General features: G+C 34.3%; 28 protein-coding genes, 1 long non-coding RNA gene and 1 other non-coding gene across 50 annotated transcripts; 16 read left to right on the forward strand and 14 right to left on the reverse strand.

The window, feature by feature from the left end:
• Positions 1 to 2,550: 2,550 nt before the first annotated feature.
• LOC111008984 (agamous-like MADS-box protein MADS2) lies at positions 2,551 to 6,994 on the reverse strand. The gene is made up of 8 exons (XM_022281875.2): positions 6,753 to 6,994; positions 5,425 to 5,503; positions 4,483 to 4,547; positions 4,220 to 4,319; positions 3,780 to 3,821; positions 3,460 to 3,501; positions 2,940 to 3,100; positions 2,551 to 2,840 (listed from the first exon to the last, which is right to left on the reverse strand). The coding sequence occupies exons 1-8, from the start codon at positions 6,935 to 6,937 to the stop codon at positions 2,750 to 2,752; spliced, it is 765 nt and encodes a 254-aa protein (XP_022137567.1). The 5' UTR covers positions 6,938 to 6,994; the 3' UTR covers positions 2,551 to 2,749.
• A 7,980-nt stretch (positions 6,995 to 14,974) lies between these two features.
• Positions 14,975 to 20,892, forward strand: LOC111008687 (uncharacterized). The gene is made up of 4 exons (XM_022281447.2): positions 14,975 to 16,436; positions 16,791 to 16,927; positions 18,750 to 19,573; positions 20,600 to 20,892. Exons 1-4 carry the CDS (start codon positions 15,772 to 15,774, stop codon positions 20,609 to 20,611), a joined length of 1,638 nt encoding a protein of 545 aa, XP_022137139.1. The 5' UTR covers positions 14,975 to 15,771; the 3' UTR covers positions 20,612 to 20,892.
• Positions 20,893 to 21,779: 887 nt separating this feature from the next.
• On the reverse strand, positions 21,780 to 24,094 carry LOC111008688 (putative UDP-arabinopyranose mutase 2). The gene is made up of 4 exons (XM_022281448.2): positions 23,633 to 24,094; positions 22,767 to 23,017; positions 22,518 to 22,686; positions 21,780 to 22,401 (listed from the first exon to the last, which is right to left on the reverse strand). The coding sequence occupies exons 1-4, from the start codon at positions 23,954 to 23,956 to the stop codon at positions 22,060 to 22,062; spliced, it is 1,086 nt and encodes a 361-aa protein (XP_022137140.1). The 5' UTR covers positions 23,957 to 24,094; the 3' UTR covers positions 21,780 to 22,059.
• Positions 24,095 to 29,066: 4,972 nt separating this feature from the next.
• Positions 29,067 to 31,525, forward strand: LOC111008764 (COBRA-like protein 4). The gene is made up of 6 exons (XM_088121641.1): positions 29,067 to 29,254; positions 29,358 to 29,437; positions 29,957 to 30,413; positions 30,621 to 30,768; positions 30,853 to 31,130; positions 31,242 to 31,525. The coding sequence occupies exons 1-6, from the start codon at positions 29,185 to 29,187 to the stop codon at positions 31,523 to 31,525; spliced, it is 1,317 nt and encodes a 438-aa protein (XP_087977767.1). The 5' UTR covers positions 29,067 to 29,184.
• Positions 29,796 to 32,350, reverse strand: LOC148212603 (uncharacterized). Of its 3 annotated transcripts, none has more exons than XR_015789725.1 (2): positions 32,079 to 32,350; positions 29,796 to 31,438 (listed from the first exon to the last, which is right to left on the reverse strand). It is a non-coding gene; the product is annotated as an uncharacterized LOC148212603 (long non-coding RNA). The 3 variants fall into 3 exon arrangements; XR_015789723.1 differs by having other exon boundaries at positions 29,796 to 31,679; XR_015789724.1 differs by having other exon boundaries at positions 29,796 to 31,694.
• A 665-nt stretch (positions 32,351 to 33,015) lies between these two features.
• On the forward strand, positions 33,016 to 37,583 carry LOC111008763 (Transducin/WD40 repeat-like superfamily protein). Its single transcript, XM_022281567.2, has 14 exons — positions 33,016 to 33,254; positions 33,427 to 33,510; positions 33,609 to 33,736; positions 33,891 to 33,963; positions 34,307 to 34,390; positions 34,475 to 34,561; positions 34,866 to 34,936; positions 35,199 to 35,250; positions 35,374 to 35,431; positions 35,857 to 35,957; positions 36,050 to 36,204; positions 36,436 to 36,544; positions 36,938 to 36,994; positions 37,095 to 37,583. Exons 1-14 carry the CDS (start codon positions 33,156 to 33,158, stop codon positions 37,248 to 37,250), a joined length of 1,314 nt encoding a protein of 437 aa, XP_022137259.1. The 5' UTR covers positions 33,016 to 33,155; the 3' UTR covers positions 37,251 to 37,583.
• Positions 37,584 to 43,680: 6,097 nt separating this feature from the next.
• LOC111008640 (cytochrome P450 78A5) lies at positions 43,681 to 46,145 on the reverse strand. The gene is made up of 2 exons (XM_022281386.2): positions 45,028 to 46,145; positions 43,681 to 44,652 (listed from the first exon to the last, which is right to left on the reverse strand). The coding sequence occupies exons 1-2, from the start codon at positions 46,009 to 46,011 to the stop codon at positions 44,035 to 44,037; spliced, it is 1,602 nt and encodes a 533-aa protein (XP_022137078.1). The 5' UTR covers positions 46,012 to 46,145; the 3' UTR covers positions 43,681 to 44,034.
• Positions 46,146 to 51,972: 5,827 nt separating this feature from the next.
• ABCB27 (transporter associated with antigen processing protein 2) lies at positions 51,973 to 56,722 on the forward strand. Its single transcript, XM_022281859.2, has 17 exons — positions 51,973 to 52,357; positions 52,563 to 52,628; positions 53,051 to 53,086; positions 53,177 to 53,251; positions 53,376 to 53,500; positions 53,791 to 53,890; positions 54,000 to 54,171; positions 54,255 to 54,373; positions 54,464 to 54,574; positions 54,676 to 54,820; positions 54,893 to 55,025; positions 55,158 to 55,233; positions 55,315 to 55,380; positions 55,502 to 55,609; positions 55,686 to 55,793; positions 55,873 to 56,070; positions 56,187 to 56,722. Exons 1-17 carry the CDS (start codon positions 52,322 to 52,324, stop codon positions 56,382 to 56,384), a joined length of 1,872 nt encoding a protein of 623 aa, XP_022137551.1. The 5' UTR covers positions 51,973 to 52,321; the 3' UTR covers positions 56,385 to 56,722.
• A 480-nt stretch (positions 56,723 to 57,202) lies between these two features.
• On the forward strand, positions 57,203 to 61,247 carry RBL12 (RHOMBOID-like protein 12). Its single transcript, XM_022281342.2, has 8 exons — positions 57,203 to 57,817; positions 58,677 to 58,797; positions 59,510 to 59,629; positions 59,813 to 59,923; positions 60,293 to 60,337; positions 60,616 to 60,720; positions 60,803 to 60,844; positions 60,935 to 61,247. Exons 1-8 carry the CDS (start codon positions 57,441 to 57,443, stop codon positions 61,022 to 61,024), a joined length of 1,011 nt encoding a protein of 336 aa, XP_022137034.1. The 5' UTR covers positions 57,203 to 57,440; the 3' UTR covers positions 61,025 to 61,247.
• A 783-nt stretch (positions 61,248 to 62,030) lies between these two features.
• Positions 62,031 to 66,815, forward strand: LOC111008876 (uncharacterized). Of its 5 annotated transcripts, none has more exons than XM_022281735.2 (7): positions 62,035 to 62,401; positions 62,980 to 64,153; positions 64,235 to 64,316; positions 64,490 to 64,556; positions 65,371 to 65,538; positions 65,688 to 65,748; positions 66,453 to 66,815. In XM_022281735.2, the coding sequence occupies exons 2-7, from the start codon at positions 63,091 to 63,093 to the stop codon at positions 66,647 to 66,649; spliced, it is 1,638 nt and encodes a 545-aa protein (XP_022137427.1). In that variant the 5' UTR covers positions 62,035 to 62,401; positions 62,980 to 63,090; the 3' UTR covers positions 66,650 to 66,815. The 5 variants fall into 5 exon arrangements, with proteins under 5 accessions (XP_087978169.1, XP_022137427.1, XP_022137426.1 ...); XM_022281734.2 differs by having other exon boundaries at positions 62,035 to 62,260; XM_022281736.2 differs by having other exon boundaries at positions 62,035 to 62,251.
• A 5,870-nt stretch (positions 66,816 to 72,685) lies between these two features.
• LOC111008753 (protein LONGIFOLIA 1) lies at positions 72,686 to 78,111 on the forward strand. Of its 2 annotated transcripts, XM_022281551.2 has the most exons (6): positions 72,686 to 72,933; positions 73,044 to 73,745; positions 74,373 to 74,440; positions 74,579 to 76,651; positions 76,760 to 76,874; positions 77,064 to 78,111. In XM_022281551.2, the coding sequence occupies exons 2-6, from the start codon at positions 73,601 to 73,603 to the stop codon at positions 77,891 to 77,893; spliced, it is 3,231 nt and encodes a 1,076-aa protein (XP_022137243.1). In that variant the 5' UTR covers positions 72,686 to 72,933; positions 73,044 to 73,600; the 3' UTR covers positions 77,894 to 78,111. The 2 variants fall into 2 exon arrangements, with proteins under 2 accessions (XP_022137243.1, XP_022137242.1); XM_022281550.2 differs by having other exon boundaries at positions 72,686 to 73,745.
• A 439-nt stretch (positions 78,112 to 78,550) lies between these two features.
• Positions 78,551 to 78,622, forward strand: TRNAT-CGU (transfer RNA threonine (anticodon CGU)). The gene has a single exon. It is a non-coding gene; the product is annotated as a tRNA-Thr (tRNA).
• Positions 78,623 to 79,578: 956 nt separating this feature from the next.
• TCP17 (TCP domain protein 17) lies at positions 79,579 to 82,273 on the reverse strand. The gene has a single exon (XM_088121970.1). The coding sequence runs from the start codon at positions 80,599 to 80,601 to the stop codon at positions 79,963 to 79,965; it is 639 nt and encodes a 212-aa protein (XP_087978096.1). The 5' UTR covers positions 80,602 to 82,273; the 3' UTR covers positions 79,579 to 79,962.
• A 155-nt stretch (positions 82,274 to 82,428) lies between these two features.
• Positions 82,429 to 84,910, reverse strand: LOC111008967 (furry). The gene is made up of 2 exons (XM_022281852.2): positions 84,411 to 84,910; positions 82,429 to 82,811 (listed from the first exon to the last, which is right to left on the reverse strand). Exon 1 carries the CDS (start codon positions 84,793 to 84,795, stop codon positions 84,415 to 84,417), a length of 381 nt encoding a protein of 126 aa, XP_022137544.1. The 5' UTR covers positions 84,796 to 84,910; the 3' UTR covers positions 82,429 to 82,811; positions 84,411 to 84,414.
• Positions 84,911 to 86,088: 1,178 nt separating this feature from the next.
• Positions 86,089 to 87,100, reverse strand: LOC111009021 (wiskott-aldrich syndrome family protein, putative (DUF1118)). Its single transcript, XM_022281931.2, has 2 exons — positions 86,823 to 87,100; positions 86,089 to 86,686 (listed from the first exon to the last, which is right to left on the reverse strand). The coding sequence occupies exons 1-2, from the start codon at positions 86,994 to 86,996 to the stop codon at positions 86,255 to 86,257; spliced, it is 606 nt and encodes a 201-aa protein (XP_022137623.1). The 5' UTR covers positions 86,997 to 87,100; the 3' UTR covers positions 86,089 to 86,254.
• A 1,327-nt stretch (positions 87,101 to 88,427) lies between these two features.
• Positions 88,428 to 90,384, forward strand: TOM5 (mitochondrial import receptor subunit TOM5-like protein). Its single transcript, XM_022281932.2, has 2 exons — positions 88,428 to 88,667; positions 90,020 to 90,384. Exons 1-2 carry the CDS (start codon positions 88,536 to 88,538, stop codon positions 90,095 to 90,097), a joined length of 210 nt encoding a protein of 69 aa, XP_022137624.1. The 5' UTR covers positions 88,428 to 88,535; the 3' UTR covers positions 90,098 to 90,384.
• A 6,943-nt stretch (positions 90,385 to 97,327) lies between these two features.
• LOC111009041 (ninja-family protein AFP3) lies at positions 97,328 to 99,547 on the forward strand. Its single transcript, XM_022281956.2, has 2 exons — positions 97,328 to 98,364; positions 98,987 to 99,547. Exons 1-2 carry the CDS (start codon positions 97,815 to 97,817, stop codon positions 99,394 to 99,396), a joined length of 960 nt encoding a protein of 319 aa, XP_022137648.1. The 5' UTR covers positions 97,328 to 97,814; the 3' UTR covers positions 99,397 to 99,547.
• Positions 99,548 to 101,602: 2,055 nt separating this feature from the next.
• GDPD6 (PLC-like phosphodiesterases superfamily protein) lies at positions 101,603 to 106,879 on the forward strand. The gene is made up of 8 exons (XM_022281825.2): positions 101,603 to 101,726; positions 102,772 to 102,953; positions 103,407 to 103,590; positions 103,735 to 103,809; positions 104,385 to 104,494; positions 104,836 to 105,054; positions 105,743 to 105,898; positions 106,347 to 106,879. The coding sequence occupies exons 1-8, from the start codon at positions 101,711 to 101,713 to the stop codon at positions 106,593 to 106,595; spliced, it is 1,191 nt and encodes a 396-aa protein (XP_022137517.1). The 5' UTR covers positions 101,603 to 101,710; the 3' UTR covers positions 106,596 to 106,879.
• A 676-nt stretch (positions 106,880 to 107,555) lies between these two features.
• PS2 (Presenilin-2) lies at positions 107,556 to 109,421 on the forward strand. The gene has a single exon (XM_022281533.2). It carries the CDS (start codon positions 107,922 to 107,924, stop codon positions 109,239 to 109,241), a length of 1,320 nt encoding a protein of 439 aa, XP_022137225.1. The 5' UTR covers positions 107,556 to 107,921; the 3' UTR covers positions 109,242 to 109,421.
• An 806-nt stretch (positions 109,422 to 110,227) lies between these two features.
• Positions 110,228 to 113,490, reverse strand: EXO70E2 (exocyst subunit exo70 family protein E2). 2 transcript variants are annotated; one of them, XM_022281531.2, is made up of 2 exons: positions 113,022 to 113,490; positions 110,228 to 112,430 (listed from the first exon to the last, which is right to left on the reverse strand). In XM_022281531.2, the coding sequence occupies exon 2, from the start codon at positions 112,428 to 112,430 to the stop codon at positions 110,514 to 110,516; it is 1,917 nt and encodes a 638-aa protein (XP_022137223.1). In that variant the 5' UTR covers positions 113,022 to 113,490; the 3' UTR covers positions 110,228 to 110,513. The 2 variants fall into 2 exon arrangements, with proteins under 2 accessions (XP_022137223.1, XP_022137224.1); XM_022281532.2 differs by lacking the exon at positions 113,022 to 113,490 and having other exon boundaries at positions 110,228 to 111,244; positions 111,353 to 113,012.
• A 2,928-nt stretch (positions 113,491 to 116,418) lies between these two features.
• LOC111009002 (glycine-rich RNA-binding protein 4, mitochondrial) lies at positions 116,419 to 118,519 on the forward strand. The gene is made up of 5 exons (XM_022281904.2): positions 116,419 to 116,573; positions 117,225 to 117,357; positions 117,457 to 117,525; positions 117,697 to 117,803; positions 117,997 to 118,519. The coding sequence occupies exons 2-5, from the start codon at positions 117,234 to 117,236 to the stop codon at positions 118,288 to 118,290; spliced, it is 594 nt and encodes a 197-aa protein (XP_022137596.1). The 5' UTR covers positions 116,419 to 116,573; positions 117,225 to 117,233; the 3' UTR covers positions 118,291 to 118,519.
• Positions 118,520 to 118,643: 124 nt separating this feature from the next.
• On the reverse strand, positions 118,644 to 121,383 carry LOC111009000 (uncharacterized). Its single transcript, XM_022281903.2, has 4 exons — positions 120,302 to 121,383; positions 119,625 to 120,052; positions 119,174 to 119,456; positions 118,644 to 119,004 (listed from the first exon to the last, which is right to left on the reverse strand). The coding sequence occupies exons 1-4, from the start codon at positions 121,056 to 121,058 to the stop codon at positions 118,871 to 118,873; spliced, it is 1,602 nt and encodes a 533-aa protein (XP_022137595.1). The 5' UTR covers positions 121,059 to 121,383; the 3' UTR covers positions 118,644 to 118,870.
• Positions 121,384 to 121,947: 564 nt separating this feature from the next.
• On the reverse strand, positions 121,948 to 125,967 carry ATP3 (gamma subunit of Mt ATP synthase). The gene is made up of 9 exons (XM_022281923.2): positions 125,747 to 125,967; positions 125,076 to 125,119; positions 124,736 to 124,888; positions 124,337 to 124,450; positions 124,120 to 124,247; positions 123,455 to 123,577; positions 123,235 to 123,354; positions 122,504 to 122,625; positions 121,948 to 122,294 (listed from the first exon to the last, which is right to left on the reverse strand). Exons 1-9 carry the CDS (start codon positions 125,839 to 125,841, stop codon positions 122,225 to 122,227), a joined length of 969 nt encoding a protein of 322 aa, XP_022137615.1. The 5' UTR covers positions 125,842 to 125,967; the 3' UTR covers positions 121,948 to 122,224.
• A 1,507-nt stretch (positions 125,968 to 127,474) lies between these two features.
• Positions 127,475 to 133,759, reverse strand: LOC111009069 (PHD finger-containing protein 6). Of its 3 annotated transcripts, XM_022282002.2 has the most exons (11): positions 133,475 to 133,759; positions 133,313 to 133,366; positions 132,247 to 132,332; positions 131,455 to 131,756; positions 130,891 to 131,067; positions 130,587 to 130,710; positions 129,701 to 129,934; positions 129,496 to 129,620; positions 128,322 to 128,707; positions 127,945 to 128,220; positions 127,475 to 127,779 (listed from the first exon to the last, which is right to left on the reverse strand). In XM_022282002.2, exons 2-10 carry the CDS (start codon positions 133,316 to 133,318, stop codon positions 127,960 to 127,962), a joined length of 1,701 nt encoding a protein of 566 aa, XP_022137694.1. In that variant the 5' UTR covers positions 133,319 to 133,366; positions 133,475 to 133,759; the 3' UTR covers positions 127,475 to 127,779; positions 127,945 to 127,959. The 3 variants fall into 3 exon arrangements, with proteins under 3 accessions (XP_022137694.1, XP_087977516.1, XP_022137693.1); XM_088121390.1 differs by having other exon boundaries at positions 127,475 to 128,220; positions 131,455 to 131,667; positions 133,475 to 133,758; XM_022282001.2 differs by having other exon boundaries at positions 127,475 to 128,220; positions 133,475 to 133,758.
• Positions 133,760 to 135,409: 1,650 nt separating this feature from the next.
• Positions 135,410 to 160,191, forward strand: LOC111008630 (uncharacterized). Of its 10 annotated transcripts, none has more exons than XM_088121785.1 (7): positions 135,410 to 136,127; positions 136,724 to 136,809; positions 136,911 to 136,991; positions 137,133 to 137,222; positions 156,693 to 156,893; positions 157,030 to 157,090; positions 160,055 to 160,191. In XM_088121785.1, exons 1-5 carry the CDS (start codon positions 136,041 to 136,043, stop codon positions 156,772 to 156,774), a joined length of 426 nt encoding a protein of 141 aa, XP_087977911.1. In that variant the 5' UTR covers positions 135,410 to 136,040; the 3' UTR covers positions 156,775 to 156,893; positions 157,030 to 157,090; positions 160,055 to 160,191. The 10 variants fall into 10 exon arrangements, 4 of the variants coding, with proteins under 4 accessions (XP_087977911.1, XP_087977910.1, XP_087977909.1 ...); XM_088121784.1 differs by having other exon boundaries at positions 159,951 to 160,087; XM_088121783.1 differs by lacking the exon at positions 160,055 to 160,191 and having other exon boundaries at positions 157,030 to 157,205.
• LOC148212604 (uncharacterized) lies at positions 160,133 to 161,149 on the forward strand. The gene is made up of 3 exons (XM_088121787.1): positions 160,133 to 160,532; positions 160,634 to 160,751; positions 160,833 to 161,149. The coding sequence occupies exons 1-3, from the start codon at positions 160,277 to 160,279 to the stop codon at positions 160,858 to 160,860; spliced, it is 402 nt and encodes a 133-aa protein (XP_087977913.1). The 5' UTR covers positions 160,133 to 160,276; the 3' UTR covers positions 160,861 to 161,149.
• A 5,004-nt stretch (positions 161,150 to 166,153) lies between these two features.
• Positions 166,154 to 168,948, reverse strand: LOC111008636 (PLASMODESMATA CALLOSE-BINDING PROTEIN 2). The gene is made up of 4 exons (XM_022281381.2): positions 168,769 to 168,948; positions 168,425 to 168,664; positions 168,292 to 168,325; positions 166,154 to 166,781 (listed from the first exon to the last, which is right to left on the reverse strand). The coding sequence occupies exons 1-4, from the start codon at positions 168,821 to 168,823 to the stop codon at positions 166,475 to 166,477; spliced, it is 636 nt and encodes a 211-aa protein (XP_022137073.1). The 5' UTR covers positions 168,824 to 168,948; the 3' UTR covers positions 166,154 to 166,474.
• A 2,126-nt stretch (positions 168,949 to 171,074) lies between these two features.
• Positions 171,075 to 197,439, forward strand: LOC111008983 (U5 small nuclear ribonucleoprotein helicase). 2 transcript variants are annotated; one of them, XM_088121806.1, is made up of 49 exons: positions 171,080 to 171,335; positions 171,634 to 171,695; positions 171,799 to 171,964; positions 172,212 to 172,659; positions 172,745 to 172,810; positions 172,984 to 173,088; positions 173,187 to 173,489; positions 174,104 to 174,220; positions 174,315 to 174,374; positions 174,843 to 174,914; positions 175,011 to 175,127; positions 175,216 to 175,377; positions 175,663 to 175,728; positions 175,841 to 175,993; positions 176,085 to 176,168; positions 176,971 to 177,045; positions 177,129 to 177,260; positions 177,334 to 177,399; positions 178,237 to 178,302; positions 178,387 to 178,509; positions 180,532 to 180,681; positions 182,042 to 182,254; positions 182,518 to 182,673; positions 182,740 to 182,964; positions 183,047 to 183,148; positions 183,234 to 183,314; positions 183,429 to 183,509; positions 183,953 to 184,153; positions 184,253 to 184,369; positions 184,470 to 184,592; positions 185,424 to 185,513; positions 185,628 to 185,753; positions 187,298 to 187,360; positions 187,830 to 187,918; positions 189,434 to 189,524; positions 191,256 to 191,405; positions 191,613 to 191,804; positions 191,919 to 191,984; positions 192,203 to 192,358; positions 192,439 to 192,582; positions 193,755 to 193,822; positions 193,923 to 194,088; positions 194,175 to 194,237; positions 194,849 to 194,944; positions 195,029 to 195,196; positions 195,555 to 195,725; positions 196,337 to 196,483; positions 196,551 to 196,682; positions 197,035 to 197,439. In XM_088121806.1, the coding sequence occupies exons 1-49, from the start codon at positions 171,229 to 171,231 to the stop codon at positions 197,119 to 197,121; spliced, it is 6,264 nt and encodes a 2,087-aa protein (XP_087977932.1). In that variant the 5' UTR covers positions 171,080 to 171,228; the 3' UTR covers positions 197,122 to 197,439. The 2 variants fall into 2 exon arrangements, with proteins under 2 accessions (XP_087977933.1, XP_087977932.1); XM_088121807.1 differs by lacking the exons at positions 194,175 to 194,237; positions 194,849 to 194,944; positions 195,029 to 195,196; ... (2 more) ...; positions 196,551 to 196,682; positions 197,035 to 197,439 and adding an exon at positions 194,275 to 194,808 and having other exon boundaries at positions 171,075 to 171,335; positions 193,923 to 194,174.
• Positions 197,440 to 197,916: 477 nt separating this feature from the next.
• Positions 197,917 to 201,353, reverse strand: LOC111008612 (protein CANDIDATE G PROTEIN-COUPLED RECEPTOR 2). Its single transcript, XM_022281359.2, has 6 exons — positions 200,810 to 201,353; positions 199,344 to 199,535; positions 198,579 to 198,738; positions 198,386 to 198,488; positions 198,213 to 198,294; positions 197,917 to 198,113 (listed from the first exon to the last, which is right to left on the reverse strand). Exons 1-6 carry the CDS (start codon positions 201,083 to 201,085, stop codon positions 198,036 to 198,038), a joined length of 891 nt encoding a protein of 296 aa, XP_022137051.1. The 5' UTR covers positions 201,086 to 201,353; the 3' UTR covers positions 197,917 to 198,035.
• Positions 201,354 to 201,859: 506 nt separating this feature from the next.
• LOC111008825 (chaperone protein ClpB1) lies at positions 201,860 to 205,544 on the reverse strand. Its single transcript, XM_022281653.2, has 7 exons — positions 205,346 to 205,544; positions 204,069 to 205,231; positions 203,790 to 203,971; positions 203,076 to 203,698; positions 202,706 to 202,985; positions 202,418 to 202,615; positions 201,860 to 202,326 (listed from the first exon to the last, which is right to left on the reverse strand). The coding sequence occupies exons 2-7, from the start codon at positions 205,216 to 205,218 to the stop codon at positions 202,033 to 202,035; spliced, it is 2,727 nt and encodes a 908-aa protein (XP_022137345.1). The 5' UTR covers positions 205,219 to 205,231; positions 205,346 to 205,544; the 3' UTR covers positions 201,860 to 202,032.
• Positions 205,545 to 206,191: the final 647 nt, after the last annotated feature.

Genomic DNA, 206,191 nt, shown 5'->3' on the forward strand with positions numbered 1-206,191 from the left:
CATCGTTAATTTTCACAAAAAAATATCTCGTTGAAATCTCGTTTTTCATTGTAGTGTAAGAGACGAGTATGATCAGTTGGCCATGTAATCAAAATGAAGTAAAGAAAAAGAAAAATTCATGGACCAACCGTATATTTTAGCTCCACCCTTAAGAAAGAACTATGAGATCACTCCAAAGATGTCTCCCGCATTAAGGAGTGTCGGTCCCAACTTTGAAACCCGCCCTAGTTACACTCTAAACCAATGCGGTGGAAATTGAAATTCACAAACTACAAGTAATGCAAAAAATTGGGAGTCACATTGACATGAAGATAGCGTTGTTGGGTGTGTAAAAGAGGCAAGTTTTGGGAAAGGGTTTGGGTTTGTTTTGAAAGATTAAAGAGAAAAGAATGAAGAAGTTGAAATTGCAGATATGGGGCAAAGGTGGGTTGTCTTTTCAGCCCCACTCATTGACCATCTGATTGCCCTAATTTGGATATCAAACACAGTGTTTCCTTTAAGATTTAATATTCCCCAAAACGTGGTGCTGTCTCTGCCACTAACCTTGATTCTCTTCTCTTTTTTCCTCCATCCATTTCTTTCTTCTTCTTCTAATCATTGTTGCTTTCTTTCTACTAACCCTTCTTAATCTTCATTACTTGATCATCTTCCTCTTTACCATTACAATTACCAAAACCTTGAGAATACCCCTCCATCTCCAGGACCTTCATTTCTTTTTGCATGTTTATTTTATCTCATCTTTTTCGATTGGAAGGATTTATATATTTTGTTTTAATAAAATATTTGGATTATCGACATTAATTGGGCTTTGACACATAAGTTTTCGATCTTCATCAATGAAGAATCTAAAAATTTAAGCTAATAGGTTGTTAAAAAATTTAATCTTTTACCAATACCTTAAATCCTAAAGAATCATGTCGCTTCACCCACTAAATTCTAATGCGTTTGAGTTGATAAGATAGGGGTAATATTACTTTTTATAGGGGTAATATTCTTGATAATTTTAGACTAAGAACTTTTTTAAGCCTACACGAGAATTGACATGGATGAAACTTTTGGGAACAAAAGAAAAAGAAGGAAAAAAACAAAGAAAGAAAGAAAAGAAAGATGGGGTGACAAGATGGATTCCTAGGTCTATCAGCTTGGTTTGATTCATGAATTAATAAAAAAGAAAAAGAAATGTGAGGTTCCCCATTTGACATAAAGCTTTTAACTTTGGATATATTAATTCTTTGCGCACTTGTGTTGCAATGACAAAGCTAGCACCTTGGCTTCTTTCGAAAAATATACCTCAGCACCGATCCAGTATAGTTTAGCGATAATTGACAACTATTCTAGATTTTTTTCTCTTTTTTTAATATAAAAAATACAATTATATTCTATAACTATTTTTTCTTTTTTTTCTTTTCCTTTTTATGGAAAAAAAATAACATAAACATATATTTTTTTAACAATTTTTTGTTTTTTATTCTTTACCATTTACAAAATAAAAATATTCTATATAAAAATTAATTTTTTAATTAAATATTCAAAATTTTTATGTTCTGTTTATTTTTAAAATATTTTTATAAGGAAAAAATAATATATTATTGTTTTTATTTATGTTTTCAAAAAAAATTAGAACTAGAAACAATAAACAAATTTAATTTTGTTGCTTCTAAGAAACGTCGAGAAACCAGAAACTAGAAATGGAAAACAATACAAAGAAACCAGAGAGCAGCCATATCATAGATGATTTTTTTTAATATTAAAAAAATTATAAAAGAAATGGTCCGTGGCCTTCTCTCGGCTCACATGTGAACCATTTGCCCAAATTGACTGATGTTGGGCCTCGATTTTGGGCCCATTTTATAGCTTGGGCTGAAGCCTCGTTCTTATTTATTTATAACTATTTTGTTTTCAGCTAAATATTTTTAGAAAATTTTATTTTGGCTCCTAATTTCTTTGTTATTTTTAATATAAAAAATTTTAGAATTTTGCTTCACTTTCAAAGTAAAAAAAAAAACATATAAAAAAAAAGTTTTTGTACAACCATTTTTTGCTGACTAGATATTGATTGAGATAAAGCATTTTATTGTTGTCATATTTATAGTTACATTTTTATATAGTTATTATTTCTAGGAAATCTACTCTATTTTTTAAAAAAGAGAACTTGTATGGGTATAGTTGTTTTTAAGCTCTTCTCAATCTTAGATACCATTGTTATTTACAATCTTTTCTTTTCTTTTTTTTTTCTTTTCCTTTTTGCTATTTCTTTAAGAATTTCTTTCTTATCTACAAGTGTCCCTTTTTTAACAAACTCTTCTAATTTTATAATCCTAGTTTAAATTATTTTTAACAATAAATTTAACATAATAGCCAATTTAACACACATAGATAAATGTATAGTATAAAAGTGAAACTCAAATCCTAGTTTGAATTTTTCATAGACACTAAACCTAGTTTGCAATTGACATTGAAGGAAAAGCAATAAAAGAGGTTTTAGGTCTTTCTTAATGAATATAATTAAACGTATATTATACTTACACAAGTCTTAAGTTTGGATTTGACTTGAGTCATAATCCTAAGTTAAACAACAAAGTTATATGTATATATATGTACATGAACAACCGAATGCATGAAAAAGATAAGAAATGGAACGATCTCGAAATAATATCGAGGGTGGAGAATTTAATTAATTAACCAAGATTCATAAGCTGGAATTTATGTTTAGAAAATATGATAGATAGTTTTGGTGTCTATAGTACTCTTATAGCATCCAATCAAGCTGAAATCCATTGGCATTTTGGGATGGAGGTCCAACATTATTATTCAACCCCACTGAGTGAACAGGATTGTACCTGAAATTCACAAGAGAAATTGAACTTTTACAACCAAATTTGGCTAAGAAAATAATCTACTAATAATGGAGCATTTAAAAAAGAAGACTTTTTGAATACCCAATTTGTAAAGTGGGAGTGGATTGTATTATGGGGTGGAAGAAGGCGTCTGTTTGTGAAGCACCACGGCTGTGATGCTCCATGCTGTGCCCTCCGCCGCCGGCTTCCCAGTCCCATGTGGCGGCTGCCGCCGCTGCCACTTGTGCACTTCTTTCTTCCACCTGTCCAATCCCGATAATATTTAAACCATGTTGAGAATGAATTTTGGATGCAGTACTTCTAACTTGACTTTTGACTTTAGTTCTCGTTTGTAGTCACATTAACAATATTTAAGAATGACGTGTGGCTCAGTATTTATGAAAATAGAGTAGTATGTGGAGTACGAAATTTACCCTTCAAAAAATTCATAACATTTGATGGACTGCACTTTGAAAATTTAAGAAATGCTAATCAAACACTAAAAGTATTATTTCGAGGAAAAGTAATTAATTTGTGTTTCTTTTAAAAGTGTTTTCACTGCTTAAAACAAGTGTATAGTGTGAAGATCCAATTTGCATTATGTAATTACATTTTCAATTACCTTCTTTCTTAAGCCTTGGTTGTCTTCAACAAGCATTTGTTCCTGCATAATACAACCCAACAAGTGAAAGTTCCATCACCAACATATTTTTCATTAACAACTCATTTGAGGAAGATTATGTTTGTATTTTTCCAATTAAAAAGATGTTCGGATACCAACATGCAGAAAATATCTTGGCTAGTTATATAAACAATTAACAAGTTTAAAAAATACAATTATATCAATTTTGCTGTCGAAAATAAATAATATCATATATCATATTAATACGCGGTATAAGTCAACATATATATCAGAAGAAGCGTAGTATAAATATAATGTACCTTGTGTTGAAGATCTGCAAGCTGGTCAATTAGGTATTTTGTCTGTTCAAGGAAATTTTGATCATGTTAAGGAGAAAGAGGAAATCCAAGGTTTCAACTAGGAACTAATTAGGCTCCCCGTAACCATTTTCTTTTTCATTTTTCTGGTTTTGGTTTTGAAAATTAAGCTTCGTAAACCCTACTTTCAAGTTTCATCTATGTATTTCCGTGTTTTGCATCTATCTTTTAATTTTTTTTTTTTCAAAATCTAAACTAAAATTTGATAACTATCTTAAAAATAGTTTTCAAAAACTTGTTTTTATTTTTTTAATTTGGCAAAGCGCTCAAGTGTGTTTCTAAAAAAGTTATAATACATATAAAAGAAATTGTAAATGATTAAACAAAAAATGAAAAAACAAAATAGTTATCAAACTAAGCCTTAATATTATATTGTTACGTACCTTTGTGGATCTAATGCGCTCCAAAGATGTCTCCAATTGATGCTCAAGCTGTTCAAGTTCCTTAGGATTCAATGGCCCTAAATCTTCCCCCAAAAGATTTCTAACATATTCTTCAAATTAATTAAAACATCCTCCTTTGATTAATACTCTGATTCAAATCAACTACTACAACCAAATTTTTCAAAGAATTTAAACTCATTCCATATTACCCACTGAAGATTTTCAAAAACTACTTTTTATAAGGAAACAATTTTTATGGTTACCTTTGAGATTGCTGCAGGAATTCAACTGTAGCTTTTAGGTTCAGATATTCGTCAAAGTTGTATGACTGTTTATGGGAGACATAAAAAATTGAAGAATTGACGAAGAAATAAGAATATTCTACACATAACATGACGGTAGAAGAAATTATATTAGACAGATTTTTGAATGCCAAATCTGAGATATCCTTCTTTTTTTCTGGTCACTTTACAAAGTTAATTATGAGTATAATTATGAAAACATTTGAAACATTTCAGGTCAAGACAATAATAATCTATCCTATGACACTGCATGGTCTCATCAAGGCCAAATCATATATTATTTACTTGTCCTACCATATGAAATGTTTGAAATACATATTGAGTTGAACTGCTAGGGTTTCAATATTTATCTCCCAACTAACTTTTGGACTCCATTTATTATTGATTTTACTCTCGGTTCTTTGTGTTAAAATCAAATATGTGTTTACTTAGTGATCAGAAAATAGAAATCTAAAGATAAGAGACTCAGTAAAAAAACATAGTATATTTAAAAATTGAATTCTAATTTAGAAAATTGTTTAGAGTGTGTTTAGTGATATATTTATAAAATAGTAGAAGTTACCAAATAAATATTTAGCTCAATATAAAATATTCTTAATTAATTTATGAAAATTTTGTATAATTATTTTTTTAATATTATATAATTGATAATATATATTATCTTACATGATATTAAGAAAATTGAAATGAGTTCGTAACATGAAAGAGTAAATATATATTAAGAAATACTCAACTCCAAACCCAATCTTTCTCAATTATCATTTTGACAACTAAATTGAGAAATGCAAAAAGGAAAGAATTTTTTTTGAAGAAGTAATCAATTGTCAATTTCTTGATAGTAGTAATAATAGAGACAGGTGATCATCATGATTAATGTCCAAAATGTAAATGAAATCTCCTTACCCGATTCTCATTTACTTGGCGAGTAGCCTCCCATACACCATAATTGCACCTTCGATATTTCTCGAGTGTTTTGGTCATGCTAATTATCATAAATAAACAAAGATTAAATTAAAAGGAAGAGAAATTACATTATTCAATAACCCCATAACCACCTATAGGATACAAATTCGTTTTTTAAAGAATTTAATGATGGACAGAATAAGATATTGGTCTCGACCAGGGAAAAATATTGCACAACAGGCAAAGACACGCGACACCGAAAAACCCAGCTCCACAGCTGCCTCTATATATCATATTAAAGTTGAAAACTTGAAAGAGAACACAGAAGAAGAAGAAGAGAGAGAGAGATAGGGAGAGAGATTGTAATATGAAACCCATTATAAAATAGAAAAGTTGAAGAATATGAAAAAGTTGATAGAATTACAAAATTCGTTGTAGAAGAACGAGAAGAAAAGAAATTGAAAACTTGGATGAGAAACAGAAGTTATTTTGTTGTTATTTTCTTATTTTTCTTTTAATGCTGATCTCACTGTGTGGAGCTGCGCAGCCAAACAAGTGACTAAAAAACCAAACATCATACGTCTCTCTGCCACAAAATCATAACAGTAAACCATCAAGTACTGTCCCTTTTCCTTCCTGAAAAATCTTCCCACTTTTAATTTAATTAATTCATAACACAATCCCACATCCATATAACTGGTTAATAACCTCAAACCATACTTCTTCAATTATTTTTCTTGTGTTAACTTCTCCCATAATCCATTTTGGAAACTCATGAAGCAACAAACACAGCAGATAATATAATCCATCATACCTAATTAAACACAATATCCTACAAATCAACTTGCTAAAAAGTTTTTTTTTTTTTTTAAGAATAATAGATGGATCATTTTCTTAGGTCTAAACCTGTCCCAAAAATTAAACTGTTTCATTGCTTTCTTTTCAGCCCTTCTCATCTCTTGTTTACAAGGAAATGACTCATTTGAATAAATGGACAAATATCAAATCTTGATTATGAGGAAAACAAGGGAAAAAAAAATCACAGATCTTTCACAAATTAAAAAGGCCCGTCTCATCAGGTTCAAGAGGAGAGACAGGAATTTTCTTGAGAAGATGCAAAATTTTATATACAAATCTTTCAATAATTCTTAAACTTTTGAGACTAAACGAGAGGAAACTATATGAAATCTCGAGTATTCTATATTTACTTTTTCTTTTCCTTTCTTCTCGGCCCTGCCGTATGTAAAACTACGATCGGGATCGGGCGAGAGAGAGATCTGAAGTGAGAATTATATTGGGAGAAATTGAGGAGAAAATTTAAGAAATACCTAGAGGAGCTAGAGAACTCAAAGAGCTTGCCACGGTTAGAGAAGATGATAAGAGCAACCTCAGCATCACAGAGAATTGAGAGTTCATAAGCTTTCTTGAGCAACCCATTTCTCCTCTTGGCAAATGTGACCTGCCTGTTTATTTTGTTCTCAATTCTCTTCAGCTCTACTCTCCCTCTCCCCATATTCTCTCTCACTTTCTAGTCTTGGCAAACAACCTCACCAAACTTTCCCCAACCAGATCTCAATTTTGGCCCTTAAAAGTATCAAATAAAAGGATATATGCCATCACACAGGGAAATAGAAAAAAAAAATTAAAAATAACCTTTTAAGAGTAATAATAAAAATTAACTTTTTCTCGGACGGTTTTGTGGTTAGAAGTAGAGATGTCTTAGGATGGGTTTGGAAGTGAGGGTAGAAGTGATTTTCAAAAAACAGATTTAAGAATAATTGATTTTTCAAAATCATTATCGAAATTATATTTTAAAAATCAATTTTAAGTAATTTTATGTTTTCTTAAAATCAAAATTTCAATTTATCAGACATGATAGAATGAAAATAGAATCAAACACACCCTCGATCATTGATCATTGAACTATGTTTAGCTTTAGATTTTTGTTTTTTTAATGTATTTTATCACATTCCAAATTAAATTAAACTGACATTTGAAAGCGAATGAATAAAGGAAAGTGGGTTTTTAATTGAGTGGTTTTTGTTGTGTTAGGATTGTTGTAATAATGAATTAATTTGTAGGGCATTGCATTGGTTTTGTACACTGTTCTTTTCTAGGTTACATTTCAATGTCTGCTGGTCGTTAATGCTAACCTTAAAAAAGTTACTTACTTTTGGATTTTACACGTGTCGATCCCTCCATACGCTTGCATTTCTGATCTGGTAATTTTAACCAGTTTTGATTTGATTTCCCTTTTGTCCTTTCTAGGGTTTCTCTTCATTTAAAAAACAACTCTCTATTCTCATTAAAAGTTTAATCTAAAATGAATAATAATAATAATATGTACACTGATGTAATCATTTTTTTTAACTTATTATCCCTTAATTAACCCTAATCTTTTAGATTAATGAGCCACCTATAATGAATTTTCTCAATTTCATATTATATTTAAATTTATTAAAATCATGAGTCTAAATCCCTAAACCTAAGATAGGGTTAAAGATAAATTGTGGCCGGTACTCAACTTGTAAAGGTTCATTTACTGAACTTTAGACATCATTTATGGCTCAATGGAAGTGAAAATTAAATATGCGTAGGTCTGCTACATTTATGCATGCCTCCGATCATAAATCATAAACCATACCCTACTTTTTATATGGAAATAACAACTTTTTATTTATTTATTTGTCGAATAAGATCATTCAATCAAAATTAATGTTCTTTGGTTCAATTAAGAAAATATGAAAACTTTTCTACAACACCATAATATATTCCTAAAAAAAGAAGAGATCTTAGCCAAATCCAATTATCACATATGAAATTGAGCACTAATTATTCCTAAGATAAACCCTTTTTCTCTGGTTTTAGAAATTTGCATTCAATGAGTTATCTATAGGGAAAAAAAATCGTGCTTTCTAACTTGATTTACTTTTATTAAATAAAAGAGATCAATAAAACTCATCCCTCTCATTAAATATAAAATAAACACTGAAACTAAAATAAAAATAAGAATCTCTTGTGATAGTCCATATAAAGAGTCAAATCATCTTCCATATCTATAACCATGAGTTCTGAATATTAGCTTCAGAAGATATCTAATTGATTTGAAATATATGAAGTGAGAAGTGACCTAATATTAAATGCTAAAAGGAATTGAATCATTGGTAATGAAAAGACAAAACTAGGGCTCCATTTTCTCGCCTTAAAATACATTTCTTTCTTAAATTATTTTCATCTTTCACTCATCTATAATATAATGTAAATTCATTATTGTCTCTTTTTAGTTTAAATAAGTTCCCCATCCTTACTTTGATTTCAATATAATAACTGTAGATGATAAAATGTTGAAAAGTACCTATGAAATTTACATTTTTACTATATATTAACTTTAACAAATCCATACTTATACCTCATACGAATTCATGTTTGTGTACTAGATTACATATAAACTCATATTTCTTATAACCCAAATTTCATAAATTCAAACTTTACATATAAAAACTATGAACCACACAAATTATGTACACTTTTTTGGATGCCATATTGATGAATGGGACCTGTATTTGTACAATTAAATTGATTTGATAGTTTTTGTTGAAGTATGATTTATAAGTTGGGGATCCCACAGCACGTGAGTGAGAGTACTATTCCCGATTAACCTCTCTCTCTCTAGCTTTCTCTCTCTATATAATATAAAGTTTTTTTTTTCCATATGGACATCCCATCAATTTTCATCTGGAAAATTAGGATCGTTGCAGGTCATGTGATGATGCCAAGAGAGATTGTACTGTCTTCTCTCATGCCACTGGCAAGGGCATGTTAGAGAGAGAGAGAGAGAGAGATAATTTTCTTTTTCTTTTTCTTTTTCTTTTTCCTTTTTTGTTAATATGTATGATGCCAAATTTCTCTCTCTACCCTCTTGATTTATGGGCACATGGTGCCCCTTTTAGGGTACCCTGCCCTGCCTGCTAATAAATCTTACCCACTTTGTAAAGTTGTTAAGCATAGGTTGACTTCTAAAAGAATATTGAGAATCTATGTCCATAGGCTACCCATGCCACTTTTTAATAAAATGGTGTTAAAAACATAGGTTATATAATTATACAATTTCGTTAATTTCATTATCTATGTACTTTAAGTCATAGGTTAATCCACCTAAGATGATTTTTAATTACATTTTATATCATACTCGTTAATAATTGATAGAAAATCGTTGGGATTAGAATCGGATGAAATTTCAAGAGTACATAGCATTTAAATTGTTTTTAAACAAAAAGTGTTTTTTTTTCGTGCGTACATGTGATTGGATAACGATTAAAGTTTCTAGAAGTAAAGCACTTTTCAAAGGAGTACTAGATTATTAAAATAAAAAAAATAAAAAAAAAAGCATGGCCATGCCATTGCAATGAATAGAATTGCAAGTTGTGGGTTGTTCGGCCCAAGAGGCCCAAATGGACCAAGCCCATGACATAATTGGGTCAAGGGAAGCTGTAGTAAGGCCCATTTACGGGCAGAATTATCCAGTCCCCGTACAAATTGCGTAATTGAATTGCTAATTTTTTGATATTTCAATAAATATGAAAATATCCTTAATGGTACTTAAGAGTGAGTTTTAAACATACGGTAAAAAAAAAAAAAAAAACAAAACAAAAATTTAGTTAATGACAAGCCATCATTAAATTTGTCATAATCCTTTATTAATTAGAATATTTTAAAAGCTTCTAAAACTACATGATAATATTTTAGAATTTAAAAAAATTTAAAACCATGGCTTCTAAAGCCATAGACATAGGCCAAACTATACCAATCAAAAAACCCAAAGCCAAAATTGCACCAATCAACTCTTCGTGTAGCGTGACATCGATGATTTGATGAGATAGTGAATGATTGTAGGGTCGAAATAAATTTTTTTAGTTGGATTTCTTTTCCTACCATTCATTTCTCCTATAAATATTTCCAATATCACTTTGAGATCTTGATCAAAACTTTCACTCTTCCAATCCCCCAACCAAGTTTGCTTTGAAATTCTCCACTTTGAGAGTGACCTCTCAATGGAGTAGGTAGTGGACATCATTTTGAAATAAAGAAAAAAGAAAGGAAAAAAAAAGATCAAAGAGAAAGCATGCTCCCTCTCCTCACACCAAAAAAAAAAAAAAAAAACCTTGGATAAGAATTTTACATACAAATAAAAATGAAGGAATGAGTGATTGGGAGTAACTTTGGAATGCCTAAAAGTAAAAGTAAAAGTAAAATAGTAAAACTTCCTTTTCAAGTTGATGTTAAATCAAAAAGGGGATGGGAGATAATACACCTCATGGAGTGGGTAATTCCAAACCTTTCCAAATCTATAAAGTTACCATCATTTTCATTTTTTTTTCCTTTTTGCCCCTTATAACTAAGAAAAATCACTTCAATTATACATCATCATATACTATAATTTCTTATCTTTCTCTATATCAAAAAAGGTAACTAACCTCAATTTTTGTTGTGAATCATACTTTAAAATTATATGGAAACATATTTTCTATCCTTATCCTAAATGCCAAAATTCAAGGTTTAAAGAAAGTGTTGATCTTGTGCCCATTGGATGTGTGTGCGTGTGTGTTTTTTTTTTAACTCATTCAAAAACTTTTTGAAAAATACAGTATGTAGACAAATTTTTAGTATTAGAAAAAAAAAAGGACTTTGGTTTTGAAAAATTGAAAGTGTAATGTTGTTTAATGTCATTTTCAAACAAACCCAATGTTGCGACTTAGTATTGAAGCAGATATTTTACCTTCTTCTATGATGGCATGAGGCAGAACTAAAATAAAAGATTTCATTAGAATTGTTTATTGTTTTTACTGGCCTAATAAATAAAGGTAAAAATGTGTTTGATAACTTTTTTTTTTATTAAAAAAAACATTTCTTGTTTTTCATAATTTTTGTATATGATTTTATTTTTAAATTAAATATGAGATTATATTCAGTGTTTAATATTTATTATGTATTTTTATAAATCAATAATGATAAAATAATGCTTTTATTTATGTTATTAGGAAAAAAAATAAAAAATCTTTATTTCGTTGGTTTTAAAAATATATATAGATCACACCCAAAAAAAAATGGTACAATAAAAAAAATTATAAAAACAAAACCCATGATAGAAACGTATATAGATCACACACAAAAAAATGGTAATGTAATATTATTGGATTTTCGGTCCATTTAAGGAGAGGCAATTCTCCTTCCAACTTTGCCCCAACATTTCAGAACTGCAGAAATTGAGAGACCTTACCCATGTCAGAATCCAATTGTAGTTTCTTGGTTCTTTTCTTTAATATTAAAAAAGAAAAAACATGGCCAAAATTTGAGGGAAGAAAAAAGAAATTTCCATCCTACCAACAACTCAACTCATAAAGTTTAATTGATATACAAACTTTAACAGTTTTTTTTTTTAAAATATTTCAATTCCATAAAAAGAAAAAGTTGCATTACACACCAACCAATTGATGAGTCTATTTTTACTTTTATGTACATTAGATTAAAAACTTAATTCATCTCGTTTGTGCATTAAAAATATTACTAATATATGTATTTACGTAAGAAGTTGGTTGAACAACCCAATCGTTAACTAAAAAGAGAAAGAAAATATAAATAAAGCGGAAGATATTGGATAATCTTAGCTTGGGATATTCAATCATGAAGGTGAGGATTTTGTTTGTTTAATTAGGACCATTAATTAGATTCCTAACTGCAAAAAACAACAATGATTTTGATTGAACTCTCTTCCCTTATAATCAATTTTGAATAATGCAAATGGAAAAAAGAAAAAGAAAGAAGAAAAAATTAAATGCCCTGTGGGACCAGATGGGGATGGCCCACCAGTGGTTGGCTAAAAGACAGAACTTTTTTCTATTGGGAAAGGTGGCTGGCACTTGAGTTGGACACCATGAGGCTTTGTTTGTCATATGGATATCTATAATTACACACCAACAACAAAATGCTTTGTCCACATTATGCCTAAAAATTAAGAAAAAAGTTCTCTTTTTTCCCCCAAGAACTACAAGATCATGTCAAATTTCCACACTCCTTACTTTTTTGGGCTCTATCACTGAAAGCTTGATTAACCATATTAAACCTGGATTAATCAACTAAACAAAAGTTAATACTATCTCGTGTGGAAGCAGCACTCTAACAACCCACTTCCCACCACTCCACTTCCTGTCCCATGACCTTTGGAGAGGGCATCGTAGACGGTTAACATCGAGTTATTGACCGCCTATATATATCTTGGATAAACAGACTTATAGGTACCCATGAATTTCAATTTGAATTACTAACCTGAACGTCCGAGTGTTCATTCTTCTTTTACATGTCTTTTTCTCATTGGATTCTACTATATGTTTGAGTGCAATTTCGTGGTTAAAGAGTTGAGTTTTGTCCATTATTATCAATATAATGATTCAAGAAAAGGAAAAAAGGATGGAGGGCTTAGATGAATCCACTAGAGGGAAAGTTCCTGTTGGCTGATTGGCCCATTTTCCAATCAAAGGATGTTGACCAGTGACCCCCACCAAGATGAGAGGATGCTAATTGATGGAGCCCATGCCCAATAACACACCATGGCAGGAACTTGCCAAGTGCCATTTTGGATGTGAAAGCATGGATGGAGATTGAAGTTTCTAAGTAGTGGGTGCTTGTCTTCTCGTCCATACACATTCCCAAAAAAAAAAAAAATCATACGATTATTTTAATATCTGTAAGCGTTCAAGAAAATTTGATCGTAATAGATAACTAACTACTATTTCTCCCATCTTTTTCATTGGTCTAACGGTTGCTAGACCGATTTATGATAGTTCAGATGAATCGTGCATTGATTCATGAAATATTGACACCAACACTACGATCTTCTAAATTTCTTTTTTTTTTAATTAGAAACAAAAAGAGATGTGAGATTTGTTTGAGGCGTGATATTAATTATTATTAATATAATTCGCTTTTTAAGTTTTGGATGATAATCACTCCTGATTAAAATGAGTCGTCTATCTCTTCTCATTCCAAAATAACTGGTTTGGTCAACTCTTTAATGTTGGTGATGAATGCAATTGCATGCTTTTCTACAGCGTTGATTTTGCTTTCAAAGTCTTGCTTTTTCTTTCCTTATTTATTTATTATTACTTTTTTTTTGTTTGCTTTGATCTCTTTGTGATGGAGGATTGCCTTTTGAATTTACACTTTCTTATGGTGATGTGTTGCACATGACTTGCACATGCATGAATAGTGCCTCAATTTTTCCAAAAGGTTGTTGAGACTTTATTTAATAGCATGTGTCTTCAATAATATCATATTGATGCTAACATTGCATTTTTTTCCCTTTATATTTTCCAATTTTGTGGTTTCAATTAGAACGGGTACGTGTTCGTGTTGTTAAGACATTCAAAATAAGATGATCTATTAGATTATTTATATTGGGAAACCGCAACTTTATGGAATAGAAAAATTGAATCTTAAAAAAAACATCCCTATCAAAACTAAGACAATAAACTAACTACAAGACACATGCAACAAAATAGTGTAGTGACAAATGCAATAGTACAAATAATTAGGATATTGGAATACTATCTACAAATTATTCTCTTTCGCTGTATTATTTGTTTTAGAAGATGTGGCAGCGGTATCACCAAAGTAAAATTTCACTTGCAAACAAGAAAAATTATCCAACATTGACACCAGTTATGCTTCATCAAAGTCATTTCAACGGTCAAGATCAATAACTAATACACAAAAATTTGGATTGATAACGAAAAGTAAGGTTTTAGAGCAAAAGAGCTTACTCTAAAAGAATAATGAATTTCTATTTATAAACAACAGTGTTAGAAGTTGAGTAACACATATATCATCCTTGTGCTAACTTGTAAATTAATTTTGATATGGAAACAAACAACAAATTTATTAGAGGAGAAGTTTGCACAATCTAAATATATATTTATAACTCAAATTTTTGTTTACAACTTTCTTAATTCATGTTATCTTGACTTTGTATTTCAACAAAAATCTCCATTTTTAGAAGTTGTAGATTTTTCTATGAAATAAGAAATAAATAATTTAATAAGATTTATTTTTGGGACAAAAAATTAAAATTTCAAACGGATTGAATGTTCGATCTTTTTTGTTGGTGTTCTTGATGTCTTATTGATATGTCTATTTATTTCGTTTTTCGTACTCTAAGTTGCAATCTACATAATTTTTAAAGAATATACATGTGGTATACAAATGCATGGTACATAATTGGCTGAAAGGAATTATCATGCCATAATTTCATATTTATCCTAAAACAATAGTCAATTCTCAAAAGCAACTCAGTTAGGCACCTAGTTTTTGTTTTTTTTTTTTCTTTTCCCTCTCTTTTTCCTATGGATGTGGGCAGGTCATAATTAGACTTTGTTCAATATTGATCATGCTCTCATTTAATGGTCAGAGATTAGATTGGCAAAAAAAATACCATCTTTTTCATATTGATGAAGAATATGGTGTGGGGATGGAGAAAGGGTCAGTGACCAAAAGAAATATCTGCACATTTGAAAGAAAAAGAAAGTAACTTTAAAAGTCTGAATGGCATTGGCGGTTCATTATTCTAATCCCCTCTGTTTGTTCAGCACTCCCCCAAGGATTTGGCAAGTTTCAGTCCCACTTTTTGATTTTTCTACCTCTGCCAATTTTGTACCAAAGTATATTAACAATGTTTTTGTTCGCTCTTAAAGTTAAAGTAGGTCTCCTCACTCTGCAAACCCACCGCGCCCCTATTTCTCTCCGTTTCTCCGATCATTGGGGGCAACTTTAACTCCGTTTCCCAGCTTTTTTCCTTTTTTTGTTTCTTTTTTTCACTTGAATCCTGAGCCATTCTTTCAATTTCTATCTCTCACTGCAGCTCCTCTAACTTCATTCCTTCCTTCACTAAGCCGAGCATTCTTGCTTGTCTCTCGAGCTCTTCCATTCACGTGAAATTCAGACATTCTTTTGTCGTCTTGTGCACTTCAGTTGTCTGTATCTGGATTCTCCATGATGGGTTTCTCTTTTGCACCCAATTGATTGATTGCTTCAAACCGATGGTTGATTGGGGAAGATAATTTTGTGGCTTTCTTGCTATTTATGCTTCTGGGGGGAGGGGGGAAGCATCTGGGGATTATGCGGACTACTTTGATGGTTATAAATGTGACCTAGATTCTGTTTGTTAATGATTTGAAAACCCTTTTTACGATTTGGGTTTATTGGGTTTAAGAAGTTCACTTGAAAGAAGATGGTGTTTGGCCTGTTTTTTCAGGTGGGTTTGTTTTGAAGGTTCATAGGCTTTGATCTTGCTGTATAATGGAGTCGTGGAACTATGGTTCTCAAGGAAAGGGATTTTTGTCCGATGAGATAAATTCAACCACTAATTCACCTCTGAGGAGTAAATATTCTTTGTTGGGTTGGGAATTCAAGAACCCATGTAACTTTGGGGACAACATGCTTCTCTCAGGTGCTCAGCATGTGGAGAATCAGAGCTTTGGGGAACTGGAATTTCCTCAAATGGTTGGGAAACAATTACCTGATGATTCTGTCAGTGATGTCCTGAATACCAAAATTGGTGGAGGGAGAAACTTGAATCTCGTTTTGCCCACCTCGCATCCACTTCTTGGAGAAGAGGAGTCCACTTCAAAACTCTCAGGCTCCATTGTGGACTCTAACAATCGAGATTCATCTTTTATTGATTTGAAGCTTGGCAGATTTATTGATCAAGGGGATGCCCACAGTTCCAAATACACGAAGAGGGCTGCAATTTCGTCTTCCACTGAGTCATCAACTTCTCAGAAGAAAATGCGATCTCAAGGGGTGAATTTCCAGACTGCGTTTTGCCAAGTTTATGGCTGTAACAAGGATCTCAGCTCCTCTAAAGACTACCACAAGAGGCATAAAGTTTGTGACGTTCATTCTAAGACTGCAAAAGTTATTGTAAATGGCATAGAACAGAGGTTTTGTCAGCAATGTAGCAGGTTGGTTATATTTTCACTCATTTTCTCTGTATTGTTTTTCCAACTGATGAATAGTGCTATCAAAAGCACCACAAAACTATACTTACACAGAACCTCTCCCATGGAATCACCTCAAATCATGATTCTGTTCTTAACAGCCAACAGCCGTTTTGGTCTTTTTGTGAAATCATAAGAGGGGAGTGTGCACTTTTCTTATCTTTAATTCAACTATGAATAGTTGATATTGCTTTTTCCTCATTATGATGGGTCTATCATCAACTAAGCCATATGTTACCCTGATCCGTCACCTTGTTTTATCATTTATGTATTATTATTAAGATCCCTTCGTGATTAAGGACTTGTTTTTACCTCCAGGTTTCATTTGCTTGCGGAATTTGATGATGGTAAACGCAGCTGTCGTAAGCGTCTTGCAGGCCATAATGAACGCCGAAGAAAGCCTCAAGTCAGTTTTCACTCGGGAAGGGCTCAGAGGTTGCTTCAACCATATAATGGTATTACAGCATATGTCATTTCATTTCTCCATATCCTTAAACTCTCCATCTTTCTATCTCACTGTCTCTTTCTAGGACCAATACACAACTTAGTCATATGAACATGGATTTTCTTTTTCTTTTTCTTTTTTGTACTTGTTATTTTTTTTAATCTTGAGAGGGTAGGTTTGATCATTGTGAAGCCCTTCAAAATTCTCCTTTTTTATTTTTTATTTACTGCTTTTACTAATATTAAATCTCAGTAGGTGAAGCTTCCCAATATCATTTCCATCTTTAGAGGACAATTAAACTTCAAGATTATGCCTACTTGGTATTGACGAATTATGAACTTTTTTATTTGTCGGATGTGGACCACTCATTTTATCCCTTCTTGTGAACCTATTTTTTAAAACCCTCTCATGCATTATTCCCCCTTTTTGGTGGGAAGGAGGGAGTGAAGTAAAATTATGATAGTTCTGTTCTAACTGTCGTTATTTGTTTTTTGCTTCATTTGGATCATTCGAGCCAACAACCACATTTAAAAAGTGAAAGTGAAGTGTTACAGCTGTTTAATTGAACTTTGTTTAAGTCTGGTTTGGAAGATGAATTTTTTGTATATGAGGTTTTACTAACATTTGCTTTTATGTTCACATGGGTGTGAACCGAACCGAATCACATCTGATACCACACCTAGAAAATTTTTAATCAAGCTTTTTTTTTTTAATTCTTGGATACATGGGTACTCATCTCATGGCATATTTGCAGTAGTCAAATACCATATGATTACTAATTTCCAGACGCTTAAGGTTGGTGGATAAAAGAATTAATACATGTCCTATTACTGATGAATTTAACAAGCTCAGAGTTCTAGCTTAAAATGGAATTTGGAACAGAAATAAAACTTTATCCTATATCAATTTAATACCTTATTGGGCTGACAAGATTGAACTCGGAAAAAGATGGGCAACTCTTCAAGATTCTTTATCTTACGAATCATGCATCCATTTGGTGAATGCTAGAGTAATGAGTCATTCAAGTGCTCAATCCTTTCTTTTAACTACTTGGGTGATGATGATAATCATCCTTTGAGTTGTTTCTTGGTTTCTAAAATTTCCTGCCTTTTGTTTGTCCATTCCCTCCATTCATACCCCAGTTGGTATTAGAGTTCTTCTTGAATAAGCTTTATATTGCCATATAGTTTTTCATCAATTTGAAATCAATCCCAAACATGATTTCAATGCAAACGTTGAAAGCTGACAAACTAACCATTTTGCTTCTCTTCAGGATTCTTGGCTGCAGCTTGCATTTCATTTGGGTTAAGCCTCAAAAAGTTGACTAAGTCATCCACATATCTGCTATGACTTATCTTTTTAGGTTTTCCCTGAGAAAAAAAAATGAGAACTGCACAGCTTTAATTTATTTCCCAACCAAAAGTTTTAGAGAGATTCAAAGTCAAAGATTCCTGACAGCCTTCCATCAGGAACATGTGCTTCTTAATTGCCTTGCTGTTTTAATGCTTTCAACATCTAGTTGACGTGTTTCATCTATTTGTTTTGATATTCTAGGTGTACCTTTGAATCTGATTATGTTGTTTACAGTATCTTTGAAAATCTTTATCGATTCACTATATTTGTTAACCACAATATCTAGGCTTTATCTAAATACATATATTAGTTTCTCTCAGTGACCACTCGCTACTTTTAGTCTCATCTTCTTGAAAGCACTAAGCATATTGAATTCTTTTATGTTTCAGTACAGTGAATCCTATGGCCTTGTCTTTGGCCCATGCTGTTATCTAGTCACGTAACATTGTTAATATTCACCGCATCATTGAAAATTTCAGGTATTGGAGACAGCAGATTTCAGGATAAAACATTTACTGCAACCTCATTTATCTGCAAAGATATACTGTCTAGTGGTCTTTATTATCCAGAGAAGTTTGGAACAAATGATTGGAGTAAGCGTGTAAAAGTTGAGGGCAAGAATGATTATAATTCTATGTCTGCAACTTCACTGAACAACAGGCATCTGAATATGAAATCTCCCTTACTTCCCTATGATTTTGAAGTACAGATTCCTCCTTTTCAAGATAATGGAACTAGTACAGCACCTACAGGAAACATGTCAAGCGAAACAACTTGCCAATATTCGCAAAATGTGGGAGGCCCCCATATCGACACACATCCTTTGTTCCACCACACTACCTTAGCAAGCGAAGACTTTGGAGTTTATGATGCAGCATCAACCATCCAAGGACTTTCTGGAATTCCGGACTCTGGTTGTGCTCTCTCTCTTCTGTCATCTCAATCACAAAGTGCATCGAGCCATCCATCCATCGTTCACATGCCTCGTGCTTTCATTATGTCCGAGAGTCAATCGAATTACAGCATGAGTGAACTCTCCGAAAAGCTCATGGGAGTGAGCTCACAGGCTTCTTCAACTGGGATTTCGAGTAAGTTCGCCTCGGGGATGAGTGAAGCTCAAGTGGGTCCTATACTGACGTGTGAAAGTAGCGATCGAACTGTCACCTTTCAGATCCCTGATGGGGTTCTCCATAGATCAGATTTACCCAAGGCTAATCTTTCCTATGAACGCACTCCAACTATTGACTTGCTACAACTTTCTTCACAGCTCCAGCGAGTGGAACATCAAAGGCATTCCATGCAGGTAAATAAAGAAGAAAGTTATACTTTTTTCATTTAGTTAAGTATTCTGCCAAAACTTGCTCTCTGTGGAATAGAATAGATTTTCATTTTCTATATCACCTGAAGACAAAGCTGAGCACTTAAAAGAGAAGATAGGAACTTCTTGACCATCTTCACTATCAACCTTTTTAGTTCCTTTTTCTGGCTTAAATAGGGACATAGGATCTCTAAGGCCCCAATCTTTGTCTTTTCTTTTTCTTGTTGAAATGCGATAGTTGCTTTTTGATAATACTCGTTCGGTTTTGGGTTCTCCTTTGTCGGTTCAAGCATTGACAAGTACAATGGCAGTCACAAGGTATCATCAGGAAAGTATACTGGCATTTACTACCTTGTTCTTTGTGCTGTCAAGACCAGTGAGATCAATAAAGTAGGAGTCCAAATTAAAAGTAATCTAATGAGTAGACTTCCCTTTTTAGCTAGACAAGAACAGAAGTTTCATCACAATAGTGCTGGGGGGAGAATACCCCAACAAATCTACTAAGATCACCATTGCTAATTCTATGTTGTCATGTTTGCTTTTGCCTATTATGTTATGACAGTGTTTCTTTATGACCAACTCAGGTTCATGGAGACTTTGTAAGTGATCAAATGTTCTGTAGAAGTGTAGATTCTGTCTTTAGGTTCAGTATCATAATTCATAACAAGAATCGGGTCAGACCGGCCCGCCAGAGTGAGCTGTCATTAAAGTTATTAAGTTACCTCTATGTTGGTCTAAACTTGAGATCAAATTTCATACATATTGCATCTTATCTATAATGAGTCGTGAGATGACGTACTTCTATTATATGCTTTCCTAGAAGGAACTTCTGATAGTCCTTTCATTTCACTCATCTAATGACTAAAAGAACGAGTGAAAGACCTACCACCCTTCTCTTTACAAACATGAATTAGGCTCTTGTTCATGGCTGGGCAAGATTTCCTGTTAGATTTCATATCGAGTTAGATTGTTTATAGTTTTGACTGAAACCGAACGTGTCTTCTGAAACAGGACTCTGCATAGGAGACGACGACGTGAGGGTCTAGCAAGGAGGTGAACCCATCACACCCAAGTCAATGGTACATTTTGTTAGTCAAGGAGAGAATAAATTGTATAATCTTCCTATCTCGTACCTCTAACCTTGTCTTCTGTTGCTGTTGCCATAATATCGATGCTTTTATTTTGTGACTAACTAGTCGAATCCCGAAAATTTTCGTTGTAAAATTAGTTCACACAGTTATTGTAGTTCTCAGGGATCTGCCCTTTGATTAATATGCAGACATTTGTGCTATTTAAGATTCTCATTGCATATGCCTACAGTATATATATATTTTTAATCTTAAAACTAGTTTCATCCAGTCTATTTGGGAAGAGCAATCAAATTTCAAGGTATGGCTAAAGATTTTTAGGGAGGACTTGGATTTTTCTCTGTTTTGAAGAAATTTTTTGCGGGGTTTGCTTCTTGAGTTGTCTCCTCCACCCTGTACGAAATGCAACTGCAGGAATCAAAGTCGAAAAGGATAGGAGCATGCGCGGTTCAATTTTTGAATTTTTTCGATTTCATGCCCACCAAGAATATGGCCAGATTTATTTGGTAATATTCTTGCTTCTTCTTATTTTCTAACAAAAATAAATAAATAAATAAAAATAAAAGATAGAACTTTGATAACTAATTTTTTCTTTTTTATTAAAAAATAAATAGAAACATGTACTAAAAAATGTAGAAACGTTTCTTGGTATTTGAAAGTTTAAATTAAAAAAAGAAAAATTTTATATAAAAATTAATTTTTAAATTGAATATTTAATTTTTTCTTTTAAAAAGTTTATCTGCATTTTATAAGTCAAGAATTATAAATAATATTTTTATTTATATTTTGAAAAAAAGATGAAAATAGAACAAGGAAAAAAAAATCCAATAATCGAAACAAGACAAGCCCATTTAAAAAATTCCAATAATCTTCAGAACACTAACAGCTGGATGTTAATAATTTCAGTTCGAATTTGAAAAAGGGAATCTCAATTAATCATGACATCCACCCCAATTTTAAATTCATCATTTCCACCAAACCGAGTTCATAAAATGAAATGAAGGCCTGGTATTGGTGGGGTAGATTATACATGCACTTTTTTTTACCATTTCAAAATCCAAAGATGAAAATTCCAATTCCAATCAAAGGAAAACCCAACAAAATAAACCAAATTTCTTCAACAAAATTAAATAATCATTTGAATCTCCCAGCAACAATCCCAGTTTGAAATATAGCTAATGCTCATCAAATTAAAAGATATAAATATGAAATCATTTTCTTTTACTGTGGCTAGGCTCATACTGACAACTGAATTTTACTACATTCTCTACCATACTTCTACACCAATACTCTCAGTTTTGAAACAAATGCATGCTAAGCCTGGTAACGATGGTGAAACCTGCCGAGATGTATCGATAACTCGAATTGGGGAGCTACTCCGTCCTAGGCACCATTTGGCAGATTGGCAGCCTTACTGTTACCGCCTGATGGGTTCAGCTCGTCCCATGCTTCAATCCAAGTGACCATGGCATCGGCAAGCTTGCCGAAGTATTCATCGACACCATTGAGTTTTGCTTTAACTTGCTTGGAGAGTTCAATGTAGCATTCCTGCACGGTGGTGCATTCCTTTGGGAGCTTAACAGCTTGGAAAAATGGAATCAGTTCTTCTTGCCAATAGATTCCCTTGTATTCCTTCTTCAGGTTCACAAATGGGTTGCTTGCTTTGCTGTGCCAAATGTAGGGCAATCCCGTCTTCACTCCAAACCCTAGATGGTCGCATATAACCTAGTAATCCAACGGCCGAAATAAGTATGATCAGCTTCGATTGGGGTATTGCAAGACATGGGAAACAAGAATGGAAATGATCGAAATAAGCATCTGGTTAAAGGATGACAATGTACCTTCATGCACCAGCCAGCCCACATATCGTCGTAGCGTCCAATGGGTTGACCATCACCCATGAGACCGAAATACATCGCTGGCCCGATCAGCTCGCGGTCAAATGCCAGATTCATACCACACATGGGGAAGAGGGTTGGCTTTGGAATTGTCAAGACTGCATCTACATACCTATGGCACAGCTAACCAATCAACTTATGATAATTGGGTAAGTAAATGCTGAACTCTAGTGTGATGCAAGAAATTTATACCTTGTATTTCTCTCAAGAGGCTTAACAAGCTGGGTGGGTGCATCATAATCCGGGATGTTGAGCCACAGGCCATGGGACACTGCGGTCGGGACACCCTCACGGAGACTAAACGGATATCCACGGACGAAGTCTGCCCCCTCGCGATAGGGGTCGTACAAGGTGTTGAAGAAGTGCGGTGTAGCCGGGGAAAGAAGGTTCTTAATGTGCTGCTCAAGTGCATTGATGTTCTTGCCGGATGGATCTTTTGCAACCTGCAGACCAAAACCAAGAATAAACCTCAGATCCATTGGGAATGATCCAGGAAATAGAAGAACTGTTTAAAACCCGACACCATTTATATGAAACAGACTTTCTTTTCAACATTAACACCCCGTATAGAAGAACTAACAAATCTACACATGGATCCACAAATCCAGACCTTGTAGATCATAGATCAGATAGAACTGACAGAATTCCAGCTCTAGCAATCCGAGACCACTTGCTTGCCTACTATGTAGCAGATCCATATGTTTAGTCAACTACACTCGAAAATTCTAAATTGATTTATGATGTCGGGAGAGTTCCTGGATAGATCTCCGACGGACGAGTTTCTCAAAGTATTTAAATCTTCAAAAGACACTGCTAATATCATGCATGTCGCAGTTGTAACTAAGCAGAGAGTTCACAAATCCAAGAATCTAAAACTTAACCAACACACCCTAAGCAGGGCAAGGCAAAACCAACATTTCCGAGACTAACAATTACTACACAGAGAACATTTAAAAAACCCCCCAAATCAGATAAGATCCAAAAGCCCGAGCAGGGTAAAAGAGAGAACAGAAAGAACAAAACGAAAAGATCCGAAATCAAGAGGGGAAGAGACTCACAAAGCAGTCATCATCAATGGTGTAGATATACTTCTTCTTGGAGACCATGTAGCCGAAGCAGCGGCAGGCAGAATCCTTGAAGGAAATGCAAGAAGCTTTAGGACCCAGAATCCGATTGATGTCATTCCGGTTGTAGAGCTCGTAATCGAACCCCTCTGGGACCTTAATGACCTTCGAAGGGTCACCGTCCTGAACAATGATTAGATGGTAAGGCTGGAAAAATGGCCTCCACATCTCCAGAAAATCGAGGTTTCGGATGGTGGGTATGACGATATCGAGCTCATCCTTCAGCAGAGGCGTCGGAGAAACTCTGGGATCAGCCATTTGGGTCGGTTTTAAGAGAAATGAACAGGGGTATTTGAAAATTTGAGCTTGAAATGAAATGGGGTTGCGGGGAAGGGGTTTATATTTGAAGGGAAATCGGTGGGTCGTCACAAGAGAAGAGAGGGAGAGGGCGCGCGTGGAAGAAGAGGTGTTTTGAACAGTTCAGGTTCACACTGAATGACACAGTAGAGTCCAATTTATTGACTATTCAGTTTTCAATTTTGAAGTAAACGCATCAACTCTGCTATACGTTTTTTATACGTTTTCAAACTTTAGATTACATGCTTCATCTCATCTCTACGCTCATAATTCACATTCTAGCTGCATGTTTCTTTTCCAATTTAGTTCATTTGGTCCGGATTTTTCTTTAGAATATTACATCAAGCATGAAACTTGATGTTCTAATGTAGAAGTTTGTTAATGTATAGTCTTACTGTTCTATTTTACTCTTGTACTACTAATCATAGTACTAATGTTATTGGTGCCACTCATAGTACATATAAATTATGTAATGCAACTAGTTTCTAGACATCTTATAGTAGTCACTACTAAAAACTATGAGTAATTGGTACATTATGAATTGAAATTTTAAGATTAATGTGGTCTATTGGTAGCTTGTGACCTGTAGCATTTCATCCCTTATATATATGACGATAAAAATTAATAAAGGTATATACTTTACTAAATTCTACTAAACGTGGGACTCAAACTAACTTTAGTATTGGAGTGTGCTTGGCAGGTATCGTACTAGTATATATCTAGCATTTTTGTTTTTCAGTAAGTTGCAATCATGCTCTCCTAGTTGTTGTTATTTCACATACTTTCAACCATTTCATTATGCATATGCGATCAACCTAGCTAATTCTTCATCTAAAATTAGACACCAAAACAAGTTAATATCTTCTTTTCTCTCTCTAGAAATAATAAATTGACCGGTCCTACATAGACATGTCCTTTTATCAATGCTGAGTGTAAGAATTTGACTTCTAGAAAATTCACAAAATACTCTACTCTATGATGATTAGGTAAGTTTTTGTTCTATCCTTTCACTTTGTTGTTCAGCACACGAACAGAGTAAGGAAAATGCCCCTATTTAGTTTGTTTTATATTAAAAGCTCAAGTAAAAAAATTAAGATTTTAAAAATGTTCTCTCTAATTTGCTCCCATAAATTCTAATAATTTTTTGCTCAAGTAAAATATTTTACTATAAATCAAAAGGAGGAAGAAAATAATATAAAAGAAAATCTAGCCAATCCTTACATGTCCATGTGGGACGAAAATTAATAATTAACATTGAAATAATATATTTATTACACACATGCTATAAGAAAAAACTAGTTGTGTCGGTACCTTTAAAAAAAAAAAAACCTAGTCGTGTCGATCACATGGAAACAAACTGGACAAGTGCATCAACGGACCATATAATATGATAAAAATTTTAAAACCCAAGTATTTTAATTTGAAGTTTGGAAAATTAATCTGAGAGATTATTGTTGATGAAACATTATATTATATTATCTTTTGATAACATTGGTGTAACAAAGAGGTAATTTTGAGTGGAAATCATAGGTGGATTTAGGGTTCAAAGTGGACACGTGGCAGAAACCCAAAGGACAGCGTGGACATCGGCATTAAATGGGGGTAATGAGGTGACGTGTCAGGACAAATTCTGGTTAGGTGGTGGCCGACCGTCCCAATTTGACTCCTTCAAAGCCGCCGGTGGCGAATCCATGTGGCTCTCTGCCGTACGATATGAAAAAAATCTGTGGACAGGAATAATAAAAGCTAGTCATCTTGTTCATCGCGGCCGTACACGTGGCGCACCGACGACGTGAGCATCTGACACTTCTGTCATGAAAAAATTCCACGACGCTTCCACTACTATGCCTTGAGCTGGAAAATTCTCGGTACCAGTATCATTTGAAGAATCTGATGAATGATGAGGGATTCATCCATGTTAAAAGATATACTTACGAATATAAAATTGTAGCGTGGATATAAAAAAAATAGTGTTTTTACCTAATTTGATCGACTAGTGAGGAAGATTTTAAAGAGATGAAAAATACACTGACGTTTCAAATTAATATGATTCTAATCTATAATTTCAATACCAAGAATTAAATTATAAATATGATTGACTATTTATAGACATTTGCAGGTGGATCCCATGACTAACATAGTTTCTAGAATTAGTTAGACGGTTACAGACGATGTGTGTAAGATAGTTTGTCATAAGCCCTAGCATTGACTATTAGTAGAGCTCCAATTTATATATAAGGATAGCTCTAGTTGAGTTCCCCAAGTCGACTACGTCAGTTTAACTTCCGAACCAAGAATGGTAGGTCCATAATATGATCTTGTATAATGTGTCATTTGGTAGGTCGTATTTTACCGTTCAACAAATAGATACTCCTGTAGTACTAGAAAAATTTCTACCGAATGGTTTCACTTTTATGCTTTTAACTTGACTAATGGTTAAATGTTAAAAGTATGGTCCTCAGTTTTGGAAAAATGTTGGCCAATAAGAACTTTTGCAATAAGTTGTTTTATTATTGATGAACATTTTGCCCAAACGAAAGGTAAAAAAGTAGTTTTCATGACTCAGTAGCAAGATAATAGAAGTTAGAAGATTGGCATATAAATATGGCTAGAAAATTTTAGAATATGGAAAATCTTTTTCTAGTCACTAATATAGAAGTTGATGAAAATGGGCCGAACTAAAATAAAAATTTAAACTTTACACTGAATTAGAAATATAATAAAGTTTGAGAGGGCTAGATTTTGTACCTCTGCCTGTCTACCATTTCCTTTTCAAAGTATTGAATTGGCGAATATTAATTAGGTATAATAGTACTAAAAAAATTAGGTATAAGACAATCATAATTAAGTTTGAGACCTCGTTTTAAGGTAATTAAACAACGGTTGTATTCAAATTGAGAATGTGAAAGTTCGAGTTTTGAACTTCGAGAGAAAGAATATGTAGCAATTAACATTGAATTATGTTCATGTTAGACTATTGAAATTTTATTTAGTTATCGACTTACCGAGACTAAAATAATCCTCTTGTTCCAGATGAGATGTAAGTATTCAAATATGGATTCAAAATTTAAACCAAAGAAATAGTAAAGAAGAAAAAGGTGATAGACTCGTGAGGCTTTTTTGGAAAAAAGAAAAAAGAAATATAAAAAAACGTCAAGTCATGTAGGGTGGAGAAAAAAGTTAGGCAAAGGCAACCCCATTCATAAATCATAATTAAACGTCTCATTCTTCACGAATCAATGTGCCCAAAAAAGGGCAAAAAAAAAAAAAGTGTAACGTTGGCCCACACCGTCATTTCCTTGGATATACTGTATACATGTCCATGCCTTCACCCTCCCGTAAAACTACATTATTGAAAGATTATTTTAATTAATTATGGTTTATTTTGATTTCTATATTTTTAAAGTAATTGTTTTGATTCTTTAATTCTATTTTTTTCCATCACAATTTCAACACGATATTATATTCAATATATTTCTTGATATGTAACCATGATTTTATTTAAAATATTTTTTTATGATGGATCAAAATAATCACTTTTTAAAAATATACCGATTAAAATGAACTAAAGTTGAAATTACATAAACCAAAATGAATATTTAAAAAAAAAGAACAAAAACCAGAAGTAAAAAGACCAAAATAGTATTTTTAACCATTAAAAAAAAGATATAGTTTACTATTCCACTTGTTCAAATATATATAGTATTATAGAAGTTTTTTTTTTATTTTTTCTTTTTCAGTTTAGTGTACTACAATTCAAACCAAATACGTAAATAGAGTATTGCAGAAGTTAAACATTGAAGAAACAACAATTTTTTTTAAAATAGTAAATGGCACAAAAAATATGAAATAAGTTGTGCAGTTAGTTTCGTAGGTACGATTTGTTTGTATTGGTCTATTTAATATTTTGATGGTATTCGTAAGAAAAATCTAGGCAAGTTTTTTGTTCAATATGTCAATAATTACTCTAATTATTTCGGTCAATATTTTAGCTAAATCATCAATTACATATCTTACTTTAAGGTTGGAAATGGATTGATTCTTATTATGAAGCCAACCAATAGTTTATGACAAAAAGAAATCTACAATGATTAATATATTCTAAAAATAGTTGTTATATTTGAAAAGGAAAAATTTGGGAAAAAAAGGTGGCTACCAAAATATTTTTGGTAGGTCCAAAGAGCTATCACTTTCTGGTTTGAATTGCAATGTGTGATGTTTTCATCTCCAGGAAGTCTATGGAAATGGGTGGATGGGATCAAAGCTGAAGATCTCCAACTCTCTTATGAACTAAGATCCACCCTTTTAGTCATCATCTCAGAAAAAATCCAAACTTTCGAGAAACTTTTAATAGATATGTGACTCACTTGAGAAGTTTGAATGAAATTTTATGATTTCTAGTCTAGGAATGTATCAAATATAAACTTAGGCTTCAGATCGTATTCCTCACACAAGTCATAACTAGGCTAATACAGTAAACCTCATTGTGCCAACTCTAACATCTCTGGAGAACTAGATATTTTCTAATCTAAGAACCTTGTAAGTTCATAAGGTGGAGTTGAACTAAATTAGAACATATCTGGCTTTTGAGCATCATATGGTTGGCTAATGGCATAATGTGAATTTATGATATGTTGTTCCAAATGGAGCTAATAGAATGCTCTTCCATCACCTTCGTACGTAAGCAATTTGCCAATTTCTACAGAGTTATTGACATTTGGCAATGGTTTGAATTGGTTCAAACATTAAATATCCATACAAATGTATTCAATTGAAGGTGAAGTGGGACTTGTTCAAATTGTTTTTGTTTTGTAACCAAAGTCTTTTATCAACATACTACTTGGAACTTGATATACCTTCCTTTTCCTAGCTTTGCTGAAGCAAATGTTAATTTAAAGTGAAACAAATGGTGAGCTCTGGTTGACTTCTCTTCCTTTTCTGTCTGTGTTCCTCTCTTTTTAGTTTAGTACTCTGTGGTTAAGTTTTCTGAGAGCGGTGATGTAGTCTCGATGAGTAATCGACATCTTAGTGATGTTTGCAATAGAGTTGAAGAGTTCAAACTGCCTGATCAGCAACAGAACATATGTAAATGGCCCAAAATGCAGTATATAAGGCTTGTTCTGAACCTTTGGGTCATACAATTCCACCCCTCATTTGTTTGTAAATAAAGTCTCTTCCAAATTTGGGAAATGGTTTCAGATAAACACACAAGCCTAACTTTATCAGCCACTTTCTTTATATCTTTGATTTCTCTGGCAGGTAAGCTACAGTCTAATGAACTCTATCACTAAGATGTAATAATACTAACAGACTTCCTTTGCTCCAATTTCTTTCATGCTGATCTTTTTCTTTGTTTTTCTAGTGGCTTACGACTCGCTGGACCCGAATGGAAACATTGAAATCAAATGGGATGTCATGTATTGGACTGCAGATGGTTACGGGGTAAGTCTCTTCTTTAATAGGCAGCTGCAACTATATTCTACTATAGCAGCTATCTCCAACTTAATCGAATCGGGATTGGAACATGTTCTTCTGTTAGGTACCCGAATACAAGAACCTAACAAGAACACTATAATGCAATACCAAAGAATAATTACATGTACCGATAGCCTTTCGAGAGGGCTATCTCTCTCCCAAAGAACTCTCCCAAGTTCCTTACCAAAATACAATTCTCCAAGATATCCTTCTCCTCTCCCTCCTACTCCTATTCATAACAAACTCACCCTAATCTAATTACCATAATACCCCTTCACTAACAACTAATAATATTCTCCTATACCCCTAATAGGACTCTCACATCTTCATCTTGAATCGTAACAATACTAAACTTGGAATAAAAATTATAAAATACAGATTCAAACAAGAGCTCAAAGTGAACACAATTCTTTTTTTTTTTTTTTTTAATGAAATATGGTTGGGTTGATGAGTAATGTGCTACAACAAATAACATCATACTTCCAGGCAACGGTGACGATAACCAACTATCAGATGTATCGACATATCATGAGCCCAGGATGGACTTTGGGATGGGTATGGGCAAAGAAAGAGGTCATCTGGTCCATACAAGGAGCTGAAGCTACTGATCAAGGAGATTGTTCCACATTTGGAGAAACTATACCACACAGTTGCAAAAGAGATCCAACAGTAGTTGACTTGCTTCCAGGTGTTCCTTACAACAAACAGGTCGCTATGTGCTGCAAAGGTGGTGTTTTGGCATCTTGGGGACAAGATCCTTCATCTGCTGTGTCTTCCTTTCAGTTGACTGTTGGTCACTCTGGTAGTTCAAATACAACAGTGAAACTTCCCAAGAATTTCACCCTGTATGGTCCAGGGCTAGGTTACACATGTGGCCAGGCAAAGATTGCTCCGAAGTCAGCTTTCTACTCATCTGATGGTCGTCGAAAAACTTATGCATTGAGTAAATATCATAACTGCACCAAACTATAAAAAAAATATCCATGTTTTATGTGCACTTACTGCTAGTGAACTCCAAAGGTAGGGAGAATTCATGAGAATTTTGAAAGGGATGAGAGATCTACCACAAGTTATTTTTCCACATTATCACATTTCAATAGCCTCCCATCATACAACTCCCTTTTGTTTCTTTTTTTTTTTTTTTTTGCAGTGACTTGGAATGTGATATGCACTTACTCGCAGTTCCTTGCTTCTGAAACGCCAACCTGCTGTGTCTCCATGTCATCCTTCTATAACTCCAAAATCACTCCTTGTAAAGCATGTGCTTGTGGCTGCCAACGCAAGATGGAATGTATCTTGTAAGAATGCACACCTTTTTAATCCCTCTTCAAATTGTCCGTTAATAGCTATTCAGCAATCATTTGGAGTGGAGCCTGATGCAGGGGCGAATCAGATCTTCAAAGCGTTACGGGATCGAATGCACCTACAAATGATACTACTCCATTGCTGCAGTGCACGGGACATAACTGTCCGACTCAAGTTCACTGGCATGTTAAGGAGAATTACAAGGGATATTGGCGGGTGAAGATAACTATCAGCAATCTCAACTATGGACTTAACTATTCACAATGGACTCTTGTCGTCCAGCACCCCAATTTCAACAACACAATGGAGGTTTATAGCTTTGTCTACAAGCCACTCACCCCCTTCATCTCTGAGAGTATGTATCTTAACTCTATACAATTAGCTCATACTTGGCTACAAAATTAACCTCATTGGATAGATATTTTCTTGGTCATTCACTTGGATTTTCTTTCTTTTTTACGTGCAGATGACACAGCTCTGTTCTACGGCTTCAAATATGTCAATGATGTGCTGCTACAAGCAGGGCCAAATGGAAACGTTCACTCAGAGATGATTCTTCAGAAGGATTCAACATTTACATTTGAACAGGGTTGGGCTTTCCCTCGAAAAGTTTACTTTGATGGTGATGAATGTGTGATGCCCTTTCCTGATTCTTACCCCTTCCTGCCCAATTCAGCCAATGCAAATCCAATTCTATTGTCAACACTAGCTTGCATTTTGCTTCCTATATTCCTTATAGTATTATCTTAGAACTGAAGTTCCGCAGGAAGGATAGAAGATCAGTTCCATTTCCCAGGAAAGTATAATCCGGTCCAATAGAACTTGGATCCAATTTTTAGTACAATGTGTGGAGGAGAGGTTTCGAACTCACAACTTCTCAGTTCGAGCTAGGTGCCAATTATCGCTGAGTATGACAAAACTTTGATCCAATTATATTGTCAATAGTAGGAAATCAGAATTATGTACTTCTTGAAATTTCATTGTATGTGAAAATCGATTGATTTCATTACTTCAAGCCACTCTCAAGTTACTAGCAAACAATCACATCGCAAAAAATTGAAGTCGAAAACTCAAATTCATGATTCAAACTAGCAAACAATGAGTTGTTTAATAGCAGTAAGTTAAACCAGTTTTACGTTTAACTAGAGTTCAGATTTTAGAAGCGTAACAATAATCCTAACAAACTACAAACCAGACGCAGAATGGAGAATCAGAAACTCGCAAATGCCAAAATGAAGCAGAGAAAATTTCCCAGAAAATCGAGAGAGCAAAGTAGCATGAGCTTCCGAAGCATAAATCTTACCTCATCAAATCTAAGGGAAAAACAATTAATGGGTAGCCCTCGTTTTTGCCATCGCAGAAGTCACATTTTTCTCCGTTGAATGAAGCAGCAGAGGCACCGAAGCAGAAAAAATCGTAGCTTGGCAATGGTAGAGCGAGAGTTGAAAGTAAATAACGAGAATGCCACTGCTTGTGCTTGGTCTCGGTTCATCCAACACTGGATTGAACCGAGATGCACTGATTCAATTGAACCGACAGATCCTCCACTCCAAACCTAAATTTCAATTCTAAACAATCTCCAGAATATAGGGTCTTCGTGGACCGGGTTATTTTTTAGACCCAATTCAATTTATTGGGTTGTAAATTTATACAACTAAAATAATCTTTTATTAAATCGTAAATTCAACCACATCATAAATATTTTGAGTTGGATTTCTTCGAGTTATTCAAGTCACTCATTTAAAGTATTGTATAAGAAAAAATACTAATACCTTAAAATTTTATTTACACGTTATATAATATTGAGTAAAATCCTTTTGTCGATGTTTAAATATGTGGCGATAAAATTTATTTCAAAAACTTTAAATTTTGTTTTTTTTTAATAAAAACATTTACTCATACAAAAAAGACAAACATTTAAAATTTTGTTTCAAAAGTCGTCCTAAAGTAATATCTAAATATTTTAAGTGAACTTTGAACAAACTCATTTTACAAAATTTTTATTTATTTAATTTCAGACCCAATCAAAACAAGTTTATAATTCAACCCAAACCAATATGAATTATGTTGGATTCATCGAATTTTTTTTGGGGTGATCGAATATTTTCCGAACATCCCTACCATCGTAATTGTAAATTTACGATGAAAATCCCATAGTCCCGAATTTACAATTTCTCTAATAAGACGTTTTTCTATTTCGTATTCATCTTCAATTTTCTAAAACCACAACATGCCTCTGTGCCTATGACTATAAGAAAACAAAACATATATTTCTTCTGATGGGGCTCTGAACAGTGGAATTTGCCAAAGTACAGTGGAACAGGGAGTTATAATAGAGGGTGCTGAACTGAAGAGCGGTGGTGACGCTGCTTCATAGGAGATGGAAGGCAGCTTCGAACAGACCCTACAAGATGGGAAGCTTTATAGGCAACTCAATTCTCTCATCGTTGCTCATCTTCGCGACCACAACCTCACCCAGGCAAGCTTTTCCTCTTCTGGGTCAACTCATTTTAGGTTTTGTTTCTTGATTTTGGTCTCTGTTTCCATTTGCTGAGAAAAATATTATTGAAGCTATCAAAAGGAAGTAATTTTGTGTTGGTACTTGAGGGAACAGTATTATATAAGTTATAAAACTATGGTATTTTACTTAGGCTGCAAGTGCTGCTGCTTCTGCGACAATGACGCCTCTGAATGTTGATGTCCCGCGTAATAAACTTATGGAGCTTGTTGCAAAGGTCTGAATTTGCTTCCTAGAATCTCTCTCTCTGCCCCCTTTCAGCCCTTTTGAGTTTGGGGTTGCTTACTGGGCGTTTCTGTATTAAGGTGATACCAGGGTCTTGCGGTGGAGAAAGATGAGACGTTAAGGGGGAATTCTGCTTCTGCATTGTACGAATTTGGTTCATCGGTGCCCACTTCATATGGGTCTGCACTGGCCTCTCGTACTTCTGCCATCGACTTCAGGTTGTAAAGCTTTTACAAATGAGCTATAAGTCTTGATTATCTAGGGGCTTAAATGTGTCCTTCATTCGAGTTTCATGTATAGGACTTATGAATTGAAAAGCAGAGGAACTTCAATAACCTTCTCTTTCTTCTTCTTTTTGGTTCCTCCATACAGCGCTGTGCAGGATACAAAAGGGTCATCGAAGAATTTTCCAAAGCATGAGACTCGACATCTTTCGGAACATAAGGTGATTAATCTAAAAGTAACACTTTCTTTATATTGTTAGACGCTCGTTGAAAATTTGGTAAACTCTTGTTAAAGTTTGGCATTGGTAAGGCTTAGATTTTGAGAGAAAGATGACCCTCTTGAAAGGATATCATACTTGTACTTGGTATTATACTTGTTTTCAATAGCATGATCTCGTTTTGCTGGACAGAATCTATCGATTATGGTATGCCGTATGCATATTAGATATATATTAGACTGGAGGAATAGATTTATAATATTGTCATATTTACTGCATCTGTTTATGTACGGTTGGGTCTGATTGTTGTATCTTCTTGCTGGGCTTATGGCTTAAACTTGTCTAGAATGTTGCCAGATGTGCAAGGTTCAGTCCTGATGGGAGATTTGTTGCCACTGGAAGTGCGGATATGTCAATAAAGCTGTTTGAGGTATTGATGCTTTACCTTAAAGTTACTCGATGGGATACTTCAATCAATATGGAATCTGACTAACAAGCCATTTTTCCTCATAAGGTGGCAAAGATCAAGCAAATGATGCTGCCAGATGCAAAAGATGGTCCTGTCCGACCTGTTATAAGGACGTTTTATGATCACATTCAAGTTAGTCCATCACATTCATAAAATCAATACACTATGCTGATAGTTTTTTCCTTCCGGAGATTTTTCTTCATCTTAAAGTTTTCACCCTCAAGTTGGTCATTATCACCATGGATAGTTTATCTTGTATCAGTAATAGGGTTTTAGTTCTTTACACTGTTCTTTTCTTCATCATTATTCTAACTTCACGTATGTTGCCGTATTATCAATAAGATTTTTCTTCTCCATCATTGTAGTGGCGAGAGATTTCTCCCCTTTCTACTCCACTGATAAGTGATATCTGATACTTTCTCCTAATTATTTGCAGCCAATAAATGATTTGGATTTTCATCCTCAGAATACTGTTCTTATATCTGGTGCAAAAGATCACACAATAAAGTATGGTTCTTTCTTGATCCTGTTGTGTCTGAGGTCATATGCACGAGCATATAGCTCCGTACCTTATTATTGTCATTAGTATTATTTCATTTGCGATTACCAAATTTCTAAATGTGATCAAGAATTTCTAAATGTGATCAAGAAGTCATGTCTGTCTTCTGCCATCTGTAAGCTTATAGTTCTATTTCTGAAGATACCTACTCTATTGGTAAATAAAGTACAGCTAATCTTGCAATTTCGTACAATGCGTTTGCTTTTCTAGATTCTTTGACTTCTCCAAATTGACTGCAAAGAAAGCATTCAGAGTTATCCAGGTTTTGCTTGTATCTTAATTTTTATTTTTGTCTGCAGCTTTCAAATCCTGCAGCAGATTTTACTTCTTTTTATTCAGAAGGCATTCTCTTACATTTTTCCTTTTTCCTCTGTTTGTCATTAAGGATACCCATAACGTGCGTTCTATATCTCTTCATCCCTCAGGAGATTATCTTTTAGCAGGTATCGTCTTCTTCCTCTACATTAAGTGATATATTAACTGTTTTAAGCATTCTAATATTTGAAAGCATGCAAGTACTTATTGTTTGTTGTTAAAAATTAATTAAATTGCATTGTAACTTAAACTTGAGTTCTATTGGAAAGCTTTAGCTTTCCCTCCCGTTTCACTGACTTTTATTTTGATGAAAAGACTTCCATTAAAAAGGAACGAAACATTGCAATAGAGGGCTGGATGAGCAAGCTATCCACCCACCAAAACCAACAACTCGGTTTTGGCTTTGCTTTTGGTCCTACTCATACAGCCATACTGGCTCTGTCCGAGTTTCACCACAACTATCTATAGTCTCTAGACCTAAATTTAATGAAACCAAATAAGGGGCCTCATTTTACCTCAAGGGGCTAGTCACTGACATGGGCAAAAACTCCAGGAACGGATCATCCCATTGCCCACCTATATGATGTCAATACTTTTCAGTGCTTTCTATCTGCAAATGTTCCGGAAATAGGAAGTAATGGAGCCATAAATCAGGTGCTATGAACTTGACTTTTCAAATTATCTGCAATACAAATCCTATTAGATGGAACTCTCACAGTTCAAGCTTTCCAATGATCATCATACAGGTCAGGTATTCAGCAACAGGTAGTATGTATGTCACTGCTTCAAAGGATGGTGCGGTTCGTTTATGGGATGGAGTTAGTGCTAAATGTATCCGCCTAATCGCCAGTGCACATGCCGCAGCTGAGGCAACCAGTGCAAAATTTACAAAAGATGAAAGGTAAGCTTGCAATAGTGGCTGTAAACTCTTAACAATTTTATCAGTGTAGCCGCAATCATAATGGTTTGTCAAGTATATAGAAGTTTCTGTTGAAATGGTGCAACAATCTTTCACTTAATTGATTTACTTTCAGACAATCAGTGACTTGAAAAGTATACTAAGAGAGAACATATTGAATCTTTTTATTGGTTTCTGGAGTTCTTCTCAGTGACTTGATCATCGATACCTCAGGTTCGTTCTTTCTTGTGGGAAGGACTCCACTGTAAAGCTTTGGGATGTGGGGACGGGGAGACTGGTCAAACAATATGTTGGAGCTACCCATATGCAATTGAGATGTCAGGTCAGTTGAGGGTTTCATTTCAAATGGCTTTTTTTTGCTTTATGTCATCTGTCAATTAACTTGCATCTTTATGACATTTTCATGGTTCTAGTTATGGTTGAAAACCGTAAATGTTGCCTCATGCTTCAGTTCGACGAAAAGCCTTTATATTGGTTCTTATAAAGTTCACCAGCTCCTGAGATTTACCAAAACTGGGACTACAATCTGCATGTATATTTGAAAATCTTTTAGCCCCTTGATATTGAAACTATGGTACACAAACCCAATCCCAAACCCAAAACCCAAGTTTCTATGATCTATTCTTTAAAGAAAATACTCAATATTGTAATAGCAAGATTCTGATGAACAACCGTTCTCATTTCCATCTGAAAGTTTCAATCTTTTTCTTATTAGGCTGTCTTCAATGATACTGAGGAATTTGTGCTATCGATAGACGAGCCGAGCAATGAGGTAGATCCTGCTTCTGTTTTCACTCCTCAAAACTGTGACATTGATGTTCTTTGCTAGCCTATGTTTTGGATCTGAATTGATAAGATTTGAATGTTTGTAGATCGTTATTTGGGATGCTCTGACAGCAGAGAGAGTAGCAAGGTGGCCCTCGAACCACGTTGGCGTGCCCCGGTGGCTCGAGCACTCACCAACAGAGTCGGCCTTCATTTCCTGCGGGACCGATAAATCGATACGCTTTTGGAAGGAATCCCTCTAGTCTCCAGTCTCCAGTCTCCAGTCTCCAGTACAGAGAAAAGAATGAGGATTGTTCCATCATCCAATCCAAGATGGACTGAATAATGCGTGAAATAGGCAAAGATTAAATCTTGATCACTACTCTATTTCATGAATTCTTGAAAAGAGATGGAAAAGCCTCCTTGCTGTGATGGGCCCTCACTCTCTATTTAATCAATGGGCCAAAGCCCAGTAAGTCAGGGCTATGTGGGCTTTGACAGTATAAATGGCCAAGGCCCAATAATTATTTTGATTTGCACATTCAACTCATGAAGGTCAAGGACCTCTTAGTAATCTGAATTAAATTTAGAAACTACTTTTTTTTTCCTTAAACTATGTATACTGTTTAACTATTAAAGCAAGTTACAGGGGGCCCATCACACTAAAACATGTTCATCTTATTGTCATTTTCAATAGCAAAAAATTAAGTACATGTCTTGTCTGCATTGAATAATCTACCTTATTTGAACAGAACTTTGGATGTCTTCTGCTTATAACTGTTAAAATTAGCTTAAACATTGATTTAAAAGGGTTAAATCCAATTTTAGTATGTTTTCCACTTCTATTTTGGTATTTGTACTTTCAAATGTTCTGTTTCACTTTTTTTCTTGTCACAATAATTCCCACGTATCATCATGTAAAACTTTGGTCCCTCCGTTGTCTAAGATTATATGTTAGCTCTCTCCTCTTTCTTACATGCATTTTTATTTAGGATAAAAAACCCAGTTTCATTTGGAAGAATGTAGAGACAGGAGAATGAAATAGGAAAAATAAAATAGTATAAATTGTCACGATTATCACATTTCTGTCCGAGTCAAAATTTCTTCGAATATGTCCTTAATTTATTTCAGTGGTGAGCAAAATTTATATCAACAAAGAATATGTCCATAGGTCCTCTTTTTTGGAACTATATTTCTATTTATTTATGTTTTGAAGTGGTCAAAGTCCTAACAGAATTGTCGCACTATATATTGCAAGTGTCCACTAGATTTCATGCTCTTTCTACCATCCATTTTTACTTTAATTGACATGATTTGTTTCCCTAAATTTACTTTCACTTTCCCTAATAAAAAAGAAGCAGAGAAAAAGAAAAAATGGAATCATGACCCTATAGTTCTATTAGTTACTAAAAAAAACTAGCATAGACGAAGTTGAATTTACGTCTAAAATGCGCCTCTGTTTTACCTTAAGTTATTAGTTCGTTAATTTCACAAGTTGTAAATTCATATTATATATAGTTTAGAGACTTATAAACTCATACTACATACTAGTTTTTCAAATCATAAACTTACCGTTAAACACGTGCCATTCAAATTCACACTTTATGATTCTAAACTTATTAAAAATTACTAAAACATGTTATCAAGGTTTAAATCTTAGATTAATTTGATCTTATATTTTCCAATACGCTAGTTTTATTTATGAACTTGACATCAAATTTTGTTTTCGTTGATGTTTTCGATTATATTTCCATCATGCATCTAACAAAAATCCTGTTACACTACTAACACGTTAATGATCAAACCAAATAAAATGTGACAATTCATCCACAAAGAAGGATTTAAACAAAAATATATTACAAACCACAACAGCTGTAATGTTGTGACGATACACATTGCAAAATTTAACGTGGGATTGTCATATTTTAGGGCAAAAATTCAAACATAAAAAGATTATAGGCTCAATGGAGACACCTTTTTCTGTGTACACATCACAAAAATTAAAAAATAATAATAAATAAAATTAATTTGGCATTAGAATAAAGTTTATGTGGTTGGCAGCTAATCATTGGTCTTTGTGGTTATAATTATTGAGTACCATTTATGTTTTAAAAAAAACCTGTCTCCATTATTGCTAGCACAGTAAAGGCTTCTATCCTTGGCCCATGTCCTCCTTTAATTATCTTTTCCAGAAATTACACCATGTAACATAAAGTTAATATATATTTAAATAAATGTCACAATTTTCATTTTCTTGAAATGTGGCATAAAATTGATTTTCCTTACCATATTTTATATTACATTTGAGTTCAAGTTTAATTCAAACTTTGTTATTTTTGTGAATATCTCTACCTTTCCATTTTTCACCTGAATTTACAATTTTATCCTAATACAACATATAGGGAAAGATTCAAACTCATGACCCCTATTGATTTAGAGATATATAATTTAAATAATTATGCTCAAGCAGACACTTCAACTTACCACTTTAATAGAGTATTGATTATAAATTATAATGATAATATTTGATAACATAGTAATTTTACCTACTTAGCGTTGTTGTTCTATATTTGAAATACGATTGACATCTGTCCAAAGTTCGAACCTAAGAGACATTAAAGATTATTTTTATAATAAATCCATCCAAAGATTCAAATTTGAAACCTCTAAACCGATGTAATCCAGAGACTCCATGAGATCGAGCGAATACTTTTCCGCACTTAAAAAAATAAGTAGCGACTACGAATGGATTTGTTCAAAAGACATGTTTTGGGATTTATATAAATATATATATAAATATAAATATTTAAAGATAGAGTGGTTTGCACTTTGCACATTATATAATGAATATGGATCGGTCGTCTCAGCTCACACATCTCAATCATCTTCAAAGTGATTATCACTATTTGCCATGATTGTTATATATAATGGTGAAGATGATGACTCTTATAAAAATTAGGTAAATGTACTATATTACTATAAATTAAAATTTAAGTGGGAAACTCATAACACTAATCCATCCCACAAAAGCTTAAAAAGGCTTAATCATGTTCTATGTGTGCTGAGACCCCAACTTTTTCCATAAAGGCCACAACTTCATTCAAAGAATGAAATCAATCCTTTTTGAAGCAGCCTAAATATGGATTTCTTAATTAAATTCCCTAAAGATTTGGATTTCATCCTTATTATATAATAAATATTAAGCACAAAATCTCTTCTTTTTGTTTCCTGTTTTAATTTTGAAGATGGGAATCGAGATTTGGAATGGCATTTCCCAATCAATGACTGTGAATCCCACCCATCTCTATTAATTCCAAAATTTTTTACTTTTAAAGGGAAAAAAAATATATTCGTATGGTCAATTTGGGTTTAATATACGGTGAATAACTTGGAAGATATATACAAGAAGAATTCTCATTGTGATGTAACAAAGCAAATAAAAAGTTCACCATATATTAGTGAAGCTTTAATAACATGATTAGCAACTTAAACACTATGACTAAGCTGCCACATTCCCACTTTATTGCGCATGCAATATATCAAATGAAGAAGAATGGCCCTTTTTTTCCATGTAAAAAATGTTTATTTTTTTGCTAAAAAAGTAAGTTAAAATAAGGCAGAAACTTTATTTAATAGAAAATGGGGGATTTGTGTGTAATTAAGAGTGGTGGAAGAGATGGATGATTGGCTCATATGTTGCCCCTTTGTAGCTGTGTGGCTTCCAGGCCATAGCTAACTAGGGTTTATAATGCTTTCAATTGATTGTATACTTGAAAGAAATCATATGATCAAAGAAATTTTAATTAAAAAAAAAATTGGAAAAGGTTTGTGGGCTCCTCTTATTCTTTTGATTATGCTTGGTTCAAAGTTTCCATTCAAAAAATAGTATTGAAAAGCCAAGCTTTTTATTTACCTTTTAGAATGTTTCTAATCCAAATCATGCATCATATGAATATGAGCATGAGCATGGTATATATTAATTTGTATATTGCTTAATTGCAAGTTGAAAGAAGACCCCTTTGAATGGGTCTAAAAGAAGATGAATAGATTCACTTTATATTTCTAACTTTTTGGTTGATGATATATGTCTTTAAGCAATTGAGATATGCTTATTCTTCCGTGTATTTGATATCATATTACACCTAAAAGTTACAAATTTAATTAATTGGAGTGGTTGAAAATACGCTACAAATACACACAAAGATTAAAATATCTTATGATATGTACTCTCGATATACCCATCGATGTATTTAAATGGGAGGGTTCGACATCAGTATTAAGAATCAATTGTGATATACCTGATATCCATATAAATATCAATGAAATATTAAAAACTCATCAATTTGCGATCCATATGAATATAAATACTAATAACAAGGTTAACTTGAGCATAGCTTAACTATTCAAGGAAGGATATTTACACCAAAAGGTCGTGAGTTCAAATCTCTACCTCTACATATTGTACTAAAAAAAATACTAACAATAAGATTTATAACTCCGATATATCTTCCACTGCATCGAATCCTTACAAATGTATAAATACTTTTTTGGGAAAATTTAAAACCCCAACTAACTTAGAATAAATCAAATTAATTAATATAGTTATGCCTCAACTAACTTAGAATAAATCCAAGGTAATATTTGTCTTTATTGACATATACCAATTGGCCATGACTTAGACATATACCTCGCTTTAAAAGGTTGGAGGTTCAAAATCTTAATTACCGTACATGTTGTCGAACTCAAAAAAAAAATTATATTGATCATGTAAGAGTATTGATCTATATTAACTTTATTAATAAAATATATAAAAGAATCAATTTAGACTACCCTACATTATATTCCTTTAAACCAATCTAAGCATACTTAACACTTAATACTGCCTGAAAAAGTAGATTTTATGCCATTGGAAACTGATACTTGAGCTACCAAAGGGACTTTATTAACACATATATATTCATACCCAAAAGTTTGGTATATATCCCAAAGATCTCTAAATCTCCGAATCAAAAATCATATCCAAATATTTATTTGAACCCTCTTTTTAAACATCAAAATCTTACATACCTTGTTCCTCTCTTCACAATTACTTAATCATATGACTGAAATTTCCAAATGTCACTGATTTTAAAACAACGTTAATCCAATTGTCCTTCTTCATGTGCTCCACTCCATCGTACTATTTTTTTTTTATTTATATTAATATTAAATAAGTCATGATAATATATATATCTTTTTATATCTATATATATATATATGTACAATATCTTTTCACCCTTGGAATTATAGTTGAAAGGATTCTCTCAAATTAATGGCCTCTAATGTTAATAAAACTTCATGTTCCCACATTTTCAAATGTTGCATGCATGTGTCATGTATTTATATATAGAGAGAGGGAATCACCAAAAAAAAATGCCATTTTGTAGTGCAGTGCAGCTTGCACTCATTTAGGAATAAATTACAAGCAGTATCCAAACAATTAAATAACATAAACAAAAGGAAAAAGAAAAATGATACATGAAATGCTTTTGAATTTATATTGGATATAATTCAAAGAAATTCCCAGAATAATTCTTTAATAATTTTGGGGAAAAAAGCAGTGGAGCTTTTCACCAGCAAAACTTATGGGGGTAAAAATTAGATATAATATATATATATATATATATATATATATATTTATATTGTGCAGAAGGGAGGGATTTGGATCACAGAAAAGGGGGAACATATCATATTATTACTTTGCTTTTGGTTCTCATTCCTCAATGATTTCATATATATATGTTTCTCTGTAATTAAATATACTTTTTTCTTGACGTCAAATTTACTCACATAATTATTCCATTTAATCCAAAGAATAATATTAATTAGTTAGAGTTTAATCAGAGAGATATATGTGTGGTTTCTTAACCTTCTCAAAAGCCTATTCAAAGGGGTTAAAGTTGCACCGATATCATATGCCAAGGACGAATAAAGAGAGGAGAGATTGGAAAAACTAAAAGGGAATATATAATTTATTTTATTTTTTGTGAACCAATTAATGTGGCAAATGTGTGTATAAATGATATAATATTATTATGTTAAATCTAGTTGAGATTTAGGTTGCCATTAATTAGTTAAATAAATGTGATCTGTTTTCATTTCTTTTATCCTTTCATATTTTGGCTAAGAATATTTTCACGGCTTTACTCTGAGCTTTAAAACAGGCGTACTAGTTCTTGTTGAAGAAAAATAGTATTTAGGATCCGTTTAAGGGATGTGAATCAATAGATGAGAGAATCAAAATTTTCATTACATTAATCGTCAATCTTATTAACAGTAATCTGACACGACAGCTGTCTGATCCTTTAATAATTACAAAGTTCGTAGGTAGCCATCATTGAGATTTTTGATTTCGTTTCCTCTAATTTTTTTTTCATTTACCTTGGTCTCTTAGGACTAATGAGCCCATCCATAATAGTTGGTTTCTAGACTTTCAAAATACATAACTTCGATATCTAAGACCCCATTAGATAACAAAATTACAATGGTATGATATTGTTCACTTTGGGCGTAGCTCTCACGATATGGCTTTGCTTTTGGTTTCATCCAAAAGATCTCATATCAATCGACATAATTGTCCTATCTTGTATAGTCATGATTATTCACTTCCCTATCTAATGTGGAACTTTGCTGGTCCTACTTACAAATCTAACGGAAACAAAAACAAATAGATCACATTTTTATTCAATACAAACATGTGTACACTTGCACGAGAGTTTGCCCTAGCTCCATGAAAACACAGATTACATTACACATAATTTGTAAGTTTTACTCACACATAACACAACAGCCACCAAGGTCACTAACCCAACAGCCACACAACACCTGTTTATATCCAAACTTTTGCCCTAATTAAAAAAAAGCAAACACATTTATAACATAAAATAAGCCCCTTTAAACAAAATATTACTGTTCTTTATCCATCTCCATAAGCAACAAACTCCAAAATCATGGCTGAACTGAAACCACACAACCCCACAACCCCACAACCAAAGTTCTTGTGATCACTCAACCAGCTTTAGCTTTAGCCCTAGGAACAGCCTGACAGATTAAAGGCTTCTTCATTTCCAAGGAGAGCTTCAAAGATTCAGATAAATCGACTCCATTTTCAGGACCCACCTCCCATTTGAAGCTCTGAAGCAACTGAGCGAGCCAGAGCTCGACTGTGGCTAACCCCATGGCTTTACCAGGACAAACCCTTCTTCCTGAACCAAATGGCGCCAGTCTAAGATCAGACCCCATTATGGACACCTCCTCTTTCATGAACCTCTCGGGGTTGAATATTAATGGGTCGACCCAGACCTGGTCGTCGTGTGTTATTGCCCACATGTTAACCATGGCGGTCGTCCCAGCCGGGACGAAGTGGTCACCGATGTGGGTGTCGTGGATGGCGAGCCGAGCCCATGAGAGGAGCGGCCCGGGTGGGTGTACTCTTAGGGTTTCTTTCACAACTGCATGGAGATAGGGGAGGTTTGGTAGGTCAGAATCTGAAACATTTCGGTTATTTCCAACCACTCGTTCGATTTCAGATTCGACTTTGGCTTGGATATGAGGATGAAGAACCATTCTTGCTAGTATCCATTCTAAGAGAATTGCCACCGTGTCTGTGCCCCTAAAGATCATCTCCTACAATTTTCAAATTGTTAAAACTACCACTAAATTCAAAAATTTGATTACAATAAGTCACTGCTAGAAATGATATTCTGAAACGGAATCCAAAATTATGTTAAATTATTGCTCAAAAGCTTAACCATTTTCTTAATAGAATCAAGAGGGAAACCCAATTAACACAAGAAATAATGGGAAAAGAAGAAAAAGAGAAATGATTCTGATTCTTGAGACATGATCAACTTTTTCCATGGCTTGTTCTTGAATGTGTACGAATGCCTATTTAGTGGAAGATTGCATCCACCATAAAAACAAACAAAGAATATATATGGAGAGAGAGAGTGAGATATTGGACAACTTCACATGGAAAAGAAAAGAAAAAAAAGTACTTACCCACAGCACAGCAATCATATCAGAGTCAGTGAGTTTGTTTTCCTTTTCCAAATCAAGCAACACATCAACAAAATCCCCAGAGCTGATGATCTGATCATGATGATTTCCATTATAATTTCCTTCAATCCTTCTCTTCATTCTGTGCTCCTCTATGATTTTCCCAACAAAAACATTCACTTTCCCAACCAAAATTTTGCACCTTTTTCTCACCCCTTGCAAATCCAGCCACTCCAAAACAGGGAAATGGTCACTCCAATTAAAACTCCCCAGCAAATCATACCCTTCACTCACCAATCCCTCAACCTCACAACTCTCACTCTCATCACCAAATCCGCAACTTCTCCCAAACACACTCCCCATCACATTATTCAACGACCCAAAATGCAAAACTTTCCTCACCTCAACCTCCCCATTTTTCTCCATCAAACTCTCAATTTGGTCCACCATTTTAGCCCCAATCATCCCCCTCAGCTCCCCAAAACTTGAAATTCTCTTAGGACTAAACAAATGGGTGGCTGAGATTCTCCTAAGAATCCTCCAATACTCCCCATAGGGAGCAAAACCCATTGCTCTATGGAACAAAAGCTCGTAAGCCGACTCCTTAATTGGGCGATCAGCAAAGGCCGAGCTGTTCAAGAGCTCTTTGGCAGTGATGGGGTTGCTGGAGATCACAAAACGAGTGAACCCAACTGAGAATGACATTAAAGGTTTCGCCTTTAAGGTGTTGGCGAGGTTGGCAAGCACTCTATGGGTGAGAGAAGAAGTAAAGGCCGAAGCTTGACCGAGAAAAGGGGTGCCACAAGGCCCAGGAATGATGGGTTTGTTCCTTGGCCTTGAAATCAGAGCCCAAGCCAGCCCACCGGGGCTGAGGCAGAGGGCAAACACTGTGACAAAGAGAAGAAAGAAAAGCAAGAGATGGAGATTGGCCATTGTTGAGCCAAACCCAGATGAAGGAACCAACAGAAACTCGTATTCCAAAGACATTATTGAGAGATCGATGGAGTTCAAGAGCAAGATCAGCAAGAGAGAGATAAAAAAAATACAAAAAGACCTGAAAATGGAGAGAGATATGAAAGAGAAGTGAGAGAGAAGAGAGAAATTGGATGGATGGAGCGAGGGGTTGGTGAAGACGAAATGCGTGGCCTAACAGTATATATAGAGAGCTGGCCAGGCAGTTTGAGCCTTCTTGGAGGCAAAGAATATTGCAATTAAAAAATTTAATATGGGCTAAAATATATCATTTCAAACTTTTTTTCTTACAAAGAAAAAATCTTTTTCAAACTTATTCTATCTTAGTCTCGGTTACATATAATAATAATTCTATTTTAACCAGTTGAATTACATATAATAATAATTCTATTTTAACCAGTTGAATTATGTTTGGAGCATAATTCTTATACCTTACTTTTTCGTCCAACATAAGGAAAGTTATAGCCATGAGTTAATTTATTTTGTATTTGGAAGGAATATTATTTCAAAGAATATATAAGATAAAATTATGTGGTAACAAGGAGAGTTAGGTAGCAAGTTAATATCTGTCATCTTTCAACGAGATATTTCTTTAGCTAGCCTTGGGTATATTTTTCTGTTGCAGGGTCAATTTTGAATAGACAAAATAATAATAAATAATAAATATAAATAAAAAGTTAATAATCGATTAAATCTTTCAAAAAATACTTGGCTGCATGTCAAATCTTGTCCTCACTGAAATTTTGACAACTTATTAATTTTTATAAAAGTTATTGTTTTTACATTTCTCTCTCTTAGTATCAAATATTTAATTGTAGTAAAGACAAGATTTGAACGAAATATTTTCCTAAATCTTTAGCAAGATCGCTACTAACTTTTTTTTTTAATTTAATAATATAGGTCGATGAAAATTTGAACTTTTAGACAATATATCTTAACAATTAAACTATACCGAGGTAAACTATGCTGTGAAATGGTGATTTATTCATTCATTATTTATAATTTATTATTTAAATATATTTAATTGTCTCATTTTTAAGTTGATGGTACAAAACGCATTTGTTTTTCCACACAAAAAGCTAATACCCTTTTTCTCTCTGTCTTCCAATCATATTCTCCATCTCTCTTATTTTCCTTTAATTTTATCTCTCCTCTAAAGCAGATTATTCTTTAATTTGTTTTTTTTCCCTCATTTTTCTTCTCTAAGCCCTAATCATTTCATATTTGACAAGAAATAATTTGAGTCACAAAAACGTAATTATGGCCATAATACTATGAATCCAATGTTTCTAATCTAGAATCACGTTTATTTAAGTGAAACAAAGGTACAAAGTTTGGAAACTATCAAATCAAGCCATTCCCAACTTATAATTTCTCCTTCACCCCTACAATATATGGACTCATTATTGGTTAAATATAATAATAAGGCATCATATTCTATATTTATGTTTATTATACATTCAGTTTATCGTATCCTCTTCAAATTATTATAAATATTCAAAATTTAGTATGAGTTAATTAGTTTGATAAAAACTAAAGTTCAATAAAGTATTATTTTCGTTGATGTTTAAGGAAATATAACTAAAGTTTAAATAATGAATATTTTCAAACAAAATCTCATGCACATAACAAAAATATTAAGATCCATCTTCTTAATTTTTTTTAAGTTAAGCTTCTAAACACTATTTTCATTTATGTATTTTTTTATTTTGTTATCTACTTTTTAAAAATATTTTCAAAACCTAAACTACCATTTAAAAAAATTAAAAATTTTGTTTATGTTTTTAAAATTTGACTAAGAGTTCACCGTGTTTTTAAGAAATGTGAAAAATATATCAAAGAAATTTTGAGCAAATAAACAAAGTTTTTAGGAAAAAAAACAAAAAAAAAATGAAATGGTTAGGAAAATGAGCCTAAATGATTTACTTTAAATTGTATTAAGACCATTCCTATTTAAATCCAAACACAAATTTTCCAGTCTCAAATACTTTCTAAGAATGCATTTAACAATCATAGTCAAATTAAAGTTGATGTAATGACAAATCATCTTTCCAAAATAATAATAATAATAATAATTCTCGAAAAATGACTAAGATCGTCAAAAGTAGGGAAAAAAAGGAGTTATTGCATAGCATAAAAAAAAAAAAGCCTATAAATAGTTTCTTCTTTTTTTCTCGATCTTCTAATATTAGATTCAGAAGATTTTTCCTTTCATTTAGCATCCAAACACCATATTTTCACGTGCAGGTTTAATTTTCTAGAGCCTCATCTAAACAAATTAAAAAGAAAAAATGGGAAAAGGAAAAAAAAGATGATTTATGATCTTAAATGTTCAACAAAACTTACCATATATTAATTTTGTTGAAAAGTACATTAATTTTTTAGAATATTTTTGTTTAAAAAAAATTTAGAATATATTCAAAACGCTACATTGAAAAAAACAAAAATCTAATCTATTTTGTTTATGCCAATATATAATCTCGACCATAAAAGCTGTTATTGTTTGGTTTTTAAACATAGGAAGATGGATGAGAGTTTCAACATGTTGGGTCTGTTTGGCAACAGGTAAAATCACGAATCCAATGTGTTTATGTTATAAAAGAAAAAAAAAAGTTGTTTTGGTTAATTAATCATGAATTAATTACCTTAATTAGCAAGTGGGAGTTGGTTAAATCTTAGTTTATGTGCTTGGAAATTTGAATTATATAGACATTTAATACTTGGATTACAATGGCTCTACGTCAACTCTGTTGCTGACCAAAGACAGCCTTTGAACAATGTCTGGGAAAGATCGACAGCTTATGGACACAAAAGTCTACTCTTTTTCCTATTCTCATTTGAAAATTTTAGATTAAATTAATTAAGTTGGCTCCTAACTTGAATGGGATGCCCTTTTTTTTTAATTATTATTTGATGATGTTTTCAATGTTCCATTGTAATATAATCAATATATATGAATTAATCTTAGCTGAGAAAGTATAAAAAGTTCACTGGTGTTTAGTTTTTGAACTTTTAAAAGGTTTAATTACATAAATCTTTTAGCCTGTGAATTACAAATTCGGATCAAATTTTGTCAGATAAAAATGCATTGGAAATTTTTATAATGTTTCTAAAGTATAGATACTAAATAGACACAACAATAAAAATTTAGGGACGATATGGTATAAATATTTTAAAGCAGAACCCTAAAATATGAATTAGGACTAAATTTATAATTTAATTTTAAAAATTAAAATGAAGAAATTGATTTTTTAGTACAACATCCAAGATGAGAATTTGAACTCGAAATTTTTTAATCGAAAATTAGTGACTTAACGGGTTAAGGTATGTGGCTGATTTTGAATGAGATTTTGAAACATTGGTACCTAATTAATTAGGATTGTTACCTAGAAATTAACGATGAAAAAGGTTGTAATGTAGGTACAATTAGTGGACAACGCATTGATAAAGCAAAGCAATTACGTATTGTATTAATTTGGTGAAGGCAAAAGATCTTTGACCAGGTCAACTTGTTGGAATCTTTTGAGACATCTCAACTGGTTTTATGTGAAAAACAAGACCAACTTTTCAAATCCAAACACATTTGGCTTCTTTGACTTGGTAAACACCCTACAACCTCAATCTATTCAAAGTGTGTGTATTGAAACATTTGCAAAAATTACCTAAAACATTTGTGCATTATTTACTTTATGTAATTTCTTGTGTTTATGAATACAAATTTTCACGACGGAGGGATGATACATCTAGCTGTATGCAAAATAATAAAATAGTGTTTTGTTGTGTAACTCCAACGATCAAGTTCAAGATAATGTCAAGATGAGATGAGAATACGATAGAGTTGTTTCTATGTCGGTATTCTCTAGAAATATGTATATAAGAAATAATAGATGAAAGACGTGCTCTTTTCGCAAAGTACATGTGAATTTCAATTATTAAGGAGATTTTATTTAATTTATCACGTGCAACTTTTTAATTACCGAGTAAGAAATTATTAGGGTAAATGAGTTCAAATTTGGATAAAGATCAAACTTTTAATTAAGAAAGCATTTGAAATTGGTAAGTTTCATAGTTTTTCATAGCTAGAGAAACTGTGTATAGAGTGATACATTACGCTCTCTAGATTGATGGTATGACGCATCCAAAACTAGCTTAAGAAAAGATAAATATTTTGTACAAGCATGTGAGCATCCCATGATTTTGTTTTATGAAGGTAATTAAACTATGATATTGATCAAATCGACTTGAAAAATTACTTCTCATTCATGTGTCTAATAAATTAAATTAGGTATAATGTATCTACTAAAGCAAAATAGATGTAGATGTGAACTTGAAAAAAGACAGTTGGATTTTAGTTATTGTCTAGAAAAGTTAGAGAAAACAATTGAATAAATGCTTTAGCTAGGCAACATCAAATGAACAGTATATTGAAAAAGCAAAGGTTGTGTTGGGTTTTTAAGGTTTCAATTGCTCAAAAATGGTTGGGTTATTGGAGACATGTTTACAGCTTCCAAGGGAAAATATCATTAGTTATTCTCAATTCCCATTTCCAATTTACACTTTCAAACTTTCATTTCCTTTATTTATTAATTATGGGACTTTGAGGGTTTCCTTTTCATGAATATTATACTTTTTTAATCCTATGATAAAACTCAGGTAGGTGACAAATTATTTCAGTTTTCTTTTACTATTTAGTGTTACTAAACATTATGTTATATGTTGACTAGTATTGGTCTACTTTGATAATTACCCTTCTATATTTTTTTTAGATATCTAATCTTGACAATGTAGGACAGGATTATTTTTTTTTTTATCATTCAAATACCTGCCACCTTTAAATATTCTCAAAATCTGTTCCAAATATTATTTTTGTTGATTGATTGGTCAATCTTATAAATTATAGTAATGAATGTAGCACCCGGAAAGAAAAAGAAAAAAAAAACTTATGAAGTGTATCTAAAAATCATGTTCAGATCAATTCAGATATTAATTTTCCTGTCGCTAATTTGTGGAGTTCTTGGTTAACTTGGAAAATGGAAGTGCAGTTTTTGAATTGGGCTTTAAGAGTCCATTATTTCAAATCAAGCCCAGTCCACATGATCTTTCTGCCTAGAGATGCTCTAGAAAGGCCCAAATTCTCTCCACAAAAAAGGCCCAACTCTGGCCTGGTTTTATATTATCTTGGGCTGTCATCAAACAACAGTACTGGAATATTTCATTAGATAGCCTTGTCTCTTTAAATTATTTATTTCTCTAAAAAGTCATTTCAAATATAGTGTTTATTTTTTATAATTTTTCATCATAATTATTAATTTATATAATCGATGACCTAACTGGTAATTAATTAAAAACTTTTTTTAGTACAACATGGATGGTTGGGATTCAAATTCATAATTTATTGATCGGAGATAAGTGCCTTAATTGTTGAGTTACATTTAATTAATTAAGATTAAATTAATTAAGATTATATTCATATACAATTCAAAGGTAACATGAAACTTTAAACACAAATTTATATTAAGAAAAAATTTAAAATTAGTATTTTGTATCATTTATTCATTAACATAACTATCTAAGTTTTTATTTCTTTGTCTTATATAACATATTTTAAAAGAGAAAACAAAAGAAGTTGTTCAAAAAATGTTATTTTATTTTCGAAGTTTGACTAAATTCAACGGTACTTTCCAAAAAGCAAAATATATATATATATATATATATAATATTAATTAAGTATAATTTTAAAAAATAAAAAATTGAAAGCAAATGTTTTAGGGAACAGCGACCTTGTTCAAGAATGAACGAACCCAACTAAGTATACCTTGAGACTGTTCATTGTTCAACGAAATTTAACATTTTTTTAGAATAAAACAATTTATGGTAATCTTGATTCTTGAAGAAAACGATCAATAATATGTTAAAAACTTAATTAGTTAATCGAGGCAGATTTCTAATATTTTATTTGATTTTCTGGCGAAACAAACATGCCTAAGCTGTAGAAATTAGAATTTATAATACAGCCTTCACTGGGAAAATCGAACAATGAGATTAATCAGGGAATTGGGATTTGTCTGTTTCCCATAATCTTGCGGACGGAAGTGAACGAATCACCCATTCATCACACCGCTGCCCGGATAAGTGGCCTCGCAAAGTTTTCCACAAGTTTAGTCAGCAGAGAATCATATAAAATTCAAAGCTCTGGGCCTTTTGGATTTTGCAAAAACTCCACAAAAACTTGACTCCAGTCTTCCCCGTCGCTGGCCGGTTCTTAATTTCTCAAGTTTTTGTTACCCGGTTGCTTTTTGTTGACAGTTTTGCAACGATTAGGGTCATGGGAAGCCACAGAGTTCCGCTGCTTGATCGTGGGGTAAGCTATTTTCGTTTCCATGGAGTTCGTGGAGAAATGGATTTGGCTCTTATGTGAATGAAACGCTTTCTCTTCTTTACTCCCTTTTTTTTTCTGTTATGGGACTTGAAATTTCTGAATAAATTGTTACTGTTGCTCATAGAGTCCCAATGTTGATTATGTTTCTGTGGGTGTTCATTGATTGTTTTTTCCATCCTTTTTACAGGGACGGCGAAAGAGCCCATTGGAAGATCGTGAGTTGACTGACCTGGAGCATGGGGATGCTGTCCCGGTAATGGGTTCTGTTAGATCTTCACTGAAGTGAAGATTATGATCGAAGGATTTTTAACTTTATGACCATTTAGTTTTGGTTTTCTATTTTGGAAATTAAGCTAATAAACACAGTTCCACCTTTATTTGTTTTGTTATCTTAACTGAATCTCAATAGTATCTTGCTCTAATTTCCTTATGAAAATTTCGGTATTGGGTTAGATGTATATTGCACATGTTCCAGCGATTCACATGCCATCATTCAAATTTGGTTAGAAACTCAAATGTATTTTTAAAAAGATGAAAAATATACCAAATAAATTGCAAGGAAAGAAAGTATAATTTTTAGAGTAGAAAAACATAAAACAAAATGGTTATCCAAGGGTGCCTTAACTAGTTTTTTTGTGTTTGTTACCTGATGTTGACTATGGTTGCAAATTTCAGCCTGCAAATGTTGGATTTGGCAGAGTACTTTCACTTGTAAGTGAGTAGGTGTTTTTGTTGGCAGAAGCCGTCATCAATTTTCCTGCCAAAAGCTTTGAAGTTCTCAACAGCTAAATTCTATTGCAGGCAAAGCCTGAAGTGGGGAAGTTGACAATTGCTACCGTTGCTCTTCTGATTGCTTCCACGTCAAGTATATTGATAGTATGCATTTTTTGTGTTTTTAATTTTTATCTATCTCTTCATAGCTCTGAAAGCGAAATTATGTCCATGAACTCAGTGTTGATTTTACTACTTGATAACACTCTTTGAAATGCTGATCCTGTAGCCAAAATTTGGTGGAAAGATTATTGACATTGTATCTGGAGATATTGACACACCCGAACAGAAAAGCAGAGCTCTGAAGGAAGTCACGAACACCATTGTATACATTACAACAATCGTCTTAGTTGGGTATGAACATTTAGACTTTTTAACCTTAAGCATGATATGTGCAGTCATTGTCTTGTATATAAAACTGCCATGGTGTTATGCTTGCCAAATCCTAAACCAGTTAGAAGGGGAGACTAATAGCTCAGGTTGTAAATTGGGATCTGCTTTGTGAGGTCTGCCATTTAGAAGTCTATTTAGAACATATTTCTGGTTAATTTAAATTATATTTTTGATCCAGTATTATGGCTTCTAAGAAATTTTTTGTCACTCACTTACTCAAGAACTTATCCATAATTCATTGTGATTTTCAGTTCAGTATGCTCAGCTATTCGAGCTTGGTTATTTTCTTCTGCTAGTGAGAGGGTTGTTGCTCGCTTAAGGAAGAATTTGTTTACACATCTTCTCAATCAGGTAACACCCCCCAATGAGAAAAAAAGGGGAAGAAAAAGCTAAAAAGTCTGACTAGTATTCCTTTTTCTTAGAATGTGAAAATCTTTCTGGAAAATGTTGAATTTTGTAGGAAATAGCCTTCTTTGACATTACTCGAACAGGAGAACTTCTTAGTAGGCTATCTGAGGATACCCAAATCATTAAGAATGCAGCAACTACAAATCTCTCTGAGGCCCTAAGAAATCTATCTACTGCATTAATTGGGTTGACCTTCATGTTTTCAACTTCTTGGAAATTAACACGTAAGAGTTTGAACATTGAAGCTATTAATATGCAGGTTTTAGAGTCCCAATATGCTCATTGTTTTATGGTCTATCATTTCTAGTATTGGCTTTGGTTGTTGTCCCTGTTATTTCTGTTGCTGTTCGTAAATTCGGTCGCTTCCTTCGTGAACTTTCTCACAAAACTCAAGCAGCAGCTGCTGTATGTGCTTCAATTGCTGAGGTATAAAATTTCAGGTTGTGAAAATAAGTTGGACATTATCTTACATGATGAAATCTAGAGTAAAGAAATCATTGTTATGCCTTTTTATAGGAATCTTTTGGTGCCATACGAACCGTCAGATCTTTTGCTCAAGAATCCTATGAGATATCGCGATACTCTGAGAAAGTTGATGAGACATTGCAACTTGGACTTAAACAAGCTGTGAGTCTGTTTTGAAAGTGAACAACATCTTTTCAAGCTTGTATATGTGTCTATGTTTCTGCAAGCTCACAGCTTTTACTCCCCATCTTATCATTTAACAGAAAGTTATTGGATTATTCTCTGGAGGTCTCTATGCGGCATCGACCTTATCTGTTATTATTGTTGTGATATATGGGGCTAGTTTGACAATCAAAGGGTCCATGACCCCAGGAGCTCTGACATCCTTCATCCTTTATAGTTTAACAGGTAAAATTTCCATATTTTATGGAGCTTTACTTTCCCATGGTGAACAAGAAAGTTAACTATTTCGCTTTGTAGTTGGAACCTCCGTATCTGGGTTGTCTGGATTGTATACTGTAACCATGAAAGCTGCTGGAGCTAGTAGACGAGTTTTTCAGCTTCTGGATCGTGTATCGACAATGACAGATTCGGGAAATAAGTGCCCTATTGGGTATGCTCATTTTTTGTTCTTTTTATAAGTTGAAAATGAAATGACCTCCTTTGTTTTGAATGGGAGTGTTCGGATCAATTTTATGTTGATTTCTAAAGGAGCAAAATGATTACACTTGGTAATGTAATGCAGCGATGAAGATGCAGAAGTCGAGTTGGACGATGTCTGGTTTGCATATCCGTCCCGCCCTAATCACACTGTACTGAAGGTAATTTAGTTACTATCTTAAATTCTAGTTCTCTGGTGATTATGCAGTGTTATTGAATTATAACAAGTTCATTGGGTACAGGGAATAACATTAAGACTGCAGCCTGGCTCCAAAGTAGCTCTCGTTGGTCCGAGTGGTGGTGGAAAAGTAATTTTCTCTCTTTTCCTTGATGCTTGTTTCTTCTGTACTGATTATAACTAAAAGAATGAGAGCTAATATATGTGTTGGGAGCCTGCTAACATAGGGTATGTTTCTTTGTTTGCCACAGACCACAATAGCAAACCTGATCGAAAGATTTTACGATCCAACTAAAGGACGGGTTCTGATAAATGGGGTTCCTCTGGTAGAGATATCACATGATCATTTACACAAAAGGGTAAGTTCGATATCATATTAAAGATCATATTCTGTACGATCTTTTAAACTTTGATCGAATACTTGTCGATTGGCAGATCAGTATAGTCAGCCAGGAGCCTATTCTTTTCAACTGCTCCATAGAGGAGAACATAGCCTATGGTTTAGATGGCAAAGTTGACAGCACTGATGTAGAAAATGCAGCTGTAAGATCTCACGTCCTTTTGCCTCCTAGAAACCTTCAAGGCCAAACCTGTTGTCTAACTTGAACTACTGAAATCACAGAAAATGGCAAATGCACACGACTTCATATCAAACTTCCCTGAAAAGTACAAAACCCATGTTGGAGAACGCGGCGTAAGGCTATCGGGCGGTCAGAAACAAAGAGTAGCTATTGCAAGAGCGCTGCTTATGAACCCGAGAATTCTCCTTCTGGATGAAGCGACAAGTGCTCTAGATGCTGAAAGTGAACACCTAGTACAGGTCTGTTGTGGATTCTTCTTGTTTGGTCCTTTAGAAACTCAAAGGTTTTCTTTTCAGCACCCCATTTCCGATTTCGTATTTATCATTCTGAGTTCTCATCAATGGATGCGTTTTAGGATGCAATGGATTCTTTGATGAAAGGCAGGACCGTGCTAGTCATTGCTCATAGGCTATCTACTGTCAAAACAGCAGACATCGTGGCGGTTGTTTCAGATGGTCAAATTGTCGAAAGCGGAACACATGACGAACTCCTTAGCAGGGATGGTGTCTACACTGCACTGGTGAAGAGGCAACTGCAAGATACAAGATCATAAGTGGCAAATGGAATCTACATATCAGAAATCATTTTTGCTTCAATGACTGAAAGAAGCTTAATCCCTGTTCTTCTTCCACAAAACTCCGAAAGTTCCTATTTCATTTAGTTATGAGTTTTTCTTTTTCTATAAGAAAGATGTTTGTGTTTTACATTTGATAGTGGGAAACCAAGGTCTTACAGTCAACAGCTCAGCAAGAAATTCTCCAGGATTATGTAATTCTAACACAAAATGCTGTTTAGTTGACAGAGAACTGTGTAAACTTTCTGAGAATACTCAAAAACAGAAATTAAACAGAAAGTGAAAGAACATCATTAATAAATTTGAAATTTCCTCAACTCTTTTTTTAGGACAACAAAGAAGGGATTGAATCTCAACTTCAAGAGAAAGTAATATTCATGTTGACTACTTCTATTACAAATTGAAATGTTGAATGAAGTAATTCTAAATGCCTAACGTACACATATTACAAATATCTTACCATTGAAATTTAACTAATTAACTGGTTATGTGTATATTTGAATATATACTAACTAACCGAGACATAGACACTTTATTCCCCTACCCATTGATGGTGAAATTTCTCTTTTTTTAGTGCAATAAATGTGGGCGGATGATTTGACCTAGAGAGGTAATTTTTTTAAAAAATTTTATAATATGAATAAATATAAAATTGACTGGATAGTCCATGCTAGAGCAATAGATCTTTTACATATTTCTATTATATATGACATTGTTTCATTTTGATTTTACTCGAAAGATCTCTTATCGATGAAAATGATGTATATATTTATGATCCACCATTATCTTAGTGACTTTAGTTGCAAACCTAAGCATACCACTTCGGTGGTACGAAAAAAGCTTACTTTGTGACATTCCAATACTACTCACTTGAAAATTTTCAATCTTTTGGAAGGAGAGATGGAGAATTTAAAGTTGGCTGTATCATTTCCCTCTTTATAGATCCCTTGTAGCCTCACCCACTCCAAGCATAAACTTGTTTCAGGAACTCCTGAAGGAAGGAATTCTTCCTCGTAGGCCATAATCAAGAAAAACATGAACAAACTTTTTTCTCTTAAACTTGCATCAAGAATTTCCAACTCCACTGCGACCTCTCGCCCTTGTAAGAATTGCACTTCTTTCGCCACACTAGTGCGAACCCATAACCAAAACCACCTGTTTGGCTCCTTCATCAGTCGCCCACTTCAGGATCACTCGCATTCGTGGAGTTCGCAGCGAAGTTTTGCGGAGAAAATTCATGGGCTTTTCTCGGTCTCAGTGGTCGGAAAGCGATTCTTATTAAATTCTTCGAACACCCTTTTCAAGGGGTCAATTAGGAGTCTGATAGAAAGGAGGTTTTTATTTACGGGAGCTCAATTTTCGAAACTGAGATTTCAATTGAAACCAGGTTTTGATTTTCAATGGCGTGGCAGGTAATGTGTTTGCTCTTTTTGCGACTTTGATTGTTTTATGATAAAATTAACTCCTGACATACACAAATGAATTCGAAGCTGAAGACCTTGTTTGAATCAATATATTCAGCACTTAAATCGTATAGTTTTCAATTACTTTCATTTTTTTTAATTGTGAATTCGAATTTTCCCAATTGCATTGTCCTGTTGAAGTTGCAAACGGTGTGCCTCACCGTCACATAAGATTATGTACTACGATTAACTTGAGCGATTGCACGAGCAGTTGGGAAGTCTAAATACTTCGAAAACAATTGTTATGCTGATCACTACTGGAAATGGCATGAGGAAAGATGTGAAGCTTCTAATTTCTTCAAATAAGCTAAACCACTCCAATTTCTCTGTAGCTATTAGCAAATGTTATCTGGGTATTGTGTAGTGATGTGGGAATGAAAGATGTTCTAGAGAAACGTCTGAGAATTTGAAAGACAAACTGTTATTCTTTGATATTGGAAGTTCTTGAAAGTTTGTGGAACCTGATCGTTATTATTAGAGGGATAACATCACGAGGCTCCCTGTTTCATTGGACACTAGCATTGTTTTCTAGGCGTCCCCTGTAGTTGGACTACTACTATTATGAAGCTTCCTTCTTTATTATTTTAGGATTAGCATTGTTATTATCTTAGGTTACTTTTGGTTATTATTTCACTTATCAAAATAACTTAATACAACCTTCTATACTTGAATAGGCTTAGTGGATCTTTTAGTATTGAATTCATTTAAAAGGGTTATACTTATTTTAACAAAGCGGAGGATACTTGGTCTCCGATAAACAGTATTGATTATGTGGGGAAGTTCTTATTTTCATTTCTCCTTTTTGCAGAAGATCCTGGTTTCAAAGGCTAACGAGTAATGATGTGGTGTTGGGCTTGATTATAGCTAATGTTGCTGTTTTCCTCCTCTGGCGGATTGCCGATCCTGTCTTTATGTCTAGAAACTTTACTGTAAGTCCTCAATTGCAATGACTTGCCTCAAAATTGCTTCTCAACTCCCATTTTGCTTAGTATCGTTCATCAGGGAATCAGGATAACAGGATGTATGAGAATCAATAATGTCTAGACTAGAAATCTTGATATTCAGGTCTTTGCATTACTAGAAATCAAGAATAGTAATGTTTGTTCTGTGGGATATATTCATGACAACCTTGTGGAGATGACTGGAAATATTTGATAGCTATGTTTATTTTGCAACACTTTGTCCCTATGAATGTAACGAAATGACCAACTTGTTCTACCAATACCTCTCTAATATGAAAAAAGAGGATGTTCGATGGAATTGGTATCGTAACCCATCACATCTCATGGGTATCCAAATTCACCCCATTGGCATCTAGGATGCCCAAACCCCCAAGATGCTTAATAACCTACATTTCTTGGAAATGAAACATGGAATTTGCGATACCTACCACATGGACATTCAGGATTTCTCAAGATGAATGGCCCCTAAAAGTTGTGATCAGCTTAACATCATTAGCAGTTTTCATTTTTTGTTTTTTCAGATAACAGATTGATAAACATGTTTTGAGAAATATATGCGTCAAAGTGAAAATATTTGATGCAAATTTTGCAAGTTTTAAGTTTCAAAGCTTGGAACTTCAATTCTCCTGTTCTCTGTTGGTAACACTATATCTCCAATGTTTAAATGTTGTCAACACAGATCTCTGTAGAAAATATTAGAAGCGGCCGCGTGCATACATTGATAACCTCTGCTTTCAGTCACGTTGAAGTTGGCCATATAGTATCCAACATGATTGGACTCTACTTCTTCGGGATGAACGTATGACTATCTTTCTTCCAACTTCTATTGAGTCATCATTTTTATTTTCTTTCTGTTTTGCCTTGGTTCTTCCAGAACATAATAGTAACACTTTAGTGTTACATCTGACACTTTCCTCAGCCTTTCTAGAAATGATACTTGATCTATGCTGTGTGAGCTTTTATATTTTCCCCTTTTTAACAGATTGGTAGAGTATTTGGTTCCGAATTTTTGTTGAGATTGTATCTTGCTGGAGCAATTGGTGGGTCGGCATTTTACTTGGTGCACCATCTGTTTCAAGCATCGTCCTCAAAGGTATGAAAATTCCGTCAAATTACTATGTATGGGCTCAATTCTTTCATTTAAATTTCAAGGACTCTTGCAGAACTTTGGTCGCAGAGATGTAACTGTGTCTATAAGATGTAAAGGTAACATAAGAATTTTAATTTAGACGTGTATTATGCAGATGAATCAAACTAGAAACAAGACTTCATTTGGTATATTTCACGTAGTTAAGAAAACTCTGATTCCAATTGTGCGTTCATAATGGTAGAGGAGAAGTTCAGCTGTCAATGGAACAAACCATCTCGACAGAACTTTTCTTGTTATATTAACACGGGCTATTTGCCAACTGTTTTACAAACTGAATCTTAGATGGCATTGTATATTTTCTGCTTTCTACAGGACCGGCCATTTTGGGGCAAGGACCCGATTCGGGCACAAGGATTGGTATGCTTCCAGAAATCCTTCTAGTTCTCTACTTAGTTTGTTACTTTTTCAACTGTAGAAGTAGACTGAAGACTCCAGATATTCGCATTAACGAACCCGTTCCCACTCGAAATTTGTTTTTCTGAAATATTCATACACCATATGCTGTGTAAATTGTTTTTGCCACCATATGCTTTGTTCCTTCAACATTACATTGTACCGATCACCATTGACTTTCAAGCATCAGAATATTTGTTAGAACTTGAACCATCATTGCTACATTTTTCTTGATCACTTAGGGTGCGAGCGGAGCCGTGAATGCTATCATGCTGCTTGATATATTCCTCTTCCCAAAGTCGACCCTCTATCTCGAATTCTTTATACCCGTTCCTGCCATCTTACTGGTAAGCTCCACTCTAAATAGGACAACTACTCACAGTTCACCATGAAATAGCTTGAAATAGTCCTCCTTTGCTTCCATTACAGGGAATTTTTCTCATTGGGAAGGACATGTTGAGGATACTAGAGGTATGATGTTGTTTTAAGTTAATAACTAATCTTTTCCATCCATGGAAATAAGTCTCAGACAAATATATGAAACATGTTTGATCTGTGCAGAATGATAGCCAAATCTCAGGATCTGCCCACCTGGGGGGTGCTGCAGTTGCAGCCATAGCCTGGGCTCGGGTTCGCCGCGGACGTTTCTGAATAGCGGAAGAATTTTCGTACTCGCAATCCAGATTCAATGCAGCAATGCCCATCATCAACTTCTTTCACAGTCCCTCCCTCATTCTGCATTTTCTTTTTAATGTATAGAAGCTGAATGGTTTCTCCAGGTTTAATTGGTTTTTATATGATTTTTTTATATAATTTCTGATTTAGGTAATATATGTCACTGCCTAATGCCAATCCATTGGAGCCTTTTTTTTAACCTTTTGATTAAATTTCTACTCAATGTTTATTTTTTATTTATTTATTTATTTTAGTTTTGTAATGGATTAAAAATGCAAATGAAATAGGGAGATCATCTTTAGAATCTGTTTGGAAACAATGAGAAGCTCGTTCACGACTGGAATTAAACGTTGGCCTGGATAAGCCGGGGAGGGTTGATTTGACATCTTTTTTTTTCTCTTTTTTTTTTTTAAATCATGAGATGAATTTAAAAGTATTTAATATGAATTATACAAATTGATGAGATGGGATTTGATATGCTATAAAACTATAATTACTAAGATAACAAGGCAATATTTTCAATTATATTTGAAAACTTTTTTTCAATGAAATAATAAATTCATCCCAAATTTGGATGAAATTATGGCACAAAGATAGTAATATTTTTTTAGTAATTTTCAATAAGTTTGAATCTCTTTTTTATCTTGTAATATAAAATTTAAAAATAAATAAATATACTATATTGAGCCGTTGTTGTAAAGTTGACTAATATTATTTTTCAAAAATAGTATAAAGTTTGAAATTATTGTGTCATTTTTAATTTGTGTTTATATTTCGTTTTTTATTTATATTCATGTTTGTTGTTTCTTCTCCTTTTTATCATTCTCTAATAAATGGGAAAGTAACCATATTTAAAATTTAATGAGAGTGAAACTATATATAATTTAAAATAATTAGACTTTATCAGTTGAAGTGAAAACCCTAGGACCTCTTTTGAATAATAATATTATAAATGTGGAGAATGAGAATGAGAATGAGAAGTATATAATTTATTTAAATTTGATAATGAAAAATCAGAGGAGAGGATTGATGCTCAGTGAGCCGCCGATACGCAAATGGGCTGCCCCAGAGAAGAACGACGGCGCTACATCCATCAAAATAAGAGAGATTTTGAGCTGCCATCAGACGACATTCAATGCCACGGTTTTCTTTTCTATCCTGCCAATTACTGCGTGTTCCATCTGCCTCTTCGATCGATCTCATGTTCGATCCGTTGAGTCTTTATCTTTTTCTCTCGTTTTTACCTAATCTTCATGCTGAGTTTTTACTGCTGGGTCAGGTTTTGATGGGAATTCAACTGGGTTTCTTGTTTGATATGGGTTTGACTTGTGCTGCTGTAGTTGCAGTTGAGATGTAGACTATCTTTCCTCTGCCTGTTAGCTTATCTGAGTTTTGCTCGTTTAGTTGTTACTGTTGTTGATTTTGACTTCAATTTGTTCTCAATCTGTTTGGCTATGCCCATTTTGTGCATCTCGCTTCGGAGCTTATTGGCACTCTGTTTTTTTACTGAACAGTGAGGAATTATGTTGTTTCATGTCAATAAGGAAGCGGGTCTTTATGAATTGGTATAGTTTTAAGTTTTAGAAAGGAAAAAACTGCAATTGTGCTTGTCAGGAACCTCAAGATTAACTTTGTCCTGCTTTTTTCCGTGAAAGTTTAGAAGCAGCACCTCGATCTTTTCCTTTCTTTCCATTTTTGGTATATGCCTAATTATTATAGTTCTGAAGCAAAAGGAATAAAATCTTAGGCAAGCTTCTGTGCTTTGAACTTTTTACTTTTAACAACCCTATTCTAGGTCTGAACTAAGCTAGGAAAGGAAGAAAGGTCCAGAGAAGTTAGGCTCCATTTCTTCTCAATAATTAATATCTTCTGTTAGGCCTTGAAAGGAGATATTTTGATTTTGATGACTGTATATTTTATATATGTATCAGGTAGGAGAAGATTCCTGCGAGGGAATACTTTAAGAGTTCTTAGAGAACTTACCATTTTGCATTTTAGAGGATATTGCACGTGATTTTGCAAAATATCTGGAAATATTGGTCATGGATATTTCAGAGTCTGATACAAGTCGAGACTTGGAGCACAAAACGAAAAAGAGAAAGCAAGAACAGTTTGATACTGCTCCTGAAGTTAACAATGTGGGCAGTGTTTGTTCTGGTTCTGAAAATGCGTCTTCAATGGATAATATCCTGTCTGAAAATGATCCAGCTCCAGATGCCACGATCATTATATGCTCAAAGTTGGAATCTGAAACAGGACAATCTCATCCAGTGATATGTAATCCGGAAGGAAATGTTCATGGAAAGGAGCATAACGATGACCATGAATTTTCAAAGGATATGGATACAGAGCATGAAAATATAAATGGTTCTGCGAGTCTTATCCTGAATACAGTAGATGTAAAACAAAATGTTGCTAGATATAGTATTGAAATGGAAGAGCCGAGTTCCATGAATGCTTACAAAGAAGACTCTAGGGTCTCTGAAGATCCAAGTTCTAGGAGAGATCACGATGATCATGGAAACGTAGCCATTGTTCCCCAAGAACTGACCAAGGAAATGATAGATGGGACAAAGGATGCATGTATAATTCATCATTCTACAGAGAAAGCCTCCGACTCTGATTATCATTTTCCATGTAACGAGCAGGAATATGAGAGGGATGATTCATTGAAAACTTCAGATATAGAACAGATAAATGGTGCATGTGGTAATAATGTCTCAGAGAAGTTTGTGAAAGATGCCATGGAGGAAGCTTCTGTTTGCTGTACAGTTGGGGAGGAGAATGATGATGAAACTTCAACAAGCAAGGAGCAGATTATATCAACTCCTTCCTGCATGCCTCCTGAAGAAGAAAATGCTGATACTGTGAAGGAAGAAGAAGAAGTTGTATGTTTCTCAGCTTCTGGTGAAACAAGCATCAGTATGGATGCTATTATTGAAGAGAACGCTCCATTGTTGGTATTGGATACTTCAGAGAAAGGAGATTCTATTGGTTCTTCAAGGAAAAAGCTTCTTGTTCTTGATGTAAATGGACTGCTTGCAGATTTCATTTGTTACGTTCCTTATGGGTATAAGCCAGATATAATAATAGGACAAAAAGCAGGTGACAATTGACAATTACGTATCTTTATTTTTCACTTTTCCTAAAAGATCAATAGTGAATTGGCTTGTTCTTCTCTGACAGTATTCAAGAGGCCATTTTGTGATGATTTTATAAAGTTTTGTTTTGAAAGATTCGAGGTGGGTGTTTGGTCATCAAGAACCCGGTAATGTTCAATTAACAACTTCATATGCCTTTACACTTTACCTTTTCTGCATTGTCTGATTATGAATTGTAAATAATTTTGTGCTCTGTATGTTTCATTTTGTCGTTTCATTGAGGTAGCCTACTCTTTCACATGCTTTTGTCCTGAATGTGTAGCACTATGCTAATTTGCAGGAGAAATGTTGACATGGTGATAGATTTTCTAATGGGAGACTTAAAACAAAAATTACTCTTTTGCTGGGTAAGGCTATTATTCTATTTTTATTTTACTTGTTTTTCCACTTTCAGTATCATATATCATATGACATATCCAAGTAATGCTTGGCGATTTCATTCTGCAAAAATATATATAAATATATTTCCTTGGGGGGAGGGTGGATTTTGATTCAATCATATAATATTTCTCATCGTAATTCTTGAAATGTGAAGTGGAAATAATGTGTTTGAAATTGGTTATCATATGGCTTATGATTGTACATTGATTCACAATTGTCTCATATGAAGGTCTGACACTGGGCTAATGCTGAAAGTTGTGAAACCTGTGGTGCTTCTAAAAAGGTTAAGAGTCGTTTCTTCTTCTACAAACCTGCCCAGACCCTTTCTTTTCTATCTTATCGGTTAGATTAGCCTCCGATAAAATGATTCCCTTAGACTCTTAGAGTATTTTCATGGATTTAAAAAGTGCGCATAGGCATGGATGCAAGAGAGGCACCTCATATAGAGTGAGACAAGGAAACCTCTGTGAAGTGTGTGCCAAGGCCCCTGACAGCTCTTTTCAATATAAAAACAAGGGGACCATTTCTTTGGCATGAAAAAGAATTTACTAGAACTGTTCCCTGAACTAGTTATTTATTTATCTACCATAATTATTGATTAAGACCTAAGAGGGTCATGCAGGTTTTGGGAAAAGTTCGATCATTCAGTTCCCTCATCCATACACATTTTTCAAATGTCAAGTCATTTTATGAGTGTGCACTCATCTAAAAGTAATGTCTTCTGTAAAATCATTGGTAGCAGGTTTTTTTTTTTTGGCCATCTGACACTGCTCTGTACAGGATCAATCACATTGTACCGATACCACATTCTCTACCGTTGAGAACATGCACAAGCCTCTAGTTTTGAAGGAAATTAAAAAGCTGTGGAAATACCTTAAGCCACGAGAGTTTAATGCATCAAACACTCTATTGTTGGATGATTCTCCACACAAGGCATTGTGCAATCCGGTTAGATGTCTCATCTCTCCTCTCATATCTTTGTTTTCTTGTTTCCTTTTCTGAATGAGGCTGTGTACTATCCCCTTCTATGCACTCCATTCTACTGCTATTGCTAACAGGCATTTTTCATTTTTTTTCGGGTGCTTGTTATCGTGTAGGCAAACACTGCAATATTTCCTGTAACGTATCGGTTTAGGGATGTTGCCGATACATCGTTAGGTAAATGCTCTTCCAGTTATAAAATATCACAATGCTCTTGACATGATAATGCTATGTTCATGCTCTTCCATCCATAGTGCATGTCTTGACCTTGAATTTCTAGCATGTCATCTTCTGACACAAAATTCAATTCTGACAGTTCCTTTGAAATGATGGAATATATTTCCATTTCTCATTCTTTTTACTACTGCTGCCCAATTCTTTATCAGTATATTTTTGTTAAAGGTTAAAAAACACTTTGTTCCAATACTTTTAGCAACGATTTCGTCCTTAAATTTTTAATATGTAATAATTTGGTCATACTTTTACATCTGTAACGATTTCGTTCTTATACTATAGTAATGATTTAGTCCCTAGTTTAGAATTCGTAACAGTTTGTCTCTACCATGTAAAATCCTGTCAAGGTGAAGTGTCAATTTACGTGATGATTTAGTTCCTATAGTTTTATGGACCTATTTAATTCCTAAGCGGTTTATTGATCTAAATGTATTAGAAAGTTTGCTATACCTTGATAAATTTTACCGGGTAGGGCCTAAATTGTTAGAAATTTTAAATTAAAGAGATTAAATCATTATATACTATAAGTTAAATCATTATACTTTCACTATTTCAGCTGAAAATATAGAGACTAAAAGTATTTTTCTAACCATTTTGTTAAATTACATTACTTCCAATAATTTCTTACCATCAATGGTTCATACCAGGACCTGGAGGCGATCTTCGAGTTTATTTGGAAGGCTTATCAGTGGCAGAAAACGTTCAAAAATATGTCGAACAGAATCCTTTTGGTCAACGTCCCATTACAGAAAAGAACCTGTCTTGGAAGTTTTATCGACGAATCATATATTTTGTCGAGCGCCAAAACGATCGGGACGATACCAATTCTTTCAAATGGAACTGATAGGTAAACTTGAGAGGGCATTGTAGCCTTTTGGTATATATGCTGTTGAAGGGTTTTTGGTGCATAAACGATGAATTTCTTAACCTTAGTTTCTCTTGATTCATAATTTTCCTTAGTTTAAAACAAAAACATGAATGAAATATAGTGTGGTTAATTTTATAGTCAACTCATGGGTCTCTATCATGGTGTATTATTTCAATAATGGTCTATTATTTATTGTTTCATGATCAATCAATACGGTAAAGATAATACAATAATATTGATAATAGTTATAAAATAAGTGATTTCATGATTTGTAATTGATTATTAAAATTAGACACAATTTGTCATTTAGCATTATTTATTTACACAATCACTATTTTTATAATAATTACTTTTACCTTTTTTTAGTAAAATTTATTTCGCAGGGTCATGGGGTATTTCTTAGATCACTATGATGTAAAAAAAGAATGATATTATTTTGATTATGTAGTTCATCTTTGTTTCTAATTTGATTCTTGAAGTTTAAAGAATTCTATTTTAGTTTCTTTAAGTTTTAATAAATTTTATAATTGGTTCCATATTAAAATCTGGTTAAAAAATTATCAGATTAACATATTAGTGTCTCATGACTTAAAAATATACTACGAACATATTATATACATCCATCACTCACATCAAAATTGAAAAAATTGTTTGGGTGTTAGAGCATGTCAAAGAATTGAGAGAATAAAAAAATAAAAAAGTTAAAAAACTCCAAACAATATCTAAAATTATAAATGTTAGACAAGAAGAAAAATAAGTCATGTCATGTAATTATAATAATAAATAAGAAATAAAAGCAAGGAGGCAGGTATTTAGTTATTGGAGTTTGTTTGTAACCGCCAATTCACCAAACTACTTCAATGCTCCAAATATCATTTATGTCTGATTTGAAAACTCTTTTTGCTTTTTTTCTATTCAACGGTGATTGATATCTAATTTTTCACTTGAAGTCGGAGGTTCAAACTCTCTACCTCTAATTTGTTGTTCTAAGAAAAATAAAGAAGAATCTTTCACTTCTTTTTTTCTTTTTCTTTTCCTTCGTGAAATGGGCATATTTCCTTTTGTATAATATAACATAAATTTAAATATATTTGTACTTTGTTTAAGTTCTTTCAAAAAGTTCATTTGGATTCTCATTCATAACTTTTATTCATTTTAGTCCTCGTACTTTCGAAATATTCGTACATGAACCAAAATGAACGAACCAAATGAACGTTGAAAGTAAAAATACTAAAGCAAAAATGAAAATAATATTTAGACCAAAAGATTAACGTTGTAGGTAGTTGACATTATATATTTACAGTTGGGAGCAGTTTTTTCCCTCTTCCAATCCAACCCCATAGGAACCTTAAACTTTAAGCAAAGGCTAACTCATCTCTTCAATTGGGGCATGCACCAACCCACCCTACCCATTTAGTTTTTTCAATTTTTTGCCTAAAAAACCCTTCAAAAAACTTTTTTTTAATAGTTTTTGGGGAAAAATCCAATTAACCCAATTTTTATTTTTTACAAATAATGAAGATGGGGGGTTGAAACTTACTAGCCTGTATAAAAGATGACAGTAATAAATTCAACATTGAGCAATATTTAAGTTAGTCAAGTTAACCCTATTGATTATTGTTTTATTAATTTTGCTGATATAAATTAAAAGAGTTAATTCTCCTATATAACTAAATTATTTGAAAGCCTAATTATTTTGTTGCAAGAAACAGTGATACAAAGTATATGCTTTATAGTTGATGATCATGTGCAGCAAAATATGCTGTTGAATTCAGATGGTCTGGCAAACCAACTGCACCATATCCTCCATGCCAACTCAAGTCTCTTGCCCAATTTCAACCTTCAATTATGTTCATCAATCATTAAAAATATTTCCTACCAACCCAATATAATTTTAAGAGAAGGCACTACAAGAATTTACAGTTTTAGCGACGACATGTGATAAAGGTTAATTGATTAAAAGATATTCATTTTATCTCGATAACCGACTATTTGTCAAGTGGAATAATTTAAAGGTTTTTTTTTCAGTATATGGAAATTCAGAGTGACCCAAATTAATACAATGTTGAAATTTAATGTAGGAAAAGTTTGATATGAACTCCTCTTTATAGTCAACGACAGAAGAGGGAGGGGACCTTTTAATTTGGACACTATTCTCTGTTAAACTTTTGTCTAAAGAATAGAATTTATGGGAGAAATTAAAGGGAGTGGTTCCAAGCTTCCCATTTCTTATCCCTTTAAAGATATGCCTTTCCCAATGCCATGGATCATAGTTTTGTTGATAATTAAATTTCTTTTCATTTCCAAATTCAAAATGACCATAAAGTCCATGAAGTATGTGCTTTCCTTTAATAATTTCAATTTTTACATGTTAGTGACTCAATTGAAATTATTATCATGCACCATTTTTTCATCAATCATTCTTTTACATGACCATTATAAAGTGAGAGAGCCTTTACTAATCATTTCTAATTTACAAAAACATTTTGGATTGTAATACATGTTCTATTATACATAAAAATGATTAAAACCCTTTTATTTTCTACAATATATACTAAAAAAAAGTGATATTTTCCATGGGAATTATTGTTCAATTTAGGGTACTTTATATAGTTTTGTGAGAGAGAGATCAGCTCCAATTGTTCTCTAAATTGCAACAATACGCATAATTTAGAATTCTATCTCTCTCTCTCTCTGATATCATGAAGATGGAATTATTGATAAAATTAATTAAAGTTGGTAGTAGTTGTGTAGTAGGGTATTAAAATACCCCACCCTTGTTGGGAACATAATTCCTCCACTCATTGAGAGGGGTATGAAGCAAATGATGTTGAAGATGATAAAATATTATTGGTTGATGATTTGAGAGAGAGGCTTGAAAAAGTGAAGGAAATTAATGCAGCAATGCAATGAGTAAATATAATGCATTTTGGTCCAAAGGACCCAAGTAAATAAAAAATATTTAAAAGGAATGGATTCAACGTAACCCAGAATGATAATTAGGGATGATAAAAATATCATTGGGTCAATTCTCGTGAGTACCCGACTCGATCGGGTCGGGATTCCTCAGTTTGATCGGGGATACCAATCGGGTTCTTGGAGGGGACGAGGGAGGTCTCCGCCTCGTCCCTAACCCTGCCCCATTTAATATTTTATTAGTATTTATATTTTTATATAAAATAAATTAATAATATTAATCTTTATTAATCTTTATACTACTTTTATAATTTGTTTGGAAAGAAGCTCAACCTCAAGTCCAATAAAATATTAATAAATCTTTAAAAAAATATACGGTCAGGGACAGGTTCTCCACGGGGACCCCATCTCTAATCAGGGATTCCCCGCCTCGTTACCATCCCTAACGACAACCAACTTAGGAAGTAATCTCCTACGTGTTTCTTTGACAATCAAATATTAATAGGGTCAAGCGGTTGTCCATTAATCTAAATGTGGATAAACTGACTTGGACACTTGCAGATATAAAAATAAAACATAAATAAATAAAAAATAGTAATATAGTGCACTTGTTCCATAGAACATGGGGTTAGGCCAAATCATATTTTGATTGGTTAGTTGGTGAGTTGCCCTAATCTTTCTAAGGCATCCCACATGCCCATGCAGCCTTCTTCATCTTCTTTCTTTTGGTATCTCATGTGGGGTTTGCATTTTCCCTCTCTACCTTCTCTCTCTCTATATATATCACTTTCATCCATTTCATTTTGCCCTAATTTGAAACATCAATAGAAATATCAGTGTTTGTCTAGCTAGCTTGCACATTTTTGTGTCTGTTTTCATTTGCATTATTGTAATTTCCACACACAATCTTTTAGTACCAAACAAATAATGTTTTATGAAAATCATATGTATGGCATCCTCAAATTATGATTCTAACTCCTACCGAATAACATAACTTTCAACGTTTTGGTGTCAAGTTAATTTAATGTTATTGTTGTCAAACTAAACATAGTTCAAGTAATACTTAAGAATATGTCATAGACCAAAAGATTGAAGGTTTAAATCTCCAACCTTATATGTTTTTTAACTTAAAAGTAAAGAGGGAAAAAAGTTACAGTTAACTTATATGTTGTTTTCCTTTCGGAAAAAGAAAACTTATATATTGTTTTTTTTTTCTTTTTGTGTGTGTTATGTATATAAGTTGTTCCACGTCATAATATATATATCAAGTTGGAGAGGAAAAAAACATTTAACAATAAAAATTGGAAAAAAAAATGGTAATGCAAAATAGTGGAAAATTATTTGTGTGCTTAGGGAAAAGCATACTTGGAAATTAGCCAGTAATATATCTAGCTACTTTGGGGATGATTAGGAAAGTCTTTATATCAATGCTTATGCTTCATTATTATTGTATACACGTAGGAGTGTTATTGAGAGGGGGCAGGAACGAAATTACTTCACATAAATATCTCATAAAATTTGACATATAAATATTTAGATTTAGGACGTTATAGGTATATATGATAAATTAAAAAGATAATTAAAAATGGGGTAGGGATAAGGAATTTTCATGTTATCATCCCCGTTTAGGTCATAGGAAAAAAAATTATACGTGAGAGGACTCAAACGGAGATCTCCACGGGCCACGACGAAAAGTATATATATATCTATATTCGGTTTGTAAGGGTAATACAAACAAAGTCTGCTAAGAAAGAACGTGATGATCTATGGTATATAAGAGAGAACAATTATCTTCATTGGTATAACATCTTTTAGGTGAAACAAAAAGTAAAATCGTGAGGACTATACCAAAGCGGACAATATCTCCAAAGAAATAAAATGAATGATTTGACAACGACCAAGAGACTTTAGCAGGTTGTGAGGAGATTATGGCACCCATGTCATGATGCCCTGCCAATTTGTATTTTCTTTTTCTTTTTTTTATATTAAACTATCAAAAGTTGTCTAAATATTATTTAATTCTATAAATAATTAATAATATTTAAGAGGAAGATCTCCATTGGTTGCCCTTCTTAAAGTGTTGACATTTATTTATTTATTTATTTATTAATTATTATTATTATACATAAAGTTATAAGTATATAGAAATTCATATCAAAAAGCAAGAAATTAAGTTTAAACATAGTTTTTCTCCCATTATGTACATTAATTCAAAAAAAAACTTCTTATTTTTAATATTTATTTATCATGCAGGGGAGTTTTTATCATCCAATTGAATATACTTTACATTGGCTTAGTCGGAATAAATCATTTCTACAATCATTGAACTACTCCCTCATTCTTAATTCCACCTAATGATCCCCTTTATTATAACAATTAAAATCTAGGCAACTTGTCAGATTAAGAAAGGAAAAAGAGAGAGAGAAAAAGAAAAAAAAAGAAAAAAGTAAATACATAGGCATAGGCTAATTTTACCTTATCATGTTGATATTCACAATCAGCACAGCTTTATAAATAAAACATATATTACCTTCTTAAAAGTTAATGATTCATTCTCTCGTCTCGTCAATAATATATGGTCTTGAAAATCATTCTATTTTCTTTTATCTTTTTTAAAAAATCAAGCTCACAAACATTACTTCCATCTACGTGTTTTAATTCGTTTTGTTATTTAGTTTTTGTAAATAAAAAAAATCTCAAACCCTTGACCAAATTTTAAAACCAAACAAAAGAAAATAGTAGTAGACTATGTGATAGAATTTAAGCTAGTTTTTGACTTTTGTGGAGTTAACCAAAGAGACTCATAAATCTCAAATTTATTAGCAAGTGATAAGGCTGAGATTAAAGTCATCTGGATTTTAAGAGTATCATCAGCTGCGGGCATTTCAGGGTAGTAGCCTACTTGAAAACTTGAAAGGGAGAGTTGGACAAAGTCAAGAGGATTTAATTCAACAGAGTTCTTATTTTTGCTCTCTAATGGAGGTTTTTCTTTCCTTTTGCTCTCTAGTAAAAATCACCCCCCCCCCGTTTGGAGGGTACTGACAAGTTCACATGCACATGTAGACAGCTCTAGACCCACCCCAGTATGCCATTCCACTTGGATTTGTGAGATTGGGAGGTGAGGAACCATCTGACCCACATTCTCTCTCTCTCTCTCTCTCTCTCTCTCTCTCTCTCTTCCTCTGAAAAAACAAAAGAAAAAAGAAAAAAGGAAGAAGCCCTTTTCTTGCCAGCTCCAATTGGGTTTGTTTCAGCTCAATTTTCCAGGTTACAAGTTACAGCCAAAGTACCTACATTTGTTCTTGGAAGATAAATCTTTGACATTTGTTCGCCAATCTGCACAGGTTTTAGCTCTCTGTTTCTGTTTCTGTTTCCTCCCTCGCCATTTTGGGCGACTCTGCATTTTGTACTCATAGCCATTCGTCGTTGACTCATTGGTTCGCTCTTTTGGTAGTTTCTTCTTCATTGCTGAAAGGAATCGAGATTCAGGCAATCGGTGGGGAACCCAGAAGGGCATTTTTGGATTTGGGTGGAAATTTTTTTGGGATTGGGATCTTACATTGTGATCTCAATGGTGGTCAAGCCATAAATTGCAGTGTTTCTGGAGCTGGAATTAGCTGCAAATCTGAAAATTACAGTCTTTTACATACAACCCAAGAAGCAATTTTATTTCAGTGGAGAATCTCTTTGGAGATGCTGATGAAAGGGCATGGGCTTGGAAGTTCTTTATCCTCCTCTTTTAGTTTTTTGAACTGCATAGAACTCAATAGCAAATGGGGAGCGAGATTCGATTCCTTGTGAAGAAAGGTTTTTGTTTTTCTTGAAATTAAAGAAAAACAAGGTTTTTGAGATGGGGTTCTTTTTGGGTTTAAGGAGCTGCTTTGAATATCCATTGAACTAGTCATTATATTGTTGAATAGCCTTAGATTTGGGTTTCTTTGGTATTTGGTTCTATCTATGATTGAGCTAAGGGAAGGGGCATAGTTTGTTTTAGAAGAGAAGAACCTGAAAATGGCTGCAAAGCTTCTGCATTCTTTAGCTGATGAAAATCCAGATCTGCAGAAGCAAATTGGATGCATGAATGGGATTTTTCAGCTGTTTGATCGTCAGCATATACTCAGTGGAAGACATATGAGGCCCAAGCGGCTTCCTCCTGGTATTCCGCTATCTCGATTTGCTTTGATTTGTTGTCTGTTTGGCACAGAAATTTCAAGCATCCTAAGAACAATAGTTTTTGATGTTTTGATCACTTTGATGCATCTTGTTCCAATGCATATTTTTTCTGAGAATTGAAGACGCCACTTTTTTCTGTATATATCTTGAGGGTTGTTTTGCTTTATTTTATTATGGGGATGAAGGAAGTGAATTGAACTTTTGGATTTTTGCTCTCTCTTTTGTTGCTTAATCTGTCACCTTCACTGTTATTCACGCTCTGGATTAAAATATTGCTTAAAGCCTTCAATTTCTTTAAAATCGTAAATTTCGGGGCACGACATTCTGTGGTCCACGATCTCTAGTCATAAGTAGTCTAGTCTGGTTTCAAGTGTCTAATGATGATCCCATAAGCTTATATTTTCAAACTTCGGATAGATGAGTTCTGTTTGATCTACTCTGAATGAGTTCCATAATCATCCAACAAGTTCATGGTTACTACTTAGAAATCCAGTGGTATGCCCCATTGATAGCATGCCAATTTAGTTTCAAATCTGCCTAATTTTTCTTCATTGCTGGGTGCATCATCAATGCTGGGCTGTATACTCATATTCAATCATGTCCAATGCAGGCACTTCTCATCTGAATATTGGCAACCCAGGAAAAGAGTACAATATCATTCAGAGAGAATCGCCAGTCGTAAGCCTTCTAATTACTCTCTACCATTTCTAAGCTGAGTGGTTTACAAAATTGTAAATATGATTAAGCATTTGAACTAATCACAGCAAGCAATTTTGAGTTCTTTCTGGATCTAAATCTTGAATCTTGTTCTTGCAGGACCTGTCTCCAAATGAGAGTTTCAATGAGAGACAAAGGTTCAATAAAGAATTGTCAAGAGCCTCTTTCTCCTCTTGTTCATCTTCCCTGTCCTCTAGCGAGTACAACAGAACAGCTCAATCGCAAGCTTCCTCCTTTGATCAAATACTTCTATCTAGAACACCCTCGAGGGAATCTGCAGCAAACCCGTCAAATACCTCTCCGCGTGTAGGGAGGCAACACCTTGATCTTCGAGATGTCGTGAAGGATTCTATGTATAGGGAAGCTAGAACGTTATCGGTCAAAACATCTGCCAATGAGGAAGCATCGAGTCGTTCTATGAAGCATAGAGACTCTCCAAGACCTTTGCAGCGACCCCAATCAACTGATGGGGCTTCTAAAGTTGATACAAATTGGAAACAAAAGATGCCTATTGATCTGAAGGAGTCTCTTCTAGTTCTTGCTAAACTTCGAGATGCACCATGGTACTACAATGAAGTTGAAGAACATGAAAGACCGTCTCACGAAGTAAAAGATAGATTTTTGCAACCATTCTCTAGAGATGCTCCTCGATTTTCTTATGATGGAAGAGAGGTTGATCTATTATCCTTTGAATCACGAGATACCATTCGGTCAGCTCCAAAATTTAAAGACTTCCCAAGACTCTCATTGGACAGCAGGGAGAGTTCAAACCAAGGTTCCAAATCTGTGTCAAATCCAACTAGACTTTCAAAGAACTTGCACGGAAGCGATTGCTCAAGTGAAAAATCTACTGATCCACAACAACCATCAGGATCTCGAAAGCATCCCCCGAGCGTTGTGGCGAAGTTAATGGGATTAGAAGCACTTCCAGGTTCACCCTTGGCTAGTGATACTCTGGTTAGAGGTGACCCTTTTGTTAGCTCATTGGAGGGCACAAGTTCTATCAGGCCAATCAGAACTTCTGACTCTCCCCGGAACACATTGAAAGGCCCAACTTCACCACGATGGAAGAATTCTGATTTAGTTATGAAACCTATCCCAAATTCAAAGTTTCCTGTAGAAATTGCACCGTGGAGACAGCCAGATGGAAGCCGAGCTTTTCATAAACCTGCTCTGAAGCATGCCAAAGGGTTAGCTGGATCATCTAACTCCTTTCCTTCTGTTTATAGCGAAATTGAAAAACGATTGGAAGACTTAGAGTTCAAACAATCAGGGAAAGATCTTAGAGCTCTAAAACAGATCCTTGAGGCTATGCAATCAAAGGGGGTTTTGGATACTAGGAAGGAAGAGGAAGCTTCTAACAATGGAAGTCAAAGAGACAATGAACCAAAACGGGAGAGTGCTAGTGTTAATTCTAGGTTGATCAGTGATCGAAGTCGGCAAAAGAACCAAAAGGCTGCAACAACTAGCAGGCCTGATTCTTCCAGGTGTGGGGAATCTCCAATTGTGATCATGAAACCGGCAAAACTTATAGAAAAATCTGGAATCCCAGCTTCCTCAGTTATTCAAATCGATGGCCTTCCTGGTCTCCCCAAGATTCATAAATCCCCACATGGTAAAAAGAACTCCGGTGGTAGCCGAGCAGTTAAAGATATATCTCCTGAAAATAGTCACGGGGACTCTGGTGTTAGTTCCACCAAAAAGAAAGAGAATGAAAAAAATGTAAGACCAACGCATTCTTCTTCAAAGCATCAACATTTGCCAAAGGAGAACACCGGAAGTTCAATAAAAACCTCAGGTTCTGTGAGCCCAAGACTGCAACATAAGAAGGCTGAGCAGGACAGACGATCTCGACCACCTACTCCTCCATCCGACCCGAACAAAACCAGAAGGAAATCCAGACAAGGAACAGATTCAGGTTCTCCTGTTGGAAAACCAAGAATGAAATCCTCCATTGTGTCCCAAATTGATGACCAATCGAGTGAGATAAGTAATGAATCAAGAACTTTGAGCAACCAGGGTGATGACATATCCCAACTCTCTGACAGTAATTTATCCTTGGACTCAAAGACGGATATAGAAGTCACCAGCAGCGAACTTCCTGCAATTAATGGTAGCCAGATTTTACAAATGAAGGCTTCAAAGTACTCAGATTCTCATTCAATGGAAAATGTAGGTGATTTTCAAATTTTTTATTCCCCTGCATTTACAGCGTCTAATTTATACATATATTAGATTGTTTCAGAACTCCAATTGAGGTTTGATTTTTATGGCTTGCAGGCAGAACTTGCAACTCCTGCCCCTGAACATCCTAGTCCAGTCTCCATTCTTGATGCCTCTTTATATAGAGATGAGGAATCATCTCCTGTTAAGCAGATATCAAAAGCCCTCAAAGGTGATAAAACCTATCACTAATAGCGACAATCTTTTATAAATCAATTTGAATATTTAACAATTTTGCCACTGTACCACCATCCCAGTTTTCCAATGACATATTCCTCTAAAGTTGAAGAATAGATGTGAAAAGTGGGATATGACACAAGAAGTTAAACAATTCTAATATTGTTTGATGCTTACATTTCAGGTAGTAGGAATTTGGGCTCTGGAGATTGTGGTGAATACCAATGGAGCTCCAAGGATGGCATCTTATCCAACAGTGTGGAGCCCAGTCTTACTGCAGAAATCAACCGCAAGAAACTGCAAAACATCGACAACTTGGTTCAGAAGCTCAGGCGCCTGAACTCTCATTATGATGAAGCAAAAACAGATTACATTGCATCATTATGTGAGAATACTGATCCAGATAACAGATACATATCTGAAATATTGTTAGCATCTGGCCTCTTGCTTCGGGACCTTGGCTCTGGCTTGGCAACATTTCAACTCCACCCTTCCGGTCATCCGATCAACCCCGAGTTATTCTTTGTTTTGGAGCAAACAAAAACAAGCAGTTTGCTAAGAAAGGATGACAGCTGCTCTGTGAAGGTTGCAGATTCAAAACTGAACCAGGAGAAATCTCATCGCAAACTCATTTTTGATGTTGTCAATGAGATTCTTGCTAGAAAGTTGTCTGTTGTTGCTGCATCGCCTGAGCCATGGACGACATCTAAGAAACTAGCAACTAAAACTCTTAGTGCCCAAAAGCTTCTAAAGGAGTTATGTTCCGAAATAGAACAGTTCCAAACCAAAAAACCCGATTGCAACTTCGAAGAACAGGACGATGGTTTGAAAAGCATCTTAAAGGAGGATGTGATGCAAAGATCCGAGAGTTGGACAGATTTATTTGGTGACGTCTCCAACGTCGTCTTAGACATTGAAAGATTGATCTTCAAAGACTTAGTTGACGAAATTGTATACGTTGAGGCTGCTCATTTACGCGCCAAGTCAGGCAGACGAAGACAGTTGTTTACTTGATAGTTTCTTCTTCTATAACATTTTCCACCTCTATCTGATTTTTCCTTTCAAAGTGATGGAACTTTCAATTTTTTTTTTCTTTTTATGACATATATAATGCTGAGAAGCATTGTGACTAATTGTTAAGAAGTGTTGTAAAGATGGTGCAAAAGTTTTTTCAAACCATGAATATTCTTGTTCTGAATCAATATATGCATGCATCTGATACTGTTTCTCCACCTCTCCCTTCTTCTTCCTATGAACTATCTCATTGTCAAGAACAGCATCTTAAAATATTCAAACCATATGACAAAAACTCAAACCTCAGACAGAGAGAAGGTTGGCTATGAACTATGAGCACTGAGCAGAAGATTTCAGAATGGTGAATGATTATGGAAACTCATTCAACTCACAATCAAAGAGAGTTTAGAGGGAAAAATGATTTACATAACAAGTTATTTGCTGACAATAATAATTTCAGAACATTATTTAACCAATCAAATCAAAGTACCTTTTCCTTCTTGTCTACATAATTTGAGAGATTTTTTATATTTTAGCGAAGAAAAACTTCAAGTAAGTTCAACTGCAGCAGCTTCTATACGATTTGAGATGGGACAGAGGAAAGAATTTTTTTTATTTATAGTTTACATATAGGATAGATTTAAATCATCAACAATTGCCTCCGTAGCATAGTGGTAGTGCGTTCGCTTCGTAAGCGAAAGGTCGCGAGTTCGATCCTCGCCGGGGGCTGGTTTTTTTTTCCCCAATTTCACTGAGATGGTTTGGGCCTAATAGGGCCCAAGTTTCTCGACGTAATCTTAAGCCCGTTGTTTTTTTTGTAAATTTCTCTTGCAAGATCTTGGGCCTAAATAGGCCCAAGTTTCTCGCTTTCTCCAGAAATAACCTTGGGCCTAAACCGGGCCCATTAACCCTCTGTATGTTTCGTTTTAAATTTGTTAAAATCTAATACACACTTTAAATTAAAGATCTTTTTATAATCAAATATTTTTAATTTCATTTTACCCTTTTTTGAAAATTATGTAGTTTTATTCTTTGTGTTTTATTAAATAAATTTAAATTCATTGTATGCTTATTTTTCCTTTTCTTGGCGTTAGTTTGTGAGATTTGATATTTGTCTCTTTTTCACTTCAATTCTTAAGTTGACCAATTAAGAATGGTTAATATAATGTGTTTTTTAAAGGTTAATATAATTTTTACCATAAAATTAATATGATTTTTGTTTATTATTATTATTATTATTTTGTTAGTAGGGTGGCATTTAAATCTACCTTATTAGTTGGAGATTGCTTTGAATGCCCATGCCAGATCATGTAGCCTTAAGGGCAATTTGATGAGTGAGTTGTTTAATAAAATGTTCTATTTTAAAATTACACGTGGGGTGGAAATTTAAACCCGCTACTTTTCCACCGCAGATATATGTTTTTATGTTCAAGTCGACATAAAATATTAGTTAATTTTTTAAAAAAAAGTAAGTATTGTTTTTGTATAATATAATGGAAAGAGATTTTCTACGGTTTTGGTCATACATGTCTAATTCAATGTTTGGTCTATATATATATATAATGAACAAATTGTGGCTAATTTTTATTATGTTATAAAATTTTCATTCGATGACTATTTAATGTAATATTATTACAGGCAAGCAATCATAACTAACAGGTAATTGGCATATATCTCAAATCGAGTTTAATCCTTCATCCCACATGTTATACTAAAAAACATAATATTATTACATTACATATATATTAAGAGACGAAACATTTCCGAGATAAAATAATGGCAAATAAAAAAAAATGTTACAAGTGAATTCAAACATAATTCAAATGGATAAGACATTCATCATCAACTTTTCAACAAAAACCTGCATGAAGAAGCGAACAAAACAAAATTAAAACAAAAAACAAAAGGACCGCACTCTACTGCTCGAGACCGAGTTTGAAGCGATTGATGACTCGAATTCATCCCAAGATACTTGAAATGACTTTGGAAAAAAAATGCTTTCCTTTCTGTTAAACACTTTTAAATTACCTACTTTTTCGTGCTAAAAGTTTGATTTACCCCTTCAAAACTCATCTCAAATTCACTCTTAATTTCATCAAGCTGCTAGGAGAGACTTCGGATGGCGTTGTCAATGGACAGAACAGCAACTGAGCAGAAGCAGAGGAGGAAAACGAGTCTGGGTTGGCCTCCATTGATGGGAATGGAAAGCTTGAAGGCTCAAAATGGCAAAAGCTTTCATCCATGGCATTGCTTTGAAGAGAACATAAAGAAGCATGATTGACCAAAGGAGACAACTTTTGTGCCAAAAGTCTCTCAGTTCCTCCATTTCTGGCTTTCACTGCAACATCAAAATGGCAAACCTGAGGAAGAAGCATTGAAGATTGATAAAGAACAGAGGCATTTGGGTCAAAATCTTTTGGAATTTGGAGAGGTGGGAGCTTATCAATATCAAATCTTGTGACATCAATAAGCCAATCTATGACTTTGCTGGGTTGGCCGAGGCCAAGTTTGTTTTGTAGATCATAAAGTTGAATTGCAGTGGGAGTTGAAAGCCTAATTCTTCTGTCTCTTAACCCCTTTATTGTGAAAACTTTGCTGTGCCTGTCTTTCCCTCCAAACAAAGTTGAAACTCTAAAAATTCTTGGGTTGCCCCTTAGGCATGGCCCTTCTTGCCTTGAAGATGCCCTGTTCCTAATTTTGGCCTCCATTTCTTCAAATGATCTCTCTTTTCCTTTGAATTCAGATGGGGTTCAAGACTTCAACAATCCCATATCAGAGGAGAGAGAGAAAGAGAGAGCATTTTAGCAGAAAAGGGAGAAGCAATGGAGTTTTGAGTTTCATAAACTAAATTACTAATACATAGATATAAGGCATTTTCTGCCAAAACACTACAATAAATGAAAAGTTAAACATGTCACTCATAAAAGAAAAGTGGTTTTTTTCCTTGACGGCGACAAACAAAGATAAGAAGAGATTTGAGCCGTTAATGAGTTGTTCACATCAATGGCTTTTGCTATTGAAACGAGAAAGAAAAATAAAAAAGATAAAATACTTGACATTTCATGAAGGTGTCTTTTACTTCGCTAAAAATAAATATACTTCTACGACAAATAATTCTAACATAATGATGAAGTTTATTTAATATTGAAAATTAAGTGTCAAGTTGCTAATGAGAATTATTTTCTTGCATTGATAATATTATTGCTTAAAGTCAACATGGGAATTAAAAGCTTAATTAATTAGGGTTCCCTTTAAGAAGTGTAGCTCCTTCATATGGAAGATTATAGTGTAGGAAACTTTAGAGTAATTTAGGGAGAGAGACTTCAAAGTGAGATGAGGGACCAAATTATATATACATAGGGTTATTTAAAGCTTTCCTACTTACTTAAGTTTTTGGATTATATTAGATTTGGGTTCTTTTATCTTGTTAACTTGTAATTTATTGCATTAAATTTGTCAAAAAATAAACACATATAGAATAGTCTTAGCCTAGACAAATTTGTATAGTCATGGCACAATCTTTACAAACAATGAATGAGTTGTATAGATAATATTTTTATCCCTCGCTAGCAATATCAATCTTATTCTTAAATAAATAATTCGATCAATAATATTTCACAAACGATCAAGAAATACGACAACAATTCAACTCTGTTGGATACATTTCAAAATTTCCTCTTTAACGTAGATTTAATCAATCTTAATTTGTATCATTTAGGATTGAGAAGCCTACATTTGTGTAACCCATCACAAATTGTATTAAAAAAAAGGTTACAAATCCCTAAATTTGTATAGTTAGTGAGCTTGTGATTTGTAAAGGCATATAATTTAAGAGGTAAGATTCAAAAGGCTGAGTCGATATAACTAAAATTTACCTAGTTTATGAAATTAGCAAATCAAACACACAAGTAACATGGTATGTTAAAAATAAGTTCAATTTCACCACTCCAAATTATACAAATCTATCCCATGAATTTATAATTACTTCAAAATTTACCCTATGCTCCAGCAACTCGGCTCTTTAACTCAATCCACAAACTTCAATGAACAAGGAATTTTTATATTTTTAAATTAAAAAAAATACTATTTTCACATGAAATCTTAGTTAAAACTATGCTATTGGTTCCTAAAAGGGAGAAAATGAAGGTGGAAGAAGCCAAATAAAGAACTATACATAAAGAAGAAGATCCTTGCTCATTAACGAAAACGATCATGAACTGCATCTTGCATTGAGGGAGAAGTATCTATAAGGTTATGCAGGCACTATGTCATCCTAGAGTTCCTACATATCCTAGATGTTAACTACCAAATTTCCCCCATATCAATGCTTCTCATAACTCGATTCGGGTTCAAGAACGAGCAACACATATCCAGATCCAAATGAACTAGCTGTTCCTAAACCCCGAAAGAATACAGTTTGTAGGATATAAAGTTGCCCGAGTCAAAAACAGAACTGCAGCCGGAAGGAAACATACAAGAGACCATGAATGCAAATGATCATTCTATACCAGAGTGATGGAAAGAAAATTTAAAGGTAAGGGAAACTTCAGTTCTTTATTCATATGTCCATGGGATTAAGATCCCGGGCTTTGTTTTAGTTGCAGTCAAAGACAAAAAAAAAACATAATGCTTAGGATAAAACAAGCAAAATATCCTAAAATTCAGGAGTAATAGAAGTGCTTCCTCGTGCAAAAGTGTTGCATATGGTTGTAGTACGAGCACATAACATTAAAGAAGCAACAAATTGAATAGAGTTCGAGGAGCTATGCTTTATTGATGCCAAACCCCATGTTTTGTATTAATGTATGGTCAAGGCATACAAACTATACCTAAATAAACCACTCTCAGGGTACCATTGAAAGAGAGGCAGAGTAGAAGAATACATGCCGGAGTGACCGTTTGCCAGAGCTCAACGGACCTGACAACAATTCGAAAGTTATTAATGATCATTGCAGGAATTTGGCATCACAATTATTAGACAATGACCAGGAAGGACAGATCTTGAGATGATAAAACTACACAATAGTTCAGCAACAAACAAATATTTTGAATAAACAGTGCCATAAAAATATTCTAACCCACCAAACCTGATGAAAGGACAACTTAATTATGTCAGAAAACTGGCACTTACAATCATTACTAGCAAGAATCGAGAATACATCCGATACATTTGGAATGAAAACTCAATCGCAAACCACAATTCGTAGTACAATTAAATAAAAAGACAATTTTCTTCATAAAATTAAATTCAAAAGGTCATATTTATGTTCTGAATGAAATATAGTATTAATATCAAGTTTTTCTTTATATACAATAAATGCCATTTTCTGCAATTGAAGCTTATGTCTTGTGCTATTCTGCATTTAGAGATATTTAAAACTTGGGAGAGAAGAAAAACCATCTCATTTCTCCACCATTCAAAAGAAATGTAATACATACTGCATGAGAAAACATAATATATGACAGAGAGTCTCAGCATGATATTACAGATAATACAAACTCCATCCATCTTGTATGTCTCCACCACTTCCACCATGCACATCACGACCAGCCCCCCCTCCCAAAAACAAAATTTTGGAACAAGACAACAATAATCATCGTAGCTAAATGGTAACCACTAAGGATAGAGTAAACCACGGTGAAAATAATATGCAGTCCACACTGAGCATCAAATTACTTGCCCGGCAACAAATAGCCAAATTTCTATATAGAACAGGAAACAATGCATCCACACATAATTTCTATCCTTTTACTCGTGACTAACCAAATTAATCTAAGAATGGTTGTTGCTTAGTACTTCTCCAACCTGAATTTTCCTCCCCCTTTTTTTTTTTTTTTTGCGAAGGATTGATCCCTAATACTTTCCACTAGAGGACCAAGAAACATCTTTCTATCTTTTCCCATGACCCTTATATCCTATGTTAGCAGTACAGACAGCTCAGACCCAGTTTATAGTTAAATCCCCAAAATAACTAACGAGACAGAATTCTTCCCAGAGTCAAACACCATAACTAGAGAAGAAAGTGGAATATGCATATCTGATTTGAGCAGCAAAGTTAGTAGATTCCACTTTCCTAAACACTTTAAGAAACAGATGACATGCAATTAAAGTAGTATTTTGTCGAAGTTGTATATATCATATGATATTTGCATTAGAGCAGCCAAACCAAAAAAAAAAAAATCCGTAAATAAGGCCAACAGCACTTCAAGCCTCCAGACTCGCAGTGTCCAGTTCTCGCCAATATATATAAAGGAGCAAGGTATTCAGCCTTCACACCATCTATAATATTGGCAATGATCTGTAAATAACTTATGCCTTCCAAAACAAAAAAAGGATGATTTCTACACCCAAACACACAACTAATGCAACTGACGTATTACTGAATTGTGCAAAGAAGATTAAGCTTGGGAAGACGGGGGAATTAAACTTGATAAATAACCAATGGTTCGCTTATAAAAAACCTAAGTCCAAAAGATCGCCACATACCGAAGCGGCGGTTGGAGAGAAAAGACTCACCTCACTACTTCTGATAACCTCCTCCATGGGTATTGATATCCTCCTCGATCGTGGCCGTAAGATAAACTTTGGGGAAATCAGCGGGTTCGAAATTGGTCTCCATCATGATCTTCTCGACGTCAGATTTCTTGAGGATGGTGCGTCTAATTGGAGGGAGATTGCGACGCTGGTCGCGGCTGAAATACTTGATGTCGAAGACAGTTTCTGGATTCGAGGTAGGAACGATGGCCTTCTGCTTTGTAGTGGCGGGGCAAAAGACCCTGTACTCTATGGCGCTCGGCACGGCCAATCTGTACTCTGGATCCGCACAGGGGCCGGTGATCTCCCAGGGCTTCTTGATATACCGCTTTAGGGTTTGGAAAAAGGAGGATGAAGCCTTCGCCATCGTGACTGGGGAACGAGAGATGCCACACGCAGAGATGCAACCAAAATTTGTTCCGATGAAACGACGGATTGTCTGCAGCTGCAAATTTGTGCAACTATTTTTGTAATTTAAGCAAGACTTTGATTTAGATAAATAGATAAGAAAATAAGGGAATTATTCAGGTGTAACAATTTCAAGTAATTTAAAAGTTTCAAAATAAAATAGTTTATTATATTAATTCTTTTTTTTTTGAAAAATTATATTAATTCTTTTTTTAATCTTATAAAAAAATATCATTTTTTAAATAATAAGTTACAATGTTTGAAAACATTTTTTCTGACCAAATTCAAAACAATATTAATTTCGTGTATATACATATATGAAGTTCTTACATATCTAATGATAGTTAATACATAGAATTTTATTTTATTATTGAGTAATTTTATTTTTCAAATCAAATGAAATTGGATAAGGATTTAAGCTAAAACCATTCATATTTTCCAAATGTCTAATATAAAAATATTTAGTCTAATGAATTAATTTGTCCAGTAAAAAAAAATGGTATGATTTGCTGTAATATAAGTGAGAACGCCCCCTTGAAATATGAAGTTGATACATATCACTAAATGATATTGATTTTATTAGTTGTATTTTCACATTATGAAAAAAAATATATATTTTTAGTTGCGTGTGTATGTAATCATCTAATTCTACGACATTTGGTGCCGGTAAATGATAATTCTCCATTTGAATTAAGCGCAAGACCAAATCCCTTTTCAAATAAAAGGTTTAATTTTGAAAGTGAGCATGGCATAATATTAAAAGAAATCAAATCATTGTCACTTTTTTTTTATTCAACATGGGCAGCGATTTGAACTTATTCAAACTATATGTTTGAACAAGTTAGCCCTCATTCTAATATTTATTGTAACTTAGATGGTAAATCAAAATTTACCTGGGCCATTTGTTCAGTAAAGTTTAAAAAAAATTAATATAATTGAAATAACAAATTATAAAATTGGGGTAGTTTTGAGAACAAATATTAAAAAATAATAATTTCAATAGAAATTTTAAACGTTAAGGTACGTTTCAAACTAATAACAAAAATTTGGTAGCCACAAGGTTGAAATCCATGTGTTGTTTTTAAAATGATATGTTGGTTTCCATACGTATATGAACAATAGCATAATATAACCGTTCAAGGTTAAAACTATAGAAATAGAAGTAAACTTTATAGAAAATAAAGTTACATTTAAGAAAAATGCATATCTAATTTTGTTGTATAATACTCTGTTATTGGTATTATTATAAAACTGAGACCAGAATAGAATCGTTCATATATCGCCATTTTAATCTGAAAAATGATGAATTCAATAATTGCAGTATACAAAACGACGACACGAGAGAACGAAAGATGATATCGACGATGGACGGTGCCATTGTTACAGCTCCCATGGCCGCAGAACTCCGACTCTGGAATTCAATTCGATCTCTGCAAATTGGAAACCAGATTCGACGCAGCAAACGCCGCCGAGCCACCCACCACGGACACCAGAGCCACCGCCGCCTGCAACACGATTTCCCAAACACTGTCCTCAGGAACCAAATACACGCACGAAGGCCCCAAAAGCAAAAGCCCTAGGCTGAGGCTCAGCAGCGCCCCGGGAGTTCCCGGGTCCGTTGCCGCCGACAGAACCCCCAATTCCTCGGCCTTCGAGAGAAGCCCTAATTTCTCAATCGACGACAGAGACAACCCGGCCTTCTCCGCCGCAGACAGCAGCCCGGCCTTCTCGGCCTTGCTCAGCAGCTTCAATTGCTCCACCCTCGTCAGTAGCTTGATCTGCGGTGAAGTCGACAGCGAGATGCTGCTCCGCGGCCCTTTCTCGCCGAGGGGGAACACCGTCGAGTTTATCTACAGAATGTTGGCGCTTCGAATCAGTATCGAAGTCTTGAATTAACCAAAATTGAACGCGAAAACGCCTCTAAGCAACAGCATTGAAGCGATTCAAAGGGAGCAAGAAAAAGAATGGACAGACGATTTTACTGACCTTCTTGGAGCCGACAGTTTTAGCAGCAGAAGGAAGAGGTTTCTCGGCAGCCATGGAGCGTACAAGAAGAGGCGAAACTGTCGAAGGATTATCAAATCTTGATTTGGTTTTCCATGGATAAGAATAGACGAAGGAAATCCCTCTGCTGCTGCTACAAAAAGATGTCACCTCCATCTCTCACTCTCTCACTCTCTCTGTGTGCACTGCAGAGCTGGTGATGGTTAGTGCTGAAGGGGAAAATTGCAGAGGTCCGCACGACGGGAATGAATGATGGAGAAGCCAGGTGGTTGGATTGGTTTGAGATATTGGATTATCCACGTGTTCTCATTTTATTCGGCCACGTGGCTCGAACGTTTTCTTCCACTAATGCTTATTACTTTTTTATTTTTTAGTTTTTTTTAATTGTACGGTAACTGTGGTATTTTATAATTTTTCATTTCTGCCACATTTTTGTTTCTTTCCATTAAAATTTTGGATGGGAATTTGAAGTTGTACCGGTAATAAGATATAATTTATTAATTTTTTTTTCCTTTTTAGTAGAGACTAAATGTTGGTATAAGGATTTGGAAGGTAATGAATAAATATCACAGTTTTTCATATTTTTACTGGAGTTAAACTCATAGATAAATTTCATTTTTACCTTACATGAGTCAGATTTAATCTATAATTTTTATAGGTTTTTACATCTTATAGGTCACAAATACGACTTTTGCAGTTGATAAATCTTAATTTTTAAGCATGTGTACTTGATCCTAAAATTGAAATTATCACTTCCTTATTTGCTGTAATTTATTTTTATTGGTGGAATTAGTGCCTAAAAATTAAGTTTAAAATTTATTGATAAATCACATGGCAAAAAAAAGTGTGCCCAAGATCATAAAGGTGAGTTTGATATCATTATTTTTTTTATGTACCTTTTTTTAATCAAATATTTAAAAGTGTAAATTATTTAAAGTATTTTTTTTATATATCACTTTCTCTTTAGTATTTTTTAAAAAGTATTTTTAAATCAATATATTTTTAATATTTTAAATTTATTACCAAATGCAGGCATTTTAGTAATCTAAAATCATCAAAAAAGAAAAAAAAATTAGAAACACACTAAATGGTGTACTAAAAAAGAAACGCACTCTAGACTTATTCTTCCAAAGTAATTTATAGAGACAATATTTTTATTTAGAAAGGATTTTTTTTTTTCAAAAGTGCTTCATTTGAAGAAAAAAGTTCACCCTTCCCAACCAAATCATTTTTTCACACAAAAAAAAATAAATTTAGGATTCAATCCTGTGTGGGATTTTGTATTTTTCTTATTTAAACAAAATAAATACGTTTTTTTAAGTTCAACCAAAAAAACTTCGTAGAGTTTATTCCATCAAATAATTAAACAAACAAGTTACATTGTTTATTTATTTACATATTTTTGGTACAATAAATAATATAACTTTTATCTTAATAATATAACTCTTATTTCGATACAATAAATAAAAGTTATATTACCAAGTGAGGATAGCCGAGTGAGTAACGAGCATATATCTCATCGCCACATTTTTGTACTAAAAAAAATAAAAAGTTATATTATTTATCATTTTCGAGATCACAGGGGTAAATTCGTAAGCTTGCTACACAGTCCACAAGCCAATTCCTCTCGGCTCCCAACCAAACCTCAGAAACCAAAACCCTAAAGCCTTCATACGCCCTCCTCTCTGTGCGACAATGGCGGACGCTTCGAGTTCGATGAAGAAGGTGAAGAATTTTATCTGTTCCGGAACTTCGAATTCGGTGGAGACGGTGAGATCGTTTCTCAATTCTCAGATTCATGACGAGGAAAAGTGGGCCTTGAACATGGTACTCTTCCAATAATTTCAATTTAAATTCTAAATCTGTCGCTTTGTTCTTAATTTGGATTTTTTTCACCCCACGATTTGTTAGTGGGATTTCTAGGACTGGGCAACAACTTTTTTTTTTGTCGCATTATTAATCCGTTTCAATGTCTTGTACTCTATTTATTAGTTGAGAAAGTTTAAGAAGTCATGAGACTCTTGTTAGTTTCAGGAATCAAAGTATAAAATGGCGATCCTTTACTGGAAAAGCGCATTTGAGAGTCGAACGCTAGTATACTTAATTTATCCTAAAAAGTTGTTATAATTGCTTCGAGAATAAAGAAATTTAAGGAAGAAAAATAATTTTTCTCGGAGATAGGTCTTGAGGACATTTTGTCATATATTCAATTACTTGTTTGATGGGCTATTCTGAAGTTATATTCATTTATAGCTTTAACATTCTCTTCATCTCAATTTGCATGCTCCGTTCTGTTTCACACCTTAATTTTTTGTTGTCTTAAACTATGAGTATCTTTTTTTCCCACCTTTTCTTTCTTCTCTTGTGAAATACATAAGAGAAATTAAAGAAGTCTTTTGGTTTTTGGTAATTACCAACGGGAGCAGGTTTGCCCTTGTTTAGTACTTGGCTGAGAGGATTGAAGGGGAGGGTTGAACGCAATGGATTTGATCTAATGGAAGAGATGTTATTTGGGTTTACTTTATGACTTGAATAATGGAAATTCCAAATGAGAATTATAGTACTTTATAAATTCATGGCTTTAACTTGATGAACTTCGTCAGAAGCTTTGGTTGGTTCTGTGTATATTTCCCATCTCATTCAAATTGAATAATTTGCATAAAGTTCTATTATCTATTCCGTCTTTCAAGTTTTGGGTAAGAGTTGCCAATGCATGATAACTATCTTATCTCTTGTAATGTAACCGTGGCACGTGTGTCATGCCATCTTATTAAAGCTGAAACATGAGACTGAATCTGACGATGACTTTCATTTCTTCTGCTTCTGCCATGCCAATAAGCATCATAGCTGTTGCTGTACATGAATTTGGATGCAATAAAAGAATGCTTTTGCACTAAGAAGAGAGACCAATGCCACTGAATTGGTTGTAACATAGCAGTTTTGCTGCCATAATTCATTATTTGGGAGAAATAATCTTTAACTAAGATTTTGAAGAGAAAAACCATGCTTATGGGAATTCTGCGTGGCTTAACTGTTAATCCTCATTCCCCACTTCTATGAAGAAGTATCATTTTGATTTTTGCTTATACTGTTGGTACCAAAACACAACATTTTTCAAGTATGGTTGTATATCATCAGTTATATAAAACGTTAACTTGAACTTCCTTTTTTTGTTGCAGAAATTGCTTCGAGCAGCTGGAATGTTTGCAGGATCTATCCTTCTCATGCGGAATTATGGTGATCTTATGGCAATATGAGAGCTAAAGAAAGGGCAGCAATTCTTAGCTCATAAGTTTTCGCTATTTTTGGGTTTGTTACAGCTCTATTAGATTTCTGATAGGAAGTTTCAATTTTTTCTTTTGGTCTTGATAATGTTGAATTGATGAGAATGTATTCTCTTTTTCCCCTTTAAAGTAGACTGAATTTTCCATGTAGAACAGATGGAAATATGAAAACTGAAATCCAAAACATTTATTAAACCTCTAAAACTGTAGCTCTACCTTCTTCCCACCTGCATAATAAGAGATTCTTTTTCACCTTCTCATTTTAAGAACTTGATGCATTGCTTCGTTGCTTGCTGCATCGATCGACATCTAACTCCAACCTTTTAAATCTAATTACATTTCGCTCACTATAACCACCATTTTTTTTTTGGTTCAGTCCCCAAAAATCTAATCTTTTAAATCTTTATGAACTCCCCAGTTTGTAATTCTGAATTAGTTGTTGACAATAACAGTTCATATAAAGTTCAGGAATCAGTACTTATTCAAAAGGATTGATGGGATGTGTTGCGAATTTGCGGATCCATCGTCACAGCTTCGCCTTTTCAGTTCAAATCACAGAATGAGAATGGCCCTGTTGGACATGTTTTGTCAAATTCACAATTTGAGACCAAAAAAAAAAAACGAAGCCCAAATTCTGAGACGAAAACCCATAAAAGGAGAGCAAAAACAAGGCTATAAAAGAGCCAGACTTCTCCAATATGCTTATACCATTACCAGTTGAAGAGAGAAACGTGGAGAATTGGAAGACTGAAAAGCAGAGGAGAGAGGGACTGAAACCAGTTTGATTTTGATGGAACAAAAAGAAAAGATAGTGAGATTGACAGTCAACATTGTTGTGGAAAATCACCATAGATATTTTACAAGTTACCATATTCAGCTTGATAAAATAGAAAGCGTACACAAACACAACTACCCAATGAAAGAAGTGTGTAAAGAGATGAGCGAGAGAGTATAAATAGAATTTGGCGACAAAACAAGTGTGGACTGTGGAGAGAAATATCAATAAGAGAAAGATGAGAGATATTGATTCAAATTACGAGTTGCCCATATTAAACATATTTTTTGTCGTTACGATGTAGTTTTAGAGGAATCTAAAAGTTTCAGAGAAATCAATTGCATTAAAAGTGTTGAGGCATAAATTTGACCAAAATCTAAGTAAATATTTTTTCCTAAGATCGTCAGATATCTTCTTTTAATTTCCTAGATAAGAGGGGATATATTTTCTCATTAGGATATCTTCTTCTCTGAAAATGTTTGGCCCGGGTGAGATATGAGACTAACCCGTCATAATTTGATATGTTCCTTTGGTATTGATCTATTTCACCCCTAACAAAATTGCATATAATTCTTTAAAATCTCTGCACAAATTCAAACTCTCACCCCACCAAAGTTTGGTTTTTTCTTTATTCTTAAAAGGAGTGATGCCCATTTTAAGGATGACTATCAAGACCCTCTCAAGCTATCAGAGTGAGCAGAAAAACATGGGATTAGTAGGAGAGACAAGAGACAAGTAAAAACTAAAAAGGTTTCTCCATAAATCTTGTAGCTGTTTGTGTTTTGGTATCAAAGCAACCAACCAAGCAAGTGGATTGATTGCTTTCAATTTATTAGTACCTTTGCCAGTTAACACAGAACTTGCCTTGCCAGCTATTCCCCTCTCATCTTTTTCCTTTTCCATCCAAACATTTGAAAAAAAAAATAAAGAAAAATTCAACTTTTTTGTTCTATACTTCTCTTCCAATAAATAAAAGATTTAGTACACAATCAAATTTTGTTACTCCCACTTGTATTTTTTTCTTCAAATAAAATGTTCGAATAACATCGGAATGAAATAATTATAAGTTCTTCGTATATTCTCTTTTGTTTTGTCTATTGTCAATCATTAATTCGAAAGAAGATGATCAGTTATAATTTGTTTTAGAAGAAATAAAAGTATAATAAACAGTACAATTCATGGGAATAATTTTATACATCACTCGACAAAAAAAATGAGAGAAAGAGAGAGAAAGTCATACCTAGGTGTTTGGTTGTGTTCTAAAACCCTCTAATAAAATGGTATCATGTCCATTTTTTTTTTCTTGCAACTTGTCTTAAAATTTATCTCATTTTAATTTGACTAGTCAAAGTATATGCTTTTATTATTTTATCACTTATAACTAAAATATTATTTTATCTACTTTTGTTGCATACAGCTAAATCATACTTTTGTGTCTTTTAGAATCCAATGGAATAATTATGTCTTTACAGACTCTCGTACATATTTAAATTCAACATCCAAGAAAACTAAACATATGATTAAATTTGTTGACAATCCTCTCGAACTCCTCGTTATTAATCAATTATCATGTTTTATGGATTCAAATATTTTAAATAGAACAAACATACATGTTTTGAAATGGTAATGACTTCATGTGATAAGAAAAGTTTGCAAACAAATATTTGTTTTGTTTACACCATTTTCCCAACTAGATGAAAAAATTAAAAATTTTGTCAAACAAAAACGCGGAATATATTGTTTGAATGAAATCAAATATTAAATTTTATCAACCAAAGTAGAATTTTAATTTTTAAAAGAGTTGAATAAAACAAAAAAATAAAACAGCATATAGGAAATTAGATATATTTGGGGTTTTCTTTTTACACAACATATTTGGAGTTCGAATTATAAAAAAAAAAAATCAAATTAAGACGTTGAAAAATGGAACTATATTATGAAAGATAATCTATAGCTTATTTATAACTTATAACGTATTATATACTCACAAAAAAAATAATAATAAATCATCGCGTGTTAATTATCCGATTTATTTGCTCCCAATCACTCAATTAATAATAATTTTTTGTTGAAAAAATTAATGAATTTAAATAATCATATCGTGTATCATCTTAACCATACTAATAACAATAAGGATATGATATGATAATTAGATACACATATTCCAATACACCTCTTTTCTGAACTACTTCTAAATCATTCGAAAAGTTAGAACAATATATGACTAACGATTTTATATCATCGTTAGAGGTACGGGTTATAAATTAAAAATTATATTTTTGGTCATTAATTTTTTTTTTACCAGTGATCAAACATTAGGCTTTGTTACAAGAATAAGATAGAAATATAGAAATTGATCAAAGTTAAATCATTTTTGTTTGATCAAGAATTTGACCAAGTCCACCAGGTTCGGCAATGAATGAGCTGAAATGACGTAAATACGAGATCTGCAAAAGAGAGTAAGCATTCTAACGTTCGAGTTAGTATAGTTAATCGATCTATACTCGAAAAAGAATATAAGAATATAGTTTCACGTACCTGAAATGAGACGAAATATCTCTATTTATCGAGGCTAATTTTTCTACAAAGCCTCAACGACTCTCTGACAATTCGAGAGTTACAGCGTGTTGTCGTACATAGAAGTTTGTAACTACAAAAGTAAGCATGGATCGGCTCGTCAGAAAACTAGACAACTGAGGTATGAGTTTGGGGTCAACTCGACTAATATCTTAGGCGATAGAGGTGCGAGAGTATAGTCCATTTGACATGGAACATGAGTCGCAATTGTCTTCAATAGTTTGGCTCAACTTTATATAGGTTGGAATGAGAGTTTCTTTCATGTGTGAGTCATTGCGTTGACTCGTCAAGTTAAGCATACACTTCTTTCATATTCATTCAAAGATGATTAGGAGCAACAAATTTTCATTTTTTTTAATATAATAGGTAGGAGAAGCAGATTCGAATTCACCACGTATTATAATTTGAAATATGTATCAAATATGTTGTTTTGAGCCGGTTCTACATTTGGATTGGGATGGAAATTGGTCCTTTGGAAGAAAATGGAAGTGGTCCACACTCGACAGTTTCGCGCGTGTGAGGCACGGAACCAGCCTGGTCTGTATGACAATCATGTCCTCGGGGGGACAAATCAAGTTGCTGCTACGTCATTCCGTACGAGGCTTTTTCTGACACGTAGCATGCAAGTTGCCAAGTGGCAACATGTGGTTCCCATTCAATCCCCTCCCAATTACGCCACGTGTGTCTTTTTATGTCCTTTTTTAACCTAGTAAATCGCCTCGCTCTCAACTTGCCCATGGGTCCCACTTCAATCCCTTACTGGGCCCCGCCCCTCTTGTTCCCACGTCAAATCCAAACCCCCACGTGGCGCCGCGAGATTTTCGCCCACTCCCCCTTCCCCTATTCTTCGCTAACCCTCCGTTAAATCTAAACTAAACGGCTCCAAGTTGCAGACCTAATTCTCAGGCTCAATGAGGCTGGAAGCGTTAGACACTAACGGAAAACGTTAGACTGGATTTTTGTAATCTTTCAAAAAGAAAAGGAAAATTCTTAGTTTTATAATTTTTCAACTTTCATGATTCATCCCTTTTCCAACGCAATAATATATATATTTCTTTTTGATAACTATATTTTCCACCTGTACTCCTAAAATATTTCGTTTTGATACTTTATATTTTCCATTGTTGTATATATTAGTTCTTGCACTTCTTAAGTGTTCGTTTCTAGTTTTCATATATTTAAAAAGTAATTATTTTGATATATTTATTTTATCATTTTTTATATCATGATTATTCTATACATTTAAAGGTAATTATTTTGACTTATTTATTTTATCTTTTTTTTATATCACGATTTTAACGTAATAATATACTCAATATATTTTTTATAAATGTAGTAATAACTTGATATTATAAGATTAGATGTTAAGATTTTGCAAAAATAAATTAAAATAATCATGTTTTAAAAGTACCAAATAAAAACAAATATTTTGAAAGTAAATGAATGAAAAAACATTTTAAAAATAGAGAAACTAGATCGAGCAATAATAAAAACTTCATCAAATAATACATTTTCATGCCGATAATATATGTTTAACAAATATATTTGTTTATTGGATCAAATTTATGAACCAAAAAGAGAAATATTTGCAATTTTCTGTGGGATAATGATTACATTTTTCTTTTTAGAAAATGAATGTGAGAGTGTTAAAGGGCCATGTGGATAGATAGCTGAATGGGGCTGGAATGTCCTCGTCAACTCTTGATACGGTCTATTTTCATAGATTTGCTTGCTTCCTTCTTTTTATGAACTTCCTTTTCCGAATTTCAATACTGTAGAATTATTTTATATGCTATTCTAGTGTTGGTTTAAATTATATAACCATTTACATAAGTAGCTTACAATGAATATGTATTCTTGAATTAATAAAAAGTTCTTTTTTAATGTGATGCAAATCACACTAACAGTAAAATTATTTTACATATTAAATTTATAGCATAAAGTGAAAAGTTTCTAAATTTTTAATATACTGTAGTATATAAAATTGTGCAGAATATGAGCGAAAATGGGAAATTTTGTAAAAATATCACATAACTCAATTGGTCAATTTAAATAATAAATATGGATTCAACCTTTTTTTTCTCCTTAAATTGATTGGTTGGTTTGACGTCAACTTCAATTAAAAATAAAGTTAAATTACTCATTTAAACTCTAATCTGCTCTTCATCTTGGTAAATATTGTATCTTCCTTTCTAAATTATACATTATTAAAAGTAATTTTATTGTTTGTTATTCATTTTTTTCATTAATTATCAAACAATATCTCAAATCTGTTAATAGATTTAATACCCAACCTATCATATATATATTTAAACGACCTATTGTAAAATTGTGAAATACTTATTTAAGTATCTATCTATCAACTAAGTGAACAACAATAAAATAATATCGATTTTGTATTGAATAATTTAATTTAAAATTTTATTATCCCACACGTGGTTATAAATTTGAACAATAAAATTATAAAGCGTTTAAAAAAAACAATTATATTATAATGTAAGAAAATAAATCGGAGGTAGTTTATTATTCCAAATTTAGTCACTGCACTTTAAAGTTTGTGTCTAATGAATTTATAAACTTAAAAAAATATTCAATAGATACCTAAACATTTAAAAATTTTCAAATTTTAAAAGTGTCTAATAAATCTTTGAACTCCCAATACCAATTTGTTTAATATTTTTTACAATTAAAATGAATCTATTAAAAAAATATTGTCTGAATTTTATGTTTAATAAATTGTAAATTTTTTAAAAATATCAAATAAGTAAATAATTTTTAGACATATAATTGAATTTTTAAGAATCTATTATACTTCTTTATACTATAAAGACTATGAAATATAAAATTGAAATTTCACGATGGTTGATATTGTTTTGAAAAAATTTATTGGAAAAAAAAACACATAAAAAATTGAATGACTAGATTAGTAATTTAACTTCATTTAAAAATAAGAAAGAAAAAAGTAGGAAGGGGCGCCGACGACGTAGAAAGGAACAAAACAAAACAAAACAGCGTCTCGAGGGGCTGTTACATAAAAGATCCCAATGAATCGACACGTGTCCAATAGAAGAGCTGACAGAGTGTCAGACATCACTTTCCTCCACGCCCCGCCCCCTCTCTCTTCGTGACCCCAAAAGCTTGCCTTTTCCCCATTTTTAAATTCCCCCCCACAATTCTTCGTTCAAGAAACAACCCAAGCTTCAGGTTCCGATATTTTGGATGTATTTACTACACTTTCAAATATTTACGGTTTAAATAGTTCACTAAAATAATCCCATCCATAATCAACCAACATGGTCTTAAATTTTATAAATCAACCAACTGAATAATCATTCAACCCAATTCGAAAAACAAAAAACAAAAAACCTAACTTCGTTAAAAGACAACATATCGTAGAGAATATTTAAATTCTTGTTAGTAAATATTGTGCTTACTATGGTTGAAAGATTGATCGGACATTATTTTTTAGAAAAATGAATTGAATGAGATTGAAAAATTGAGATCAAATTTTAGAATTGAAGTGGGGAATGTTAAAAGATAATGCTATTTAAGTATGTCCATGATGTTATCTAAATTGGTATAACTTTTATAACTTTGCTTTCAATTTCTACTAAAATGTACCTATAAAGGTATAATCTTTTAGTTGTCAAATATTAAAGACTAAGGTGAGAAATGTTAATAACAGCGGTATTCCAAACATAAAAAAAGTGATAAGATAGTGTCCGCATAACTATTATCAGACTTTACTTTTGGTTCTGACTCAAAATTTTTTTTTTATAAATTGTCTTCATCTATATATCATATATCAGGTTGTATTCGAACAGTTTGTTTGTATTTTGCTGGAGAGTCCGAGAGGGGAGTGGGGCGTGGGGATAGGGAAGGAAGGTGGAGTGAAAATTACGTAAGAGTGGGAAGAGGAGGAGGCAGGAGGTGGCAGAAAGAGAGAAATTGGAGAGGGCGAGGATTAGGGCTTAGTTGCAGGTGGTGGGAGTGGATGATTGGAGCTCCCACCTGCAACTTGAAACCCAATTCTCTGTAACCCCCTCACCACTGATCACCACGTGGACTTCTCCCATTTCCCCCTCCATGAAACCTCCACCCATTTCATTTTCTTCTTCTTTACTTATTTCCACACTCCATCCCTCCCTCTTCATTCCTCTTCTTCCCTCCTTCTTCTAACGCTTCCTCTCGTTTTTTGTTTTTGTTTTTGTTTTTTCCCATGTGGGTTTCCCCTTCAATTCTGTTTCGCGTTTGTGGGTAGCCCCGAAATCGCGTTTCACGCCCGTTTCTCTTTTGATTTCTACTCTCTGCGGCACCGATTTCTGCTTGTTTACTTCAATGGGCGAACCAATCGGCGGATGCGCGGATGACCTTCTGCTCAGACTCTCTCCGGAGATCAACACACAAACCCAGCTCTCTGTTTCTGAACCGCCGGACCTTACTCTTAGGCTCTCTCTCGGCGGAATTTACTGTGGGAAATCCAAGGAAAATTCCTTGACTCGGTCCTCTTCTGTTATCGGGGTGATTTCTCAGAACGCGGAAGCGTGGAAATGGGATGTGCAGGCCGCCGCGCAGCCGGGTTCGTTTCTTTCGTTGGCGAGATCTTGCTCTCTTCCGGCGGAGACTGAGCATCTGGGTCGGATTAAACTCAAGGAGCTGCAGTTGATGAGAAGGATGGAGGCTAAGAAGAGGCTGGCGGAGCAGAGAAGCGGCAGAGCGGCTGCGGCGGAGGATGATAAATCCGCGGCCACCGCTGCTGCACCGCCGTCGCCGTCTGAAGTGGCGGCTTGGGCCGCCGCTTCTGCAGCAAAAAGCCCTGCTCTATGTCGTGCAATTGATAAGATCAAATCCAACCAAGGAAGCCTTTCACAGAGTTATACAGTTGAAGGTACCCCCTTCTCTTGATTTCATTTTTCTTGAAGCTCAAAATCCTTTATAATCAACTGTTTCCAGCTCAGAGGGTGCTCTATGTTCCTCGAATTGATTGATTTTCACCATTTGGGTTGAATCAAAGCTCTCTTTTTCTCTCTCTGTTTTGGGGTGGTGGGTCACAAGAAAGTTTAGAGTTGATTTTTCTGGGTGGTTCATAAGCTGAAATGGATGAAAAAGGGAAGCAGAAGAACTTAATAATCTAAGTAATAACATCTTAGCAGAAATCTCAAATGAACTGTTTCCCTTTTGAAGAATGAAAAAATGGTGCAAAATTCATCGTGGAGTCATTATTCCTTGTGAGGTTTCAGGCTGGTTTTCTCGCTAATAAGCCTCTTGCATGTGCCTATGACAAATGGAGTAGTGATTTTGTTTGGATCCCTTTCATTAACACTGAATTGTTGACTTTAAAATTGGCCATCCAAACAGTTGCCAAATGGGGTTGTGGTTATGTGTTTGGAATTGGGATTATAAATTCAAACCATGGCCACCCAAAAGAAGTTTGTCAAAATTCCTCAGTTAAGTTTTACTAAATATGTTGGTGGATGTTGGCTTATCAGCTTGATTTTCATTGATCACAGGACATGGAAGTCTGGGATCATCATCAAAGGGATCATTCAGTTCCCAATCTTCACTGGAGTCAAATGACAGAGGGCCAGTAGTGAGCTCACAAACAATGGCATCGAGAAAAACCGATAAACCGCCGACAAATGCGGCGAAAAAGGCTAGAGTTTGCAAGGGAGTGATGGAAGGGGATGGAGGGATGGACGTGATGAGGACGATGCCGAGCGTATCGACAGTCGGGGACGGGCCAAACGGGAGGAAGGTAGAAGGGTTTTTGTACAAGTACATGAAGGGGCAAGTGTGCATAGTGTGTGTGTGCCATGGGAGCTTTCTTACACCAGCAGAGTTTGTGAAACATGCTGGTGGGAGGGAGGTGGCTAACCCCATGAAGCACATCCATGTCTGCTGTACCTCATTTTCCTTGTAATGGGAAACAGATGCCTATTGAATTTGGAAAGTGTTCTTCTCATTTTGCCCTCTCTCCTGTTTGGTTTTAGGGAGAATGAAAAGAAAACACCAACAACAATCAGGATCCCCCCATGATCTTAATGAGATTATTGCTGTTATTGTCACCTTCATTTCATGTTTCATATGGAATAATTCTTGATGCTGCTGGTCCAAATTATCTCGGCAGGTTAACCACCTCAAGGGGCAATCTAGTTGGCAAGGACTTGGGATCTTTTGATTATACTGGTTTAGATGTCTCAAGTTTGAACGTTCTGGTGAGTTTAATATAAAAAAATTTTGATGTCTCCCATCTTTTGAGCCTTGGGACGGGCGCAGGTGCCTTTGGGTATAGGGGAGTACCGACTCTCAATTCTCAAAAAAATCTAATCATGATTAATTATAAAACTGAGTATAAAATGTTGACGTGTTAATAAGGTTATTAAATTAACGTTTGAATATGTCAAATCCGATAATAGTAAAGTAGATAAGATACTTGTTAATCTCATAGGATGATTGTCCATCCCACCCTCTTAAAACTAAAGAGGTAAAAAAGAACTTTCTATGATCATTTTATTTTTAATTTTAGAGAAATTATGGTGGGTAGTAAAGATATTTCAAAATGTCATTTGTTTTTTAAAATTTCAAATATAGCAAAAAATTTTACTTGTATCAATAGTATATTAGTAGTATATTATATATATATTGCACATACACTAATATCAGTAGTATAACAGATATATATCACATACATATATCAATAGTTATATATATTACATATATATTACAAATGTATATCATTTTGTAAAGTTGTTATTTTAAAATTGGACCTTCGTTTTTTTTTAAGTGCTTTATTTGAAAAAATTAAATGTGATTGCTATTTTGCTAGTTTTACTAAAAAAATTTTATTATATTTATAACTAACCCTAAATTTTATGGTTTTAAAAAATAAGCTTGTTTTTATATAACTTAATTGGTAAGTTGTTTATTATTTAAATTATGAGTCAAATTTTAAAAATAGAAACTAATTTCAAAAATAGAAACTACTTGAATTTAAAAAAAAAACTTGGTCTGAATTTTAAAATGCATATAAAAATTATATAATAAAACAAATTTAAAAATACAAATTGAGCTTGGTTTTTTTTCCTTCTTAGAAATAATTTTAATCAATTTTCAAAAATCAAAAACAACTTTTTGAAAAAAAAACATTTTTTTCTTCGATGATATTTAATTTAGAGAGAGATGTGATTTATAAAAAATTTAAAAATTATGAAGTAATTTAAATTATATTAAAAAAACGTTGTTGCAAATTAAAAGAAAAATAAGTGACATCCGGAGTCATCTAAATTTTAAGCAATGAATAAACAACCTCGTGTTGACACGTGGACGTCGTGAGAAACAGTTAAATGCAAACGCCCGTATCTTATAATACCTCTTTGACGTCTGCTTTTGACTCGTAGTGTGACACCTAGTGATTTTCTCCAATCATTATCCGACACATCATCAAAATCCACAACCACGTGGACCTCACTTCCTCATTTGCTAATATCTAAAGTTCTAACCCCGAAAAATAATTAAAAAATCCAAGTCTTCTTGGCAACATTATCCATCCAATATAATTTCGCCACGTATATGAAATATTAAATTTTTGTTTGGCGACATAATCTCATTTGATACCATTAAAGAAACTATAAATATATAACTTTAATAAAAGACCCAAGAAAACAAATTAAAAAATAAAAAAATAGAATCAACAAGTGAAATCGATTAGTAAACATAAAACAAAATTTTAATAAATAATATAATATTGGTTATGATATATGACAGATCAATAAATTTATAAAAATTTGGGTAATTGGTGTTATACCTCAAGAATGATGTTATTCCATGAAAGATGATAAAGATTATCTGCTGATATTATACAAATCTTTTTTTTTTAATTATTTGAATTCTATAATGCTGATTTAATAAAAATTTTAAATTTTTATTTACGTTAACAATGATGAATGATCTTCCCAAATGCACTAATTTGGTTTTTTGGAAGACCTGATTGAGTTGTTGGAAGTTATTTATTTATTTTTAATGGAAATTAATTTAGTTATTAGTTGGATAAGAATTAAACTAAACTCAGTCATGAAAATGAGAATATTCTTTAGCAGTTTGTAGATCCACGGCGGATCCAACGGCTGTACATTGAACAAATTACAGAAGCCCCATAAAAAGGTTACGATCGGAGATGAAACTTCGTCTGAAAATTCAAAAAGCTAACACGGAGAAGCGGAGATAGGGCCAAAGTCATGGCCGCCGCACTCTGTAAGCTCCAAATTCCGATTCAATTTTGTTGTTTTTGATCTACTGCCATGATCCAAGATTCATAATTCTTGTACATCATCACCCATTTCTATCTTCTGTTATTTTCATTGATGGTCAATTTTCATTTTTATCTGGAGCTGTGATTTTTCGGAATCGAAGGTTTGATTTCTGGGTCTCCTCTTAGCTACTTTTCCATTTGTTTTACCCATCATGTCCTCTTTTTATTGTTTGATTCGGCACTGATAGATTTGATCAATTAGTCGAAACTTGAAATGTTTATGGTGAAGTTGGTTGGTTTTTGTTTCTTTCCGCCTCACGGGTTTGCTCTCTGATTTGCCATGACGAGTATTATACTTACTTTCCCATGCATTTGCATCACGAGGCTCCTTGTTTTTATATGGTAACATGACATTTATCGCAATCAGAATAACGTCTGCATGGTTGGAAATGTAAATTTGGTTACTTCCTCTGTGATATTGCCTTGTGGAAAAGCCAGGCTTGTTAGCTTTTGCAAAATTATTACCTCATTGCCTCTGCATTGAGGTTTCTGAGTTGGAACTTGGTACTTCGAGATCTGCAGAGCCGCTCATTGTATTTGATGCAAGTGCGTATGCCGATATGTACTGAAGAGTCTACATCTGTATGTATTAGGTTACAAAGAAATCTTGGTTGCTTCATAGATGGGAAAGATAACCCGAACCGAGAAGATAAAATTATTCGATAGTTGAAATTCCACAACCAACCTCTTTGTATAAAATTATTTCAGCCTTGTTGCCAGACAAAAAATTTTGATCAACTTTGTTCCCAATAACGAGCTGATGGGGACAGTAGAATTCAGATTAGAATATTGTTCCCAAAAAGGCTCTCCCAATACCTATCAATAAACATTGTTTGCACTGGGAATTTGACCCCACGAACACCACAGTTCCAAAGTTAATATGTCCTGTCTACATTATAGGATGGTCAAGTGTTGGTTTCTTTATAATGTCTGCTAAAATTTTGGCAAACAATTAATTAATGACTTTTTGCTTCTCTGATGTGGCAGGCTTCGCTACTCCTCTGTTCGTTCTATTCCTTATTGTTGGGTGTGCTGCGAGGCCTTTCTATCCACTTCCTAGTAAACCCCCTGAAGGAAGTAGACGACCTCTTCAAACCACCCGTCCATATAATATTGCCCATCGAGGTTCAAACGGAGAGTTCCCTGAAGAAACTCTTCCTGCATATGAGGTGGGAACATCCATCTGTATTCTTTCTAACATCTTGTTCACTTAATTTTTGAAATTTTTTAGTACATGACGAGAGCAACAAAACATTATCCGCTGAAAACAGTCACCTCAAAGTTCAATAACGAATCCTCCATTATCTATATTCTTCCTCATACGAAATGAGTTGCTCGTTAAGTTCTGAGAATATAGCTATGCACATCAGTAAAGTTTCTTGTTACAACCTAAAGCTCGTGGGTTGCAACATGAAACATATATAAAAAATGTGGGATTAGCGTTCTGTATATTCTCTTCTTCCTAAAAATCAGAAAACATGGGATTCATAGGCACTGAGATCTCGTATTCTCCTGTCTTGATTTATCTTATGATCTTTGTATAGAAGTTGAAGTATGTCATTCGCTTACTTTGTCCCTTCTATGTCCTAATAATTTTCTTGTAACTAATTACTCTTTTTCAGAGAGCTATAGAAGAGGGTGCAGACTTCATTGAGACCGACGTCTTATCTTCAAAAGATGGAGTTCTTATATGCTTCCATGATGTAACCCTTGATGAGACTACTGATGTTGAAACATACAAAAAGTTTGCCAATCGCAAAAGAACATATGAAGTCCAAGGAGTTAACACCACTGGTTTTTTTACTGGTATGGTGGCTGTATTTTAGTTTTATGCATGTGTTTTTACAATTCTATTTCTTATATTGCCTAAACACTCTTTTAGGTTTTTTTCTTTTTTTATTAAAATCTGATTCCGTAGTGTTTCTAAGGGTCCTAATTGATTATATGCAGTTGATTTCACACTAAAAGAATTACAGTCATTGAGGGTGAAGCAGAGGTATCCTTATAGAGATCAACAATATAATGGTATGGGATCTATTCTTTAAGTATTTTTTCTTTCTTTGAGTTTTTCAGTTTCCCAAAAAGCTCCATCAATTTCTGTTATCTGAATGTTATTACTTCCCTAATGTACGACAGAATAATACTCTGTTAAATTTGCACCAGACTAACATACCAATGAGATCAATGTACACTGGTTTTCATGCAGCTCATGCCTAGGTTTGGTTGATGCTCACCAAAATTTAAGTACATGTCATATTAAAAAAGACTCCTATAGTGGCGTTAAACGGACGGGGGTTTGAATGAGCTATAATCCACATAGATGTTTACTCCCCATACTTCACCTACTTTTGAGTTTTGATAGAACAGAAGGCCCGTTTCTTTGGATTACCACTACCATATTCTATGTAATTAGATAATGATCTTCTGTCATGATATTAGGCAAAATCCAACTCTTATGACATAACACGTGCCCCTTATAGCATAATAAAAAATGCCTCTAGGTTATTACTTGAAATCATTTGTTGAGCTTAACTATATCATTGGTCGCTCCTCTTTTTGGATGGTACTAATCCAGATATGTTCTCTAATTGATGACTCAGGAAAATATTCTATTATAACTTTTGAGGACTACATTGCAATTGCACTCAATGCACCGAGAGTTGTTGGAATATACCCAGAGATAAAAAATCCAGTGTTCATCAACCAGCGTGTAAGTTTTCTCATACAGAAGTAAACACTTCTAAACAGTTTGTGAAGCTATCTATAAGTATAACCACCGTTACACTGTTTCCTGCAATTTGGTTTTCTAATATAGGTTTGATATTTTGAAGATGGTGGCCTTGTCTTCTAAATAATAATGTTGTAGGAAAATATAGTCATTGTTGGTAAGAACGACAATAGATTGTTTGATCTACATTGTCATTTATCTCGAGATGAACTCCTAAGATGCAGTGGATCTATTATACAATGGCTTAAAATAGCTGTTTGTTGCGCAGTAATCTCTTGTTAACAAACTTCTATACCCTGATACTCAAGTGGGAATGCGCACAGGTCAAATGGCCAGATGGTAAAAGATTTGAGGACAAGTTTGTTGAGATTCTGAAGAAGTATGGATACAGAGGTTCATATTTGTCAAAAGACTGGTTGAAACAACCTGCATTCATTCAGTCATTTGCTCCAACTTCCATTATATACATATCAAATCTTACCGACCTGCCCAAGATCTTATTAATCGACGATACAACAATTCCAACACAAGACACAAATCAGGTAGTTCAAACTTACTTTCCTTGGAGCATTTTGTTTTCGTGTTTGTTGATGTTTCTGGATTTCGGTGCTACAAATGTTATGTTGTCTTGGTAAAATATTGAGCAAAAGTTCTGCTGTAAGCAGCCAAAGAATCCTGCTACATTGCTGAATCATCAAACTTCTCATTAGATAAAAACAACAGAAGCTAATTAGTATCTGGTTACATATATCAACTCCATGTAAAGGCCCCAATTGAGGATTAGACAATATTCTTGTCGAATTGATTAACTACCCTGAAATTAAAAATTTCCGTGTAGTATCTCATGATGACTTCATTAGCTTCATGTTATTTCTTTGAAGACAAATTGTGTACTCGGTCAAGTAGAAGTTCCCTCGGAAAAAAATCCACATTCAATCTAAATATATTAGAAGTTTTTGTGGTGACTGAATCTGCTTTGGACCTTTCTTTTGCCCCAGGAGTAGACTAATCCACGATCTTCTTTTAACTGTATGGTGGAGAGTTCATGGTAGGATGTGGCAAACTATTTGCTAGTCGATTACATTATCCACAACAATTAATTGATACACCTCTTTTGATCATCTATTATAATTACTTCCTGACAATTTTCTCTGCTAATCTCATATTAGTTTCTTGTTTTGGTTTTTCTAAATATGCGATCTGCTTAAAATAGTATTGGATCATGTGCAGTCATATTCGGAAATTACTTCAGATAGCTACTTCAATTACATCAAAAAGTATGTGGTGGGAATTGGACCTTGGAAGGATACAGTGGTTCCTGTAGTCAACAACTATATCCTAACACCTACAGATCTTGTTGCTCGAGCGCATGCACATAACCTACAGGTAAACATAATTCCCTGTCGAATCCCTTACACCTGATAGATGCAATGTGCTTGCACATGTTGGCAGCAAATTCCGGTGTCTGCTAGGTAGGATCCCTTATTGGACTTGAATACTAGTTGAAACTTGTAAACTGTATACTTTAGCAAAAACTGGCCTCCGAAGCTTTTTGAAGTCTTCTTTATCTAGCAACGCATCACTAGGCTGAACAAATACATCCAACTTGCGAGTGTTCCGCTGCAAGTTCTTTTCCTCTGTCTGGAGCTTGAAACAGAAAACTGTTTCTTCTTTTAGTTTCTGGCTAGTTACTTTCTTTCAACTCAGCCACTCTGATCGAGCTTTGTAATGTCACTATACAAAACTGTTCATCCTGAAAAATTGGTAATATCCCAGTAGAGTTAACTGAAAAACCACTGATATATATGGTTGTACGGCATGGTTTTCTTTGCAGGTTCATCCATACACTTTCCGAAACGAGTACAACTTTGTCCACTTCAACTTTCATCAAGACCCATATGAGGAATTCGATTACTGGATCAACACGATAGGAGTCGACGGGCTCTTCACCGACTTTACGGGCAGTCTCCATCATTTTGAGGAATGGACCTCTAATATTCCTCCAGATGATACAGACGAGAAGGGTGCATCTCGTTTGTTGCATAAAATTTCTGTGATGGTAAATTCATATAGAAGTCTTTAGGACAGTTTATATGGCTGGCTGATGCAAGCTTCATTTGGACAATAGCATTGCTGAAACTTGTTTATAGATGAGGCAAATTGGGGTATTTCATTTAAACTAGGATATAATAGAATTGTCAATCAATAAAGAAAGAATTGTTGGTTCATTGATCTCAGCGACCGATATATCAACTTCTCAGTTCTCATTCTGAAAACGAAGAGAAGTTTGCTATTATTATGTAATTATTGGAAGTTTGAGATCCTTCATTTCTCCTTCAATCTTCAAGTCACTATTGTAATTTATTACGAATGTTGGGTTTTACGATCGACAAAGCTAAATCGATCTTTTTTATGTATCGTAAAAAATCGATAAAGTATAAAATAATATCAACAAAAACATCATTAATATTGAAATAATATTAATATTAATAAGTTTTAATTTATTTGAAAAAGGTAAAAAATTTATTTGTTAATTTAAATATTTGTAATGAATGAGATTTTTTAATAGTATATCAACATTTTATCAATAAAATTGAAACAATGACAGATATTTAAAAGTTTAGATTTTATCATGTAATTTAATTTAATAATCTTAATAGTATAAATATGAAATTTGAAAATACGTAAAGATTTAAAAATAGAAAGGTATAGTTTAACATATGAAATATTTTGGTAGGTACTTGCATATCCTTAATTTCTGAATATCATGCCAATTAAATATCACAAAAAATATATATAAAACATAAAGAGTTACCAGAATATGCATACATAAACATATTTACATTAATTAGTATGAATTAGTCCTCATCTCATAGATCTTTTTCCTTTCCCAACATGAGCTCAGTTCATTAATTGGTCCTCTATTTGTCGTGGTATAAAAAATTTGAGGTTTTTTGGGATTTTATTTTTTAAAGTTAATAAAAATAGGCTTTTACCAATCATAATTTTATAAAAGTATTAATAAACATATTAAACTCAACAGACAATTTTGCCCTCAATTGACGACTAAAAACAATTCAAACTTCCTTTATTTTGCAGTTTCGAAGGAGACAGCCGAACAGGCCATGGAAATGGAATTAGGTCGAACCACAGAGTAATTGGGTTCGGACGACACTGAAAAAAGGCCAGGTGAAGAAAGCACACAATATTGGGGACAGCGACGGAGAGAGCTTCGCGTCAATTGAACGCATTCGGGTATCTTCGCGTCAAGTTTGAATGCTTTGTTCGTCGTTACGGCTGCGTTTCCACTTCGATGAAACACCACTTTACATCGGGGGAGCTGGAAGAATCGAAATCTTGAATCCATCTCTCGAGAGCTGAAGTTTGATCTGTAATTGGAAATACCCAGATGGCCCAAAATCAAAGGCCCACCAGCATTCTTGAATCTCTTGGGGAAGAGATTGTAAGAATCGTAGCTCCAGTTTCAATCTGCATGTTCTTGGTGGTCATTTTAGTCTCTGTCCTCAACTCCAGCTCTTCGTCTTCTGCTGCAGCAGTTGGCTCCATCGCCACCATCGCATATAATGAGAGCACCTCCGATTCCTCGTGGGACAAATTTATAGGTGCTCTTTTAAGCTCCCTGGTGTTCGTGGCTCTTATAACTGTGGCTACGTTTGTTATGGTGTTACTTTTCTACCTAAGATGCGTCAAGTTCTTGAAATATTACATGGGTTTCTCGGCTTTTGTTGTTTTGGGTTTTCTTGGCGGTGAGATTGCATTGTTCTTGATTGAGGATTTCCACATTCCAATTGATTGTATCACTTTTTTGGTTGCTCTCTTCAATTTTGCTGCTGTGGGTGTTTTGTCTGTGTTCATGTCAAAAATGCCTATCCTTGTAACACAAGGGTACTTGGTTTTAATTGGGATGTTGGTCGCTTATTGGTTTACTTTGTTGCCTGAATGGACTACTTGGGCACTTTTAGTTGCCCTGGCCCTGTATGATCTTGCAGCAGTTTTGCTGCCTGTAGGACCTTTAAGGCTGTTGGTTGAGCTAGCCATATCTAGGGATGAAGACATTCCAGCCTTGGTTTATGAGGCTCGGCCTGTGGTTAATCAGAATTCAAATCCTGGGGATATGGTGCAAAGAAGGATGAGGGTGTGGAGGGAAAGAGATCAAATTTCGGACAGTCGTCGTGAGGTTCCTGATTCTGTCTCCGAGGCAAATGTGGTTTCTGAATCGAATGTAGATGAGATTGCAACATCCAATTCAGATCCTAGTTATTCTCATGATGTGAATAGTGAATCAGCTGTTGTTAGAGCTGAAGAGGGCCAAGGTCCCACAGGGAACGGTGAGCTTCTTGTTCCATTAATTGATCATGGAGTGAATGTTCAGCCACATGGAGCAGAAGCTTCTGTATCAAATGAGAATTTGATGCTAGAGGGAATTGGGTTGGGATCATCTGGTGCTATCAAGTTGGGGCTAGGGGACTTCATTTTCTATAGTGTATTGGTCGGTAGGGCAGCAATGTATGATTACATGACAGTTTACGCATGTTATCTTGCAATTGTAGCGGGTCTTGGAATCACTTTGATGCTTTTGGCAATATATCAGAAAGCTTTGCCTGCTCTCCCGGTGTCGATAGCACTAGGTGTCTTGTTTTACTTCTTAACACGGCTCTTCCTCGAGATTTTTGTTGTACAATGTTCTTTGAACCTCTTGATGTTCTAGATGTCTTTCATATCTGAGGTTTATGCTTTTCCAACAGTATGTATCATAAGAACTGTTGGCAGTTGAATCTTGAGAAGTTCAATGACTGGATTTTGAAAATTGATTGTCAGACTCGAATCAAATGACAGAAATGTGGTAGTTCATCCTTGAAATAAAATTAAACCTGATATTTGTACAGTACTGGCATCTTTGAAGGCCAAGGTGGATCCTTGAAGCTAGAAATTATCATCAATGAGCTCTGTAAAGTAAACATAAGGTTGGTGAAAAGGCGAATAGGAAATTTAATGTTTATTTAATAGTCATATGAGTATTGACCTGCTATTCAGTTTCTGACTGAAGACTTGCAAAAATTTTCAAGAGTAGACCTTAGAACTTGACCTTGAATTAGTTCCTGTAGTTTTGATGATGTCTATGAATCTTGTCAATTTAAACAGGTTAACCTTTCCACAGGGAAAGACTTTGCTGCCTTCAGTATGACATGTTTGCTGTTATAATACTCACTTTCATCTCTGTTTACTGTTTTCCTATTTAAAAAACTCTGTTTATTGTGGAGGTGAAGTGAAGAATTAGAGCAGTATCTTATATGATAAACCTTGTATCAACTATTTATTACTTTTTGATGTTGGTTAGACTAAGTGGTATATCCAAAATGAAGAAGTATCATGTAAACGTGTGGCAAATTCTGACTCAATTAATGCTTTGAAATTTCAATCTATGTCTACAACAATTTGGAAGTTGAGCGAAAGCAACATACAATAATTCTTTTGAGGCATATCTTCAGACGGAGATCCCCTTGAGACTCATCAAATATTTGACTTTAGATGCATAACGACCTGCAATTGGATCCAATGCTTGCTAACATGCTAGAATGAGAGAAGGGAACACCTTGTTGACTACAGCAAGTAAGTCATACCAGAATTTACTAATTAACAATCAGCTTGAGGATGGAGTAAGATAGGAATCGATTTCTTCAACAAGAATGTAGATGATGATCAATATTAGTGACTTTTCATTTACGAAATGGATAGCTAGATGAAAGAATACAAAGGGTAAACAATCTCACTGATAGGAGTATTACAAAGTTGAATGGACATTCAGTATAAACGAATAGGTTCTGTTGCTATTGGTATATAAGCTAGAGTATTACGCATGTATGACTATCAAACGGGTATCTTCTATAATTAGCAAGTTCATAAAAAGAACAACGAGAAAAGGAAAACATAAACGTGGAAAGGGACAAATGAAGCCTAAGATCATAACCAGCAGCAAGTTTCATCTCCTGCGTGAACTTTGCAACGACCTTGGTGAATCTTGGAAGAGGTCCAGCAGATGCTTGCCCAGATCATCGGGGGTATACTTGATGTACTTTTCTCGGTTGAATGGTGACCTTGTTTCGCATAGAGTGCGATATGCTTGAATTACACAATTTGACGTTTGAATGTGCAGGTCATCACGCAGATCAGGATCTGGGACATTCCATCCAGTTTGGTTCTTATATATCTCCTCAAAGGCTACAGTGAAGGCCCTGTACTTCTCTTTGAAATCTGCCTTCGAAATGTTTGTTCCTTTACCATCATGCTTGAGCACAGAAAGAACCGACTGCCAGGTTACTCTTATATATAAAGTAGCATGGTTCTGAAACGTTTTCGTATGTTCTCGCATCCACTTATTTCCAAAATAGAGACGGAGTTCAGGGCCTCCAACTTTTTGAACCACATAATGGATGTTATTCATCAAAAAGACATGTCGTAGAGCAGCATCATCCCTGTACAACTTGGATTTGTTATTCAGATTGGATATTAAATGTGAAGCGATTGACTGAAGGTGGTAAGCCATTGGACAGTGCACATTGTTCTCATTATGCAGTTCAGAATCTGGACTTAAGTTGTCTGCTACTTTGTCTTGGAGAAGGAAAATTAGCGAGTCTCTATAAACAGTAAGGGTCTTGATGTAGTTCATCACATACTTTGTTAGATGATGAACACCACCACCAGGAAAAGGGTCTGTTGATATGGAAGATGAAATGAGATATCCAAAATCCACGAACGTAGCCCTTGCAGAATCACCTAATTTCTTGAAAAGATTATGAAACTCAGATTTAAGAAAAGAACCTGTTTCTGAGTCTTCCGGAAATAATGCATCCTTATCCACGAGAAGATTTTCCAGGACCTCATACATGTCAAGCAAGCGAAACAGCTTTTCTGGTCGACGAGGGGTCATAGCTATGGCCTCACCGAAGTTCAGCAGGCGGAACATAGAAGTTGCTGAAATATCAGTGAAGCAGGCTGAACTATAAGATCCAATTCCTTCGAATATATTGTTACATAGCCTTCGCTCACTAGCAAGGTAGACTCGAATAATGATTTGAATAACACAAACCCATCTCTTGATCTTCACGTTTAAGATATCCCAGTTCATGGTTAGCAAATCACCGATGCTATACTTTTCCATTTGCAGAACGAACAAATACTCATCCAGTGCATCTCTCCGCGTATTAACAAAAGCCTTGCAGAATTCCTGAATATAATTTGAAGTAAACATAACATTTGCAATGGATTTAAGATGGGGGATCACGTGTGGATGGACCAAGTTTACAACATAGACAGCAGCAACGCTCTCCCCCTGGGAAGTTTCCTCCCCCAAATTGTCCTCAGCTGAAGCAAAGGACTCGTTATACACAAAATCGTACCCACCAGACTGGAAGGGAATGTAGTCGGGCTCGAAATATAGTTTGTGTTGAGCAAGAATGTGAACTAGCTCCTGCTCTAGCCTTGCCATTGCGATCTGCATGACAGAGTCTGCTTGGAAAAGAAGTTCCTTTTGCTTCCGACTGTCATTTACGGGCAAACTTCTTAGACCTTCCTGAACTTTATGAATCTCACCAACAGCCTTCATATATTCACAAGCTTCCATGGGACCAGAATCCCATATTATGGATTTGTTAGATTCCCATCTCCTAATCTTCTCCTCAGCAGATTTGAACTTCTTTTCCAACTCGCTCAATTTTCCAATCTCTAAATGAGTATACTGAGTCATGGAAGTCAAATGAGAATCAAGATCGTTAAGGAGCCTTTTAACCTCATCATTCACGTTTTGACTTGCCCCTAATACCCTGACTAGGTGCTGAAATGCAGCTATGACATGATGCTCTCCTTCAGAGGCTGGTAAAATTGATTCGCAATCCCCCATCTGACAGGAAGAAAGACAGAAATCAACAACCATGTGGAATCAGAAAACACACTCCAACCAATCTTCTTTCTCTTAATTTCCCGTTCTTTTTCTAATTTTCTATAAACTACCGTCCATTGAGTCGTAACACTCGTATTTACGAACTCCTCCCTGTACCTACTTGCTAAGTATAACGAATGGGTTCTACAAACAGAACAAAATTTATGAAGTTGGACTGGCTATTGACTGATCGGTATTTTGGCTTCTTAAACTTGACCGAGATCTTCCAGAGAAGTATAAAGAAAAGATGTTCAGAATGATGACCTAAAGAAGCGGGAGAAAATAGGAAGAGTTCTACGTGAAAATGATAGCTGATTCCAGTTGATATGGCTAATACTACTGTCTACAGCATGCTTCCTCTAGAATTGACATCTAAACAAGACAATTAGCGACCAAAAGGACCAGACACTTCGAATTACAGGTTCAGAAAATATTTATTTCTTTGATCAAAAAGTCGTAAAAAAGCTGATACAATAAAAAGAGAGGAAACCGAAAACGCAATTTGCCAAATGAGCGGCTAATGACTAAAAAACTAAGATTAAAACGAGTGACCTGATTTTATTCTGTATACGGCAGGAAGAAATCCAACAATCTCCAGAAAGCACGATCAAAGCAATTGGTTGTTAATCACGTAGCTCTTTAGCAGAAACGAGCGCTAAATTCAGAAGAAGCCACGAAAAAAAGCGGAGAGAAATTCAAGAAATCCAAACTCCATCGAAGTTCGCGACGATCCGCATCCGAAAGCGAACGATAGAAACATCGCAGAGGACGAAAATTACTTAACCAAATCTATTCTAGAGTGAAAAACACGGTTTGATTTGCTGGTACGGAAGCAAATATCTTGGAGAGAGAGAATTTTGGCTTCAATGGGAAAAACAAAGACAAAAGACGATGATTATACTGGATTGAGCCCGGCGATGAATCATAGAGGGAAATTGAACTTGAAATTTCGCGAGCTTCGAAGTCTAAACTAAAGTAGCTTTCTCTGTAACTTCTATGACCATCCCTCTCACTCCCTTCTCTCTCTAAATTCCTCTCTCTCTCTCTCTCTGTCGTCGCTTTGACTTGTTGACCTTTCTCGTCGGACTCAAACGACACGTGTCGGTATGTCGTAAATTATGCTGACAACAAAATCGTCTAAATTTCATATAGTTAAGTAAATAATTTCATTACCTAAAATACCAATACTTTTAACCATGTCTTTTCTTTTATTCTTTATTTTTTATTATTATTTTTTTGTGACCATAATATTGACAAACTTTTACTATCTATACTAAAATTAAGGCTAAATTACAAAAACAAAAACAAACAAAAAAACTAACACTTTTTGTTTTATTCTTTTAATACAACATGTGGGGCAGGGGATCGAACTCACAACCTCTTAACATCTTGTTTGTTTGGAGATATATGTCAATTACATTGCCTTCTATTTTAAAAATATTTCTATTCTTTCAAGAGCTTATTGACTTTACATGAATGTTTTTAAAATATCATTGTAGTAAGAGTTCATTAATATTTTAAACAATAATTAATGTGACATAATTTAAAACGATGCAATAATTAACCTGAAAGTTTATTTGGATTGAATCTTGTAAAGAAAATGTGGAATAATCTCTCGTTTGGCAAAATTATATTGTCAATCAAATTATTTGATAATGGAGGAGTAATATTTTAGGTAAAATTAAACCTTAATTACTAAGTTAAAGTTAAATATTAGTTGAAAATATTAAGATTTTTCTTCGATAGAAATATAATTATTAATTTTGGACAAGTCGAAGTTAAATCATATAAGTGGACAAAATCTCTCTCTCAATGCCAATTGTCTTGCAGCTGGCTTCCATTATAATTTATGTTATATATATGACTGTCTTTTCCCTTAAAATTATATTTGAATAATCCTTTGAGAAAGTATATTTGAACGTTGACCATAATGTTTTCTTTAGATCTGGCAACTCAAATACTTAAATTGTTCCACGAGTCTAATTAATCTTTATTTTTTATTTTTTGTAGTCAAATTTCATAATACTATTGTTGTTTATTTTATGTTTTTAAGTATTGTGGTTGTGTATTAAGAGTTTTATTCATTTAGTTGGGATTATTTACCGATAATAAAAAATGAGGAAACGGATAATAATTTTATTCAATTTCATTGCGGGTGTTTATCACAAGTTTATAACAATTCACGACTTGTTGATCCGATACTAAAACAATAAACAAGATTATCGACTTGTTTAGAGGCGATTTCATAACTATTTTAGTTTTAATTTGTTATTTTTAAAAATTATGTGTTTTATTTATTTATTTATGACTTTATTGGTTACATTTTCACTTTTTTTTTTTAAATATTTGAATTGTTGTACAAATTTAAGACAAAAAAACAAAATTTCCCTTAAAATTTAGGTTAGATTTTGAAAGTATTTAAAATTATATAACAAACAAAGAAATGTGAAAGTAATATTTATAAGTTTAATTTTACTATATAACAAAACAAAGGAGAGGAATATAAAGGTAATATTTCTTAATTTTTAAAATAACAAAATAAAGAAATGTGAAAGTGATATTTATAAGCTTAATTTTACTCTATAGCAAACCAAAGAAAGAAAGGAGAGGAATATAAAGGTAATATTTCTTAATTTTTAAAATAACAAAACAAAGGAATGTGAAAGTAATATTTATAAGCTTAATTTTACTATATAATAAAATAAATGAGAGGAATGTAAAGATAATATTATAAAAAATAAAAATACAAAATAGTTATAAAAAAGTACTACAAGTTTTCACTTTGATTGAATTTTATTTCTAACTCCCTTTATTTTTAGTTTCAATTTTTGTAAAATACGGTTTAAATAATGGTCCAAGTTAAAACATCATAAAATAAAACTTCTGAAAAATTAATTTTTCTGAAATTTATTTACGACTGTACAAATTTTCTTAAAAGTCTAAACATAAAATAAATATAATTTAAAATTACATAAAAAAAGTATTATCGAATACACCTAAATACTCCCAAGTTAAAATTTATGTTTAATATTTTCCCCCATCCCTACTATTAAGAAATAGTATCTGAAAATTTATTAAGCAAAGCACATTTGTTTTGCTTTGCATGTCAATTTATCAATAAGAATACTAAATAAGGAATTAATTATCTTTTTTGAAGTCAAATATTTAATATTTTACCATCTTAATTGTACAAGAAAAATTGCATGTCAATTTCACGTAATTCGATATATATTTTTTTAAATATAATTTATAGATTTGTGAAAACGACTTTTGATTTAACGCTAAAATAAAAAAATGATATTTAGTTTTTTAGGAAAAAAATGATATTTAGTTTTTTAGGAAAAAAATAATATTTAGTTATTATATTTTAAAATAGCTATTTAGATATGATATTAACGAAAACCCATTTTTTTCGACAGAAATATTAACGAAAACCTTTTAAGTTAAAAAAAAATAAATCTCTGAATCTTGCTTATATTATATAACTTCACAAGTTATTTGATAAATATTTGATCCCGTGAAAGTTATTATTTTTTTCTTTTTTCAAGTGCAACCTATAAAATGCGAATTCGAACCTACGATTTAATAAAATATTTTGACCTACTGAATTGTGTTCGCATAAATAAATTAAATTACGAAATATTGTTATAATTTTTTGGATGACTATGTTATATAGTTTTTTTTTTTTCTTCTCATGAAACATATTATATTATATTGCATTTAGCGTTAGCAATCAACACCAACGCGGAATTTGGCTGGGGCCGGGGAGAAGGGGCAAATATCAATGGGATGTGTTTCCAAGGGTACCAAAGTAATTTTATATAATTTTGTTATTATCCTGAGAGATTTTAGGGCTAATGGGGAAAATTAAATTGGCATGCTCGTCAACTAGAAAGTTACCGTCCAATCGAAGGACTACACGTCAACTCCCAGCCAATATCTTCTCATCCAACGGTTTTGATTCTCCCACTTTAAATCTAACGGTGTACGTGTAAGCTATAGCTCTTACTTATATCGCTCTTTCATTTCGGCTGTCCCAAAACCCTTCTTCAATCTTAGGGTTTAAGCTCGACTGTAAGAGGAAGGAAGAAACAGCCAGTGAAGGTCTATTCCCATTTCCTTTTCCTTGTTCTTATCGTTTCATCTTGTTATTTAGCATTGATTTTGATTTTAGTTCTCTGTGTTTTTTTTTCCGTAGATGTTGATTTAATTTGTTCTTGGTTTTGATCTTCAGTTTTTCTGTAGAGATGTTTTATCGTCTAGTTGACGAAATACGATGAATATTCTCCTAATTTAGCTTAGATATTACTTTATTGAAGAGTTATTCTTTTATATTTCCTTTATGTATGCGTCTTTCGATTTGGGAAGTTCGGACATATGTTCTGGGTTTATATGCTCTTCAGAAAAATGATTCTGTTTGTCATCGAGTTTTTTCTAAAGCGTCTATGCAAAGCGTATAAGGGATGATAGTTAGTTTGAAAGTGCTATAGATAAGCTGATTCGTGTACTATTTTTTGGCTTTTCCAGTGTTGAGGTTACTTTGATCTTATGTTACCATAGATTATATTTATGAATGTGTTTATTTTGAACTTCATAATACTATGGCTTTCTTTTTTTATTTTTTTTTATTATGGAGTCAATGTACATTAAAAGTGAATAAGATATTTGCAGGTACAGTGTTATATTGCACAACTACTTATTGTTCCACTGAAGTTTCATTTTCTTTCTTTTTTTTTTTTGGTAATTTTCTTTCAGGTCGTCAACATGGCTTTTCTTAGTAAAGTTGGAAAAATATTTAGCCAGAGTTCAACACGGATCGGCTCAGATTTGCGGCCTTCCATCTTTCAAACTATTAGATTCATGTCAAGTTCGAAAGTTTTTGTTGGAGGTTAATTGGAATTCCAGCTCTTTTTCTTCTGTGTGCTGTGTTCTTTCTCCTTGGTGGTTTGTCAGGACTTTCTCTGAGATATATAGCTTTGTACTGCAGGCCTTTCATATGGTACTGATGACCAGAGTCTGAGGGAAGCGTTTACAAAGTATGGGGATGTAGTTGAAGGTATGCCAACTTTTCTAACTAAGCATTATTGAGTAGAAAAGCTTAATTTTAAATGATGTTGAATTACATTAAAAATTTCTGTTCGAACAGTAATATTTGTGGGCACACCTCCTCTTTTAGTTGGAGTTGAGCTAGAGAATCTGATTGTTGTTTATGTTTATCTTTGTTTAGCGAGAGTTATATTGGATCGTGATACTGGTAGATCCAGAGGCTTTGGGTTTGTCACCTTTAATGCCAATGAAGAAGCCTCCAGTGCTATCCAAGCACTGGATGGGCAGGTAAACATTTTTGTTGAGCATGTAAATTAATATTGGGGCATTTGTGGTTGGATGCATCCAGGGATCAGTATGGCTTTGCAATAAGTTTGTTGCTGATCCCGTCAAGGCAATTAATCCACCAGTTACAAGCAATTCATTTGTGGGTTGGAGTTCTTTTTTGTTTTCTCCCTGTAATTGTTATTTTTTTTACCAGGATCTTGATGGTCGTCGCATTAGGGTCAACTTTGCAACTGAAAGGTCTCGTGGTGGCTTTGGAGGAGGGGGTGGTGGGTATGGGGGTGGAGGTTATGGTGGTGGTGGCAATGCTGGCTATGGTGGTGGTGGTGGTTATGGTCGAGGGGGTGGAGGTTATGGTTCGAGCTATGCTGCTAACGATCAATCTCAAAGCTTTAGTGGAGATGGAGATGGAAATCAGGATGATTTTTTGGGAGGAGGAAAGTATAGAGACGAGGATGATAACAACGATGACTATGCTAAAAGGGCTTGAGGGATCTGCTTGCTTTATGTGAAAATGACTGCTTTTAGTGTTATATCTTGTGCCTCCTTGTATTGCTGAATCCCAAGCCTTGCGATGATTTTTATCTTGTCATGGACATGTGATTGAAATTAGAAAAGTGGTTCAGAGAATTGACTTCCGAATCCAAATCCCAATTTTTATTGGATGGATGAGAGTGCCTTTGTTTTGTTTAGGGAATGAGAATGAATAATTCTCTCTATTTTTGCTCGCCTTCTTTACATAAAGGATCTTGATATTGTATGTTATTTGTTTCCGTAATTTATTAAATCTCATCAAATATTCAAAATTTTGTTGAATATGATTAATAGCTATTATACAAATCATAAGAAATGGATGACTAGGTCACAACCATACTTGGATCAATACTATAAAATTTTGATTGTTCAATTCCAATGTGGTATGACAACTTATTCCAAACCTAGAATTTACAGAGATGATGGAACTCAGACTTTGTTTAAACTCTAATCCCTCTTCCACATTTTATTTTTACTAGGTTGATAATTTATTTCTTGTTATATTTAGAAATATTAACCTGTTTCTGGTTTTGTTTTCATCCTTCAGCTTTAACAACTGCTTCTCTCCATGTCATTGTAATCAAATCACCGTCTTTCATCTGCCCTCTGTTTTGGTATCTTATCTTCCATACACAAATGGCGTTGAGACCGTTCTCCCAGCCACTTTGATCTGTGAGAAATTCATTATAAAATCAATATTAGATAGCCAACAGCGAGTAGCCCCCCTTCTTCTGAATTCAATAGATCCCATCAATGGCTTCCTTTGAGAATTTTCATTTGGCTATCATCTTCTGCATTTGGAGAATTTTCATGAGATGAAAATTGCAATTCACCATTACCTAAATCAAGCCAAGAACTCTTGTTTTCTGTATCAATGAGCTGCAGCTTCCTCTGGTTTTTCTGAAGGGCACTCTCTAGCTCCTTTATGCGTGATTCAAGTCTTGATTGAATAACGTCATGCAAACGCAAGGTCAGTTCCCTTGGTGAGACTGTATAGTTCCCGGAGTGAGCGGTCGAGTCACTTGCCTCTTCGTTAGGCTTGGTCCGAGCAGAGGTTTGTCCATTAATCATGTCATTCCTCAACTCACCTTCAGCAAAATCTTCTACAAATTCTGGGTCAAGCTGCACATAATGATTTGTTCATTTACTTAAACAACAGATTTGCAACAACGCCCAATAAACAGAAACTCTTATGTCCATAAATGAAACAATGAGAAGATGAGTGCACTTTGATTCTAAAATATGAAACTCATGGTTCAAGTGCATATATGAGAATGCTAACACTAATACCTCATCCTCGTCTGGAAATCTCTCCACGCCTTGGGTGTTTATATTTAGTCCCAACCTCTCGAGTTCCGCTTCCAGTTCCGCTTCGATTCTGCTCATTGATTCAGAACTCTCCACTGCCTTATGTTCGTACAGTTCTTCGGTGTTGAAATTTACTGTGTAATCCATGACATGTTTTGGAGAAGACCCATCCTCTGTTTTCTCAGAGAAGGCATTACTGAAGGTGTACTCCGATTCACAATTATCATGAGTAAGCTCCTTCAGTTTCAATGAGTCCTTCATTTCAAGTTCCTCCTGAAGATCTTGAACCAAATACTCAGTCTGCTTTAACAATTCTTCCAACTTGTAAACTTCCCTCTTGCTTGACAAGAAAGAATAGATTATACCAATGAAAAATCCAAGGTATAATATGAATGATTCATCAGGTGCACCTGAAAAATGTTAGCAATAAGCATAAGTTTACATTATTCAACAATAAACACAAGCACGAGTCTAGTTTTTTTTAACTTACTTTTGATTCTTTCCTTTTCCAGTACTACATTTCAAATTATAAAGAATGATTAGAAGAATAGTTGAAAGGGGGGCTTTTGCCAACTATTTTGGTCTCTATGTACATCAACAACATAAATTACTCACATAAGCTGAAAACAAAAGGGCAAGAAGAAAAATGACTACTACACCTTTTGAAGCAGAATCTTCCCTCTTAACCATTTTGTTGGAACTTCTTGAGTTTCTTTCCCATCCCTTTACTGTCTTATTACTAACTATATCAGACGTCGTTAAAGACCCGAATGGCGGTTGAGAAACCCCGCATACACTTTCTTTAGCATCAAAATTGGATCCCTTAGGCAGCTTAGTTTCACATAGACTTAAAGAACTCTCACGGAATACAAGGCAATCTTCTACAGAACTCAGAGGTTTAATAAGATCCCCATGTAAGAATCTGGATTTAGCTGTGCTTCTGTTTCTCCAAGAGCCTATTCTTCTAGAAGAATCACGTACTAAAACTCCAATGTCATTAGCCATCTTGTTGCTGATACTGCTTTCTCCAACATGTCCTTTAGAACTATCGTCAATCCAGGATTTCCATGTCATATTTGGTATGGAGAGCACATCGAGATCTTGATGATTCCCCCAAAGTCCCAGCTTTTCATTCTCAAACCCATTCATAGAACCCAATTCTGCAACTGAAGCGGCAATGTCTAATGGGTTGTGATCTGAAGATGTTCCTTCCATTCTTCCATGTCCAAAAACATCTTCAAACCGTTTCTTCCTTCGTGAAAATTTGTCGAGCAGATGATTGGAATATTGAGGACTCACCAAATTGGATTCCCCAAAGGATAACTGAGATAAAGCATCCCCATCCCCTGATTGATTCTTCCAGTACTTAGCTACGTACCCAGCACCAGTAGCTGCTGCAACAATCCACAAGTCCATTTCTGCTCCCCTTTCTCGAGAAAAATGGAAGGAAAATCTTTTAGTTGGAACTTTTCATTTCTTCTCCAATCCTAGATGGTAAAATCACAGCCAAAATGACCCACGAATCAATTCTTGAGAGAGCATGGCCTAAAACCAAGAATCAAATCTCCTCCATGAAGAACCATGCTCAAACAGCAATGATTGCTACCAAAAAATGAGATCTTCAAACGAAAAACTGACAATCAAGAACAACACCATAGCCGTATAATAAAAACCCACTATTATCATATGGTTCTATTTATTCTGGTTGAGTTTATTAGCAGTTCCATCACAAGAGAATAAGACTTTTGAGGGGGGTTTTCTTTTTTGAGGTCCACTATTTTTCCATTGTCCGATCAAGGCCAAAACTTTTTTGAGGTGTTATGAAGCTTGTTTGAACATGCCAAGGCCTGAACCTTTCGCACGTGTCTGCAGTTTGCACTTGCAGCAATATCTCATCTATTAGTCCTTTTGACTTTCAAGCGTTATGCAATGGAACTTTTTGGTATCTCGTTTTCATAAAAGTGTGAATTTGTAATTACACGACACGGTCAAAAACTTCATCGTCTTCTAACATTCTTAATTGAGAGCAAGAAATTCATGCGAACAACCAAAAACAAGAAAAATTACTTGGAGGAATGTCGAGGCAAATTCTTACCCCTCAACCTTACAACAATTTCAAACTTTTATGGCCAACAAATTAATCCTCGCCAAGTTGGCAAGTCTCAGAAGTTAAATTCTTCCAAAATGTCCTAAGCAGAAATGTCAAACTAAGCTTACAGAATCATAATGAATTGATTTCTCTGTTCGTCCAAATCGACTTATTGCAAGTGGGTCTTCTGTGGTTTTTGTTAGATGATCTCAGGTGTAAAGAACATGGGAAACTGGGTATCATAATTGTAAATCAAGAGGTTCTCAAAACCAAAAGAATAAAAAACATGGTCAATTCAAGCATTGGAGCTTTCGAGTTAAAAGGATGTAGCAATCTGAAGATCAATTGATATCTAAACAAACATAGTTCCCAGGATAAATTTAAACTGGGTGTATTATTACAAAAAAGCTCAAAAGGCAACATCTTGAAAATCAAATATAGCCTCGAGATCGTAGTTCACCAGCCATTGGGTGAACTAACAGAAGATCCTCAACTAGCCCTCCAATGCTGAAGCTCCAGATATGATTTCAATCAACTCGGTGGTGATAGATGCTTGCCGGGTTCTATCACAAATCAACGAACAAAGTTAAGTTTTACAGAAAAACATGAAAATGAAAAAATTTCTAACATCGGTCCAGGGTTGGGGTTGTCTAGATCATATTTACTTACTTACAATGTCGTTTTTAAACTTTGGCAAGATTTAATAATTTGGAAAAAAAAAAAACTTATTTAGAAAGTAGATTAAAAAAAGGTATCGGTAAAGTTAAGAGACCTGTTATAAGTTAATGTGAGGCGATCAAGCATATCCCCTGCATTTCTGCTTGAGCTGTCCATTGCAGACATCCTTGCACCTTGTTCACTGCAAGCATTTTCCAATACAGCGTTGAACAATACCTGATCAAGCATGAGTCCAATTTTCAGTAATCGCAAAAATTGTCCATGAGCAGGCAGCAGTGAGATGAGTTAAATGGGAAATACAGAATAGAGAAGGTAATCAGAATTGTTGCATATAATATATCATAGTTCTTCTCTTCTTCAAATTGATTATTCACATGCAATTTTGCAGCATCCTCACTCGACAAGAACCAAAGACCAACAATGACTTCTTCATCACTTATTGATCCTCAAAAATTACTAGCAATTACCCACGGTGATGGGCCCTATACTTCCCCTTAATGCCAGTATCTAGAAGTTTTCCCAAGCATTTCACACCTAACATATCAGGAACCGATAACTTGCAATACAGAGAGATCCAAGAAACAGGAAGGGAAAAAAAAAGGAGGAGAAGAAGAAGAAGAAGCCAACTGACACGTATCTTCAGCCTTACAATAGTGTTTCTGATGTTTTAATTAAGCCAGAACTTAAACTGCATGAAACTTCCTATGAAATTAAAAACGTCAATTCTCTCACTTTTGCATTTGATTTTGCACATATCCATGACGGTTTCAACAATAAACTAATGCCTCATTACAAAAATTTAAAAGAGACTAAGGATGAACTTACACAAGAAAACTGGAACTCTGCTAGATTTTGGAGAATCTCAGACTTCGTCTCACCACCTTCAATCTCATATAAGTCCAGGTCACCAAGCCTTCCCCCAGATTCTGCCTCTCTTTCAACAATCTACAATACAGAACGCACAATATTCTCAGGGCAAGGGCAAGCAATTTAAGAAGGGGAGAAGAAAAGGTCAGTATTTTAAATAATCCAGTATTATTATTACCTCAGGGGACAGTACTGTAGATGTTGTAGGCAGAAATTGGACCACTGAATGGAACTTATTGAAAACAATTCTGAGAGCATCGAATTCTACGTTCTTCAAAATATCATCAGCTAAAACAGAGACCTAAAACCACAAAAAGAAGGATAGTAAGCGATGGGAATTTCAATATACCGAGGAAAGTAGCCTATAATGCAATGTTTAAAGATCGTGCCAAATTAGTAGGTACCATAGTAAACAAAAAGGTAAGCTTTGGCCCTAGAGACTAAAGAAATGGATCAAAAAATGGGAGACTTCTGAAACGGGCTTGCCACCCGGTCCGGGCACGGATGGCCCAGGGTATAGGGGAGCAAAGTTCGAATTCCCAATTATCGGATAAAAAAAAAGGCTATGCCACCCAAACCAAGTGAAGTCGCATCTGTCCAAAGACGTGCATTTAAGAAACAAAAATGAAATTTCACTTAAAGCATGGAAACATCACTAGTTGCCACAATGGATCGTACTCATGGCATCATTTAATTGATATTTATCCTACTCCAATATGAAGACACCAAATCTGACGGTTGAAGCCCCTACGTGGAAGCATAAGTGATGGACAGAAACATATACTTATGAACAAACAATGGATGAGAATCTTTATGATGAGTTATGTGATGTGGTTAACTTACTTGAGTATAATTCAAAGGATTCTTCTGCAACTCAGTGATGATGACTTCTATGTCCTTCTTAGAGTCACGAATCAGTTGAGCCTTTGCCTTCTCTCCCAATATAACATATTTTGTTTCCTTTTCAGGACCTAGGAACAGAGTAATTACAAGATTAGCATCTCATTTACTGTAGCCTCACACTGAAGGATAGGATAAACAATTACTTTGCAGGTAATACCAGAATTTATCTTGTGTAGAGCCTTGCTTATCTTGACTGAGGTAGAATTAATACCACCACAAAGACCCTTGTCAGAAGAAATGGTAACAATGACGTTCTTCTTTACATCAACACCTACATTTCCAACAGAAATAACAATCAAACTTCTATGTCTACAATATTAGAGAAAAAAGAATATATATAGTGTTGATTAAACAATTGAAAAAATAAAAATGTGATACATTAACCAAAAATAACCCATGAGTATGATGTGTACTCTGACATTATAGAGTATACAAAAGCCAAGTACAAAGTAGACATCAAACATCAAACCTCAAACGAAAAAAAGAAACGTTAAAACATATGTACCAACAAACAAGAACCACAGTGAAAAGTAGAAAAGATATGGTAAAAACATACTTGGAGTATCCCCAAGAAGAGCAGTAAATGGCTGCCAAAGGCCACGAGAATTTTCAGCACGCACTTGAATTGCCCTCAGCTTTGAGGCTGCAACCATCTTCATTGCCTTTGTAATTTTCTGGATATTTTTCACACTCTTCATTCGATTTCTAACTGCATTCACAAATAAAAATTATGGCAGTAAATCGTTAGTAATTTTCAGGGGCATAAAAAAAACCAAATTTTATCAAATAAGAAATCCAAGTTAATCAACAGGAAGCAATATTTAAAAAAAAAAAAAAACATCATCATAAAAGAATATTATGAAAGAAATAGCAGGATGTATGTAAACAGTACGTACCCACTTGAGTTGAGATAGAACGCACACCAAGAGGGGCCTGTTCCCTGCACAATAAATACATTTAGTTTAGCGATCTAAGTGCAGAGAGCGCTTGCAAATATTCATAATTACAAATAAGTTAATCAGAAATTGTAGCACACTATTGCCCATAATATTTAATGGATTACGGTTCTCCAAAAATCTAAAAAACTACCAAATTTTTCCCAAAAAAAATTTCCAGGTCTCAATAAAAAAAGGTGTAATACTATGTATTTACATTCATTAATGCCATAATATTGGTAGCAGGCAAAAACACGGTACCTTAGCAGTCCGAAACTTCATAATATTAACATGAACATGTTCCATATCTCATAAATAAAAGATCATTGTATTTTTTTCAAGAAAAAGCCAGCATTGGACATTTCAGAACTACTAGTCAAGCAGTCGACGCAGCCCAACCTTAATAAAGGTTCAGACAAATAAAAATAGAGCGAACCCTTAAATATTCTCTCGTCAACCAAATTAAGGAACAAGCACGACAAAGGGTTAATGAGAATATTTGGGTGAAAATAATTTATTTGACAATTACTTAAAATTTTCATCAATCAAATGAAAGAGCAACTAAATGAGTGAGAATCAATCACGCAGATAAAAGCATTAGGTCAAAAAAGAATAAGGGTAAAAATTAATACTCGTAAACGAGGGAAGACCGGAGAGCGGTGATTGGTTGGGGAGAGATCACAGTAGCGAGCCGCCTCCCTTCACGTCTAAGAGCTGCCATGGCCATTGCTTCGAATCCGAGATCGGAACTGGATGTTGCAGATCAAAAGAGGAATATAAGGCCGACGAAGGGTTTTTTTCAATAGCAGCGAGCTCAAACGCTTCTCACTCAGTTTTGAGAGTTTCGCGCATCTCGCTGAGGCGGGGCCTATATTTACAAAACTTCTGCTAATGTACCAATTACCCAAAATACCCCCCATTTATCTTTTAGAAAAGTGACATAATAGTGCACGAAATTACACTATTGGCCTTCTCATATTTATGCACGATGTCCCAGGATTTACAGAATTGTGCTCCATTTCCAATTTTCCATCGTTCCATTTCATCATTGTGTTGAAAAAAATAATTTAGATATTAAGGGTATGAAATCGGGTTTTTTCATTTTAAATTTTCTTTTAGAATTCCATGAAACCCTGTCATCTAGCAGCCTAAGCACTTCTCAATTTTTACACCTGATATCTGTAATATTTAATTATATGCTTGGGTAGTTTTAATGTTCAACATTTCTGATTTTTAATTCCACGAATACGGGTGGAAAATTGAATTTTCAACGTTCTATTAAGTTATGTTCGAATTGATTAAAATTTCTATTAATTTATACATGATTGATTGCTAACTTGAACATAGTTGAGAAATTAAACTTTTTTTTTATTGAGTACAACACGTGGGATTCGAACCCACAATTTTTTTATCGGTGATTTATGCCTTAAATCTATAGATATTTTTAACTATTTGAACTAGGCTCATGTTTTAACATTTAGAAATTTGATTAAAATGATATTTTAATTCCTCAAAGCTAAGTGCATTATAACATTTAAAAGTTTGATTTAAATATTAGTTGGGTTGAGTACTTTTGGCTTTGATCCATGCTTTCAACATGTCTATATATTTTTTATTTTCGTTTTGTTCAATTTAGTCATCGTACTTTTTCAAAACATATATTTTAGTACTACCTATAAAAACTAAAAAGTGACTAATTTGGTCCGCAAAAATTTAAACCAAATTTTATATACATTGAAAATCCGTTAATATAAATTTATAACTACATCGTAAGTGATTTAGTAAGTGAAGTGTCTAAGTTAAGATTATGATGAAACGAAATAAGTTCAAATAAAGTAAAGGACAAAATAGTAACCTTTTGAATGTAGAAGACCAAAATAATGAACGTTTTGAAAGGACAATGTCCAAATGAATCATAATCGGAAGTATAAGTAGTAAAATAGTATTTATAAACTTGAAAATTTTAAACAACTAAGCAGTAAACTTTTTATTTGAAATTTTTGTTAAAAGAAATAGAAGAAAAACACAATGAAATGATTTCATTCGATGTATTATATATTTCATTGTTTCATCAAAGTTCTAAAACTTCTGGTTCTCAACTACGTATTACAACTTGGTTAAACCTCTGATTCAAACAATGTACAGCAGAAAGAAAAATATGTAGGCAAATACAAAGATGTAAAGCTTCTTTTGACAGTTATCAAAAAAAAAAAAAAGGAGAGGGAGATAACTGTCCAAAGAAGCTACATCTTCGTAGCTGCCTAAATCCTCAGCAAAATTTCAAGAAACCTGTATATATTAACAAAAGGACAGAAACACCGTACGGGTTGGAAAGAGAAAACCCTCTCCGCAGAAAAGACTAAAGAAGAACTTTCCAATTGTTTATAATCATGAAAAAGTTGTAATTACAAAGAATTTCCTGTAACGAAGACACCACCGAGAAGAGGTGCTGTACATCCCTTTAAAAAAAAATCAAAAAGTGGAAGTTTTATCTTCAAGTGTGCGACGATTTAGCACGATTCCTTTCCAACTAAATGTCCATTGGACAGCTTTAGCTGCATAATTCCAAAGAGCTCCACAAGTACTTCTGACAGCCAGCAGTCTATTTGCATGGGAAAACAAAACTAGATGCCAAAAATATTTCTCAGAAACGACCACCCTCGAGCTGCAGAAGTGTGGTGGATAAATATGGGATCAATGAACTCATTACTCTTAAGATGTTCAAACTGTTTTTCTATACCATAAAGCAAGACTATGTTGTACCCTTGCACTATAATATTGACATCCCAATTCACTAAATGTACATATCTACGATAATGAGAAAGAAAACCTTGACACATGAGAGCTAGTGCCGTTCCTTTTTAATCCCTGAATTGAAGATTCGAAGATACTTGTCCGCGACTCTCGTGGGAACGTCTTGGTCCAATAAACCATTCCTATTTTGAGAGCCATCAATGCTAAATGTTGGCGCCATTCTCGGGCATTTCTCCATTTCCAAGCATTTTTTGTCATCACTTCCTTCCACTTTGATAGCTGGTAAACGTTCTGTCTTTACTTCAGACAGGGAAAGAGAATAGGGACCAATTGCCGAGATAGGAGTAGGTTCCTGTCAAAAGGTGTACACAATAACCAAAAAGGAGGGACTAGATTAGATACTGAGTGATCCTCGTATCATCATACAAAAGGACTATAGAAATCATCTTCTACCTGATGTTGGACTAGAACTTTCTGAGTTGATCCATTAACATCAGACTCCCTTGGTGGTTGTGATCCAAATTCTAATAGTAATCGCTGAATGGTAGAGTCTATATCTGTTGAGGCAGTTGGAGACTTTCCAGTAGTGTTTTCATCAGTGGTGCCAATTTCCTTGTTAACAACAGGATTGCTACCATCGTTCTTTCCATGCCCCCTGGGCGAGCATTCCAGTAGGGGAACACTGGAAGCACATTCTACAGAAGGAACTACGGAACCATATTGTAGCTTAGGAACTACGGCAGGGCGTTCTCCGAGATAAAGGGAAGGAGACTGATTGTCTTCTATGGCACGGAAAACTCCGAAAAGGAGGCATTCAGCATTTAACCTACTAAGAACATCTACATAAAAAATTGCACACGTGTTATAAATCTAGCACTAGATATTAAAGAAAATAAATGCACCAAACTAATTTTTTAGTATCAAATTCAAGGGAAGTGTATAACTGTGCCATTGCTCCAACAAGCTCAAATATTCAAAAGGAAGTACTAGTATCAGCATTTACTAAATGTAATACTGTGAAATTTTGGAAATCAGCATATACTAGATGAATGCTCCATTCTTATGGTTTATTAAGAACGAACAAGTTCGATCATCAATGGTCAACAGGACAACGTTAAACCCATATCACCACCTGTATTGAAGACTTATTCCAGAAGGGGTAGAATTGGAAATGAACAGGGAGGGGAATAACAGCCTAGAGAGAGAATGTGGGCCAAGGTGAGAGGAGCGATTGTGCGAAGGGGAAGTAAAGGATCTTCCAGAGTAGGGGGAGGTCAGTCTATGTTTTTGTGCCTTGTACAGTTGTACTAGGGTAGAACGAGAGGTTACCCACCCTCTCGAATTGGTGGGGAGTTTTGTATCGCCGTAGAGGCCTTTTCTTTGCTATCTGGAATAGAAACCAGTGAGGAGATACCTCACAGACAAACATTAATTTTGGTTTTTAAAGCTCAACTTAGATCTGTAAATATATCTTCTACTAGGAAGAGGCCATTACTATGGAAAATACAAATTTGACCACTAGCTCAAATAAATAGGAAGAATGGGACAGTTTCTACATTAAAACAAAAGTGAGACGAAGAAGAATTACACTAAAGAAAGCCAAAACAATGAATGTAAAAGCATTTACACTGTGAGTCGGCATCCAGCTGTCTAGATGTAAATACAACCAACTCTGCACCGTCAATAAGACTTCTTATCAATAAATCTTCTCTCCCCATAAGTTCAAACAGACAAGAATTGTTCTTTCTGGACCTACACTTTAACCAACATTCCTTTTAAGAGGCTAAAGAATAATAGAAATTGTAACCATTTAATAAAGAATAAGAATAGACCTTTCAATATCGTTGGAGGGAAAGAAGTACAAGGAAACGTCAGCAAGATGAGGACATTCATCGTGAAATATATCATCCCAAATATCAGAACGGCTAAGCAGCTTCACTTGAAGAATTGGAGGAATCGTCCGTGACAATTCATAAGCTTTACGATGTACTACACATGGAGGCTTTGCCAGGAAACCATCGTAAAATTCACTGTCCATAAGGGCATCAACAAATCGGAAGCCTCCCCTAAAGAACAGAAATTTCTGGAAGTAGTAAATAATTATAGTCTTGAGTGAATCAAATATATAATCAGTATATTGCAACAACAGAAAAGAAGTGCTCAACCATCAACAATCACTGCAGAAGTCGTATGTCTTAAAACTATCAAAAGAATCATTAAAAAAGGACAATTTTCTAACAAAGTTTTCCCATCAAAATGGGATACTAGATACATAAGCAAAAACTGTGAGCATCTTTAAAACTACTCATTGTTTATGGTTTCATCAAATAAGATATGCATACAAGGCTGTCTTTGCTTGTCACATTTTCGGCTATTCCATTGGTAATTTTTTTGTGCAGTGATCTAAATTGCTCAATATAACATACGCATTTTGCATTACCTTAGAAATCACAACAATGGCAGTGGGCACATTATATTTAACAAATAAGAAACTTGAATGACCAATTTACTTCAGCTAAGCATGTAAAACACTGCCATAAATCATCCTATAAGATATCCCTAATTTAGCGAGGGATTGGAGATACCACAATCAAAGAAATTTAGATTAGTTGTCACAAAATGAGTACAATTTCAGTTGTATGCATCATTCAATTGTTAACAGTTCTATCAATTCCTAAGATGGAAACAAAGAAGCAAACAGTAGAGAAGGGGACTCACTTCCAAGAGGCATGTAAAGATGGGAGATAATCCCGGTATGTATCTATTGTTTTTGTCATCAAAGCATCCTTCATTTGTTTTTGCGTATCCTCCAACTTAGGGGAAGCTGAAGGAACTCTTTTTCCTGTGTTGTCATTAAGAGAAACACATTGGCAAAAAAATAATAATAAAATAAATAAATAGACAAAACACCACAAGAAATGGAAAATAAAACTAAGAAAGGGGCTACACTGATCAGCTTGGAAATGGACCACCATAATTACCAATTTAAGAGGTCCATAAAGATTGCAAAGCTCTCTCATACCTGTATTCGTAGTGGGTAAACCATGCCTTGGCACAGAAGAAGTGCAAGCAGGTGCATCTGTAACCTTCACCTTTTTGGATGTTTGCACTGGGCCTACTGGCATTGAAGATAAACAAGCAGCTGACGCTTGTTTCTTTACACTGCATACCTTTGGAGGCATCGCAGTAGAACTTCGTTCTAAAAGAACAAAAAATACAAATTAAACAGTCAATAAAAAAGAATAAACCAGAAAATGAATAAAAAGTAAAAACGCATCTGTCTAAAAGGACGACACACTAATTATTATCTGGGGTTATATACTTTTTGTTTTACCCCCTAAAGGATGCTAACATTGCTTCACAAAAATAGCTTCAACACACCCTCCTGAGCTTCATACTTACAAACTAGTATGTGGCCTTGAGCATCATCACTAAATAATTTGGAATTGTTGGACCATGCATAACAATATAACATAAAACCTACAACCTATATCAATTTGGCTAGATCTGAGCCCAAAAACCAGGTTTGAGAAAAAGTAGGAACACGTACACAAAGTAACAATTCTGAGAAAGGATAAAAAGGAACCTTGAGATTCTTTTGATGCTTGGAAAAGCGGCCGAGGCAGAGAACTTGGAAGGACTTTTCTGGATGCGGATGTTCTTTGTGGTGCAAAACCCACGTTCAACTTTGAAGATCCCTTCACCCCTCCCGATGATAGCTTTATTACTTCATCAGTAGGTATGAACTTCACTTTACTAGTTTTAGCATGCCTTATCATTCTAGGTTGAAACTGCAACCCTGAATCATCAGGACTTTTGGCCTCATCAAATGCACAATGACCACAACGCCAAATTTCAGGAACATGAGTTCTAACGTGCATGCAATAACTGACAATAGACAAATGGCAGCATATTAAGAAGAGTCACAGATAGGGAATGCTAATCTTAAGACATTTAATGGATATAACTATAAGGGTAGCCCAAACTAACCATATCAAATCAAATGATCAAAGCACAAAGTGGAATTGAAGGATGAATCTCACCAACATTAAATTTCTTAACAAATTTTATGAGCTCAAGCCTCAAGTTAAAGCAGTAAAATTTTCATCATTCCAACTAGCCGAGGTTTCAAGCTACACAAGCTTGCATAACAAAATAATAGTCACATCGTCTACATTTAGAAGAAACGCTATGAGTTTGTTTCTCCATAAAATTTCCCCAAAATTCAAACTCAACAAGTGATAGATCTTAAAATTCACCTAACTGAAGAACCATGAAACACCATTCAGCTGATAACATACTTTAATACCAAAATCAAACAAGTAAAATGAACTTGAGCAATCTCAGAGAAAAAGAAATGAAGTAGAGGTAATCATACAGATGTTCACGAACTACTTTACACTTAGAGCAAGTCACAATCAGCTCTGCATAACCAACATCACCACAAATGCCACAGAATTGATCCTGAAAATCAAAGTAGAAACACAAGGATCAAATTGAAGTGATTGAGATCAAGTCTAGAATGCAGTTGGGGGCTACTAGAGATTAGAGAAGTAGAATCACTAAACTCATGTTTAAAATGTTTTTTTTTTTAACAAAAAACAATTTTTCATTGATATATGAAAAGAGGAGAAAGTTCAAGGATACAAACTCCCGGAGGAGTGAGAGAAAACTCATGTTTAAAATGTTCTTAATATGGAAATGGTTCTTTACTAAAATCAATCTGAAAGGAAAAATATCAAGCAGCCAACCGACCTATGATTCTCATGAAAGGGGAAGGGGATTTACTGCAAATAACAGGAACGCATATGGAATAGAGAAGATTGGAAACAAACATCTTGGGTTTTCTAATTTTTTACCACATTTACATATGACAAAATGGAAATTTTGAAACTTGGATTCTTCTTATTAGGGATTGTTAAGCAACTAACTCTTTAGTCTGTATAACTACATTAAAATAGGTCAATACGTTACGTATTTAACTTATTTTCCACGTTAATTAATAAAGTTATTCATTCAAAGAACTTTTTCCAAAAAAGATAAAGTAATTCACTTAAAGAAAGTTAATCACTCTAAAATTCATCAAACCTGAATCCAAGCAAGAGAGTCAAAACCTAAACCCTGAAACATAAGGTGGATTCTGTATTCAAGACAAAAAACACACTATATTGGACATAAAAGAGTCCAAGTAGCAGCGCAAGCAAGCCAATCATCACAAAAATCACGTGAACTCATATTCTGACAACAGAAACAGCGGGTAAACTTTTGGTTTAAGAACGTTATATATTAACCGGACTAATAGTTTCGTATTCCAGAAAATGGTATAGATCAAAAACCCCTGCATGCATTGAATGCCCAGATGTGCGGAGTACGCCCATTTTAGCAGAAAGATAAAGCGAAGGACAAAAGACTCCACCATGCGCAGAGAACCCAATAGAACTTACAGCCATTGACAGAGATGGAAACCCACGTTCACCACCGTACCGCAATGGAGGACACTGCACATTCAATGGAGGACAGGTTACGAGGAGGAGGATGAGAAACAAAAAAGTAAATGAACTACATATGTATCTGTAAATTAAAGCCATTCAAAATGGCATTCTTACGTGAGGAAACCAAAACAATCAATTCATCCCTTGTAAGCCAAGGAGCGCCGCCGTAGTGGAGTGAAGAGCAATGAGAGGGAAAACAAAGAAATGCATTAAAATGGGGATGGAATAGCACCGTGCCAGTATTAATAGCTTCCAGTTTCTGCGTTGATTATAGTTGGAAAATGAGCAGCGAGAGCAGGAGAAAGCTTTGGAAAAACCAGTGACCGCGGAGCAGAGGAGAGGAGAAGGGAGGGAACACAATAAAACGATGCGTCGGCTTCGGGTGCAAATTTTTCGTGAACGGCATGTCGTGCCGTGCGTCTCTTGACGTGCCTCAAAATGGGGCCCACGGCTAATTAAAAAATATGTAAAATAAAAATTTTACATATTAAGATCTACTTTAAGGGTAAAAATAAATCTTTGTTCTAAGGTCTTCTGATCTGACTACTGCCTCCGTGAGTGAAAATAATGCAGAAGGCTGCCTGTAAAAACGAGTTTTTATTTCTTTTTAGCATCTTTTAACATTTTTATATTGTTTTTTTCTTTCAACTACGTTGAGTATTAATGAGCATAAATTCATAGGTTTTTTTTTAATCGATTCTATTCATAACACACTGCCACAGATTAATTACTTATTATTATTTATTATTTTGGAAGATTCATTACTTATTATTGGATGTATTAGTATTATTGTGTTTAACTCTTTGTTATTTTCACGTTGAGTCATATGAGGTACTCATATGTACGTTGTTAGTTTTATCTTTACCCTTATATAGATTTTAGGTTCTGATAGAATCATAATGGGATGAATCCTAACGAAAATCAATTAGATTTGGATGACAATTGTATTTTGTTTACCATAAATTATATGATTTTCTTCTTTCTAACTAATTCCAAATACATATTTTCTTTGGTACATATATGATTGAAGAACTAGGTTCTTTATAGGCAATGATAGTAACACATTTTAATTTATTTTATTACTATATTATTGACAATTAACATTATAAAAATTTATTTAATATTAATAAATAAATAAAATTACATTAACTAAATTATTTTTTTTACTAGAAACACTGTCATCTGTATTAAGTTACTATTAAAATTGATTATTATAATATCTAATAACAATAACTTTTATTTTTAAAACTCTACTGATAGTAATTAATAATAACAAAATAAAAACACATATTTTTCTTATTATACTATTTAAATTATATGGTTTGTTTAAATATAGTTGTCATTCGCAAATTGTTTTCATTACTAGTTATATTGTCATTCTTCAGGTTTCTATAGTTTTTCTTTTGAATTTTCAATTCTCATGATGGTTGTGTGTTGGATATATGTGATAGAGTACGTTGTATTATATGGTAAACTTACTTAGATGAAAATTATTTCCGTATTATTTTTCTAAATAAATATTGCATACTATTTCGTATCATGAGGTTTGAATCGTTGTCCCCTTTCCTTCCTATAATACTAATTGATTATTTGTCTCTATAATAATAAAAAAAAAAATTCCAACTTGTTCTCAAATATTTTATTGATTTTTTAATTTTTAACCGCAAGAGTATAATATTATGAGCCACAAAGATTTAATAGGTAAACTAATTGAATTAAACTCAAGTTAATTTAATTAATTATGAATACCACTAATGAATATTACCGACTTATGAATTATTCGAGTCTCAAACATGAAACAACTAGTTTTTTTTGTTAAAAATAAAATAAAATAAAATTGTAGTTTCGTTGTAATTGACATAACAAAGGTTGTGAGTTCAATACCCACCTCTACGTGTTGTACTAAAAAATAATAAAATTACACAAATGAATTTATACAAATATACCATTTATTCATTTGACTAAAAAAGAAAAAAGACAGCTCCGGTTAATTGGGTTTGATTTTTAATCATAAAGATACTTTAAATCAAGGAGTAAATACGTTATACTTTTCAATCAATTAATAGCTCGCGTTCTTGATACGGAACGGTCACAAAATCTTCAAACGGTCGAAAATCTTAGCTGTCTCCCACAATCGCTCCTCGCTCCAACTCGAAGAAATTGCGCGGGAATGAATTGGTTCAACGGCCGGTCAATATTTTCTTCCTCACAATCTCCCCGATTCGCGATCTCTGAATTCTCTCTCTCGCGCCTGCCTTCTCCTCCCTGATGACCAGTTCATTCTCCATTCGACGATTGTTCTCTCTCTCGCACTCTCACCAGACCGATTCGCTCTCCTCATTTTCGTTGTTTCTGTGAAGCTCTCTTTCTCTCTCGCTCTTTCTTTACTTCGGTTCGCCGCTACAACCTCTCCGACTTGTCGCTTCGCTCCTTCGGTACTTCCTTTCAATATCCTAAACAGTCTCCAAGAAGTCGAAGATGAACTCAGTCGGTACGGCGGTTGTTTGGTCAGTGCACATTGGCCGGACACACGGTTCTAGTGGCGATCGAATTCTCCAAGCGATCTGACGATGACGGTAGTGAGGGAGCAAAACGGCGGCTGTACCTGCAGAAAAGAGACGGGGTCGCTTTAGGGTTTCGTTACAAACCCGCCTCAGATCTTCGATCCAAAAGGGAAGAGATGAATCCGAGCCGTCAGTTAGCGATACGTAAGACGTGTGGGTGGGTGATTTTGGAATTAAGCGGAAACCCGAGGGAGTTGCTTCTGGTGAGTTTTATTTGCAACCTAAATGATTTACTTGCGGTATTTCGTAAATAATTTACTTTCAGTATCTCGTGGTAAAACGTTGTATTTTAGGCATAAAAGATATTAAGAAAAAGCAAGTCTAAAGAAGTATAAGAGTTACTGAATTAGTCGTATGGTTTGATTTTGGAAAAGATTCTAGGCTTCTTATGTTTGTGGTCGTAATGACATTTGGTCCATGGGATTAGAGATGTACAATTACTGAAAGCAACCATTTTTTATACCCTGTTCTTCCATGAAGGTTTAAATTGTATTCCAACAGTGTTTTGTTTGAAGTTGGTATAGTAGAACGTTTGTCTAGCAACAAATATTTCAAGTCATTTCAAATTCTATTATACGTGTTAAAATATAAGTTATCGAAAAGTTAATTGTTTTTGAAGTTAGTGCATTGAACTATTTGATTCAATTTGTTGGGTTGGTATATGTACTTATTTGTTCTGAATAACCCTGGGTTTGTATTGAGTTTTCCCTCTCTTGATATTGCGTTTTTCCTCTCTTGAGGTTAGAAGTCATAAGTCATGTTATTTCTCTTATTGACTTTCTTTCATACGAATTCTTAGAATTCATTTTCAATAATGGTCAGAGAGCTACAACATTTGTTGGTCAAAAATTTGGGACAAATATCTCTGTTTTGTCGTGATGAGTGGTAAACATTTCTCTCTTTTGAGTATAGTTTTTTTGCATCAATTTCATTTTGAATGTTATTTTGTATGTTGTTGGCTGATATTTTGTATTCAACTTGTGAAGGTTTGTTATTTTGATGCAATATGAACAAGGATGTTTGTCTACCTATTGGACTATCGATCACAACACCAAATATGTGAGTTGGTATTGCTACTTATTTTGTCCCATCTATTATCTAGTGATTTTGAGTATATATTTAGTTTGTCAGCATGAAATTACCTGTATTTTTTACTATGAAAGATCTTAGATTATGAAGGATTGAAAATCCTTAATTATTTTATTTAGGGTTGCCCTGTTTTCTCTGCAAACGAGTCCAGGTGTGCAGCTTGTTTCTCACATGAATTACATTTTTGGCATTGTTGAAGTCCAGATAAGGTGAGTTCCCCACCCCATAATCTTTCTAGATATTTCAATATTATGGTTAATTTTGATGGTCTTTGTTTTATTAATCTTTATAAATGTTAATTTTTACTGTATCTTTGTTTTTGATTTCTTTTTATTTTCTTTATAATACTTGTATCACTAATTTGTTTCGGAGAAGATTTAAAGATTGTATTTGAATAACTGATTGTTATGAATATTATACTTGCTGTTGGTTCATCAGAAAATAAAATGAAATAATGATGTTGTGATATCTTTGGATTTATGATTGTTTTCGGTGGTTAGGAATGAAGCATAGGACCTTAATTATTTTTTTCATTAGAAACCGGGAATCCATATCATGCATAGGAAATTTAAGAATGTTTGTTCTTTGGAACAAAATGAATGTGCAAATAAATTGGACGATATAATGGGTGTCAACAAACCAAGTGTAGTTTTAAGAAGGTACAATCATTATTAAAGGAAATTGAAGATTAAACGAAGGTAACACATCAAGGTTAAAAGAAGACCAATCATAATATTAAGATTGAAGACCAATCATATAAGATTGAAGAATGAAGCATTTTTTGAAAAGTACATATTGGAATAAGATGAGATATTGAGCGACCATAGTAAGAAGCTTGGATATGTTCTAGATCTGTGGGAAAAGTTCAACCAATCGTGAATATTTTGGGTTTTTAGAGTTCTATGATTCTTTATTTAAGGAGGCCAAAAGATACTTTTTTAATAAAAAATGAATATTGAATTAAAGTATGCGATGAAGCCAGACCTTAATAATTTTTTGTTTTAATAGAGGATAAGAATTTTCACTATTTGGATGAGTGGTAATGATTGAGCTCTCTAGTATTTAGATTTATTTTGGGTCTGTATCAATTAGCAAAGTGGACGGATTACTAGGATCAACTTTACACGTCTTTTGGGTTGAAGAATGAAATGAGAAGATACTTTGGTGATGTGTCTACTTGAAGGGGGAAAAGATAACATGGTTGTATTGTGGAAGGAATATGTATTGGAGATAGGTTAGGAGTAAGAATAAAACATTCTTGGAAAAGTATATTATGAATTCAAATGATATATGCATGCCATTAGAAGAAGCTTGAAAATGTTTCTAGATTTATGTAAAAAGTGAAAATAGTCGTGAATCACTAATATTTGATTGTTGTGGTTGAGAATTTGTTTTTGGACAAAAGGTTTGTTGAATTTATTGGAGGCTGGTGGTACACTATTTGGTCTTTTTACACGTGGTGAGAAATTCCATGAATAAGGAGTAATAGATGGGTGACAAAAAGTGGTTTATGGGAAATACAAAACGTGGACAAATTTAAAGAAAAGGTGGATTGTATTGGTCAATAAGATGGAGAAAGATCAATGTTTTGGATTTCAAGGGTTTTATGGTTCTATATTTAAAGATGGAAAAAGATAGTTTCATAGGATAAAAGGACTATTGGATTTTTTTTTTTGATAGGAAACAAAAAGATTGTATTCCAAATCAAAAGAAGCCCTAAGGCGAAAGTACAGCCTAGTGGCAAAGGACTATTGGATTAAAGTTTGAGACGAAGCAAGGATTCTTTTTATTTTTTTTAAAGGGTTCTCCCTTTTAGAAGAGGATAAGAATGTTTAATTATTTGGAATGGAGATATAGATTGAGCTTCAAAGTATTTAAAAGCAATTTTGGATTAAAGAGTGCGATGGGGATAAGAATATTTTCCTCTAAAAGGAACAAGTGGCAGATGATGAAAATAGCTTTAATGGTATTTTAAATGGTGGAAGCACCTAGAGAAAATATGGATTGTATTGGTTAATAAGATGAGCATGAACAATATTTTTTGTGTTTATAGAGTTCTATGATTCTTTATTTAAGGAGGCAAAACGATACTTTCTTAGTATAAAAGGAATATTGGATTAAGAATACGATGAGGCCAGAAAACCTTAGTAATTTTCTATTTTAATAGAGGATAAGAATTTCCACTTTTTGGATGAGTGATAATGATTGAGCTAAATGTCAATTAGATAAGTGGATGCATTACCAGGATCAACTTTACACGTTTTGGGTTAACAAATGAAATGAGAAGATACTTTGCTGATGTGTGTACTTGAAGGGGAAAAAGATAACGTGGCTGGATTGTGGAAGGAATATGTATTGGAATGGATATGTTACGACTAAAGAATAAGGCATTATTGGAAAAGTATATTTTGGATTTTAATGATATATGCATGCCATTAGAAGAAGCTTGGAAATGTTTCTAGATTTATGTGAAAAGTGAAAATAGTCGTGAATCACTAGCATTTGATTGTCGTGGTTGAGAATTTGTTTTTGGACAAAAGGTTTGTTGAAATTATTGGAGGCTGGTGGAACACTATTTGGTGTTTTTCCATGTGGTGGAGAGATTCATACATGACTAAGGAACAATAGATGGGTGACGAAAAGTGGTTTATAGGAATTTCTAAACGTGGACGCATTTAAAGAAAAGGTGGATTGTATTGGTCAATAAGACGGAGAAAGATCAATGTTTTGGATTTCAAGGGTTTTATGGTTCTGTGTTTGTAGATGGAAAAAAGATAATTTCATTAGATCAAGGAGTATTGGATTAAAGTTTTAGACGAAGCTAGAAGTTTTTTTTAAAGAGTTCTTTGTTTTTAGAGGGGGATAAGAATGTTTTCATTATTTGGAATGGAGATCTAGATTGAGCTCCTAAGAATTTAAAAGGAATATTGGATTAAAGAATGCCATGAGGATAAGAATATTTGCATCAAGGAACAATTGGCGGATGATGAAAATAGCTTTAAGGTGGTGGAAGCACCTAGAGAAAAGATGGATTTTATTGATTAGTAAGATGAGCATGAACAATATTTTGGGTTTGTAGAGTTCTATGATTCTTTATTTAACGAGGCCAAAAGATGCTTTCTTAGTATAAAAGAAATATTGGATTAAAGAATGCGATGAGGACAAAAGACTTCAATAATTTTCTGTTTTAGTAGTGGATAAGAATTTTCACTTTTTGGATGAGTTGATAATGATTGAGCTCTCTAGTATTTCGATTTATTTGAGGCAAATGTCAATTAGCTAAGTGGACGGATTACTAGGATCAACTTTACATTTTTTGGGTTGAAGAATGAAATGAGAAGATACTTTGGTGATGTGTATGCTTGAAAGGGAAAAAGATAACATGGTTGGATTGTGGAAGGACATTGAAATGGATATGTTACGACTAAAGAATAAGGCATTATTGGAAAAGTATATTTTGAAGTTTAATGCTATATGCATGCCATTAGAAGAAGCTTGGAAATGTTTCTAGATTTATGTGAAAAGCTAAAATAGTCGTGAATCACTAGCATTTGATTGTCGTGGTTGAGAATTTGTTTTTGGACAAAAGTTTTGTTGAAATTATTGGAGGCTGGTGGTACACTATTTGGTGTTTTTCCATGTGGTGGAGAGATTCATACAGGAAGAAGGAACAATAGATGGGTGACGAAAAGTTGTTTATAGGAATTTCTAAACGTGGACGCATTTAAAGAAAAGGGTGGATTGTATTGAGTCAATAAGACGGAGAAAGATCAATGTTTTGGATTTCAAAGGTTTTATGGTTCTATATTTTTAGATGGAAAAAGGATAATTTCATTGGAACAAGGACTATTGGATTAATGTTTTAGACGAAGCTAGAAGCTTTTTTAATGAGTTCTTTGTTTTTAGGGGAGGATAAAAATGTTTTTATTATTTGGAATGGATATCTAGATTGAGCTCCTAAGAATTTAAAAGTAATATTGTATTAAAGAATGCCATGAGAATAAGAATATTTGCATCAAGGAACAAGTGGCGGATGATGAAAATAGCTTTAAGGTGGTGGAAGCACCTAGAGAAAAGATGGATTTTATTGGTTAGTAAGATGAGCATGAACAATATTTTGGGTTTGTAGAGTTCTATGATTCTTAATTTAAGGAGGCCAAAATATGGTTTCTTAGTATAAAAGGAATATTGGATTAAAGAATACGATGAGGCCAAAAGACCTCAATAATTTTCTGTTTTAGTAGTGGATAAGAATTTTTGCTTTTTAGATGAGTAATAATGATTGAGCTCTCTAGTATTTCGATTTATTTGAGGTAAATGTCAATTAGCTAAGTGGACGGATTACTAGGATCAACTTTACATGTTTTGGGTTGAATAATGAAATGAGAAGATACTTTGGTGATGTGTGTGCTTGAAAGGGAAAAAGATAACATGGTGTTATTGTGGAAGGACATTGAAATGGATATGTTACAACTAAAGAATAAGACATTATTGGAAAATTATATTTTGAATTTTAATGATATATGCATGCCATTAGAAGAAGCTTGGAAATGTTTCTAGATTTATGTGAAAAGTGGAAATAGTCGTGAATCACTAGCATTTGATTGTCGTGGTTGAGAATTTGTGTTTGGACAAAAGGTTTGTTGAAATTATTGGAGGCTTGTGGTACATTATTTGTTCTTTTTCCATGTGGTGGAGAGATTCACATGAATAAGGAACAATAGATGGGTGACGAAAAGTGGTTTATAGGAATTTCTAAACGTGGACGCATTTAAAGAAAAGGTGGATTGTATTGGTCAATAAGATGAAGAAAGATCAATGTTTTGGATTTCAAGGGTTTTATGGTTCTATATTTGTGGATGGAAAAAAGATAATTTCATTGAAACAATGACTATTGGATTAAAGTTTTAGACGAAGCTAGAAGCTTTTTGGAAAGAGTTCTTTGTTTTTAGAGGAGGATAAGAATGTTTTTATTATTTGGAATGGAGATCTAGATTGAGCTCCTAAGAATTTAAAAGGAATATTGGATTAAAGAATGCCACGAGGATAAGATAATTTGCATCAAGGAACAAGTGGCGGATGATGAAAATAGCTTTAAGGTGGTGGAAGCAGCTAAATAAAAGATTGATTTTATTGGTTAGTAAGATGAGCATGAACAATATTTTGGGTTTGTAGAGTTCTATGATTCTTTATTTAAGGAGGTCAGATGCTTTCTTAGTAGAAAAGGAATAATGGATTAAATAATGCGATGAGGCCAAAAGGCTTCAATAATTATCTGTTTTTTAGTGGATACGAATTTTCACTTTTTGGATGAATTGATAATGATTGAGCTCTCTAATATTTCGATTTATTTGAGGTAAATGTCAATTAGCTAAGTGGATGGATTACTAGGATCAACTTTAAAAGTTTTGGGTTGAAGAATGAAATGAGAAGATACTTTGGTGATGTGTGTGCTTGAAAGGGAAAAAGATAACATGTTTGGATTGTGGAAGGACATGGAAATGGATAGGTTACGACTAAAGAATAAAACATTCTTGGAAAAGTATGTTCTAAATTTTAATGATATATGCATGCCATTAGAAGAAGCTTGGAAACGTTTCTAGATTTATGTGAAAAGTGAAAATAGTGGTGAATCACTAGCACTTGATTGTCGTTGTTGAGAATTTGTTTTTGGACAAAAGGTTTGTTGAAATTATTGGAGGCCGGTGGTACACTATTTGGTGTTTTTCCATGTGGTGGAGAAATTCATACATGAATAAGGAAGAATAGATGGGTAACGAAAAATGGTTTACGGTAATTTCTATACGTGGATGCAGTTAAAGAAAAGGTGGATTGTATTGGTCAATAAGACGGAGAAAGATCAATGTTTTGGATTTCAAGGGTTTCATGGTTTTATATTTATAATTGAAATAAGATAATTTCATTGGATCAAGGACTATTGGATTAAATTTTAGAAGAAGCTAGAAGATTTTTTAAAGAGTTCTTTTTTTTAGAGAAGGATAAAAATGTTTTTATTATTTGGAATGGAGATCTAGATTGAAATCCTAAGAATTTAAAAGGAATATTGGATTAAAGAATGCCATGAGGATAAGAATATTTGCATCTAAAAGGAACAAGGTTGTGTGCTTGAAAGGGAAAGAGATAACATGGTTGGATTGTGGAAGGAATATGTATTGAATGGATAGGTCACGACTAAAGAATAAAACCATCTTGCAAAAGTATATTCTGAATTTTAGTGATATATTGCATGTCTTTAGAAGAAGTTTGAAATGTTTCTAGATTTCTACGAAAAGTGAAAATAGTCGTGAATCACTAGCATTGATTGTCGTGGTTGAGAATTTGTTTTTGGACCAAAAGGTTTGTTGAAGTTATTGGAGGTCGGTGGTACACTATTTAGTGTTTTTACATGTGGTGGAAAGATTAATACATGAATAAGGAACAATAGATGGGTGACGAAGAGTGGTTTATGGAAATTTCTAATCGTGGACACTTGTAAATAAAAGGTGGATTGTATTGGTCAATAAGACGGATAAAGATCGATGTTTTGGATTTCTAGGGTTTTATGTTTTTATATTTATAGATGGATAAAAGATAATTTCATTGGATCAAGGACTATTGGATTAAAGTTTTAGATGAAGCTAGAAGGTTTTTTAAAGAGTTCTTGTTTTTAGAGAATGATAAGAATGTTTTCATTATTTGGAATGAAGATCTAGTTTTAGCTCCTAAGAATTTAAAAGGAATATTGGATTAAAGAATGCCATGAGGATAAGAATATTTGCATCTAAAAGGAACAAGTGGTGTACGATGAAAATAGTTTTAAGGTGGTGGAAGCACCTAGATAAAAGATGGATTGTATTGGTTAGTAAAATGAGCATGAACAATATTTTGGGTTTATAGAGTTCTATGATTCTTTATTAAGGAGGTAAAAAGATACTTTCTTAGTCTGTAAGGAATATTGGATGAAGCGAGATGACCTTAATAATTTTCTATATTATTAGGGATAAAAAGTTTCCCTATTTGGATGAATGGTAATGATTGAGCTCTCTAGTATTTAGATTTATTTTGGGTCTATGTCGATTGGCAAAGTGGACAAATTACTAGGATCAACTTCACACGTTTTGGGTTGAAGAATGAAATTAGAAGATACTTTGGTGATGTGTGTGTTTGAAAGGGAAAAGGATAACATGGTTGGATTGTGGAAGGATATTGGAATGGATAGGTTACGACTAAAGAATAAAACATTCTTGGAAAAGTATATTTTGAATTTTAATGATATATGCATGTCATTAGATGAAGCTTGGAAATGTTTCTAGATTTATGCGAAAAGTGAAACTAATCATGAATCACTAGCATCATTTGATTGTCATGGTTGAGAATTTGTTTTTGGACAAAAGGTTTGTGGAAATTATTTGAGGCCGGTGGTACACTATTTGGTGTTTTTCCATGAGGTGGAGAGATTCATACATGAATAAGGAACAATAGATGGGTGATGAAAAGTGGTTTATGGGAAGTTCTAAACATGGATGCATTTAATGAAAAGATGGATTGTATTGGTCAATAAGACGGATAAAGATCAATGTTGTTCTATATTCGTAGATGGAAAAAAGATAATTTCATTGGAACAAAGACTATTGGATTAAAGTTTTAGTTGAATTAGAAGTCTTTTTAAAGTGTTCTTGTTTTTAGAGGAGATTAAGATTGTTTTCATTATTTGGAATGGAGATCTAGATTGAGCTCCTAAGAATTGAAAAGGAATATTGGATTAAAGAATGCCATAAGGATAAGAATATTTGCATCTAAAAGAAACAAGTGGCGGATGATGGAAATAGCTTTAAGGTGGTGGAAGGACCTAGAGAAAAGATGGATTGTATTGGTTAGTAAGATGAGCATGAACAATATTTTGGGTTTATAAAGTTCTATGATTAGTTAAGGAGGTAAAATGACACTTTCTTAGTCTAAAGGGAATATTGGATTAAAGAATGCGAAGGCCAGATGACCTTAATAAATTTCTGTATTAGTAAGCGATAAGAATTTTCACTATTTGGATGAATGGTAGTGATTGAGCTCTCTAGTATTTAGATTTATTTTGGGTCTATGTCAATTAGCAAAGTGGACAATTTACTAGGATCAACTTTTCACGTTTTGGGTTGAAGAATGAAATGAGAAGATACTTTTGTTATGTGGGTGCTTGAAAGGGAAAAAGATAACATGGTTGGATTGTGGAAGGATATTGGAATGGATAGGTTACGACTAAAGAAAAATGTATATTCTGAATTTTATTGATATATGCATGCAATTAGAAGAATCTTGGAAATGTTTCTAGATTTACGTGAAAAGTGAAAATAGTCGTGAATCACTAGCATATTTGATAGTTGTGGTTGAGAATTTATTTTTGGACAAAAGGTTTGTTGAAATTATTGGAGGCTGGCTGTACACTATTTGGTGTTTTTCCATGTGGTGGAAAAATTCATACATGAAAAAGGAAAAATAGATGGGCAATCAAAAGTGGTTTACGGGAATTTCTAAATGTGGCCGCATTTAAAGAAAATGTAGATTGTATTGGTCAATAAGACGGAGAAAGATCAATGTTTTGGATTTCATATGGTTCTATATTTATAGAAGGGAAAAAGATAATTTTATAGAATGAGTGACTATTGGATTAAAAGTTTGAGACGAAGCCAGAAGTTTTTTTAAAGAGTTCTTGCTTTTAAAGGAGGATAAGAAATTATTTATTATTATTAGTATTATTTGTTTTTTATAAGAGAGGAGGATAAAAATGTTTTCATCATTTGGAATGGATATATAGATTGAGCTCCTAAAGATTTAAAAGGAATATTGGATTAAACAATGTCATGAGGATAAGAATATTTTCATCTAAAAAGAACAAGTGGCTGATGATGACAATAGCTTTAAGGGTATTTTAAATGGTAGAAGCACCTAGAGAAAGATGGATTGTATTGGTTAATAAGATGAGCATGAACAATATTTTTGGTTTGTAGAGTTCTATGATTCTTTATTTAAGGAGGCCAAAAGATACTTTCTTAATATAAAAGGAATATCGGATTAAAGTATGCAACGAGGCCAGAAGACCATAATAATTTTTTGTTTTAATAGAGCATAAGAATTTTCACTATTTGGATGAGTGGTAATGATTGAGTTCTCTAGTATTTAGATTTATTTTGGGTCTGTATCAATTAGCAAAGTAGACGGATTACTAGGATCAAATTTAGACGTTTTTTGAGTTGAAGAATGAAATGAGAAGATACTTTGGTGATGTGTGTGCTTGAAGGGAAAAAGATAAGATAGTTGGATTGTAGATGTAATATGTATTGGAATGGATAGATTACGACTAAATAATAAAACATTCTTGGAAAAGTATATTTTGAATTTTGATGATATATGCATGCCATTAGAAGAAGCTTGAAAATATTTCTAGATTTATGTGAAAAGTTAAAATTGTTGTGAATCACTAGCATTTTATTGTCGTGGTTGGGAATTTGTTTTTCGGCAAAAGGTTTGCTGAAATTATTGGAAGTCAGTGGTACACTATTTGGTGTTTTTACAAGTGGTGGAGAAATTCATACATGAATAAGGAACAATAGATGGGTGACGAAAAGTGGTTTACGAGAATTTCAAAACATGGACGCATTTAAAGAAAAGGTGGATTGTATTGGTCAATGAGACGAAGAAAGATCAATGTTTTTTATTTCTAGGGTTTTATAGTTCTATATTTAAGGAATGAAAAAGATAATTTTATAGGATTAAGGACTATTGGATTAAAGTTTGAGATGAAGCCAGAAGGTTTCTTTTTTTTTTTTCCTCTCTCTCTCTCTAAAGAGTTCTTGCTTTTAGAAGAGGATAAGAATGTTTTTGTTATTTGGAATGGAGATATAGATTGAACTCCTAAGTATTTAAAAGAAATATTGGATTAAAGAATGTCACTAGGATATGGCGGATGATAAAAATAGCTTTAAGGGTACTTTAAATGTTGGAAGCACCTACAGGAAAGACGGATTGTATTAGTTAATAAGATGAACATGAACAATATTTTGGGCTTATAGAGTTTTATGATTCTTTATTTAAAGAGGCAAAAAAATGCTTTCTTAGTATAAAAGGAATATTGGTTTAAAGAATGCGATGAGGTTAGAAGACCTTAATTATTTTATGTTTTAGTAGAGGATATGAATTTTCACTATTTGGATAAGTGGTAATGATTGGGCTCTCTAGTATTTAGATTTATTTTAGGTCTATTTTAAATTAGCAAAGTGGATGGATTACTAGGATTAACTTTACACGTTTTGGGTCTAAAAATGAAATGAGAAGATACTTTGGTGACATGTGTGCTTCGAGGGGAAAAAGATAACATGGTTGGATTGTGGAAGAAATATGTATTGGAATGGATAGGTTACGACTAAAGAATAGAACATTCTTGGAATAATGTATTTTGAATTTTGATGATGTATGCATGCCATTAGAAGAAGCTTGGAAATGTTTCTAGATTTATATGGAAAGTGAAAATAGTCGTGAATCACTGGCATTTGATTGTCGTGGTTGAGAACTATGATGATGTATGCATGCCATTAGAAAAAGCTTGGAAACGTTTCTAGATTTATGTGGAAAGTGAAAATAGTCGTGAATCACTAGCATCTGATTGTCGTGGTTGAGAATTATGATGATGTATGCATGTCATTAGAAGAAGCTTGGAAATGTTTCTAGATTTACGTGAAAAGTGAAATAGTCATGAATCACTGGCATTTGATTGTCGAGGTTGAGAATTTGTTTAGGACAAAGGGTTGAAATTATTTGAGGCTTGTGGTTCACTATTTGGTGCTTTTCCATGTGGTGGAGAAATTCATACATGATTAAGGAACAATAGAGTTGGGTGACGAAAAGTGGTTTACGAGAATTTCAAAACGTGGACGCATTTAAAGAAAAGGTGAATTGTTTTGGTCAATAAGACGGAGAAAGATCAATGTTTTGGATTTCAAGGGTTTAATGGTTCTATATTTAAAGATGGAATATGATAATTTCATAGGATAAAGGACTATTGGATTAAAGTTTGAGACGAAGCCAGAAGTTTTTTTTAAGAGTTCTTGTTTTAAGAGGAAGATAATTATGTTTTCATTATTTCGAATGGAGATATAGATTGAGCTATTGAGTATTTAAAAGGAATATTGGATTAAAGATTGCCATGTGGATAAGAATATTTTCATCTAAAAGGAACAAGTGGCGGATATGAAAATAGCTTTAATGGTATTTTAAATGGTGGAAACACCGAGAGAAAAGATGAATTATATTGGTTAATAAGATGAGCATGAACAATATTTTGGGTTTATGGAGTTCTATGATCCTTCATTTAAGGAGGCAAAAGACACTTTCTTAGTATAAAAGGAATATTGGATTAGAGAATGCGATGGGCCACAAGACCTTAATAATTTTTGGTTTTAGTAGAGGATAAAAATTTTCACTATTTGGATGAGTGGTAAAGATTGAGCTCTAGTATTTAGATCTATTTTTGGTCTATATCAATTAGCAAAGTGGACAAATTACTAGGATCAACTTTACACATTTTGGGTCGATGAATGAAATGAGAAGATACTTTGGTGATGTGGACCCAATAATTTTTTAAATTATTGGTGATCTATTGGTATATTATATTTTGTTCTACGGGTGGTAGAAAAAGTCAATACATCTAAAAAGAACAAGAGAGATGGTGAAAAGAGATTTGAGGTTTTAAAGAGTGGAAGCACCTAGTGAAAAGGTGAATTGTATTGGTCAATATGATGGAGAATGAACAATGTTTTGATTTGTATACAAGAATATAATGATGGCCACAAAACCTGAATAGTTTTTTTTTTTTTTTAAAGAGGATAAGAATTTTTCGCTATTTGGATGAGAGATAGCTCTCAGATATTTATATTTATTTTGGGCTCAATGAGATTGGATCAATAGCAAAGGGGACAAATTACAATGATTATAGGACAAAGATTCTTTAGACGTTTTGGTTGAAGAACGAAATTAGAAAAATAACTTTGGCGATGGTGTACTTGAAGAGTAAAAAGATGCATGGTTGGATTGTGGAAGGATCAGGTATTGGAACAGATAGGTTAAGATTGAAAAATGAAGCATTCTTGGAAAGTAGATTTTGAATTTAAAAGAGATATGCCATTAGAAAAAGCTTGGAAATGTTTCTAGATTTATGTGAAAAGTCAAAATAGTCGTGAATCACTAACATTTGGTGTTGTGGTTTAGGATTTGTTTTTGGACTAAGGGCTTGTTGAAATTATTAGTGAATGATTGGTATACTATTTTGTATTTTTCATGTTGCGAAGAAATTCATACATCTATAAGGAACAATTGATGGGTGACAAAAAGTTGTTCGCGAGAATTTTTAAATCTGGAAACATTTAGACAAAATGTGGATTGTATTGGTCAATAAGAGATGGAGAGGGAACAATGTTTTGAATTTAAAGGGTCTAATGGTTATGTATTCAACGAGAAAAAAAGACAGTTCTATTGCATAAGGAAATATTGGACTAATAATGAGGCCATAAGTTTATCTAAAGAGTTGTTTTTAGGAGAGGAAAAGAGTATGTTCATTATTTGGATGAGATAGAATGATTGAGATCCTAAGTATTTAGAATTTTGTTGGTTATGTATAAAGAGATACTGGATTAATAACGAGGCCATAAGTTTATCTAAAGAGTTGTTTTTAGGAGAGGAAAAGAGTATGTTCATTATTTGGCTGAGCGAGAATGATTGAGCTCCTAAGTATTTATAATTTTTTTGACCCGTGAGGAAAAACATGTTTCCAAGATTAGCAAAGTGGATGAATGATTAAGATCATGGAACAAAGATATTTTATTATAATCATTAATATTTTGGTTTGCAGAATGAAATGAAAAGAGAGATAAAAGGTGGATTGTATTGGTCAATAAGATGGATAGGGAACAACGTTTTGAATTTAAAGGGTCTAATGGTTATGTATTTAACGAGGAAAAAAGACAATTTTGTTGCATAAAGAAATATTGGATTAATAACAAGGCCATAAGCTTATCTAAAGAGTTGTTTCTAGGGGATACTGATTGAGCCCCTAGGTATTTAGGTATGTTTTGGGTTAGTGAGGAAAAGAGGGTTGGAAAAATTAACAAAATGGATGGATTATTGAGATCATAGAACAAATAGTTTTTCTTAGAATCACCCACATACATTTTGGGTTGAAAATGAAATGAGAAGAGATAACTTTAGTGATGCTGTACTAAAAAGAGAATAGAAGACACTTTCTTAGGATAAAAGAATATTGGATTGTATTGGTTAATAAGATGCAGAAAGAACAATATTTTGGATTTGGAGAGTTTTATGTTTATGTATTTAAGGATGGGGAAAGATACTTTCTTAGGATAAAGAAATATCGGATTAAAGAATTATACGGTGTCATGCGGTTTTTCTTAAGAGTTCTTGTTTCTAGAAGATGATAAGAATTTTCATTACTTAGATGGGTTATAATGATTGAGCCATTTATTTTTTTACCATTAAGGAAAAAGGTTGAAAAGATTAGCAAAATGGATGAATTATAATAGACCATGGAATGAAGATATTTTCTTAGAGTCACTAACATTTTTGGTCTCAAAATGTAATGAGAAGAGATAACTTTAGTGATTTTAGAAAAGATGCATTTATTGTGAGGAAAAGATACATTTGTTGTGAGGAAGCATTTTTGGCAAAGTAGATTATAGAATGAGATGACATATGGCAGAAGAGATAAGGGTTGGAAAGGTTCTAGATTTGTGGGGAAAGTTAAAACAATTGTGAATTACTTCCATTTAGTTGTCTCGTTTAAATTATTGGAGATCTATTGGTATATTATATTGTTTTTTACAAGTGGTGGAAAATCTTAATACATCTATAAGTGAATGATGATGAAATGTGCGCTGAGGGGATTTTAAACAGTGGAAGCACCTAAGGGAAAGATGGATTGTGTATTGGTCAATAAGATGGAGAGTGACCAATGTTTTGGATTTATAGAGTTTTTATGATTCTTATTTAAGGTGGGAAAAATTATAGAATGTGGTGTGAGACCCCCAAAATCTGAGGTTGATTTTAGAAGAAGATAAGATGGGAGATAAATAATGATTGGGGAGATCTCAAGTATTTTAGGTCAAGTGTGGATTGGAAGGATTATCCACCTAAGGGAAAGATGGATTGTAATGGTCGATAAGATGGAGCATGAACAATGTTTTGGAGTTCTGATGATTCTTATTTATTGAGTTATCTGGGGTAATGCAGTGGCAGCCACTGTTTGGAGGATGTGGTATGCAAGGAATCAAATAGTCTTTAAGGGCGAAGAAAACCGTACAAATTGTTCTTGGAATTTTGTTCATACTTTTGCCTCTTCATGGTGTCTTATTGACAAGTTCTTTATAGTTACAGCTTCATGATTCTTAATGCCAATTTAAAGTCTTTTTTGTAACAGTTGGCTCTGGGGATTGCTTTTCCCCTTCTTTTGTATCTTCTTCTCTTTTGATAACGAATTTCAAAGTTTCTTGTAAAAAAGATATATTTATGAAGGAAGAAATATACTTCGTATAAATGAATATTGGATTATAGAATGTGGTGAGGCCACAAAATCTGAAGAGTCCTTGATTTTAGAAAATTACTATGGGAGATGATGATTGAGCTCTCGAGTATTTAGATTTATTTTAGTCCAAGCGAGGATTGGAAGAATTAGCAAAGTAGATGATTACTAAGATTATGGGACAAAGATAATTTCGATGTTTTGTGTTGAAGAATGGAATTTGGAGATAATTTTGATGATTGTGTAAGAAAAGATGCACGGTAGGATTAGGACTAGTTATTGCAATGGATAGGTTCAGATTGAAAAATGAAACATTCTTGGAAAAGTAGATTCTGAAAAGGTGGATTGTATTGGTCAATAAAGTGAAATAATAATGTTTTGGATTTGAAAAGTTTTATGGTTGTCTTTTAAGGAGAGAATAGATACTTTCTTAGGATAAAGGAATATGAATTATAGTATGAGACAAGGCCACAAGGTTTTCCTTAGGTGGATTGTTTATATAAGTGATAAGAAATGTTTATTATTTGAATGTTAGATAATAAATGAGCTTCTAAAGTATTTATATTTTTTTGGGCTATCAAGGAAGAAGGGTTGGAAATATTAGCGAAGTGGATTAATTATTAAGAATATGAGACAAATATTTTCTTTTAATCCTTGATATTTTTGGTTGACGAATGAATTGAGAAAGATAACTTCTATTTGGTATATATAGTGTGGTGGAAGGACAAGTTAAGATTGAGAATGAACCATCATGGGATGACTCAAGTGGTCAATGAGGGCCAATGTAAATAGTAAAGGACTTAGAGAGAATGAGTTCAAACCATGGTGGCCACCTACCAAGGATTTAATATCCTACGAGTTTCCTTGTCAACCAAATGTAGTAGGGTCAGGCGGTTGGCCATTATTGAAGAAGTACATTTTGGAATAAGATGGCATATGCTATAAGATGAAGCTTGGAAATGTTCTTGATTTTTGGAACAAATACAATTGTGTATAACTTCCATTTAGTCACCATATTTTAGGATTTTTCTTGGGCACAAGGATTGTTTAAATGAGTTCTATTGGTATATTTTATTTTATTTTATTTTTCTACTGGTGGAGAAGTTGATACATTGAAAAGGAAGAATTGATGGATGATGAAAAGAGCTTGAATTTTATAAGGTGGAAGTGTACCTTGAGAAAAGTGGTCAATAAGGGGAGAAAGTACAACGTTTTGCCTATGTTTTTTTGTTTTTGTTTTCTGGGATAGGATATGAACTTTTCATTGATAAATAAAAATGATGAATAGGGTAGAAAGTACAATGTTTTATGGGACAAAATAATTCAGGGGAGAATGAATTAGTTAGTGGTGGCCAGTAAGGGGAGAAAGTACAATGTTTTGCCTATGTTTTTTTGTTTTTGTTTGCTGGGACAGGATATGAACTTCTCCCTGATAAATAAAAATGAAAAAAATTGTTCAATGGATACAAACTTGTAGAGGAAGTGAAAAAACAAAATAATGATCAATATTCATGGAGTTCCATCTCAAAATCAATTAGCAATGAGAGTAGTAGCCCATGTCTATTATAAACCTATGTAAGGTCCCTTCTTTTATCAATGTGGGATTCTTAACATGCGCTTCAAGATCGTGGCTCTTTTGGCTCATCGATCTTGGCCGGATCCCATTTGAGGTTTTGGGATGTGATACCATGTTAATTGATAAAAAAGAAAATAATTTTTACTTACTTCCAAAGAATTGATACTAGACTATAAATAAGAGCTACAAGAAGAAAAGAAAAGAAGTCCTTGCCTATTAGGATAAGAAAACTCTTACCTATTAAAACAAGGAAACCTAACCTATTAAAACCTAAATACAATAGGAAATTAAAAAATAAGAATATAATTTAACAATAATGAATAGGGGAGAATATAATTTCAAAGAGAGAAATACCACCCACACCCAATCAAACAAGAAATATAATAAAGATATAAATAGGAAGAGGAGCTTTGGAAAAAATCCATCCTTGAAGCAACCTGAAACACCATCTTTGAAGAGCTTGAAGAATTCCAAAATCGAAGACAAACACATCAACCCAAGCAATTTCATGCTGGATCAAGAACATCCTTTGATGAAGAAAAATTCAATCCTATCCAAACTTCGAAACTATCAACAAAAGATAAATTTCTCGAACTATGAAAGGACCTTTGGAGAACCAAGACACAATTAAAGCAATGAGACCCATCTTAATAAAGAGGGAAGAGTAAAAAGACTGCCAATTGGAAAAGGCTCCAAAAATGAGACCCATCGTTGTGCCATGTCATCATTGGTTGAGTTTGTGGATCCAAATGAAAAAGACTTTAAGCCTTTTTCCTTATCTACTTTGGTCTTTTTACAAGGTTCAATAGATTTATTTTCTTTAGGCTCCTCTTTCCTCATCGGAAGCAACATTTTATTTTATTTTATAAGAAACCGAAGTTTTCCTTGAGAATAATGAAATCAAAACAGAAATACAAGGGCATACAAAAACACAGCCCTGAAGAAGGAAGCAAGACTAGAGAAAGGGCTTCCAATCCAAAAGAATATGACCTAACTGATAATTACAAAATAACTCCGAAATAGACCCCCATAAAGAAACATTAAACCTATGAGGTCCCAAATAGACTCCCACTCTCTTTCCACCCTCCAAAAGATTCCATTGTTTCTTTCCAACCAAATTCTCCATAGAATCCCAAAGAACCCCGCCTGCCAAAGGAATCACCCTTTCTTGCGGAACGGAGAATACAAAAGCACCTCCTCCACCATCAACTCCCACTCTTTGTGAAGAGCCCAAGAAATTTCAAACAACTCAAAGAACCGACCCCAAATGTTCTTGGAAAACTGGCACAAAAGCAACATTCTAATTAATTTATCCTCTCAAGGTCCTTGAATGCAAATGACTTGCATTTACGCCTGGTGTAGAAAAATGGGAGAGGATCAATAAATCTTCTAGAATTCTTCATGCAGAAGTATAAAAAAAAGGGCCTTTCAGACAATCCTTTGACTATTTTTTTGAACCAAAATTATGATTAACAACCTGGCCATCAATGATAAAGTCCTTTGGGAGATTTGATTTATGGGGATAATCAGCCAATAAAGGGTGATTAAAGCAGGCAATCTACATGATGTTCTCCAAACTTAACCCTTGTTCAAATTCCTTCGGATGCTCATTGTAGGAATTAGGAACCACTTTTCTTCTTCATCTGCTAAATCTTTTCATCTTCCAAAATAAATCTCTCTCTTTCTGAATCTATCTTGTTTCTGAACCGGCTGAGATCCAAATTCGCCAACTCACTGCATTCTTTGTAAATTCAAGTTGCTTCAACAAACTTTTTCATATAATCCATGATTCTAATGAAAACGCTACCCAAAAGAGGGTCTTTAATTTCGATTTCATGGAGAAAACCACAAGAATTTGGTTGAACTTCAATGAGCGCTTCTTTGCAATTTAACAAGTTCAAAGATTTATGTGAACAGGGTACCAATGGCTTCAAAACACCTTCGATTCCAAAATTTCAATGGTGAGTTATGTACCTTAATCCAATCATCACAGCTCATTTTAACCTCTTGTATACTATGCATGGTAAAACTCAATTTATCAATTTTCAAGTGAAGAGAACCAAACTTCCTTCATTTTTCATGATTACTTAACAATCTACCATCTTCAAATTTCATGAGAAGCTTTATCATTCATTAACGGATTGGTCAAGCAATCTTGTGAGAATTCCTTCTTCAATGTTGTTGAGATTGTTCTCCAATTATCATGTGCAAAAAGTCTTTGTAACACAACCATAAGGTTTTTCCAATCTACCTTAATGACTTCAGTCTCTTTTCTAACCCAAAGACCTTGTTGCTGAATCTGGTTTAGGAGAGATGAACTTCGCTTTCCTTTGGGCTTTAGATGATGATCACACTTTCTTAACGATATAAGCATCCAAACAACAAGTCCCTTGGATTGTAAGTTTCTCCTTCAAATTTCTTTCATTGAATTTCACCAAGGAGTCTCTGAGCATATCCTAGATAGTAACCCAACCATTTTTGTTATTCCTAGCGAGTTTGTAAGGAGTGCAACAAATTCCCACATTGACTAGTGAAGATCGATGGTATATAGATCAGGACAATTATATCCATTGGTACGAGGCTTTTTGGGTGAAACCAAAAGTAAAGCCATTAGATTTATGCCCAAAGCGGACAATATCATACCATTGTGGAGATACTTGGGATACGAGGGGCACTGTTGTCCTTAACAACACTCCCACTCAAGGTAGGCCAAATAACACATTCTAGAAACCAATTGTGCTGAAAACACTTCTTCTGAAGACGGCAAGTTCCTTTCTCATCTCTATTTTATTTGAAGAGCCTCGACTGAAGAGGAAGATGCATCATTTCCACAAAAATATACTCTCAAACCATTGAAGTTGACAAAAGAAGAGGAAGCTGAACATTCTTCTTAGATTTTTAATGAAAAAACAAAACCTTTTTCAATGCTGCAACTTCTCAATTCCATTTTCCAAAAAAACCTTCGAGTCCAGAAAACCTTTGAGTTAATTACTCACTTGATCTGCACTAAGCTTTGATGGTTTCAAGAGCTATAAAAGATAGAGAGAGCCGGTGGGGATGTTTGTAGGAGTTCTGCCAGTTATGAACTCTAGCCAATGTTAGCCAAAAGTTTCAGGGGAGAAAAAGGAGCCAAAGGATAGCATTATTGTGAAATTGGTGTAACAAAGACTGATACGGTGGTACACTATTGCAGATATAAACCCCCATGGTTTAGTTGAGGTTAACCTCTTATCACTGCTCTATACTAAATGACATGGCTTATTATTATGAAATTGCTACCAGCACCTTCGTTGATGAGTTAATGACCCTTGGAGGCAGAGTAATAGTTTGTGTACACAGGAACAAGTTTTCTATGTACTTGCCACAAAGATGAATGGAATTTTTATGTTTCTCCCTACCGTTGGATATAATTATTTAACTTATTCATGCTCTCACAAAGAATAATTCCAAGTAAGGATATGGCTCTGTAACTTTAAAATTCCTTTTATTCTCACTGATTCTGGAATTAGCTATTTGATTGAGATGTAGACTATTTGGTGGATTGTTGTTATTCTTCGTTCTGCTGATGCGTTCCATCCTGTTTGTATGCGCCGGACATTTTGACTGTTGAAGACTTTGAAACTTTAGTGCAAGTCTGAGAAGCGATTCTCCACTACTAAGGAAGGCCGTGGTGTGGGTCTTGCCTCGAGTTTTGAACATAACTTTGAAGCAAGGATGGATGTTAATGAGGTAAAATATGGTTAATATTTTAATTGTTTTAAATTTCAGGGAATTTTGCAAAAAATACTTCTATGTTGAAAGAAACGAATAAAAAGAGAACATGAGAAAAACAAACTAAAAACTGTGAATTTCATGAAATCTACAGGAGCAAATATCTTGCTGAACCGAGGGGTGCGTCTTCATTCCAGCAATGGATTGTTAATCAGGTAAAAACTATAATAGGTTGTTCGCTACCATCATACTCTTGAACTTACTGTTTAATCAATGACTTCTCCACACTTACGAATTGTTGCAATCAAATTCTTGATTATTTCATGAGAATTCTGTAGGTTTAAAATAAACTATGTTTTTCTTTGTATTAAATAAGAATGAAATGAAAAAATATACCATACATACAAAAAAAAAAAACAAACAAATGACACACTCGGAAAAAGTGGCTCCAATCCTAAATAATTAAACTTGTAATTATAAACGAATATCCATGGGGATGTATTATTAAAACTAATTAGTTTCCAAACAACTTCAATATCTCCACCCCTCTTAAAGATTTTATTATTTCCCTAAAGCCAAATTCCTCACAAAATAGCAAAGAAATGGATTTGCTACAAAAACCTTCCTTAATTTCGAGAAGAGGGGACAACATTTCCCCATCATTGCCCGATAATCCTACTACGATCGACAAGAAAATGCTATCCCTGTTAAAATGAACAATGAAGGGGGAAAATGAGGAGTGATTCCTTGATTTGCATATCATTTGGATTAAGGGGACACATTAGGGTTGGGATGGGTTTTGGGACCAACCTGAATTTTTGGGTTGGCTATATATAAGAACCGTCGGGTTTGAATTGAATGATCATTTGATTGGGTTGTCGAATTGTGTTTTCTTTATATATATTTTTTTAATTTTTAATTATCGTGACAAGAGGAGTTGGAATAAAACTAAATGGATGGATGAGATTAAAAAATATATATTAAAAAATACATATATACGCATAAATTTGGGTTGGGTTGGGTTGGGTTGACCCAAATTTTTAAAGGGTGAACCCGATACCCTACCCAACCCAACCTGATCGGGTTGGGAAAATCACAACCCAACCCAACCCGAGCTAGGTTTTGGTTCATCGGGTTTTTTGAACACCCTTAGGACATATGAATTTTTTTTACGGAAAATACTTGGCTCATTACCATTAAATATTTGACAACTCATCATTTTTTAAAAAATCTTTATTTTTTTGCATTTCTTTATCTTAGTTATCAAATATTTATGGGTGGTAAGGAAAAATTTGTTATTTATTAGTGAGGAGTCAAGTATTTTCCTTTTCTTAGTACATATGAGGTTAGAGATTCGAACTCATGACCTTCTGGTTGTACACAGCTATGCTTAGGTTGCAATGTATAAGCTTATTATTATAAGTCAAAAAGTCGAGAGAGTGAACAGTAAGAGGGGCCCAATGTTCTTAAATGCAAAGTTGGAATATTTTGCTGAAAAATACATTTGTGACCGTGAGCGAAAAGTATGTCTATGTCTCTCTCTCACTTATCGGCCAGTTAATACCGATCACTCATTAAAAGCAATATCGTATTATATGATGTTATTAACAAATATTTACAAGTCTTCGTTGTGGGGCCGTTCTCAAAATATTGGGTTAAGGCAATGGACCACCTTTAGGGTTGTTCACCTTATAACTAATCTATATCCTAACCAAATTCCTCCCATAAAAAGGAGTACTATTGGGAGTACTATCTCTCCAACCAAAAAGTCGGAAGTTCGAATCTCCATTTTTACATGTTGTTTTCAAAAGAAAAAAAGAAAAGGTTATGATAAGTTAGTTTATAACATTTTATGATATGCTAAATTATTTAATTCTATGTTTACCTTTTTATCTTTGGATGAATAATTTTGAAGAATTAGAAAATTTGGACATCATATGATCATATTTTAGAACATTTTTGCTCATTTATTTCTAAGTTTTTAATTAGAACATTATCTTGATTCAATTATGGTTATATGGATTGTTTTTGGAAATTAACGTCTCTTAATCTTAATCAACGTATGTTAGAATTTATTTTATTTTTTTTAGTTCAAAATTTGTTGTATACTAACCATCAAGATAATGATGAGCAATTAATAGCTATTTTTATTTGCAACTTATGAGCAATTAATTAGAAAAAAAAACATTATATTCATTTTTAGAAAAACTAATGTTACTAACATTTTTCGTCTAAACTAATAGCTAGAGAGATGGCAATCCAATGCATTTATTTCTCAAAAATAAGAAATAACCAAGTGTAAACAAAAAACATAATCCAACTTTTCTCGAAAATTTTGACATGGACATAAGCATATTTGATATTTCAAATTTTCTTCTCTTTCTATTATTTGAGTTATACGTCCTGCTTCTAAGTTATAATAGGTATACTTTTGTTCTCATTCCATCTCTTTTATATATTAAATAAATACCCTAATTAGAAAATAAAATAACTTTAGAGAGTATGAGATTATTATTTAATACGTATCAATTCTTTTATTTCTATAAAATTTTCATAAAAAATAGATGGCTTATCTTGTTGTTGGTCTTTCAAAGCAATTAGAAAAGTACACAAATAAAGCTTTATATATTTAATATTCTCTTGTAGAAAAAGGAAAAAAAAAAAGAACCTAAAAAATCCTTGATAATTGATACGATATTTGAAGTGTTTGTTACTTAAATTATTCCTTATATATACATATATATTCAACGTTAAATGATATTTCCTATCATGATGCTGACGTTTGTGGCATGGAGCACTTATTTAATTTTCATTTTCATTTTTATTAAGAAAAGAAAAATTCAATGGTGTGAAATCTTATCCAATGACGTGTAAAATAAATTAAAAAATGGTTGGATTTTTCTACTCCTTTTCTTCCTCCACTGATTAATGGTTCCACTGATTGATGCATAGTTTAAAGTTTGTTTAGTAACATTTTTGTTTTGTTGTTTCTCTTTTTCAATTTTATTAAAAAATTTAAATCTTTAACAAGTTATTTATATTCATTGTTTTTATTTTTTTTTGAAACAATCTCAGGATGGTATAAAAATTTTGGGAAATCCTCGTTTCGAACTCGTTTCAACGTAAATAAAGATTTTGTTTCACCCTCCTGATTACGTGGAAAACTTGTTTAGAAACAGAAACATAGTTGGCTACTTTCCAATAGATGGGCCCACTTCCTCAAGGCCCAGCCGGCCGAATGGTGAAAAATAGAAGCCACAGAAAAGAGGGAGAGTGCAAAATCTGTGGAGACTTTTGTTTCTTCTTCTTTTTAGTTGTTGGTCTTGTTTATCCAAGAGCAAAATCTCTAGCACCTTCTCCACTTGTCACGGAGAGAAATCTTTATCTTTCTCGCTATTCCAATGAGTTTCCTCCAAAAGATTTGGGACGAAACCCTTGCTGGTCCGGCGCCCGATTCCGGCCTCGGACGCCTCCGCAAGTACAATTCCTTCTCTGCCTCCAGATCTCCGCCGATGTTATCCGGCGACGTGATCTCGATTCCTCGGAGTATTGACATTCCTAGCCCTACGCTCTCTCATAGTCTGAGTCAGAGTCGGAGTCAGAGTCGGAGCTTTCCTGATCCTGCATCGCCGATCAGCTCACCATCGCCGTCGACTCGTAACTATTTTCCTCTTCGTTCCGATTCTTGATTTCATTCTATTTACTGCATACTTTTTTTTAACTGGATTGGATCGTGCGTGGTGTTGCTGTTCGTGCAGCACCTGAGACGCCGCGTGGTGACGATGTCAAGAGACTTACGAAGAGAAGATCGGTTGATTTTCCTCGCCGCCGGCCGCTGGAAGGAGCTGAACCAACAACTCCTTCTGTTTATGATTGGTAATTACTTTAATTTGGCCTTCTTATTATTGTTTTGTTTGCCAAATTATTCATTCATGTTTTTCTTTGGTAATTATGTAGGATTGTAATAACAGCCTTAGATCGTTGACGGATGAGAAGACTAACAGAAGAAAAGATGAAGACGCTCTAATTTCGTGCGGATGAAATAAAATCACTCTTTTCGTACAAGGAAATTGTCTTATATATGTGCGTATATTTCTTTGTTATTTTTTCTCACTTTTTGTGAATTTTAGATAGAACAAATTTCCTTGTATATGTACAAAGTATAATTACTATAGTCAGAGGGGACGTACCCAAAAAAAAATTAAAAAAAAGGCTTTCTGTAAATACTTTGGGCTATTTTGGTTTCCTATATAATTAGGTATTTTTGTTTTGAACTGTTGGCCATTTATTATTATTGTTGTTATTTTGAGTAAAATGCGTGGAGATGAAGATTTAAATTTCCGATCTTTGAGCTGAAAATAAGTATGTTTACCAATTTGCTCAGGACGCCCACTTGGATACTAAAGCAGAGCATTGAGATATCAAAATTATTAATTTAAAGTTTTTATATAAAGTAAATATATATATAAGAATTTACATTATGCTGTAGGGAGATCAATTCAGATTCATGAACGGTAAATTAGTTAGTCTTTTCTGGAGGGTCTGAGTTTCAATTGAACTAAAAATTTTAAAATATTCATTCTTTTATTTTAAAATTAATTATAATAAAATATACATTTGAAACATCAATTTTTATAAATAATAATCCTTGAAAAATAGGATGACATGTGGAGTATTCAGACCTTTATATATGTTAACCAATTAAGACCTTATTTAATCCGTGCTCAACATTTTTTTTTTTTTTTAACAGAACGAAAGGCACGTGAAATTCTAACAAAACAAGCTACATATGTAATTAATATGTCAATCCCAACAATACAAAAAGCACTGAATTTCGAAGAACCTGAATGGTTTTTGGCTTCTGTTGATGCTGTTGTCTACTCACTAACTTCAGTTCCTCAATACCTCCAGATTTAGAGAAGGCATTTTCATGTGTTCTGACCATACAATGCTATAATTTGTATCTGCCATTGATGCTTCTTTCATGTCAGATATATATTCGGATCCACCAAAAATCCTCTGAGAAAAGGATGCCATTGATTTTGATTTTCAAGCTGAAGATCCGGTTCTGAGCTTAACAACTTCTTCAGCAGCCATGAACTTGGTCTTTGGGATTGAAGTCACACTGCTCTGATTCAGCCAGAAGTTTGCAATGTCCTCACAAGTTATTGCTTAAATTGCTCTCTCCCAATAGACATGACTCACAAATCCAACTTTCTGTGATATTCTTGAGAAGAACACGCATGCAATAACTGGTAGAGAAATAGAGAGAGACAGAAACCAACCATTAAATTAACTTAAAGGAAAACAATTAACAGAAAATTTGACACATTTTCAATTTGAATGATCAAAATGTTGGTTATTTGTTATACATGTCTGCCATCTAAAGAGTAAGAAATGTAGCCAAGTAATCAAAGCAAAGCAAACAGATTAAGTCGAAAGCGATGAGAGATGATCATACACGTGCTCGTGAGCTATTCCGCACCGACAGCAAGTGAAAGCTGAATCAGCATAACCGGCGTCACCACAAATGTCACACAACCGAGCCTGAAATATCAGTAAATTGCTCATGAAACAGATTGATATTCATTGAGTAAGTCCAATGAACATTTAGGACATGAGAAAATAAGTATCACTTGGCATGTTCGTTAAAATACAACATGCGTAAAACTTCAATCCCATCAATGAACAAATGAGAGAAACAGTAAGATGCATTGAAACTAAACTAAATGTAGTAATTGATATTTACCTCGTGGCCGGTACGTCTCCGATCATCAACCGGTGTCCGAAGAACGTCATCTGCCACCTCATTCCCCATCTCACAAGCGGGTTCCTTCGAATGATCGGGCCTGGCTGGACCCTCTGGACCAGCCAGCTCTTCTATATTGTCATTGCAACCTAAACTCCCATTTTCTAGTCCACCTTGCCTTTTTCGAAGAGCGGACGGATCAACTGGTAAACCCTACACGTCAAAGAACATATTAGAGCAACTATATTTTGAACCTAAATAGATTTGAAATATTTGCAGGCTGCTACTTACCTTAGAAAGCCGCTGCAAATACTTCCTTATGGCCTTCAAATCGGCTTCTATCCCCCCCAACCGCTTATTCAGATTCTTCAAACGCTTCATGAACTTGCACTGCCAGGAAGCCTTCTTGCCCTTCTTCTTTTTTCGGCTAGGTAACTGGACATCATCCGAGTTTGCACCAACCATGGAACCATCGTCAACATGCCCCTCCACATGCACGGGGGCAGGCAGCGATCCATCCAATGCCCCGTCAGCTGATGGATTGGGTAGCAGTGGAGCCTCAATGACTCTATCTAAGAAATTGGTCTCCGCCTCCATCGCCACTAGTTCTAAACTCACCCTAGCCTTCACGTAATAATATGTTAACATGTCATGACATGCAGTTACAATATAGAGTGAAATTAAAGTCACGTACGGTTGTGGACCGGAAGATCTCCCTCTCAAGAATGTTATAGGCATATGAATGGGTGCACGACCACCGGAGAATACGTGGACTACATCATTATTGACACGACAGGCAAAACGTCCGGTCAATGTAGAAATGCATTCGTATGCCCACACCTATATCAAGAAACAAGTAATGTGAAAAAACTATAATGGTTCGCAATACTATACAAATCATACATAATTTAATTAAAATGTGATACAACATACCTGGAATGCATAGGGGAAACCATATAGACTATATGTCTTCCTGAGCTCATCCTTTTTTGAAACTTTCTTACTCTTTAAGCCACGCTTTAGACTCCTCATCGTCTTTTCAAAAATAGGCGTGCACCAGTCATAGTTGCAACATACATCCCAGTCATCAACTACTCTGAAGAGGCTCATGTCCACCGTTAGACTCCTCTCTCTCCCCATCAATGCCAACTCCACGAAGTAGACTATAGAGACCTTGACCGCATCTTCATCGTTCTCAAACTGTGCCTCTTCATACATCCTCTCCAACTGGGTCACTTGGAGGTCAACTTTGTCCTTAAAGTACATACTCCTAAGCCTCACAGGGGACACGTCTTTCCTAACCGTCTTTATTGCATACTTCAGTCCAGTGATCAAGTTAAACTCCTTCTGACCGAAGGAGACCTTATTCCCGAATAGGTCTACACTAATCACATTTGGTCTCATGTCATCCTCAATCTCCCTCAGTAAAAGATGGTGTATCAGTGGTCCGTTAAATATGAGTTGCACATCTAGAGAGTGGCCGAAACAAGTTTTCCTAAACATACTAAGTTGACGAGAGCTAAGTTTATTCTTAATAAGCTTGATTGTGTTCCCTATGTGAGACCGACATGTTAACTTAGCAGAATAGTACTTAGAAGGGGGAATCTTTGGTACCATCTCCGTAATAATAGCCTGAAAGTTTAACCAAACAAACAAGCATATAAGAAAAATATATGAAAATAGACAACAATAACATGGTAACTGCCTCATGTACGCCTAGGATATTAGGCAGACCATAAAACTTGCTCCTAAGACCCGCGGAAAATTTACACGAATTTTAGAAGTAATATGACAACGGCCGATTACTCAGTCAAAATCCAGAGCGAGATCGTGCCTATATATTAGGCAATGGCCAAAATTAATTAAATCAACTGATCCAGTAAATACCTGCTTGGCAAATTTGTCTTTTCAAACTATTTTTGGATTATGTGATTAAAAGAAGTCGCAAAACAGGATTTTTTATATTTCTAGTATTTGAATTTGGAGCTTAAAATAGATGATACTAGAAAATGTAATTTAAGATCATTTCATTTTTGTTAGAGTTGAAGGCGTAAAATATAATATCTTTTTTTGATAAAAAATATAATATATTATTTTTGTAAAAAAAAAATTATATAATATTATACAATAATAACTCTACAAAATTTTATAACAAATATATTAATAAATTAAAATTAATAATATTTTAGATTAAGGTGGATTATATTGTGTATTCCAGACAAAAAAGAAAACACAGTTTATTGAACATAAAGGAGCGAAAGTAGCAGGACAAGAATCAGACAACAGAAACAGCGGGTAAACTTTTGGTTTAAGAATGTTTTTATATTAGCGGCCGGACTAATAGTTTCGTACTTTAGCATGCAGAAATAGAAAGCGAAGAACCGAAGAGAGAACTTACAGCCATTATTTACAGAGATGGAAACTCAGCTAGCCCTGTCGTTCACTGCACATTCAATGGTACTCTTACGTGTGAGCATGCGCCGTAGTGAAGTGATCAAGACTGAAGAGGAAGAACAAAGAAATGCGTTATCGGAACAGTTTCTGCGTTGATTGTAGTTATTGGAAAAGGAAAAATAATCGGTGACCGCCCGGAGAAGAGCTCAGACCAGAAGGGAGACGGAAATGTATTAATTAAGACGATGCGTCGCCTGCGGCTGCGGCTGCGGCTGCAATTATTTCCTGAACGCCGTTTCGCGTCGTGCGTCATCTTGACGTGCCTCCAAATGGACCCACGGCTAATTAAAAAAACATGTAAAATCAAACCAACAACAAAAAAAACTGTTTTCACCGTAGTGGAAAAGAAAAAAAAAACACTACTTTTCGATGGATGGATATTTTTGAAAAAGCTATAAAAATTTAAAAAAATGTATTTAAATTAACAAATAATTATTTCAAAACAAATTTGTTTAATAAATAGAAAATGAAAGAAACTCACATAGCTAATGCAAGTAGTACGGTAGAATTGCATAAATTTAAAGTTTAAACAGAAAAGTGGAAACTCATATCTCTCTCATAAACGGAATCAGTTTCACCTCCGATTGCTTTTTTTACATCTTCACAATCTAGACATAAATTGAAGTTTTTGTTATAAGAAAAAAGTTTTGTTCAGGTTGAATAAGAAACAAACAAAAAAATAAATGTGAGAATATGAATAATTGAATAGATGAAAAATAATTTAAAGCGTACTTTAGATAGAAAAGGGGCAAAAATAAGAAGTTTTTTAGAAATCGACCCAGATTTTTTACAAAGATTTTGGGAACAAAAAATGGCAATTTCTCTTTTAATCCACCCCCTCTTTGATAATAAGATATATATTTTTTCCTTGTATCTTTTATTTTCTATTGTTTATATCTCTACTCATCCATAATTGGTAGGGTGCCTCTATAATTTAATTAAATATGACTGGTAGTTTTCATTAATTTAATAAATTACGACCGACAATTTATTCAACAAATTATCATAAACATCCGTACGAAATTATCCCAAGTGGCAAAATACATAATCCAAATATTAGAAGTCGAAAGAGTAGTTAAAACAAATATAACAATTTCCTTAAATTAACAAATCTCATATTTAGAGTGGAAAATCACCACTCTAATACATACTAATTAGATCTAAACAACGCCCTCGAAACATAATATATATTACAAAACTCCAGTGCAACCCTCCATCTTGATAGATATATATTTATATAATATGATGGAAAATGAAAAACCAAAACCTTATAAGAAGGCTATTTAAATCATAATTAATCAACTACTAATAACAGCAGAAGAAGGCAGAAGAACCATCAGATGCACACTCTTTTACAAGCTAGCTAATTAAGTACTTTAAATTTAGTCTCACCAAATTAATTAATAATTTGCATTAAGCTAAGTAAGAGGACGATTGAGAGGGAGAGGAATGTGTGGTGTTGGAGCCGTGTCCCGCCGTGGCTCTCGTCGGCGGTGGTGGTGGTTCCGGCTCCGGTGGGGCCGACGCCGGTGCCGGTGCCGGCACCGCCCAGAACTCCGGTGGGGGATGAGTTGTTGGGAATGGGATTTGTAGTTGTGGTGGTCGTTGGTGGCCTCGTCACAGGTGACGTCATTCCGGGTACTGTTGTTGCTCCAGGTGGTGTCGGAGCCGTCGTCACCGGAGTTGTTCCGGCGCCGCTGCCACTGAAATAACATCTAGTAGTCAGCATTATTAATCCGTATTATTATGTACGTCATATCTCATCAACTTAATTACTAAGTTTAATCATGTTTAAATAAGAATATTAAAATAAAGTTGACTATCGAGGTAACTCATATATAAAATGAGGGGAAAATGTTGATTTTTTTCCAATTAGTTAAAATGAGCGCTGAGTTTGAGGAAAATGTAGTAACTTTTAAAATCATGGAACCACGATTTAAATGTGACGAGCAAAATTAACTTATGTTATAATTTAACAATAAAAAATTTCACAAGTCCTTCCATCATAATTTAGAATTTTTTTGAAAAATCAATTAAACATAATATAATTTTATTTTCAGAATAAAAATTTCAAAGCCAGCTCCCAACTTTTTCTACGTGCCAAACCAAAAAAAAAAAAAAAAAACCCCCCTAAAATTTAAGACACAATGAAGATGGGCAGAGGGAGGTGCCACCTTTTAGGATTTAGAAATTTCTGAAAGAAAAAGAGAAAAGAAAAGGAAACAAAAGGACAGATGGAGTCAAAAAGAAGGGCACAACCCTCAAGAATCCAAACCAACAAATTCTAAAGTTTTGCTCAAAACCCTAGAAAGCAGCTACAGAGATCAGGTTACTCATGCGGAAATCACGCTCGCTGGGATCTTACAAATTTTAAAAAATAATAATGATGAATTAATGAAATGACATGCCGACAAAAAATCGAAATCAAAATGATTAATTTTAAAATAGTGAAAAGTATAGGATCAAAATATCATTTATTATTATTATTATTATTATTTTTTATACTTTTCCTGCTCCGTCATTCAAGTTTAAAATTTAAGAAAAACTGAGACAAAATTCCAGGTTGGGCACCAGTACTTTTGACAAGGAAGAGCATTAATAATATCATAAAGACACTGTGATTAATTATATAATACCCCAAAAGTGGCAAAAAAAGCCATATGGCTACGTCAAAGATTCAATAAAGCAAACCCTAGAAAATATTGCTTTTTCGACGTGTTGAAGTTTAAGTACTCTGTACATGCATCCCAATGCCACAGCCAAGCTCTTAAAATCTTGAGGGGAAAGAAATCGGATGGGATCCCAATAATTGCATCTTCTTTATTATCTCTTATTATGCTGTGGCCTGTGGTTACTCTTTACAGTGAAATTAATATCATATCATAGCCCTATAAAACTTTATAATGGAGGACACACGGATCATTTCTGCATTATATAAATAAATATAGGGTTTTGATTATTAAGATGTATCAATATCAACCAATATGGTTGGAAGTTTTCCAATTTCAACATCAAATTTTTTGAGGCCGGGGGTTGAAACTTGAAACTCTACCCTAAAATTACAAATCTTGGATCATGTGGACTTATTCGAGGAGGTTGATGGACTTTAAAAGTAATATCTAAAATTGAGACCACGATTATTATATATCCTATAAATAATTAAATTTACTCCAATAGAAGAATTAAGGAAAAAAGTGGGAAAGCAAAACTTACCCGGCGCTTGAAGGGTAGGAACAGCCAGCAGCGCCTGCCAAAAAAGCAGGAGAATTGGTAATGATAAAGAAGGTGACTTTTTTTTATATAATAAAATTTTGGGTATGAAAATTAAGAAATTAAAAGAGCTTACTAGGGTCAGTTGTGGAGATGGCAGCAACGCCAGCAAAATCGCAGGAGCCCTGAGTTTGGGCCTTCTTCTGGAAGTAGCTATTAACAGCATAAGAGCAGTGAGCCCTCACCGTATTGGGAAGAAAACAGGCCGCATTCTGCCGAATCGGGTTGCAGTCCGCCCCGGCCCCGCACGCGTAGTCCAGCGCCTTCTGCAGCGCCGCGTCTCCCAACCCGTCCTTGCAAACGCACCAACTCCCACCTTCCAAAAAAAAAAATAATAATAATAATAACTTAACCAATTTCAAAATCTTGGAGGAATTATATATTATTCGAGATAGAGTTGAAAGATGAGATGGAGCTTACTTGAGTGGCCAGCCATGGCGGCCAGGAGGAGCACGGCGAGAGCTAAAGCAGCCATGTCCGATCGAGAAATATTAAAAATATGATGATGAAGGGGTATTTTGATGTTGGGATTTTGAGAGTGGGGAATAAATATTGTATGGAATGTGAAAGAATAATTGAGTTTAGTAGTGAGTAGTGAGTAGTGACAAATTTCTTTTTCCTCTTTATTTGCCCCTTTGGTTTGCTTTTGTTTTGGGCATGCCGAAATTTGCTTTAAAGTAATACTACTTCAATTCACCCCACTACTTTCCCCCACCGCCACGTCCTTTTGCTTTTCCTATTCTTTTTATCCTTTTTTTCCCTTTTTAATTTCTTGTTTAAAGTTGGCCCTGAATCTTATCTTCATGTCCCATCTTTCTCATTTTTTTGTATTTGTATTCAACAAAAACCAAATTATTTACTTTTCTTTTTTGCTTCTGTAATATCTTATTACGTTCAGATTGATTGCGTTTAAACACTCAGCCTAATGTTATGCGTTTAAATTCAACCTAATAGTATATTTCTCAAAGAAAAAAATTTATTAAGTTATATATATATATATCACTTTTATTGAGATAGATGTTTGGGATGGTGATTTAAGTTATTTATTAGATTATTACATGCTCGTGATAATTTGTGTTTTTAAATTGAAATTCTCCCACGTATGATTTTATACATCAAATGATATAATTCTCAATGAATAAATAAAACACAAATATATCGTTCTAATTCAATCAACGTTTTCATAAATTATTTAAATATTAAATTAAAGGACTAGCGTATTAAGATTCAATCAAACTCACTAGAGATACAATGAGTTGGGTACCATCATAAAGAGGTTTTTTTTTCCTTCTTCGTTCTTAAGCAAATATATATATTCCAGTTACAAAGGCTTTTTCCTAGCATAAACTTTGAAAAATGAAATAAATCAAGATATTTAAAAAAATATTTACTATAAATCATATATTGTCCAGTAGAAACAAGAAAAATTACATACCATGAAAACAAATCGTCTATCTAAGATAACGGAGTTCAATAGGATTAGGTATATTCTCACCACACATATAAATCAATATTTTAAGGAAAATGAAAATCGTATATTTGATCGATTAGACCACCATTACTTTATAATGAAAATGGAATTTCAAAGGTTATTAGTTTTTTAAACGGTTACTGGTTACTAGTTAATTGTTACTGTAAGCACTGAATAATGACAATTATTTTATAATTCCATTTTCTTTAGTATGGTTCATGAAATATAGATGCAGTTAGAAAAAAAAATGTTTTAGTACAATAAAATAGTTTAATAGGGTAATGTTAAAAAAAAATGCCCTTACCGGTCCTCGTATAATTTATATGTTAAATTTAATATTATATTTTTTATGTCAATTTTAGTTTATGTTTGTCGACTATTGAAGAGTAAAATAAACGAAAGGTTGTACTCTACATTTAAATTAAAAACAAATTAATATATTATATCATTGACTAATGTTTATTTTATATCTAAATGTAGCATATAAATCAAATTGTATTTAGACATTTATCGATGAATTAGTATATACATTTATTTTTAAAATAAAATAAAATAAATGAGAAATAAATATTATAGAACAAAAATGATGAGGTACAAAATTGTCAAAAGAAAATGCCCTCGACATGAAAATGTTAGAAACCCATGTTATAGGAGGGCATCTAAAATTGCTTAGATGCCTCTCGTATAGGTATCTTAGGATGTTCAGACATCTAAGAATATCCGAGTATCTAATATTCTTATCAAACAAACACGGACTTTGAATGAGCATCTCAGTTTCTCATTAAACAAACAGCCTTGTGAAAAATTAGTATTTAAAAATATATTTATTATTATTTTTTTTCAAATAAATATTTAAAAACTTAAAAAATGAATCACATTAAATCAAAACACTATTATAGTCTTAATCAGTTTTTATTATGTATTTTAAATCCATTTAGATTTAAAAATAAGCTCTAAAACAAAATATAAAATTGATAGAAAACAAAATTTAAAAATTTAAAAATATGTTAAAATAACACGCATGTATACATAAAAAAAATCGTAGTTCTTTTTTATTTTTTGGGTAGAAGAAAAATTTGTAGTTGTAAAGAGTTAAATTATGTGTTGACATGTGTTACTTGTTCAAGTATATATCTAGCAGTAGTCGACATGTCGTTTGTATTAAGGACAGCCAGACAGGTGGACTCCCAGCCCAGGTTACGACGTGTAGCATTATAGACTATAAAGTTTCCGACGTGTAGTCCAAGTGACAGTCGACAAGTCGGCCGAATCATATCAGTGATCTCCCCGCCACCGCGGGAGAGGCTTTGTAGTTTGTACACAAGCCAAAAGCTCGTGCCGTCGCATGGTCTTCCTCCTGTACCTGGTTTTTTCTCACCGATTCACTGTTTGGGTATGAAGTAGAGAAAATGTTGTTTCAGATTCCCCGATTGACCAGCTCTCTCAGAGAGCCATTCGATGTCGACCAGGCGTATCTCCTTCGCAAGCTCATTCTTCAAAATCACAAACCGATCCAGTAATCTCTCTCTATTCAAATTTGATCGTTTATCGTATTAGTTCTGCTTGTGAATTCAGCATTAGGAGCTCCAGACTTTTGGCTGTTTTTGGATTGAATTAAAAAAAAAAAAAACAAGTAAAGCAATAAAAACTGACTCCATAACGGATTGAGATAGTGAATGGACGATTTGTAAATGCATAGTTGCTTAAATTCTAATATATTTGTCACTCCATCAATCTGTGCGCTAATTTGAGCTAGTTCTTTATGCTGAACGTAATGAAACTGTTTATTTTTTTTCCCATGTTATGTAATTTAGTTCTGTAACTTCATCTGGCGAGTCAGAGCTTGCACGGAGGATAGTGTATCAATGGGACAAAGGTATAGAACATTATTATTAGCATCTTCGTGTAAATTTTGTCGTAAATCTGCGTAGTGCTTAGCTTCTTATGGTGTTTTCCTTTGATGAAAACTGGTGGAGCAGCATCCATTGAAGTTCGACAAGCTTATAAGCAATTCATTGCCGCGGTAGTAGGGTTGGTTGACAGAGAAGTGCCATCTGAAGAGCTTGGCGAGGTAGCACTGACTATTTATCGTCTTTTTGGCGAGCAAAAAGAAGAGAATGATATCGACTGTACTGCTAAAAACAAGTAAGAACGTGTGTGATAATATTCAAGTAAGGACGGAACCTGAAAGCAAAAGTGCTATTTTAAGTTGATTAGATTTTTACTGTTTTTTTTTTATTACTCAAAACACTGCATGAAAGACTTGAAAGTTTATCGGACAACAACTCGATATGATACTTTTTCACGTCGAGAAGCTATAATTACATTGAAGAATGCAATTACTGCAGCCCAAAATGCAGATATTGACTTCTGAAATGATTTCGGAACGCAGGCAAGAATTGCAAAAGCTTATTGGTAATACAGTTTCAGATGCTCGGCTGCAGAAAGTTGTTCCTCTAGTTCAGAAACTATGTCTTTTGCAGCCAAGGGATCATGCAACTGCACTGCTTGCAGAGAAGCAAGTTAACAAGGATTACGCCGATGTAGAGTTTGGCGCTGATCTTGTTTTTAGAGAACCTGCTAGGTTTTTGGTGGATTTGTCTCTGGAAAATTCAGATTTGCTGGGCGAGGATACTATTACACCTACATTTTATGACAGACAACATGTGCATGATGATTCCATAAACTTTGATCTCTCTAATGAAAGAGGAAAGTTAAATTTGAGTTGGCTGAGGGATGCATGTGATGATATAATCAGAAAAAGTACCTCACAACTTTCCCTTGATGAACTTGCAATGGCCATTTGTCGAGTTCTTGATTCAGAAAAACCTGGAGAGGAGGTAGCCACACACACACCTCTTGAATATGTTTATCATCAAACTTGCTCATTTTTATATCGTTAAAACTCTCTTTTTCATGCTAAAGATAGCTGCGGATCTACTGGATCTTGTCGGTGATGGTGCATTTGAGTTTGTTCAAGATCTAATTTCAGTAAGGATATGAATTTAAACATTTTTAGAATCTTTGCTATGTTACTGAGTTCAGCTTTCCCTTTCTGAATCTTCACTTGTTCGTCTTTCTTTCTGAGACAAAAAACCTGATTTTTTTATTTTTTTCAAAGTGAAAACTGTTGACATTATTTATTTTCTCTGTCCTTTTTATAGCACCGAAGGGAACTTGTTGATGATATTCATCATGGAGTAACAATAATAAAATCTGAGAAAACGAATTCAAGCTCTCAATCACGAATGCCTAGCTATGGAACCCAGGTACCATGTGGATCTTAGTGAATAAAAATGGTTTTAATCCAAACATGAAATAACAGATGGATAAATCTCTCATAAAATACTTTGTTATGATATTTAAGGTTACTGTTCAAACAGAATCAGAGAGACAAATTGATAAGCTTCGACGTAAGGAGGAAAAGCGAAACAAACGTGGAATTGAATATGGCACTGAAAGTGATTTGTCTGCTATTAACTTTTCTTCTTTAGTTCAAGCAAGTCAGAGGAAAAATCCTTTTGATGATCTTATTGGATCTGGTGAGGGTGCTAACTCCCTTACAGTCAGTGCCCTTCCTCAAGGAACACAGAGGAAGCATTTTAAGGGGTACGAGGAGGTAATTATCCCCCCAACGCCAGCAGCACAAATGAAACCTGGAGAAAAGCTGGTAAGTCTCTTCATTATTATTATTTTTATTTTTCACTGAATGTCTTTGTTAAGATGTACCAAAAAACCCCTTGCTTCCTTGAGCTTAGTTACAAGGAAAATCGAGAACAGGGTATATTTGAGGTGCTACATTCATTTTGGCTTTTACATCTATGGTTATGGGGAAAAGGTTTGAGAGGTTTTCTCCAGCTCAACCCTATTTGGCCAAAGAAACAGTCATAATGTCATCGCTGAATGTCTTTGTCAAGTCAATAACTACAGGACATACATCTTGGGTTATATTATTGTAATCTGTAACCATATTGGAAGGCGTATCAAGAGACTCATGGCTAAAGATGCAATTATAGATATTCGGAGTTTACTTTAGAGTGATGGTGTTTGAAAAAAATAATCAGTCCTGGAGTGGTGGCTAGAATAATAAATTAGTTTGTTAATGCAATCATGCCTGCAAAGTCTCCAAGTTGTATAGAATTGTGAACAAAATCAGGCCTTCTACACTCGCTTTCTTCAGCTTTGCCTTTACTTGTTTTAGTACCATCGTTTAATTTTCTGAATATTGCATCAATTTTAAATTTCACTCTTGTTTTACTGGTTCTTTTTTCCATCTTCCATCAGATTGAAATAAAGGAGTTAGATGACTTTGCTCAAGCTGCTTTTCGTGGGTTCAAATTCTTGAATCGTATACAGAGCCGCATTTATGACACTGTTTATAACACCAATGAAAATATACTGGTGAGTAATTTCCTTTCTATTTGTGGAAACGTGAAATCATGGAAATGTACTTATTACCTATCTTTCTTCTAAATTTATTATTATTTTCCTGCAGGTCTGTGCTCCAACAGGTGCTGGGAAAACTAATATAGCTATGATCTCCATTCTCCACGAGGTTTGTACTCAGATTGTTGTAACAAAATTTCTTTACTTCGTTCTAGGATATAATTTTTGGTTGTTAATTCATGGTTTATGGAGGAGTAACACCTTAGCACATGGTGTCTCTAGCATGGGCAATGCCTTTATAGAGGTGACTCGGAGTTGGAGAGTTGTGTTTCCTGTGATATTGTCATAAAATTATATTTTTGTGTTAGATGTATACTCATAAAATCATTATTATTGTTAATTGATCATTATAGCTAAATTGAGCTGGTACATAGCTGTAATTTTTTGCTGATGGTGGTTTTAATGATAAGTTCATGCTTTTGGGTTATGTTAGTCCTTTCAGGTGGTGTACAGTGCTTTTAACCAAAATTGAGAGAATTATATGGGTGACATTATTATGGCCCTGCTATGCAAAAAATGATGTTTCTTTAACTTGTGGGTGGGCAGTAAGTGAATTACGGTTTTTTTTTGGTTCCAGATTTCACAGCATTTCAAGGATGGATACTTGCATAAAGATGAATTTAAGATAGTTTATGTTGCTCCTATGAAGGTACATAGCGTTCAGTGTGTTTCTTAATTTTCTAGGTGAGGGTGTTGTCATGAGTCATGACAGCTTTTTCTTTTTGGCCGGTGCTGCACATCCTAGGCGTTAGCTGCAGAGGTTACATCAACTTTTAGCCATCGCTTATCTCCCTTGAATGTTACTGTCAGAGAACTAACTGGAGACATGCAACTTTCTAAGAATGAACTAGAAGAAACTCAGGTTGTTTTTACTAAAATTATTAATGATAAAATTTCTTGTCAATTGTACATACTATACCGAAGGTTGTTTCTGATTTTCATTGCATCAGATGATAGTGACAACACCTGAGAAATGGGATGTTATTACTCGCAAAAGCAGTGATATGTCACTCTCTATGTTAGTCAAACTCTTAATTATTGATGAGGTGCATCTTTTAAATGATGATCGAGGGCCTGTAATTGAGGCATTAGTCGCACGAACTCTTCGTCAGGTGAATTACTTTCATTCAAGTTCTCTTTATTAACATCATTAAATACTTATCATCCCTTAATTTTAAAGAGAAGCAGCCAGGCATCTGTTTGGGCTTCTATAATAAAATATTTCAAGGATACTCTTTTCTTATTTTAAAACATGAATATGAAAAAGAATCAGCATCCTAATACTTGTTGTCATGGCATAGTTTCATTTAAATTAATAGATTGCTGTAACGATGGTTTTTAAAGTGCAAGGAATATACAATGTATTCATGACTGTTTATTTTTCTGTATGTTGATAGGTGGAGTCAACACAGACAATGATACGTATTGTTGGCCTTTCAGCCACTCTGCCTAATTACTTAGAGGTTTTCTGTCACTATGTTTTCAAAGAACCTTTTGTCTCATTATCTTCTACTTGTCCATCTTTAACCTCAATCTTTTTGGATTACTGCTAATAATCGCTTAACACAAATCTAGGTTGCACAATTTCTTAGAGTGAATCCAGGAACAGGACTTTTCTTCTTTGATTCTAGCTATCGCCCTGTGCCTCTTGCACAACAATATATTGGTATCAGCGAGCACAACTTTGCGGCTCGCAATGAATTGTTAAATGAAATATGCTACAAGAAGGTTCTTACTTGAATTTGGGCTCTACTACCAGATTCTAACTTGAAATGGAACACCATTGGCTTAACGTTCAATTTAACACATCTGGTGTCAGGTTGTTGATTCATTAAAGCATGGGCATCAGGCAATGGTGTTTGTTCATTCTCGAAAGGACACAGCAAAAACAGCAGAGAAACTGGTATAACTGTTTTCATTATGTACATTTGCTATATGTCTGTGCTTTGCCTTGAAGTAAATACACGTATGAGTTTTTTTTTTAGTTCAACAACGTGTAGGGGCAGAGATTTGGACATCTCACCTTTTGATTGAGGATATATGTCTTAACCATAGATTGTTTAGGGGGGTGGAAAAGTCTGTGGACTATGTCTGGATTTAGTTAGATTTAATACTTCTTTATGGAGCTCAGTTTCTAAGCCCTTCTTAATTATACGCTAGGCATTATTTTTTTGGATTGAAGTCCTTTTCTATAGGGGGCTTCCTCTTTCTGGGCTGTTTTTGTATGCCCTTGTCTTTTTGTAGTTCTTGTATCTTTTTCATTTTTCTCAATGAAAGTATTGTTTGATATAAAAAAAAAGAAATATATTGTCTTAACCAGTTGGCTATACTTAGGTTGGCCCTTAAATGAGTTCTTTTTCCCCACTAGAGAAGCAACCGCCCTGTATTTTAGTTATTTTTCTTTTGGTTAAAGGAGCTCTGAATGATTAAGAAAGGATTTTGAACTTTTTAGGATTTTTGTTTGTTCCACTTTGATGATCAGTTGTATAGACTTGACTCTTCTAGCCGGATTCTTCTTGTTTTTTGTAGGATATTTTGCCATTTTCCTGTTGTAATTTTTTTTATCAATATACTTGCATCTATTTTTTTTAATAGTTGTAATGTAATAGTTTTATCTTATTAGATTTCATCTCATAGGATTGATATTTTACAATGGCATATCACTTTCGTACTTTCTTTGCCATAACTTTTTATGCACTGTATAGGTCGAACTAGGTCGAAAGTATGATGATCTTGAGCTATTTACGAATGATGCACACCCACAATTTGGTATTATCAAGGTATGTATGTGAAATATGTTCTTACTTTTCTTTTTTTCAATATTTATTTTGACATCTCGTGTCTAAAATTTTATGGATTTCAGAAAGAAGTCATCAAATCCAGGAATAAAGATTTAGTAGAACTTTTTAATTTTGGGATTGGTGTACATCATGCTGGAATGCTACGTGCTGATAGAGGTTTAACTGAAAGGCTTTTCTCTGATGGACTTTTGAAGGTTGAGCTCCTTCACCTCTGGTTAAAGCCTAGTTTCTTGGACAATCGATTAATTGAACGATTCTTTGTTTCAGGTTCTTGTTTGTACAGCTACCTTAGCATGGGGTGTAAATCTGCCTGCTCATACTGTTGTCGTAAAGGTAAAAGGGTTGTGAAAATTCTGATATTGTATTGCTTCTGATTTCTAACAATTTCGGTGCCTGTGTGTATATAGAGGATTTTGTACAGATCAGCAATCAGCATGGTAAATTGGTGTCTTGATTTTGGTCTTTCAGTTGCCTTTAGCAACTTTGTTTCTATACCCTCAATGAAAGTCTAAGTCTTGGAGCCCTTTATTATAATTTATTCTCAGGTTGCTCTAGTACTTGGACTTTGCTCGTATTCTTGTATGGTTTTCTTTTGGCTATACTTTATTCTTCTAAATGAAACCAATTCTCGTATGGAAATTAAAAAAAAGAAACGAAGAAGAGATAGAGTCTAAGTTTCTTATAAAAAGTTGTAAATGTACATGGCTATTTTGAACAATAATGCAAGTTGAGAAAGACAGAACAGTAGGGAGGAGTATGAGCTATTACTGATCTTACTGTTAATTTTTTAGACTGCGCAAATTTATTTACCAAATTCCCCCCATGTCTGAATTTCTCAGTTGTCACTTCTTGACTTTAAGTTAATTGTGCAGCTTTTGAAGTTATCTTTTGAGTTCAGTTAGTTGCTTTTCATCATTAATCCCTCTAGTTTGTCTCCTCAAGAACCTTTCAGAAAGTTAGATGTACATGTTGAGTCATGAAAAAGCTGAAACAGTAATGCACAGGTGATGCCCTGCACACATATTATAAGCCAATAACAGGAATGAACTAAAAATTATATAGTGTTATGAATCCTTGCTCGTGGCTTGCTTTGGTGTTGTTATTTATAGTAATACTGTTATCTGCAAGCTTCCCTGCTTTCTTCATAATCTGCTTTCCGCCAACTTATAGGGCACCCAATTGTATGATCCAAAAGCTGGTGGATGGCGAGATTTGGGTATGCTTGATGTCATGCAGGTGAGAGTCACATATTCTATTGAGGGTATAGATGTCATGAGGGGTCTCATTCTTTAATCCCTTACTTCTCTTTCTACCTCTCAGATTTTTGGACGAGCTGGGAGACCTCAGTTTGACAAAAGTGGTGAAGGCATCATAATTACATCTCACGATAAACTTGCCCATTATTTGCGGTTGCTCACAAGTCAGCTTCCTATAGAGAGTCAGGTACTTATGTTTGCTATTTTGTATTTTCAATTTTGGAGCTTTTTTCTTCGAATAAACAAATCGACTTTCATTACAATAATTAAAAGTACAGAAGGATACCAGAAAACTAGGTGCAACCAACATGAGGAATACAAAAAATCATTAAAAATAATAACTCAACTGTTGGTGATAAAAAAACAAAGGGTAACTACAAAGAAGGTTCGGAAATAGGAACCAAAAGAGAGTCGTTAAAATGAGGCACCCCAGACCTTCTCCCGTACCCTTGTGACCCAAAAATGTTCTTTTGTTTCTTTCCAACTAAATATTCCAATAGAAAATGAAAAAAATAGCTTGCCATAGTTCATGACCTTTATTCTGGAATTAAGAATTTTAGACTTCCTCTATTTTGCGAAAGACTTGAACTTTGAATCACAAAGATGTCAAAAGTTTGCGACAAACAATACCACACCTTGATAGCAAAAGTGCAAAGCCAGGGAAGGTGGATATTTAGAAGTGCAGTTGCTCACTGCTCAGTATACACTAGTTGAGACCAGGGACAAAAGTATAGGCTCTTGAAATGAAGTCAAGGTGTTGATCCTCCCTGGTTCAATAAGTCAAGAAAAAGACCTACTTTTCTTCGGGATCCTCCATCTTCAAAGTTTAGAGGAAAAAAAGGAGGGCATGGATAAGGGGAGTAAACTTACAAGTGAAAACACAATAAAATCTATAAATCACACCCAACAATCGTCTAGCTTAGGAATGAGATTGACTCTTGGGATAATAGAAAGAAGGGAACCTAACTCATGAATCTCCCTGTTGAGAAGAGTTATGCAAGTTCTAAAATCAAAGGAGAACTGCCGTTTAGAAAATCGTTGGGTTTTTGGCAAAGGACAATAAATAAAGATGGGGAAATTGAGATTGGTGGGTATTGTTTTTAATCCATGGGTCCTCTAAAACATGAAATATGCGACTGTTTGTATGTAAAACATGACAAGAGATAGACAACTTAGGAGATATTGAGAGAGCGCATTCCACAAGTCTTAAAGGTCGTCAAATGATTTTTTCCTCTCTGTTGTAGACAACTTTCCATCAAGTTCAATAACTTCTGTTTCCATTGAGTGGAACCTAGAGACTCTCTTTACAAGGCTTCTGTATCTACAATTACCATAAGTCTAGCCTGATTCTTTTGAGGCAAGGATGCTTCCATCCTTCCTCGTTTGTCTTAATTTTGAGAGAATTTATCTTTGATGTTAAAATAGAGATACGGTTCCATCCTTTTTTTTTTTTTTTTTAAGAAACAATTCATTAAGAGAGGACAAAAGAACAGCAACAGGGGCTGAGAAAACCCCTTCCCGAAAAGCTAACAAAGAAAAGCTCCCCAATCTTGCATGATCAAAGAGAGGCTGAATTGCAAAAGAATTTTGTATTCCTAAGACACCACCAAGAGGCTAATAAATGAACACTATTACAAAAAGAATCCCAAGACTTAGCTTTATCTTCAAAGGAATGGAGGTTCCTTTCCAAACAAATATTCCAAAGCAAAGCTCTAAACGTGTCCTTTTTCTTTCTTAACATTGTCGGTAACCTTGTTGGGCTGCATTTCCTTTTTCCCATTCTCTTTTTTATTTTGACAAGCCAATGCCACATAAAATGATGGCCCACATTATCAACTGAACTGGGCTTAAAGGGCTACACTTCTCCACAAAAGTTTCTAGTGGGAAAGGTTCATTTAATATTCAACATTTGAACTCAAAATTTAGTATTCATTTTCCATCTGCTCCGGCTGTAACATGGGCTTAAGAAAACAAACTGCAAAAACCCAGAAAGCATGATTTCCAGTGATGGAGGTAGGGGAGGACAAGGAAGAGGCTGGAGTGTAGTAGGGGAGAAATTTACTAACTTTGCATGATTTAAATTATAACATCATCCCCTGATTAAAGCTTTCTTGAACTTATGAGTCCTTGTTCTTGTACACTGTTCCTTATTTTTCAAGTTTGGAATCACCTATGTTTCTGAAAGTATACAATTTTCTTTATTCTGCAGTTTATTGGCTCCTTGAAAGATAATTTAAATGCGGAGGTCGCACTGGGTACTGTAACTAACGTGAAGGAAGCTTGTGCCTGGCTTGGATATACTTATTTATTTATAAGGATGAGACTAAATCCTCTGGCATATGGTATTGGATGGGATGAGGTATGTTGGTCTACCAATATAAGCTTTTTGATGCAAATTAAGAGGCATCCTAGTGTGCTCTTTTCATAATTAAGTCTTGTTTGATCTATACATCTAAATATACTTGTATGTTTGGAATTTCTGAACAGAATCTTGTTCCCTTGTAATTTTGTAATATTTGTTTGTGTACGGAACAATATTTGATGAAGTTTAAACGATGAAATGAAGTCTAATACTTGAAGGAAAAGTAACGTAATTTTAGAAAAACTTCTCTACCTATTATTTGTAATTTTCCAATTTTTTTTAATATATTTCATGATCATGGTATTTTCAGTTAATTCTTCCGAAGACCAAGATCATACACTTTTCAATTTTGTTATGCTGTCAATTGTTGGTTGAAGCTTTTTGGTCTTTTCCAATCCCAGCAGGCCTTCAATCGAATAGTAATGAATCCATTTTACAGTTGCTTTAAGGGAAAAGTTCAAAATGAAACCCTAATGCCATCATAAGAACTTGGAACACGAAACTATAGACTTTTTTTTTTTTTTGGGGGGGGGGGGGGGGGGGGGGGGGCGGGGGGCGACTGCAAAGGGTCGGATTTATTAGCTAAATGGATTGACTCTTTCTGGCGTATGCTCAATCTTGTTTTTTGTAATTACAATGCTTTTACTAGTTATGTTTATCGGGTTCTCTCTTCTACACCTCATGCTGATGGGTGAATTACTTATCCCTTTTCTATAATGGCCTTTTGTTATTAATATATAACAAAAAAAAAGTACTAGGCATACCATTAAGTAGTTGACAATAAAATCCCAAGAGATCCAGGATATCAGTTGGGGATGTTTTTAATAGTTCCGTGATCAAAGCTGCATTAATCCATGATCCAAAGAAGTTTGCACGAATAATGGGAATAAACCAGGGGAATCAACTGATGGTGTAAGGCTAGACAAAATTTCTCAAAATTGGATAGTAATGTTTTAACTCATCATGCCGATATCATCAGTAGGTTTTTATTTCTGCAATCATTCTTACTGTATTTGTTTAGAAGAAGAAGATGCATTTCATATGAATGGTAAGTCATTTACAAAGTGAACAGAGTTCCGACATAACTCAAATGAAAATTTGAAAACAGAAAAAAGCTTCTCCAATTTTGTAGGGTAAAATTTAACATTTTGTTTTGATAGGAAATGAAGAACTATTATTCCTAAAAGAAATATAGAAAAAGGGGGATAAGATATCTGCCCTAGTTAAAACAGGTTACAAAATGGCACTCCCAAAGAGAAATCTATTTTTCTCCTTTTGTGTACAACTTTGCAAAAAAGTTAAAGAGTTCACACTCAGTTTCTTATGTGACGGATATCTTCTGATTTGCATTTGGTAGGTCATGGCTGATCCTTCTTTGAGTTCAAAGCAAAGAGCTCTCATAACAGATGCAGCACGTGCGCTCGACAAATCCAAGATGATGCGTTTTGATGAAAAAAGTGGCAACTTTTATTGTACAGAGCTGGGCCGCATTGCTAGCCACTTCTATATTCAGTACTCCAGTGTTGAAACGTACAATGAGATGTTGAGACGCCATATGAATGACAGTGAGGTTGTTGATTATAATTATAACTTGATTTGTCCATTCAGTTGGTCATTCATATTTTCTGATTTCTTTTGTTTTATTCTGTGTTGTCTTTCCGTTCTCACTTGACTAAGGCACTGATGCTGACAAAATAAGGACCGATCAGTTTTATAGTATTGTTTTTTCTTTAAAAATGAAGACTGCATACTTCATTGGCATACTTCATATTTTCTTTTCTATGCTTGTTAAAGAAATTATATTTGGGGCTAATTGGTCTGTTGCGTTTGCAGATAATTGATATGGTTGCTCACTCTTCTGAGTTCGAAAATATTGTTGTTCGAGATGAGGAGCAGAGTGAGCTGGAGATGTCAGTACGAACATCCTGTCCGTTAGAAGTTAAGGGTGGCCCATCAAATAAACATGGAAAAATTTCCATCCTCATTCAGGTTATGCTCTCTCTCTCTCTAGGAGGGTGACAACAAATTGCTGATGTAGTGGTTATTTTAATGCAGTTGTACATATCCAGAGGTTCCATTGATACCTTTTCATTAGTCTCTGATGCTGCTTACATAAGTGCTAGCTTGGCACGTATTATTCGAGCTCTCTTCGAAATATGTTTGAGAAGGGGCTGGTGTGAAATGACTTTGTTCATGTTGGAATATTGCAAAGCCGTTGATCGTCGAATATGGCCACACCAACATCCTCTTAGACAATTTGACAAGGATCTTTCCTCAGACGTTTGTATCACTTCTATTTTACTATTTGTTCAGTCATGTTGTCTCCCCCACTTGAACTATCCATTATTATTTTTTTCACCAGATATTGCGAAAGCTTGAGGAGCGTGATGCTGACTTGGATCGTCTGCAGGAGATGCAGGAAAAAGACATAGGAGCTTTGATTCGTTATGCACCTGGTGGAAGAGTAGGTTTAATTAACTGGGTGATCCGACATTTTTTAGTTGAAGATATTTTAACTAACTTATTTTCCCATTGTTTGCTCATTCAAGTTGGTTAAGCAGTATTTGGGATACTTTCCACTAATCCAGTTATCAGCAACTGTTAGTCCAATAACAAGAACAGTCATAAAGGTAACTTTCCGTTGCATTATTATATTTAACTTAAGGTGCCTTGAGAGGTCACTGTTTGGTAACCTCAAACTAATAGCTACGATTAGACATGCAAAATTTTGATTTTGATTACAGGTTGACGTGCTCATAACGGCTGAATTCACATGGAAAGATCGTTTTCATGGTGGTTCACAACGCTGGTGGATTCTAGTTGAGGTGATAACTTACCTGCCATTCAGGTGTCAAGTGTATAATTAAGCTTGCTACAGAACTCTCACAACTACAAGTTACGACTTATATTTTGTTGCAAAAGGATCTCCACCATACTTCCAGTAAATATAAGCAAATGTCAAATCATGCTGAATTTTGTTGAAAGCTTTTCTGTTTTTCATATTATTTCAAATTATACTCGTTCAAATATTTACATTTAGCATTTGAAATCGAAATAAATCTTTATCCAATTTGTTTCCAGTCATTCAATTTCGTTTTGAAAATGAGGATGGAAGTATCTTCTTCTTCTTCTTTTTTTTTTTTTTTTTTTTTTTTTTTGCCATATCCTTCATTATAACAATTATTTTACATGTTGAAATATTATGCATTTTTATGATCAAATTGTCTTTTAGCATCTGAATTGGCAATGCACACGATTGTTTTAATAGGACACAGAAAATGACCATATTTATCACTCCGAGCTTTTCACTCTGACAAAGAAGATGGCGAGAGAACCTCAAAGGCTTTCCTTCACAGTGCCAATATTTGAACCACATCCACCTCAATATTATATTCATGCTGTTTCTGACTCCTGGCTGCATGCTGAAGCATTTTACACCATATCTTTCCAAAATTTAGCGCTACCAGAGGTACTTACATATTTTTCTCCACTTTACTCATACTTTATATGTTAGTTTATGCTTTCCAGAGTTTTAGCATAGATGTGGAAGTTGTGTTTTTTTTTCCAGGCTAGTACGTCACACACTGAGCTCCTAGACTTAAAACCTCTTCCAGTAACTGCACTTGGTAACAGAAATTACGAAGCTCTGTATAAATTTTCACATTTTAATCCAATTCAGACACAGGTTTGTAACACCATCTACCCTTAAGTCGGTTGAAATACACATGCTCAATCTTATTGATGTTGCCATATCTTGATGGTTTTGCTTTTCTTGGTTTGCACAGATTTTTTATGTGTTGTATCATACGGATGATAATATTCTGTTGGGTGCTCCCACTGGGAGTGGAAAAACCATATCTGCTGAACTAGCTATGCTTCACCTCTTCAATACTCAGCCTGATATGAAGGTAAAATAAATGTCTATGAAAAATTTAGTGCAGAAGTATCTCTATCTTGTGTAGAAAATTCAGAATTACTAGGCATGATGATTGTCGGAAATTTTTCAGTGTTAAAAATGACACAATTATCAAATTAATATGTTTTGCCAAATTAGCAATACATACTCAACAATTTAACTGCCATATCATTTTCATTAGTCAACTAATGATGATCAAATGAGTTCAAAGATCAAGTAGAATCATTTTCCAAAGAACTAAAGTATCCTTTTTGAATCTTAGGAACCAAATAGACGTAAATTCCAAACTTCAAAGACCAAAGTGTATTTTACCCCAGATTAAATGTAACCTAACCTATCAGCTTACGTTTTGGATCTACTTGGCATGAGAATAGAAAGTCTTTATGTTCAAACTCCTACAATGTCGTTTTTTTTCCAATGAATATCGACAGTTACTTGTTGGGGCTTATGCTAATTTTCAAGCCTAAAAGTGAAGAAAACCAAGCCTAAGGGTTTTCTTATTGATGATAGTGGCGATATTGATGATAGTGATGATATCGACCGTGTTGGCAATAAAAAACGAAAAGAAAATCCTGCATGGTACACAATCTTACTCTCACTCAAACACCTTAACAAACATAACACATCCTCGTATGAGCCAAAATAACTCCAGACACTTGAAAAAAACGAGTCCCAAATCAACCAGTCAAAATGACACTTCCAGAGAATATAATTATGATCCTTGAGGTCCTCCTTGCAATGAACACGCATCACTGATATATTATATATCAGGTTGGATCTCTTGTTGAACCTACATTGTAACTTTCCTTTCCTTGGAGTGCAGGTTGTCTATATAGCACCTTTGAAGGCCATTGTTCGTGAAAGAATGAATGACTGGAGAAATGGTCTTGTTTCTCGGCTTGGCAAAAAAATGGTTACATCTTTGTCCTCTTTTTTCTTTCTTTTTTGTTTTTTGTTGGGGGGGGGGTGGGGTGGGGGGTGCTCGGCATGTCTTTGATATTGAAGTATCGCATGGATTTTGTTTCAGGTTGAAATGACGGGAGATTATACCCCTGATTTGATGGCACTTCTGTCGGCAGATATTATAATATCTACCCCTGAAAAGTGGGATGGTATTAGTCGTAATTGGCACAGTCGAAGTTACGTTACAAAGGTGCGTTGCCACCCTTCAGGAATTTACAAAAGAGCATTCCAATTTGAGTCAACTATAAAGGGAGAATAATTATAAAAAAACTATAAAGTGAATATCTTGGACTTTATCCAATCTCTTTCATTTTTGTTGAACAACCCAAAGTTCCTTTTGAGTCACAAATTATGTGGTCAGTTTGACTGCTTTTGACCACATTTTTTTTCCTTCTACATCTATGCCCTTGAAGCAATTGAGTTATGTTTTCTTTTGACTCCCTTGGGTGTCTCTAAAGCCATATTGCCAACAAAGCTTCATTTCTTCACTTTACATTTCCAACATCTAACCTTTTTTTTCCTAGCAGCAGAGAAATAATATCCTAACAGACAAGTTGACTGGACATTCCTTCCATATTCAACCCTCTAAAAGTTCCTCTTGTTCCTCTCTAATTCGAGAGCCACCTTCCTTGGGAGTTCAAAATCTTAAATAAAATTGTTTGGTAGATTGGCCAAAACTACAGTAGAGATTGTGAGACAACCGCCCTTGGATGAATAAAAGTATTTCCACTTGCCATATTTTTTCAGTATTATGTGTTCTATTAGTTTCCAGTCTTTTAAATTATTTGGATACAATTTCAAATAATCTTGAAACTCTAAGAAAGTTTCAACTTTTGATCTTAAACAAAAACCATCGCTTTTGATTTGAGACTTTTTACACCTAAAGTGATCCTTATGGCCACTTTTTTTTTCCCATAACAATATACCAACTTCTCATTCATTAATGATAAAAGATAAAAGCAAAAAGTGGAACAATACATTCCAGCTTAAGCAACTATAACGGAAAAATAAAAACCTCCCAATTTGCATGAATCATGGTAGCAGAGTTTTTTTTTTTTTTTTGGATAAGAGGTAGCAGAGTAATTTGAAAAAAGATTGGATAGAGCACACCATTGAGAAGCTTTCAACTTAGGCACGACGAAACAATCCTCTGGAGCTCTACTTTTTCCTTCAAAAAGTCTATGATTTCTTTCATACCACAGCTCATATAATAGTGCTTTAACTCTCTTGATCCATAACAATCTTGAAACATCTGAAAGATCCGAACCAAACAAAAAATGAGAAACTATATTTTGAACTTCAAACTCAAATATCCAGGACATGTTGAATAGAAGAAAAAGAGATCTCCAGCTAGCAGATGCATAAGAGCAATGAACTAGTTATTCACTTATGCCCACCTTGTTTTCAAGGATGCCCCTAAGACTTCCTCAATTGTTTTGACCAACCACCTCATCGTCATTCCAAGAAGAACGCAAAAGTTTTACTACTTGTCTTCTCTATCTTAATTCTTTTACCATGAAATTGCAATGGACGTCTATAGAGAACATCTTTTGTTGCACACTACAGCAAGGCTTTCCAATGAAGTTCAATCCCTTAAATGCTATAGCTAGGCACAAAGAGAGAGAACGTCATGTTTCTTCTACCCTCAGTTTCTTTTACCCATTACTTTCAATTCCGTGTTTGTATCTTTTTGCATGTTGGAGGTACATTATTAACAAACGACATTTATAATAGGTTGGATTAATGATTCTAGATGAGATCCACTTATTGGGAGCAGATCGAGGTCCCATTCTCGAGGTAGTTAATTATCCAGCCTAGCAATTTAGTACTTGATGCTATGTATGAAATTATACTTTAACTTATCCATATTTGACATTTGTTTAACGCATGTATACTAATATTGTATTTAACATAATTCATGGTTCCAAATCGAGGATAACATTTGTTGCACATGATTTTATGAAGGAAATTACTGCTTGAACTCTTAATTTGTGCTATACATGGGCTTTTATTGGAGTGAAATATACAGTGTGTTATTGTCATGGAGAAACTCGAAAGCTTAATCCAAGCCGCATTGATACTAGTTGGATGAACTTAATAATTTGAATCGTTTGATTGAAACCGAGTTTACTAATTTGTATCGAGGTTCAGATTTAGGGCATGAATTAATTTGTATTCACATTTACCTATTACTTTTTTCATTTATCAGTGATTCTATGTTACTTGCTGAGTTGGGACATATCGCTAAGCTCTTTGGTGTCCACAGGTTATAGTTTCAAGAATGAGGTATATTTCATCACAGACCGATCGAAAAGTTAGATTCGTAGGCCTTTCAACTGCTTTAGCAAATGCAAGGTATGCCATCAGGACCAAATAATTTATCATACTATTTTTTGCAAGCTTGTTCTTCTGAGTTAAAATTATCATACTATTTTTCAGTTCTATATATTTGTTGTTGGGAGAAGTTTCTTCTCATTATAAATCACACACAAACACACACGCACAAATGATGGACGGTAAGTTTACTGAGCTGTTTGAGGGAATATTTCTTCATAAGCCATTGCACTGCTGGTTCTCAATATTTTTCATATAGATCTTTTCTCTGTGGAACAGAAATCCCCCTTATTGGTTAGACGAACTAGTCAGGTATGGTGCAAGTGTATCAGGAGTATGACAGAGCTGCCACTCCTCAATATATCTATCCACAATTCACCCAAAATTGAGCTTCTTGTTAGCTGTAGCAACATATGCATTTTTTTACAAAGTTCCTTTGTAAACTTCAAAAGTATAAAGACAAGAAAATTCCATTCCAAAAGCTCTATTCATACACCTAGCATCATCTAAAAGCTTACAGTGGCTCCATCCCCCTAACTTAAAAATAAAAACTGCTTAAATAAAGGGATGAGTCTAATGTGCTGATGTGCCTTCTTAGGTTTTTCCTGTTCCAACTACATGCACATGGTTTCAGAATGAATAGATCAACTGAAAAGAGCAATGTTCTTGCATATGTAAATTTTTGTATATGACCTCATCTTCTTCGCTTTAATGAAACTAGGTAGGCAGAGGTCTAAATTCTCAATATCAGGTTTGTTTCTCTGAGAAAATGGACTGCCGACAATGTTCATTATATGGTTCATCATGCCTGAGCCATTTCCCCATAGATGAGTAACGATTATGTCTTCCCTTACTAAATAAAATGTGTATTTTTTTTAATTATGAGAAACAAATATTTCATCTGAAATATAACCATCATGGGATGACCCAAGTGGTTAATGAGGGTCCATGTAAATAGCAAAGGACTTAGAGGGAATGAGTTCAAACCATGGTGGTCACCTACCTAGGATTTAATATCCTACGAGTTTCCTTGTCAACCAAATGTAGTAGGGTTAGGCCGTTGGCCCATGAATAGTCGAGGTGTGCGCAAGCTGGCTCGGACACACGGATATCAAAAAAAGAAAAAAAAATCCAATGAGATGAAATATACAAAAGGGGAGATCAAAGGGTTACAGTAAGGCCCTCCAATAAAATATTTGTAACTTTTGAGCAAACTTAATCGTATCTTCTAATTTCTTCCGGGAGCCTACTAAAGAGACTCATTTGATAATACGAGACGAGTATGACCCATATTCTACTTCCTCTATCTGAAACTATAAGAATGATTGAACAAGTTTCTTGCTCAGTATATATTTTTCAAATGCGTCTTATGATTTTAAAATAGCACCCAAGCTTTTAACGATTTTCTAGATCTTAAATTCTAAAATAGAGTATTTATTTGAAGTTTTGGGATTTCGTATTTCAGAAGTCTTTGTCTCTATACCTCATTCCAAATAAATACCGGTCTATAATATTCTGATCTTGTTCTTTTATTAGTGATTTGGGCGACTGGTTAGGTGTGGGAGAAAATGGACTTTTCAATTTCAAACCAAGTGTAAGGCCAGTTCCTCTTGAAGTACATATCCAGGCAAGTAATTATGGTGTCTTGAAAGGACTTGAGTTATTTTCTTTTTGTCCAAAAAAAAAATGCACCAAGTTACTTTCACTAATATTTTATGGGTTGTCATTTTTTATATTTGTCCTCTATGGTTGAAACTTGGCGAATATCATTTTCTCTCTTTAAGAGACAATAGTCTAGCTAATGGTTGTTGCAAGGTTGGCAAAATGAGTTTTTGCTTATTTCTATTCCACGTCTTTATTCTGTACCATTGTTTCTGGAGCTATGTGTTAAAGAAGCTACCACGTAAATGTGGTTCCATCCAATTGACCTTAATTAAAGGTGTAGAACTTGTTGAGTGTTTTCTTATGGTTGTGAGTGTTCTGATTAGGATCTATGTCAGGAGAAGAATAAAAATATTTAGGTTAAATTACATATTTCATACCTATATTTTGAGTATTGTGTTTATTTGGTCTTTGAACTTTAAGAAGTTATATTTTCATCCCAAGTACTTTAAATTATGTTTATCTTTAGCTCCTATTAGAATGCAAATGTGATACTTTTTTTTTAATTGAAATTTGGATGAGATGGAATGACCTGCCATACAATTTAATAAATTTATTTAACCAAACATTTATGACACTGTTCATTATTCAAATTTGTAGTATAATATTACATCATTTTATCCCATTAATGTAGATGTAAAACTGTACCTTAGATATGTTGTAAAACCAAGTAGTTTTTTTTATTCAAATGGGCATCAGTTTAGTGTTAGCCAAATGAACTCCATTGCTTAAGTTAATAGAGATAAGTAAAGATACAAGTCAAGTAATAAGCAACAACCTTTACCTTGGAAAGTTAAGCTCAGTTTACGTTGCATCAGATTCTCCTATGATACTTTCCTAACTTTCATGATCCTACTATGTCATTTTGCCTGCCTTCAAGTTCTAAGGATCTAAAATTTAAGGTTCCTAGAATTAGTATTCTAAAATTGTTCCTGTCTTTCCGTTGTATTAAAACTCTCAAGATAAGCCGTCCAAACAAATACTTTTACTTTATTTAGATACGTTTCTCTGCAAATATTTGAACAACAATTATCCAAAACCTTGTTGCCATTAATCAATGAATGGGCTAAATACTTCGCCAAAAAGCTAACCATTAGTTTCCAACAGCCACACCATCTTATCAATACCTTCCTTTAACTAATATTGTTGGGGAAGAATCCAGCATCAAATTTAACTCTTTTTTTTAGATAAGAAACAACTTTGTATTGATCAACCAAAAAAGGTACAGCCTAAAGGCTGGGGTAGAGATTACCCCACCAAAAACTAAACAACCGCTTTCCAATCTATTCCTTGGTAATAAATAATCATATAATACCCTCATTATATTCAATTAAGTATATTAGACAAGATATGATGAACCCATTCTATGAAGCCAATTAAACTACATGTTGATATAACAAACCAATGAAATCACTCGATCAGAGATTGCTACATCGTAATAACTACTGGGGGTTCTATGAATTATTCATTAAGCCAAGGAATTCATTGCACATGGCTGAGTCTATATTTTGTCGTTCAACTGCACAAGCTTATGATTAGTCAAGTGAAAGCTAGCATTCAGTCATTTGAAGAATTCCAAATAGTATTTCCTTACAGTGGGCACCCTCAAGAGCATCAGAAATAAATATTTTATCATGTTTTTATTTCGTTTATGTTTGCTAGCCCTAATAATGAATGTTTTGATTTTTTCAATCAGGGATATCCTGGAAAGTTTTACTGCCCTAGGATGAACAGCATGAATAAACCAACATATGCTGCCATTTGCACCCATTCACCGACCAAGCCAGTTCTTATATTTGTCTCATCCCGTCGTCAGACAAGACTCACAGCATTAGATCTCATTCAGGTGAGATCTTGATTACGTGTAAAATCTCTGATGTTTGGCTGTTTGCTTGATCAACGGGGTCTTTTAGATCTTAAGAGCTCACTGCAGCTAAGCGTTGCTTCCTATACAAGTTTCCTGATACATACTTCATACTTTGGTGAATTGTTACTTTCTTTTTAAACACACTAACGATAGCCTGTTATCTGAATTCCTTTCTTATGGTTTAAGTTTGCAGCTTCAGATGAGCATCCAAGGCAATTTATTAATATGGCTGAAGAAGAGCTTCAGATGATTCTTTGTCAAGTTATAGATCAGAATCTTAGACACACCTTGCAATTTGGTATTGGGCTACACCATGCAGGTTTAAATGATGGGGATAGGTCTTTGGTTGAGGAACTGTTTGCTAACAACAAAATTCAGGCATTTCTATTACCCGATTGATCTATCTATTCTACCAGGAAAAGTCAAGATTCATTATAATCAAGTGTCCTCTCTTATTTTACTGACTTATCTTTTCAAACTATCTAATGGTAGGTATTGGTTTGTACTAGCACATTAGCTTGGGGTGTGAACCTTCCTGCACATCTAGTTATTATTAAGGTGAAGCACACTTGTCTGTAGTTGGTTTATTTTAATATCGATACTGTAAGTTGACACTGTAATTTCAATGAATTTCTCAAGTCCTTGACCAGCATGATGAAAGCAATAGAAATCTTTCTTTCACTCTTTGTGTTTTTAGTTTTATCTTACATTTTATTTTATTCTATATTTTTTGTTTCAACCTCATTGATGTCTACTGTATAATTTTATTTTAACAGGGAACAGAATACTATGATGGAAAATCAAAGAGATATGTTGATTTTCCAATCACGGATATTCTGCAAATGATGGGTCGTGCCGGTCGACCTCAGTATGATCAACATGGAAAAGCAGTCATTCTTGTTCATGAACCCAAAAAGAGTTTCTATAAGAAGGTCTACCCATCTGATCCCTTTATATATTTGTATTTAATAGTCCTACATACTGATAGTCTGGGTTCTTGTAAATTACTCAGTTTTTGTACGAGCCCTTTCCAGTTGAGAGCAGTCTGAAGGAGCAGTTGCATGACCACATCAATGCTGAGATAGTTTCAGGCACCATTTGTCACAAACAGGATGCAGTGCACTATCTTAGCTGGACATATTTGTTCCGTAGGCTGGTAAAATTTCTGCCACGTATGTTGCATTTACTTTTTAGCGGAGCTTGATGGGGTTTTGTTGCTGTATGGAATGTGAATTGAGATATTCACCGGTGAAACAAATTGATCTAGTAACAGAAAAAAACGTTGGTTCTTCTGGTTCATGTTTGAAATATAAGAATATGGGCTTCTGGTTGGGGTTTCTGTAAGGTATCTCCTTACTAATTGATATTCAAAATGCAGAATTAGCCCTTAGGCTTACGCCAATTCAACCTATTCGAGAGGGTTGAGAGCTCTCCCAGTCTACTGTACCACAATAGTCACCAAAAGCATAAAACATACAAACAGCCCACTCAAAACTATAAAAGGGCTAAACTAACCATGAACACTAACCACAGATAATTAACTAAACCTCCTCAGGGGAATTTACCCCTTTGCCCCTTCTAACATATGTATATACTATTGGTGGCCTCACAGTTTCTTCCATTGGTGCGGCTGAGAGCTCTCCCAGTCTACAGTACCACAATAGTCACCAAAAGCATAAAACATACAAACAGCCCACTCAAAACTATATAAGGGCTAAACTAACCATGAACACTAACCACAGATAATTAACTAACCCTCCCCAGGGGAATTTACCCCTTTGCCCCTTCTAACATATGTATATACTATTGGTGACCTCACAGTTTCTTCCATTGGTGCGGCTGAGAGCTCTCCCAGTCTACTGTACCACAATAGTCACCAAAAGCATAAAACATACAAACAGCCCACTCAAAAATATATAAGGGCTAAACTAACCATGAACGCTAACCACAGATAATTAACTAACCCTCCTCAGGGGAATTTACTCCTTTGCCCCTTCTAACATATGTATATACTATTGGTGGCCTCACAGTTTCTTCCATTGGTGCGGCTAGAGACTTTTTAGCTCTTTGGGATGAGAGATTTATTGAGGTCGTCGAAGTGTTTAATGTAGCCTACTTTACTACTCTGAAGGTCGGGAATGTTTGGATTGTCAGATTGGGTTCGTGTGTTATGGTTTTAGAATCTCATTCAACATCAGGATCAGTAAGAATTAGCTTTTCGCTCTATGCTTTCTAGAACAATGCAAATGGTCATAAAGGGTACAATCTGTAATGTAGAAATTATAATTTGTTAATGATGCACAAGTTCTCACGTTCATTCTTTTACAGATGGTAAATCCTGCTTACTATGGGTTGGATAGCATGGAACCCGAAATTCTAAGTTCTTACTTGTCTAGGTAAAAACACTTTTTATTGATCTAATGGAATTTTCTTTTATTCAACATTTTAAATGTCTTAGGAAGGTTGGTACATGTGGTGAGCATTTTTCTCCGACAGGTTAGTACAAAGCACATTTGAGGATCTCGAGGATAGTGGATGCATAAAGATGGAAGAAGACAAAGTGGAGCCAATGATGCTGGGCTCAATAGCATCTCAGTATTATCTTAGCTTCATGACTTTATCCATGTTTGGCTCAAATATAGGTCCAGATACGTCACTTGAAGTAAGTCATTACAGTTGGTTATGGGATCAATGGGGAAGATTACGGTTACTATCTTTGCATTGTTTCTCACCAAGTTTGTTGTGTAGGTATTTCTGCATATTCTTTCTGCTGCTTCTGAATATGATGAACTTCCTGTGCGGCATAATGAGGTAGTATTCTTACAAGTTCATTATTATTAATTTGCAGTTGTTCATTACTTAGAGATGAACCAATAGTCATATAATCAGTGACGACAGGGTAAAGCACTACCTGAAAGGTACATTATGTAAGCTATCACATAAGAATGTTTGACGATAAAAATAATGTTCAGTTAAACTGTTTCCTAAAGCCATCACATATAGCAATGAAATCCACTACTTTTCTTTTGGCACGCTGGCATGTTAGTAAAGGCTTTTTATAGTTTATTTACAGGTTCATGAAGTCCTTTTTTTTTTCCTTTTTCCATCTTCTTAGTTGTTGAGATATTATATGCATCTGTAGTTGGAGTATTTTTGGTATTGCAAACTTTTTCTTGTTCATGAGTTTCTTGAAGTAGTAATTATCTCATTCTCAGGTTTCATTTTTGTCTCATAATCTAACGTAGCATCTCTAACTGTTTAAATCTCTATAACTCAGTCAGCTTTCTGGAGTCTACCAAGACATGTTGAAATCTGAATTTGACATGTTTTGTTTCGTATCATTTACTGTAAACTGGTTGATTCTGGTGAATATCATTTTTTCAATTATCTCATTTATTCTCTTAATTATCAAATTTATTTAGGAAAATTACAATGCTGCTTTATCCGAAAGAGTTCGATATAAGGTGGACAAAGATCGACTTGATGATCCACATGTGAAAACAAATTTACTTCTTCAGGTTTTTCTTTCCCTTTAAATGTACCTTTTGATTTGATGATCAACTTTTTTATTGTGCTCATCCATTTCTTACCATGGAATTCAGGCACATTTTTCTCAGTTGGAATTACCTATCAGTGACTACATCACAGACTTAAAGTCAGTGTTGGATCAAAGTATACGCATTATTCAGGCCATGATTGATATATGTGCTAACAGTGGGTGGCTATCAAGCTCAATTACTTGCATGCGTCTATTGCAAATGGTCATGCAGGTTATTCTCTTAATAGTTTCTTTTGTTTTCTAAGTAATAAAATAAATCGGCTTAAATATTAGTGGTATTGAGACAGGGGAGTGGGTGAATGCTTCTTCTTCTTTGCAAGTTCTTCACACAGCCTAAATATCACAACTGAACAATCATTTCGAAAACAATGTGTCGAAAGTAAACGGATAAACTGCTTTGTATATTTTTCATACTAAGTAAAGAAATAAAGGCTGAAAAACAGTGTTTGGTATAATGTGGAATTGAGAGGGGGCCGATGACTTTTTAGTTGATTTAACTTTAACTTGTTTGAGATTTTCAAGGATGGCAGACAGGCACTACCCTTATATGATATTTATGGAACTTTCAGGGATTGTGGTGTGATGTGGATTCGGCATTGTGGATGCTCCCATGCATGAATGAGGATCTTGCAAGTTCACTTAGAAAATTGGGATATCTCACTCTGCATCAGTTGTTGGATCTCCCCAAGACAACTTTGCAAAATTTGATTGGAAATGTTGCTGCTTCAAAATTAACTCAGGTCTGGAATGTTCTCCACGATATTTCTATATGCTTTTACATCTACTTTTTTTGGATGGTTTCAAAAGTTCTGAATGTGAGTGTTCTGGTTTAGTCAAAATGTTGTACTAGATAAGCCAAAATTTTGCATCTTTAGGTGGCATATTTACGTCATGAACTTAAGAGATAGTGATATTTTAGCTGTGTGGGTTAAGGACGAACGAACATGAGGTGAAAGTCTTTCCATCCCAACAACCTGTTAAGGCACTTCCAAAGTTGAGATTCTTCTCAAAGCTCCTACTAGTGGAGTATTTTAAACGGGTTGATTAACTTTTCAATGGCCCTCAGCTCATCAGTATGAAAATGAAAGCACCATCCTTGATCATGTATTCTCTTCGGCCCACCATTCTTTCATTCCAAGAGTGAAAGTGCTCTGATGCGAATTTGATGTAATGTCGAATCCCTTCATTAATTTCATCCTGAAAAGGAAACTGTAGCGTGGCCGCATGACAGTGAAGAGTAGTTAAAAATAACTAACATCCAGCTAACTACCCAGCCCAATTAGTAGTTAGCTAGCAATCAATGTGGCTACATCATAGCGCTTTATCTGATTTAGATGTTTTGTTTTAACAGGATTTGCAGTATTTTCCACGTGTCCAAATGAAGATAAAACTTCAAAGAAGGGACGATGACGTTGAAAACACTTCTCTTCACATTAGATTGGAGAAGATAAGTTCGAGGAAAAATAGATCCAGGGCATTTGCTCCACGGTTTCCGAAGGTAAAATTCTCAGCTCCGTTCCCGACTAGCAAGTTGGCAAAAATTAAATTACTTATTTTTTTTGCAGATAAAAGATGAAGCATGGTGGCTAGTTCTTGGTAATACCTCCACTTCGGAACTGTATGCTTTAAAGAGAGTTTCTTTCTCTGATCGCTTGGTCACAAGCATGCAGCTACCTCCAACAAGAACTGGTTTCCAGGTTAAAATTCCTCTGTTTGACACAATTGTTTTTCCCTTTCTCCTCGTGTTTTAATTTTGCGTACTACACTGATGGATTGTGATGCCCTTATTAGTGAAGAAATATAGCTTTGAAGCTCAACCTTTTTAATTCAAGCAAACTACATGGTTTGGATTTTTGAATTGCCAGCTCATTGATTTTAAAGAATTCGAGTTTTTATGTAATTAGCATGACAGTGTTCATGTAAAGTTACCATGGATGATAAAAATTTGTCCGTTGCATTATCTCTGACATACTGACATGTTTTTTCAAAAAGAAAAGAAATGAAAAACATTCGGACATGCTTCTAATATGCTTTATGGTGTGTTTCCAGGAAATGAAATTGATTTTGGTCTCAGATTGTTATATTGGTTATGAGCAAGAATACTCCATTGAAGAACAGATAAAAGGAAGCAGTTAGATCCAATCACAATCTGGAGAAGACAGAGTCGCAATTTGCTGGACAAATTACTATGGTATTATTTACAGGCATTACTACGTGCCCACAATTGGATGTTATGTTACAAACAGTTCAGCCATACATGTGAGTCGTGCGACTCGAGTGTAAATAAACCAAACCATTCCAGTTTGGTGATTATAATTGGGTATACATTTGATGTACAAGTGGTCAATTTTGTCAGTTTAACCATTCGTTTACTATAGTTAACTACCCTGTTAATTTGATGCCAAATTACAAGTAGATTATATCACAATCCGTTGAAAGTGTCTTGCACCATCATTTCTAGACTGAACACATATAATGGATGTCTTTTTCAATTGAGGTAAATGAGACATACTCATCATCTACTTTTATTTATCTCTAGAACAGTTTTACTCACTCCAAAAGTCGATTCTAGATGACAGAGAATTTTAAGTTATCAAGTTTTCACACCCTCAATATTATTGGACAGTATCCAAAAAGTTCCAAACGTCCCAAAAGCCTTTTTATTAAGCCTCAATATTATTAGAACACTTTGTAAGTGCCAATGTTATAGACTCGGATGGGTTTGATATACTTTCAAATTTAAACACTTCTTTGGTACTTTTTCATGAATAATCTCTCTTAGGTCCTTAAACTATAAGGATGTCAATTACTTTAAAATAACTTTTTTTGATCATCATCTCAGGTATTTCTTCAAAAGTCAAAATCAGCTAAACACACTATACCTGATGTAATGGGTACAGAAAATCACAGGTAAACCATGGCAACAATTGATTGAATTCAGAATATAGAATCATTTTTCATTGCAAATTAAAGATTTCTATTTATGTTTTATATACATCGTATACAACCATCAACCATACAAGCATACAAAATATAGGTTCTTGAAGAGGTTACTCCCATTCTGCATCAAAGAATCCTGCATCTCTCATTTCTGAATAATACGCGTTCTCCAAAAGGAAGTCTTCCTCCTGAAAATAAAGCAAATTCTTAATCCTAAATATCCAATATGGTAAGAATGAATTATAGATGATGGATCAATTATCCAATATGCACAAATAGGATTTCACCTGGAAAAAATCTGCCAGAAACGTCACATACAGGAAAGGAAGATACATAGAATGGTAGCTGATGACCGTGAAATTGTATAACCTACAGCATAAGGAACTATCTGTGTAAGTTGTGCAGAGATTCAACTTACTGGAAACCTGGACAGTAACTCGCCATATGAAGGTAGAATTACCAGATTCCAAACCCTACTCCAAACGCTGCGAGCCCACTGGCGAAAAATGAAAGAGTACTAACAACAAACAACACAGCAATGTAATTATAGAATGCTGGTTTGGCTGTAACCACAACAAAATGGCAACAGAAATTCCTGTTAATGTAATGAAAATCGGCGAATATAACAGACTGAGAGAAGGATTTGTGCTAACGTGGTAGCTTATCTCTCCATTTTGAGAAATGTACAAACAATATGAATCCATATGCTGCAGTTAGCAATAACTCATGGATGGTCCAGACGCCCCACTTTGACCAGTGTAAACTGCCAACCCCAATGAACAGTGGGATGCCAAACCCAAACACGTATATGACCTGAACAGTAGTTTATAGGTAGATATGTAAATTTCAATTACCATATCAGGATTCAAGAAGAGTGAATAATCACAGAACACTTCTTATTGAACATTGACAACAGACGAACAAAAAACAAAAACAAAACGAAAACAGAACTTATCGAAAATATGAGAGGTACAAAAAGAGCTAAAAAAATCATGGAGACCACATTAAACCACTCCCGTTGGTAAAAGAAAAATTGTTTCGTTTTGTACAAAAAGAGCTACAAGAAAATCATTGGGTCCGCATAAAACCACTCCAGTTGGTAGCAATAAAGCAAAATTGCAATTACAAAACAAAGGAGAAAGTAGAAGCGAAGCACATAATCCATATATTCATCTGATAGGTCGATGGTTCGATCCCCACTCCATAATTGATTAATTGTTAAACTCAAATAAGAACCATAACCACACAAAGTCGTAATCAAGAAAATACAATCGAAAATGTCAAATAACTACAAATGAAACAATAAATCAACCACAAATAACTGTTCAAAAAATGCCCAGTAACTGAGATCTCAGTCATAAACTTGCAGATATTGACCTTGGCACAGACACAAATCTCAAAGTACATTGATATATTACCTTAAGAAGAACATCAACACCAACTAGAATTGCCGAGGTGATAAAATTATGCAACAATGCTTCCATCCCACCAGAATAATTTTGTTTGAGTAAGAAAGCTACCAGACTAATTTCCAGAAACAACATTCCAGATGATGTGAACAAAGACAAGAGATTCCAAGCAACCTCCTTCCCAGGAGAGCATTCCCATGCCTGGTTTACAAAGAATTAAAACAGCACAAATTAACGAAATGCATGTCCATCAAATTACTAACGGTAAAGGTATGCAAAATTAGAACTGCAGTATAATACATCACAATAAAATATATAATATATTATGGCTTGGGTAAACAGTATGTCAAATTCTAATGTGGATAACCGGTTCATGCTATACTTGGTGTAATCACCAGTCTCGTGAACCTCAGAACATATGGAAGTTCCAAGCCTGAAAATATGGGGTCGATTCAGATTCAAGACAGCTCAGCTTTGTCCCATAAAAGAAGTGTTAGAAGCAGTAAGTGTCTAGTTTCTAAAGATTATTTTGTCTTTACATCGAAAAATACTTTCATGATGATGAATGAAGGATAAGCACCTATGTTAAAACTCTCTTACGCACCAGCGGCCTAATTGGTACGTTCAATGCAAAATAAAACAAAATGTAGTAACTGCAGGTTATCTCTTCTTAAAGTGCCACCATCCATCCTTAATATTTGATGGAGGCTACTGGGATTGATTAAGATGGCTTTGTCTACCCTCAGGTGTAAGTAGGCCTATACTTGTCTCCATGGCGTCAACAAAGTTGTAAGAAGAAGACCAAGTTTTCTGGTTGGATGCAACTGAACTCTCATTTAGGAATAAATTAAAAAGGAATTTTCAAGTTGTTGAGAAGGCTTGGCAGTGGTTCCAGCCCGAGGAAATTATTTTGTAGCCTTCCTAGTCAATTGGAGAAGTTATTTTTTCTTTTTCCTACTATATACACCTTGTATAGGGTCGTTTCCTCTTTGTGATGATCAATAGGAGTCCTAGGGCTCTTTGGGAGCTACGAATAGCTTTCTATTTTCTGTTGACTTCAAAAGCTATTTGGGCTAGCTTGTCGAGAGAGGATTTTTGTTCTATCACTTTCCTAAAACCTTGGTCTTGGGGAGGAGAACAACTCAAAATATTCTAAGAAATCATGCCATCTAGAAACCAAGAGAACACAAGTTTCAAAAACCAATCTTCCTAGATTATTAAATTTGAGAACTCCTTCTCCACAGAGTTCTCAAACAGCCCCTAATTTCTTATGAAGGAAATTCCACATTACTTCGCAGCAATAAAAATAATTTAAGAAAAGAAGAAGTAGATGCATTTTTAACCAGTAAACAGATAACCCAGTAATAACACTAGATAGCTCATTAATTGAAGGCAAAATACAGTTCTTTGAAGTCCTCCACACCCCCACACTTGCTGGATATCGAAGAAAGAGAAAAACATCCAAAGAAACTCACCTGAAGAGAGCACCAAGCAAGATTGAGGACGGTAGTGATCCAGAGAAGGGCATAATACGAAATCATTATAAACGACCGACCAAGAAAAAGCTTCTTCATGTTCTTGACAGCGCTGATCGCCAAATAGATCGCGAACAAAGCCGACGGCACAACCAAGAGAACAGTATACGACATTCCATGGCATCCGGCAGTGTGTCCATTGGCCCGGGAAGAGAGACTCTCAATTGGCGCCAAAGGGTCTGAGGCACTGTAAACTGGTTGGAGAATCGTCCCCATTTCACGAACACGGAGCAGAGAAATTAGGAAAGTGCCCCTAATTTAGTGAACTGGGATCATTCCAATTTCCATTCCATCCACAAAAGAATGAAGCATTAATTGTTGGCAATCGAGAAAGAGTTGTTGAAGTTGAAGCAAATAATCAAAATTGCAAACAAACAAGGCGATCCCGCAATTAGAAGTCGTTGAAATCTGCGCGCTGTAATCCAATGGAAAACGACTGCAGCAATAACTAATCCATGCTTCCGGCTATCCCTATCAAAATTGCAAACGACAAACGTTTGACTAAGCGACGTCGTATTTATGTCATTCTCCCAATGTACTCTAAAAAATCACTAACTTTTCATTTTTTTTCTACTAAATATAAATATAGCATGCTTAATTTTTATTTTTCTTAATATAAATCATATTTTATTATTTTGTTACTGTTTTTCGTGATCATAATAAATCGCAGTTTTTTTTAATTAAAAAGAAATAATATAGAAGAAACGAAACTACCACTTAATGAAAGAAACATTACTATATAAAAAATAATTTACCGAAATTCTTGAAAAAAACGAAGATCAAAAAAAAAAATTTTAATACTTAATTTAGCCCGGAATTTATCGTTAATATTCATTTTAATTATATTTATCAAATCTTCGTGATCATATTTGGGATTCTAACTTCAGGCTTTTGACGGACATTCCATTAGAAAAATTGAATAAAAAATCAGACTTTTCCCCACTTTGTGCATCAATCAAGGACCAAACTGTTAATATAACAAAAGGAAAAGGGAAGAAAAGGAAAACTTTTATTTACTTGGAACAACTTCACAGTGAAACTAGTTACATTTTTTGTTGGGATATTGTTATCAAGAACACAAAAATTCAAATTCAGAAACACTCAAAAAACCTCTTGAAAATTCACTCAAAAGAACGAACATCTTAACAAATTTGATGTCCCCTTTATTCTTCCATCTCATCTTCATCGATTTCTTCGATCCTCATCTTCTTCACATTCTGAGCAGCATCGCTTTTTGGAACATTGTTGATTTGAATCAAAACATCAGATTTCTTACCAGTGGTTGCATCTACAAACCCCCCATTCTTCTCTACCCTATATGACAAGCTCTCCCCGTCCGCCCCTGCGTCGATGAACACAGTTGAGTTCTCGTCGATTTCTTCTCTGATCAGCATTCTGGATAGCTCCGTCACCACCTTTCTCTCTAGCCATCTTCTTATGGGTCTGGCACCATAAACCTGGAAAGAATCGAAACAAATGGAACGTGGAGTTAGCATTTTTGTTGAGACAAGATGAAGCTGCTTGTTCGTTTTCTTGATCAATACTTACTGGATCGTAGCTCTCTGCCAAGACATAATCGAGAGCAGCATCAGTCACGGCCAGGGCAACGCCCCGCTCGGCCAGGCGGGCTGCGACGTCTTTCATTTGCAGTCTGGCAACTTTCCTCAGTTGCTCGTGCGAGAGAGGATCGAATACTACAATTTCATCTAGCCGATTAAGCAGCTCTGGCCTAAAGTGCTTTCTCACCTGTCAAATTATGCAGGAATGAGCTTATTTTGTAATGAATAAATGAAGAATTGTGAACACAGAAAACAGAACTTGTTTTGTTTTTGGTACCTCTTGCATAACTCGATCACGAGCAACTTGCATTGTGCACTTGCCCATCAACCCAGAAAGGAGATGCTCAGCTCCAAGGTTAGAGGTCATAATAATGACTGTGTTTCTGAAATCCACAGTCCGGCCTTGGCCATCGGTCAGTCTTCCATCGTCTAAAACTTGGAGAAGAGTGTTGAAGACAGATATGTGAGCTTTCTCCACTTCATCAAACAGCACAACGCTGTATGGCCTCCGCCTTACAGCCTCTGTGAGTTGCCCTCCTTCCTCATGGCCAACGTACCTGAAAGAAACCACAAGACCCCAGTGAGATTTTGTTCTTGAAAGCCAAGAAAATACCAACAATTGGCTCTATGTGGTGAAGGATACTTACCCAGGAGGAGCACCAATGAGCCGTGAAACTGAGTGTTGTTCCATATATTCAGACATGTCAATTCTCACCAGGAGATTTTCGTCGTCAAAAAGTTGTTCAGCAAGCGCCTTGGCAAGCTCAGTTTTTCCAACACCAGTTGGACCAAGAAACAGGAAAGACCCAGTTGGCTGCTGTGGCCTTCCCAGTCCAGCTCTTGATCGTAAAACTGCCTCGGCAACAGCATCAACTGCTTGGTTCTGCCCCACAACTCTCTTGTGCAGTCTCTCAGCAAGCCCCACCAGCCTCTCTTTCTCATTCTGGCCAAGCCTCGTGACCGGTATTCCGGTCCAGCGGCTCACGACCTCGGCTACTTGTTCTGGTCCAACGGTTTCAGTTAACATTAGATTCTCATCAGTGTTCCCTTCAATCCGTGCAATTGCAGATTCTACTTCCTGGATTGCTCCATATCGCAAATCAGCAGCTCTTGCTAAATCATATCTTCTTTCAGCCTCTTGCAGGGCTATCTGTAGTTCCTCCCTCCTCTGCTTGAGTCTTCTAATTTCATCAACCCTTTCTTTCTCCTTTCTATATTTCATCAATAAAGGTTGAAGCTTATCCCTCAAATCATCAAGCTCTCTCCTCACCTGGAGCAAAGCAAATAAAATGTCAGAAACTGCATCGCATACCCCACTACAAAAGTAATCAAAGAAATCAATCTGTAAAAGGAATACTCACTTCAACAAGACGAGCTTTACTAGCTTTGTCCTTCTCCTTTTCAAGAGCATGAAGTTCAACTTCAAGCTGCATTCGCTTCCTCTCCAAGTTGTCAATTTCTTCAGGCTGACTATCAAGTTGGACCCTCACATTTGCACAAGCTTCATCAACTAAATCAATTGCCTTATCAGGAAGGTGCCGCCCTGTACAATGTAAACCAAACCCCAACATCAATATCTTCATGATCATTATAAAAAGCTCCAAGAGATTGATATGAGCTGAAAGGAAACAGATACATACCTGTGATATATCGACTCGAAAGCTGGGCCGCAACGACAAGAGCTCGATCTTGTATCCTAACACCATGGTGGCCTTCATATCTCTCTTTCAGTCCTCGGAGGATGCTGATTGTATCAGGCACACTAGGTTCAGCCACATAAACCTGTTGAAACCTTCTCTCAAAGGCCGCATCCTTCTCCACATATTTCCTATACTCTTCAAGGGTAGTTGCCCCAATGCAACGAAGCTGCCCTCTAGCCAGCATAGGCTTGAAAAGATTGGCAGCATCCATAGACCCTTCTGTTCTACCAGCACCAAGAACAAGATGAATCTCATCGATGAATAATATGACCTTCCCTTCTGCATCTTCAACTTCCTTCAAAACAGCCTTCAATCTCTCTTCAAATTCTCCCCTGTACTTTGCCCCTGCTACCAGTGCACCCATATCCAAAGCTATGAGTCTCACATCAGCAAGATTACTTGGGACGTCTCCCCTCACGATTCTTTGAGCTAATCCTTCCACCACTGCAGTTTTACCAACACCAGGCTCTCCGATTAGAACTGGGTTGTTCTTGGTTCTTCTAGATAAAATCCTCACCACCCTGCGAATTTCTTCATCCCGACCAATAACTGGGTCGAGCTTCCCCGCTTGCTCTACCAGGTCTCGCCCGTATGTTTTGAGGGCCTGAAATGTTGTATCTCCAGATGCACTCTCCACTTTCCTCCCCTCTTTTCCACGGAGTTTCTCGACCTCGGACTTAACTTTCGCAGTGGTGACACCGGCTTCTTTAAGCAAATCCCCAATCTGGGAATCCTCGAGAAGACCAAGAACCAATTGATCGACGGCTAAATGCGTGTCCCCTCGCGATTTCTGCGCAGCTTGTGCTCTCCGAATTACCTTGATCAGAGTTGTACTCGCCGGAACTTCGTCGGGTGCAGGGGATTGAGATGGGAGCTTCTTCAATGCCCGATTGAAAACCGTCTCCACTTCTTTATGGGCATTGTCGCCACCGGAACTCGAAATCGCTTGGCTCAATATTCCACTCCGATCAGAAATCAAAGCAACCGCAAGATGAAGTGGTGTCAACTGGGCATGGCCGGAATTCAAAGCCAGCTCGTGAGCCCCGGCGAGTGCCTCATTGGTCTTGTGGGTGAATTTGTCAGGATTCATATCCGCAAGAAATCTGAAAAGAAAAAAAAAACAACAAGAAAAGAAAAGAGAAACTATTAACATCAAATAGAAGAACAAACAAGACCAAGAACAATCGCATTGAATCAAAGGAATTCGATCACCATACCTTCAGATCAAAAAGAACGCAGTAGCAGTTGCACAAAACCCTTGTGGTATACTTCAAACGTTCTCTTCGTCGTCAAAGAAGAGAAATTCGATTGAGAATTAAGGAAGCGTTGATCAAGAATGTTTTCGCAGACGAATTGAACAAGAATGGAGAGAGAAGGAGGCGGCATGGTGTTCTTATGATATGCAAATGGAGACATCTGGAAGGAGCTAGAGTTTGCGAGATTTTACCAGAAATTTACACTACATACTGCCACGCATACTTCGGCGCGGGCCCCACTTCCTCATCTTATGCACCTTTTTTTTTCTTTTTCTTTTTTTGTAAATAAATCGATGTGGAATTAAAAATAAAGAAAAGTATCTTTATAACTATTTTATTTGCAAACTTTTTTTGTTATATAATATGTGATAAAAGTATTAATAAAAATCTAGTTCTATCAATTTTGCCTCTTTTTGTTTAATAAAATGCCCACTTCTTCCCTATTTTTTGTATTAGTTTTCATTTAATTAATAATTTCTAGTTTGACGGGATGAAATCGATGAATTTAATTGATTTCATCAATTAGATCATATTCATCCGTCGATTCTATTTTTAGACGATAAAATTTAAAGAAAAACAATAGATAGTTAATTAGATTAGGACAAAATTTTATTGAATGGTTGTTTAATTTTTCTTAAATTAATATATCAATTCATCATTAGTTTTTAGACAAAACCAACTTTACACATCTCCATTGCATTATAAGAATCATAAGCATAACTTAATGGTAATTGTTAAATATCTCCAACTAGTAATCGTCAAATATCTTCAACTAAAAGATCGTGAGTTCGATTTTTCATCTCACAT

This window comes from Momordica charantia, assembly GCF_013281855.1.
Source record: "Momordica charantia cultivar OHB3-1 chromosome 3 unlocalized genomic scaffold, Mcharantia_2.0 BLBB01000003.1, whole genome shotgun sequence".
NCBI lineage: Eukaryota > Viridiplantae > Streptophyta > Magnoliopsida > Cucurbitales > Cucurbitaceae > Momordica > Momordica charantia.

Excerpts from the sequence above, each read along its gene's own strand:
- LOC111008984 (XM_022281875.2), bottom strand. The coding sequence starts at position 6,937 with ATGGGGAGAGGGAGAGTAGAGCTGAAGAGAATTGAGAACAAAATAAAC. Across the intron at positions 5,504-6,752 it reads GAGTTCTCTAGCTCCTCTAG|CATGACCAAAACACTCGAGA; the intron begins GTATTTCTTAAA and ends TATGATAATTAG. Across the intron at positions 3,502-3,779 it reads TTGCAGATCTTCAACACAAG|GAACAAATGCTTGTTGAAGA; the intron begins GTACATTATATT and ends TGTATTATGCAG.
- LOC111008687 (XM_022281447.2), top strand. The coding sequence starts at position 15,772 with ATGGAGTCGTGGAACTATGGTTCTCAAGGAAAGGGATTTTTGTCCGAT. Across the intron at positions 16,437-16,790 it reads TTTTGTCAGCAATGTAGCAG|GTTTCATTTGCTTGCGGAAT; the intron begins GTTGGTTATATT and ends TTTTACCTCCAG. Across the intron at positions 16,928-18,749 it reads GTTGCTTCAACCATATAATG|GTATTGGAGACAGCAGATTT; the intron begins GTATTACAGCAT and ends TGAAAATTTCAG.
- LOC111008688 (XM_022281448.2), bottom strand. The coding sequence starts at position 23,956 with ATGGCTGATCCCAGAGTTTCTCCGACGCCTCTGCTGAAGGATGAGCTC. Across the intron at positions 23,018-23,632 it reads CCATTGATGATGACTGCTTT|GTTGCAAAAGATCCATCCGG; the intron begins GTGAGTCTCTTC and ends TTTGGTCTGCAG. Across the intron at positions 22,402-22,517 it reads GGGCTGGCTGGTGCATGAAG|GTTATATGCGACCATCTAGG; the intron begins GTACATTGTCAT and ends TTGGATTACTAG.
- LOC111008764 (XM_088121641.1), top strand. The coding sequence starts at position 29,185 with ATGGTTTCAGATAAACACACAAGCCTAACTTTATCAGCCACTTTCTTT. Across the intron at positions 29,438-29,956 it reads GGACTGCAGATGGTTACGGG|GCAACGGTGACGATAACCAA; the intron begins GTAAGTCTCTTC and ends TCATACTTCCAG. Across the intron at positions 31,131-31,241 it reads CACCCCCTTCATCTCTGAGA|ATGACACAGCTCTGTTCTAC; the intron begins GTATGTATCTTA and ends TTTTACGTGCAG.
- LOC111008763 (XM_022281567.2), top strand. The coding sequence starts at position 33,156 with ATGGAAGGCAGCTTCGAACAGACCCTACAAGATGGGAAGCTTTATAGG. Across the intron at positions 33,255-33,426 it reads GCGACCACAACCTCACCCAG|GCTGCAAGTGCTGCTGCTTC; the intron begins GCAAGCTTTTCC and ends TATTTTACTTAG. Across the intron at positions 34,391-34,474 it reads TGTCAATAAAGCTGTTTGAG|GTGGCAAAGATCAAGCAAAT; the intron begins GTATTGATGCTT and ends TTTCCTCATAAG.
- LOC111008640 (XM_022281386.2), bottom strand. The coding sequence starts at position 46,011 with ATGTCTTTGGAATACGAGTTTCTGTTGGTTCCTTCATCTGGGTTTGGC. Across the intron at positions 44,653-45,027 it reads ATATGATTGCTGTGCTGTGG|GAGATGATCTTTAGGGGCAC; the intron begins GTAAGTACTTTT and ends TGAAAATTGTAG.
- ABCB27 (XM_022281859.2), top strand. The coding sequence starts at position 52,322 with ATGGGAAGCCACAGAGTTCCGCTGCTTGATCGTGGG. Across the intron at positions 54,575-54,675 it reads AACTTGGACTTAAACAAGCT|AAAGTTATTGGATTATTCTC; the intron begins GTGAGTCTGTTT and ends ATCATTTAACAG. Across the intron at positions 55,026-55,157 it reads GGAAATAAGTGCCCTATTGG|CGATGAAGATGCAGAAGTCG; the intron begins GTATGCTCATTT and ends AATGTAATGCAG.
- RBL12 (XM_022281342.2), top strand. The coding sequence starts at position 57,441 with ATGAACAAACTTTTTTCTCTTAAACTTGCATCAAGAATTTCCAACTCC. Across the intron at positions 57,818-58,676 it reads GATTTTCAATGGCGTGGCAG|AAGATCCTGGTTTCAAAGGC; the intron begins GTAATGTGTTTG and ends TCCTTTTTGCAG. Across the intron at positions 60,721-60,802 it reads CCGTTCCTGCCATCTTACTG|GGAATTTTTCTCATTGGGAA; the intron begins GTAAGCTCCACT and ends CTTCCATTACAG.
- LOC111008876 (XM_022281735.2), top strand. The coding sequence starts at position 63,091 with ATGGATATTTCAGAGTCTGATACAAGTCGAGACTTGGAGCACAAAACG. Across the intron at positions 64,154-64,234 it reads AATAATAGGACAAAAAGCAG|TATTCAAGAGGCCATTTTGT; the intron begins GTGACAATTGAC and ends CTTCTCTGACAG. Across the intron at positions 65,539-65,687 it reads ACAAGGCATTGTGCAATCCG|GCAAACACTGCAATATTTCC; the intron begins GTTAGATGTCTC and ends GTTATCGTGTAG.
- LOC111008753 (XM_022281550.2), top strand. The coding sequence starts at position 73,601 with ATGGCTGCAAAGCTTCTGCATTCTTTAGCTGATGAAAATCCAGATCTG. Across the intron at positions 74,441-74,578 it reads TTCAGAGAGAATCGCCAGTC|GACCTGTCTCCAAATGAGAG; the intron begins GTAAGCCTTCTA and ends TTGTTCTTGCAG. Across the intron at positions 76,652-76,759 it reads ATTCTCATTCAATGGAAAAT|GCAGAACTTGCAACTCCTGC; the intron begins GTAGGTGATTTT and ends TATGGCTTGCAG.
- TCP17 (XM_088121970.1), bottom strand. The coding sequence starts at position 80,601 with ATGGAGGCCAAAATTAGGAACAGGGCATCTTCAAGGCAAGAAGGGCCA.
- LOC111008967 (XM_022281852.2), bottom strand. The coding sequence starts at position 84,795 with ATGGCGAAGGCTTCATCCTCCTTTTTCCAAACCCTAAAGCGGTATATC.
- LOC111009021 (XM_022281931.2), bottom strand. The coding sequence starts at position 86,996 with ATGGAGGTGACATCTTTTTGTAGCAGCAGCAGAGGGATTTCCTTCGTC. Across the intron at positions 86,687-86,822 it reads AAACTGTCGGCTCCAAGAAG|ATAAACTCGACGGTGTTCCC; the intron begins GTCAGTAAAATC and ends AACATTCTGTAG.
- TOM5 (XM_022281932.2), top strand. The coding sequence starts at position 88,536 with ATGGCGGACGCTTCGAGTTCGATGAAGAAGGTGAAGAATTTTATCTGT. Across the intron at positions 88,668-90,019 it reads AAAAGTGGGCCTTGAACATG|AAATTGCTTCGAGCAGCTGG; the intron begins GTACTCTTCCAA and ends TTTTTGTTGCAG.
- LOC111009041 (XM_022281956.2), top strand. The coding sequence starts at position 97,815 with ATGGGCGAACCAATCGGCGGATGCGCGGATGACCTTCTGCTCAGACTC. Across the intron at positions 98,365-98,986 it reads ACAGAGTTATACAGTTGAAG|GACATGGAAGTCTGGGATCA; the intron begins GTACCCCCTTCT and ends CATTGATCACAG.
- GDPD6 (XM_022281825.2), top strand. Across the intron at positions 105,055-105,742 it reads CAACACAAGACACAAATCAG|TCATATTCGGAAATTACTTC; the intron begins GTAGTTCAAACT and ends GATCATGTGCAG. Across the intron at positions 105,899-106,346 it reads CGCATGCACATAACCTACAG|GTTCATCCATACACTTTCCG; the intron begins GTAAACATAATT and ends TTTTCTTTGCAG.
- PS2 (XM_022281533.2), top strand. The coding sequence starts at position 107,922 with ATGGCCCAAAATCAAAGGCCCACCAGCATTCTTGAATCTCTTGGGGAA.
- EXO70E2 (XM_022281531.2), bottom strand. The coding sequence starts at position 112,430 with ATGGGGGATTGCGAATCAATTTTACCAGCCTCTGAAGGAGAGCATCAT.
- LOC111009002 (XM_022281904.2), top strand. The coding sequence starts at position 117,234 with ATGGCTTTTCTTAGTAAAGTTGGAAAAATATTTAGCCAGAGTTCAACA. Across the intron at positions 117,526-117,696 it reads GTATGGGGATGTAGTTGAAG|CGAGAGTTATATTGGATCGT; the intron begins GTATGCCAACTT and ends ATCTTTGTTTAG. Across the intron at positions 117,804-117,996 it reads TCCAAGCACTGGATGGGCAG|GATCTTGATGGTCGTCGCAT; the intron begins GTAAACATTTTT and ends TTTTTTTACCAG.
- LOC111009000 (XM_022281903.2), bottom strand. The coding sequence starts at position 121,058 with ATGGACTTGTGGATTGTTGCAGCAGCTACTGGTGCTGGGTACGTAGCT. Across the intron at positions 120,053-120,301 it reads GGAAGATTCTGCTTCAAAAG|GTGCACCTGATGAATCATTC; the intron begins GTGTAGTAGTCA and ends AACATTTTTCAG. Across the intron at positions 119,457-119,624 it reads GATTTCCAGACGAGGATGAG|CTTGACCCAGAATTTGTAGA; the intron begins GTATTAGTGTTA and ends CATTATGTGCAG.
- ATP3 (XM_022281923.2), bottom strand. The coding sequence starts at position 125,841 with ATGGCCATGGCAGCTCTTAGACGTGAAGGGAGGCGGCTCGCTACTGTG. Across the intron at positions 124,451-124,735 it reads TCTTCTTGGGGATACTCCAA|GTGTTGATGTAAAGAAGAAC; the intron begins GTATGTTTTTAC and ends TTGGAAATGTAG. Across the intron at positions 122,295-122,503 it reads CTCACATTAACTTATAACAG|AACCCGGCAAGCATCTATCA; the intron begins GTCTCTTAACTT and ends GATTTGTGATAG.
- LOC111009069 (XM_022282002.2), bottom strand. Across the intron at positions 128,708-129,495 it reads GCTGGATGCCGACTCACAGT|ATGTTCTTAGTAGGTTAAAT; the intron begins GTAAATGCTTTT and ends TTTTTTATGTAG. Across the intron at positions 128,221-128,321 it reads AAGTTCTAGTCCAACATCAG|GAACCTACTCCTATCTCGGC; the intron begins GTAGAAGATGAT and ends ACCTTTTGACAG.
- LOC111008630 (XM_088121785.1), top strand. The coding sequence starts at position 136,041 with ATGAATCCGAGCCGTCAGTTAGCGATACGTAAGACGTGTGGGTGGGTG. Across the intron at positions 136,992-137,132 it reads AACACCAAATATGTGAGTTG|GGTTGCCCTGTTTTCTCTGC; the intron begins GTATTGCTACTT and ends TATTTTATTTAG. Across the intron at positions 137,223-156,692 it reads ATTGTTGAAGTCCAGATAAG|ACTATTTGGTGGATTGTTGT; the intron begins GTGAGTTCCCCA and ends ATTGAGATGTAG.
- LOC148212604 (XM_088121787.1), top strand. The coding sequence starts at position 160,277 with ATGAGTTTCCTCCAAAAGATTTGGGACGAAACCCTTGCTGGTCCGGCG. Across the intron at positions 160,533-160,633 it reads CTCACCATCGCCGTCGACTC|CACCTGAGACGCCGCGTGGT; the intron begins GTAACTATTTTC and ends CTGTTCGTGCAG. Across the intron at positions 160,752-160,832 it reads ACTCCTTCTGTTTATGATTG|GATTGTAATAACAGCCTTAG; the intron begins GTAATTACTTTA and ends GTAATTATGTAG.
- LOC111008636 (XM_022281381.2), bottom strand. The coding sequence starts at position 168,823 with ATGGCTGCTTTAGCTCTCGCCGTGCTCCTCCTGGCCGCCATGGCTGGC. Across the intron at positions 168,326-168,424 it reads CATCTCCACAACTGACCCTA|GCGCTGCTGGCTGTTCCTAC; the intron begins GTAAGCTCTTTT and ends CTTTTTTGGCAG. Across the intron at positions 166,782-168,291 it reads TCCTACCCTTCAAGCGCCGG|TGGCAGCGGCGCCGGAACAA; the intron begins GTAAGTTTTGCT and ends ATGTTATTTCAG.
- LOC111008983 (XM_088121806.1), top strand. The coding sequence starts at position 171,229 with ATGTTGTTTCAGATTCCCCGATTGACCAGCTCTCTCAGAGAGCCATTC. Across the intron at positions 175,729-175,840 it reads CTCTGCCTAATTACTTAGAG|GTTGCACAATTTCTTAGAGT; the intron begins GTTTTCTGTCAC and ends ACACAAATCTAG. Across the intron at positions 196,484-196,550 it reads TTGCTCCACGGTTTCCGAAG|ATAAAAGATGAAGCATGGTG; the intron begins GTAAAATTCTCA and ends TTTTTTTTGCAG.
- LOC111008612 (XM_022281359.2), bottom strand. The coding sequence starts at position 201,085 with ATGGGGACGATTCTCCAACCAGTTTACAGTGCCTCAGACCCTTTGGCG. Across the intron at positions 199,536-200,809 it reads TTGCTTGGTGCTCTCTTCAG|GCATGGGAATGCTCTCCTGG; the intron begins GTGAGTTTCTTT and ends TTTGTAAACCAG. Across the intron at positions 198,114-198,212 it reads TTCTGGCAGATTTTTTCCAG|GAGGAAGACTTCCTTTTGGA; the intron begins GTGAAATCCTAT and ends CTTTATTTTCAG.
- LOC111008825 (XM_022281653.2), bottom strand. The coding sequence starts at position 205,218 with ATGAATCCTGACAAATTCACCCACAAGACCAATGAGGCACTCGCCGGG. Across the intron at positions 202,986-203,075 it reads CTCATTGGTGCTCCTCCTGG|GTACGTTGGCCATGAGGAAG; the intron begins GTAAGTATCCTT and ends GGTTTCTTTCAG. Across the intron at positions 202,327-202,417 it reads TGGCAGAGAGCTACGATCCA|GTTTATGGTGCCAGACCCAT; the intron begins GTAAGTATTGAT and ends GATTCTTTCCAG.